General features: G+C 54.1%; 4 protein-coding genes and 2 long non-coding RNA genes across 31 annotated transcripts; 3 read left to right on the forward strand and 3 right to left on the reverse strand.

Moving 5' to 3' along the window:
• Window positions 1–231: 231 nt before the first annotated feature.
• Window positions 232–125,139, reverse strand: AK8 (adenylate kinase 8). 3 transcript variants are annotated; one of them, XM_042913981.1, is made up of 13 exons: window positions 124,968–125,139; window positions 122,205–122,289; window positions 118,979–119,028; window positions 116,170–116,283; window positions 106,854–106,922; window positions 84,415–84,496; window positions 83,590–83,661; window positions 82,790–82,990; window positions 79,529–79,660; window positions 71,550–71,639; window positions 50,909–51,050; window positions 1,955–2,035; window positions 232–809 (listed from the first exon to the last, which is right to left on the reverse strand). In XM_042913981.1, exons 1-13 carry the CDS (start codon window positions 125,049–125,051, stop codon window positions 572–574), a joined length of 1,440 nt encoding a protein of 479 aa, XP_042769915.1. In that variant the 5' UTR covers window positions 125,052–125,139; the 3' UTR covers window positions 232–571. The 3 variants fall into 3 exon arrangements, with proteins under 3 accessions (XP_042769915.1, XP_042769916.1, XP_042769917.1); XM_042913982.1 differs by lacking the exon at window positions 124,968–125,139 and adding an exon at window positions 124,868–124,938; XM_042913983.1 differs by lacking the exons at window positions 118,979–119,028; window positions 122,205–122,289; window positions 124,968–125,139 and adding an exon at window positions 118,757–118,823.
• Window positions 125,140–125,269: 130 nt separating this feature from the next.
• On the forward strand, window positions 125,270–134,201 carry SPACA9 (sperm acrosome associated 9). 11 transcript variants are annotated; one of them, XM_042913995.1, is made up of 6 exons: window positions 125,657–125,768; window positions 126,963–127,113; window positions 130,348–130,528; window positions 132,226–132,428; window positions 133,170–133,317; window positions 134,128–134,201. In XM_042913995.1, exons 3-6 carry the CDS (start codon window positions 130,385–130,387, stop codon window positions 134,137–134,139), a joined length of 507 nt encoding a protein of 168 aa, XP_042769929.1. In that variant the 5' UTR covers window positions 125,657–125,768; window positions 126,963–127,113; window positions 130,348–130,384; the 3' UTR covers window positions 134,140–134,201. The 11 variants fall into 11 exon arrangements, with proteins under 11 accessions (XP_042769922.1, XP_042769921.1, XP_042769920.1 ...); XM_042913988.1 differs by lacking the exon at window positions 125,657–125,768 and adding an exon at window positions 125,270–125,367 and having other exon boundaries at window positions 133,170–134,201; XM_042913987.1 differs by lacking the exon at window positions 125,657–125,768 and adding an exon at window positions 125,461–125,551 and having other exon boundaries at window positions 133,170–134,201.
• A 192-nt stretch (window positions 134,202–134,393) lies between these two features.
• Window positions 134,394–135,464, forward strand: LOC122205548. Its single transcript, XR_006196131.1, has 2 exons — window positions 134,394–134,711; window positions 135,250–135,464. It is a non-coding gene; the product is annotated as an uncharacterized LOC122205548 (long non-coding RNA).
• A 1,741-nt stretch (window positions 135,465–137,205) lies between these two features.
• On the reverse strand, window positions 137,206–185,502 carry TSC1 (TSC complex subunit 1). 10 transcript variants are annotated; one of them, XM_042914004.1, is made up of 24 exons: window positions 185,270–185,501; window positions 175,737–175,799; window positions 168,159–168,344; window positions 166,223–166,326; window positions 165,079–165,231; window positions 162,263–162,407; window positions 160,596–160,750; window positions 160,141–160,214; window positions 153,770–153,945; window positions 152,950–153,065; window positions 152,522–152,633; window positions 151,918–152,036; window positions 150,453–150,522; window positions 149,701–149,805; window positions 148,885–149,443; window positions 147,815–147,858; window positions 147,061–147,227; window positions 146,008–146,190; window positions 145,030–145,140; window positions 143,980–144,102; window positions 141,024–141,211; window positions 140,781–140,942; window positions 139,851–140,409; window positions 137,206–138,482 (listed from the first exon to the last, which is right to left on the reverse strand). In XM_042914004.1, the coding sequence occupies exons 3-23, from the start codon at window positions 168,262–168,264 to the stop codon at window positions 139,896–139,898; spliced, it is 3,486 nt and encodes a 1,161-aa protein (XP_042769938.1). In that variant the 5' UTR covers window positions 168,265–168,344; window positions 175,737–175,799; window positions 185,270–185,501; the 3' UTR covers window positions 137,206–138,482; window positions 139,851–139,895. The 10 variants fall into 10 exon arrangements, with proteins under 10 accessions (XP_042769938.1, XP_042769939.1, XP_042769930.1 ...); XM_042914005.1 differs by lacking the exon at window positions 137,206–138,482 and having other exon boundaries at window positions 138,842–140,409; window positions 147,061–147,212; window positions 185,270–185,502; XM_042913996.1 differs by lacking the exon at window positions 137,206–138,482 and having other exon boundaries at window positions 138,842–140,409.
• Window positions 185,503–186,732: 1,230 nt separating this feature from the next.
• Window positions 186,733–188,341, reverse strand: LOC122204932. The gene is made up of 2 exons (XR_006195845.1): window positions 187,608–188,341; window positions 186,733–186,929 (listed from the first exon to the last, which is right to left on the reverse strand). It is a non-coding gene; the product is annotated as an uncharacterized LOC122204932 (long non-coding RNA).
• A 14,297-nt stretch (window positions 188,342–202,638) lies between these two features.
• GFI1B (growth factor independent 1B transcriptional repressor) lies at window positions 202,639–214,301 on the forward strand. Of its 5 annotated transcripts, none has more exons than XM_042913388.1 (7): window positions 202,639–202,794; window positions 209,100–209,219; window positions 209,696–209,833; window positions 210,255–210,538; window positions 211,142–211,279; window positions 212,293–212,557; window positions 213,357–214,300. In XM_042913388.1, the coding sequence occupies exons 2-7, from the start codon at window positions 209,120–209,122 to the stop codon at window positions 213,533–213,535; spliced, it is 1,104 nt and encodes a 367-aa protein (XP_042769322.1). In that variant the 5' UTR covers window positions 202,639–202,794; window positions 209,100–209,119; the 3' UTR covers window positions 213,536–214,300. The 5 variants fall into 5 exon arrangements, with proteins under 5 accessions (XP_042769322.1, XP_042769326.1, XP_042769325.1 ...); XM_042913392.1 differs by having other exon boundaries at window positions 202,640–202,794; window positions 212,392–212,557; window positions 213,357–214,299; XM_042913391.1 differs by having other exon boundaries at window positions 202,640–202,794; window positions 210,276–210,538; window positions 213,357–214,298.
• Window positions 214,302–230,997: the final 16,696 nt, after the last annotated feature.

Here is a 230,997-nt window from a genome sequence, read left to right on the forward strand (position 1 = left end):
GCCTTCTAAGCGGCTCTAGTCCATCCTCAGAAACAGTCCCATGTGCCTGGAACTGCAAAGTCCAGCACAGCAGCCACGAAGCCACCCGTGGCTGTTCCTGTTTAAGTTAGCAAAGGGCAGGTGAAATTTAAAAACCATCTCCTCGCGGGGCGCCGGGGGGCGGGCGGGGCGCCGTCGGCTAAGTCACACACTTAGCCGACTGAGCCACCCAGGGGCCCCCGAGGTGGTGGCTCTTTAAAACTCCATTTATTGAGAGCTGGTCGTGTGCCAGGGACTTGGCTGAGGGCTTTCCGGGCGCCCCGCCCGCAGGGACGGTCACCACCCCGGCTTTGGCTGTAAGCGAGGCTCCGAGGGTTCGGTGCCTCGTCCGAGGGCGCACAGCCCGGAGCCCTGCTGTGCTCCACTGCCTCCCTGGGCTTTGTCCGCCCTGTGTTCCCAGGCCCCGAAACAGGGCGGCCTTCCAGCGTCCTCCCCTCCAGGACACCCGAGACTGCACCCAGCGCACTTTATTGGCTTGGCTGAGGTTTCGGGAGGTTGGGGTGGGGGCTGACTTTGTCTCCCTGGGAAGCCATCAGGGGACTTTCCTGGGCAGGGGGTTAATGATCCCACTCTCTATGTATTCAAAGACCGTGTACGGGTCCTGGTCCCCGTTGATGGCGATGGCCTGCCTGTAGAACTCCTCCAGGTCCGAGGAATGCCTGTAGAACAGATCCATTTTGAGCTTGACCTGCTCTTTGGTATCTTTCGGGTGCTGCAGGAGGCGGGCCTGGATTTCTACGGTCGGGGGCGGCTTGTACATGAGGTGGTACCTACGACAGAGGAGGGAAGCAGGTGACCCGTGGCCCCGCCCAGAGGGCGGGGGGGGGGGAGAACGGGCCTTCTGTCCCACCGTTGACCCAATCGGTCCCCATCACCGCCACCAAACATTTACGGCACACCAGCTGGGTGCACACCCGTGGTGGGGCCCTGGTGCTCCCCCTGGAGCACCCGAAGAGTGGTCCCTGCCCCGGGGGTGAGGGTGCAGGTCAGTGACCGGCGGAGAGAGTAGAATATATTACCCCCCAAATTCCTTTCTTTCCTTCCTTCTCGTCCTTCCCTTCTTTCCTCCTTTTCCTTCTTCCCTCCAAACAGTATTTACCAAGCGTCTGCTGCCCCTCTGGCATCATGTCTGCTCCTGGCACAGAGGGGCAAGCGGGACGATCGTTGGCTCCGTGCGCATAGCGCTCGTGGCCGAGTGGGGGAGAGGGGCACTGTGACAATAAATGTGAGTGCGGGGGACAGCAAGGGCCACAGACAGTCACTGCTGGGCGGGACCCAGGGGCGGGGCAACATGAAGGCCACTGTGCTTGACTTGGGTCGGCGAGACCGTCCCTCGGCACCAAGGATAAGACATCAGCCTATGGTGTAGAAAATTCCTGGTATTTCTTTCCTGCCGCCCCCCACCCCCCACCCCACTCCGGAGTCCCGACCCAGAAACGTGGCCGGGGGACTAAGAAATGTGGCCTGTGTACCAGGGAGGATGGATGCTTCTAGCTTTTAGTGATCGTGGGGACTTTCAACTGCGTCTCAACACAAACACAGTCCTTGAACTTGGCCGGACCGCAGAATAAGGCTCACAATTCACCTCCCGTGACCGTGGGTCGGCCCCCAGGTGAACTGGTTCGCAGTCACATCTGCAGTGCGTCTTGGCGAGAAGGGGCCTTCGGAAGCGTCCCGGGGACACCTGCCCAATCCAGCCACTTCCCATGCCGGGGTCAGAACTGTTACTTGGGACGGGGAGGGTATTTCGCGTCGGACATGCATTTCCTGGCGCAGGGTCCACAGGCACTGCCCAGAGGAACTGGCTGGATGAACCCTCCTTCTAGAGTCTTCTGTCAGCGGCAGCCCCAGACCCATCCTGCAGTGGTCTCGGCTGAGCCCTCAGACGGCCAACCACCGGGAGCCTGGCACAAACCTTTCTCCCGTGACGGGATCCATTCTTCTCAGGGTCAGCCGCTCGATGATAGAATCTAATGGCACGTTCAGGAAAAACACCCTGCGGGGAGAGAACGACAGCACGGTCAGCTGGGGAGGACCCCGGCTGGCCTCACGGCACCTGAGAGCGGGGCCGGCACCTTCCCCGCGTGCGAGTGGAGCCCCAGGAGCCACCTCTCAGGGGCTCCGGGGACCAAGGTCTCCGGCGTCACCAGGGAGAGATACGGGCGAGGCCTCCCTGCCACGGAAGCTGGTTACAGTCCGCCTCCACCATGGACTTTTTTGTGTGACGCTCGGGCCACTCACACACCCTCTCAGCCTCCGTTTGCTCAGCTGCAAAATGGGGCTAATGATCGCTCCCTGGTGCTGACGATCTGGTGACACAAAGCGTGTGCCCAGCTCAGCGCAGGGCTGGCGCACGCTCGGGGCTCACACGTGGCAGGCGGTGCCATAGCGTCATCTCTACGATCGCGGGATAGCCTTCTCGAGAGTTCGGGCTCCCTGGCCGCCCGTGCCCTCCCTCTTTCACAAAGGAGCCCTGGACCCAAGGGAGCAGGGCCTTCGAAAGTCAACAGCCCAGATCAGAGCCCAGCAGGAAAGACAGGGCGCCCCCTTCTGATAACCCAGGTCTCCCGGAAATCCCTAGTGCAGATGGCCCAGTCCCCCCCTTTTGGCAATGGGACCCGTTCTTTACATAAAACCGGAGGACAGAGGTCCTCAACCCCGGGTGATTTTCACCCGAGAAGACATTTGGCAACACAGGGGACATTTGTGGTTGTCACAACAGGGAGGAAATGCTACTAGCAGCTAATGGGTGGGGCCCAGGGACGCGGCTCAACATCCTGGGACAAGGGGGACAGCCCCCACCACGAGGACTCATCCAGCCCCAATGGCCATGGCGCCAGGGTTGGCAGATGGGACAGGGCGAAGGGCTGGTGCTCTGGGGGGGAGGGAGGGGGGGTTGGCAAAGGGCCAAGTGTTCACGGCACCTGCCCTCAGGTCTAATCCGGGCCCGTCTTCTGGTGTGAAACCATCCCAGTTTGTTTTTAAAAAATGAACTTCTGGGGCGCCTGGCGGGCTCAGTCGGTTAGCCGCCCAGCTTCGGCTCAGGTCATGATCTCACGGTTTGTGGGTTCGAGCCCTGAGTGGGGCTCCGTGCCGACAGCTCGGCCTGGAGCCTGCTTCGGATTCTGTGTCTCCCTCTCTCTCTGCCCCTTCCCCCACTTGTGCTCTGTCTCTCTCTCTCAAAAGTAAATAAACGCTGAGAAAAAATGAACTTCTGGAACATTCCATTGCTCACTCCCTGCTGACTCACTCATCCTCTAATTCATACGTGCATTTATTGGCCGTCCGCTGTGTGCCAAGCATCACAGTAAGCTCCCAAGTTGACCTGCCCGCTGTGTGGGCTGCGACACGGGATTCAGTGGGGTCACCATCAGGTTTGTGAGTTTGTGAGTTCGAGCCCCACGTCGGGCTCTGCACTGACAGCTCAGAGCCTGGAGCCTGCTTCGGCTTGTGTCTCCTTCTCTCTCTGCCCCTTCCCCCCTCATGGTCTGTCTCTCTCTCTCTCTCCCCCTCTCTCTGCCCCTTCCTGCTCGTGCTCTCTCTCTCTCTCAAAAATAAATAAACATTAAAAAAATTATTTTTACTGGTTATGAGTCACTTTGATCTGTGTCCACGCCTCCCGTTTTACTGAGATGAAGGACGTGGCCGTGGCCGACCGAGGACAGGGGCACAGCTGGGCTGTTCCTCCTGCTGTGCTCGCTGCTTCCTTGAGCTTACAGATGCCTGCTGATCGTCCCAACTCTCCCCGGGGAGCCACCCTGATCCTTTCTCATCCTTGTGACTTGTCTGAAGTTAACTCATCCTGGGGCTGCAGGGCTGCGCACGCACCAGGAAGGCCCGGGCGTGGCCAGTCGGGGCGCGGGCTCCCTGTGCCCAGAGCAATTGGGCACAATCAGCAAGCAAGCCGATCCAAGCCAGGCCAATGAGGGGCTGAACCATGGCTTGCCAGAAAGGAGCATCCTTTTTGCTGGGGCTGCTGAGATGATGATAGGGGACCCGGGGTTGCCTGGGGCCTGGCCCACAGAAAGCCTACTTGAGAGAGAGAGAGGGGGGACAGGTGGCCAGAGACACCGTTTGGGGCCCTGAATCAAGCTGTGCCTGAAGCCGACACACCTCTCAATATTTCCCTGACACGAATACATAAATCTCTTCTTTTGCTTAAGCTGGTTTGAGCTGGGATTCCTGCAACTGTTCTCCAAAGGACACCTAATACTCCCAGTCTCCCCGACGCCCCTGGCTTCTGCCAAACGTGTAAACTTTAAAAAAAAAAAAAAAAAAAAAAAAAGTGAGTCCCTGAGCAAAAGGCTCTCTCCTTCAAGGCAGTTTCTCTGACTGCCTTTCTTCTCTCTCCCTCATTCTGCCCAGGCTGTTTGCTTACGTTTGCTCCTGCCCAGTTGGCCAAGAAGGCCCTCCCGGGCGCCTGATGAGAGCGGCTGCCCGCCCTCCGCAGGGCGAGCGCGGTGGTTTCCCCTGCAGCCTGGGGGGGCCGGCAGCCTCGCAAGCCCACCTCTTCCCCGCGCGGGTTCTTGATAATGATTTCCATCCACAACGTGCTGCAAAATAACAGCCACCAAATAAAACAAGCGAGATCGGGGGGCGTCTGCACACGGGAGCACAGGTGTTTCAACGAGCTTTTATCCCTTACGCTCCAAACACGCAGGGCCCCCCTCCCACCCCCGAGACTTGCGAGGCCCCACAGCAACACCGAAACACGGCTGTCACTGTGGCTGGCGGCTGACGGTGCCGCTCTGGATGCCGACGCCAGTAGAAAGGGAGCCAGTTTGGAAATCCCTGATAATTGATGTTGCTTCATAAACAAACAAGCCCCAATTGAAAGATTTTTAACCCAGCGTATCAAGACTGCTTGTCGTCATTCAAGGGAATGACTTCTGAAAGGCTGGCGAGATCAGAGGCACAAGGACACCAAATTGGTACTTGAAACACGTCGCTGGGAGAAGCCTCGCTGGAGAAGGAGCCGTGCTTCCATGCTGGAAGCTTCTGATTAGCCAGGCTCCTGGAGCCACGGCGCCAGAGCGGGGTGGCAGGCTGGAGTGGGGAGCCCAAGCCAGCGTGCACCCCGCCCGGCCTGCGTTGTGCATTCTGTGGCTCGTTTACAATCACACGGCCCGGGGACGGGGATCGGGGACGGCAGAGGTGGCCAAGAATACCCAAAGCGGGGCGCAGGGCAGAAGCGCTCCTGCTGTAGTATGGGGGTGCCAGCACTCACTCACTGGGGGGGGAGGGGTGGGGGCACTACCTACTTTGGGGATTGGGGGGCTGTGCAGAGCTTCGGGCTGGTGGAGGCCTCGGGAGGGAGGGGCAAGGTCGCACCGCAAGGTTGAAGAAGCAGTTTCCAATCCCGCGGTTCCGGAATTTGTCTGATGTCGAGAATCACTGGGGGGAACGTGTCTGAAACACAGACTCCGGGCAGCCCCCTCAAGAGCTGCCGAAGCAAAACCTCCAGGAGAGGGGCCGGGATGGGTGTGTTTGTAGATCAGCAGCTCAGGCGACTCACACGCTCAGGCAGGTATGGGAACCACGGTCTAATCCCAGGTCTCGCCCTTGGCCGCACCCTGGAACCATCGAAGGGGCTTTGGGAATAGTGAGGCCTGCGTCCCCCCCCTAGAGGTTTACCTACAAGTGGCCCAAGGTGAGGCCTGGGAATGGAGATTTTTAAAGGCTCCCCAGGTGACTGTAGTATGTAGTCAAGGTTGGGAACCACTGCTCTGATCCGATCTGCTCAGTGCACAGTGTGGGGAAACTGAGTCTTAGAGAGGTGAGGGCTCGTACTCTGTCACCCAGGGCATTGGTGCCAGATACCCAATGGCAGCTGGGATCTCTTGACTCTCAGGGTACCTCCTCTGGCCACCCTGCCTGGGGCTCTGTTTGGGGAGCAAAGAAAGCTTTCTTCCTCAAAGATCTTGAAGCTTACCACGTGCTCCAAAGCTAAATTTACTGGAAGCTAAACGGGTGGAACTTTCTCTGGACCCATGCGTAGATTTGGTAAATGGAAGGAGGTGACATTCCATACTGACTTGAAGTAAATATGGCATCCGGTACTGCCCAGAGGCGGGGCCCTGCCCTCGTTAGCCTCTTGATTTCAAGCAATGAGACTCCACTAGGGGCAGAGCTCTACGCAAAGCACCATGGTATAATTACAATGAGATACCACCTCATACTCATTTGGATAGCTATTATAAAAAAACCCCCAGCAAATGACGGGTGTTGGCGAGGATACGGAGACAGTGGAACCCTAGCGCATTGCTCGTGGGAAGGGAAAATGGTGCATCTGCTGGGTGCGGTTCTCTGAAAAAGTAAACACAGTACCATACGGTTCAGCTGTTCCACTGAGTGTGTGTCCAAAATGAGGGAAAGCAGACCCTGGAACAGGTATTTGCAGACCCAAGTTTGTAGCTGCATCACTCACAGTAGCCGAAAGATGGAAATAACCCAGACGTCCATTGATGGATGAGTGGATACACAGAATGTGGTCCATACACACAATAGAATATTATTCAGCCTTAAAAGGGAATGAAATCCTGACACCTGCTATAACATGGGTGAACCTTGAAGCCGTTGCACTAAGTGAAATGAGTCAGACGCAGAAGGATGGATGTCATATGAGCCCACTTCCGGGAGGTATCTAGAGTCATCCAATTCGTAGAGACGAGTAGATGGCTCCCAACGAGGGTGGGAGCCAGGGTGTGGGAAGAGGGGTGGGGAGTCCGTGTTCGACAGGGACAAAGTTTCAGCTGAGCAAGATGAAACAAGCTCAGGACGTGGGCAGTGGTAAGGTCGCACAACACCGTGAATGTACTGACTGCTACCGAAGTGTATCCTTAAAAACGGCTAAAATAGTAAATTTCCTCTTACGTGTATCTTACCTTAATAAAACATAAAGGTCTGTGGTGTAGTTTATAGACATGATGGTGAAGGCAGGGTGAGGGGCGGTTCTCTGGCCTCGAATAAGCTTACAGTTTAATGAGGTTCTGAACACACACAGGTGAACAAAGAAACGGACAGACCAGAGAATGTGAACCATAGAATAGTCCTAATTCTGAACTAGGTATGATGCCGATGCTATAAAAACATTCAGAAAATAGAGGAAGAGAGGGGCGCCTGGGTGGCTCAGTCGGTTAAGTGTCCGACTTCAGCCCAGGTCACGATCTCACAGTTTGTGACTTTGAGCCCCATGTCCGGCTCTGTGCTGACAGCTCGGAGGCTGGAGCTGGCTTTGCATTCTGTGTCTCCCTGTCTCTCTGGCCCTCCCCAGCTCATGCTCATGCTCTATCTCTGTCAAAAATAAATAAACTTAAAAAAAAAAAAAAAAGAAAATAGAGGAAGAGAGAATAGCATTTATTTTGTTAGGCAGCCTCTCCCTGATACAAAAAACCAGACAAAGACATTACAAGAAAACTGTAGACCAACAGCCCTCATGAATATAGAAGCAAAAATGCTCACTAAAATGTTAACAAACTGAATCCAGCAATACATGAAAAAAGTAATAATTATAGCTAAGTGGGGTTTTGCTTGGGAAAGAAAAGTCTCATTCAACATTCAAAAAACAATCAATGTAGTTCACCCTACTATATTAGATTAAAGGAGAAAAACCGTATAATCATCTCAAAAGATGCGAGAAAAGCATTTAACAAGACTTTACATCAAGTCATGATAAATACTCTAAGCAAACTAGAAATAGAAGGTAACTTCCCCAATCCAATAAATGGTATTTACAAAAAAACTATAGCTAACATCATATTTAATAGTGGAAGACTGAATACTTTACCCTAAGACTGGGAACAAGGCAAGGTTGTCCATTCTCAGCACTCCTATTCAACATCATACCAGAAGTCCTGGATAATGCCATACGACAAGAAAAGGGAATAATGTGCATACAAATTAAAAGGGAAGTAAAATTGTCTCTATTTGTAGATGATGTAATCATATGCATAGAAGTACCAAAGATCTTTGAAAAGGTTACAATAATAAGTAAATTTAGTGAATTCACAGGATACAAAATCAATGTACAAAAAATAGACTTTCAAGATACTAGCAATAAACAATTGGAAATTAAATTTTAAAGTACCGTTTACAACTGTATAAAAATGAAATACTGGGGGCGCCTGGGTGGCGCAGTCGGTTGAGCGTCCGACTTCAGCCAGGTCACGATCTCGCGGTCCGTGAGTTCGAGCCCCGCGTCAGGCTCTGGGCTGATGGCTCGGAGCCTGGAGCCTGTTTCTGATTCTGTGTCTCCCTCTCTCTCTGCCCCTCCCCCGTTCATGCTCTGTCTCTCTCTGTCCCAAAAATAAATAAAAAACGTTGAAAAAAAAAAAAAAAAAAAAAAAAATGAAATACTCAAGATATAAAGCTAACAGAATAAGATCTGTGTGCTGAAAACTACAAAATGCTGATGAAAGAAATCAGATTGAACTAAATGGGAGAGTTATACCATGTTCATGGACTCAGACACTCAATAATGTTAAAATGTCAATCCTCCCCTCATTATTTGATGCAATTCCATCCAAAATTCCAACAAAGGTTTCTGAAGGTTCTACACAATTCTCAAGTTTATATGGGGAGTGTTTCTGGAAGAGAACTGGAATCACTAAAGCAATGTTGAATGAGAACAAATTGATCTCAAGGCTTACTACAAAGCTACAGTAGTCAGGACAGCATGAGTGTTAGTGAAAGGTCAGACACACAGATCAAAGAAACAGTATGGAGACCAGTAATAATAGACTCACACAGATATAGCTAATTACTTTTCAGCAAAGGTAACTTTACCTTTGCTAATTACTTTTCAGCAAAGCCAACACAATTCAATGGATAAAGGTGGTTTTTTACCCAGTGGTGCTGGAACTATTAGACGTCCAAATGCAAATAATGTTAGTACTAATCTTGACCCAGACCTCATACCATACACAAAATTCAAATCATAACAAACCATAAACCTAAATATAAAACCTAATGCTATTAAACTTCTAGGAGAGGATCTTTGTGATCTTGTGCTGAAGATTTCTCGATCGAACACAAAAAACCGTGATCCGTAAATAAAAAAAAAACAAAAAACTGATGTTAGATTTCACTAAAAATTTCTGCACTTCAGAAGACATTAAGAAAATGACAGCTATGCCATGGACCGGGAGAACATATCTGACAAATGTACACTCGATAACGGTTTGTACTCAGAATACGTAAAAATGTGAATTCCATGCACAACAAATGACATATGGAAAGACGCACAGATAGATCCCAAACTACCTTGTATTTCCAAATTTGATGCTTCAATTGGGATGAGCTGACCTAGGAAAACAGTTTCCTGAGAAAGGCTCAAACTGTGTCCTCCTTCCACAACTTGTTTGGAGCCGGAGGGCTGTGCCGAGCCCGCCGGAAGGCAATGACGCTACCCCGGCTTTAGGTGTAGACCCGGCCTTTGCCATTTGAAGCCTCTTTTAGGGGCTGACACACACCCAGAGCTCACTGTTCCGTGTCTGCTGTAGTGACTCTCGGGTCAGTATAATCAAGGGGCCACCTCTAAAGGGGAACTTCGCAATGGCCACCACTGATGCGGGGAACCAGGGAGAAAAAGCAAAACGACACCGTGGATTAGCACTTGAATGATCTGCTCATCTTTTTTTATGTTTACATATTTATTTTGAGAGAAAGAGGGGGCGTCTGTGCCCGAGCGCGCATGTGTGAGCCGGGGGAGGGGCAGAGAGAGAAGGAGAGAGAGAATCCCACGCAGGCTCCGCGCTGACGGTGTGGGGCTCCACCCCACGAACCGTGAGATCACGACCTGAGCTGGAACCGAGAGTTGGGTGCTTACCCAGGTGCCCCTGATCTGCTCACGTTCAACTGGGATGTGTGCCCGTGACATCCCAGAGAGGTCGTGCCAACACTGAAGCTGTTGCTCAACAGTCCTCATACGGTGGCAACGCACGGGACGCTTGTATGGCACAAAGCAGGAGTGACCATTTTTTCTAAACTTGTCGGGACGGGAACCCCATCTAGTCCGAGGGCAGAGAGAGAGGCAGCAAATGTGTCTAGAGACAACTGCACTGGGGGCTGCATAGAAGGTGCGAGTGAATTATGCACAGACTATCAAAATATTTAAAAACAATGAAAACTAGGTCACCTGCAGAAGGATCCACACCCCTGAACACACCGGGCCTTAGCCGTCCGAGGACAGGTGCCCGGCTGCCCTGTCTGCATTCTTTGCGCAGGACGTGTGGTAAGGGCCAGATAAACACGCGGTGAACCGGTGGGTGTTGACCGTGAAGCCGTGGGAGGCCTGACGGGGAAGCGCCCCATCACGGGGACCGCCCCCCCGGCCCTGGGCCACAGGACCCTCCACGGCTGTCGCGAGAGACGCTGTGCCCAGGAGAGCCGGGTGCTGGAGACAGTTTGGACACAAGGCCTCCCCGGAGCCTGGAAACGGCCCTGGCCAGGCTTGGAAAATTTTTACTAGGTGTGTTTTTTTCCTCTGACATGTGTCCAATTTGAAAACTAAAGGCCAAACATCTCCCCCTCATTTAAAAAACCCCAAGCATCCTTCCTCCTGCCCTCAGGCAGCTGCTGCGGGGCTCGCTCGCCACTACCCGCTCCTTAAAAAAAAAAGAGGCTCCCGCTGGCCATTTCTTGTTGAAAAGTGTGCATAATTGATAACGGTAAATCCACCCTGGCTGTGTCTGAAATCTCTCCAGGGGCAAGAGGAACATTCTCTCTGGCTGTCATTACCTGGTAAATTAGCGAGCTCCCTGGCAGTTTACCAGGCACCACACAAAATGCAGCGGTCTGGGTTTAAGGCGAATGACCCGGGGATCAAATTCCTGCATAATCGGTCTCCATTTTAAAGCCGTCTTAAAATTTCTGCCTCCCTCACCGCTGGGAAGAGAGTAATTCCTTTGCACACAGCCACCCGGACGCTCCCTAGACAATCATGAAATGTAAATCACTGGAAGTCAGAAAGTTCTGCAAACTTTTCCCAAAGAGGCGACGGAGCTTAAGGCAGAAAGGACAGCAGGCAGGTGGAAAGCTGGCCGGCTTTCCGGCCAGTCTGTGCCAGGCCCCGGGCGCCCTCCGGACGGGCGGCTCTCAGCTCGGAGACCCGGGGACGCGCGAGCACTCTATGGGGTCTTGCTGGCGGGAGGCGGACCCTCTGTCCCACCTTGTCCCCCACTTTGTGCGCTCACCCATGCTCACCCAGCCAGCCATCAGTTCCGGGTGGCGGGGCCACACGGGTCCACACTCCTGACTCCCTTCTCCCCTGGCCACCCTTTGGCTCCGGGTCTGTGTTTGCGGGGGGCCTTGCTGATCCCCTCTGTGCGCTCATGACACGAAGTTCCTGCGTGTTCCTGGAAACCCGCCGTCTTCCTCGGGCACCGGCCGACCCCACTACGCCTTCCAGCTTGTACCCAGGGCTCTTGTGGTTCCACCAACAACCCGCTGGCTCGGGGCCGCCCTGACGGAAGGAACGTGGGTCCACACCGATCCGCACTCAAGTCTGCCAGTGTGGACAGCAGTCCAGACCCACTGGTTAAGCGGCCGTTCCGAAAGGACGTGTGAGCTGGTGAATGTTTTGTCAGTTGCCCCAAGGTGTGGCTGACACACAGGTACTCTGTCACATCTCCCGTATCCCCCCCCAGCGCTGCTCTTTTTTTTTTAAAGTTTATTTACTTTGAGAGAGAGAGAGAGAGAGAGAGAGAGGGAGCTGGAGAAGGGCAGAGAGAGGGAGAGAGAGAATCCCAAGCAGGCTCCACACTGCCAGCGTGGAGAGCCCAACGTGGACTCGAACTCATGAACCTCCAAGATCATGACCTGAGGCCGAAATCTAGAGTCACGGGCTCAACCGACTGAGCCACCCAGGCGCCCCCAGGTCCGCCTTTGAGAAAGAATTTGTGGGGCACCCGCCGGGCTCGGTCTGTTAAGCGTCCGACTTCGGCTCAGGTTACGGTCTCACGGTCCGTGAGTTCGAGCCCCGCGTCGGGCTCTGTGCGGACGGCTCGGAGCCTGGAGCCCGCTTCGGATCCTGTGTCTCCCTCTCTCTCTGCCCCTCCCCCGCTCACACTGCATCTCTGTCTCTCAAAAGTAAATAATAAATGAAAAAAAATTTGTTTAAAGAAAGAATTTGGGCCTCAGCCGTAAGGGGTGTGGTCAGCTGAGAGCCTCTAGCTGTAACTGTCTTCAGGGACTTGCACCCTGTGTCAATGTTTCTGGCGTATTTGCTGAGATATAATTCACCCCTTAAAAGTATACAGTGTAATGATTTTTAGTGTAGTCAGACTTGGGCAACCATCAACACGATCTAAGTTTAGGACATTTTCATCACCTGCAGGGAAACCCTCTGCCCGTGGGCGGTCCCTCCTACTGTCCCCCCTCCCCCCTGCCGTCGGCTGCCACGGCTGTACTTTCTGTCTACGGATTTGCCAATGCTGGACGTTCCGCTTAAATACAATCATTCAGTATGCAGCCTTGCAGGTCTCCAGTTAGGATAATCGATGGGGGGTGGGGGGGGGGAAGGAGGGACCCCACAAGGTTATTTTAAGGATTAAACATGGCAATCCATCTAAAGCCCTTACTGCATAAAAACAACATAGAACATCCACGCGGGCCTGCGCGCCGGCACCTTCTACGCAGCCCAGCGTTCTCGATATTCGCCCGCACCGAAGCCTGCAACAGAGCTCCGCTCCCTCTCACGGCCAAATGGTGTTCCATTGTACGTACAGGCCTCATTCCGTTTATCCCTTCACCGGCCGACGGGCATTTTTAACCCAAGCTTTTGAATGAGGTCACACTCTTCTGGGGGCGGCCCTTGGCCTGCGACTGGGCTCCGAGCGGTCCTGGCTAGCGCAGCCTCCCTCGGTGGCTGAGCCTCGCTCTGGAGCTCCCTGCGGGGCTGGAGGAGCAGGTCGGACCTGCCTCCTGGCCTCCTGGCTCCCCTGCCCCATCCCGCGTCAGCCCCTTTCCCTGCTTCGGCTGTTGGCTTTTCCTCGAGCTTGTTACGCTCCCTTCTCCATCTCAGCGTCTGCTTCCTGAGGGGCCCGACTGGTGACGTGTGCCCTGGGAGGTAGCAGGAGCCTTAAACAGTCAGTCCCTTTTGAGTGAACCGCAGCTTTCCGTCCCCGCGTGTCCCCCCCACCGACGGTCAGCTTCGGAGAGAGGAGAGTGGCCAAGATACGGGCTCTGAGAGCAGAAAGATCTGGGCTCAAGTTCTGGCGTCACCTTCCAGCTCACTGCGGGACCAGCCATTTCCCCCCCCTCCCCCCACGCCTGTTTATGCGGATTACAAAGAGACAGGACCTCACCAAGTTATTTCCGGGATTAAGTACAAGAATGCGTACCAAGTGCTGAGCGTGTGATGACAGCAGGATCCCCACGCGGGCCTCCCTGCCAGGCGCTCTTCTAAGACCCCAAGGTCTTAGCTCAGGTCACCTCCTCGTCACAGCCTTACAAGGGGGAGTATCACCTCCGTGACCGTAGCTGAGAAAACCGAGGGGCAGAGAAGTCCAGCAACCTGCCAAAATTCGCCAGCTGGGAGGTGGCTGTGATGGTTAATGTTATGTGTCACCTTGAATGGGCTACAGGGTACCAGATATTAGGTCAAACACTTTTCCGGGTGTAGCTGTGAGAATATTTGGGAGATTAACACTTACGCTGGGGAAAAAGGAAGCAGACTGCCTTCCCTGCTGTGGGTGGGCCACATCCCGTGGGTTAAAGAAGGCCTGAATAGAACAAAAAGACTGACCGTCCCCTGAATTCCTCCTCTCTGATGGCTTCAAGTGTGGGGTGGGGGGTGGGGGGCAGTGGTGGATAACGGCTTGCTCCTGTCTTCAGATCTAATGAGGTAGGAGGTGGGATCGACATCATGTGCCCTTATCCTCAAGGGTCGCCAGGCCCCACTTCAGATTCCTTCAGACCAAGGCCTTCCTGCCTTCTGGCTCTTCCCGGGTCTCAAGCCATCCAGCTTGTGCTACCTCGCCCTGCAGATCTTGGGAGTTGCCAGTCTCTACATTGCATGAGCCAATTCCCTATAATAAATCTTTTTCTCTGTATGCAATGCACATCCTATTGGCTCTGTTTCTCTGGAGAACCCTAAGACAGTGGCAGAGCCCGGATTCAAACCCGGGAAGCCCACTCTAGTGTCCGTGCAGTTGACCATCTCAATCCATTGTGAATCTGCAGGAGGGAAGGAAGGAAGGGAGGGAGGGAGGGAGGGAGGGAGGGAGGGAGGAAGAAAGGAAGGAGAAAGGAAGGAAGGAAGGAAGGAAGGAAGGAAGGAAGGAAGGAAGAAGGAAGGAGGGAGGGAGGAAGGAAGGAAGGAAGGAGAAAGGAAGGAAGGAAGGAAGGAGGGAAGGAAGGAAGGAAGGAAGGAAGGAGAAAGAAAGGAAGGAAGGAAGGAGAAAGGAAGGAAGGAAGGAAGGAGAAAGGAAAGAAGGAAGGAAGGAAGGAAGAAGGAAGGAGGGAGGGAGGGAGGAAGGAAGGAAGGAGGGAGGGAGGGAGGGAGGGAGGGAGGAAGGAAGGAAGGAGAAAGAAAGGAAGGAAGGAAGGAAGGAAGGAGGGAAGGAAGGAGAAAGGAAGGAAGGAAGGAGGGAAGGAAGGAAGGAAGGAAGGAGGGAAGGAAGGAAGGAGGAAGGAAGGAAGGAAGGAAGGAGAAGGGAAGGAAGGAAGGAAGGAGGAAGGAAGGAAGGAAGGGAGGGAGGGAGAGGGGAAGGAAGGAAGGAAGGAGGGAAGGAAGGAAGGAGAAAGGAAGGAAGGAAGGAGGAAGGAAGGAAGGAAGGAAGGAAGGAGAAAGGAAGGAAGGAAGGAAGGAGGGAAGGAAGGAAGGAGGAAGGAAGGAAGGAAGGAAGGAGAAAGGAAGGAAGGAAGGAGAAAGGAAGGAAGGAAGGAAGGAGGGAAGGAAGGAAGGAGGAAGGAAGGAAGGAAGGAAGGAGGGAAGGAAGGAAGGAGGAAGGAAGGAAGGAAGGAGAAAGGAAGGAAGGAAGGAGAAAGGAAGGAAGGAGGAAGGAAGGAAGGAAGGAAGGAAGGAAGGAAGGAAGGAAGAAGGGAGGAGGGAGGGAGGAAGGAGGGAGGGAGGGAGGGAGGAAGGAAGGAAGGAGAAAGGAAGGAAGGAAGGAGGGAAGGAAGGAGAAAGGAAGGAAGGAGGGAAGGAAGGAGGGAAGGAAGGAAGGAAGGAAGGAAGGAAGGAAGAAGGAAGGAAGGAGGAAGGAAGGAAGGAAGGAAGGAAGGAAGGAAGGAAGAAGGGAGGAGGGAGGGAGGAAGGAAGGAAGGAAGGAGAAAGGAAGGAAGGAAGGAAGGAAGGAAGGAAGGAAGGAGAAAGAAAGGAAGGAAGGAAGGAAGGAGAAAGGAAGGAAGGAAGGAAGGAAGAAGGAAGGAGGGAGGGAGGGAGGAAGGAAGGAAGGAGAAAGGAAGGAAGGAAGGAGGGAAGGAAGGAGAAAGGAAGGAAGGAGGGAAGGAAGGAGGGAAGGAAGGAAGGAGGAAGGAAGGAAGGAAGGAAGGAGAAGGGAAGGAAGGAAGGAAGGAGGAAGGAAGGAAGGAAGGGAGGGAGGGAGAGGGGAAGGAAGGAAGGAAGGAAGGAGAAAGGAAGGAAGGAAGGAAGGGAGGGAGGGAAGGGAGGGAGGGAGGAAGGAAGGAAGGAAGGAGGGAAGGAAGGAAGGAGGGAAGGAAGGAAGGAGAAAGGAAGGAAGGAAGGAAGGAGGAAGGAAGGAAGGAAGGAAGGAAGGAAAAAGGGAGGGAGGGAAGAAAGGAGGGAAGGGAGGGAGGGAGGAAGGGGAAAGGTGAGGTCTCTGCCTCCCACTGCTCGGCACAAACCAGGATCCAACGCACGCTTCAGCTGCAGCTGTCTGGGGCTGGGCTGCGCAGAGCCCCAGGTTCAGAGCCAGCTGGAGTCAATGTCCTTTTTCTACACTTCAAACGGATCGGCTGGAAGGGATTCAGGGCAAGCAACGGGACAGATGCCAAGGAGGCCTCTTCGTGTGCCTTCACTTGTGGTCCAACCTGCCATGGGCGACCCCCCTACCACCCCCCCATCCCGCCGCCCCGCGCTGCTCCGGGAGCAGGACTTTGCTCTCAGGACCAGAGCGCAGGGTGTGGAAGATCTGGTGCCCTGGGCCACCTGGGAAACCAGTGCCTCTCCTCGTCACCGGTCCCAGGGGACAGGGAGCACGGGGAAGGGTAGGTGAATTCCTTTCAAGGTTTCCTTTCTCAAAGCCAGGCTCTGTCGGGGACAAACGCCGTGTCCCTGAGCAAGAGGGACATAACCACATCCGGACCCCCTCGGCCTCGCCCCTTCTCTGCCCACGGTCAGAATCTCCCCTCTGGACTTTTCTCCTCTATTTTTTAAGGTGCTGCAGAGAAGGTTCTGTTTTAACGCCTTCCACGGCCGGGGTTTCCTTCACAGATCTCTCCCTCTCAACGTGGTTCACTTCCTGGCTTCAGTTTTAATGCTTTGGCTCTCACCGTCATCACGGTCACTGCCAACACTTACATACTTCTCCTACGTGCCAGGCACCTGTACTAAGCGTGTGACACATGCGTGTTGTCCCATTCAACCGCTTCAAGAGGCACGTGACCCCAGTCCTGTGATCCTGCCCGTTTCAAGGATCGAGACCTCAGGCCCCCCAAGAGGTCAGGTGATGCCTACAGGCTGGGCTCCCCGTCTGGCCGCTCTAGAACCCTCCTTCCTGCCCCGCTGCCTTCCTATTCGTGAAGTAACTTGGCTTCGTGCCCTGCGGTTTTAGAGCATCCCGAGACTTCTGCTGAGAATCAGGGCACAGAGGGGGAACCCCGAAGCAATCTAGGAGAGCCAGCGTAGTGGGGTCGGGGCGACGCTGCCCGCGCACCCCAGCCTCAAGGCTAGCCGGACCCCACCTCGGACCCCCGTGGGCCAAAGCCACCGCCTCATCTGTGCGCGGGGACCCCCTCTGCGGTGCCTCGCTGGGACGCCGCACGCAGCTGCCTCTCAGGGTTCAAGATAAATCACGTGGATTCCAGAAGCTCCTTCATCCCCAATCACAGCTGCCTTGCCTAAGGAATCCGCCGCTGTGTTTGTTAAAGCCACACTTTAATTACTCCAAAATTATGTTAAATCCTTGCATAAATATTGCAGCGGCATCTTCGAAGAATTTCATTACAGTAAAGTTGGGTTGCTGCCAGAGCTCTCGGTTAAAAAGTAAGAGGAGAACAGACACAGGCAGAAGAGATAGATATTGTTTTCAAGATAAAAAAGGCAAGGGGGTTATTAGCCTTTGTCAGATCACCCAGGTGTCAAAGAGAAACAGGCTCCTGGGAGCAGAAATCTCCCATTTTACAGACTCAAGGGGAAAACCGATCCCCTCCCGCCCCCCAATCTATTAGGAGTTTACTTCTCAAAAAACCTAAATCCGATTAAATATTAACAAGCAGTGGTATTAATTAATGGGGAAAAGTCCATCAAGAGAACCCCAATATGTTTACAGTGTCCTCGGGAAACTGGGAAAATTCACAATCAAGTGTGTAAATGTTCTAAAAAAGGGTCCTGAATATTTTATGAATATTTGTCATAAAACAGAAATAATAACCACTGTGCAGAGCTATTAGAATTAATATTTATGCTGCCCGCCATGAAATATTCATGGGGACAGAGAAAGGGGGGCCCGTAAGACAAGAATTAATTTACATTGGGCTCGGTTTACCCGCTGGCTTGATGTTTAAAGACGGTTGACAAGCCTCCGTATGAATCCGCCAGTCACTTCCCGCAGCCGGTGGAGTGGAGGGGGTGGGCGACGGGTCCGGGCTGCTGACAGCTCACAGATTGAGTTTCTGACAGCCCTTAAAAAACCTAAACGGCCCCCCACCTTTTTTTCCTTATTCCATTGCCCAAGGCGCTCTGTTCTGCCACCATGCATCCGATCTCCCCTTCCATCTGCTGAAATTAACGAATTAATGAGCGCGATACGCTTTACAGTGGGGCCCTATGAATGTTTACAGGCGATTAAATTATAATGCGGGACGGCTGTATAATTCATGAACCAATTAAAGGAAGTGTTAGTTGATTTGATGGGATGAGGTCGTACAAAATGCATTTAACTAATGGGGAGCCACGGGCTGCCGAGGGCCGGCTCCCTCTCTCGGATTACGCGGCTAATTGCTGCACTTTATGGGGCTGTCACTGATAGCCATGCATATTTCATTGTTCTCAAATACTTCAATTGTGTGCGTCCGTGTTGCGGCCGTAATACAGAGAAGCTGGGCCAAACTTGGCTGTAGTTACAGCGGCCGGGCTGTGGCCTCGGCCGGGAACCTGAGCCCCGGCGTCGGATGTCCCCGCCATTAGGTGATTAAAAGGGCTCGGGATGCGGCCAGCTTTTGTTTTACTAACAATTCTGGATGCTGGCTCCATGACGGTGGCCACACTGGGGCCCTGACCCCCTTTCTGTGGGGCTGTGTGAGGAGAAGTCTGAAGCACCCGCGAGCCAGGTGCAGGGCCCCCGGGGTCACCCGGGTGAACGCCCTGGGGGATTCTGGGCCTCCTGGGTGACGGGTGGGGGGCGGCCTGCACCCTGGACATGGGCGTGAGCCACGGGTTTCCTCTGGCCGACTTTGTCCCCCTGCACAGGGTGGCCATTCAGGGCTTCGTTAAATGCAGTTAGTGGCAAACTGGGACCCCAACTCAAGGCTCTGTCGTCAGAGGTTGGTGCGTGCTCAGGAGGAAATGACAGAGAAGAGGAAATAAAGGAGGAGGAAGGTCATCCTGGTGCTCAGAGCCGCCTTCCTACAGGCCGGAGGACAGAGGGTTTCCCAGCTAGAGCAGCAGGGGGTCTCGTGCAGGGAGCTGCCGCCTTCACTGTGGCAAGCCCAGATTCTGTGCGAGGCCGGGGCGTACATCCGGCCCCTCGAGACGGTCAGAGCCCTGCCGGTCGGTGGATCTCAGTAGCCAGCCACCCGGCCAGTCCTCTGATGTGGCTGTCCTCTCTTCCTCCGGATTTCGCTCGAGGTGAACACACACACACACACACACACACACACACACACACACACACACAGTGGCTCACACCGGCAATCTTTCTGCTCCCGCTTCGGCACCCGGAGCTGTGAGGAGGGAGTGGCCAGTGACTAGAGGCCACACTCCCCATCGACAGTCACACCCTTGCTCCACGCTGGAGGCCCACGTGGCCGGGGCAGGTCTCCAAGACGGGGACGGGAAAAGCAGTATGTGGCAGAGACAGGAGGCACGAACTCATGTGCTCAGTGTGGCGTGGAATAATCGCCCACGACGTTCTAGCCAATACTGTTACCATGTGACAATAGAGGTTCCAACGTGCCAGGGACGGAGGCTGACCTCCCCCCTTTTCTCCTTCACAGGTGCACACGGCGGTCGGGGTCAGCCTCCACCCCGCGACTGCATGGGGGATGCCGTGCTGTCACACGAAGCAAGCAGTCAAATCCACAAGCCTCCTGTTTGGGGAGGAAAAGGCTGCAGGGACCCCGGGACCCCCGGGGGAGAAGAGCGTCATCACTCTGAGGGTGGAAGAAGGGCCAGTTATCGATCAGCAGAAAGTAAGCTAACTAAAATACCTAAAATATCTCCCTGGGGCCTAATCTTAAATGCTACCTTGAATTGGGTGGCCAAGCTGGATTTAATGCATTCTGGTTTAAAATAAAACCAAAGAGGGGGCGCCTGGGAGGCTCAGTCCGTTAAGCGTCCGACTCTCGGGCTCAGGTCATGATCTCATGGTTCATGAGTTCAAGCCCCGCGTCAGGCTCTGTGCTGCTGGTGTGGAGCCTGCTTGGGATTCTCTCTCTGCCCTTCCTCTGCTGGCACGCTCTCTCTGTCTCTCTCTCTCAAAATAAATAAATAAACTAAAAAAAATTAAAAGATAAATAAAACCAAAGTATCATTTATCAAGTGCCTACCATGCGCGACCAACAGTCCTAAAGATTTGGCAGACGTGACCTTATATTACCTTGGAAGATAAAAATTAGTATTCTCAATGCACAAATGGGGGAAACTGAGGCCCAGAGAAGCCGAGCATCTGGGTTCAGGAGTTTCTTCCGACTAAATACCAGTACAAGTGCAAAGATACACAGGCAAGATTTCCCACTGCTAAATTACTTAAAATAGAAAAACACCGGATACACACAAATGTCCACAAACAGAGGAAGCCTTAACAAATACTCCTATTCTGCAGCTTTTAAAAGAAATAAGGTAGATATAGGGTTTTAACGTGGGAGGGGAGTCTAAGGCGCAAACTTAGGTCAAAAACAGGTTCTACAACAACCTGCGTCGTATAAGCCTACTTACATTTAAAAAAAAAATTTTTTTTTTTAACGTTTTATTTATTTTTGAGACAGAGAGAGACAGAGCATGAACGGGGCAGGGGCAGAGAGAGAGGGAGACACAGAATCGGAAGCAGGTTCCAGGCTCCGAGCCATCAGCCCAGAACCCGACGCGGGGCTCGAACTCACGGACCGGGAGACCGTGACCTGAGCCGAGGTCGGACGCCTAACCGACTGAGCCACCCAGGCGCCCCTAAGCGTTAAATACTTACATTTAACAAGAGAAGTAAATCTAGAAGGATATGCAACAAATTGGCAGTAATGATTATTACGGGGGAGGGATCAGGGGAAATAAAAGGGCTCTTTATACACGTCTCCTTTTTTTTTCTAACAATGAAAATGTACCATTTCTATAAGTAAGAAAAACACTAATTATAAAATCACAAGAAAAAAGAACACTATAGAATCACAAGAAAAAGGTTACTTTAAAAAAGGAAAAGCATCGGGGCGCCTGGGTGGCTCGGTCGGTTGACCGTCCAACTTTGGCTCGGGTCATGATCTCGCGGTTCGTGAGTTCGAGCCCCGCGTCGGGCTCTGTGCTGACGGCTCAGAGCCTGGAGCCCGCTTTGGATTCTGTGCGTCCTTCTCTCTCTGTCCCTCCCCAACTTGCACTCTGTCTCTCTCTCTCTCTCTCTCTCTCTCAAAAATAAAGGTTAAAAAAAAAAAAAAAGATCAGAATGCAGTCTGAAAAGACCGGCTCGCAACCAGCAAAGAGATGAGTTGCCTGGGTTATTTGGTAAATATGATTTGGCCAAGGCGAAGGAAGTGCACCCTAAAACCCGCGTGCGGGGGATAATTCTCCGATGAAATGGCTGTCATTACGCAGACGATATTTATAGCGTTTGCCAAGGGCTTCGCACGCTGGATACACAGCGTTATCTCGTGGACTCTCCTCCCGCAGGAGACGGGGGCGACCCTTACGCCCCACTTGACAAATGCGGGAACTGGGGCTCAAAGTGATTAGTGAACTTCTCAAGGTCACATCCACCAGTAACAGCCGTTTTCAGCTCAGGTCCGCGGAACGCCGCACTCTGAGCCGTGACCACCGGGCACACGGCCTCGCTGGGTGCTCCAGTGCAGAGCACCTCGTGATGAGTTCTGGCCCCTGGCATCACACGGAGGCTGTCTAGACGAACCCCTCACGGATCTCCACGGCGAGCCTGCGACGTAGGTGTCAGCGGCATCCCCGCTTTACCGATGAGGCGGCCCGCTTCCCTACCCGCTAGCGACTCACCCAGGTGGACTCGGGACCCACAGCCGCCGGGAGCGGGCATCCAGGCGGCCACCACGGGGCTCCCGAGTGTTTGCCAAATGCAGGGACTTTTCCAAGCGGGCCACCTGCCTGACTGTCTTTACTGGTTCTCTGGAGGCACGTTTGTTCCTTTATTTTTGAGTTTGTACTTGAGAAATTCACATAGGTTAACCATTTTAAAGCGTGTGATTCGGTGGCATTTAGGACGTTCACAGTGTCACCTCTCTGAAGTTCCAGAACATTCCCACCCCCCTAACAAGAGACCCAGTGTTCGCCAACAACTCACTCCTGACCCCCGCCTCCTGCGGCCCCGGGCGGCCCCAAGTCTGCTTGTCTGTCTCGGTAGATTTGCCTGTTCTGGACATTCCACTGAGTGATGTCCTACAATAATGTGACCTTTTGTGACTGGCTCCCTTCGCCTCGTGAGTCTGAGGTGCTATTTACTCCTCGCGAACAGTCTTCAGAAGCAGTTCTATAACCTGGGGCCCATTTTGCCGACGAGCAAACGGGAGGCTCGGAGGGAGGAGCGAATTTGCCCCCGGCCACGATGCCCGTCCAGGGCAGGGCCAGACGCCAGCCAGGACCCCCGGACCGAAGAGCCCACGATTCTACCGGCTCCATGATGATTCTGCAGGACGATGTTCTCTTAAGGTGATTTCTTTCAAAAGGGATGGACGAGCATTTGCACACGCTAAGCTCAGGCCCTCGGTGCCAGCGGCTCGCAGACCCCGTCCCCTGCACGGCCCCTGGCTCCTGACTCCCTCCCCGTGGCCTCCTTGCTGTCTTGGAGCCCACCCTCTGCACAGGCTGGTTCTGGGCCTCGAACGTGCATCTCCCTGGTGGCCACGGGGCCACCCCCACTGGGTTCGGGCCTCTGCTGAGATGTCTGCTTCCGGTGCCCCCAGGAAGGAGCGACACCCCAGCCTCTCACATGCCTGCTTTGTCCCCTTGAAGCCCTCCTCCCTGGGGACCATTATGCGTACTGTCCCGTCCTGGGGTCACGTGATCTGTGCTGTTCTCTGCCCTACTGTCGGCTCCTAGAACCGTCCTGGCACACAGTCGGTGCTCAACTAATGTTTGTTGACTGAACTGTGTTGTCCTCAGAAGCCTCGTCCTCAGAACAGAGGGAGACTCTTGGATGGGTAGGTTGGAGCTGAGGGCCACTGAGTGGGGCCACCGCAGCCAAGGCCACGGGACAATGGCCGCGAAGGGCGCGCTGTGGAGGCAGGCGGTCACGCGGGGCAGGCAGGGTGGGCACCGCATTTGCCCTCTTTTCGTTCCCTCCACGACCTACTTCCCCGCCTTCCTCTCCCACAGCGTGGGCACTCAGCACACTTTTCACTGAGTTTCTTTGCCGCGCCTGGGCCCCGGGGCCCCTCCTGTCTCTTCCGCCAGCCAGCCTCCCCTCAGGGCCTTGGCGGGCCTCCACCCCTCATCTCCTCCAAGGGCCGTTCTCTCCAGCGCCGAGGCTGCAGAGGCCTTCCCGGCGCAATTCAAAGGACTTTCCAGAATGTTCCATCTCAGGGAAATCCTGAGCTACATTCCAAAAGGCCACTCTCTCTCTTCTCAAGTTTCTAAGTAGGATAGGAGGCCCTTACTTGTGAGCCAGCAAAGACACAGATCCAGATTCAAAGAGCCTCCTTCCGGTGAATCCCACGGGGACCCAGTACCACCCCGTGGGAGCAGCTTCAGAGAGGGGCTTCCTTAGCCCCCAGCCCCTCCCAAGCCCTCCCCTAACTCCAGGCTGACCTGCGGGTGCATTAGTAACGCAACTTAGGAACCAAGCTGTGGCCTGGACTTGACCGACGGCAACCGGAGGCCGCGGGCCGGGGAGGCCGCACCCGCACGAGGGCCAGCCTGCGGCACCAGCAGCCCCAACCTACCCATCAGAGTCCCCCTCTGTTCCGAGCACGAGGCTTTGAGGACGACACAGTTCAGTCAACACACATTAATGGGGCACCCCCCTAATTGCCCACTGCAAACAAACCCGGGGTTAAACTCTTTATCTGGGGAGGCTCCTGGGTTAAACTTCCTAATGAGCCCCGGACCCAGACGCTGAAACCCGAGCTTCTAGATCAAGCTTTTCCACGTCCTTGGCTGGGGACACAGGTCTGCAATTTAAAACGTCTGGGTGTTGAGAGTTGTCTGTGAATGAAATCTGTCATTTGAGTCCAGAAGCCTAGCAGTCCTGCCTGCCATCTATCCTGAGGGCATCTCCCCCGGGGCCTGGGCACAGGGCTGCCCTCAGAGCAGGGTGAGCGCTGCTCAGGTCCCGGCTCGCACGGGCTCCCGTGGAAACGTTGTGTTCACTGCCGTGGCCCCGGGAGTCACAAGGAGCCTGATGCTAGGAGACGTGAAGTCACCTGCAAAGTCACGCCCTCCTGAAAGTTCTAGTCCTTACCCCCTTCACCGCCCCCCGCCAACCTGCGTCTCCTCATTTTGCCCCTGCATGGTGGAGACCCCGCCAGTGGGCGAGTGGGCCCCGCAGGACAGGATGGGAACTTGTCCACTGTCCCAGGCTCTGCTCTGCTGGTGGCTCGGAGCTCACCGAGGGGAGGGGCTGGAGCCCCTCCTTAGAAGGGAAGTGGTTTCTGCGGGAGGAGAGCCAGTCACCCGGAATGAGAATAACTGGTCCGGGTCAGTGCAGCCGAGAAGGGCGCCTCTCTCTGAAGGACCCGCTGCGGGCACGCCGGGTTTGCGGCTCCCGGAGGACCCACCCAGCTCAGCCCAAACCCCGGCAAGCGGTGAAGCAATGACGCGGGCACATCTCTGTGGCACCTGCTCACAGGACGGGGGAAGGTGGGGATCGGGAAATGGGAGGCTCTGGGCAGGGTATGTCCTGTGATGTTTCAAAGGGACCTCGGCAGGAAGATGCATTTCTGTTCCAAATAACAAAGGCCACTTGCCTTCCGTTATCGTTGCGCGGGACCGCAGATACAACCGGGGGCCCCGGGGTGGGGCGGGGTCCAAGGTGACGGGAGGGGTGGGCCGGCACCCAGCCAGCTCCCTCCGCCCTGACTCACGAATGCTTTTGGATGATTGGGTTTTCCCCGGAAGATCAAGTTCTGCAGGCAGAAGAGTGGCCTCGGACCAAGGACGGCCTCCGATTCTCAAAGATCTGCGCGGGGAGAGGTTTATCCCTGGGTCGGCTTTGGCTTTGTCTCTCATGGCCACCCCGACAGACGCCGCCAAAGTTCCTTCTGCCCAGACGCCTGCCGGTCCGCTTAAGTTCTGTTCCCCTGCGTTTTCCTCTCACGGGACATACGAGAGCTTGCTCTCGTACAGAGACGGATGAGCCTCCCGAAAAGAAGCCCCCGGGGTTCTCACGACAAAACGTCACCGCCGGCAGCTCCAGCCAAATGCCTTCCTCGGCGTCGACACAAAGGACCGTGTTCGGCACGTGGTCTCTCCCGGAGGGGTCCTCAGGGTGTGGAGCTCTGCTCCCCAAAGGCGGGGCAGGGGTTGGGGGGAGGCGGCAGCGGGAAACCCACGGAAACGTTTGTGAAGTAAATAATCTGCATACTTTAAAACTTCCACTGCGCTCGGTAAGAGTCCTTTACTCCAACTTCCCACCAGTCGCACGGAGGACGGGGGTGAGTGGGGATCAGCTGCCGGGGGGGGGGGGGGGGCCGCGCTCCAAAACGTGCATCGAACCCCAGCCACGCTCTCGCCAGACTCGCTGGCGCCCCGCTGATGCAGACTTCCAGAATCCTTGTGGCCAAGCCAGGGGGTGATGCTTGTCCCCACTTTGGAGCTTCCAGAAGCACTGCACACTCAGCACCTCATTTATTTCTTACCACGCTCGCGCCTCCGTCATCAAGCCCAGTCTGTACAGCAAGGGAGGGACCTGCCCCAGGTCCTGTGAATGGCAACGCAGGATTTGAACCTGGCCAGGCTGGGCCCCCAGCTGCTGCGCGTCGTGTGGGGGGGCAGGGGCTCTTTCCTTCCCACAGAGCTGCCAGACCCCGGGACGACAGGTCAGGGGCCCTGAGGCACCCTCTCCACCCAGGACAGCCTTCCCGGGCACCTCCTGGTGCGCGCCTGGCTGCCTGAGGGCCGACTCGGTGCCACGTTCCACCGGAGTCCAGAAAGTGCTCCGTGGGCCAACGTGACCCCCGCCCCAGCCAATCGCACCCGTGCCCCCCTCGACTCAGATATGGGAAGGGCAAACAGCCCGAGGCCCCGTGTGACGCAGCTACCCAAGGCAGTGCAGCCCTGCATGAACGTACCCGCCAAATTAGCGTCTGCACACCCATAAAACGGCTCACTCAAGGTCATTACCGGCCCTTCATATATAACTCACCAGATTGGTACCTGGAGAGTTCCGCCTGGCTGGTTTCCTCTGTTCTCCTAACTACTCCACAACTAAATGTTTCACAGAGCCATTGCTTCCCCCAAATATTTATGTCTCAAATGTTTATTAGCCTCTCCATCATGATCAAGATTTTATGAGCACTCTATACCGACTGTGAACTAAATACATAATTTCGGATCCATCAGACTCCAGTTTGCGGCTACGTTTGTCTCTAGGACACCGTGGCAGTTGCTGTGGGCACCAAGCAGATGACAGCTGAGCACCCGTGTCCAGGGGCAGCCAGAGGGACTGACATTTCAATCCCGGAGCCATCGCCTGGAGTGGTGCTTCGCCGCCACGGGCAGGAAAGAAATTTCCACGGCTCCCTGGCATGGCTGGAGGGTTCCGGAGCAAGAGGGGAAGTTCAGGAGGGGCTCCTCCCTCCCCCAACCACCTCCCCAACCCCCATCTTCACTCCACCAACACCACGGTCTCCTGCCCGCCATCCCCGGGACAGAAGGGCAAGACTGCCTTGTCCTCTGCCGGGCGACCCCAGCTCTCTCTCTCTCATGGAGCCACGGGGCTGTGCCAGGGGGCGTCCTCTGCAAAGTACAGAGGGAACAGCAGCTCACCAAGCCGGCACCCAAAGTGGTAACGGTTACAGTCAGTTACTCACATCTACCCACCCTCCCTCACAGAACCTAACAGTGACTTCACACCACGCATGCTACCAATTCCGCTCAGCCAATGAAGGAAGGCGAGGTGACCAGAAGAGGAACCAACTACCGCCTCCAGGCCTCTGCCCTGCTGTTCCCTCTGCTTCCGGGGAACCCCTGACAGCAGCTTCCCACACACCCGTGGGGCCTCAGAGCTAAGCAAAGCGGTCTGCGTTATAAGCAGCATGTTTACTGGTCATATCCCACCCCCCCCCAGAGCAGGGCCCCCTCCCCGGAGGGTAAGCTGTCCGTCCGTCTTGCTCAGTGTCCCAGCACACAGCACGTGCTCACTAAACAGATGTCAACAGACACCGACTCAAGCTCTCGTCTCTTCGACGCCCCAAGCTCCTGCCTTTGATACTAAACCTACCACTTCTAGAAAATGCCATGGCAATGCCAGCCAGCAGGTGGTCCCTCGGGAACTGAGCGGACCCGCGTCCAGATGGGGCTCGACGCCCATGCTCTTCCCGGATGCACATCTGGGGAAGGATGAGTGACCCTGGCCTGCCCCCTCCCACCCGGCCGCAGGACGGGCAGCCTGAGCCGAGGGCAGAGTTTCCAGAGACGTGTCCTCCCTAAAGGCTAAATGTCGGGGACCCACCCCAACCGCAAGGCGGCTGTGCACGCTCCGTGTGGCAGAGATGGTGGAGTACGTTAGCCTCCAGCTTCTTAAGGAGGCAGCGTGGGTCTTGTGCAAATGACTTTCTTTCACGATGGACCTTCATGTTCGTAATAAGCCTGTCATGTTTTAGCTGTGAGTCAAAACTAAAAATGGAAATAAATATCATTACTTAAACACACTGCATCCAAATCGGAAAGTAACTGTTGTGGGCAATACAACCATTCATTCATTCATTCATTCATTCATTTATTTTAAAATTTATATCCAAGTTAGTTAGCATATGGTGCAACAATGGTTTCAGGAATAGATTCCCTAGTGCCCCTTGCCCATTTAGCCCATCTGCCCTCCCACAACCCCTCCAGTAACCCTCTGTTTATATTCCATATTTATGAGTCTCTTATGCTTTGCCCCCTCCCTGTTTTTATGTTATTTTGCTTCCCTTCCCTTATGTTCGTCTGTTTTGTCTCTTAAAGTCGTCATATGAGTGAAGTCATATGATGATATTTGTCTTCCTCTGACTGATGTCACTTAGCATAATACCCTCCAGTTCCATCCACGTAGTTGCAAATGGCAAGATTTCATTCGTTTCGATTGCCGAGTAATACTCCACTGTATATATATACAGCACATCTTCTTTATCCATTCATCCATCCATGGACATTTGGGATCTTTCCACACTTTGGCTATTGTTGATAGCGCTGCTATAAACATTGGCCTTAGAAACAGCATCCCTGTATCCCATGGATAAATACCTAGTAGTGTGATTGCTGGGTCGTAGGGTAGTTCTATTTTTAATTTTTTGAGGAATCTCCATACTGTTTTCCAGAGTGGCTGCACCAGCTTTCATTCCCACCAACAATGCAGAAGAGATCCTCTTTCTCCGCATCCTCGCCAACGTCTGTTGTTGTCTGAGTTGTTAATGTTGGCCATTCTGACAGGTGTGAGGTGGTATCTCACTGTGGTTTTGATTTGTATTTCCCTGATGATGAGTGATGTTGAGCATTTTTTCATGTGTCGGTTGGCCATGTGGACGTCTTCCTTGGAGAAGTGTCTGTTCATGTCTTTTGCCCATTTCTTTACTGGATTATTTGTTTTTTGGGTGTTGAGTTTGATAAGTTCTTTATAGGTTTTGGATACTAACACTTTATCTGATATGTCATTTGCAAATATCTTCTCCCATTCGGTCAGTTGCCTTTTAGTTTTGCTGATGGTTTCCTTCGCTGTGCAGAAGCTTTTTATTTTGATGAGGTCCCAGTAGTTCATTTTTGCTTTTGTTTCCCTTGCCTCCAGAGACATGCTGAGTAAGAAGTTGCTGCGGCCAAGATGAAAGAGGTTTTTGCCTGCTTTCTCCTCGAGGATTTCGATGACTTCCTGTCTTACATTGAGGTCTTTCATCCATTTTGAGTTTATTTTTGTGTATGGAGTAGGAAAGTGGTCCAGGCTCATTCTTCTGCATGCCGCTGTCCAGTTTTCCCAGCACCACTTGCTGAAGAGACCGTCTTTATTCCATTGGATATTCTTTCCTGCTCTGTCAAAGATTACTTGGCCATATGTTTGTGGGTCCGTTTCTGGGTTCTCTATTCTGTTCCATTGATCTAAGTGTCTGTTTTTGTGCCAACGACCATTCTTGAAAGGAAACATTTAGACATCTTGTAAATCCATCATTGACCCTAAGGGAAAAGATACGCTCCCTGACACACTGGTTCTGTGATGTCAAGCATTTTCCACAGCTTGAGCAGGTGCATGGGTCACTGAACTGCACCGTGAACTTGGGCAGCTGCAGGGTTGCCGTTTAGGTGCCCCCTGTGGTCCTGCAGCATATCCAGGCTTACGTGGAGCCTTTGTTTCTTGGACGGTCGAGCTGTTCCCAAAGCACACACCACCTTCGGCTGTACGATTCTTTATCTCCACCAGTAAATCAGGAGCCCTCAGGCACTTTGGTAGTGCTCACCAAAAATAGAAATGCAACCACGATTCAGCAATTCCACCTCCAGGATTTTACCCTCTAGGGAGAGTTTTCTGAATACACAGAGCCATATGTACTTTTATTGTAGCACTATTGGCAAAGGGAAAGAAAGGAAACAGTCTAAATGCATTTCTTTACTTTTTTAAAATGTTTATTTAGTTTTGAGAGACAGTGCAAGAGAGGGGGAGGGGCAGAGAGAGAGGGACAGAGGATACCAAGCAGGCTTCACACTGACAATATAGAGTCCGATGTGGGGCTCAAACTCCCAAACCGTGAGATCACGACCCAAGCCGAAGTTGGACACTTAACAAACTGAGCTACGCAGGTGCCCCTAAATGCTTTTCAAAAATGCTTTTCTGTTAAATAAATTACTGCACAGTCACAGACTGGAATACTATGTAGCCATTAAAAAGAATGAGGAGCAGGGGCACCTGGGAGGCTCAATCCGTTGAGCGTCTGACTTCGGCTACAAAGCCTGCTTCAGATTCTGTGTCTCCTTCTCTCTCTCTGCCCTCCCTCGCTGTGTTTTCTCTCTCTCTCAAAAATAAATAAATAAACATAAAAAAAAAGAATGAGGAATAGAGCCGTATGTGCTATGTGAAAAAAGTCTGCAGTTACAGCATTAAGAGAAAAGAGACGGTAAGCAGAGTGTGTGGTACGTCTCCATCTACATAAAATAAATGCATTTACTTATCTCTTAGCTATTGATGCAGAGAAATTTTCTTGAAGAATGTTCAACCAACTACGAGCAGTGGCTGCTTCTAGGAAAGGGAGTAGAGTTCTAGGATGAAAAGAAACTTAATATTCCCCCCCCCCACTTTTTATTTTGACACAATTTTGATGTATAAAAATAAGTTATGTAACATACAGTCACTCAGTCCCCAAATGTTTGTTGCTCACCTACTACGTACCAGGCATTGTTACTTTAGGAGCTATTCACCAAGTATATTGGTGAGTAAAACAAATATTGCTTTCTTGAAAAAATGTCTTCTGGGTAGATACATTCTTTACATATATATATATATATTATATAAAATTCTTATATGTGTATATATAGGTGTGTGTGTGTGTGTCACACACACACACCTATATATAATGTATATTAAAACTAACCCCATGAGGGACACCTGGGTGGCTCAGTCAGTTGAGCGTCTGACTTCGGCTCAGGTCATGATCTCTCGGTCTGTGAGTTCCAGCCCCGCATCGGGCTCTGTGCTGATGGCTCAGAGCCTGGAGCCTGCTTCAGATTCTATGTCTCCCTCTCTCTCTGCCCCTCCCCTGCTCATGTCTGTCTCTCTCTCTGTCAAAAATAAACATTAAAAAATAATAATAAAAAATAAATAAATTAATTAATTAATAAATAAAACTAACCCCATGAACCCACAAGAGAAATGCATCGCTCCAGTGCTGACAAAATGCTCCAGACCTTCCTAACCAGTCCCTTCTCTGTCTATTCCGACACTGGAAGAAAACCGCCATTGTGAATGATTAAAGGTGTATAAAAGTACCTAAACAATACATTAATGTGCTTGCGGTGGTATCCTGCTAAATATATTCTTTTCCAACTTGCATTGTCCTCAGCGTTATTTTTCTAAGATTCCTCCCCATCGACATGCATGGCTGTAGTCCACCCCTCCTGCAGCCGCGTAGCGTACCATCTGCTGTGATTCGCCCAGGATCTTCTGCACAGAGGTGTCTTCCCCAAGGTGTTTTGCTGTCACACACAGTGCTGCCACAAGCATCCATGTGCAGGAGTGTTTGGGGGAAGGAGGGTCTCACGGTTATGCTTCAAGGTATTTAATAGCAATAGGACCGTTTGGATTTTCTATTTCTTCTAATGTCAATACCGGTAAGACTTTTTTTTTTTCCTGTGAATTTATCCATCCTATGTGTCTAGATTTATTATAATAAAGTTCATAATATTTTATATTTATGGCTCTGTCCCCTTTTGTATGCCAAGTGTTGTTTATCTAAGCCTTCTCTCTCTTGCTAGAAGTGTGTCGATTTCATTGATTTTTGTCAAACAACGCACTTTTGGCTCCGTTGCTGTTTTTTACACTCCTGATTTCTATTCCTGTGGTCTCTCTCCTGCCACTTTTGGGTTTATTATTTTTCTAGCCTAAGTCAGAGGCTTAGACGATTAATTTTCAGTTGTTCTTCGAGATTTCTGGGTACTATCCATGGTACCTTGGGTACTCTTTTGATTTCTGACTCCTGTCAGTTAGAAAATTATTCCACTTTTTAGTTGTATGGATCCGCGGGGCCGGTGATGCCATCCCTTGAATTTTAAACAAATGCGCAATGACTGCGTGTGTGAGCTTGTTGCTGCACTGCTTGTAACGGGAAAAAAAAACAAAAACAAAAACAAAAAAAAACTGGAGACAACGTAACTGTCTGCCAAACAGAGGGCATTATCTATCTGCCAAAGGATACCTTTGGGATAGTTACCAGAGGGTAACTATCTGCCAAAGAGAGGGTACATTATCAGGGGCGCCTGGGTGGCTCAGTCCGTTAAACGTTTGACTCCGGCTCAGGTCATGATCTCACAGCTCGTGGGTTCGAGCCCCGCGTCGGGCTCTGTGCTGACGGCTCAGAGCCTGGAGCCTGCTTCGGATTCTGTGTCTCCCTCTCTCTCTGCCCCTCCCCTGCTTGTACTCTGTCTCTCTGTCTCTGTCTCTCTCTCTCTTAAAAATAAACATTAAGAAAATTTTTAAATACATTAGATACATCTGGACTATGTAATCCTGAACACAAACTATTACTACGTAATAGTTTGCATGGTGTGATACTTAACAAACATTTAATGAGTTGTGGCTTTATGTAATGGTAAAGATGTCCACAATATCTTGTTAAGTGAAAGAACAAGTTCCATACAGACGTATACGTGATTTTACTTCTTGTTTAAAAAATTCTGGTTTAAAACTCACTGGAGAACAACCTGGGTTTTAGGTCACTCACACAGCTTCCACGGTTCCTTAGCTGGCTCAGTCACCTAAGCTGTAAGCATCGCAGAGTCCCTGCCTCAGGGACTCTTCTTCCCAGAAGAAACACGGGCCAGCGGGCTCGAGTGCCACGAGGGGGAAGGGAGGGGCCAGCCAAGCACGCGGGAGGGGTTCCCACCTCCCCAGGAGGTGACAGGTAAGAGCTCCACATCCCATCCACAGGGGTTGAGAGAGGGCCTGAAAAGGCAGAGCAGTTCTGGGGGCAGGGGACGTGGGGCCGGGCCAGGAGCACCCGCCCCACCCCACCACGCCCTGCTGCAGACGCGAACTTCCTGCTCTCTTCCTGTTCTTCCTGCTCTCCTCCTGCTCTCTTCCTGTTCCACGTGGGGTGAAATCAGGGACCTGAACCGGTCGGTGATCTCCAAGGATCCTTCGAAGTCTGAGCTTCTCTGCTGACATTCACCAGTTGCAAGGGCGACGCCGTGCTGAGTCGGAAACGTCTGGGGGAAGCTGGAAGCTTCTAGCCTAGCGGAACCCTCTCACTCCCAAGGCAGGGGGTCCGGCCTCGCTCCGCAGAAGCTCCACGCGTGTGAGAGGAATGGATGGATGAGCGAGAGAATAAGTGATTAAAGAGCAAGGGAAATGTGCTGCTAAGTGCATTCACAGAAGGGCGCGAGCAAGGTTTTGCAGGAAGAATTTTCCACAGTGGTTCTTCCAGGTGATTGTGAGCCAGGTGCTGGGAAGAAAACTCAGCAGCCAGGGCGCCCATCTCCCATTTGTGACAGAGCTGAGCTTTTCTGCCCACTGCCACTTGCCACTCCTGCGAGGTAATCAGATCGCTGTTAATTAATAAAGCTGTCAGGTGAACCGTCCTCTCTGGTCATTAGTATCCTTCCAGAAAGAGAATCCTGCCGACGCCACCCTATCTGCCCCTCGGCTGGCGGCTCAATTAACTTAATGCTATGCAAATGACAGGCTCGGCTCATCATTAGCTTATAGCCCACGAATGTTAATCGCCTAATTGGGCCTTCAACAGGGTAATTAGACACGAATTCGTCCATTAGTCTTACAAGGCTAATTATTGTTGAGAGGGGAGGGGGATGGTCCCAGAGCTCCGCAAGAAGAGGGGCATCTGGTTGAAGCAATCATGGGGGGGACCTTCTGCCAGGAACATGGCAGTCGAGGCCCATCTTCCCAAGGAAAAGGGGACCCTGGAAGGGCCTCGGGTGCCAGGCATGACTGCAAGGTGGGCAATGGCTCACCGCCCTGGTGGGCTGGGATGCGGAAAAGAATATGGCATTTAAATGGGATGCCTGGGTGGCTCAGTCGGTTAAGCATCTGACTCTTGCCTTCAGCTCGGGTCAGGATCTCACTGTTTGTGGGTTCGAGCCCCACATCCGGCTCTGCAGTGACAGTGTGGAGCCTGCTTGGGATTCTCTCTCTCCCCTCCCCCCAAATAAATAAATAAACTTCAAAACAGAAAATAAAAGTAACTAAAATCAAAACCAATAAGAGTATGGCCAGCCTGGGGCCAGGACGCCTGGTTCCAGCCCCCACTCACTCACAGTGAGACCTCAGTCAAGTTGCTTAGTCTCTCGGGGCCTCAGTTTCTCCCTCTGTGCACTTTGGAGGATGTACTAGAAGGCCACCAGGGGCCTTCTGGTTTGACTTCCATGGTTTTGAAAGCTCAGAGCGCTGGCTGGGACTGGGGGCGGGACAGGAGCGATGGCAAACCTTGCCGGGGAGCCAGAGAAGGTGCTGGGGGAAGCCGGGGGCTCCTTGAGCAACGCCCGTGTGCGACCGGGGCAGCCACGAAGATGTGACTGAGGTGCCCGCTAGGAGCCTGTGTGAGTTTGCTTAGGCTGCCACAGCCAAGGCCCCCACCGGCCCCTAGGGGCTGAGGGCATGCTCTAAAATTCCTACTTTTAAAAAATTGTTAATGTTTATTTCTTTTTGAGAGAAAGACAGAGTGTGAGCAGGGGAGGGGCAGAGAGAGAGGGAGACACAGAATCGGAAGCAGGCTCTGGGCTCCGAGCTGTCAGCACAGAGCCCGACACGGGGCTCGAACTCACGAACCGAGCCACCCAGGCGCCCCTAAAATTCCTATGCTGAGCCCCGGTTCCTGGTATTTGGAGACAGAGTCTTTACAGGAGGCTCTGACCCCATCCGGTGTCCTGCAAGAGGAGGAAGTGTGGACACACGGGGCCCTGGGGACACACGAGCACATGAAGAGGCAGCACCAGGGTTGTCTGTGGGCCGAGGGGAGGGGCCTCCGAGGAGGCAACGCCTTGATCGAGGACTCCCGGCCTCCAGAACGTAGAGAAAGTTCGCTTCTGCCCTGCAAACACCACCGTCTGTGGCGCTCTGTTGTCGCTGCCCCGGGACTCACACAGGCTCCTAACAGGCATCCCTGTCTCCCCGTGTCCAAAACCAAGCCGGCGGCCCCCCGAGCCTGCTGCTCCCCTGCCTCTCATGTCGATGGCCAGCCCGCGCTTCCCAGACGCTCTGGCAAACACTGCGGAACTCTGCTCGAAGTCTCTCTCTCTCTCTCGCATGCCCCGCATCCAACCTGATTGCATCTGTTCTCCTCCAAAATACAGTCAGAGCCCGACTGCCTCCTAATAGGCCATAATAGGCCATACCTCCTGCATGGCCACCGCCCTGGGCCCATGGCACCAGGCTCTCTCAGCAGGATTCTTGCCCAGGGCCTCCCACCTGCCCTCCCTGCTTCCTCCTCCACCCTCGATCTCCTGCCATCGCCCACCGTCCATGCACTCGTCTGCCCAGTCCCTCCAGGGCTCCCACCTGACTCACAGGAAAAGGCCAAGACCTCCAGGGGCCCCATCCACTCCCTCACTCCTCCCTTCCCACTCCGTCCCCAGTCCTTTGGCAACGGCCGCCACGATGCCTCTTAAGCTTGCCAAGCTCACTCCCACCTCAGGGCCTTTGCACTTGCTGTTTCCTGCACTGCCCTTCCCCAGGTCTTCACGCGATTGCTTTAAACCTCTGCTAACATGTCCTCTTGGCAGAAAGGCCGTCCCGGACCACCTTTTACCCAACATACCGTCTCCTCCTCTGCCTCCCCACCGCCCACCTTCCTTACTCCCCTTTATCCTGCTTTACTGCTTTCTGTGGATCTCAGCCTATTAAGAAAGGATCTGTCGACTGCATGTGGCCTTTTCCCGCCCCGACCAGAACGTAAGCCGTGTGATGGGAACTGTTTAGCTCTCATTTCTCCTGGCTTCCCACAGCTTCAGCAGTACCCGCACTAACGCATCTTCTGTGAATACGTGCTGCCTGTCAGGACAAAGTCACTCCCATCTTAGCTCGGAAAAAAACTGATGTCCGGAGATCATAACAGCCCGACCAGGCTCACACAGCATGAAAGGGGCAAAGCCAGGCTTCCAGAGCCTCTGGTTGAAGCACCATCCTGTGAAGCGGCTTCCTATCACGGGAACGATGTACAGAGTCCCATGAAGGTGCAGAACAAGGAGAAGCATCAGGGGAGGCTTCCTGGAGGAGGCGGAGGTGGAGCTAAGCCTTGTAGAAAAGGTAAGATACAGACAAAAACCGATGGTGTTCTGAAAGAAGCCAGTCACGAGTAAACATCCAGTGATTACAAAGCAGGAAGGAGGCAGATGCGTTCGGGGCATATGGGGCACGAGCAGGAGGGGTGGGTGGGAAAGACAGATTTCTCCCTCCCCTGGTCCCCACCTTCCCTCCGCTCCGTGAGCAGGAATCCCAGACCTGGCAGGTCTTTTCTCGAGGCCTGCAGTCCCCTCCAGGGATCTAGAACCCACGCTTCATGAGACAGAGGCCCAAGAGAGAAAGGCGGGGGGGAGGGGGCGGCGGGCAATGTCGGGGCCCCGGGATGGAGGCTCTGCTCCCGAGCCCAGTGGGGTGTGGGGGTGTCTGGTGCACCTGCTCGTGGGGGCTGGGTGTGCGGTCTGGAATCTGCAGAGACCCCAAAGCCCACAAGGCAGCGATGCCCAGAGTTTCACGATCTCGGGAAAAGTGGAGCTGAACTTCTGTTTGTGGCAGACTTTCTTAAAAAGTTTTCCTTTTATTAAATAATTTCTGTGATATTTAGGGAGGAGAGTTTCGAGCTCGCAGGCGTCTGCCACCTGGGCCTGGCGGAGGCCCAGGCTTTTACAGCACAACGCCCGGGTTCACCGGTTCAGCACTTTATTTACGCCTCGGAGGAAGATGGAAAATTGAAGCACGCTCTGATGTCTCCCAAAGTCTCCTTTGGGTAAAGAAAAACAAACATGATATCTGCAAATCATTCCGGCGTCTCAGCCTGTTGCCTTACTCGGGGAAATGACTTGAAACGAACGGTTGAGCCTCGCGCCTGCCAAAACTGGGGGCGTCTCCATCAGAACCAGACTCAAATGCCAACCACCCTGGGCTCTGTTCTGTTAAAGGTCACCTGTCATTCTCCACCCAGGCATGGAGATTGCTCCGGAACTCCGATCGCCGTGGCGGGGAAGACATGTTTGTCTTCTCTGATGTCTTACTCACCACGGGCGCAGGCCTGCCTGTTACGGGTTGGGTAAAACCCACTGGACCCCTAATAAGGGCTTAGCATCCACAGGTGAGAACGAGATTGAGACGTGCTCTGCCGCGAAGGACAGTAAGCCTTGACGGGGGCCGGGGCGGGGGGGGGGGGGGTGGAGAGGTGACACGAGGGGGATTTTCTGACTGTGCAGGTTATCAGACACTGAAATAGGAGGTCGGGAAAAGTTGTCACTTTCTCCCAAAAGGACACGTTCACCCGGAACGCTGTGCCAAACGCAGAAGGTGGCAAAAGGACCCTGGGGATCTTTCCTAGACTCCTTACAGACAGCGGGGAAGCCGGGCCGACACGGCAGGCAGGAGGACTGGGCGCTCTCCGAAAATTCTCAGGAAATAACTTTTACCGGTATCGCCTGGTTAAGGAATAAGCTGAGTGTCCGTCTTTAACTAACAGAATTACCCACCAAGAAAACGCCACGCGGACCCTTGTTGTATGTCTGCCCTGCCTCTTCCTAAAGATCCCCAAACAGCACCGACCCCACCTCTCGAGGTTCCTGGTCTCTCGCCGCCCGCACACCGGGCAGCCCGCCTTCAGAGCCCTCAGCTGCCCGTCCGGGACGGCAGAACCACGCCTGTGGTCGCCTGGATGGCTGGCTCGCTGGGAATCACTGTGTTCTTCCCTTCTGATAAACCCCGGAGGCCGCGGGGGAGGAGTTCAAAGGTAACGTACATCGTTGACTTCGCTTCAAAGGCAATTGCTCTCATGCTCTCAAAGGCAGACGACAGACCCAGCAACAGACGGGGGTTAACCCAGGAAGCAAGCGGCACGGACCTGCCACATTCGCTCAGAATCCTCCTCACCAGATTTTCTTATGCAAACACTGGAAATAAGTGCTAAAATGTCAACGGTCCCCAGGCTGGAAAATAATGGAAAAGCCTTCCTTTTTTCCCCTTCGGTTCTTCTTTACTGGAAGATTAAAATGCGGTGGCTGCAGGGGCCGTGGGCTGCCGGCCCCTTCACCACCATTACGGGCCACGTCCTGGGGGCTCGAGGCCCAGGGGTGCTCGTCCTTCCTTACTCCAGGCCAGGTGATCCAGCCGCCGCCTCTGGGAACCACGGCCTGGCCTTGCCTCCAGCCCCCAAGGTGGCCACCGAATTCCCATCCCCCGCTGGGATTTAGGTGGGTTAGAGGTTAGTGCCAGGCTGCTCTCGGAGCCTGCGGGCGGCGTGTGGGTGGCCGGGCGCTAGCGACAGTGAGCAGCGCCGTGGGAACCTAGCTGGTGGCCCGGGAAGATGATGCCTCGGGCACGTGGGGGCCGCCGGTGGATACGAAAGTGAGGACAAAGTGGTCCACAGGACAGTGCCAGGACGCCAGAGCGCGCACGGGCAGGGCTTTCAGACATGCCGGGGGGTCACCGCACAGTGGACGAAAGGGCTGCAGGGGTGGATGAATGGTCTCCGGGCCGAGCTTAAACCTCCTGAGGTTTGTCTCCCAAATCGCACCTTAACCGTGGAAGGTGGAGAAGGCAGAATCGGGCCAGGCCAGCACAGGACAGGTGCGACGCAGCATCTCACAAGCCCCGTCTTGACCCAGTTTCAAAGTCTTGCCTGGGAATTCTCAACGTCTCTTCTGACACAGCTTGCTGAGCCCCCTCCACTCCCACCACTTCCCTGCGGGGCTCCCACACTCCATCTGGGGACAGCCCCTATGCCCTGCCCCACCCCAGATTATTTAAATTAGCCAATCCACAGAGAGCTCGTAAAACCCAGCTGCCTCCCCCCCCCCCCCCCCCCCCCCGCCCCCTGGCCATCCGCAAGCGGCCACACGCAAGCCGCCTTCACCGCTCGGCGGCTCTTTCCCGTCCCAGCGCAACCCCCAGTGTGGCCCGTGTGGCAGCCACCTCCTATTTGGAACTGTAAGTAAACGAAAGTTCTGCCTCGCATCTGAGTGTCACTGTGTTGTGTCCAGCCGTCGAAAGAATCTTTAGACTGTGGGGCGCCTGGGAGGCTCAGTCGGTGAAGCAGCCGACTTCGACTCAGGTCACGATCTCACGGTTCGTGAGTTGGAGCCCCGCATCGGGCTCTGTGCTGTCAGCGCAGATCTCGCTTCGGATCCTCTGTCCTTCTCTCTCTCTGCCCCTCTCCTGTTCGTGCTCTCTCTCTCCTTCTCAGGAATAATTTTAAAAACATTAATAAAAAAAAAAAGGACCTTTAAATTGTATAAAACAACAGGGGTCTCCAACAAAAGTGCGATTTGCTTTTGTCTATTTGCAGAATCTTTCTTCTGCCCCGCGCAGCGTGCCGCAGCGCTGGTGAGCAGGGAACCACCTTCCTCTGACCAGAGGGACACGGTCACAAGGGGCCACGAGGCCTCGCACCTGCCATCTCGGTGAGCTCCAATCTCTCTTCAGAAGCTCTGATCTCCACGGACAGGCTCGGAGTCCCCAGCACATTAGAAATAAGCATGGTTCGCCCGTATGGAGCCCCCGTGATGCCAGGCTCTGTGCAGAGGGTTTCCCTACACCATCTCCTCGAACCCCTCCACCTGATGTCCTAAAGGTTCCCGCCCCTGGTTGTCGGTTGAGGAAACTGAGGCACAGAGAGGCTAATAACCTGCCGCGGGAAAGTCAGGTTTCGATTTGTAATCTAATGGCAACATCATCTTGGTGGCACAGAGCACTTTCCAATTCATAGACCCCTTCCATCCATGTTTTCCCAGCAAATCGAGACGTGAAGCAGGTGTGCAAAACCACGCTGTGAACTGTCGGGCACCTCTGGGGGTGGGAAGGACGGCGCAAAAGAGGCAGCTGCCCAGTGTCGCAGGACAGAGGACAGCCGGAGAGCTGAGGCCGTGGCCTGCCCCTACTCCCACCCCCATGTGCCACGCTGTCTCTTTCACCCTTGACCCCAGACACGCTGTTGAGACAATCGCTACTTCCTCCAAAGCCCTTCGAGCCCTCCCCGCGCCACCCTCGTGGAACAAAGTCAGCGGGACCTGGGGAGCCTGGTGTCACGGCGGCCCAGTGACTCCGCTGTTAGGAGGGGTCTTGCGGCTGACGGTCTTCGAGAGAGATCTCTGCCAAAAACAAAGGCGCCCGCAGAGCACACGGGGAACGATATGTATTCCAGCCCATGTCTGGTAAACTCTCAGACTACGGCGGCAAGGCAGGGTCACTTGGGTTCTATTAGCTCAATTAATGAGGAGTAAGATAAGGCTAACACGCTGCTCGTCGGGCGGCTCAGCACAGAGCTGGAGTAATGGAGTTATTAACCTCAGTCAGCCACCGAATTGCGCGGCCGATTCCAACTCCATTTCCTGGTTCAGGCCTCCATTAATGGGCTGTTTATTATCCCTAATCCACGTAAGGATCAGCTGCGGAGATATGAGAGCTTCCTGGAAGGACCGAGTGATAATAAAAAAGAGAGAGAGAGCAGAGGAAGGTAAGAAATCCCCTCTATCTTGCATTTTAATTGTTCTCCAGTCCCCCTGCTGGCTGTCCCCCCGGAGCTCATAGCGCCCTTCTCACATTGGAACACGCTAGAAAAGGCAAAGCCATCATCCAGGGCTTTCACTGTGTTGTCCCCGAACATACAGCGTCATACGGAACTCAAAAGAACAAGTTTTGAAATCAAATTAGAGAGCTCCGGCGTGGAAACTACAGACCAGTTCAGTTTTTACAAACTGTCACAATGCCGTCTCACTCCACTGTCCCATATTTTACAGAATCAAAACCGAGAAATCAAACCAGCGTTCAGCAGAACAATTTAGCAACACCACTAAACGCCCTGACGGTGACCCTCCGGTTTGCCTGGCCCCACGAGGTCCTTCTGGACAAAGGGCGAGTGCCTCTCGGTCTTTTTCAGGGTCATTCTCCTGTGCCACGTGCCGCCGGCTGAATAAGGAGCCAACTGCCCCAAGGTCAGCCCACCCCGATCTTTAAAATGCCTTCTGTGGGTAAGAAAAGCAAACAGCTACTGGAGGAAAAAAATATTTTTAGGCTATCAGGAAATCATGTGTGCCAACCCATAACGAGGAGATACAGCAAATACGCCCTGACGGCCATCCCTTCTGAGTCCATTTGCCATTTTGGTTTCTTTTTATTTTGAACAGGAATTCAAAATCACACAAGTGACTACCAGAAACGTTTTGACACTCCTGACTGTGTGGACGAATCTGCAGCCCGCCCATGCGGGGTGTGTGTGTGTGTGTGTGTGTGTGTGTGTGTGTGTGTGATACACTATCACGCGAACACACTCTGTCTTCTCTCTAGGACGGGAGTGCCGTAAGGGTGAAAAGAGTAGAGGCTATTGCCCCGTTTGACACATAGGAAGCAGAGATGACAGTGTTTTTCAAGCCGGCCCGCTGGGGTGAATGTCAATCACATCGCAGAAAGGACAGAACGGAACCGCTCGGAGCAGGCGCTGGGTTCAGGCCTGGTCTGTTCCGTGGGGTCTAAGGCTTCCCCAAGCCAAGTGCCTTTCGCAGAAAAAGCCTGCTTTCTGGGGCCGTTGAGAGGATCTGCAGTGAGATGTAAAGAAACCCGTAATTGGCACTCGGGTATCACCCTCACTCTCAGCAGGATGAGGAGGACGGTGGGGGGCAGGGGGGGCAGGGGAACCAGGAGGGGAGGAAGTGTCCTCAGAGGGAGGGATTCTCGTCAGCGCCAGCGGCAGCCTGGGACCGGCCCGAGATGTCCCTGGCCTTGCTTCAAGGGTCTGGCCCCCAGACATCGGGCGCGCTTCTCTGGACGGGGGTGGGGTTCCCAGCCCCTAGGGGCCTGGCGCCGGTGTTTGCCAATCTGCTCCCCTCCCTGGTCTGCCCTCCGCTCCCTGGAGGAAACGGCCACGGGTTTCGCAAAGCCGACGACGCACCAGGCACCAAGTGGGAGCCGAACGCAAGGAGCGGGGACCGGTCACTGCTTTCCCAAGGCTCCTCTGGGCTCCTCTGGATGTGGGACACCCTGACCCGCTAGTTTACAAAATGATGATGAATAAAAATCCCAAAGCACCACCACTCTCTCGAAGGAACCCTGTGAGCAGTTTCCCATTTGCATACAAGGAGCTGGGACACAAAAGCTCGTCTAAAACCTGGTCCTTCTGGTTGCTTTACAGACCCCAAAGTTAGGGCACCGAAACAGAAAAAGAGAAAGAGTAAAGAGTAAAGAAGACCGCGTCGTAAATAAATTCCACTCGCTCAGCCGGGGTCCCCTCCTTTTTACCCTCTTCCCCAGTGATTTCCAAGGAATGCCGCGGCAGCTCTGACCTCGGGCTGGCCTCGCAGCCAGACAGGACTGGGGGGCCTTGGCTGCCCAGCCACGTAGCAGGGGAGGGAGGTTCAAGGCCACAGCTTGCCCCGCCCCTCTTCGCCCCACTGAGGGGGAGGGAGGGGGTGCGGAAACCCAGCCTGTCTGCTCCCCGGCAAACTTCCCAACATCAATCAGAATCCTCTACTCCCTCTCTATGGTAAACATTAATTTTAAAGGGAAGGACCGCGCCACAAACTTGCTGCATGAAATGAATTATTTTACAGCCAGGCGGAGGGCAGAGTCTGGATACAGCCTCGGATAGCTCTTTCTTTGTTTCTTTCTTTTTCTTCTCCCTTTTTTTTCTTTCTTTTTTTTTTTTTTTACTATGATGATGTTTTAACAAACTTTATAGCCCATTTTATTTGTTCTCAAATAACTTTTTCTCCTTCTTTGCAACACATCAATTACTTGGTCTGTTTCCCTCACCGTGTGATGTTGGAATCTAGAGATTGATATTGCTTGGCAGAATATAATTTAGTATTATGTGCCACGGGTTTATGAGGTAGGAGTCAAACAAAACATTGCGTTTGAACACTATCCATTTATTAGCTCTGAGAAGAGATTTATATTTGACAAGGAGACAATAACTTTGTTTTCTGATAAGCCAGAGAGGTGTATTTCGGTGTCCAACACAGATCAGCTTCTCCTTCTCCAATAACTCTATTTACTGGCATGAATATATTTTAATAATAAAATTGATATATATGTAAATTTATTTTAATCTAATTTCATCGAACCCTCCTAAAAAAAAAAAAAGAGGCTTTGTAGATTGTTTTCATGTCTGAATTATAGATTTCTGTATCGTATTCCCAGATTGATTTCTAGGCTATAATTCTGCCAAGGTTTCCTCCTCGTGTCAGAAACAGCAACGCCACAGCTAGACTGCTTTATAATTGGCATCACAACTGAGCCAGAATTACAGCCCGGATATTCATGCCAATGCCAGGCGGGCTCATTTTAGAATATTTCTCGCTTTCTCAGCCTGGATCTGGACTTGAAGGTTTATGGCTAAAATTACCTTCTGCATTAATCATAAAAATGTTAATTGAAGGCTGAGGTGGGGGGGGGGGAATGGAGTAGTCAGACCCGAGGAGGAGGAGGAGGAGGAGAGGAAAATAAGGAAAGGTGATGGAGCAGGGGTGACGATGAGACCTGTGTTGGAAACAAACATGTTTTTCTCTGTTTGGCCTCCACCCTGGGGGTCAAATAAATTAAATCAGCATTGTTTACTAAGTCTTTAGAACCTGAGTTTATTGGCGAATGGAGAAATGCTCCCTCGCCAACCTGCCCTAAATCAGAGAGCTTCTTGAGTATTCTCCCCCTGTGTGCTTCTGAATAAACACGGTGCCCTCGCCTGTCTAAAACTGCCGTTTCCTCCCTCGGGGCTCAGAAGAATCGAGCACTGGATCCTTGCCTCCAGCCTCCCCCAAAGTGACCGTTCTGCAACTTCCCAGAGCCTTTCATCTTCAGGTAGACGACCCCCTTGCACAGAAGCTAGCCCACTGGCACCCTAGTGTGTTAAGCTGCCAGAACACGAAGGGTGGACACTTAGCCCCATGGCCCTGTGGCCCCTGGAGGTCCTCAGACAACACGGGTAGTAAGACAGGAAGCCCCGGCCGTTTGCCCCAGAACCAGACGTCTCCGCCTCCCGCAGGAAGCCCTCCGGCCTCAACTCTAGGGGTTGAGGAGAATGCCCCCCCCACCCAGAGGGCCGCCTCCTAATCCCCAGAATGTGGGAATCTGTTACTCCCCCTGGCAAAAGGGATTCTGCGGATATGATTCAGATAAAGACCCTGACATGGTCAGATTATCCCGGAGTTTCTGGGTGGGCCCAATCTAACCCCGTGGGTCCTGAAAGCCTGAGAAGTGTCCCCAGCTCTGGTCAGGGGGAGACGTGACTATGTCCGTGTGTGCAACGTTGCTGGTTTTGGAGACGAAGGGGTCCAGGGGCCAAGGACGGTGGGCAGCCTCCTGGAAAGGGTGAGGAGATGAATTCTTCCCAGAGCTTCCAGAAAGGGACACAGCCTGCCGACTACTGATTTCAGGCCTACAGCGCTGGGTGACGATAGATTTGTGTTGTTTAAGCCACCAAGTTTGTGGGGATTTATTAAAGCAGTCGCAGAAATAAAATAATATACCAACTCATGCTGTTCTTACGCAAAAGACAGGCCTATTATTCAAGGACAAATCGTTGGCAAAAGACAAGCAGGGAAACATGCTTCCCAAAAAATGGTGATAGATAGATAGAAAGGAAGGAAGAAAGAAAGGGGGGGGGGAGGGAGGGGGGAGGGAGGGGGGAGGGAGGGAGGGAGGGAGGAAGGAAGGAAGGAAGGAAGGAAGGAAGGAAGGAAGGAAGGGAAGGAAAAAAAATAGAGAGAGACAATGAATACCCTTTGGAAGAAAAATTACTCCAGGAAACCTAAGCACATTTTTCAATCAAGACTTATCAATACACTCAACACAATTTAGGAAAAACAGACTCTACCATGGAAGAAATCATGGAAAAGTTGCAAGATAGAAGAGGAGATGAGCAAAAGCTGACAGAGTTAAAGGAGAAAATGAAGGGAAACATAAAAACATTATAGAGGGGCGCCTGCATGGCTCAGTCGGTTGAGCGTCCAACTTCAGCTCGGGTCATGATCTCACAGCTCATGAGTTCGAGCCCCGCATTGGGCTCTGTGCTGATGGCTCAGAGCCTGGAGCCTGCTTCGGATTCTGTGTCTCCCTCTTTCTCTGCCCCTCCCCTGCTCGTTCTGTCTCTCTCTGTATCTCTCTAGCTCTCAAAAATAAATAAATGTTAAAAAAAATTTTTTAAAGCATTACAGAAACGAAAAACCAGGGGCCATGAGACAGTAACACAACAGAACATAGTTGAAGTTATCATGAAGGACAGATGGGAAACGAACAAGACATGAAAGCTACTAGAAAAAAATTCCCAATTATGGAAAACAGATGATAGCTATCCGACACGCACACGAGTGGTCTTCCTGGAGAAGAGGGCCAAGCAAATGAGCCAGGAAAATAGTAATATGTGTACTAGAAGAATGTCCTCCCGAAATAACGTACCCGGATGGGATGCATAAGATCTCAGGGAAAAGTCATCAAGAGAAGCAAGACTGAGGTCTAGCCAGTGTAAACGAACTTGGGGGGTGGGGGGAGAGCACGCGAGGGCACCCAGACAGAAGACGCACTTGACCCACCGCCCCCCCGGGGGAACTCCTACAGCCCCAGAGATGGCCGAGGACAGTGCGGAAATGATTCAGGAGTGCCGGTGGGGAAGAAATTTGACCCAACGGTTCTTCACTTTGCCAGATGTTGTTCACAAATAAAGGTAACAGAAAGGCACTCTCAAACGGGCAAGAATTTAGGGCGTCTAGCGTGCACATGCCCCGGCTGAAAATGCATCACAGACGACCCATTCAAAGGAAAGACGAATCAAAATTGGTAAATGGGAGGTTGCGTTACGGAAATAGCTGATGTTGAACTCTGAATCCGGTTGAAGACAGGGAACTAAAAGCTCACAAGTGTCATAATTATTGCTGGAGACAACATCATCGTTACATCTCTAGAAAGAAATGCTTAGCAATCTCGAAAACAGGAATGTGTGTCCCACAGACCGGCACAGAACAGCCTGAGGACGTGTGTCCCCGCCTGCCCCTCTTCACGACAGAGAGTGGACCGGCAGGGGCGAAGAGGGAGCACGTGGGGGAGCACTCTCTCTTTCTCCTGCACGTGACAGTCGAGAGCCTCTGTTTCATTTGACAAAGTGAGACGTACAAGCCTAACCGTGTACATGAAATGTACAAAGCGTGCCGGAGACACAGACCACCGTCCACATGGATTAGCGGAGAAAAGAGAAGGTAACAACTGCAGTAAGAAAAGTCAAAGAAAACACAAACCAGGAAGAAAAGACTCAGTCGGCAGACGGGTGGAGCGTGCGACTCTTGATCTCTTGGGGTCGTGAGTTCGAGCCCCACACTGAGTGTAGCGTTTACTAAAAAAATAAGTAAATAAACTAAAGGAAAAAAAAAAAAGATGGAAAACCCAGGGTGCCTGGGTGGCTCCGTTGGTTGAGCGTCCGACTTCAGCTCAGGTCATGATCTCGTGGGTCATGGGTTCGAGCCCCGCGTCTGGCTCTGTGCTGACAGCTCAGAGCCTGGAGCCTGCTTCCGATTCTGTGTCTCCCTCTCTCTCTGCCCCTTCCCTGCTCATGCTCTGTCTCTCTCTCTCTGTCTCAAAAAATAAATAAACATTAAAAAAAAATGTTTTTTAAGATGGAAAACAAAGGAAGCCCCAGTGAAGCATAAAATAAAGTGATAAAGGCAAAAATAAGTGGGATATTTTCAGCTATTCAAGGAATAAAAAAAAGCAGGTTGAGTAAAAAAAACCACATTAAGCCCAATTTCATTCTGTCTGCACGATAACAAAAAATAAGGGAAGCAAACTAGTTGAAAGTAAAACACAAAGAGGCCGCGGGCTGAGTTCCAAGTACGAATGTCACATTGAAACATGCACCAAACTGTTTCCTCCCAAAGCACCCCCCGCCCCGCGAAAAAATGACTCAAGGGGCTTTAGAAACCCACCCGACGTGACAGAGAGAACGGAGGAAGGGGACACGGACACAAAATGTCCGGGGCTGGAAAGCAGGTGTGCAGGGGGCAACCAGCTGCAGAGACCCCAACGGCCAACCCCGAGTCAGCAGTAGGAACGGCTGAGAACAAACCCAGCGTTCACCAGCAAGCCCTCAAAGGCTCAGGCACAGGCACCACTCTGGAACCGGTGGCTGAAATAAGGAGGACTGGTTGAAGAGATTAAGCCCCAGATCCCTTCCTCACACCGTCTTGCTGGACCAGTGTCTCTCCTCCTCCACTTGGGTAGAAATGGAAGGTTTCTGCTCTAGAGAAGGTATAGTTCAGGCTCCTTGGGCCGAGGAATGCCAAGCACAGGTCAGAGCTTGCATCTGTACCGAAATTAGGGGAAATAAATGAAAAATATGCACATGGCCTGCAGCACGTGATGCCTCCTTCCGTTTCCGCCTGCCTCCCACTGTCCTGCTCCCCCCTGGACCCCAGAACCTCACCATCTGGAAGGAGGCTGAACGAGTCCTCTTGGACAAAGCTGAGCATCATGGGGGAGTTTGGCGGAGGGTTCTGCATAAATGGCCCCAAGAGACCGCCCTTCCATGAAGACAAAGTCCACGGGCCACAAGGTCCCACCCACTAACATCTTAATCCCCTACTCTAACACTGGAGCAAACCACCAAGGGTGACCTGACATCTGAAAAACAATCAGACCGACAAGCCAACAAGAGAATCTACTGAGAAAGGACGAGGCCAAGACAGACAGAACCTTGGAGCACGTGGCTGGCCCGGTTGGTTGAACGTCCGGCTCTCGGTTTCGGTTCAGGTCATGATCTCACAGTTTGTGAGTTCAAGCCCCGCATTGGGCTCTACGCTGACAGTGGAGGCTGCTTGGGATTCTCTCTCTCCCTCTCTCTCTGCCCCACCCCTGTTCTCTCTCTGTCTCAAAATAAATAAGTTAAAAAAAAAAAAAAGACTGACAAAACTTTAACAGAAAGGGGAAACCCCCACCTCCTGCCATAACAAGCCTGTCACGAACATGTCCAGAGACAGAATAATTCATTTAACAAGATCAATAAAATTTAAAAGGAACATTCCAGATTAGCTTCGGGGACAACCAAGTAAACCAGACCCACACCAAAGAAACGAATGAAATCTTATAGTGAAGCTTTACGACCCTGGGGATAAAGGAAAGATCTACCAAGTTCCAGAGGGAAGAAAAAAGGCCACGTACGAAGAACCAGGAATCACACTGGCATTGGGCTTCTTAACAGCAATTCAAAATGGCGGAGGGAAAGCGACTGGGGTAATTCCTGGCCCCACCAACCGACCCCGCAAGTAGGAAGGTAGGATAAGGGCACTTCGGGTCGCACCAAGTCTCAAAAAATGTATCTCCCACACAACCTTTCTCAGGAAGCTACTGATGGATGTGCTTGACCAAAACAAGGCAGTAAACCAAGAGAAAGAAAATCGGGAGACGTGGAAACAAGCTTCCTCACGTGGGAGGGGGGCGAAGGGAACCTTCGGGTGCTCGTGCATGGGAGCATCGGGATGACTGTGCACCCGTGGAGGGGGACCTCTTCAGTCTGGAACAAGTGTGTTGAGGACGTGACAGCCTCCTTCTGTTAAAACCACCGTTTTTAAAAAAATTTTTTTTTTATGTTTATTTATTTTGAGAGACAGAGAGAGCAGAGGAGGGGCAGAGACAGAGAGGGAGAGAGAGAATCCCACGCAGGCTCCGTGCTGTCAGTGCAGAGCCAGATACGGGGCTTGAACTCGAGAACCAATGAGGTCATGACCCGAGCTGAAACCAAGAGTCAGACGCTTAACCGGCTGAGCCACCCAGGCGCCCCTAAAACCACCTTTTTTTTTTTTTTTAATGTTTATTTTTGAGACAGAGAGACAGAGCATGAACAGGGGAGGAGCGAGAGAGAGGGAGACACAGAATCAGAAGCAGGCTCCAGGCTCCGAGCTGTCAGCACAGAGCCCGACGCGGGGCTCGAACTCACGGACCGTGAGATCGTGACCTGAGCCAATGTCGGACGCTTAACCGACCGAGCCACCCAGGCGCCCCCTAAAACCACCTTTTTAACTCGAGGAACAGCTAGAGGCCAGACGGAGGAAGAGTATGGGGCTCGGAAAACAGGAGAAGGACAAAGGAACTCCCGTGATGCCACAGTGGGTAAGTCTGACAATAGCCATGCCGTCAGCCAAGAGGAAACAAAACAAAAAAACAGTCCAACCGAGAGAGAGGAATCAGAGGGAAAGAAAAAGCCTGCGGCCGACAGATTACATAGCCTGACGGACCTTGTGGCAAACTATTCGGAGGGGCTCTAATAAGGAGTGGAACTAGTTAGCACATAGATACAAAGAAAGGTAGGCAAGCGAAAAAGCAAGGTGATCATGAGCTTCAGGAACGACGAAATAAGAAAAATTTAAAAAGGCAAAACAGACCAAAAGGCGTGCCTTCCGGTGGAGCTAGCCCCTGAGAGCGGCTGTTCTAGAAGAATCAGTGTGTGCCTTCTACCTCTCTGGCCAGAACCTGGGAGGTCCTGAGGCAGACTGCAACACAGACACTCTCTCTCTCTCTCTCTCTCTCTCTCTCTCTCTCTCTCTGATACCGATGTTTTGCTACTGAGGAGGGGCACAGGGGGCGCTCAGACACCCTGCGGTCGTGTCAAAGACGGTCACTTCCGTCAGGGCGACATTTCACAAGGAACACATCGCTGACCCAAGCCTTTGTGAGCTGTGTAACACGGCACCAACACACACAAAGCAAAAGCTGCAGGAAATAAGGAAACAGGAGAAATTAATAAAAATGCGGTGTTAGCGGGAAGTCAGCAAATCAGTCCACAGGATGACAGACACAAAAAACAAACACAGCAATGAGGAGACAAGGACAGAGGGGATCTAGGGGGACCTAAGGGGCGCCGGCTGGCTCAGTCAGGGGAGCATGTGTCTCTCGATCGAGCAGTCGTGGGTTCGAGCCCCACGTCGGGTGTACAGATGACTAAAAAAAATAAACTTAGAAAAGAGAAAGTGTGACTTAATAACGTATATTTAATTCTATAACTTCAAATTTAAAATACACATTCTTGGGGCGCCTGGGTGGCTCAGTCGGTTGAGCGTCCGACTTCGGCTCAGGTCACGATCTCGCGGTCCGTGAGCTCGAGCCCCGCGTCGGGCTCCGTGCCGACGGCTCGGAGCCTGGAGCCTGCTCTGGATTCTGTGTCTCCCTCTCTCCCCCTCCCCTGCTTGTGCACGCTCTCTCTCTCACTCTCTCTCCCCCTCTCAAAAGTAAGTAAGCATTAAAAAATTTAAAAAATGCACATTCTTCTCAAATACTGTCGAATAGCCTTCCACAGAATGCCAATAATGTTTATTTTAAATTAGAGGTTGCACTTCAACAACTTCTCCACACGCCACGTGAAGATAAAAAGCCAATAACGAAAAGCTGAAATGATAACGATAAGATGCCAAGTACCTAGGAACTCAAAAACTCTCCCAAACCAAGTCGCGGTCTCTGCCACGAGGGACCCCAAAACAGCCAGATACCTAGCAGGTTCCTTAATCGTTGCCACCGTTTGCAGGTTAGGACCAACCAGAGAAAGCCACATATGGTCCCCCGGCCAAGCACACGGGCGCCCCGCTTCGAGGTGGCCGCCCCCCGACCTGGCCTCCCAGGGCAGCAGCTCGGGCAGGGCGCACCCGGGAGGCCTTCCCGCTCCGCTGCCAGCCTCCGGGCCGCTGCCGAACCCGAGCGGCGTGGCGACTCCCTCGCCAGAGCGAGCTCAGACTTCTTAGCCTTGCTTGTTTCCACTGGAACCCCCCTCGTTTCCTCCCACAATACACACAGTGACGGCGTGCTCTCCGGTGCACGTCAGCGGAGGAGGAACGCGATGTTCCACGACATTGGACGCTGTTTTGGAACAAATGGCCAACCATCTGGGGAGGAAGTGCTCAGCCCGTGCCCCATACCCGCATCAGAATATATGTCCGATGCACCAAAGGTTTAAACGCAAACCGTGCAAGAGGAGAAACGGCAGGAGACATCCATTCACTGGCACAATCCCCTGGGGAAGGCGAGGCTGTCTGGGGTGGGTCGGCATTCACGGGCGAGGAAGTTCGGGTCCCGCGAGGTAAGTGACAGAGCCGGGACCTGAACCCAAGCCTGACTCCTAGTTCACGGGGCAAACGGGGCGGGTGGCCGGGGACGGGGAAGGGGGAGGTGTCGAAGAGCCATGCCACTGCAGGGGCAGTGGAGCTTCTGGTAAACCGCAAGCTGTCACCGGGACCTCGTCGGCCGAGCCCCTGGGGAGGGGGTGCCCAGTGGCAGCGACCTTCCGGAAGGGGGCGGCTTACCTGCTGGGCTGGTGGCCCAGGCTGTGCAGCATGTGAGCCTGGTCCAGGTCTCTCGGGAAGCCGTGCAGCACCCACCCCTTCTGAACGCTGTCCTGCTGGCTCAGCCTCTGGCCCAGCACCTTCATGATGATGCTGTCAGGGACTGCAGGGAGAGGAGGGCGGGCGGTCACGCTGTCATCCTGGGCACCGCTCCTGACCCAACGGGAGGGTGAGGGAGCATCGGCCGCCTGGGGGCCGTGGGTTCCCTAGCTTTCCTTGACTCTGGATTGACCTGGTGAAGGGTCGGGTTTGGGTGGACAAGGCTGGGGGTGCCCAGGTCCCTCCCAGACCCCAGCAATTGGAGGAACGCAGGCCGTGGGAGAAGGGAACCCGCACTGGATGACCTTGACCTTGATCTCGACCCTCCCCTGACCTTGACCTTGACCTTGATCTTGACCCTCCCCTGACCTTCACACGATGCCACACCCATCAGCAGCCAGGTTAGTCCCCGTTCCTGCAGGATCTGATTTTTTGCAGCAAGAGGCTTTTCGGGGTAACACAGCAGGCCCCCGGTGAAGGTTTACTCTGGATGTTTTCTGCTAATTTGCGGCACATAGGCAACCCCAGCTTCTCTCCTTCCTCAGCTCCTCCCCTCCTTGATGTCTAGAATCAGATCTCTAGAATTGCAGCTGTGGTGAGAACCAGAGACTGAAACACAGTCTCAAGGAGAAGGAGATCTTGAGAGGATTCTTGTTTACGTTACCGCAATTGACATTTTCCCAAAATTTACACCTCGCCTCTCAGACTCATTAAATGTCCTGTGTGGCTGATGTACTCCCTTCGAGCAATTTGCACTGCATTTCCTGCACTTTGCACTCATTTTTCCAGAAATACTTGGTAAATATTACCCGTGTTTGCTATGGATGTGGCCCCCGACGAGCGGGCTTCCTTGAGTTGCAGTGAGGGTCTTTGGCAGCTTCTCGGGAGAGGCCCAGCCGCCATGCCAACCGGCCATCCGTGCGTCGGGCAAGTGGCCCTGGTGCACACATCTGGAACCTGCCAAAAGGCCCCAGACTGACGGCCAGGTGAGCACACGGGTGAGAGAGGCAGAAACAGCCGTTTTCCTCCAGGGCCAGGACGTGCTGGTTACGCTCTTGACCAAAGGACCAAAAACCTTATTTGAGTGATTCACATTTCCCTGAATTTGTCCCTTCCCGCACCTTCCAGCCTTTTTACCCCAGGCCCGAGGAAAGATCAGAAAAGGGCATTCGCTCTAGAGAGAACATCTGGCATGAATGAGAAGTTGATGCAGCTCATCCCCTCTCTTCCCCCTGCTTACACCTGCTGTGGCTCCCCAGTGCTCGGAGGATAAGAGCAGTCCCCTCCCCCAAGGCCAGCAGTCCCTTTCAGTCCCTGACTCCTGACTCCCTCCCCGGTGACGGTGACTCTCCCCCAGCTCTTCACCTGCCCTTGAGTCTGCCAGTCCCTCCTTCCAGAAAGCCCCTCCCCCACACCTTGCCTGGGGCAAGACTTTCCATTCAACCTTCAGGGGCCCCAGTGGAATGGCCCCAGGGGTTGCGGCCAGGTTGGGTTACTTCACTTGCTACCCTCGTCATCGTCATCGGCTGTCCTCTTGTGATGTCTGCCTCTCCCAAAAGACACTGGAAGTCTTTTTCATGAGGAAAAAGACTTTTCCAGGAGGGAAAAGACCATGCCCACCTCATTTCCCCCCCATGATTAACATAGTGCCCAGCATGCAGTAGGTGTGGAATAATAAATAGACCGGAGGCTTCTTTTTTCAAAAGCTCCACTGCAACTCACCAAACATGTTAAAAGCAACTTGCCCAGACTCTGGGGAGCCCGGGCGGGAGAGAGGAGAGAACTCGGGCTTGAGGGGCACGCAAACCTAGGGTCTCAGCCCTGCCCTCAGGTGCCGCCGACCGACCTCAGTTGGTCACTCGACCTCTCCAAGGGTCAGCTTGCTCACCTGACGGGGAAAAAGGATGACAGGGTCTGTCCCCACGGGGTTCACGGTGCACACAAATTTCTAGGCACGTGGCAGCCACTCAGAGATGGTGGCTGATATGTTTCGGTTTGGGAGATGTATGTTGGGAAGTAAAACATACTGAATGTGTCCACGTGTCCCCCGTGGTCACGGTGTTCTGAGAACAGACTGCTGGTCGGCGATGCAGGAGGCCGGCTTCAAACGAGCCTTGAGACTTAAAGACAGAGACCTCGGGAGAGGCCCAGGCAAGCTCCGAGAGTCATAACGTCAGGGCTTGTCCCCCAGGCTACAGATCCCTGTTGACACAGGGTATGTTGGCTCTCACCGCATGGCCCCGCGAGGATTTCGGGTACGGGGAGCCAGCCCTCCGATCACCGTGGGAACAAATAATGCATCTGTTCTCTGATCTGGGAAACCAGTGCCTTGTTTCAGGATAAATACAGATTAAGCACAAAATGGGTTAAGAATCTGCCACGCAGCTTTCCAATCCTAAATATTTACGAGTGTTTTCACCTAAATAAGAAACTAATACAGAAATAAGCCCTTCCCAGCGATCTGTCCAGTGGATAGTTACGGAGCATCCGTGCTATGCCAGGCACTGTGTTGGCCACTATAATACACGGCAAGCAAGGATCCAGGGGCCCTGCCCTCCCAACGTTTACATTCTAGAGAGGGAGACAGCGCACAGATACATAACCACCGCGGAGAATCATAAGTACGATGAAGAAAACAAACCAAGTGATGGGAGCCTGCTGGTTTGGGTCCAGAATGGCCTCTGGGCAGGTCACATCTGGCTGAGGTCCAAATGGGAGTCCAAGTGCACAAAGACCCAGAGAGTATGTTGTAGGAAGACAGGATGGCAAGGGCCCCGGGCCCTGAGGCTGGAACGATCTGGACACATTCAAGTTTCAGAGAAAGGGCCCATGGGGCTGGAGCTGAGTGGTCCGCGGGGAAGTGAGAGCAGACAGGCCCACGAGGCCTTCAGAGGGGAAGGGGGTCTGGGCCACACACAGGCCATCTTGGGAACAATCGTGTGTTTGCCTTCGGTGCATATTTAGTCAATGAACCCACGGGAGTTAATCTCAGGATCCTGGACTTGGCCACGTTTGCACAGGGACCGGCCATCTTGTGGTATCCGCCAGTGGACCCCCCAGTTGGGGTCCCCACGCCCCGAGGATGTGGCTAATGAAAAGCACGATTTTCTAAGTGGTCAGCGCAAGGCTCCGAAGAGCAAAAATGGACGTCATATAAAGTCCGCGAAGAGCTTGGGCTGAGGACCCTGAATGAAAATCGCCAGCTGACAGCTCCGGCTTTGTAAGCCTCTGGAGAGGAAACGCCTTTTGCTGAGCCCCCAAGCGCGGAGCCCTTTACGTCTGCGGGAATCTGAGCAGCTGGGAGGTGCCACAAGCCTCCGGCAGTTCCCTGTCAGAGTCTGGCTGCGGGGAGAGGGGCCCTTGGCTTCCCTCTCCTAGTCCCGGTTCCGCCCCAACCTGCTTTGACGCTCTGAACCTCAGTGTCTTCTGCAGACTGGGAAGGCAGATGGGCTGTGCTCAGGGTGGGGTGGGGGAGTTGCAAGGAGGAGTTGTGATACGGCTGCCTTTTTTTTTTTATGTTTATTTATTTTTGAGAGAGAGAGAGAGACAGAGCACAAGCAGAGGAGGGGCAGAGAAAGAGGGAGACACAGAATCCGAAGCGGGCTCCAGGCTCTGAGCCGTCGGCACAGAGCCTGACGCGAGGCTCGAACTCACAGACCGCGAGATCATGACTTGTGTGGGTCGGTTGGACGCTTAGTTGACTGAGCCATCCCCTGGGTGCCCCTAGCTGTCTTTTAAAAATCTTTATTTATTTTAAGAGAGAGAGAGAGAGAGAGGGAGCAGGGGAGGAGCAGAGAGAGAGGGAGACACAGAATCCGAAGCAGGCTCTGCAGGAGAGCAGAGAGCATAAGGTGAGGCTTCAACTCACAAACCATGAGATCATGACCTGAGCTGAGCTGAAGTCAGATGCTTTAACTGACTGAGCCACCCAGGTGCCCCGGTACAGCTGCTTTTATAAGCATTCCTTACAATAAAACCCAGAAAACTCCCCTCTTAGTTGCCCTGGATCAAATGTGGGCTGACAGCCCAGGGGTCCAGTGCACTCTTGCTTGGTAATGACGGGACCTCCCTGAACCTCAGTGTTCTCTTCAGTGGCACCTGCCTCACTGGCTGTTGTGGGACCGGCAGATGACTCATTAAAGATGCCAGATCTGGGGTGCGTGGGCGGCTCAGTCGGTTGAGCGTCCGACTTCGGCTCAGGTCGTGATCTCGCAGTTCGTGAGTTCGAGCCCCGTGATGGGCTCTGTGCTGACGGCTCAGAGCCTGGAGCCTGTTTCAGATTCTGTGTCTCCCTCTCTCTCTGCCCCTCCCCTGCTCGTGCTCTGTCTCTCTCTCAACAATAAACATTAAAAAAATTTTTTTTAAGTAAAATGAGGGGCATCTGGGTGGCTCAGTCAGTCGAGTGTCCGACTTCGGCTCAGGTCATGATCTTGCGGTCTGTGAGTTCGAGCCCCATGTCAGGCTCTGTGTTGGTGGCTCAGAGCCTGGAGCCTGCTTCTGATTCTGTGTCTCCCTCTCTCTCTGCCCTTCCCCTGTTCATGCTCTGTCTCTCTGTCTCTCAAAACTAAATAAAAATTAAAAAAATTTTTTTTCAAATAATAAAAAAGAAAGATGCCAGATCTGTTAGAGGTCTTCTGAAGGGCCGTGTGGGTGTATTTTTAGACCCTTCCCCGAGTTTATCCAGATTCCCAACAGATGGGCTACGCTGAAGCCATTGGGAAGAGTACGTGACCCTTAAATGTCAAACTTTTTGGATTAAATCTCCCCTGAGCTTAAACCTGACTTTAGGAGAGTGCTGTAGGTTTGACACAGGCTTGCCCATGGAGAAGGGGCTCCACTAGGTAATGAGCTTGCTGGCCAGTGATACCCCGGGTGCATTCAGGCCTCGGCTGTTGGGGGTGAGGGCTGGACCGGGCTAACATTTGCTGACTGGTTTCTCCAACGGTCAGGCCCTGTCAGAAAGCAAGCTGTGCTCCAGGGAGGACTGAGCTGCTCACCTGCAGCCTGATCAGGGCGATGCAGGCTGCTCGTGAGGCTCGGAGACCCGGAGGGAATGCCCTGGAAGGTCATCCCCTTGACCTCTCTCATTTCAAAGTTGAAAAACTAAGGCCCAAAAGGGTTGTGGCTTAAGTGACCTCGGCTGGAGAGAAGCCTGACTCCAGGGAACAATGGAAGACGGGGTGGAAACACAAAGAGACTCCTTTGGAGGGGGGTGGGGGGGGGGAGTTTGCAAAGATTTCTAGAGGGAATTTCCCAATTTGTGTTGGAAGTTAAGATGTAGGGGCACCTGGGTGGCTCAGTCAGTTAAGCATCTGACTCTTGATTTTGGGTCAGGTCATGATCCCAGGGTCCTGGTATCGAGTCCTGCATTGGGCTCTGCACTGAACGTGGGCCTGCGTGAGATTCTCTCTCTCTCTCCCTCTGCCCCTCCCCTACCTGCACACGCTCTCTCTCTCTAAAATAAAAAAAAAAAATCCTTAAAAAAAAAAAAGTTAAAACGTACATGCCTTTCGACCCAGTGATCTCATTTACAAGAACTCACACCTAACATGTAATAGCAGCGGCAGGAAAAGACATGCGCCCCAAGGTGTCCATCTCAGCGTCATTTCCAGTGGTGAAGATCAGATGCGATCTACGATGACCTCGGCAGAAGGCGGGTCAAATAAAGGACGGCCTGTCCATGCCACGAGGGGTTATGCCACCTTCAAAAACCGTTTATGTTCACACTAACTTGGAAAGAGGGCTCTGGCAGAAATCAGGGGGGAAGCAAGTCAACAAACGGCTTGTATGACGCGGTCTAATTGCAATACATGTTGGGGCGCCTGGGTGGCTCAGTCGGTTGAGCATCCGACTTCGGCTCAGGTCGTGATCTCATCAGCTGATGAGTTCAAGCCCCGCGTCGGGCTCTGTGCTGACAGCTCGGAGCCTGGAGCCTGCTTCCGATTCTGTGTCTCCCTCTTTCGCTGCCCCTCCCCTGCGCGTGCTCTGCCTCAAAAATAAATAAACATTAAAAAAAAAATACACGTAGACTGTGTATACACACAGCATACACATACACTCGTGCACACACTGCACACATGCACACACACACAACAGAGTGGAGGGTCCCTCTTATGCCCTGTGAATCAGACCCAACCCCGCACAGAGCTCAGGGCCCTGGAGTCAAGAGAGGCAGGGACACAAGCTGGTATCCCGGCCGGAAAGGCACAAGGACACGGGAGACACGGGAGGCGGGGCTCCAAGGGGTGGAAGGCACATGTTTCCGGGAAGAAGGTGAACCACACACTGATCCTGACTTTGAGCCAAAACCAAAACCAAGACAAGCCCCTCGCCTCAGGAGTCAGGGAAACACAGACCCTCAAATGAGCATTTCTCCTCCTCCGTGACTTTGAACCGCTAATTATTGGTGCATGTTTGCTGCCTCGGGCCCCACCTTCACCCCACCCTTGAAAAGCAGGAACCCCGGTAAAGTCAGGCACTGTGTCTGGCACGTGGTAGGCACTTAGCAAACACACATCTTGAATGCATAAGTGAATGAATGATGAACGAACGAACGAGCGAGTGAATAGCCCCGTTTCCCAAACTGGAAGGCTCTTTGGTTCCTTAGGTGTTTGTGGCGGAGCTATGGATTGTCCTTCCACGCACGGAACCGGGTCCCGAGGCAACGGAAGGCCACCACGGGCAGGCTCTCAGCGACCCCTTCAGCTACACCACGACCCAGACGCGGATTCACGAGAATGCGTGCTGATGTCTGGGATGCGCTTCAAAATAAAATCCTGTTTTGGGGAGGCGGCGGGACAGGCGGGTGGGGGGGGGGTTGGGGGTCTTTGGGGTGGATTCAGACACAACAAGGCAGCACGAGCTCGAGTGGGTCCCCGGTACGGGCGTGGGTCCCCATGGCTTCGTTCTTTTCTTCTCCACTTTTTATGTATGTTTGAAGGCTCCCATTTAAAAAGCGAGGTTTTGTTTAAAGGAAATTATTTAAATGCCTACAGGAGGCTGAAAAGGCCACCGTGAGAGGCTGCTGGAAAGGGACAAAGGACACAGTCTCCCCGGAAGGCCATACTTGACCCCATTAGTGGCTCTCGCTTAGGGGGGCCTAGGGGTGCGGGGTGGAGCCTCCCTCCTCCTGTTACCTCACCTGCTCCTGGAGGCTCTGCCCAGAAGCACGGCAACAGGCTACGTGCCCAGATCTGCCCTTCTGGGGTAATCTGGGAAGGCTGCTCAGACCACCCCCCGCCCCCGTCAGCCTCTGTCCCTCACTTTGCAGGGAGGGGGTCTGCACCAGCAGACCCATGTAACACGGAGGGTCTCCTCCACGGAGATGGCCCGCTCCCCCAGAGGGGGCCGGGAAACCTGAAATGAAACACGCCACCCCTGGGCCTCTGGATGCTGCCTCCCAGGCCTCCAACCTGAGCATCCCTCCTGGCACGCTGGGCAGTCCGGGAGTGAGGGGTGAAGCCCGCAGACCCCGCCTCCAGCGCCTTTCCCCAGGCCCACCCCTGCGGCCCCCTACCAGGGATTCAGCTCCGCACCTTTGTTTTGATGCTGCCTTTTTTTTTTTTTTTCCTGAAGGCTATCGACTCACTTCCCCAACCCCACATGGTCTGACCAGCCAGTTCAGCAAAAACGCAGCTTTTCGGAACAGAGCTCGCTGGCTGTGTTCTGCTGAAAGTTTAAAGGCTCCTTGATAATGCTGTCCATTTACCCTTTTCCCTCCTCTCGGATAGAGATTTTCAGCGCAGCCTAAAGTCTTTCTCCACTGAGTCAGGTGCCTCAGGCTTGATTTCCAGACTTGGCAGTTAACATCTTACCCTGCGTGTAAGCTACTGCCGAGGGCTACCTCTCCGGAATGTCCTGTCAACCCTGAATTTAGCAAAGTGCAAGATACGAATATCCCATTATTTCATAAGGCCACACCACCTGGTTTCAGGGTGTGTGTGTGTGTGTGTGTGTGTGTGTGTGTGTGTTTCCTGAAGATCTTCCATAAAAGATGGCAGTTCTCACATTGACCTTGAGGTTATTAAAATCTCAATCCGTTTATTCCCTGCCGGCTGGGTTTGCTTGGCAGAGGGGTTGTGGGGAGCCGTGGTCACAGGCGAGAGGCTCCTAGGCCCCGAAGGGATCCTACCTTGTTCCCTACCCCCCCCCCTCCCCCCCCCCCGCCAGCTCTACCCAGGACACCGGGCCCACCCTCTGTCTTGAAGGGAAGGCTAATTCCTGTTAAAAAAAAAAACCCAGCCCAGGTCAAGTTCCCTCTTGCACCTCAATCCTGCAAGGAGAAAGTACCAATTGAACGGGCCCCCATGAGATGCAGGTACGGCCTCTTCCTCCCCGGCCACAGATGTGACGTCTGTCACCCTCAGTCAAGTCCCGCTCAGAGAGCTGCTGAGTGGGAGTCAGGGAGGAGGCGGGGAGAGCACCGAGGCCGGCTGGAGATTCTCCAGTGGAAACGGGAGCCCAGGGGACCGAAGGGCCTGGCCCCTTGCCCAGCTCGGAGCGTTCCTGCGGCACCACACTGCCGCCTGCTGTCCGGTCCTCGCATCCGCTCTCGCTGGCCGGTTAGCGTCCCCGCCCTGGGACTCGGCTGCCGGGCTGGGCCCCACAAGGCTCCAGTAGAACGAAGGAAACCGTTCCTGCAGTCAGCGCTTTTAAGGTGATAAACACCAAGGCCGATGGCTATGCCCCTAATAAGTTTGACCCTCCTCCCCGGCCGGGGCAGGTCAGAAAACTGCTGAGGGGGCCTGGGTGGCTCAGTGCCTAAGCGTTCGACTCTTGATCTCGGCTCAGGTCATGATCTCACGGTTCGTGTCTGAGCCCTGCGTTGGGCTCCGCGCTGACAGGGCAGAGCCTGCTTGGGATTCTGTCTCCTTCCCTCTCTCTCTCTCTCTCTCTCTCTCTGCCCCTCCCCGCTCTCTCTCTCTCTCTCTCTCTTCCTCAAAAATAAATAAACTTTAAAAAAAAAAAAGAAAGGGCTGAGTACCTCATCACTCACCCTACACGCTACGGGCACACAACACACCCTTACACCCACGCTCAGAAACCCACGTCTGCGTGCCACACACACCCCTACACACGCACCCTACACGTGGACACCTACATGGACCCACGGTGCACACGCTCCTAGGCAGGCACTCACCTGTAACAGCCCCACAACCCACTCCACCCGCCTACGACACCCCCGCCCCTACGCGATACACACACATTACACACCCACTTCACACACCCCCCTCCCACGTGCACGCCATGCACGCTGCACCCGCCCCTACGACGCGTGGGCTGTACCCCGCACCTGTCTACACGCGGCCCGGCACACAGCACCTACCCCTCGCCCCCGCGCACCCTACAGCTACCCCGCGGCCTCCCTCCTTCCTCAGGCCCCCCTGAAATCGAGGTGAAGGGGACATCTGGCGATCCGTCGGCATCCGCGGAAAACTCCGCGCGCGCCTCTGGTCCCCCCCCCCCCCCCCACATCCCGACACGGCCCCCGGGGCCCCCTGGCTGCGGCTGGAGGCCGGAGGGAGAGTCGCGGAGAAGGGCAGGGCTGCGAAGGAGAGAGGAGAGCTGCTTTTCTGTTTCTCGTTTCCTCCTCAGACGGAGGCTTGAAGGAAACGGGCCCCTGCCCCAGGACATCACCATCCCTGTGGTTCAGCAAAGCTAAACCCCTACCATTTCTGGGAGACTGTTGCCCCCCAGATGGTACTGATTCCAGGCGGCTGAGGCCTGCGCGGGCAGGAATCTCGAGTGGGACCTGCAGGGCCCGCCGAGCCAGAAGCTGGGGGCAGGTGTTCCGTTAGTGATGCTGTTTGTTTATTATTTACTGCCACCTGCTGGCCCACCATGGGAGCTGCGCCCCAAGCCAGCATTTAACAAGCTCAAGAGGACGTTTCCGAATCGGGTCTGGGAGAAAACGAAGAGAAACCTGCAAATTCTTCCACGGGGGGGGGGGGGGGGGGGCAGGCCCGCCGGGTAGTTTGCCTCCTCAGTAAACTCAGGTCACTTACTCCAGACAAGCTCCTGTCTTGGTGGGTCTGGGTTTCCCAGGCCCAGGATGGCTCCAAAAGTCCGTATGCTAACGTCTACATCACTCAACGACAGCACTTAAAATCGCTGGGCAGACGGTGGTGCCAGGAAATAACAATTCTTTCAATATTGGACTTCTTTTTTTTTTTTTTTTTTTCAAGTCCAGAAAAGTACATTAGCCCTGGGGCTCTTGCCAATTAGGAGGATATTCCGCACTTCTCCCTCGAAGGGCGGCTGCCCCCTTTCTATCACTTTCCATCAGCCCCCTCTCTGCCTGTCTACTCGGGCAAAGACCAAAGACAAGACGGGGGTGCGCACACCCCACGGGCGCGTCACAGCTGGGAGGCACGGCCTCCCACAGTGGACGCTCAGTTTGTCTACCGAAGTGTAAGATGAGAAAAAAAAAGCCCATTTGAAAATAGACATTCTTGCACAAATAAATGCCGCCTCACCCGGCAAACTAATTACACTTTTAGTAAAAATGCTCACTCGGGCCCGCTGTGTCTAACAATTTGATAGCTCGCCGTTCTTATCTCAACACACACCCTTACGTCTTTCGGCGGAAGATGCAAGTTACCCCGGGAAAGGAGGAGAGGCAGCCAGTCTGTACGCGGACCAGGCTGTTCTAAAGTGCAGGGTGCTCACATCGCTGTGCCCTGCAGGGGAAGGCGCTTAAGGAACACGCTTTTCCTTCCGCTGCAATGGAGCCGGGGCTCCGGACCGGCTACTCCCCCCACATCCCACGGGCGGTGACAACGCCATCGCCCACGTGACCTGTGACAGCAACGTGAGCAGCTACGGGGAAACCGGGGAACAACCACGAGCCCGCTCTTCTGGGATGGAGAAGACAGGGTGGCACGTTTCCTTACGAAGCACGTGTGCTCTCGTGCTTAGGCTGAGCTGGGCTCTCTTCTAAGCTTGTATTTGTTCCCATACAAGTGCTAATTCACGTAACCTTCACGACGGCCCCATTTCACAGATTGGGAAACTGAAGCACAGAGAGAGGACGTAACCTGCCCAAGGCCACACAGCTGATAGCTGACGGAGCCCAGGCAATCTGGCTCTGGGGGCCACTTGCTCATCTCTGTGCTCCCCACCTGCGTTTCAGGGGAAGGAACAGCATGCGTTCTGCCCCCCACGCTGCACTTCTCCCGCAGCGTGTGCCCCTGGGTGAGTCCTTTTACCTCCCAACTGGGGTTTCTTCCTCTTCAAAGGAGGACTGGACTGTCAGGGCTCTGGGCTATCTGCCAGCCCCCACGTGGCACGTGAAGTCATGCCGCTGCCCCGATCCTGAGCATCTAGGAGGCGGTCTGCCTGCCGCACGCAGTCCCAGGACGCAGCCGATCCCGACTAACAGAAACGCTCAACTCAAGCCTCCCCTCCTGTGGTCGGCGAGGGATGCCCCCTCCTCCCATCGAGAGGTGGGGGCCTAATGCTCTCCCCGTGAACCCGGGCTGGTCGTATTGACCAGCCTGATGAACAGAACCAGCTGGAAGCTTGTTCTGAGACCTCTGAGGCTGGGTCACAAGAAGCCCTGTAGCTCACATCATCCTCCACCCCAACCCGGGACTCCCCGGAATGCTCGTTCTAGGGGAAGCCGGTCACCTCATAAGAGGGCTGACCGACCCGAGGCCGCCGTGCTGGGAGGAAGCCCAGGCTAGCCGTGCGAAGAGGCTGCATGGACACAGATGCCCGACCAGCCCCCGGCGGTCCCAGGCACCAGGCACGGGACTGAGGACTCTTGGACACAGAAGCCCCAGCCGATGCAGGAAAAGAGCCAAGGAACCAAGCTGACACCAGAACTGAGAACCAGACATAGGGCTTGGGGATGAGCCGGCCTAGAGAGCTCCAGCCACTGAAGCCGTGCCAGCTAAGGTCCAAGTCAGCACGGGATGGAGTCAAACCCTCCCTGCCACGCCCAGCCGGAAACCCTCATCCACGAAATCAAACGCGTAATAAAACAGTCTTCATTTTATGCCATTAAATTGTCAGGCAGCTGCAGTAGGTAACTGGGGCACCAGGCGTGTGGCAAACGGGGCCTTCGCCAGTTCCTGGTCACCACAGGGACCGAAGCGGGCAGCACCATGGGAAAAGAATGTCGAAACCCGCACGTGAAACATACACACGTACCCCACGGATCCTGCTCCTGCTCCTGCTCCCACTGCTTCCAGTACGAAGACGATGATGCTAACACTAATCAGCTACTATAACGGCCTGTGACGTCAGGTGCACTGTGCTAAACGTTTTATAGACGCAATTTCATTTTACACACCTCACAACCCGATGCCTTCAATACCGTGGCCAGCTCGCCCTGCAGATGAGGAAACTGGCTCTGGGTGGCTTGGCCAAGGTCGCACAGCTGGGAAGCGACAGAATCTGAACCGGGGTCACGCAGTGTAAGTCCAGAGCCCTATCCTGTAGCCGCTCCCCCGACCGTCCAGGAGTGACCGCTGCTGGCCACCTCTCCGGAAACTGCTCAGGCTGCCTGCTGCCTTCTGTCCCCTGCCCCCGCCTTGTTCCTCTAGACGAACGGGGTCTCTCCTAAATGGAAGTGCAGGCAGAGAAGCTTCTGGGTCCCAGACACCGTGAGGCGGGCCTCCCCGGTATTGCCCCACTATGCCGTGCCGGACCAATTGCTGGGTGCCCCCTCATTCATTCATTCATTCACTCATTCGTTCATCCATCCATCCATCCATTCATTCATTCATAGACATGAGCTCCCGCTGTGAGCCAGGCTGGTGCTGGGGACCGAGGAGCAGATCACTGGCTGGGCACAGCCTCAGCAAAAATGTGCAGTGTGAGGTGTTGCGAGGGCAGACACTGGGGGAGGGAGAGGTCCCTTACCCCACCCCCCCCCCCGCCATAACTCAGCCTTGAGCAAAAGGCAGGGGCGTGAGATCAGATCTCACCAGCAGTCAAGATCACAGGTAAATCAATGTGTGCATTCAAGGTCTGAGGTGGGAGGTGAGGAGAAAGGGGTCTCTCCCCTCCCCTGCCGCCTCCCCTGCACCCCCTACTCATCCATCACCTCTCACCCTCCGCCCCTCTGCCCCCACCCCACCAATCCTGTCTCTACCCCCAGCCAGCGTCCACCCACCGCCCTTCTGCCCCCTCATCAGCAGAGCAGGTAGGCAGGTGCAGGGCTGGAGCTGTGGGCCCAGTGCTTCCCTCATCTATCACAGCGGTGCCAAGCTCCCTCCGGGGATGCCTCAGTCCACCTTCTGGCTGACAAATCCCCACAAGCCTCCTGTCCCTGATCTGTTTCGGGGATGCGGCAACTGTCCCAAGTGGGGGCCCCACAGAAAGTCACTGGGGGCAGCCACCCCCTGGACACCTCAGGCCCTACTCAGCCCAAGGAGAAAGCAGCTGGTGTCAGCTCCCCATCGAGGACATTCCGAGAGGGAAAGGGGCTTCGAGCCGCACCTGCCTCAGGGGTGTGAGCGGCCGCCCGGACGGCTGTACCGGGAGGCCTCCTGGCTGGAGAAGGCTGGGGCCTCCGGGTCTGGCCTGTCGCAGACGATTTCACAGCTGAGTGGGTTGGAAGCCACCGGGGCTGCCCAAGGAGGGGAAACGCTTCCAGAAGCTCTAGTCAGAGTGAGAAGGGCAGCATGCACTTCTGGGCTCACCTTAGACTTCGCAGAAATGTCTGGGTTTTGTCTCGTTTCATTTTGTAATCAGGATGCCAGGCACATAGCAGGCACTGGCTGGCCCTGCAGTCCAGCACACAGGCCAGCGGCTGTCCCGCTTCGGTGACACCGCTGGGGGGTAAGACTGGCACTAGACGAGCCCCACCCTTGGTGGGGAGAGAGGTTTTGCCGAACGGATGCACGAACGGGTCGAGGGTCCCTCACTGCCTCAGTTTCCCCACTGGACTGGCCATAGAACGAAAAGCTTTTTCACCTTTAGGTGACAAACCTTTCGATGATGTCCTGGCAAAGAAAGCATCATTTTAATGACGTGGAGAGCCAATGCACACTCCTGCAATGAAAATCTAGTTTAAACAAAAAAAGAAAAAAGAAAACCAAACAGAGAGCCGGACCCTCTCGGGGCACGAACCTGTTGATAGACGGGGGCGTCGGCCCCCTTTTCTAGAACCGTCCTCACTGACGGGCCCTCTGGCCTCGGAATGCAACGTCCGCTTGGAGACCTGCTGTTCTGTTGGGCGATCTTGGCCCCGGCTCCCTCTCGGGCTGAGAAAGTCTCCTACCTAGTTTCCATAAGGAAATCTTTGTAGCGGTCCCAGCGGAAAAGTCAAAAGTTTGACTTGAAAAAAGGAGCTACTTCAAAAGCATTGTCAGACCGAGGTGAGGGTTCCTTTAAAATGCATAAATTACAGGGGGCGCCCATTAATCAACCTATTGGCAGCCCCCGCGGTGGGAGCTCTGGGTGGGGGTGCGGGAGGGACGCGCGGGGACACATCCGGGGGAGGTGAAGCGAATAAGATACACGCTGAATAAGAGAGTAAATTAATGTGTTTATTACTTACTGCCTGGACTGCGTGCATGTGTGTGTGTGTATGTGTGTGTGTGTGTAGAAAAATGAAAGAAAAATGTAGAGTTTTTTTTTCAATAATAAAAAGGGAGTTGCGCTGCGGGGCCCCTAAAGCTTGTGAAAAATTAAACTCGACGGATTCAAACTGTCCTATTTCCACTTCAAAAGAGATGAGGCGCTGAGCGCTTCCCAACTTGTCTTCAAACGCCCAGCACCCTAGAAAGTTTCTTTAAAAAAATAAAGGCTCCTGTTCCCCCAAGCACTGTACCGGTTACTGTGCCCACCATCTCTTCCTCTTCTAATTATACCCCTGTGAGTCTATTAATCAACTGGTAAATTATTTAGAGAGCCGCGCGCTGTCTCGCGCTGGTACAAACACGCCGCGTGCAAAGCCCTCCTTGCAGCCGGGCAGAGGTCCCTCGGGCCTCCCCTCTGCGCCGAGGCGGGCGTGCAACCCGCCCGGCTACACCGAGCAAAACAAGCAATCCGGGCCCGCTTACCTCCTCAGACGGGAAGGTTTACTTTGTCTTTCAACTCGGCAAGTCCTTGCAAGTTTCTTAACAAAAGGGAAAAGCTGGTCTATTGTCGAATCTTTAGTGTGCATTTAGTGATGAGAATATTAATTCCCCCCTAAAAAGGGGCGGCAGTTCGGCGGCAGCTCTGATCCACGCACCACCCCCCCCCCCCGCCCCTCTTCCCCGAGGAGGCGGACCCGCGGAAGGTTCCCGCAAACACTTGCGATCGCGCCGGTTTGGCGCCGGTTGGGCTGGTGCTTGTGACGAGGTCTCGTCTCCAGAAGGGGTGATGAGCCTCGAATCGCCCCCAGACCTCCCGACTCCGCTAGGGTTCCGTTAGGCCTCCGTTAGGCCTCCGTTAGGCCGGGACGGACCTTCTCCAGACGGCAACATTTGGGAAACGGGAGGGCGGCGGGCGGGCCGGGGCGCAGGGATCACTCTCTAATGATCCGTCTTCCGCGGTCCCTTTCCTCCGCGTCAGGACTGGCGCTCTTAGGGGAAAGTTACCACACCAATTAAATGGCTGTTTTCTCATCTGGAAGTCAGTGTACGACTGGCGTGGGCACCAAGGAACCTGGGCCCTCTGATAATTGAACTGCTTTAGCTGCTGGCGGGGGGAGGTGCCGCGGGTCGGGTCGGTGATAGGGGTGACAGGAGTTAGGAGCCCATTGTAATCGGGCCACCGGGCTGGCTGGCAGGCGTCCTGTAAAAGACTAGAGGCTGCCTCCAATGCCCCCGGTGGGGACGCGCCGTCGCGGGCGGTCCCCCGACCTGACAGTCCCACAACGTTCCCAGGGCAATGCGGTCGGATCAAGGCGAACAGCTCACACACTTAGAGCAAAGACTGAAGCCAACAAGGACAAGATGTGCCTTTGGCTGTTTTTAATACCTTCCCAGGGTAGCTGTTCTCTAGAGAAAGCCCAAGCAACGGTGGAGAAAGGAAACAATTACCAGAACCGGGTAGAAGGCGACCCTTCTGAACCAAAGAGACGGTGCTGTAGTGCTAATTAGACCCAGCAATCTGGAGTGAGGTTGTGTCCACCCCCAACAGCCTGTGGACCGTACATTCTGGCTCACACACCCGAGGGAAGAGGTAAAAAGGAAGCATGGGCAGACTTCTTTCTGATGGCAAAGAGTGGAGGCCGGCGAGGAAGGCTGGCTTTCGCAGTGAAAACTGGAGAGAACCAGACATTCCGATGGGCAAAGACAGAATTGGGGCCTCCCTCGGAGACGCTCGGGGCCTCCAGTATTAAGAAACCCCACCTTCCGCAAGACCCTTTGGTGGGCATGGAGCCCCAGGGAAGGGGCTGAGCACCTCATCTGGAGGCGGTGACCAGCGGGAGTCACCAATGATCTAGGCAGAGTTGAGATCGAGTAGTTCCTACGCCTGACTTCGGGGAGAAAAAGCAGCTCTGGCACACACCGCCATCGGTCGTACTGGCAACAGAACCCATCGGCACCAACCATCGAATTTTAAACGCTTTGTAAACGGCTGAGAACGGATTTTTTTCCCCCAAAACCCGGACTAGTTTTTACTTGTTTCGTACGCACGCAAAAGTGACAGGAGCTTCCCGGCAGCTAAGCCTGCGTGATTTAAGGCCCAACCCCGGCGCCCGGTGCCTGGGATGGAGGTTGCCTGCATAAAGGAGGCTGCGTGCAGACCCTGGGGGATAAATTTGTTGTGTTGTGGCTGCAGCTAGAGTCGGAATGAGTTTAGGAGGTCGGACCCGTATATCTCAGAGTCCAGGCCACAGAAGCAGCAGCTCCCAAGCCTTCTGTCCGCGGTGCGGTCGCCAAGAGCCTAGGATCAAGAGGTTTCGGACGAGCTCTGATAGGCCCCTGGGGTCCTCTGCCCAGTAAATGTGCAGAGATGGGAAAACAACACTTATTAATTTTGCTGCTGATTCAAAAGAAGGAGGTGTTGGCAGCACCTGTGAGGACAGAAGAGCACATAACCGAGTCTGCAGAGGTCACGCCTGGGACGTCACATCATGAGGCCCCGCGGGGGGGGGGGGGGGGGGGGGGGGACTAAGAGGAAGTGGCTCCACGGGGGCGGGGGGGAGGAGACGGCATCTGGATCTACTCAGCCGCACTGGCGATGGCGGTGACGGTGACCACGAGGGTGGCGGAGAGGTGCCACGATCGCAAAGCTGCCCGTCTCTGGGGCTTGGAGCGCCAAGGTGAGTGGAGAGAGGGCAAGAGCCTGTGACGGCGGGGGTCCCGGGGAGAGACGGGCGGGAGGGGTGGCGGGCAGGCCAGCAGCCAGGAGCACAGGGCAGGGTCCCCAGCGCAGGCAGTGTGGTACCCAGCAGGGCACCGTCTGGTATGCGGGGTGGCGGGGTGAGTTTCTACAGCAGGGCGGCTACGGGGTAAGATGCTCTGCCGGTGACATCTGCTGGTGACATCTGCCAGCTCTGCCCCAGGGTGATGGGGCCTCTGAGCCCTCGCAAGAGTCTCCGCCCCTTTAGCCGAGCTGGCTGAACCCTCTGGATTGCACACGTGTGGAGGAGTGGCCGGGTGCTCTCCATGCTCCCAGGAATCGCTGCTGGCGCCCCGGGCAGAGATGTCTGAAACACGCCTAGGCTCTGAAGAGGGAAATTCGGATGCCTCGGCAGGCCCCCAAGAGCAACGGAAGAGTGATTATTCTCGTTCCGCTGGAATTCTGCCGACGGGTCACGGTGTAAGGGGACGTGCCTCGCTGCTCTCAGCGTGGGGGGGGGGGGGGGACACCTCAGAGCCCAGGGCAGCACCCGGGAGAGGAACTCTGCTCCCCTGCTCTCGGCCTCACTCTTCCCCAGAGAGGAGACGCATTCGTTGGACCGGCTCCGTCCTCCCGGCTCCCGTCCTCCAGCTGTTCGGCCCTCGTCCCCACTGTGCCCTCCCCACTCCTGCCTGCACTCAGTCAGGCTCCCCCCGGGGCAGGTCTGAGGCCAGTCGCCCCGTCCCCACCGCCAGGGCTGGGCCATTTATCAGGAGGAGGCATCTCCACGGGCTCGGCCCCAGACCTGGATGGGGGAAACCCTGTCCGGAAGCCCAAATGTGCCCTCACGGCCCTGCCACGTTCTCCACCCGAGGCCCTCAGAGAACTCTGGGTCGGCCCCCCAGTGGGCTCAAAAGTCAGCCCCTGAGGCCCAGACAGCCGACCCTGGACTCGGCTGCAGGGCTGTCGGCCACACCGCCAGCTGCAGTGATTTGCAGAGAAGCCAGGCTGCGGTCGGCTAAGCGGAGCTTCCGTGTTCAGCGTGACCTTCCCTTCAAATCCGAGTTCGGTCGGAATCGTTTACACGGTCTTCTTCCTGTTTCAGCCGGTGGCGAGCGGCCCCCCCCTGACCTGGAGGCTCCAGCCCTGCTCCCGTGCCCACCCGGGCACGTGGCTGTGTCTGCGGCTTCTGCACGGCCCGTAATGACACCCGGTTAGTGGCGATGGGTGTAAACCCTGTCCGTTATCCCTGCGAGATTGGGATTAGTGAAACGCCAGAATTTATTGCTTCCGTTGAGAACACACAGCAGTGGCTGCTGTTGTGTCTTCAATTCTGTAGCAAGTGCAGAAGCACAGAGCTGCACATCCAGATCAACAGGGTGCAGAGGGGACAACGAAGGGCGGAGCCTTGGCCACGGAGGCTGCCGGTCCCCCTGGCTTTACGGGGACAGGTGCCCTCAGTCTCTTTGGTGGTCACCAAAACTCCCCGAGACAAACAATAATTCTGCCTCTTGCCCACCACTGCAAACTGGGGGTTTGTTTTCAGTGGTCGGGGAGCGAGAGGTCTGAAGGGGCACCAAGAGCTGGCTGTGAGGACAGAGGAAGGGCCTCTGGGAGCCCGAGCGGCGACGAAACAGACTCTCCCGGGAGCCTCCAGGGGGAATCGTGGCCCCATCACACCCTGGTTCCGGAATTCTGCCCTCTACAACTGCCTGGTAATAAATGCGTGTCGTTTAAAACCACTAAGCTTAGGGGCGCCGGGGTGGCTCAGTCGGTTAAGCGTCTGGCTTTGTCTCAGGTCATGATCTTGCGGTTCGCGAGTTGGAGCCCTGCGCCAGGCTCTGTGCTGACAGCTCAAAATAAAGAAATAAGCTTTAAAAATAGACAAAGTGATGCGAATTCGTTAATTCACTACATTCGCCCACTTGCCCGGCAAATATTCTCTAGGGTGCTAAGAACCAGCAGCACCCACCCCGGTGGATGGGACATCGCATTGCTGGAGGGAGACTGTGCCCGAGTGTGCCGGGCCCTCCACGGACCTGCCTGCCGCATGCAGGTCGCTCTCCGACAGCCCGCCTGCCGGGCGCGTGTGTGCGCACCACATCCCGTGCGCCCACGGGAACCCTGCGACCCGGGGACTCCTGTCCCCAGCTCACCACTGAGGCCTCGGGCTCTGACAAGGGCTGCACGGCTCGCGGGGGCGGCTCCGGGGTCCAAACCAGACAGGGAGGTGCCAACGCTCACACTGGCTTGCAGTCCTGCCTGGAGCTTCCTGCCTCCGCCGCGTTCGATTTGCACCCCAGTGACGCAGGAATGAACGGACTCCCTCTCTGCGCAGATCACTGTGTCCAGAGGGTCTGACCGCACCTCACCTGACCCTCACCCTGGGGGACGGGGGCATCTTCTAAGCGGGGGGGGGGGGGGGGGGGCGCTTGGGAGAGCCATGCCAGGACGGAGTCGCAGGTGTCCCCCAGCTGGCGGGTCAGGAGCAAACGGCCTGTCTCCTGCGCTCCCCTCCACCTACTCTATCCGGAAGATGGTAGGGGACGGCAGTGAGCGCTCCGCCGGGAGGGCATCCTCGCCAACACACGCCCTCCCCCAAGTACGTGTTCACACACACTTGGGGGACAGCACAGAGGAACCACACCTGGTGCAGGGCAAGAAGATGTGGGTGCAGGGAATGCCCTGCCGCGGGGGAGGGGACACCGGGTCCAGAGGAGCTCAGACGTGAGGTGGCCACGTGGCCTCGCGGATCATCCTGGGCTCAGGAAATCGAGGCAGAATGGTCTCAAAGGTGCCCTTGCTGGGGGCCGACCGACAATGCTCTCAGACGGTACATCGCAGAAGGGCCTGGAAGGACGATGTGGCCCGGCCTCCCCCCTCGAAGCCCCCGAGGACCAGGGGCCGGTGGACCCTTGGATCTGCAAAGCTGTCTGAACCTTCTGGCTTTTGACTTCCGACTAAACCAGAATATTTGTCCGCAGTATTTCTGTATGGCCAGCAATAAAGGCTGTGGGCAGCTCCGTGGCTCTCAACTTTAAGTGCCAGCAGTTACGAAAAGCATCCGTTCTCGAGAAACAGAAACAGCCCAAACCTCCAGGAACAACGCATGGTGTCCACAACCCACCCCCCAAATCGGGACACGGCTGGAAGCCTGCGGGCCCTGCCGGTGAACGAACACAGAACCTCTGCTGTCAGGAAAGCCCAATTTCCATCTCGCAGCCACCTTTCCGGGGCTGAGCCCCCCCCCAGTGCTCATGAGCCCCACACGGAGCGATTGCCCCCCCCCCCCCGAGCCCATAAGGCTGTGGCAGTCGAGAGGAGTGTGACCTACCTGCCATCTTCTTTTGAAAATAGGGCTGGATGAGCTCGCCGACTTTTGACTTGTCTGCTACCGCCTCTTTCAACAGTTGCCCACAGTGGACTGGAGGAGAGAGGAACAGAAAGACACCCATGAAATTTTAAACAGAAGGAAGAATGAGAAAAAACGAAGCCCCGGTGCCGCCTGCCGGGGGGGAAAAAAGGTCACTGAGAAAAAATATAAAAGGGTTTTTCTGAGGGTGGGGGTGTGTGTCCAAGTGAGAGCAAATATCAAAAAGGACCTGGGGAATAAAGAAGAAACCGAGGAGGACGGCTCGGAATGAAAAGGCATGTATCTGGCAGGGAACAGATTGAAAATGGACGGTGCAGGGGCGCCTGGGTGGCTCAGTCGGCTGAGCGTCTGACTTCAGCTCAGGACATGATCTCGCGGTTCGTGGGTTCGAGCCCCGCGTCGGGCTCTGTGCTGACGGCTCAGAGCCTGGAGCCTGCTTCGGATTCTGTGTCTCCCTCTCTCTCTGCCCCTCCCCTGCTCATGTTCTGGCTCTCTCTCTTTCTCAGAAATGAATAAACATTAACAAATTAAAAAAAAAAACAACCAAAAACACCCCTAAAATGAACTGGGAAAGGTGAGTGTTTAAGGCAACAACCATCACCAAAGATTTATCCCTCAGTGACAATGTGCTTAATTTGCTGCGTGAAGGACAGCAGGGATCATATCCAAAGCAGCTGGCAGTGTCCCTCACTAAGGGAACATGGGTGACGACAAAGGCTGATGGTGTACCTTCCTACGTACCTAGCAGTGTGCTGGGTATGCAAAGAGGTGGACCAAACCGTCCCGGGGTGCAGAGCCCTAGGCAGCCGAGCTGGGATTCAAACCCACGTCTGTGTGACATCAAACCCACGCTTGGCTTCCCGTTCTGGCCAGGAAGGAGTGGCAGATGTCGTGTGTACCCTCTGTCACAGAAAGCTATAAAACTGGGGCACCTGGTTGGCTCAGTCGGTTAAGTGTCTGACTTTGGCTCAGGTCATGATCTCACAGTCCGTGAGTTCGAGCCCCGCGTCGGGCTCTGGGCTGACAGCTCAGAGCCTGGAGCCTGCTTTGGATCCTGTGTCTCCCTCTCTCTCTGCTCCTCCCCCACTCACACTCTGTCTCTCTCTCTCTCTCTCTCTCTCTCTCTCTCTCTCCTCTCTCAAAAATAAATAAACATTAAAAAAAAAAAGTTAGGAAAAAAAAAAAAGAAAGCCATAAAACTGAGCCAAAGATGGGAAACCGTTCTTTTCAGGCATTAGACTGCCGACTTCACAGGGCTGTGAACCCTGAGAGAAGGGAGACACCCAAGGGAGTCCCACCTTCACCCTGGATTTCTACTTTCCAGGGCACTTTCCAGACCTTAGCGCAGGAGAAAGGGAGCCAAACACAGCAGTGGGAAGCAAAGGCTGGACCGAGCGCTGGAATTGGGCGAACAGGGTGATGGGGAGAAGGGAGCCGTGCAGAGAAGGGCTTCAGAAATCCTCACGGGGACTCACTGGGGTCTTCGGTCAGTGCAAAGCAGCACCTGTGGCAGGTGAGAACCTATCCCTACCCCAGGCCTGGCAGAGAAAAGTCCCTGGGACGTTGTGAGCCAAGGGAGAGGCAGGGAGACACTGGTGCTCTGACAGCCAGAGCGAGAGACCGTGTGACCGTGCCCGGCACCCAGTCACCTGAGGTTCTGGGTACGGGGGTGCAGGAGCCCACGAGCGTGCACACTTGGGGCTCACCTGAACAAAAACTAAAAGCCTCCACCGGATCAAGCCGATCCTGTAGTGAATTAACTGCCTATTAGCACTCAACTCTTTTTTTTTTAATTTATTTTATATTATTATTTTATTTTTTATCTTTTATTCTTTTTAATATGAAATTTATTGTCAAATTGATTTCCATACAACACCCAGTGCTCATCCCAACAGGTGCCCTCCTCAATGCCCATCACCCACTTTCCCCTCCCTCCCACACCCCCCATTATTATTTTTTTTTAGAGAGAGCTGGGGAGAGGGGCAGAGAGAGAATCCCAAGCAGACTCCTCACTTAGCACTGATGTGGGGCTCAATCCCATAACCCAGGGATCACAACCTGAGCCAAACTCCAGAGTTGGACACTCAACCGACTGAGCCCCGCCAGGCGTTCCTAGCACTCAACTTTTAACTTACTGTTCTTTTTAAAAATTTTTAATGTTTATTTATTTTTGAGAGCGAGAGAAAGTGAGCATGAGCGGGGGAGGGGCAAAGAGAGAGGGAGACACAGAATCCAAAGCAGGCTCCAGGCTCTGAGCAGTCAGCACAGAGCCCGACGCGGGGCTCGAAACCACAAACCGCGAGATCATGACCTGAGCCGAAGTCGGATGCTTAACCGGCTGAGCCACCCAGGTGCCCCTTAACTTACTGCTCTTAAAGCAGAACCACACAATCCAGACTCTTAGCAATGTGAGAACCACAACGTCTAGCATCTAATGAAAAACTACTTGAGATGCAAAAATCCATCAATCAGGAAAGTGTGACCCCTACAAAGAGAGAAAACAGGCTATAGAATCAGATCAAGAGGTGACCTGGGTGTCAGAATAAGCACACGAGAACTGAAACCAACTCTCGTTGATATATTTACAATTGTAAAGGGAAAGACAGTTGAAATGGGTGAGCAGCTGGGGAATCTCAGCAGAGAAATGGAAACTATATAAAAGAACCAGATGCAAATTCTAGAAACTGGAAAATACAATATCTTAAATGGAAAACATCATTGGATAGGTTGCAATCCATGAAGCGGAAGACAGGAAGACAGGTCATACAGTATCCAAACCAAAGCAAAGAGGAAGCAAAGGGAGGCCCGGAAAAAAGACTAGAACCTCAGAGACCTGGAGGGCAGTACCAGTCAGTGTCACGTACATGCAATCAGAGTTCCAGAAAGGAGGGAGAGGGAAGGGAGGGAGTGGTGACACAGAGAGGCAGAAAAATACATTTGAGAAAATAATGGCAAGAGAGTCTCAAAATCTGATGAAAAATATTTCAAAATTTGATGAAAAACATCAATCCACAGATCGGAGAATCTCTGAGACCCAACCAGAATAAACCCAAAGTAAACCACACCTTGACACATCATAGTTGAGTTTCTGAAAAGTAAAGACAAAGAGAAACTAGTGAGTGCAGCTGGGTGGGGAGACGCTCTATACATGGGGGAACAACGATAAAAATAACCCAAGTTCTCATCCGAGGCAACGCAGGCCGTAAGACAACGGAATGCCGTGTTTAAAGCGCGAAGAGGAAAGCCTGTCAGCATAGATTTCTATGTGCAGCAGGAACATCCTTCAAGAATGAAGGTGCAATACAGACATTTTCAGACAGATGAAAGCAGAATTTGTCGCCAGCAGACGTGCACTACAAGAAATGTTAAAGGAAGTTCTTTAGGCGGAAAGAGAGTGATCGCGGGTGGAAATTTAGACCTAAACAAAAAAGGGTTGATATGTGTAGGTATATCACAGGACCTTTCCCCTTCATGCTTTCATTGAGAGAAAGAAAGAAAGAAAGAAAGAAAGAAAGAAACCAAGTGACCAAAGCAAAAATAATTACGATATACTGTAGAGTTTATAACATGGGGAAGTAAAATGTACGACAAAAAAATAGCACAAAGGATGGGAGCAAGGTAAATGGAAATACGGCACCGTAGGCTCTTGTATTATACGCAAAGAGGTAGAGCATTAATTCAAGGCAGACTGTGACAAGTGAATGATGCTATGTGACCCCTAGAGCAGCCATGAGCAAAAGAAAGCAAAGACATATAGCTAAAAAGGCAACAGAGGAAATGAAATGGATTGCTAAAAAGCACTGGGTTAATCCAACAGTTGGCAGGAAAGCAGAAACAAAGAAGAGGTAACAGAAGACAAAACACCCGGGACAGGAGGCTTGACACGATACTGAAAATTACTTAAAATGGAGATGTACTGAACATCTCAATTAAAGGATGAAAATGTCAGACTGCATTAAAAAAAAAAAAAGCAGGATACAATTATATGCTGTGTACAAGTCACATATTTTGAATGGAAGACACAGATGATTTAAGAGAAAAGACAGGGGGCGCCTGGGTGGCTCAGTCGGTGAAGCGTCCGACTTCGGCTCAGGTTATGATCTCACGGTTTGTGGGGTTGAGCCCCGAGTAGGGCTCTGTGCTGACAGCGCAGAGCCTGGAGCCTGCTTCGGATTCTGTGTCTCCCTCTCAATCTCTGCCCTTCCTTTGCTCTTGCTCTGTCTCTCTCTGTCTCTCTCAAACATAAATAAACATTAAAAAAAAAATCAAAAGAAAAAAGAACATATACCATACAGATACTAATCATAAGAGAGTGGCTATGTTAGTATCAGATGAAGTAGACTCCAAGAAGATAAGTGTTACCGGAGACAGGGGAGCGTTTCCTAACCATAAAGCGGTCATGTCATCAAGAAGACACAGCAGGGGGTGCCTGGGTGGCTCAGTCGGTTAAGCGTCCGACTTCGGCTCAGGTCATGATCTCGCGGTTTGTGGTTTCGAGCCCCGCGTCAGGCTCTGTGCTGACAGCACAGATCCCGCTTCAGATCCTCTGTCTCCCTTTCTGTCTCCCCTCCCTCACTCACATGGCTCTCTCTCTCTCAAAAATACACAAATAAACACTTAAAAAAAAAAGGATACATTTTAAAAATTATCTTTGAAGAAGAAGAAGAAGAAGAAGAAGAAGAAAAAGAAGAAGAAGAAGAAGAAGAAAAAGGAGGAGGAGGAGGAGGAGGAAGAGGAGGAGGAGACATCAATGATGACGACACAGCAGTCCTCAGCGTACATGCTCCCAGGAACGGAGCTTCAAATCACATGCAGCAGAAACTGGCAGAGCAGAGACTCACCCACAGGCAGAGCTGGGGATTTGAACAGATCCCTTTTGGTAACTAAACAATAGCAGTGAGAAACCATGAAGGACACGGAAGAACTGAACAACCCTATCAGACATCTTCTCCTAATTGACATTTGTGGAGCACTGCCTCCTACAATGCCAGAACACATATTCTCTTCTAGTGCACATGGAATTCACCACGCTGAGCCACAAAAAAGTATCAGTACATCTCAAAGGACTGAAATCGTACAAGGTAAGTTCTCTGAGCACAGAGGAATTAGAAATCGATACTCCCCTGCCCCACAAACCTGGAAAACTCCCAAATATTTGGAAATTAAGCAATACACTTCTACATTATACACAAGTCAAAAAAGAAACCACAAGGCAGATGAGAAAATGTTTTGAACCGAATGAGAAAACACAACACATTAAAATTCTGTGAGATGCAGCTAAAGAAGCACTTAGAGGAAAACGCGTAGCGTTCAGTGCTTGTATTAGGAAAGGATGGTTTAAAGCCCCTGCCTCGCTTCACGATGTCCCATGAAGAAAACCCTGTAATAATCTTCTCTCTCCTAACGGGTCCCGGGACCAAGGCTGGGGACACATTCAGACCTGGAACTAGGTTGGACAACCTTACTCGCTCCCCTCTCCCAGCCTGGTCGTGCACCCGGATCCATACATTCCTCTCTGGTTCTTTCTACATCTTCCCTGTCTGCGTGCCAATAAAGGGCACCGCATAGAGCGGGGACTCAATGAGGGCGATTATGACATTGTAATAAAATTCTTCATGGTTGTCTCTGGTTAGAAAATTCACGCTCGCTACAAAAAGAAAAAATCAGAATCGTAGAATACGCCACTCCACAGAGACAGCCAGTTTGGCGTATGCATGTTCCTTCTGATGTTTTCTGAGCATACACTAACACACCTTGTAAACAGAAAGCAGATCATCCCCTGAACACTGTTGAGTGACTGGCTCTCCGCCCCCTCTCTCATTTAACAATATATCACGAACATCAAGTCGCTTTACAGGTTTCTTTTCAAGAGCTGCCCCTTCACGTTGATTCATCATTAAATAATTAATGCTCCAGTGTATGGGTTTCCCACAGCTTACTTAATTATCCCCCTTATTAACAGAGTCGGGGTCGCCTCTCTTCCATCATGCACCCTCACATCTCTTGTTCGACATCTGAGTGCTTCGGTAGAATAAAACCCATGGAGCGAAATCGCTGGGCCAGAGCATGTGCACAGTTCACATGTGAACCCACGGTGCCTTCTGTCTTTCAAAAAGTGCCTTTTTATACTCTCAGCCAATTGTGAACACGAGTGTTCCAATCAACCCTGTTGGAGCGAACGTTGGTTTGTTTGCTTGTTCAGAGCTGTTTGCCCACAACCGAAGAGTCGGGAAATGGGGACATGAGAGCCGAGCCAGGGGGTGGCCACAGGGGAGCCCGCCGTTCCCTGAGCTCTGGATGCAGACGGGCCTCGCGGGGTCTTGTACTTATCAAGAACGCCTTCGAGAGACGCGAACTTTCTGAGTTCGCTGGATTAGCAGAAAAGGCCCCCACGTGGCTCTTTAGCTACAAGACAGAAACCGTGATGAGCTTTCTCCGATCTTCCGTTTGGGAAAAAATCTAGGCCTATGATTTCATTTTTCATGATTGGTACGTGGAAAGCAATGTGAATTTAAATACGTTTTTCTCGAATGACTCTGTTTGTGTAAACAAAATCCGGCACAGTGACGACGATTTCCGTGAGGCCTGGCGCTCTACCACTTGTTGAGGCTTTCGGAGCCGCCCTCGGCCGCTCACGCTGTTCTCACCGCCAGTGTTCCAGCCCTTCGTACGACAGTCCCCTCGATAAACACGTGGGTGCAGCGGCCAACAGACTGGTGCTCGCTCTCGGCAAAGACACCACAGCCGTAGCTGCAAATTGAGCCTTGTAATAAGCCAAGAGGTAAAACCAAAAGAACAAGTTACCTGAATGATTTGTTTTGTTTTGTTGTTGTTGTTGTTTTTTCAAATCGGTGCAAGCCAAAGCATTTTTCACCCTAAGGCATCCAGAGTGCCTTTCCGTACTCATCAAAGCAGAGCACTACCGTTTGGTATTTTCACGAGGCTACTAGTACGACTATTTTTCATTACTAAACAGAACAATCGCTCCGCTCCCTATCTTCACGTCCTGGGTAGGATTTTCGTCGCTGATTCCTGGCTAGTCTCGGTGGCTTTGGAACTTTACGTTAGAGGCCACCTACTTGGAAGGCGTTTTCGTTCAAAACTTGATCCTTCTGGGCTGGTACATATACATCCGTGCTTGTTTGTATACGTAGATATTTGCGGGGCGTATCTGCAGGATTTGGAGACGTATATATGCGTAGTTTTACATTTGGGGCGCGGGTCTCGTTTTTCCTTCACAGCTAGAGGTTACTCGGGCTTGCAGAGCATTCATCAGAAGCGGCGGTGGCGGAGAGGGCGGCCCTTTCGCTCCTGGCAGCCGCATCGTTGTCTGTTCCGCTTCTCCCTCCTTTCTGGCCTTTAGCCCCCTGAAGGGAGGCTGGCATCCGAGACCGCCGGGGGCCACCTCGGGACAGACCCGGAGAACCGATGTCAGTATTTCCCTCTCCTCCTGGTAAAATATTTATTGAAACTGTACGAGCTTTCGAGAAGCCTTCCTCTGGTTCAGAAATTGTTTGCCCGTAAACCCGCTGGCCTGGGCTGGGGAGCCAAACGGGACCGGAGAAAATAAATCCGCGGCAGAGCTCCAGATTATGCGAGAGCTGTGGCTTCCAGGGAGACCGCAGGGGCCGGAGGAAGCGCCCCTGGTGCAGAGCACAGAGAAACCACTGCTCCCAAGGAGTGAAATATGATGACTAGAAAATGCATGGGCTCTTTGGGTGGCGGACGTGTTTTTATTGGTTAATGTTTTTATGGCCATATTCTCTGTGAAGAACCATCCCTGCGAAGACGGACCTGAAAACTGTTGACGGCAGAGAGCAAGAAGGAGAAGCAACACTGAGCTCCCTCTCACCACCCCCACAAGGTGGGAAGGCTTGGGAGGGCAGTGGGGGAAGGGGGACGGGGGCAGGTTCTGGAAACGGGGCGGCCGGGGCACTCACCGTTGACGAGGCCGTATTTCTGGGCCAGGAGGGCAGCCTGCAGACGTTTCCCACTGCCCACGGGCCCACAAAGCAGCACCCGCGGGGTGAACGGGGCATTAGATCGATGGCTGGTTTGGGCATAGGTCAGAGCTGGAAAGAGAGGATATGGGCGTAGTAAACTCAGGTCCTAAAGGAAGGGAAACCAGCTTAAGGCACCTGCGCTCACGCTCTTAAGAACAGTGACGATTTCTCCCGTTTACAGCCGCGTGGAAACCCCCTGGGCGGCTGCCAGCCGCCAGCAGCCACGGGGCGAAGCTGTGGGGAAAGAAATCCGCTTCAGGCCTGGGCACTAAGGCAGAGGGGGGCAGGGGATCCAGAGAAGCCACCTCCGAAGCACTGTCCACCCTGCGGTTCCTCTAACACCTGTGCTTCCCTCCTGGTCGACGGGGGGCTGGTCCCAGCACACAGGATGCACAAGGTTGGGTTGGGATGTTTCCACACTGACCCTGGGCCGAGCCTCTAGCCTGAAGCTTGGAACCGGGCGTCTCCCAGTGTCAGATCTAGACTTTGATAAATGCATCAGGCCTGGAGGGGGCCTCGTGTCCGGGGACTTCTAAAGGACATGGGTAGAGAATAACTTGCGGCTGCGCTCCAGTGACACCAACTTTGTTGGGAGTCTCCAAAGAGACAGTGACCAAATAGGTCCCAGGAGTGGGCAGATGTGGGTGCACGGCTGGCCCGTGGCACGCCCTGGCATTTGATGAGCAAAGAGGGGGAGGCACGGGGGCCAGCGTCTCCAACACTGAGGCGACTCAACAGCAAACCAGGTCACCCCTGACCTGAGCACGGGGGAGGGGCTGTACAAGCAGCCGAGGAGGCCATTACGGGGCAGCTTGGCACCTGCTGATGCCGAGGGCCGGGGCCAGCTCCGCAGCCACCCATATCAGAACAGGTCTCCCTCTCTAGCCTTGCCTCCTGCCAGGGACCCAGACCGTCCTGCGCAGGGTCGGCCACGGACGGCCCTCTGGTGGCTGTCCTGCCTTTGGACGGATTTGGCTCTGCCTTTGGACGTTTGGCTGAGCCAACACGCGGCCTTTAGGGACCCAGCCACCCCCGAAACCAGGGTGTGCCAACTGCGTGCTCGTGGCATTTGGGGCACACCCACCAGGTGCCAGTGGCCCACTTCTAAGTTGTGACAACCACCAATGTCCCCAGGATGGAAGCGGGGGGCCCATGAGAAGCCCTGGATGTTCATTGTATGAATTTTGAGCTCTCAAATCTTTGTAGGATTTTTTTAACTGGAAGGATCGTTCTAGAGACCACAACTCCCCCCTTCTTTGGAGATCGAGGCACAGGTAAGTTAACCGACTGTCGTAAAGGTGGTGATTCTAACTGTCTTCCTGGCAACGTCATACCTACCAGCGTGTGTTAAACACTAAGCTAAATAAACACTCTGCGGACGTCGTCTTATTCGATGGGTGCAGCATTCCCACAAGAGACGTGTTACGTTCTTGCCCCGTTTTACCGGGAGCTGGCTGGCAGGCAGGGGCGACGCTCCCTCACCTGCGGCCGGGGTGACATTTTCAGCCCCTGAGAATAAGCTGGAGGCCCTTCAAGCAAGGCCCCTCCAGCCTCAGAACTTCCTAGATCCACGACCATCTGAAATGCACAGACACTACGGGCAGAGAAGCCTGCTTACAAATGATGCTTAATTTACAGTAAATAACTAAGTTAATTAGAAGTAATGATCCCCCAGACAGTCTCAACATCTAATTATTCTTTTTAAAAATATGTGGTTGCTGGATGCACTGCCGAGAGATTAAAAAAACAACACAGAATTCCGCACTCCAATTTTCAATGTGTCTGTCTGCATTATTAATTAATAATAATTAATATTCAGACACTCACATTTTTATTTACAATTCCAGGCATGAATTCTTTATGAACGATCATCTGAACTTTTAAATTTAATTAAGTGATTTGGAAGTAATTAATGTGTAAATTCAGAACCGTGCCATAAGATAAATGTAGTGGCTGTTTATCTTCAGAGTGCAGTGTAGATTACTAAAGACCCTTCTGAGATGCAAAATCAGTGGAAAACCGTAAGGTGTCCACAGCCCGGCTTGTAAAGTGGAGACATTTTCTAGACATCCACCCGTTGGTTGATTGACCTCCTCAGGGAGCGAGGCCGCTGTCCCTGGGCTGTGAGTCCAGCAAAGTCCACGGGCAGGTGGGGGCCAGGGGAACTGCCAGGCCAGGGAGCTCAGAAGCCCTTCCCCCGCAAAACAGAACTTTTCTTAAAGAGATTTGAGGGAATGCGCCCCAAAAGGCCATTGTCGGCTATCAAGTGTCTCAGATCTCCGTGCTGGCATTTTTATTGTGTCATTTCCTCAGCATTGCCTAGGAGGGGATAATCGGATGCGGACACGCTTCTGAATGATAATTCAGCTGCTCTGGGATCGAACTAGTCTAACCTTCCCTGGCCTTCTTGGACAGGATGCCAAGGCCCGACAGCAATGAGGTCTGATGTTTACTGAGGGCCTCTCCGCACCCGTGCTGGGCTCGCGGCTATGGAGATGTGATTTGCAGACTCCCATGTAATCCTCACCCAAGCCTGGGAGGAAGACAAGATTTCTGTTCCCGCTTCAGGAATGACAAAACTGAGGCCAAGAGGGGTACAAGGGTTGCCGGAGACTGCCCGGCTGACATGTGGTGGGGACGACGTGTGAACACAGGGCCCCCGGCCCCGACGTCTCCGGGCTCAACCTTCACCCTCCTCCACACGGCTGTGCGCACACATGCACCTGCTTCAGGTGCTTTCTGTGGACCTTTGTCACTGCTCCAATGACAGTGCAGTGGGGGGGGGTGGGGCCACTTCCCCTGCTCTGCATGGACTCACAACCCCTGTGTTGTGTTGCCCGGTTTGTGTGTGTCTGTGTGTGTGTGTGTGTGTGTGTGTGTGTGTGTGTGTGCGGTGGCCGTGGGTTCTGTGCGCATGTTTGTTTTAATTTTTACAAACTTTGTCTTCCTTCTCCCTCACCCCCAGGGCAAACTTCTTGCCCCCGTTGTCCCTCCCGCCCCACCCCCTCATTAACAAATCTGCTGGCCACGCCGATCGTAGAACGTTATTAGCCCAGGGAACCTAGGCCGTCCAGGACTTGACTCCCAGGGTCTCCGGCACATCCTGGTCCCTGGCATCACTGCCACATTAAGGGACCCTAGGGTGGGAGGGTCACGGACGGCCAAGGTGCCTGGGAAACCCACCGCCCGTGTGTTTACCCTGGTAGAAGACGTCCATGCACGGCTGGTCAGCGCTGATGACTTTCAGGATCTTGGGGTAAGCCGGAAGGATCCCGATGATGTTCCTGTGGTATTCCAGCAGCTTCCGTGCCGTCTCCAGCTCTGAGATGCCCTCTGGCACCACCAGCCGGTTCTGGATTTCCGCTTCGGGGGGCCAGTCAAAGGTGGTGTGATAAATCTCTGCAAGGGGACAGGCGCGTGGTTAGAGTCACCCGCGGGGGGCCGCCGAGGCCGCCAGGGCATCTGGCCGGGGGGCTTGCCGTCCAGGGGGCCGAAGCCTGGGAGCCCGCCCGGAGCCGTGCGGATGCGCTTTGCCTCCGGAGCTGCTCTGACATCTCTGTTAACGATAACAAAACGCCGAGGGTTCTCAGCACGGCGGGAAGGGAGGCCACGACTTCGGAGCACGTGCTCCTAGCCGGGCACTCTGACGGACCCCACCCGCACACGCTCGTCTTCACAGCCATCCGATCACAAGGCACGGGTCACCCCGTGTCCAGGTGAGAAAACCGAGTCTCGAAAGGGGCGGGGCCAGAGTCCACAAACCCAGGTCTGTCTGCTGCCCCGACTCCTCCGGGCCGGGGCTTACCATCTCCCACGGGTCTAGCCCAGCCCGCCACACTGGAGCACGTGCCCGCCTGTGCGGCCCCCGTGTGGCCCTCTGGGGGCACCCCGAGCGGAGAAGGGCTCAGTAAATGGGGGGTGGGGCTGTCGGTCACTCCAACCGATCACTGACCACCTCTGAAACCCCGAGGAGCAGGCAGGGGGTGGAGACGTCCTACCTCCCGTCTGAGGGTCGATTCTCTTCCCCAAGTTTCTCTCAATCAGGACAGTGTCTGGAGAGCTCAGCACAACTGGACAGAGAAGGGAGAGAGCACAACCAGGCAGGTTGGGCAGCGGGTCCCAGACACTTGAATCTCGGGGGCTGATAACCTGTCTTACGTCTCTCTTGCTATGTAACGACCACCCCCGTCGTTCCCTTAGAGAGGTCTGCTCAGCACCCAACCGCGAAGGCACGGTCTCAGGCCAGCGGACCGCCCACACTTGAACGTCTCCTCTAACAGTTTTCACGGTAACAACGCGATGAGCAACGCCTTGGTGGGAATGCTCTTGCCACATTTTGGATTATTTCCTAAAGAGAGCTTCTCAGAGGTGGGATTCCCGGAACAAGGAACCACCAGGGTCAAAACAAAACTCCATTTTTCTTACTTAAAAATTTTTTTTAATGTTTGGTCATTTTGAGAGAGAGAGAGGGAGACAGAACATGAGTGAGGGAGGGGCAGAGAGAGGGAGACACAGAACTCGAAGCAGGCTCTAGGCTCCGAGCTGTCAGTACAGAGCCCAACGTGGGGCCTGAACCCATGAACCGTGAGATCATGACCTGAGCCAAAGTTGGACGCTTTACTGACTGAGACACCCAGGCAGCCCTAAAACTCCATTTTTCTGAGAGCGATCCCCAAAGGCCTTTAGCTTTATAAAATTCAACTGTGCTGTCCTTTTTCCTGCTGGGTCCTGGCTGGTGCAGGGCTGAGGGTGGGCACTGGGAGTGGGCAATACAGAGCAGGGCACTCCCTTCTGGGGTCTGGGGACAGCCACAGGCTACTCACTGACGTGTCTGGGGGTGATCCCGAGGGTCTGGATCATCAGGGCCTGCTCCCGAGTTTCAGGAATGCCATCCAGAATCCAGCCCTAGGCAGAGAATTGAGAGGTACTCATCTATCTTTACTTTTTAGATTTTTTTTTTTTTTGGAATTATAAAAGGAATATAATAGTGTTATTTTAAAAAGCTGGAACTTTAAGGACAAAAGAAAGTAAATGTTTCTGATAGCCACATCATCCACCTTAACAAGTACTCTTGTATTGTTATATTCCCTTCTTTTTTTTTAATGTTTACTTATTTTCAGAGAGAGAGAGAAAGAGAGAGTGGGAGGGGCGGACAGAGGATCCCAAGCAGGCCCTGCGCTGACAACGGTGAGCCCGACACGGGGCTGGAACTCATGAACCCTGAGATCATGACCTGAGCCAAAGGTGACTACTCACTCAACTGAGCCACCCAGGTGTCCCTATTATATTCCCTTCTGAATCCTACATTTGTGACCATAATCACAACATACAGATTTTGTGTCCTAATTTTTTCCATCACACCTCACAGCCACCAAAGCACTTTCTCAAATCGGCACGCCTGCCCATTGCCACCATTTTCAGTGTCTACCGCATTCTGCCCAATGAACGTGACACGGTTGCTTAAACATGCCCACGACAGAACATTGCAACCGCTAGCGATTCTTGCCATCATAAATAACGCTGTGATGAATGGTGCTGTGCATATGGCTCTTTCCACATTGTGGATTCTTTTTTTTTTTTTATTAAAAAAAATTTTTTTAATGTTTATTTTTGAGAGAGCAAGAGACAGAGCATGAGCGGGGAGGGACAGAGAGAGAGAGAGAGAGAGAGAGGGAGACAGAATCCACAGCAGGCTCCAAGCTCTGAGCTGTCAGCACAGAGTCTGACACGGGGCTCGAACTCACCAACCACGAGATCATGACCTGAGCTGAAGTCGGACACTCAACAGACTGAACCCCCCAGGTGCCCCTCTTTCTTAAAGAGAGTTTCTCGGATGAGAGATCCTGGGAGAAGGAATCGCTTGAGTCCAAACAAAACCCCACTTTTCTTAAGAACAAGCCCCAATCTTGGAGCAGTAAGAGAACTGAGTTCAAGTTTCTGTTCTGTAGCTAACTTGTTCCAGGGCTGAAATCCCTCAGGCTCCAGCCCCTTCTGGGTACATACAGTGAGGGAACTGGTCTAGAACATTTATCTTTATGAACCATGTAAGTCCAGTTGTGAAAGAAACACACGACTGCTGGACGTGATGTGGAGGATGCCAAGTCACTGGTAACACCACCGGCCCAGAATAGCCACTGTTGACACTTTGCTGTAGCTCCTTCCAGCCTTCAGTGACTGGCATCTTTTTCCTGGCAGGAAAAGGAATCACACTGTGCATACTATCTTGTGGCCTGTACTTTTCATACAGCGAAAACATTTCTGGAACGTTTTCCCATGTGACAAAATGCTCCCCTTCCGGAAGTTTCCACAGCTGCCGGGCATGAGGTGAACTGACCTGACAAACGTTAACCAATCCCATACTGTTGTTGATTTAGTTTCAGTCCTGTTTTTCACCATTATTTTTAAAAGCGCTGTAAGTGTATCCTGAGGCACACAGAATATTCTGGAGATAGATTTCTAACAGTCAACACCCTCTTTGGTGACTTGATACATTCCGCCATGTTGCTCCACAAAACTGCCCTGACCAGCGTAGGAATCCAATAGCAGGTCACTTGTTGCCTGTATCTTTGTCAATGTCGGGGATTATCTTGGAGGGAAAATCTGCCCAGCAAAGTAGAGGACGCCATTGCTGCTTTAACTTACGTTTCCTTGATCGTTAGTGAGGCTCCATGTTCTTTCCACATGTTTATCGGTAATTGAATTTTTTTTTTTCTTTTGCAAAATGTCAATTCATACTATCTAGCGAGTTTCCTCTTGGGGTTTCGTCCTTTTATGTATTCACAGGAGCTCTTTACATAAGAAGACTGCACCTATTTTGGCAAACACTACCACAGACCCTTTGAGGCAAACAATGTTGCCGATATTTTTTGCAGACTGTCTTTGACCTTCTAAATTTTGTGTGGGGGGCTGTTTTTTACCACATAAATTTTTGGCCAAATCAACTCGTGCCTCTATGCCTTCATTAATTTCCTAAATTATGCAGGAAAGCACTCAGCCTCCGGAACCCTGGTTTCTAGAACTAATGAAGCAAAAGTGCAAAAAAAAAAAAAAAAATTTAACAGCTTTTTCTTGATCTGGTGTTGTATAGATGTGCAAAAAGGCCTTTCTCGCGGCAGAGGCCCGTAAATATTCACTTGCATTTAAATTATGTTCTCTCAGGCTACCTGGGTGGCTCAGTCCGTTAAGCGTCTGGCTTTGGTTCAGGTCACCGTCTCACGGTCTGTGAGTTCAAGCCCCACATTGGTCTCCGTGCTGACAGCTCAGAGCCTGGAGCCTGCTTCGGATTCTGTGTCTCCCCCTCTCTCTGCTCCTCCCCTGCTCACACTCTGTCTCTCTCTCAAAAATGAATAAATATTAAAAACATTTTTTTAAATAAAAAAATAATAAATTGTGTTCTTTTACGATTTTACTCCTTACATTTAAACATTCAATAGAGGCACATTTTATTTTGAAAATGACATGATGCTGTGGACTGATCTCCTTGTGGCTCACCAACTGGGCCAATCTCATCTGTGAAACAGCCTGTCTTTTCCCCTCTGAATACCATTTTTGTCACTGTCTGAATGCTGATGTGATGCTGGCTCTGGCATCTTCCTGCCCGTAGACTCTTGAATCATCCTCATGCCATTTAAAATAAAATTTTTAGGGGTGCCTGGGTGGCTCAGTCGGTTGAGCTTCCGACTTGGGCTCAGGTCATGATCTCGCGGTTCGTGAGTTCGAGCCCCACGTCAGGCTCTGTGCTGACGGCTCGGAGCCTGAAGCCTGCTTCGGAGTCTGTGTCCCCCTTTCTCCCCACCCCACCCCTGCTTGTGCTCTGTCTCTCTCTGTCTTTCAAAAATGAATAAACATTAAAAAAAATTTTAACACATTTAAAAAAAATTTTTTTTAATGTTTATTATTGAGAAAGAGAGACACAGAGCATGAGCAGGGGAGGGGCAGAGAGAGGAGGAGACACAGAATCCGAAGCAGGCTCCAGGCTCCGAGCCGTCAGCACAGAGCCCGACGCGGGGCTCGAACCCACAGACCGTGAGATCATGACCTGAGCTGAAGTCGGAGGCTTAACCACTGAGCCACCCAGGCGCCCCTTTTTAACAAATTTTTTAAAGTAATCTCTACGCCCGACGTGGGGCTTGAACTCAGGAACCTGCAATCAGGAGTCACATGCTCCACTGACCGAGCCAGCTGGGCACCCCTGGAACGACATTAAATGTGTAAATAAGCTCATGAAGAGTTGACAGTCTCACAGTATCAATACCTTATCTTCCCTTTTGTCTAAACTGTTGTTTTATGTCCCTCAGCAATGTTCACATTCAACAACTTCTGAAGTCCTTTCAAGTCCTAGAGTTACACACACACCCACACACACTTTTGAATGGCTTCGATCTGATGTCCCGATACAAAGTGAGCTTTGGAAGAATTGAAACAAAGCAGGAAACCGTTGGAGCCTCCACTCAGCAGCGAGGGGGTCAGGTGGCCACCCCGGAAAGCCACGGTCTCTGACACTGGCTCTCAGGAGGGGACCCCCCGCCAGAGACCCTCCCCCTCCCCCGTGTCATCAGGAGAACTTGGTTGCTTGAAGGTCAGAGGGTGGACTTTTGGGGGTGAACTCAGACTCAAGGTCCTTTATAACCCACAACACCTGATTTCCACCACACCGCGTGTTCCTAAAAACGGAGCTAACCAGAAAAGGGCCTGCATTTCTTCAATATTAAAATATTTAGGTTCCAAAGGCCTCCGCTGACAGTTAAAAAAAAAAAAAAAAAAAAAAAAAAAAAAAAAAAAAAACGAAACAAATTTACAGAGTAAAGAGTGCTGAAAAAAATCAGGCATGCCTTCATTAATTTCTTAAATTATGCAGGAAAGCGCTCAGCCTCCGGAACCCGGGTTTCTAGAACTAATGAAGCAAAAGTGCAAAAAAAATTTTAACAGCCTTTTGCTCCCTCAAGTCCTTGTTAGAGCCGGCCTAGAGCCGGGCTGCGGCCCTTAAGAAGAACAAACACCTACAGATGTGCACCTGCCATGGGAGCCGGGAGTCGCGACGTCTGCGAGCTCCCGGCTCGCGGCTCTGGAAGCCAAGCCAAAATTTTCTGAACCTGAGCTACGTTCAGACCCCCTCAGTTTTTCTTTATTTGGGGGGGGGGGGGGTAGGGGCTGGGGGCCCACCGATCGCCTCTTCTGGTACGGGGCCGGGCAGGGGGGTGCTGGGGACCGTTTCGAGTTCCTTTTTGAAGCTGGGAGAAGGTTGGAGCTCCGGCTCTGCTCAGCACCGAGAAAGACCTCGGCGTTTAATATTGCATTACCGAGCAATCATTATCATCTCGCCCATAAATTGCAGCTGATATCAGTATGTGGTCCAGAGCTTTTAGAACTATTCAGGGGAACAGCTCTCACCGACTTCTCGCTGGAAGAGAGCGGGCTTACCAATTACACAGGAAAAGTGTAGCAAAATGAGGAACATCTCCCTAATTAGCCTGGCCTCACTCGTGCGTCATTCTGGGGTGGATGTGACATTTTTAAAAGGGGGGGGGGGCTCTGAAGGGAACCCCAGGCCACCGGCTCTCCGGGGTTGCTCTCCCAGACTCAGGGGGATGGTGTGATCACCCAGGTCCTAAGGTCTTCAAGGGACCCCTTAGGGCAGCACGCACGCCTTCTGTGGCAAAGGCAGCCATGGAGATTTCTCATCCCCCCGGAACCCCAGTGAGTCCTCCCGGGAAGGAAGGGTGGTGACCGAGGCCTCCGTATCACGGGGTGTAGGTCCCGGGGGGTCCTCAAGATGGAAACCCCGGGCAGGGCACCGAGCTCTTGCATTTATACAAATGTGGGCAACTACCCAGTTGCAAAATGGACCACGCTTTCGGGGGGTAGGTGGGGGGGGGGGGGACACTGCCATTTTGGCCGAAAGCAACTTAACGGCCGCCGACGCTGGCAAAGCAAGAAGTCATAAATCAGTCAACAGCGCCCGGCCGGTGCCATGATGGCACACGCTCGTTAGGTTCGTGGGTCCGACTACCAGGAGTGGCTGAGCGCGGAGGTATCCGTCAGTCCCTAATTAGAATACATTATCCGTCTTCCTGACACTTCAGTGAAATGTCTATTCCGCTCTGGAGCCACAGCTTTGTTCAGAGCAGGTTAATTGATATTCTGATGCCTTCGCTCGCCATACCCCCGTGGCTCGGTTCTGTTTTATCACACATCAAAAAGGCCGTATGCTCAGGGCACCCCATGCACCAGCACAGAGCCGGAGGTCTGCACAGCTGCGAGGGGTACGGTATCACAGGAGGGACAAGCACCGAGCAGATGTCACGGATGAGGAAAAAAAAAAAAAGGGAGCGAACGCAGCCAGCCAGCCTGGGGAACTTGGCGAGGCCCAGCGGAGCGCGGCCCGACGCGGAGCGGGCTGTCCTGCTCTGTGTGAACACTGGCCTTCTCTGCCCTCCTGACTATTATTAAAGCACAATTAGCAACTTCGCGCGGTAAAACGCCCGCCCTCCGGGCCCTCTGCCTTTCCGATGCATCGTCCCCCGCTCCCCTCCCCTCTCCGCCAAAGACCAGAGCGGGGTGCTCCCCCTGGGAGGCCCCCTTGCCGGCTCCCCGCTCCAAGTGGAGACCGTACCAGACCGTCCCTGGAGCCGAGGGCTGATTCCTCGCGGTCCTGAGGGGGTGACCTGAGGCTGCAGGTTTGGACTTGACCAATCAGATTCACTCAGCTTCAAGTCCGAACCAGGCGAAGCATCAAAAGATCACCACAGGCCCACCAGCTACCCCTCTTTTTTAATTTTTTTTCCCAATGAAATATTATGTGATTTCCCAACATATAAAAGAAGGAGAAAGGAGAGTTGGTACCAGCCAGAAAGAAATGCATCTGAGAAGGTCGAGTTTGGGAAACTATAGCATCTCCTTCTCAGGTGCAGACACAGCGGCCATGGTTGGAAACGAATGAAATGGGTAATCCAACCACATCCAGTTAATGGGGCCATTCCCCTCAAACACTTTACGGCACGTCCGAGGTGTGGCCCCACCTCCTCCAAAATGAGACCTGCCCTTTAGGATGTCAGATTATCTGGAGGGTGAAACGTAGGGGCTTTGGAACCGGCCTGTGCCACGGTCAGCTGGATGACTTCCAACCAGTCACCTCAATCCCTCTGGCCTTGCCCTCCCTATCTGCAAAGTGGGGCAGTAACCGCAGTCTAGCCCGTAGCTGTTGGGATACTTAAATACGGACTCTAAGCAAGTACCCACAAAACAAGGCACGGTGCCTGGCAACAAAGAACGGGCCGGCTTCAGCATTATAATTATAATATATTAGCATTATAATTCTGAGAGAGATGAGCTACGTTCTTTTTCTCTACCTACTCGCAAGAAGGAATCCTATGTAAGTTTGCAGAACTTAATACAGATAATTTAGAAAGGTGGTCTCTTGGAAACAGGAATAACTGACATTCTGGATGTGACCTGAGGAAAGTGGTCCAGTTCAAGACGATATGAGGAAAACACGTTTGTATTAGAACGAGGGGAGTCCGGTGAGCGGTCTGGCGACGGCGGACCCGTCCCAGGGCACTCGAGGCCATCTGCCATCGCCGGGCCGGGGGCCCTGCCCAAGGATGAGCAGGAGCCACACGGGACCGCAGGTTGGGGTCCAGCACGTGTGCAAACAATCATCACGTTGTTACAATGGGGCAAGATCCATTCACTCATTCACTCCCCCATCTATTCATTCATTCATTCATTCATTCGGGTATTTACACACACCCTGTGCTTCCATACTGGAAAGGCCAGTGGGCCTGCCCCTGGGGGTGAACCGTCACCGCCTTCTTTAACCGACTGCCCCAAGTCTGTCTTACTCATCGCTTTTCCCAGCTGGCCCTCTGACTGGTGACTGTGCAAGGCCTTGAATGTCATCTGTGAATTGAGAGGAAACGGACCAGGTGACCTCTACGTAGGGGAACTGTAAGATTTATGGTCTAACAGGGCGCCTGGGTGGCTCAGTCGGTTGAGTGTCCGACTTCTGCTCAGGTCATGGTCTCGTGGTTCATGAGTTCAAGCCCCGTGTCGGACTCTGTGCTGACAGTGCGGAACCCGTTTCGGATCCTCTGTCCCCCACTCTCTGCCCCTCCCCCACTCGTCCGCACGCGCGCGTGCTCTCTCTCTCTCAAAAATAAATAAACATTACAAAAAAGATTTATGGTCTGACAAAGACATTTAAGGGTGAATAATAGCACGTTATTAATAATCATGCAGGAAAAGCAGGCCTCCACAGGACCAGTGACCACAGGACCAGTGACTGACTCACCTCTCCCGTGCTTTGAACATCACAACGTCACTTACTTTCAGTCCCATATCTTGTTTCTTGTCCTGCACCCCTGCCGGCTCTCTGAGATCATGAAAGGAAGGGGCGCCCCCCCCCACCACCACCAAGGGGCAGGAGGGGCTGACAAGGACCCCAAGTCTGATCAACAACTAGAATGACTCCTCTCCGGGGAACTCCCAAGCACAGCATGACGGTCTAGTGCACAGAGCCCCCGGGGCTCACCCTCAGGGACTGCGGTGTCCCCCGTCCAGACCCCAAATGGCTCCTCAGACCTCACCTCTTCCTCTCCGTGCCAAGTTCCCTGAACCAGGCACAGCCCCACACCGAAGCAGACAGCCCTCGGTTCCCGCCTCCCGAGCTCAAGCTGGAGCTCTCCCCTCGTCCTGCGACCCCCATGCTGCCCATCGGGGCCGCGGGCAGGGAAAGTACTGGCCACGGAGGGAGCCACGGCTGGGTCCAGATCGTGGCTCCTACCTCGCGGTTCTGTCGCCTCAATTACCCAGCCCCGAGCCTCAGTGCGCTCATCTGTAAAGTGGGGGCGGTAAGAACCCCCTTACAGGAAAAATCACTGAAATGGCTGCATGAGGTCGTCGACGGCAAGTGTGACAGCAGAGTGCGAGTGGAAGTAGGCACTTCACACACACCAGTTCCTTTCTCTCCCCTGACCGCAATCGGGGCGCCAGGGAAGCTGCATTCCCACAAGACTGAGAAAGGCTGAATCTGCAAAGGGGTGACTTCACGGAGCTTATTCCAGATCTCACAAGGAGGCAGCACCCCGGGCGACACCGGGCGCCTGCACGAGGAGTCCCTCAGGCTCCGGCACCCCATCCCCAGTGTTGCCGGCCCCCGTCCTTCCGTCTCCCCTGCGTCGGGTCACTCCCTCACGAAAGCGCCCTCCCACCCTTAGCGGAGGGAGCCTTCTCCCTCCACTCACTTCTCAACCTTCCGGAGGCTGGGACCACTCCCCACGTCTTCCTGAACTCCTCTCCTCTCGGGTCCTCATCCTCCATCTTCCGCTTCCAGAGACTAGACCCCCTGCCGCTCCTCCAGGAAAAGCCCCACTTGGCCAATTGTTGAAAAGGGAAATGTGAGAAAACTCGTTCTATCTTCAAGAATGAGGATTCACCAGATACCGGTGGGCGCCACAAAGTCTCAATAAATGACAGGCATGCCAATGGGATACACACTCGCTCTTGTATTCTGTCCGATACTCTGATTTGTAGTTAGTGTTACAAGCAGTATATTTTTAAAAAATTGTTTTAACGTTTAATCTTGAGAAAGACAGTATGAGCAGGGGAGGGGCAGAGAGAGACAGAGCATGAACAGGGGAGGGGCAGAGAGAGAGAGGGAGGCACAGAATCGGAAGCAGGCTCCGGGCTCCGCCCTGTGAGCACAGAGCCCGACGCGGGGGCTCAAACTCACAAACTGTGAGTGAGATCGGGACCTGAGCCGAAGTCGGACGCTTCACCGACGGAGCCCCCCAGGCGCCCCCCCCCCTTAAGTAGTCTGTTTAGAATTAAAATTGGGGGTAGTGAATACGTGCCCGCTCACACCCATGCGACTTTCCGCGTTTCTTTCGAATCCCATCGGCTAAGGGTAATGAGCCAGCTGGGCACCCCGGGACCCCCCGTCTCCCAACCGTGTGACTGTTTCCTCTTCTGCAAGACAGGCGTGGTGGGAAGCGCCCGCCCTGCCGGGGTTGGGGGCCGCACGCGACGACACACACACAAAGAGCTAGCACGGCATCTGGCAGGTGCTGGAAGAGTGGCGGTGCCCAGCGTGTCCCAGCCTCGGGCACACACCTCGCTGCTCCTAGTGGGCGGCCGGCCGAGGGCCCAAGGACACGAGGGGCTGCCGCCCTCTGCTCGGGCCCCCCGGCCGGCGTTTCCGGCTCGGCTCCACCTCCGAATCAGCGCTCCACCTGCCCCAGGCGACGTCCCGCCGGTCCCCCGTCCGATCCTGTTTCCAACACCGCCGGGCCTCTCGATACTCTCTGCTGCTCCAGGGTTACGGCCGCCCAAGCACCAGACTCGGTGCCACATCCCTGCCACCCGCTTCTCCTGCCAACAACTGTGAGAGGGATCGTCACGGGCTGGGCCTGCAGGCAGCTGGGCCACGCGTGCCATTAACGGGCCCTGAGGCACGCCACCCGGCCACCTGGCCAAGCACGGCCTCAACTGAGGGTCCGGAAACATCCCCCAGACGAGGGATCCCGGAGGGTGCACTCACCGGCCCCCCTCGGAGCCCTGCCTCACCGTGACGCATGCCGTAAGTTTTCTGAGTGGAGGCTGGGCCGCCCCTCCGACGCCCTGCGATCCTAACCGTGTCTGTGTTCGAGGAGCACACGGCCCCGGGGCCTCAGCAGAGCTGTTGATCAATAAAACCGCGCTCCTCAGAGGATGCAAGTGAGATCCATAAACCCGCGGGCGTCAAAACAATGGCAAGAAAGTCCTGTGTTCCTCCCGTCAGAGGGTGAAAGCCGGGCGATTAATGCCAGCCCGATGACACCACAAGGACAGATAAAACAAACAGCCGGTGGTTCTGCAGACCAGACTCAGGTTCCTCTACGCTGCCAGCGTCTCCACCATAAATACTGACTCGCGTTATGGGCAGGGAGGCATAAATCTGTGCCTAAAAAGGGACGAAGAAAAAGGCTCCAGAAATCTGCCGAGTCAACTTTAAACTTTTGGTTCCGCGGCCAAAAGTACGCCGCACCGACCCCTCCTCTGTTAACTGAGAGCCTCCGTGACGCTAAAGGGGATAAAGAAAAGAAAAGCAGGTCAGTCCGGGAACACAGAGTGTAATTTTGCATTTTACGTGCAGTAAAGCCCCCACCCCGGGCCCGGCGCAGGGCTGGTCGGTGTGGGGCTGGGGGTGTGAGCCTCTTCCGGTGAGCGGCGTGGACCTTCCCCGCGACCAGGGACGTGGGGAGTGTGGCCAGAGTCTGGCTTTTGACGAGGACACTCTTTCTCCGGCTCAAGGAGGGAGATGATTGCAGACGTTCTGGAAGGTCCGTGTTTCCCGCCTTGGGATCGGCAGCGGATTTCTGGGGCCGCGGCCTCCTCTCCCGTCGGATGGGAGGACGGCAGCACCTACCCCCCACCTGCACCGCCCGCCACACGTCCACGAAAGCGGGCACCGTGTCTTTTGTTCCGTCCTGTCCCCGACGCGACAGAAAGCAGGCCGTGGCGCACAGCGGGCGCCCGTGAGTCTTAGTCGTTGACCCCTTCGCAGGACAGCTGTGTGGCTCCCGTGAGAAGATGCCTCCCGGCTTGGCACAGTGTCTGGCTAACCGTTATTTGTGTCTTTATCTTGAGGGACCAGTTCTGCTCTCTGCTGCCTGTGCTGCGGCTTCATTCGGGCCTTCGTTTTTCTTCTTCCCGATCTTTACCACAACGAGGCCACAGGCCCGATGAGTCACAGGGCAAGTCCGTGTCTTTCGAGGTCACTGAAGTCGAGGCCCGATTACGTCCCAGGTAGGTAACACACGCCCCCGTGGACGTGTTCGGGTTTCCGCTCCGGGCATCCGGTGGGCGCATGAGGAAGACCTGACCAACTGCTGGGGGCTGAGCAGAGCCGGCTGGACGCAGTGACCCGGGCGACAGGCGTGGGGTCCCCACGGGCCTCCCTTCGGCGCACCAGGGGCGGCTGCAAGGATGCCGAGGTCTGGTCTTCCTTAGTCAGAGGGTGGCTTCCCCTCGGATGGGGCTCCGAGCATCACGGCTGCGACACAGAACACGACTGAGCAGGGCACCGACCGCCAGCTGGGCACCGAGGGGGCCCGCGCCCTGTCTCGCTCACGCTAAAGGTCTCTGCCCGCCAGCCCAGGGCGGCCCTCGAGGGGAGCGAGTTCTACGAACTGGGCTTACGTTCGGCCTCACGCCGTACCACGTTTTGAGCTAGTCCTAACCTCCAGGGGGTAGAACTCATCCCCCGTGCGAGCCCACAGAATCAGAGAAAAACCAAGGCACGTGGACAGAAGTACGAGACGGACTCCAGCTGGTTTTTAAATTCCACTGATTTTTTTCTTTTCCTCCGGCCTTCCATTCAAAAGACTGCTAATTCTCATCCGTGCGGGCTGTGAGGATGTCCCAGGACTCACTCGAGTAATGATTCTGACCGCACGCTGTGCCGGCGGGCCACGAGCGGACCCCAGAGGCGCACGGGACTCCAACGAAGTGAAGCAGGAAGCAGCAGCAGCCTTCTCCGGCCCGTCCGGGAGTGATCTGTTTCCAGCCACTCACCTTGCGTGAGAGAAGCCTCTTCACCTGCCCAAGTGGACCTCAGAGCCGAGGGCTGAGCCCTTGGCTTGGAGATCTCATTCGACAGGGAGAGCGAGATAGCCCAGCTTCACGGACGGTGCACCGTGGCCCCCGGGGCCCGCGCGGCCCACCTGCGGCCTCAGGAGCTTCACACAGGCCTGTGCTGAGGCCCGCGTGGCTCTCCCCCCACCGGGTCCCCTTGGCCCACCGGCCCAGACCCGCCAGGGACAGTCCCGGCCAGCAGAGGCGGACACAAGCCATCTACAGGGCCCATCAGTCACCTCTGAGGCTCGGAGGCTGCTGCCTTTTCCTGGGTGATCAACTCCCACCATCTGACAAGCCAGGGTCATCGGCTACCAGCCTTTCTGTCTCCACCACACAGCGGTGGGAGGAAGGTGACCACACATCACGACATTTCTCCCTTGTCTCTTAGCCAGGATTTTCTCACCCATGGCCTTCCAACTCAGTCTGGTTCTGGTGACACAAAAACGCCTTTGTCCAGGGGTCTGCACAACAGCAGAGACCCTGGCCCGAGCTGGGCCCAGCAGCCAGGTGGCCGAGAACCTCGGTGTGATAGTGGCTCTGACTTCGGCTAAGTCCCTTCTCCCATCTGGGCCTCAGTTTCTCCTTGTGTAAAAGATTTTTTTTTTTAATTTTCTTTAATGTTTATTTATTTTTGAGAGACGGAGACAGCATGAGCGGGGGAGGGGCAGAGAGAGAGAGAGGGAGACCCAGAATATGAAGCAGGGTCCAGGCTCCGAGCTGTCAGCATAGAGCCTGACGTGGGGCTTGAACTCACGAACTGTGAGATCATGACCTGAGCCGAAGTCGGACGCTCAACCGACTGAGCCACCCAGGAGCTCCTAAAAGATTTTTTTTTTTAAGTTTATTTATAGATTTTGAGAAAGAGAGTGTGCACACGTGCACACAAACACACAAGCAGGGAAAGGGCAGAGAGAGAGAGGGAGGGAGAGAATCCACCCAGGCGCCCCTAAAACAGTGTCTTTAGAAATCATCCTGTCTAAAACCTTTCACAGAAGGCGGGGTGCCTGGGTGGCTCGGTTGGTTAAACATCTGACTCTTGATTTCAGCTCAAGTCATGATGCCGGGGTCATGAGATCGAGCCCCACATCGGGCTCTGCACTGACATCCAGGAGCCTGCTTGGGATTCCCTCTCTCCCTCTCTCTCTGCCCCTCCCCCACTCGTGTGTGTGTGTGTGTGTGTGTGTGTGTGTGTGTGTGCGCGCGCGCGCGCGCTCTCTCTCAAATTAATTAAAAAAAATAAAGACACTTTAAAAAAAATGGTAAAACGAATTGGAATCCCTCCATATGGTGCACTTTTATGATATGCCTTTATTCAATACTTTAAAATCAAGTGTCCTGGGGGCGCCTGGGTGGCTCAGTCAGTTAAGCATCCAACTTTGGCTCAGGTCATGATCTCACGGTCTGTGAGTTCGAGCCCCGCGTCAGGCCCTGTGCTGACAGCTCAGAGCCTGGAGCCTGCTTCGGATTCTGTGTCTCCCTCTCTCTCTGACCCTCCCCCACTCGTGCTCTGTCTCTGTCTCTCAAAACTAAACAAACATTAAAAAAAATTTTTTTTAAATCAAGTGCCCCGTTGGCTGACCCTCGTTCTAGTCGATTAAAAGGATGATGAGGGAAGACACAGGAAGTCTGTGCACAGGGCACCAAGACCGAATTGGAAGATGGTCCTCAAACCTTGAACCCTGGAGGCTCGGGGCACAACACCACCCGGGTGTGCAGCAGTTGAACTCGACAAGCTGTAGGGGGCCACGGCCAAATGGGGAATTTGAAAGCACTGATAACGGAAAACAATTTGAAGATGTGATGAGGAACGTCACTAAACAGTCTCCACAAGTTACGTAAACCAAGCCAGGGCAACAATCCAAATATCCTCCCCAGAGAAGCCTTAGGACAAATATGTTCCTTTTACTGAAAATTGTTCAGACCGGACGGCATAGTCACATTGTATTTTAAGCACCTTCCCTCCTTGGGCCACCAGCCAGCTGGGATAAGATTTCACTTCCCTGGGTACAGACTGGGGGAATCACCCAAGCGGGATTCTCTCATTCATTCACTTTGCGAATATTTCCCGGGCTCGAAGCTGATGGCTGCTCAGCCGGGTTCTCTGCGGGGGCCTCACAGGGCAGCAGTCAAGGTGGGAGCCGGGCTGCATTCTCATCTGGAGGCTCGACAGAGGAGGAATCCGCCTCTGAGCTCATTCTGGCCGTTGGCAGAATTCCCTCCCGTGCTGCCGTATGTCTGACTCGGGCCCTGGTTCCTCGCGGGCTGGAGGCCGCCCTCGTGAGCCTCTCCAACATGGCAGCTGACTTGTCAAGCCAGTAAGGAGACTCTGTCTCTCCGGTCCACTCGGACGAAGTCTCAGATAATGTAACATCATCATGGGACTGACCCCTCCTCACCTCTGCCCTCTTCTGTTGGACCTGCTCCCACTCAAGGTGGGGGTCACACGGTCGCGGACACCAGGGGGAGGGAAACCACCGGGAGTCCCCCCACCAGGGTCTACGCCCCACACGCAGTGTGTGGAGACCCCGAGAGGGGGCCACACAGGTGAAGCTGGAGGAGGGGCGAAAGGCAGCGGACACGAGAGGAGCAGAGGGACGGAGCTGGGCAGCGGGCAGGCCCAGGCCTCCAGCGCCTTGAGGACGGACGCCCGAGAAGGCTGGAGAGCAGCAGGGGTGCTCAGCGGTGGAGGACGCAGTAACATTTGCTTTAAGTAGACAAACACTCCTCTAGGTATAAAATATAAACATCCTTTCGAGGGAGTGTTAACATCAGTTGCCTCCAGGAAGGGAGCCGGCGGCTGAGGGGACTTGGGCGCCTGTGGAATGTTGAGCCGTCTGAACGTACTGCAGGCGAGAAATGAATTTGTTCATTTTCTTGAAGCCATCCCTGAGGCAGCTATATGCAGAAGGGGCCGGGAACCAAGCAGGGTAGCTGTGGGGAGGGGTTAGGTTCCCAAGGAAGGAAAGGGACCTCAGCAATCCAAACCCGGGAGAGCACTGTGACTCTGGAGAAGGAAAGACTTGTAATCTCTCTGGTGTTAGAGCCTTTTCCTCCATGTTTCCTGAACTCGCCGCCTCATTTAGCTTCCCTCCGCCCTCAGAGATGTTGCCTGAAGAGTTCTCGGACTTCAAGAACGTGGCTGTCCCTAAAGAAAGGCCATGGGTCCCCAACAGGTAGAGCCCAGGTCCTTTTCACCGTCCCAATACAAAGTGCTAATTTCCCTTTCTCCAAAGCATTTGCTGGTCACTTCAAAGAGATTCTTCAAAGAGATTGCATTAGACCAAAAAAAAAGGAAAAGAGAAGAAAAAACCCCCAACATTAACTACAGAATCCTGATGGGTTACGATCGCATTACTTTTCCCTGAACGCTAGTCCCTGCTTCCTTTTTGTGCTCTAAATTACCAATTCTGGTCCCTGTGTAGCTAAATAATAATAATTACCATATAAATGAATATGCATATGTGTCATTTTTCTCCCCCAAAAGCAAGAAAGCCTGTTTATTTTGGATGAGGGTTTGTTTTGTTTCCAAACAACCAAAGCACATAATTAGAAGCCTCACCTCTTGCTCTTGAAGTCCTGTCTCCGCCGGGAAGAGATGAAAAAGGTACGGAATGCCCCTTGAAGCTCAGAAGGAATTTTAAAACAAATTAAAGGAGATATTTCTCTGCGCTGCAGGTAACAATGGCTTGGACGGGATCAGAATCAGAACGCAAAGGCCGGAAGGGGCTTCGAAGCTGAAGCTGGGCCCGGCCGTTCACGGATAAGGGCGGGAGGCCTCGTGAAGTGGGGGGACACAGCGCGCACTGGGGAGCCAAGAAGACAGTGGCCAACAGCAGAACTCCGCGTTTGCGTTTCTGTTCTGGGACGGACCGTGGGACCCCCGGCAGGGCACACAACGTCTGCAAGCCTCAGCTTCTGCAGCCCTAAATGCAGTGAGGGCAGGGCCTCCTCTACCAGGCTGCCGTCAGGCTGCATGAGGTCACGGACGCGGCCCTCAGCCCTCCGCTCCCATCGGGGATCTCCGTCGACGGCCTCACCGCAGAGGCGCCCTGTGCCCCTGCGGTGTGGTGTTGTGGGCCAGGTGCCAGGCCAGGCGCCCCAAGTCGTTGGAGTCCAGGCACCCTCCAGCCACCATCGCCAACACAGTAACAATGATATCACTAAAATCATCATAAATACCGAATCAATAGTATTAAATCAACCAAGAGTATTCATTATGCACGATAGAGTCGTGCGGTACAACAGAACTCATAATAATCTCACTTACGCTAGAACTAACCGACAACTCTAATAGTAAATATTATTACCATCTTCATGATGGTGGCGGCTGTTGGCAAGGACCAGGGATGCCTGGTCTTACGCTCTGTCCACACTGCAGGTGCTGTGCAGACCAAACTTTTAGGTAAGCTCAAGAGGGTTTATAGAAGTTGCATGCGTGTTTCAGAGACTAACCTGGGTCACTGAGGGCAAGATTGGGATGTGCAGTTGAAGTCACAGAAGTGAGAAACACCAGCTTTGCCCCAGAAGCCATGACTTCGTGACTTACGGAGATTAAAAAACAAAGAAACAAAAAATGATACGAACAAAGCAGCCCGGTCCAGCTGGAGCCTGTGTCCGGACCCAGTGCCCGGATCGCCGAGGCATAGTTCAAGGTGGTTTATCTCCCCCCGGGGAACACACCCAGTGACTCAACCCCACAATTCCACACTTCTGAATTCCAGGTTGAAGGCTTATGCACCAGAAACAGGCAGTAATTTACGAAAATAACTTACACAAAGTAACATTTCTATGTCTTCAGATTGGGTTGGGTAAAGCCTGGCCCGAAGCCAAAAGGAGGGTCTGAGTCGAGAAGCTGAGTCTGCCAACCTGCCTGCCAGACCCCGGGGTCTTTTCTTGTTCTCGCAGTCAGCTGGGTGGGGGGGCTCCGGGCCTCTCTTGCACCAAGGCAGCCAGGGGAAGCGAACACTCTTGACCTGGGAGCAGAACAGCCAGGACATGGCAGTTCTGGCTCGAGCTCCTGGATCATGAGGTGGTGTGGCATCGTAAGCATCTTAAAAAGAAATCTGGGGGGTCCTGGCTGGCTCAGTCAGTTGAGCATCCAACTTCAGCTCAGGTTATGATCTCGCAGTTTGCGAGTTCGAGCCCCGTGTCAGGCTCTGTGCTGTCAGCGCAGAGACCGCTTCGGATCCTCTGCCCGCCCCCCTGCCCCTGCCCCACTCGCTCACGCGCGCTCTCTCTCTCAAAAATAGGTAAACATTAAAAAAAAAAAGAAAAGAAAAGAGGGGCGCCTGGGTGGCTCAGTCGGTTAAGTGTCCAACTTCAGCTCAGGTTATGATCTCACGGTTCGTGGGTTCGAGCCCTGCGTCAGGCTCTGTGCTGACAGCTCAGAGCCTGCAGCCTGTTTCAGATTCTGTCTCTGGCTCTCTCTCTCTGCCCCTCCCCTGCTTGTGCTCTGTCTCTCTGTCTCTGAAATAAATAAATATTAAAAAAAAATTTTTTTAATAAAAAGAAAAAAAAAAAGGAAATCTTAAGGGGGTGTGGGGAGATCCTGCCACCTGCCTTTGCTGATGCCAAGAACCACCACGGAGCTGCCCCCACCGGGACAGCATTTGGGCCCGGGGAGCAGTTGTGGCTCGAGAGGAGGCCACATCGCTCAGGGCGAGTGAGATTCCTGGGGTAGGAGCCCAGGGGTTACTCCCTTCCACAGCTACCACGCCCTGGTTCCAGAAGCTTCTCAGCATCCTGGACCGGCCCCACGTGCAAGGCTGTCTCTGGCTCTTTTAAATGCAGCTCCCCTCCCGCAGCCAGGTCCCAGTCCCGGCGACTCGGGCACGCTCATGCCCAAGGAGTAACGCCCAACATTCGGCCAAACGGGGCCAGCACGGCCCTAAGCAGTAGAGAAGCAGCTTGGCCCTGAAGCGGGAAGACAGAAACAGACCTGAACGCTTCCAGCCTGGTGATCGGCAATGTAAGAGTTTAATTCAACTTGGCAAACTCATGATCAATTATGGATTAAGGCACAGAGCGTTTTGTCCAGAAAGTGCCGGCCCGTTTCTCGTCACTCAGGAGGCCCTCCCCTCCCCTTTTATTCCTGACAAATGACTGTTTCCGCACCTGCCAGATAAAAGAGAGGGAACCTTCGAGAGGGTGACCGACTGATGGGTCAGTTTTAAGAAGAACTGATCTGAGGTTGGTATGAAGGGGGGTCCGGGCCTCGTTCTGCCTGCCACCCTCCCTCCCCGCCCCCCGCCAAGACAGCCCCTCCACAGACCACGCCGGCCCCATGTCTGGAGGTTTCTGTAACAACCTGGCTCTCCTGGCCTGGCTAGTGGCCCTCACGGCCCTTCTGACAGCTGGCCCTCCTTTGGGCATGCAAGGCCGTATCCGACTGCAGCTGGTGAGCTCAAGACCAAGGGACCCCCTGGCTCGTGGGGGGCTGAGGCAGAGGGAAAGGGTCCAGCAGCAAAGACCACGTGGTGCCTGCAACAAGGCACTTGACTGGAGTAGGGGGAATTGAGCCAGATGGGCTTGGGAGCAGGTGACAAGTCTTCAAATGAGCCTATGGCTAAGGGGCCTTTCTTCTAACACTGCTGGAAGGTGGAAGTTTGCTGTGTGGGGGGGTGTGTGTGTAGGAGGCTTTATTTCACTTGGGGAGGGGTGGGAGGGAGAACCTTGAGAGAAGGCAGCAGGCAGGGCAGGAGGGAGGCTGGTGCTTGGACCAGGACTGGGCCGGGGAAGGGCTGCCCCCAGGCCTATTGGGAAGAAGAAACTGAGGCCGGCCTCTGCTGAGACCTAACCCAAGGGGGTGGGGGTGGGAACTGGGTCTGGAGGAATGAAGGCCCCCTCCCTCCAGGCTGGACACGGAGCCCGGGTCCTGTCTCACTTTCCTCCTCTAGGGCCTTAGTTCCTCCTGGCTCACTGGGGCCACATGACCCCCAAACCTCACTGCTCCTGCCCCAGAGGAAGGGGCCAGATCAGACAGGGCGGTGGACACAGAGCCTGAGGGAAGTTAGGGAATGAAGGGCGGGGTCCCTGGTGCACGAGGGGGGACGTTTGCTTTTTATTTGGAAATGAAGAGAGAAGGCAAAAGAGTTTTTCACAATGGTGTGAAAGCAGCACTTAGAACAGGGGTCCGGAAACTAGGAGTCCCGGGCCAAATCCGCCTGCTGCCTATTTTTGTAAGTAAAGTTTTATTAGGACAAACCGTGCCCTTTCATCTCTGTACCACGTATGGCTGCCTCCACATTAATTACATCAGAGTTGAGCAGTTCCAACACGAGGCCATATGGCCCACAAAGCGTTTCTGGAAAACGTTCGTCTATCTGCAGTTTAGAATGGCCTCTGAACTTGGGGCACTGGCCTCAGCCAGGCAGCAGGAGAGCATCAGCTGACTGGGAACAAGCTGAGGTCTGAGGAAAACACACTGTTCAGACCAGCTTTCGAAACCCAGACTGCAGCCTATCTGTGGCTCGTGACCTCGACTCACAGGGCCGAGGACCGTGCAGACCAAGCTGTGACCAAGTGTGAGAACTGCTGTTTGCTCACCAGCACGCTGGAGAGATGCCCGGGGATCTTTCCAGAGTTGGGCCTCTCAATGAATTTTTAAGCGAGCGAGTGAGAGAGAGAATGTGTACAGATACATGCACATTAAAACAACGCAGGCAGGGGCGCCTGGGTGGCTCAGTCGGTTAAGCGGCCGACTTCGACTCAGGTCACGATCTCGCGGTCCGTGAGTTCGAGCCCCGTGTCGGGCTCTGTGCCGACCGCTCAGAGCCTGGAGCCTGTTTCGGATTCTGTGTCTCCCTCTCTCTGACCCTCCCCCGTTCATGCTCTGTCTCTCTCTGTCTCAAAAATAAATAAACGGTAAAAAAAAAAAAAAATTAAAAAAAAAAAAAAACAATGCAGGCATGTAAGCTGTGTTCTGGGCACGATGAGGTCGGCACAGTCCGCCAGCTCACTCCTTCTGAGAGCAGCTCTGATGGGTGGGCAGCATGCATGTGGCGGCTACTCGAGGAATCAGAAAAGTATACAGTAGTAGGTGAACTGGGGAAGAAGAACAGAATTCAAAATACCACCAAACCAGCACCCCCACTCGGCCTTTGGGCAGCCTGAAACTGAGCACAGGTGACAGGGAGGGCCCGAGACAAGGCCAGGAGGGGCCCTCACACCCCACCTGGGCGGTGAGAGGGGGGATTCCTGACACTCGGACAGCGGGGAGATCTCTGTGTGTTTCTCCTTCCTGTTTCCTCGCACCCCAGGCCCCAGGCAAGCCTACTGCGGTACGGGTGCCATGGGGAGCCCGCAGGTGCCCGAAACCCTGAGGGGGCGGAGGGCCTTTCCTCTGCAGTCCCTAGAGAACGGGACAAAGCCCCGGTAATGTTTCCCTCTCTGTCCTCCTGCCGCTTGGCCCCAGTCTCAGCTGCAGTCACGGGAAGACTGTGGCAGAGTGGGACAAATAAAGTCCCCGCTTTCTGGCCAGAGGACCGAAAAGAGGAGCGCCAGGGAACCGGGCGTTACCATGGAAATGGCAGAGCGAGGCGTTCAGGAAAGCAACCGAATAAAGATGTCTATGGACTCGTGGGCTCCCTACCAGCTGTGCGTGCAAGGGTCTGACCCTAGACAGCTTTCTAAAGACATCGAGGGCCGAGCCACGGCGCAGACCGCTGCCCGGGCCCCGCTGAGCGGCACACACACGGCACAGAGCCTCAGGGAGCCGCACGGCACTTGCAGAGGCTTTGTACACAGAACCCAGATGGCAACCACAGCACAGAGAAGGTGGCTGGAACTGGCGGCCTGAGCCCAAATGGATCAACTGCCCGCGAAGACAAAAGTATCAACACCCGCCGTCGGATTCAAACAAGACCCGGAGTCTCAACAGCAAAAAGAAAACTGCCCAGGATACAGAATCGCGCAGCCCAAGGACAGCCGCGGGTGTCTCAGACCTCAGACATCGCCGCTGACGTGACTCAGGCGCTGGAGTCAGCGAGGCGTCTGAAGCGGCTGGCTTCAAGCCGTGACGGTAACAACAAAGCTCCAACGAGTAAACGGACGGACAGACAGAAAGTCTCAGAGACAGAAGAAAGCGAGAAGAGCCCACTGGAATTTTGAAAACCGAGGAACACGGCAATCCAAATGAAAAGCTCGCCGGATGGGCCGAATAGGAGAACAGAGACGGGAAAGGAGGGCCTCAGTGAGCCTCATAATCTGGTCCACGACAGAGGGGAGAGAAACAGAGACGGAGCCTCGGCGACCCTGCGGGGGCCGCAGGACTGCCGTTCACACGAGACAGGGAGAGAACGGTGCAGAAAGCCTGAAGAACCTGTAGAAATGATGGCCCCAAACTGCCCCAGTTTGGAGAAAAATGTGAACTTACAAATTCAAGGAACTCAACCAATCTCCAAAAGAACGAATCCAAAGAAATGCATGCCAGCCACTTGGTAACTGAACTGCTAGAAACCGAGAGCGCAGAGGACAATCTGGGAGGAAGTCGGGGAAAGGGACCCGCTGCTTGGGCGGCTGTCCTTCCACAAGAGACCGTCCTGGCCAGAAGGAGGCGGGACCCTGCGAGGCGTGAGGAGAAAGAGCTGGGGATCTAGAATTCTGAATCCGGGGACGAATATCCCTCAAGAATGAAGGCAATAGGGGAGCCTGGTGGCTCAGTCAGTTGAGTGTCCACCTTCAGCTCGGGTCACGATCTCACAGTTTGTGAGTTCGAGCCCCGCGTCGGGCTTGCTGCTGTCAGTGCAGAACCCGCTTCGGATCCTCTGTCCCCACCTCTCTCTGCCCACCTCCCATTTGCACGCTCTCAAAAATAAACAAACATTTTTTAAGAAACACACAAGAGATATATTAAAGTGAAATACTTTAACAATGGTCAAATCGGGATAAATTGGACTTCGTTAAAATTAAAACCATTTGCTCTGTGAAAGCCACTGACATGAAGACAATAAGACTAGCTGTGGACCAGGAGGAGAGGCCTGGATACTACACGGTTTAACAAGCCTCAGTTTCCCCATCTGCAAAATGGGGGAGTCATAGCACCGACCCAACAGAGCTCCTCTGAAGACCCAAGGAGTCAGTGTGTGCAAAGCCCTCCCATGGTGCCCATCGTTCCTGTTGCCCCCCATCTGCCCCTCCAGATCCCTCCCGCCCTCTCCAACCCCCTCTGTGCCCCAGGAGGCTGACCTCCACAGATGGGCTGCTTCGTCTGGACGCCTGCCCTCTGGCTTCACTGGGTCTGACAGCAGAGAGTTAGGGGTAGCCCCAGTTCTCCCTCTGCCCCTCCGGGTCCAGGAGTGTCCAGCTCCCTGTGGGGCTGGTCTCAGGTGCTCGTGGGTTACCTGAACTACCCCCTACTTCCACAACGTTCCTTTCCTTAAAGGCTCTCCTGTGACCCCTTGGGGTAGGGCCAGCTCTCTCCTAAGACCCCCGATGGGTACCCTAGATTCCACCTTGTTGCCTGGCTCCATCCAAGGTGAAATTCACACACTGAGCTTCACGGAGCTCTGGGTCGTCTGTCTGACCCTTCTCTGCAGGCCCCGGGTCACCTCTGTGCTAGGACCTGAACCCACGCCCCTCCCCTGCCCTTCATCTGGTAACAGAGCCCCTCTCCCTGGGAGCCCCCCAGCCGCTCCACGCGGTTTCTTACCCGCCTGATGCAGTCCTCCTCGCTCACACGTTCCTGAATCAGTCTGACGAGCAGGGTGCTGGGCACCTTCTAAAGGAAAGACGACACACGGAATGAGGGCCTCAGCCCGCACACTGGGCCACAAAGGATGTGTAAGTGGCAGCCCAGCGGGCTCAGCTGAGGAGCCGGCTGTGTGGACACAAAGGTTCGCCAGTCCCTGGCTGACCGCCCAGTGGCCTCCGTAAAGTCCAGGCCTGCCTTGCAGCCCTCCCCCCGCCACCCTGTGCTCCCCACCACATGTGCACACCTACCTCGACGCTCTTGCTTATCCCGTGCCCCCGCCCAGATGCTCCCCCCACCCCACCCAAGTGACTCTGGGTTCCCTCAGGTCCGTGGCCCAAGTGCCACTGCCTGTAGGCCGCCCTCCGTGACCCTCCCCAGGCTGGGCTGGGGGTCGCCATAATCCCCGACGGCAAACTCTGTCATTGCTCTAACCACACGGCCTTCTGGGGGTCTGCTCATGTCCATCTCCCCAGAAAGTTTCAAAGTTCCTGGAGGAATGGGACTGGCTTACACAAGCAGGGAGAAGCAGAGGCTGAACTTGAACCCCCTCGGGGCAGCCAGAGCCCCGCCCCTTAAGCACCAGCGATGGCAGGTAAGTGGGGGGAAGGGGGGACAGCCTGTGCAGGTAGGAAGTTAAGGGCGGCTGACCTTCTGTCTCGCTTCTGAACTTTCCCTGGCCAGAATCAACACCCCAGTTTTTACGACCAAGTCTTGAAGGCCCCAGAGCTGACGCCTGGAAAACCTCCTCCCAGGTGCCCCCTTGACCCAAGATCATTAAAAGCTGGTGCTTCTCCACACACACCCCAAATGCTTGGCCAAGGCGGACTCCCAGGCCAGCCCCAGACCGCACATCCTAAGCTATGTCAGGGCTGAACCAGCCCCCAGGGGGGCGGGTGGGGGGGCTCCCGCCAGGCACAGATGAGGGCCCTTGGGTGTGCACTGGGTGCACAAGGAGGCGCCCAGGTGGCGAGAAATCTACCTTCCCTTCCCTTCCCCAAGCTGGGGACCCTGGAGTGGGACCATAAGAAAGAGGGGGCACTTTTCCCTAACTTCCCAAAGTATCCACTGGGGAAAAGCCTGGATCTTTCATTCCAGAGGCAGCATTTGTGAGGGTCCGGAGACACCAGATCCTGCCCCCGGAATGCTGTCGTGTCCGCCTGGAGTGCGGTCGGAGCGCCTGGAGGGACCGGGAGCTGGGACACGGCGGCGCCTCTGGAACAGGCTTAGAAACGGGGCTTTGGTAAGTGCTTGTGCCTCCCTTCCGCTACGTCCCGGCAGCGAGCGGCGTGCGTGCGGCGAAGGGGCTCAGGACAGCTCCCACGCAGCGAAATTCGGAGGGAACGGGGCGCCGGCGCAGGCGGAGAGAAGCCAGGGGACGGGGGAGCCATCCCCAAAGGGGCTCAGCTCCCGTGCACCCAGCCCCTCCACATTCTGCAGGTAGCGCCCTCACCTGCCTCCCCTTGAAGCTGTTTGGATGGGTCCCCTGACAAGAGCAGGCTGCACTCGGGCAAACGAAGTTCGGCGGTGAAGGACCTCCCTGGGGACACAGCATTCCGGGTAACTGGCTCACAGGGCAGGGACAGGAGCTGGAGGGAGAGGAGGCCGAAGGCTCTGAAGCCCTCAGACAGAGTGATTTCAGAAGGTTATGTCTGGTGTCAGGGGGAGGATAGGCCAAGTGGGTAAAGAATGTTCATAGGGAGACCCTTGGGCGGTGGGGGGGTGGGGTGGGGGGGGGTGGGGCACTGATTGGCCGGGGACTCAGACACTCATGATTTGGGCCCTGGCCACCCGCTGAGTGGCACCGGACGAGTCTTCAATACTCTGAGCCTCAGTTTCCTCATTTGTCAGTGAGACAAAGACAAGGTGCCTCAAAGAGTTGCCATGAGGATAAAACGAGGTGGTTGGCGTGGCGAGCCTGGGACGCGCCCAGCCCCCAGCAAGGGCTCAGCGCCGCGGTCATGATCGCCCCTGAGTACCCTCAATATACCCTGCATGCTGCTTCCTCAGCACGGGTCTGGACAAGCAGCTCCACTCAAGGGGGGCACTGATGCCTGGTCTGTGTCACCTCCCACTGTAGCGCACGACCAGGGACCCAGACCTCTCCCCACTCACGCTCACATCTCTGACAAAGGATGTGGGAAGTCAAAATAAATCCCAGACACGCAGGCCTGCTGCTGGGGGTGGGGGAATCTGGGAGCAGAACGCAGACTCACCCTCAGCATCAGGGCTCGCCTCCCCACCGCTTGCCCCGGGCTGGCTCCGTTCATGGTCAAGCTTCCCACTCTTGGCTACATAATGGCTGCTGCAGCTCCAGCCAGCTGGGTGACCTTGGGCAAGTCTCGACCTCTTTAGGCTTCACACACCTCATCCAGAGAAATCTGGATCCAGAGTGGCAATTCTGTAGTTTTTCCTTTTATTTTTTTGTCCCTCATCCATACACCCTGCCTCCTATAATGCAAAGAACCCCTAAAATTCCTTGAGGAGCCACCCTCGTGCCCCGCAGCTTGTATAGTTTCTGTGGGGTCAAGCCCACCGTCAGATACAGTGGGGGACCCTAATTGGTCCAAGTTGATCGGTATATCCCACTGCTGGCCACTGTGATTGCTTCAGACGCTGCCCATGTCCCAATCCTGACCAAGAGGCATCAGGTCCAGGACGTGGGGTGGAATCACCAGGGGCAGGAGCCCTCGCTTTCCAGCAGATCCAAAGCTGAGGGGCTGGAGCCACGACAGGCACTTGGCAGGCATGAGGGGAGCATGAGGACACGAAGCCAGCACAAAGGGAGAAACCAGGTCTCAGCTTCATCAGAATGGCTTTTCCACGATGTGGAATCGGAAGAGGAAGACAGAGCAGACGGCGAGAGGGTGAGGGAGGGGGTTCCTCTGGGAAGCATCGGACTTGTCTGTGTCCACTGGAAAGTTCTGGGGCCACTATGGTTTCTACTGAACGGACGGCGAAAGTTAAGAGCAGGAGTGAGCAGGAGAGAGAAGGGATGTATGTATGACACATCGAGAACGAGGAGGCCAGAGAGGCGAGAGGGAAGCGAGCCAGCATCCGGTCCCTGGCTTTGGCACCTCCGAGACACCTGTGCCCTTCCGTCCGCCCTCTCCCCCCACCTTGCCAATTTCTTGCTCAAGCCAGTCATTCCCCCACCTGGAGGTGCACCCCTGGAGAGCTTGTGAGAGCACAGGTCACCGGCCCCACGCCAGGGTTTCTGATCCAGTGGGTCTGGGGTGAAGCTGAGAATCTGCATTTCTAACAAGTTCTCAGGGATGCTGAGGCTGCTGGTCCGGCGACCACACCTGGAGGGCCACTGTCTTAAATAAATACCCCGCTTGAGAGAGGCTGCTGGCAGGGGCCGGGGGGTACCTTTCTGCCCCACCCATATCCTCTTAGCTCTTCTGGGGAAACTTCTCCCAGCTGGCTGGGGAGGGGAGGGGGTCAACGGCGGGGGGCAGCCCTTTCCTGGTCCCTCCCGACCCCAGGCAGAGTCAGTTTCCATCCTGAGGCCCATTTCCCTTGAGACTTGTCTCCTGTCCCTGACAACACCCATTCAGGAGGCAGCAAACAGGTACCGGGACGGGGCAGGGGTGGGGGGGGGGAGCCCAGGAGGGGAGCCGAGGGGGGTGCAAGCCAGTCAAAGAACAGGGTTGAAAGGAGACAGGTCCAGATGGGGTACAGCACCCGCAGGGGTGTGCCCGGCAGGGGACAGGCCCCTGACTTTGAGCACAGCCCCTCCCGGGCGCCCCCCACCGCTCCCCGCCTTGGTGCTGTCTCCAGGCCAGCTTTGATGTGTCACGTCAGCAGCGGGGCTTCCACAGGGCGCTTCTCGGAGTCCCTGCCAAACTGTCTTTGTAGGAATCAGACTCCCTCCTCCCAGAGCTCTGCCGTGCTCTCCCACCCCGGTCCCGCAAGGCCTGGCTTTGTGGGGAGACTCGGGGACAAACCGACGGAGGCCAGCGAAGGCCCAGAGGGTCACCAAGAAGGCCCAGATCAGATGCAGGCCCCTGGCCCCTCATCTCCCTGCTTTCTTGTCATCAAGGCCGCGCTGGCTCCTGGCTGGACCTCGCTTCTCCTTCCAGCTTCTTCTGCACGGGGCCCTGGGGCAGAGCCACCGATGTGCTGACCTCAGAGGGGCCGTCCTCCCCTGAACGACGGACGCTGGGCTGCTGTTCACAGGCGGCCAGGTGCAGTGGAAGCTGGCTCTGCCCCCTGGGGCCCCTCACTTCACTGATCACACCTGGGCTTCCTCACTGGATGGCAGGAGCCTGCGTGGTCCCATCCCCGGGCCCCACCCTCTGGCCCCTCCTGCCCCGTTGTCGCCTTGGGTGACACTTGCTCAAGAGTCAGAGACATCTCAATCTGCAGCATGAATTTGCCCCGGGAGCAGAGGCAGGAGGGGAATCGTTGAGACTCCTTGTGACTCCTTGTCGCCCCCTGCCAGGCCCCCTTCCTCCTACAGTGCTGCTGGTGGGGGGAGGGAAGCCTGCACTTGGACTTGAGCTCACGTTAAGACCTGGGCAGAGAGTCTTTAAAGACAACTCTCATTTTAGAGTTCCTGCTGCTTCTCGGGGCTCTCCGTGCAGGTCTGGATGGCAGGCACTCTTGGAGCTGTGACACACAGGGCCACAGAGGGAGGTGGCCCAGAAGAGACCCTGTGGTGGGAAAGGCCAATGAACTTCACCGTCGCCTTGAGTGGCTAACTGGGGACACGAGACAGCGGGAGGGCCCCTGCGCTGTGCGGCCCCCAGGACGCAGAGCAGCAAGGTCCCAGAGGGGATGGCTGCCGGAGGCCAGCCCCGCCCGGGACCCTCAGCAGTCCTCTGAGCACTGCAATCCTGTGTGCACAGGCATGGGCTCTTTCATTTGGACACCAAAGAAAATGGTGACTCTGGCAGCTGGCCGCTTGGGTACCTCAGGTTACACCAGATTTTTACATTTGTAAACAGAACTGGAGTTAGGAAATAACACTGAAGTTAGAAAGAACCCACTCTGGATCCTGCCTGTCTGACCCGCCGGCCTTTAGAGTCTAGGTCACCTGTTCATTCCACAAACACAGGCTGTTGTGCTCTGATACAATAGCCGCAGGCCGAAGAAAACTTGATCTGGCGATAATGATCGTGATGAGGAAGGGGAGTGGCGCTTGGGGTGGGTCCCCCAGGGACCATGTGAGAATTCCCCGAGGAGCATTTGAAAAATCCCGATGCCTGGCCCCAACCCCCGGGCTTCAGACTAAACAAGTCCGGCAGGGCCCACGTGAGCCTAATGTGCTTCAAAGATGGAGAACTTCCGGACCAGGCAGCCGCTCAGGGAGGTTTACAACTGTGTATTCTTCCTGCAGGGATTTCAGTGATAAAGTTCTCCCCCCCCCCACCCCCCACCCCCCACTCCCGCCCCAGTAGAAATGAAACCATTCCAGAACAATCACGCTCAGCTCCCGCTGCACAGAAATATCCTTCCAGTGTGGGGACTCTTCACCTTCCTGTCACCTCCTGTGTGGTTAGAGGCGGGACTTGGTTCTGTTCCCCGTAATCTCCCAAACCCCAGCAGGGCCTGCACTGGGCCAGAACCGACGGAGGCACCGACTCTCAGGCTCATACAAGTGCAGGGTCCGCCCCTGACAGCAGGAGCCTCCTTCGCTCTCGTGCCCTGGGCTCCTGCCGGCCTCCCCCTTGCTCCCCACCCCACCCCCAGGGCCCCCTCACCTGGGGTTTGGAATCAGGGTGGGCCTAGAGAACGGACCAGAGCAGGCAGAGAGGGGAAAGGCTCTGACAAGACAGGGTAAACTGAGAGCAAAGATGGCCTCGGTCAAGGCGGAGAGGAGACAAGAAACACCTGCCCAGGGCGGGGTTTATACCCAGAGTGCCCTGGGGCCGGAAGACTGAGAAAGCTGCCTCCTCGGGCAGAGTTTAGCCCTGGCCAGATCCCGGAGAAAGACTGATGAGTTTTCGAAGTGTGACTGTGTGCGTCTTACTTCCTTCTGGACAGTGGAAATAAGCGAAGGCCACCCAAATGGAAACAAGCAAGGCTACGAAGTCCGGGCTCGCTCTGGTGGGGACTCACCACGTCACTCGGGTTTGGCAGAGGCTCAGAGGCCGGCAGCGGAGCGGGAAGGCCTTCCGGGTGTGCCCTGGCAGCACTGCGGCCCGGGCAGCGAGGGGACGGCCACCTCGAAGCGGGGCGCCCCGTGTGCTTGGCTTTCTCAGGTTGGCCACACGTTGGAAGGAGGGACAAAAATGAGGGAAGCTGTCCGTTATTAATCAAGCCCGGGCCACGCGGGGCTGACCGCCACAGGGTTATCGCTGGCCTTCCTGGATCACACTAGAGGCAGCCGTCTGATTCCCCCCCAGTCTGCCCTCGGACCTGCTGGCCTCCTGAGCTGGTTACTGAGACAACGGGCGGGTTTCCTGGGCCGGCTGCTGCAGGCTTGGGTCAGAGCCCTATTTTTATATATGGTCTGGTCATTGCATGGTCCATCTGTCAGCAGACAGAGACCAGAACAACTACGGATGAAATGAAATGCCGTATGGGTTTTTCTCTCCAATAACCGGGGAGCAGGGCGATGCCGGGGAGCACGCGGAAAGAGATGCCGTGAGCAGATACTGGTTTAAGCTGGCGATGGGCCCGTGAGGGTTCTGCTGCCTTTCTCACAGCCTCTATCGTTGCAATAGTTTATAATACGCGGTTCAAAACAGAAGCGCTGGTTCCAATCCCTGGTCACCTCGGATACCCTCAGGGGTATGGCCGCCTGTGCGGGCTTTGTGGCACTTCGCCCCTTACGAAGGCTTTTCCTAGCACGACTGTGGCCACGGCTCCATGGACCCCCTAAATCCTGCAGCCTGCGTGCTCTTCAGCCATGAGTCAGTGCCTGGTACTCAGTCCCTGCTCAGAGAACACTTCAGGGTAAGGGGATTAGTCAGCCAAGCCCCTGACTGCACGAAGCTTCCAGGCCCCTTAGCCTGGATCTCCCCCACGTCCCCCAAAGTTCCCAGGGGCCTGGGGAAGGAGTTCATGTTTGGGTCTCCCGTGGCACCGCGCTACTTCCAAAAGGCTGTAAAGGGTTCCCAGTCCGAGGGTGATTTAAAGACGACCCTCAACCAGAGGCCACGCCTGGCGACGGCCACCTGCGGCCAGGCCAGGCCACGCGCAGCCGCCCTACGCGCACCGTCCTGGCTCTTCAGAACCTCTCACTCCTTCATCAGTCCTGACAGCCTTGCCTTTCATCTTCCCCCCACCCCCCCGCTTCCAAGCCAAGGAACCCCGATAAGACACCCTTGAAAGCACTCCGATGTGGTCTGAAACATGCTGATAATTAGCATAATGAAACCCAGGAGGAATTTCCTTAAAATCCTCCCCTCTGCTGAATTTTATAAACCTGATAAAAGCATCTTTATCCTGGAAATAAGCCTGCCTCCCCTTCCCCGAGAGGCTGTCTGAAAATGACAAAACCACATCCCCACCCCAAATGCTGGCGTCCCCCCACCCATAAGCACACACTGATTCCTGCAAAGCTGCAGGGCCGGGGAGCAGGCCTCTGAGAGCCCCCCCGCCCCAGGCAATGGGGGGCAGGAAGTGCTCCGGATTAAACATGTTCAGAGTCAGCTCGCAGTGGTGGCGGCTGACCTTGCCGAAGCAGATCCTCCTTCCATCAAGTCGGGGTAACCGGCAAACTTGGGGTTGGGAGTCTGCCCGAGTCCCATCCCTCATGCCTGACAACTGCCCCCCGCCCTGCCGGGGCCCTCCCGGTCACGTGCCCCCGTGGCCTTGCCGAGCCCGCTCTGCACACCCCTCCCCAGAGCTGGCTGGGCCCTGCAGACCCCTTTTCCTGAGCACTGGGCCGTGGTGCTGCTTCTGTGGGTGGTTGAGCCAGGGAACAGGGTGGGGGCCAAAATGACAGAAGAGAAAGCTCAGGATGGAAATACAAGGCAAAGTGGCCTCAAAGAGGCGGACAGTGGCCAGGGGCGGTGCCCAATTCCGGCTGCGGGGCCAAGAAGGGAGGTGGTACCTCCATCAAGGCCCAGGATGTGTCCCCCACACGGCCTCTCGTTTTCTGCCCCAGGCAGGGGACGAGGACAGGTTGCAGCCAGCTGGACTGTTCCCCGGCTTCGCACCCCAACTGCTCTGGGGCAGGGCTCTGGGGTAGGCCTGAATCCGACCTCACCCTGGGTCACTGCTTCACTGGTGTCGGTGTGGTGGGGAGGGGAGGGAGGAGGGAGGCCTGGGAAGCACTCAACAAACACAGGGATTCTTTCCATTCTCAGAGTCTCCAGAAAGAATGCCCCAGAGGGCATATCCCTGCCGCTCTGGTCTCAACACACGTGTCCCCCAGATTCATATACTGAAACCCTACCCCTCAAAGTGACAGAATCGGGGCGGGGGGAACTTTGGGAGGTGATCAGGTCGTAGAAGGGGATTCCTGCCCTCACGGAAGAGACCGCAGAGGGCTCCCTTGCCCCTGCACTTTGAGGACACAGTGAGAAGACGCCCTCACCAGACACCGAACCTGCTGGAGCCGTGATCTCGGACTTCCAGCCTCCAGAACTGGGAGAAATAATCCCTGTGCTTCCAGGCCACCCAGTCTGTGGTATTTTGTCACAGCGGCCCGAATGGACTAGGAGATCCGCTCACATCCCAGAGGGGCTTATGAAGAAATATCTCCAAGTTTCTAATTCGGAGTAAAGACAAACAGCATGAGCAAGCTCTATCTTTCCCCTGGGGAAACCAAAGTTTCAGACATGGGATTGGTGAGATTTTTAGGATCAGGACACTCGGCGCCCTGGGGGGCCAGCCGCAGATGTGTGTGAGCCGGACGGAGGGGTGGGGAGTGCGGCCCCTGCGCCCCCGAGGTGCAGCGTGCCGGGTCCTCCACCGCGGGGACGGCTGGACGATGGCCCCGAAACCCCCTGGCCGGGCCGGCGTGGCTCCATCCTCTGTGGACGGAGCCCTGCCTCTCGGCACCCACGCGATGGGGTGACCCTGGGAAGAGGCACGGGCCAGGGCCGCTGCATCAGCACAGAATGGTCACCTCGCGCCGTCAGCAACCCCTTTCTGCCACAAACCCCTCGTCCCCACACCCGCCAGGACACGCACCCTGCTTGAGCGTTCTCTCCTTCCTTCCAGCCCACACTGCCTGTGTTTCAGTTTACCCCCAGCACTCCCCTCGCTTGGTCCACGAGAAATGGAGACGTGCTGGGAGTGGGGGTGGGGGGCAAGGGGGACCGTGGGAGCCCTATCACCCCGTCTCCCCTTCCTGCCGCCCTGGGGCCAGCCCTACCGTCACGTTCTGGTAATGCCTCCTGGCACCCGCAGCCAGAGAGGAAAATTCTCTTGCTATCAGGTTCTCCACGGTGAGAAGATTGCTGTTGAGATGTTTGCACAGCCACATTGCCTGAAGAAAGAGCCAAAGAAAATTTCAGTGAACGCTGTAATTAAGAGGACTCCGTCAAAATGCCCAGGCCCTTCCGTATTCTACTAGAAAAGACTAGCCACAGGGAAGCACAACTGCTTTCTGGCTGGAAGGAGGCCACCCAGGGGGACAAGCCCACAGAGCACCCCCCCTCCCCAGCCTGAGGAGGCCGCCCGAGCGTTCTCTCTTTTTCCAGCAGCCAGTGATTACACGGAGCTAGAAAGCCCACGGAGGGGCCCTGCTTGTAGCTGCCTTGACGCGCCTTCCCAGCTCCTCAAGGCCACAAAAAGGTTACAACAGGAAATGCAGGGACAGGACCTAAACATGGGGCACAAACATACCCGTTCATTTTTTCTTAGATCAGGAAATGATCTGACCAAATGAATGTTTAGTTCATTGATGACTACGTATACTCTACAGGGAGGAATACATTTTAGGGAATAATAATGTAATGAAATGCTCTTAATGGCAAGATTATACTGATGGCCATTTCAGCATCGGGATGATTCAGAAGGCCCTGAAGTCCCCCGGGGCAAGTATCAACCTTAATTCTCTCTGTTCCTCCTGCTGGGAGATGTCAGTGATGATAGCCCTGCAGGGCTCTGTCCGGATTATACTGTATATCATCTTACTGTAAAATTAGATTCTGCGTGTCCCCACATAGTGGTCAGACGTGGGGTAGCGCATTCACCAAAAGCTGAAACGGCAGTGAGGCGCGGTGGGCCCTGACCTCGCCAGGGGGCAGAGCCGATGGCCTCAGCCAAGTTGGGACTGGACAAAAGAAGTTGTCTGTGCTCACCACGCTTCACGAATTCTACCCAGCAAATTCGCCAGAGATCAGGGAAGAGCTGGAACTGGGGTTAAGCACGGGGTGGGGGGGGGGGGGGGGGGAGGGGCTGGGGGGGAGGTGCCCAGAGTGCCAACGTCTCAAAGACAAAGGCCCTTTGCCAAAGGAGACCCCTCACCCTGAGTGACCCGCCTCCGCCTTAACGTGGCTCGGGAGCCTGTCTGTCTCAGGGCAGAGGCTACCACCTCGGAAGTGGTTTCAACCGGCTTCCTGGGCCTTTTCCCAGGAGATTCTGATCAGGCAGGTCCGGAGGGGAGTCTGGCACCCGCCACCTTCCAAAGCACCCTGGTAACGCTTGTGGCTGCCAGGCCTGGGGGCCCTGGGTTTCTAGCAGTAAAAGAGCGTGTTAGGTTGGGGGGACCGTAGAAAGGAGTGAAGGCTGGCAGCCCGATCCTCAGGAACACAGTAGGAAAACTACAGACAGACAAGCAGAAGGACAGAGGGAGGGATGGATGGGCAGAGCGGTAGACAGAGAGAGAGACAGCGCTAGGATACAGACGACTCCCGAGCACAGCAGATGCACGCCAGCTCCGGCAAGGATCGGCCGTCTTAATCCCTTTTCTGAACACAGCAAAGTGCCAGCTCCTCAGGGGACACAGCCCGCCATGTCACCCAGGCCCGGGACGAGTGCTCGCAGTAGTGGCACAGTCATCAAGGAAGAGTTGACTGAAGTTCGCTAGCCAGGCTTTTAAAAGGCAGAGTTCCAGGGGCACCCGGGAGGCTCGGTCAGTTGAGCGAGCGTCTGGCTCTTGATTTCAGCTCAGGCCATGATCCCAGGGTCGCGGGATCGAGTGCCGCAACGAACTCCACTCTGCACTGAGCATAAAGCCTGCTGAAGATTTTCTCTCTCTCTCTCTCTGCCCCTCTCCCCTGCTCATGCTCGCTCGCTCTCTCTAAAATAAAAAGTCAGTAAAAAGCAGAGTTCTGTCTCAGATGATTAAAATGTTACAAAGTTTTGACACTCAAAAAAAGGAGTTTAAGGTTAAAACTGTAGGCAGGACGAAGCACACCAGCTTCAGGACTGGGGTGGCCTCCAACTTAAGACAAAGAAGTGGGTACGATGAGGCATCTGCTGTATCTTTAAAGCCATATCTAAAGTGGAAAGGGAATCATCAAAGCAAACACGGCAAGATGATAAATTCTGGAAAATCTGGGAGCTGGGTATCTATGGTGCAGTTTTTACGCTTTTCTGATTAAACAGTTTCATAGTTAAAACTTTAAGAGTGAGGGGCGCCTGAGTGGCCAGGTTGGTGAATCGTCCGACTTCGGCTCAGCTCACGATCTCACTGTTTGTGGGTTCGAGACCCCATGTCGGGCTCTGTGCCGACAGCTCGGAGCCTGGAGCCCGCTTCAGATTCTGTGTCTCCCTCTCTCTGCCCCTCCCCCGCTCGTGCTCTGTCTCTCTCTCTCTCTCTCAAAAATAAACACGAAAACAACAACAACAACACTTTGAGAGTGAATCTAAAGATTCCGTGTCAAAAGTCTCTAGACTCTGGTCTGCTTCTAGAAATTTATCCTAAGGAGGTAACCAAGTGTGTGCAAAGATGGTGCCCCCGCGGCCCGAGAAAACCCTGGAACATAGATCCCAACTGTTGAAATAATGCTCACCCCTGGATGGTTGCAGAGTTATACTTTTGTGTTCTGTGCTTTCTAGGCTTTCTACGAGGCCTGCTTGCCGCCTCTCCTAATAAGAAAATAAGTTAAAGAAGCAGAAGGGAAGGATGAAGAAACGCTCAGTTGTGCTGAGAACCCGCGGAGGGGCGGCCCGGCTCCCGCTCTGCAGGGAGATGAGATATTACGGCATTACAACACTTAATATGATGCACTTACTATAGTTGTTTTCCCCGAGGCGGGTGGACCTAATATTACAATCTTCGGCACTGTGGAATAGAAAGATTTGAATGTCACCGCTCGATATGATAAAGCAAGCTCCGTGCCCGCGGTACTGCGGGGGTATTCATTTCCTTCCTCCCCAGATTTCATTTTCTGCGAGTGACACGGTCGTTTGTAACCCAGTGGCTCAGGGATGGTCTCGCCATAGAACATACTCTGTATGTTTAGGGAGGTAAGTGATCACTGAGATGGTTTATTTTTCTGTCTCCGAGGGGACATGGACACGGTAACTTGTTTGCTAAACTAATAAATATCAAGAACAATTGGGATTTCAAACACCATAAAGCATTTTAAACAGGGACTTTGTCTTGGGGACACGCTCTCAAATAAAGCTGTATTTTATGTAAATCGACCTTCCAAGCTTTGTTTTATATATATTTATGCCTTTTTATTTAGCAAATTGTATTCCCCATCATTTTACAGAGGGAAATAACGGGGGAAAGCCTGGGGTGGATCGGCCAGATTTATAAAACCCCAGATAGGAGAGCCTTTGTTTTCAAATGTGGGCATTTCCATGCAAATGGCTTGCTTCGGGGCTGAGGCTTCGGGCTCTGGGAGGTTGTCGGCCCCACAGAATTCCTCAAGACCCGGGGTCAGGACAACCGACTAGGTGCTGGCCCACTGGAAAAGACCAGACCAGCGTGTCAGGAAAAGCGCCGGAAGGCATGTGTTCTTGGGTCAAAACAGGCTTCAGGACGTGGTGTCTGGAGAGATGAATCCATGCTGATTCCTCTAAGTGCCACCTTGACTAAGCCACCCCCGGCCGCTAAACACGGGGGGCCAGGAGCACAGAGCAGAGGTTGGGAAGGCAGGCCTATCCCCTCACCGCTGCTGGCCTGACCCCTGAGCCAAGGGGACAATGAACAGGCGTGTCTCCCAACGCATCTGAGCCTCTGATGTCTACACGCAGAGACCACTGCTGCCAGGGCCCCGGGAGGGCACCTCGTCCATGCTGAGGACAACGGACACGCGTGCCCTTTTAGTGTGGCAGCGGCCACAGAGAAGGAACTAGGATCCATTTGGCCCAGGAGCTCATGATCGGCACATGGCCGCCTGGGTGTAAATACAGAACTCTGTCCAAATTCACGGCACCTTCTCATTTGCCAAAAGCACGGAAGGACGGTTGAAGCTGATCCGCTCGCCGATCCGCTCGCCGATTCACTCGTCGAGCACCTCGTCCTCGCTCGGCACTGGGACCGGGGCTGCCGAACACAGCAAGCGGGGCACGAGTGGCTGCGTGAGACGGGAGCCAGAGGGAGCGGCCATCCTCTGCTCTCTCCTCGACAACACGACAGGCTGTGCCCACGTCCTGGCTTTCTGCTGCTGCTTTGACGGGTGTGTGTCCCCAGTGGCTTCAGAGCAGTGTCATTTTCTACGTCTGGAAACGTTTACAAACCCGGTCCGTTGGCCCCAGCGATGTGCGAACTTGCTTCTCAGGAACCCCACATCGTTCCTCCTGGTGGTGATGGGAATCAGAGATGTGGGGGCAGGAAGGCCCCGGCCTACTGGCCCAATGCTGCCACGCTCTAGTTCAGCAAAGCCCTGCACACGCTTTCCTCTCCGAGGCAGGCTCAGCTGGGACGCCTCCGGCCCTCCCCAGTACGGCGGACACAGCTTCCAGTGTTCTGCCGGCCAAAGCCACAGTAAGGGAGCACCAGAGGGCCCGGTCGGGCTCCTGTGACCTCCGCCCAGCCCCCTCTCTCGATTCTAGCCACAGGCCTCTGCTCAAGCTCCTCAAACTCAGGCCAGACCCAATGGGACTCGGGGCGTGTGGAGCCCCGGGAGAAGGAGCCGCACCTCAACAAGAGCGTTTTGGGGAACGAGCTGACTCCCGAGTCACGCGTTCATCTTAACAAAGTTACGGGGCTCGGAGGCTGCTGGGGATGCCCTCCCCTTCCAGGCTCCCGTAAGTGGCACCCAAATTGCACACATCTCTGAAAATGCTTTAAAGGGGGAACATCCACGGCCTTTCTCCCCATCTAATTTCTCGCACACGTTTATGTGATTAATTTCAGTTTCTTAAAATCTAACACCTTGGAACCCCAGCTCTGCTCATGAGTAATTATTTATAAACAGTGTCATAAAAGGCTGCTTGACTGCCAAGAGTAATCAACTTCTTCAAACCACTTCAAAGGAAATCCAAAAACCTTTCCATCCACAGATCCTTTTGAGGTTTAACTAGGAGCATGATTTAAAATTCACAAGAAAACCCTTAGGTATTGGAGCTCTAATACACAGCTTTCTTGGACAAACGTTTGATAAAAAGCGCAACATACCATCATATACACCATCACCTGCTTTAATATTGCCCAGGGCTACTGTAAATGCTCACTTTGTACTAAATCTGCTTCTCTCGAGGCGAAGGGGATGCCAGCCATGTGCCGGGGGCTCCCCTCATTCCCTCATGTGCGTGCTCACCGGGGTGAGTCCGGAGCCTTCTTTTGGTCTACACTAGCCACCGGCCACATGAGCCCCTGCCCGCCCCGCCCCGTGCCCGGGAAGCAGAAGCGCTGAGCGCCCAGCTTCCAGGAAACACGGGCCGCTGCGTGGCTGGAAGGAGGCAAGACAGCCTCCCTCACTAGCCCAGGGAGGCAGAACCGCTCACTGGACCTCAGGGGGCCTCCCCTTGTCCATTGTCCTCCTCCAGAACACACAAGAGAACACTCACAAAAGCACGTCCTTGTGCCCAGCCTCCCCTCCTTCCCCCACGTCCTGCCTCACTTGCGGGCGGACACCTGGGCGCGGGGAGGAAACCTGCAGATGTCCCTCTGTGTTCTTCACCTAAGCGGTTGGGCCTTGAGCAAACAGGGCGAAGAGATTCCAACGTCCCTGAGAGCTGCCAGCCCCGGGCCCGGCAGAGGCGGTGGAGGCCTGTGGGGACAAATCCACCCCCCAAAACAGTGGTTACTGGGATCCGATGCCTCTACTCCCGGAGAGAGCATCGGGCCAAACACCTTGGCCCTAGCTATTGAGGAGGGCAGGAGGCCGGCCCCCTGCTAGAGCCAGACTTAAAAAATTAAGTCATTTTTCAATGAGCCACCACCCCAAGTTGCCAAAACCCCTCCCTTCAGACACAGGGAGGGCAGAGTGGTTCATAGCGGTTGGGCAGGAGCGGGGATGGGGGAGGGGAGGTAATGGGAGAGGAGGCTCGTCAAGTGCTCACCGTTATTGTTGTCTCGTTGCAAGTGACTGATCATGAACAGGATGGGGTCCTTGGGCTGGTGGATCAGGAGTTGCTCCAGCATGTTCTGTGGGCACAGGGCAGACACCCAGGTGGTTAACACCTGCATGGGCACCAAGGGACCTGGGCTCAGGTGGCCCAGAGCCCTGGTCGCTACCGATACCGGCTATGGGGCCCGATCTCTCCACTGCACCCACCTGCAACTTGGAACCCAGCCCCTGCTACAGCTGGATCTGCTTCGATCCCCATGAGCAGAGGAATGAGGGAAGGGCCGTGCGGGTATCACAGAGGCACATGGAGGGACCACATCCCAGACTCAGAGCAGGCAGGCCCAGCCAGGGTCCTCTCACCTCAGTCCCTCGGTGCTCCCCGGACCAGCCTTCTCTCAGTTCACCTCCTTCTCCTTCACCATGTTCATTTGCCCCGAGCCTTAGCAGATACTGTTCCCTCATCTTGGAACACTGTTCCCCACATCCTCAGGTCTCAACGGAAACACACCCCCCCGATCACACTCACTAGATCAATCCTGTCCTATGCTCCTGCAGTCCTCTACATCCATTATTGCCGCACCCTTGTCTCAGCGCTGGGCACACAGTAGGTGCCCAATGCCAAGGTCTGCCGGGTGACATGGTCATCACTGCTCCCTGTGTTCCTCCAGGGCGGGGCAGTATATTTACCAGCCAGAATATTTACTATCCTGGGATAGTCTGGCCATTTAATTCCAAGGAAAACCAGCTTCCATGGTTCCACAACAAGAGACACAGAAGTGAACTAGGTAGCGGACAGGAGCTGGGCCGGCACCGTTAAAGAGCCTCCATCAGGGACAACCAGGGAGGGGCTTTTGCCTTTCAGGGGCAGAGGACGTGTGCCGCGGACGAGAGCACGCAGCTCTGAGAAGCCCCAGCTCTGCTCTGCACCCCGCCAGCAGGTGTCTTCCCTTCTCTGAGCCTCAGCTTCCCCAGCTGGTGGAGTCCCAACGGGACTAGCTGACTCTCACCGCTGAGATGGTGGGAGATGATGTTGGCTGTGTCACAGATGAGTGTTTTTAATTTCACTTTAAATAGCTATGTACCTAATGTGTGCTAGAAAACCTACGATTTCAAGGATATAGCTCAAGAAGAGGTAATATTACTTAATTTTTTAAAGTGGGTTGATTTAAAGAAGTGATCAAGTTAGGGGCGCCTGGGTGGCCTGGTCGGTTAAGCACGAGACTTCAGCTCAGGTCATGATATTGTGGTTTGTGAGTTTGAGCCCCACATGGGGCTCTGTGCTGACAGGGCAGAGCCTGCTCGGGATATCCTGTCTCCCTCGCTCTCTGCCCCTCCCCTGCTCATGCTCACAGTCTCTGTCTCCGTCTCTCTCAAAAATAAATAAACATTTAAAAATGATTAGGTTAAAGCCGAGGAACATGGTGATAAAATTTCATGGAATAATACACCAAAAAGAAAGAAGTGCAGGTAAAAATGGACGAACCCCAAGTAAGGACTGCCGCGGCCTAGTTAATTGTCTTGGACCAATGTCAATGTCCCAGAGTTATGTTAGATAGCATTACGGGGCGAGGAGTTGGGGAAGGGTACATCAGAACTCTGTACTATCTTTGTAACATCCTGAGGGTCTAACATTGTTTTAAAAGGTAGTGAAAACCATGGAGGGAATGCAGAAATGACTAAGGACTGGAAATACTGACTAGGAGCTTTTTCAGGCTGCTCCTTCCAACAATCAAGCTGAGCTACACCAGGTTCTCTAGAACAGACCACAATACCCCCAGGAGCTGGCCCCACTCTGCCCACCAGCCAGTGACTTGTAACTCAGCTAGCCATTTTCCTTTCTTGGCTTGGCCACTCAGTTGCAGAAAAATCTCTCTGCCTCTTTCAGTTGACCCTTTCCAAAGGAAGCATATGTTTGCTGGAGAGATGGAGACTCGGGGTGGGTAGTCTGATCTCTGCTCTCACGTGCGCGGGTCAGAGGCTCAAATGAGCACAAGCGTCACCACAGTGGTGCCTCTGGGGACAGGGTATACGTGGAGGGGCAAATGCTCTAGAAACTGGGCTCCAGCTTCCCTTTGGCCCTCAGGACCTCTGAGTGGCAGAGAGTTCTTCCAGTCCAGCTCCTGAAAGCCTCTGCCTCCAGGAGGTGCAGAAGGCAACCAGAAGGGGCAGGGCTTTGCCAAAGGTCATACAGGGGATGAGGGCCCAGTCGGGTCAGAAACCCAGGATGAGAGGCTGGGAGCTGCTGGGAACTCCTGACCCAAATGAAGAAGGGACATGTGGGAAATGCTCCTGTCCGAACCACAGGGCACAGGGCTGCTGTCCCAGGAGGTGGCCATCTCAGGGCACGGTGAGGTCACCTTGAACTCGGACACTCCCCAGCTCAGAAACCAACACGGCAGACGGACTGGGGACTGTTAGCGCCGAGGGGCCCCCTTGAAGATCAGCTCTTGCAACCCAGCATTTCATAGCTTCGAGAAAAGGAAAGAATGGGACTTGGTCCAGGTCATTGGGCGAGCTGGCGCGGAGCCATGACCAAAACCTGACCGGGTGGGCTGCCCCCTTTCTTCCCTCCTGGGTCCGCAGGACAGGGGCAGGGGGCGTCCTCCGACCGAGGCATCTCTCAGGGTCCCAGCGGTACAGGAGTCAGACACCCACCCATCCCCCCCAGCAGCGGGGTCGCAGCCGCGCACTGCTACCGCGGCAGAGGCTCCCGCTGGCGCCCGGTGTCGCGACAGGGCGGGGCTGCCCGGGTCACCTGCATCAGCTCGAATATGTGGTTCGCCTCCCCGTATTGGGGCATTTCCGGGGGTATGCGGTGAGGGGCGGTGGTCGCGTCCATGCCTCCGTGCGGCGCGCCCGCTCCCTGGAGACCGCCGTCGCTAGGGCCGCCGCGGCGCTACGTCATCAGCGCGCGCCCGCTCCCTGGAGACCGCCGTCGCTAGGGCCGCCGCGCCGTCGCGTCATCAGCGCGCGCCCGCGGGGCTCGAACCGGGCCTCGTTCCCGGCTCCGTGGCCCGCGCGCTCAGCTGCGGGGGGGGCAGGTGCTTCCCTGGGGGCGGGTGCTTCCCCGTGGCGGCCTCGCACTGCGGTCTGTGCGTCTCAGGAGGTGGCCCTCCAGCCTTCTAGGACCAGAGGTGCCCCCAGGAGGGCCCCAGGTGCCGAGACGCCCAAGGGGGCACGTCGGCCCTCCGTGGGGGCGGGAGGCGGGTCGTGCGCTGGTCCCGCCGTCGCGCCCCGACCTGGGCGTTGGGCGCTCCGCGGGCCAGCCCGGCTCTGCTCTCTGGGCCTCAGTTTTCCCACCTTTAAAGCGAGTAGGGGTTGGGGAAGGCTGTGGAAAAGGTAGGGGAGTCCCTGGGGCGGTCGGGAAGGCTCGCGGGGCCAGGCAGGGCTGCCACGTGACCCGGTTGCTATGGCACCCGCGGGAACAATCGGGCCCGCGGCCCCGCCCCACCCACCAACCTTCCCGACCCTGGGAAGAGCCCCTCCCGGGCCCCAGACACCCTCGGAGGCACTCGGGTTTCGGGGAGCTCTGTGAGTGAAGGCCGGCCTAGGACCAGTAAGGTTAAAGCGCACCACCCCCCCCCCCCCCTCCGCCGAGCCCTGGGGGGAGGAGGGAAGGGAGCGGAAGGAACCCCGATGCCGCCCCTGGTGGGTGGGAAGTGGTGGAGGAAGGAGCGCTTCGAATCGCGTCAGTCCCCAGCGGGACTGGGGCAGCCTGGTATGGGACGCGGCGCTGAGCTGGGAGCTCCAGCTTTTGTCTGTTGCCATTTTTAGAAGGAGCTGCCGGTTTTGAGCTGTGTTCTTAACAAAACTATGGGGTAGGTACATGATGGACGGGGCGTCTGGCTTCTGTGATACAGAATGCCCCGGGTTCGACTCCCGGCTCCACCCGTGTGAGCCTTTTCTGGGCGCCACTTTCCTCCCCTGTGAAGTGGGGATTGTGGAAGGATTCCGTGAGCGCATATGCCTGAAGTACGGGCTCCTGGCGTGTATTAAGGGCACAGCGCATCGGGGCTACTATTTAGTAGTAACTTCATTTAATATTTGCACCAGCCCCCAGGAATAAGTACCTTCATTCCCATCTTACAGGTCAGAAATTGGAGGATCAGAATGGTGAACAAATAGTTGACCGTAAGACCTGGGGCAAGTCATTTCCCATGTTTGGGTCTCTTTTCTCATCGGTTGTAGACCATAAAGCGTTAGAATCAGAAGTCCCCTTGATATTCTAATCCAGTCGCCCTTGTTTTATAGATACAGTGAGGTCCAGAAAGGGGGAAACTCTTGGCCAAGTTCACTCATTAACCAGAGGCAGAGCCAGGGCTGGCGTCTTGACTCCTAGCCAAAAGCCTTTCCCAGCAGCCACTAAGTGCCCAGAGACATGCCCTCCGACTGTAAAAGGCTGCAAATCTGCCTCTTCCCCTCAGGACCGCTTCCTCAAAGCGCGCACACCTTGGTTGGCTTGTCAAAGCCAACTGCAAAGACAGCTGGGGAAGAAAAGGAAGCGCCCCCCCCCCCCCCCCCCCCGCCCCGCCCAAACAAAGAACACAACAATCAAACCTGCAATTTGCACTGGAGAGGTTCAGTTTGCTTCCTGGACATTTCTGAAATGACTTGCCTTTCTCCTCATTTATTTTAAGCCCTAGGCGCTTTTCATACCACGATTTAATCTTCTTTAGCAGCCTGGAAAAATACAAATCAATTAAAGCCTAAAACCTATTGGGTAATCATTTTTTCCTTCCTCCTCCCCCAGATCGAGAAGTGCCTGCACCCTGTGCCTTTCATCCAGACTAATTTGGCTGCAGTAACTCGTTCAAGGGACGATCACTTTGGATAGCTTATTACAGCTCTTCTCACGACATTTCCTGGCGTGAATGTCACAAGTCGCTAGGATCAAGAACCAAGTCAGTTTTGCTCTCAGGGGCTCTTGGGGCCACCAGCCAAGGTCGTGCTGTATCCTTGGAGAAGTTGACAGCCCCGGGAAGCCCCGGGAGGGTGGCAGGGAGCCAGACACGCAGGGCAGGCCCCTGAACACTAGGGGAGGGGGGAGCAGAGAACAGTCTCTGCAAGTGGAAACGAGGCCCAGGGGTCCAGCTGGTGCGTGACCCCTAGGAGGGCTTGGGCAGCTTTTTGGGCATTCGGTATCCCTTCCACCCCAGCCACCCACTCCCGGCCTTGGGTCAGTCTGATGTCTGGCATGTCTGTCTCTATGGACCGTCACGGAGGGAGGGATCCAAGAGCCCAGACTTTATAAAGTGAGGCAGAGCTGAGTGGGGAATCCGGGCTTGCTCACTTCTAGCGGGGTGACCTCAGCTTCATCGTGTGTCACGTGGGGATCATCAGGTACCGTTCGGAGAGCTGTGGTGAGGATTCCATGCAGGGCCAGGGTTCTCCTAGAGCCCCGGCGATAGTCACTGCCGTGGGGAGGGTTGGGGCGGGTGTTCAGGACCTCACTGCAGGCTGGAGCATGGCTCTCGTCTGCCCCCCGCCACCCACCCACCTCCGTAAAGGACCCTCCTGCAGACCGCACTTAGCCCTTCGGCCCAACGTGCCCATCCCACTGCCCTGCTTCCTTTTCCCTTTGGCAGCGCTCTTATCCACAACACTGTTCGGTGGCTCATCCTTGTTGTCCGCCTCCCACTCTGAAAGATAAATTCCAGGGAAGAGGGGCTTGTCTGTTTAGTTCCCTGCCGTGTATATAGCCCAGCACTCAGAATCGGGGCCGGCATACGATAGGCCCTGCAGAAGGGGTGAGTGAACAAACGAATGGAAGCCTGAAGTCCTTCTGACCCCTCTGGCCTTCAGGGGTTCTCCCAGCTCTGCCTGACGCTTGGGGGTTCCCCCGGCCTGCCCTGCCCACCGCCTCCTGCACTCGCTCACAATAGTCCCAGGTCACCCCCTCCTAATGCCCCTCCCCCCTCCTCTCCTCTCCCGGAGCTCAAGCCCTCCGCAGACTCTGCTGCTCTCAGGGTGTGCACCGTGCCTGTTGTGGCCTGCCCCTGCCATTGTGTGCCCACTGTAATCACAGCAGCTTTGGTTGCTCTGACAACCAGGCGCTGCTGCGTTCCGCCTGCGAGTTCCGCCTGCACCTCGCACGGTGCTCGCCCCAAGGCCCGGAGGCTGCGGCCGTTACTTCCCCCTAGCGCATTAGCACTCAGAGGCTCACCCCAAGGCCGGCCGGAAGTAGTGGAACCAAGATCTGAACCCAGGACTATGAATAGAGCTTGGGTTCTTAGCCACCAAGCACAGCTCTGAGCCTTATGGGGAAGGCCAGACCGAAAGCACACCCCCCCCCTCGCCCCCACCTGGAAACCCACCTGTGTGCTGTGCTCTGACCTTTCTTTTTTAGAAGCATTTTTTTATTAACTTATTTTTTATTTTTTTAAATTTACATCCAGATTAGTTAGCATATAGTGCAACAGTGATTTCAGGAGTAGATCCTTAGTGCCCCTTATCCGTTTCGCCCGTCCCCCCTCCCACCACCCCTCCAGCCACCCTCAGTCTCTTCTCCGTATTTATGAGTCTCTTCTGTTTTGTCCCCCTCCCTGTTTTTTATATTATTTTTGTTTCCCTTCCCTTATGTTCATCTGTTTTGTCTCTGGAAGTCCTCATATGAGTGAGGTCATATGATTTTTGTCTTTCTCTGACTCTCCAATTTCACTTAGCATAATACCGTCCAGTTCCAGCCACGTAGTTGCAAATGGCAAGATTTCATTCTTTTTGATGGCCGAGTAATACTCCATCGTGTATACAGACCACATCTTCTTTCTCCATTCTTCCATCAATAGACATTTGGGCTCTTTCCATCCTTCGGCTATCGTCGATAGTGCTGCTATAGACATGGGGGTGCATGTGCCCCTTCGAAACAGCACACCTGTATCCCGTGGATAAATTGTGCTCTGACTTTTCTAGGTCTTCAACCCCCAAGTCACTTGTAAGCCCTGGGCCCAGACCAGGCAAGGCGAGTCATGTGAAGGGGTGCCCCAAACTCCAATCATCAAGGCAAATCACATTTGAAAACATCAAAATCCATGCAAAGTCCACTTCTGTCGCCAAAAATGTAAAGACGGGATCAGTTTTACTCATTCCTTCTGCCTCGGGCTCCAGTATGGCACAGCCCCAGGCCCCATCCCGTCTTTAAAATCCTGACGCTTTGCGGCCTCCTCTTTGGTGTTAACTTTTATTTCTTTAAATAGCACGTTAAATGTTTTTCCCTCGCTCGACTGCTGGGTTTTCTGGTGCCTCACCCTGGCCCAGGCCCCCACCGCACCCCCCCAACCCCGGCGCCCCTTCCCACTTGCCCACTTCCGGCAGGGGGCTGAGTGGGCAGGAAACCAGTGTCCTGCCCGGCCCGGGACCAGGCCCACCCCCCTGAAGCCGCAGCCAGTGCGAGCAAACCCAGGCACTGTGGCTCCCAGGGGTGGCCTGGGCGCTGCGGCTGAATGCTCTGTGTTGTATTTACAGTAGGCCTGCTGAGGTCCTGGGGTGCCATCGTCCGGGCCTAACCCGCACAGGTCAGCTCCCAGCCCTCCCCAAGTTCTCGGAGCTGCCGCTCCCGTCGCGTCTTGGAGGCCAACTTCTGATCTGCCCTTGCGTTTCCTTTCGTCCCTCTTTTTGCCACAGAGATGCCCTCCCTGCTCCAGCCCTGCTCTGGGCTCAGGATGCGGAGGCCGACACAGTGGAGGGAAATGCCTCCCGTCTCCCTCGGGCCTCCTCCTCTCCGCCTGGGTGGGGCCTCCCAGGAAGCCTGGAGCGTGTTCTTCCCCACCCCTGCCCTTGCCAGGTGTCCCGGCCCCTTGCGCCCGCCAGCACCCCTGGCCTTGGCTTGGCCCCCTCCGACCCGTTCACACGGAGCACGTCTGGTGCCGTGGGTGTGGGTGTGGGTGGGCGTCCACAGTGTGGAGAAATCCTTGGCCACACTTGAGGGAAGGAAGTCATGGTTCGTGGCAAAGAACGTGTCCTTGGAGGGAAAAGGGACTTGGGTCCTGGATCGCCTGGGGGATCTGGAGTGAGTGCAGGAGGGAGGGGGGACGCCGAGAGGGGCCGTGGGCATGCCGGTCTGACACTCCAGAGCGGGGTCTGCAATCTGGGGCCTCATCGCTGTGTTCTCCGCCCCCCCCCCCCCCCCGCCCTGGCAGATTCTCGTCCTCCCGTAAATGACCGCTGAGGAAGACCATGAATGAGACGAAGGAGTCCCTGCGAGGCATCGAGCAGAAGTACAAGCTCTTCCAGCAGCAACAGTTCACGTTCATCGCTGCTCTGCAGCACTGCAGGGAGAACGCCCACGACAAGATCCGGCCCATCTCCAGCATCGCACAGGTGGCGCCTCGTGGGCTGGCGGGCAGTGGGGCCGGGCTCTTGGGGACCTGCCGGGCCCAGCGACTCCTGGGCGACACCTTGCACGGAGGGTGAAACGGCTGAGGCCCGGAGAGGGCAGGCGTGTCTGTGCCGGGATCAGGACTCAGATCCTGACGAGGCGGGAACGGGCCCTTCGTTCCCTCACCACATATGTGAGTAAATACCAAAGCGGGCTGGAGACTCTGCTGGCCAGGGTTCGGGTCCCGGCTCAGCCACACGCCCCCTCTGTGACCTTGGGCCAGTGAGTCACCTCTCTGTGCCCCAGCTGCCTCATCTGGAAAAGACGGGGTGTGCGGATTTAAGGAGCTCGTGAGGGAGCCGCTCAGCCAGTGTCTGACGCCCGTGGTCCCAGCAGTGGGATCCCACTGGGGTTTGAGAAACCGACCCGCCAAGCACCTCGCGCCTCCCGTTTGCAGACATTGTCACCTGACCCGGGTGTCCCTGTGAGTTAGCTGCCGTCCCAGTTTGCGGGACCTGGAGGCCTGGAGACAGAGCTCGCCCTCCAGGAAGGAGCACACACCTACGTGGGACCCCCTCCCGCCGCCGGCCGCCGGGGAGTCGGCTTCTGGAAGGCCAGCTGCTCACAGCGCTGGCGGGGCGTGGGGACCAGGGCTCAGAACCGCTTAGAAGCACAAAGGCCCCAGAGATAGCAACCCCTGCTGGCAACATCCTTCAACAAAAACCCTCCCTTCCGCTGTGCGTGAATATTCCTCCCAGATCTTTAACGTGAGAAATTTTAAACCTACAGAAAATACCCTCTTTCCCCTGAACCGTGTAGTTGTAAATCAGGCTCAGACTTCCAGGGAGGGGCACGGCCGGGTTTTCAGCGTCAGGATGGAGCATGTGAGACCCCTCCCCACAGCCGCGGCTCAGAATCTACGGGAGCCAGAGTGACCCCGCCCCTCAGACGCACAGGGGCGTGGCCTTCTCACCCAAGGTTCAACGAAGGGCGTGACCCCGCCCCTCAGACGCACAGGGGCGTGGCCTTCTCACCCTAGGTTCAAAGAAGGGCCGCGACAAACGGTGGCCCCAGGCTCCGACTCTGCCTGTGAAGTGTTGATTCTCGGCCCTCACCTGGCACCCCCCCACCCCACCCCCACCCCCGGACCTGGGTCATCCAAAGGTGACCTGCCCACACACACCTGGTAGCGCAGGGACTCTGCTCTGTTGTAGTTACACCGGCTGGCAGGCTCCTCCCCGCCCTCCTCGGGTCCCCCTCCCGCGGCTGTCAGAGCCTCTCCCCCTTCACAAAGCTGCTGTTCTTGGAAGGAGCCATTCGGATCCTTTGGGAAGACGTCCCTGAGCAACTGAAAGGCAGCTTGGAGGAGGGAGGGGAGGCCCCCGGCGGGGACCGGGAGGGGAGGGGAAGCGTTCGTGAAATGGGCCAGATATTCCCGCGGGCACCAGGCTTGTAGGCTTCAGGTGCGGGTGTTGGCAGACCCAGCCTGCCCAGCGCTCTCGGGGTGCCTGGGACACGCAGTGACATTAACTGTACGTAGTGGCCTGTGAGTCCACATGCATCAATGTGCCTGCACCTCCCCTGTGACTCTGGGAGGGTACGAGGAACTGGGGGGCGGGGAACGCTCCTGGATGTTTGGTCCCCAAACCAGCTGGGGGCCGGTGGTACCTCCTGAGCTCCCCCCACCTGGCCCCTGCAGGTGCAGAGCTACATGGAACATTACTGCAACAACTCCACGGACCGGCGCATTCTGCTCATGTTCCTGGACATCTGCACAGAGCTAAGCAGGCTGTGCCAGAACTTCGAGGCCCTGCACTCTGGCACCCCGGTCACCAACAACCTGCTCGAGAAGTGCAAATCCCTGGTTAGCCAAAGCAATGACCTAAGCAGCCTGCGAGTGAAGTAAGTGGCTTCTGGGCCTGTCCCGGAGGCGTCAGCAGCATGTGAACGTGGGGAGGGCGGTGGGGTGAGGATGGGAGGGAGGGGTCCCACAGGAAGGACACTTCTCTCCAGAGGACAGGAATGTCGGGACTGATGGGTCTTGTGGCTACTGTCCAGCACCGCCCCCCGCCCCGAGGTGGGGAACCTGAGGCCCACCGATGTACCCAAAGGGCCAACCCAACAAATCCTCTTACCGAAAACAAGGGACGCTGAGGCCCCACATACAGTGAGACACAGACGAGCCAGCACCGGGCAAGGGGAGGGGGAGTCACAGAGCAGATGTTCCCAGAAGCCCACGGAGAGGCGGGACTTCTGGAGCCCGTCCCTGTGGGCATCTGGGCCTCAGCACCGCCCAGTGTGGCTCCCTCATCCCGAGCCCTGGGGAGTCCTCAGCACAAAGCACCGTATTCTGGAGGATGCTGTTTAGTTACTGGGAATAAGGAGAGTCGGAGGGACTAAGCACATTTTGGAGCCGTTACGGCTTTCCACGGCCCCTAATCCGGGTCTCTACGACCACAGGCCAGTGGTTCAAGAATCTTGTCTTGAACCTATGCCTGGCATAGAGATGCCAGGACTACCTACGGTCCGTGGCCCCGCGAGCCCGCCGAGCCACAGCGTCCGGAACCTCCCTGGGGATTGTAATGTGTGGTCAGGATTAGACAGTGCCCCGGTCTGGAAGAGCCCCCTCTTGTCACCCTGCAGGTACCCTCACGATGTGGTGAACCACCTCAGCTGTGACGAGGCTAGGAACCATTACGGAGGCGTTGTCAGCCTCATCCCCATGGTCCTAGACTTGATGAAAGAATGGATCGCCCACTCGGAGAAGCTGCCCCGCAAAGCTGTGCAGCACGTGAGTGAGCCCCAGGCACGCCAGGAAGCCACCGCAGCAGCCGCTCCGCCTTCCCGGACCATGAGCACCCAGTCTTGGTTAAGAAAACACCACCTTAGGCAACTTACAAAAGACAGCCCCAAACCAAGGGGGAAAGACAAAGGATGTCCAAAACCTCCCTGGAGACCACCTGGCGGGAAGCTGTAACTCAGAGCTGGCGCCCTGCTGAGCCCCGCGTGTTGGGGTGGGGGGGGGGGGTGCCGACTCTTCACTTGGGCTCCGGTCATGGCAACTGACGAACCCCAAAGGGGACTGCCCAATATACCACTGAGAACCCGTCTCCCTCTCGCTCCCTTTTAACTTCTCACCGCTCCACGCCTCTGGGCTTCAGGCTCTGCGCCCGCTTCTAGTGTTGCCGGGAGAGGCTGGCGAGAGCCGGGCACTGGCCCGCCTAGGCGCTCCGGGAGCTCCAGGCCAGCGCCCTGCCAGGCCCGCCTCTCCAGGCAGAGCCACCAAGCGGGAGGCCACAGGGCTCCTTTCCCGCCGCTGCGGCCACTGTAGGGTCCCTCCGTCCGCCGGGATGCTGGGGGCCGGCGCGGTAAACTTCCTCAGTGTCATTAGGTGTCTGGACCCAAGGGGGAACGAACCTGCCTCTGCTCTCCTTTACTTGGGGGAGGGAGGCCGTGAGAGGGGCCGGAAGGACTCTGCGGCTCCCAAGTAAGACAGTCCCTTGGTTTCCGGGGCGCAGTCAAGGCCCTGACATCGTAGCCTGCGTCTCTGGCCTCCGAGCCGCTGGAAGTACTGTCTGACTGTTGGTTTTTCCCTTCGCAGGGGGCGACTTAGATTCTGTATTCTTGCTTCCTCGGGGGCGACCGTCAAGAATAAAAAATGTTCTCCCACCTGTCTGCCTGCCTTGGTTTCCTGGGACCTCTCCCTTAAAGAAAACTACGCTTATCCTAAGACATCAGAGGACACTGGGCAGTGGGCTCACAAGCAAAACCGCCAGCAAAGAGCAACCGCTAGAGACGGGAGTCCGCTCTCAGGAGGTTGAAGCCACAGCCCCCCCCCCCCCCCCCCCCCCGACACCAGCGCGGTAACTCCCGTAGTTAGTTAGAACGCACTGGGACGAGAACCCGAATAGGTATCAGGGTTCTGCGACAAAATTAAAAGCTGCCACCTCCCAGTCTTTATCTCAAAGGAGCCGCTTCCGTCGTTAAAATGGTCAGAGCGTACCCATTTCCAGGGACAGCTGGAAACGTATGTTCCAGGGAAGGGACGGTGAGGCGAGGCTGCATCTAACAATTGTTTCAGGTGGTTTCCTGCCTTCTTCCAAACACCTGGTGACATCATGGCGGCCGCCAGCTGCACTGTTTCCTTGACACGCTCACAGAACACAACGGCAAGGCTCAGGGTTGGTAAGCTCTCCGTGATCTCGGTGCCACCTGGGCTCAACCCGACGGCCAGCCAACCCCTTAGGGCGGCAAGCACGCTCCGAGCGCAAGAGGGGACAGCAGCGCGGGCCCGGCAGGCCGTCCGGCCCAGCGGGTCTCGGGGGAGAGGGCTCCGATCACGTCTCCCACGGCACCGGGCCACTCTTTGGGGGCAGGCGGGAACGTGAGGCGGATTAAGTAGGATCCGTGGTTGTGTGCCAGGTAACTTTCTAGAACAAAAAGGGTCTGACAGCACCTCCTCCAGCCGCTCGGGGTAACCAACCAAGCCAGACCTGAGGCTTCTGCATCTTTGGGTGGGTCCCAACTCCGCCTAGGAGCCCCTCCGAGGCCAGTACGGGTCACTTCACGTCAACACAGCAGAGTAGTGCAAAACAATAGATTTTTATTTGTTCACAGTTAAACACAAGCAACTGCCTTGACATTTTAGAACATCCTAAGAAGGACAGCAAACCCTTTTGATTCCAACTCCCATTCACTAAGATTGTACCATTTTCTCTTGCAGCTCATGTTTATGGCATCTGACGTGGATTGTTTGACATGCTTTTAAGATCGAGGCGGGAAGGTTTAAACCTTTTGACGAGAGAGGACTTTCTCAAATTTAACTAAAAGCAATCAATTAAAAAAACTTTTTTTTCCACTGATGGGGACCCCTTTAAACTGCAAGTTAGCCACATGTGGTTGATCCATGATTGAGTTATAAAACTAGATTACGTCTTAGCAAAATCTGTTCCTCCGTAATATGCTTATGGTCCGCAGAAGTCTTCTGAAAAGTGATCACTGATTCTTTCTAGTGCAAAATGCCCGGCCGCCTCTTGATAAGCAGAAGTTTCTGCTGCACAGAGCAGCGCGTACCCTCCTGTCCAAACACTGTAGCAAGGTGGGGGAAGGGAGGGGGGCTCAAACTCTCCGGGGTCTCCTCTAAAAGATCTGTTCCAATGCTTCAACTAGTCTACGTATCCCAGAGAGTGGACCATTTGGTAGCAACGGGAAGGGAAGGGGGCAGAGAGCTCCTCTGCCTTCATTCATTGGTTTCAAGGCCAAAAGCGGTCACGGGCACAGGCCTCTGATGTAGCTACAGCCACTCTTCCCTCAGGTGAGCTTGTACAGACCGTAGACGGCGGGGAAAACACAGATACCCCGCTCTCCCCGCACATGTCACAGAGTCACGGACGGGGACACTGGGAACAAGGGTCACAGCAGCAGCCTCAGGGCCGGGCCCCGACCTAAACTGGCTCTTTGCCTCAGAGAAAAGCGCCATCCGGTGCAGTGGGGAGGGGAGGGCTCACGGTACAGAGCTGGGGCGGGGGGTGGCGCGTAAACAGGTACTCGGACATGCTCCAGAGACACGTCCTGGCACTCGCTGCCGGTCAGTTTCGAGCGTGTGCCTCGAGAGTGAAAGGGCAGCAGAGGAGGTGTGCTGGTGGGGGCCGTTCCACGAGCCCGCTCTCTTCCCCGCACGAGACGTGCTCTGGGTGGGGTGGGGCTTCTCCGGGGAGCACTCCGAAGAGGGGCTGGCCTGTCCCCGAACATCCCAGGGCGGGTGGCCCTCCACCTCGACTGTGCTTCTGGACCAAGCCTGCCCTCTGCCCACACCCTCCATAACCTGCCCTCGCTTCTGCCCACCTCCCAGTGCTTTCCGTCAAAAGAACGGTCATCTTGTGGCTTCGAGCGGTAGGTTCTAGTATTTGGTAAAAACTCCTGCTGGCTAGTCACAGCACATGCTAGATGCTCTCCGCAGAAACGCCCAACGTTTTATTCGGCGAGCCTGAACCCCTGCGGCCCGGCTCACAGGGACCCGTCGCCCCACTGTCCTAGTCGCCCCCTTCTACACGACTGTGAGACCCTGGCCTTTTGTGACAAAAACACCGGAAGCTACACGGGCTGGGGCAAATGGGGACGGAGCAGGGTCCGGGGTTTGGTCCGCCGTTGGGATTCTGCCCCCCGGGGCGCTGCCCTCCAGGCCGGCCGGCCGGCGGCACAGTGGGCTCTGTTCCAGCATCCGCGGCGTCCAGTCTACCTGCCCGGGAGAGCCGCGCCCTCTCCCCTGCACACGGTCCGCTGCCGCGGCTCACGCGGGAGCTTACCGGTCCTTTCTCTCTGCACGCACAGGGCCTCCAAAGAACCCTCAGCTGGCAAAGCGAGCAAGGTCACGTCCGCCCGCCGCACGAGGCCGGTCCTAGCACTCATCCGCGAGGAAACCTTTAAAAACCTCTTGCCCCAAGAAACGACCTTTGTCTCCTACCTTTGTTTTCTGACTCCTGGATAGATCTGTCTTCCGGTGCTATGCTAACCAAGTTTACAGGCTGCACGGCAGAACCCCGTCAAAAGCTTTTTAAAAATCCCTAAAAGCTCTGAGAGAGGTCCACGTGCTCATGTCCCGTGGCAGATTCAGGACCACGTTTTCTCTATGGAGACCACGCTGCCACTCCCCCCCCCCCCCCCCCCCCCCCCCGCCCCACGAATGATACTGTAGTGCTCCTTTTTAAAACAAAATTCATGCTGCCCAAGAAGCAGACTCTGGCCTCCTCAGGGCCTGTGCCGACCCCAGTTAGTGTCGGGCGGGGAGCAGAGTAGGTTACACACACGGGCCAAAGGGCTTCGAGGTGGGCAAGCTCTGGGGCCGCCCAGCCCTGCTGTGTGCGACAGAAGGCTGCTCAGACGGTGTGAAGACATGCTCCGGCCCTGACAGTAATCATTCCGAGACATCTGCCCCACCGGTTCCCGGGCCTGAATTCTCTCTCTGGTGTTCCTCTATCATCACCTTCCTATCCTCAGAAAGACTCGCGGCAGCACGATCAAGTGACCTGTTGATTCCTGGCGAGTTTATCATTTTCAAAACTAAACCAAATCTTATGTTGACTCGAGTCCTCTGCAACATGCGAGCCTCCATTTGGAAGACGGGTAACTTCAACGTGCCTCCAGGCCTCGCCCGCCCCCCGCCCTAGCTGAGTGAGACACACGGCCTCCTAGAACCCAAAGGAAGTGGAGTGCAGCTCCTTGGGCCGACGGCTGGGTTGCAGGCAGGTGCTGAGGGCCCTGGGCACGGAGACCGGCCCGCGGAGAGCCCCCTCGCCACCCTGCCGCCTCCTTCCCTGTATTTTTACAATCTGCCCCCTTTTTAAGGATGTTCTTTCTTTCTTTACATTGGCCTCTGCCGTTACCAGTTAATCAGGGAAAGGGCTTTGATCGAAGCGCCCGGTGTCTCTGTTTCGTGGCACGGGCCTCTTGGGCTGGGGGAGGGTGAGCATTTTGACCTGCTTTCAGTACTTATCCTGTAACATTTTTTTTCCTTTCTGAATTTGTTCGTGCTTTCTTTTTCTAAAAAGGAACTAGGAAATAGGATGTATTCGGTTTTAAGCTTTCCTTTGGATGAAGCTGAATTAAACGTGTGGGGTTAATAAACAGTCCACAAGGGACATCCAGCGGCAACTGTGGGACCGAGTGGGGCTGAGCACAGTCGGGCACACAGCCTCTCCTGGGCTGGGAACCGGTCACACCTGAAGATCCTGTCCTGAGGAGGCCCCTGCACCTGTGCCGTCGTGGTGACACAGAGTCTCTCGTTACCTAGCCCCCTCTGGTCAGGCTGCTAGAATATTTACTGCAATGCTTTACAAAAAAAAAAAAAAAAAAAAGACTTTTACCCTCACGTGCTGGAAGCTTCTGGATGCAGTAAGATTTCGTACCATTACAGTCCGTCTTTTCCCTCTTCGTGGCTGAGCCCTCGTATACTTTTAACTAAGAGAATAAAAAGAGAAAACCCAGGTTCATTGGCTCTTTCCTATGAGTCTCTACTGGCCTCAGCTGGGACACTAAAGCAACAGCTCTTGGGCTTCCAGAAGTTACCTCGGGAGCCTCTGTTGAGTTCAGGTGCCGGGCTGGGGGCGTCTCCCCCAAGCACGCGTGGGCCTTTGTCAACACTCGCCAGGACGTGGCCCTAAAACACTTTGCCATTACTGACGTGGAGCGGGGGGGAGGGGAGGGGGCACAGCAGCGTGCTCCCCGGAGAGTCGGCCCCGGAAAGCTAGGCTGGTGTGAGAAAGCTGTTACCTTTTTGGTGGTCTAGAACACGTAACGGCAAGGCAGCTCCACCAGCCTGAGAAGCAATGGTCATTTGAACGTTAAAGAAACTCTGGGCCTTCAGAGCCCTTCCGCCGCGGCATCACCGAGAAGCAGGCACGAACGAGGGACTCACAAGAACACAAAGGGAGAGAGGCAGATGGATGGAGGGGTTGAACCACGAGGCTCAGCTGGCACAGCCCCGTCCGAGGGGCAGCTCCTGGTCCCCAAGAGCTTCTCGGGCAATGGCTCGAGCCACCACCCGCCTCCCCTCCTGCAGAGAACGGTTTTACCACCCCACGGCAGCCTGGTTGAGCAGTCGCAGCTTTCGAACAAACGCCAAATAAATAAGAGGTAGCGGGGAAGGAGGGACAGACATTCCCAGAGAGGGGGACGGGCTCCACGGGGCCAGCTATGGACTTCTCTAACAACAGACATTTGTTCACACACAACTTTCTAGGAAGCTTATCAGAACCGCCAACAGAACATTAAGGGTGAATAAACCTTTGTTTGGCTAGATCTGCTGCTTTAGATGCTGAACTTCAGAACCAAAAGCAGGGAAAAAGTCTCACGTAAAAAAGCTTCCACGTGAAGGTGACCAGCTTCGCGAGCCACATCCTCGTGGAAAGGGACAAAACCAGACTTACCTGCAACACCACCAGTGACCTGGGCTAACGGAGAGCCAACCCATTCTCTGAGTTTCGGGAAAGGACAGAGTGGTGTGTTAGACTCAAAGATTAAATTTGGCCTCATATTGCACACGTTCAAAGGGCGCAACCACTGCGGGGGAGGCAGAAAGTGAAGCCACTGAGGAGCACGGACTGGCCCTCGGATTAGCCCACATTGACCCTCGGATTAGCCCACACTACTGGGTAAAAGAAAGGGCGGGGAGCGGGTCGAGGGGAAAGTTAAGAGGCATTTCAATGCCAGATCCAAAAACCGTTCTGCATTCAGTCAACTGTGAAAAGGAACCCCAGCCCATTTCCACGGCGTGAGCCAGCCACCCAGACCCTGGAAATGGGGAGGCCTGGGAACGTGCATTCACACCTCCTGTTCCACGCCAGCAGTCTGCGAGTTAACACTGATTGACCGTCATCCTTCGCTGTGTTCATGATGAGTCTCGTTGTAGTCCATGATGTGCAGCTGTCCAACACTGTCCGGGGTCGGGGGCGAGGGGTGCGGGCCGTCTAGGCTCGGGGGGGCCTTGCCTTCCGCACCCGGGTCTTGGCCCGGTTCTGTCTTTAGCGTTTCAGAAAGGCTACTGATGGTCACGCTGTCCTCGTCACACTGGCTCTCGCTCTTATTACGAAATAACTCTCGCGCCTTCCTGCCCAGGAAGCTTTTCGAACTGGGAAGGGAGCCGACGGTGGTCGGGATGCTGGTGGCGGGCTCTCCCGTGGTCGTCTCCCACCGACTGCCGAACGGGCCCGCCCTCTGGCCGGGGGGCTTCTCCGGGGTCGAGAGCTCGCCGCTGCCGCCCCCTCTGCTTCCACCGCCGCCCCGCAGGCCGGCGGGCCTGGGGGGCTTGGTCTCGCCGTTGTGGCCAGGTGCCTCTTCGTTGTGCCCTGTTACAGAATCCGAGCAGCCGTCCTTACAACAGGCAAGCCTGTAAGAAAGCCGGGGAGGACGAAAGGGGTGGTGTTGGCAGCGTCTGTGTTCCAGAGGCACGCACGCGGACACTGAAGGCGGCGCTTCAGAATGGAGAGCCCGAGCGTGAGGTCTCAACGAGGGAAACCGAGTCACGACGAGGGACAGCAGAGGAGATCGCACATGTGAGCACTTCTGTGACCACATCCAGCGATCCAGGGGCAAGGACAGGGACGCACAGAGACAGCTGGGAGCCGTGAGCAAAAGGAAACCGAAGTGCCACAGCCCCGCCGGATCCAGGGGGACGGCTCTTTACGCCCCACGACACGGGCCCTGTTCTGCTGCTGACGCGGCCGAGGCACAGGCCGCTGGCGCCACCTCTGTTCTTACCTTTCTTCTGCCGCTTCTGCCGCTTCTGCGTTTTCTTCTTCAAGTTTCTTCAGGAGGCTGTCCTTCTCCAACCTGCCGTACAAATCTAAGATCTCCAACTCAAACACCTGGCTGATCCTCTTCTGAGCCTCATACCTGCTCTCTGCCGCCTGCAGCTGTCCTCTGAAACACAGACGGCCCCAAATATAGGAAGCTTTGCATAACGCACACATCACTGCAGAAACCTTCCCCCGTGGGAGTTACCTGGCCTGCAGTTTGACATCCTCTAAATATTTCTTCTGTTCCAAAAGAAGGTGGTCTTTCTTGGCCAGGTGAGATTCCAGTTCCAAAATCCGTTTCTGAGAGGTGTCGAGCCTCTGATTCTGCTGGAGGACATGGCTTCTGTTTTTTTCTAATTCTTTCCGATATGCAGCTTTCATCATTTCCACTTCCTAAAAAAAAAAGCGGGGGGGGGGGGGGGGGCGCGACTGGAGTTAGTCTTTTTAGAAAACGAACATGCCACGTCCATGTTGGAAAATCAAGGCGATAAGCACTGAGAAGGCACTCTGGGCCAGTCCTGGTGGAAATCTCAATTAGTACAACTTTTTGGAAAGTAAGCCGGCAGTAAGTATTAATCTAATACCCCTTCCTACAAATCTACCCCTGAGGAAATCATCTGAACCACAAACAGACATTTGGGCACAAAAGGAATCATCTCAGCATACTGAGAAGGGCAAAACACTGGAAGCACCGTTAAGTCAAATGTCAGGAAAACAGTTAAGTGAGTTAAAGCCCATTTCATAAGTTTTTAATAAACTTACAGTTTACACATCAGTAAAAGGATCTTTAAAAAGCAAACTATAAAGCCATGCGAATAGGATCAACTATGTAAACACTGACACTCACAAGCATCAAACGAAACTAGGCCAATGTTCAGTTATAGTTTCAACATACTGGTGTCGCGAGTCTTTTTTTGTTTGTTGGTTGGTTTGTTTCTTTTCCCCTCACCCTGACGAAGGGAAAGCTGGCGGGCATGACCCGGCCTGGCAGGTTGCTCAGGCAACACGGCACCGGCAGATCAGGTGCCCCATAAGGTTTGGCGATCCCGCCGGGCAGATGGCCGGCCTGCTGACAGACTAAACCAGCTGAACCCAGGACAAGTGCACACTCACGCTCAGAAAAGACACAGAAAGAACACTCTTCTAACAAGCATGTGTTATATTTGCCTTGTGTGTTTTTACTGTGGAAAGATACATATATAACTTACATAGATTTGTTTTTCTCAAAAAGATACACCATAAGGAACAAGGCAAAGAGCTTCCGTGGAGGTGGGCCTCAAAGAATAACGGTGAATGTTTTCTTGGCGTGAAACGCCACAGATTTAAGCTCAGAACTGGGCGCCAGATCACATGGCCATGCTGGCTGTGCCCAAGGGCTCCAGACTTGCTCACGTTAGGTGAACAAATCAGACCTCTGACCTAAATGACAGCAGTTCTTTATGGAGAATCAAAGTACGGAACTCAGAACATCCGCGTGCTTCCACTAACCTTCCCGATCATCCCGTGACGTGCTACACCAACACCTACCAGCCATGCCCAACCTCTCAGATACCCACCCACCCTGCCTCCCCCACTTGACTGAACAGCAGAAAGCCTGACTCCAGGCCCAAGGGCAAATCCTGGCAGGTTCAAGGCAACGGCTGAGCTAAGGATGGGCACACACGACACAACCCTGGCTGATAACAAGGGTGGGACGTCTGGTGTGAGACCCGCCGGAAGTGTCCTCTCCTCTTCCGTGGGACGTCGTGGGGTCTACCTGTGACCACTGCACCCGCAGCTCACGCCTTGCAACCACCACCACAGTGAGTCCAAGGACGAGGGTGCCGCGATGGGTCAGGTAGTGCCGGAGACGGAAAGAACTGGGTTTTGTTTTTATGGTTTCTTGCTTTTAAGTAATCTCTACATCCAACCTGGGGCTCGAACTCACAACCCCGAGATCAAGAGTCACATGCTCCACCAGCTGAGCCAGCCAGGCACCCCAGAACTGAGCTCTTTGATGCTGTCCCTAAATTGCTGACTTGACCAACCCAGGACTCACCTGCTTTGGGACTTCTTGTCAAGCGAAATAAACAATGCAACTCCTTATCGTTAAGCCAATTTGGTCCCTCTTGTTGTTACTGCTTACAGCGGCGGCAGGCATCCTGACTGCTACAAGTCAGGGTCAGCACGTCCATTTCAGGGACGATGAAACGGAGCCCAAAGAGGCCAGGTGGCCTGCTCGGGGCCCCAAGAGTACAAGCCTTCCAGCCGAAGGACAGCAGCACAGAGGCCAGCCCAGCGGCACTCTCGGGGGCGTCAGGAATGCGAATGAGTAATAAGGATGTTCGGGGCTCTCCTGTCCTGAGGTCTGTCTCCCCTCTGTCTTTTCCAAACCCCTTAGACTTCCAGAATGACTGGTGGCTGGTTTCTAGAGAAAGTTCCACACTTAAACGTCCTACTAAAGGGAGTCTGAGCCTGATAGCTGAGAGGAGCTGAGGAATAAGGAGTAACTCTATTAGGAAAATTACCTCTCTCTGCTCCTAAGCCTACTCTGTACATTTGGCCCAGAAAGATGCTTTACAAAGCACAAACCCGAGAAATCCTGAAAAGAAAGCCTGTGTGTGATGGAGAAGTTAGTGACAGGAAGCATCTGAACATTTACCATTAAAATTCCATTCCAACTCATTCCCAACTCGTTCGCTAACATTACCCGAGGCTATTTAGAAAGGGACACAAAACTTCCGCCTCGACACCGCGGGTGAGTCGCTAATTAACGTAAGATCATCCCGATGCGGCCTCGTTGCCAGAACCGAACCACGATCTGCTGAAATTAAACCCAACGTCGAAAGGAAGAAGAGTTACGTACACTGGCACGTGCCCCCAGTCCTGAGAGTTCTGTTCAACAGAAGCGGCTCCCCGTCCTTTCCTCGTCTCTCTCCCTCCGTCTCTCGGGGCGGGCACGGGCGGGAGAGAGACCCTGCCGGCCACCGTGTGCCCACTCCCACGAGCCGCTTTCGCTGGCGCCTGACTCAGTCTCGCGGCGAGCCAGCTGGGGGCCATCAGCTCGTGCGACGGCCAAGGACGCTCACCCCGGCAGGCCGGCCGCCAAGAACGCTGAGCGGGCCCTCGGGGAACATCTGTACCGCCGCGTCCTGCGAGCCCCGCCCCCGCCCCGGGCCTACCTCTGTGGTGTCCGAGTGCTTGTTCTGCAGCTGCTCCAGATACAGCTCGTTGACCTCCCCGAGGACCAGCAGCTGCCTGTTCAAGAACTCCATCTGCTGCTGGACCGACTCGCTGTTCGAGAGCTGCGACCACAGCACAGAAACACGCAAAGTGAAAGACCCCGCGACGCCACGCAGGCCAGTGGGCACCAGAGAGCACCCAGCCAGGAGCGCGCGACCTCGGGGCCCGGGCACGATAACCGCTCCCTCGGCTTCAAATCCCCTCACAGGACGGCCGGCGGGGAGGAGGGCGTCCGAGGGCAACGAAAATGGGCAGAAGAGCACTTCGAAACCGTGCTGCGCAAAGGGGACCCAGCCCAGATGCACGTCATCAGAGCGGCCACCCACAAGATGCCCGGGGAGGACAGGCGTGCGTACGACAGTCACCGCAGGGACACGCTGTCCAGGGTCAAAGCCCAGGAAAACTCACTTATTTCCTTCATAAGCGATCTCTACACGGTGCAGTGAATCCCAACAAGGGAGGGATCCTAGCTCAAGAAATCTCTGCGAACCAACTTTTCAAGTTTATGTAAACGAGGACTTAAAAATAAGAGTTCCGGAGCGCCTGGGGGGGGGGGGGGGGGTTCAGTTGGTCGAGCGTCCGACTTCAGCTCGGGTCACGAGCTCGCAGTTGAGGAGTTCGAGCCCCGTGTCGGGCTCCGCGCTGACGGCTCGGAGCTCGGAGCTCGGAGCCCGGAGCCCGCTTCAGATTCTGCGTCTCCCTCGCTCTCTGCCCCCCTTCCCCCCCACCCCGCCCACTCGGCTCAGGCCAGACAGATGTGCTGCGGAGACCGTCTTGCGCACTGGAAGGGGTTTAGCAGCACCAGGCCCCTGCCCGCTCGGTGTCGGTAGCACCAAAAACGCCTCCACACATTGCCCAGCGTCCTCTGGGGGGGTGGAGCCGGGAGGCCAACCCTGGGGGGAACCCCGGCCGCCGGCGCACAGGCCCCATCGGAAGGAAGCGCGCCAGCAAGCTGTGTGAGAACAGACCCCGCCCGCCCCGTTTCTTACCTTCTGGGAGACCTGACTGAGCAGCAGCTCGGTATGGCACACCTTACTGTTGGCCTTCTTCAACTCCAGACGCAGCTCTGCGATCATGTTCCTGCAGTCCTCCAGCTTTGTCTGCCCAAAGAGACGGGCCACGAAGTTACACAGAACCCGCGGGCCACGGCACCGGCCCACAGACAAGCGGGAAAGCCCAGGTTCTCTACTGCTCTACTCTTCTCGGGCCATCGGGATTTAGTTTCTTAGTTTCAAAAATTCAGCTACGGTTCATTTCTGGAGTTCCTGATTGGTTTGGCAAAAGAACGAAAAGATCTTGGACCCCGGACTCTGCACCGCAGAGCCGTGGGGCTGCAGAGCAAACTCACAGCGGCGCCATGAGGAGACTGTGAGTGTTTGAGGGAAACGCAGTGACATCTGTCGGTCACCGTGCGCACTACGCCCCGGAGGCAGGTCAGGGTTTCAGGATCAGATGTGCTCGCTAGTCCCTGGGGATGATGTCATATCTTTGCAAAGCAGGGTTCGGGTGTTTGCGGGGATAAAAATCGCCCTGTGAAAACCAGCGTGAAACAGGAAATGAGGGCGCCGGTCTCCAATGTGATTCCAAGATCTGAGACTCCACGCGGTGCCAGACGGGCAGGCACGGCACTGGTCAATTATTGTGGACATTTAAAAACGAAATTTAAAAAAATGTAAATTCACGTGTGTGATTTTCAAACAGTGACTGCGTCATCAGGACGTAAATACTAAGTCGCTCAAGATCTGCTCAACGAGCAGAACCGTCAGGTGTCTCCCTTGGCTGCGGAACGCCAGGGAAGTTCCCCAAACGCCAAGGGAGGCTTGTAGGAACCGAGAGAGCTGGGAAGCCCTGCCTGACGCGAAACCCGCGCCCGGTGGCGTCGGAGACAAGAGCCCGCGTGCTGGCTGCGACGGACAAGGCGCCCTGGCGCCCTCCCTCGGCTGCCCCCGCCCGGCGGCCGCCCGCACCTGCAGCTCCTGGCTCTGGTTGTAGAACTCCTCTCGGTCGTGCTGCAGCTGTCTGATCTGGCTGTGGAGCTGGGTCACCATCGTGTCTCGCTGCTCCTGCAGCTGACTGTTTCTGGCTTGTTCCTTCTGCAGACTGACCTTCCATATCTGGATGTCCTTCTCTTGTAACTTCAGCTGGTCTTTCTGACGGGGACCAAGGATGTGATCATTTTAGCCGTCTGCCACCGTGGGCGGTGAGGCTCGAGGACGAGGCATACCGCGGATGTCTCACGCAGACGGCCACGTGCCACCCTGCCACGGGAACCCCGGGCCCAGCGTCCGCCAGCTGACAACTGTCCAGCGTGGCTCGAGGTCAAGGGTTAACCAATTTCACAGTAGCAAACGGATCACAAGATGCCAGAAGAAATTTTCTCAGGGGCCGACTGCCCCCAGTACCTTCAAAAGCCCTAACCATCAGCTCTGGTGTAAGACCTCTCATACACGCTATCAATTAAGGTCACTAAAAATGAGGAACGTTTACCGACTACCCACCCAGGCACCGCACAAGCAGTCACGTGACTTCTTTACGTTTTAAAAGGCAAGTGCTGCTGTTCTCATTCCCATTTTACAGAACGGCTAACAGAGGCTCCGAGAGGCTTCACCACTTTCCTAAGGTGGTAAGTGGTAGAGCCACGGCTCAGCCTCCAGGTCCAACTGGCTTCTCAACTGTGCTACGAGATTTTTGCCATAGAACAGCTTTAGGAGAGCCGGTTTCATATTTGGAGAAACAAAATGATCCTTTGGCCCTGTTGTCATCACAGCCAATTACGCACAAACAAACAGGTCCCTTGTCCCACGGTGTCCGAGGGCGGCAAGCCAATTCGGAGATCCGGCCGGTCACGTCTCGGCCTCGGAGACCGAGCGGCGGCCCCTGGCCCCACGGGGAGCACAGCTAGGCCTGAACCCCCGGGCCTCGACGCAGCCGCGGCTGTTTGCAGACCGTCGTGCTGACACGAGACCACACGCAGCCTCGGCCGAGCCGCCGCCCCAACCCCCCCTCCCCCGGATGCTCACCATGGCGGCGTTGTGCTCCTCCAGAGCTGCCGCCCTGGTCACCCGACGGAGGAGTCGCCTGTTCCGGAGAGCGTGCTGCTGCCTCTTAAAACGCTCATAGAGCAGCTGGTTGTGCAGTAAAAGCAACTGGTTACGGAGGGTGCGGATCTCATCTGAGGGAGGAGAGCCTGATTTTAAAGCAGAGGGAGGGTGGCAGAGATGCCTTTTACAGAAGGTTCGATCGAGACCCTCCCGTGGCTGCTAGCCCAAGAAACGCAATTCTTCGAGAAACAGGTCAGCACTCCTTTTGCACACGACCACGTGGGTCTCGGCAACAGCCATTCGTTAGAAGGGGAAGACGACTCACTACCCATCTCCGCTTTGAAGGAACACAAGAGGGACCGATGCGGGAGGACTCCCGGGGACTTTCCCACACCGTTACTCAAGGCTCCTCTCTTCCCTGCCCTGTCGTGCTCTCCCCCAGGCACGTCTCTGGTACCACTGGCCTCCCTGGGGTCTTTTCGAGGGAAGCCCGGCAGGAGGGCTGCACGTTCGGCACTCCTACTCACAGGCACTTGCCATGTGCCACTTGTCAAAAGTAGGAAATGCTGGCTTCCCAACACCTGACACGCTAGAGGCCGAGCAGCTATGCCAGCTGGAGCCGTAGCAAAGGGGACACCCGTTCCCACAGCGCATGCCTCCTCCAGGGACAGAAAAGGCGGCAAGCACACAGGACCCACACGGGCTGGGTTTGGGGCTCAAGTAACAACTTTACCTCCAAAGTGGGTCCAGTCGACAGACTTGCTGGGTAAAGACAACCTAGGAAGAAAGGTTTGGGGTGAAACAAAGTTACCGAGCTCGCCTGGGAAACCTCCTCCGGGCCTTTCAGCGCAGCAAGGCTAGAGCCCTTCCTTGCGGTCAAAGCATCAGAGGGATAAGAAAGTTCCAATAGCCAGGGCCGTGGGGAGTTCAAGGCAGCAGCATACATCGGATGCAGGGCCGGCGCCCACACCAAGCAGGACCCAGTCTCCAGGGTGGAGGGGCCCTCGCTCGGTGCGCGCTCAGGCCGGCCTCTGCTCGGCTCTCCAAGGCGACGGAGTGATCAAACACACTGCCGGCTATTTCAACCCTCTGCACTGCACTACACGGGCAAGTAGCCAAGTTTAAGGAGAAAGTAGGTAATTTACCTGAGCGTGTTACACCACATCTCATTCAAAAAGGGAAATCTCTTGTCAAATTCTACCTGAGGTTATTATATTAGAGACCCTGTTTAGCAACAGCAGAGGATTCAGGCTCTGGATTGGGGATTCCCTTACCCCCTCCCTAGCTAACCGGTGCAAAGGGTAATAAATGAAGGGTTGGAACAGCGGCTTGGACAGGATTCGTCTAAGAAACCCTACGTGTGAGTGCGGGTGTGGAGGAGGGGGCAGGCCACCCCAGCCTCACACTGAAATGCTGCCGACTTTACCTTCCCTCCAAGGAGCTATGCCACCAAAACAGAAAGAACAATCTACAGCTAGATAAGGAAACGCTGGGACAAACCTCCCTGTGCCACCTGAATACCACAACCTCATCCTCCGATTTTCGGAGCAGCCGTGAATGTGTCTGAGCTTCGTCACGGTACGGCGGCAGGGTCGGCGGCCCCGGGACCGCCGCGGTCAGGTGCGTGTGGACGCGACACGGTCCCGCACACGCAGAGGTGCCAGACTGGAAGGGCACTGACAGACACGGGGGAGCCAGCTGCCTCCATGAGCACGGGGAACGAGTCCCGTGTCCGTCCCTGACTGCCTGTATTTTCTGATGAAACCGGACATTGAAAGGGAAGAGAACGGGCCGGGGCCTTACCTGTTCAGCTCCTTGCTGTGTGCGTCCGCTCCCTGCTGTATCAGTCTATCCAGTATTTCCACTGGGGAGGTAGAGGGCGCATGGTCTTCCTCCGCGTTTCCTTTCGCTTTCTTTAACAGTTCCTTGGTCTTCTTGCCGACGAAGTGATGGGCGGTCTTTGGCAATGCCACCTCAAAAAGATGCTCGTAAGGGGGAGGCCGCCCACTTCCAAGGCCCACGCCCCTCTGAGGCGGGATTTTACAAGGGCTGGGAGTGAGGATGTTGGTCTCCAGCGACGCCTGGCGCTCCCTGTTCCCGGCAGGGCTCTCGCTGGTGCCTCCACAGGGCAGATCTATGGGAGTAAAGGCTTGCTTTGGTGCGTCAGGCCCAAGCTTGTCCAGGGAGGAGTTTAAAGGCTCAGGGTTCACACTGGTGCCGTGCGCAACGGAGGCGGCCGAATGGGTCTTCCGAGGGCAGCCCGGGAGACTGTCCCGGTAGAAGGGAGAGTCGAAGCCTCCTCGAGGAACCAGGAGCTCGGCGTCAGCTGTGGTGATCTCGGAGAGCTCTTTAGATATTGCCGCTGAGAGGAGGGAGGGAGACAGGAGGCGCCACTGTAAACGGGCCATCTGGGCGAGGCCGGGCCGTGGGGGCTGTGTGATGCCGAGTGCCACCCAGAGCGACACGTAAGACCCAGAATGAGACTCCCATCTTCTACCCCCTGGAGAAGAAAAGCCCAGCAAGCCTGGGAGCGTCGACACTAAATCCCGGTTTTAGGGCACAATGAGCGCTTTGTCATCGAGTGGCGATCCCGTCCGGGCCCAGAATCCCACACCTCACCTTCTTCTTTATCTTTTTCAACACTATCTTCTTCCGAGGCCAGGTCCCCTAGAAACCCTGGAAGGTCACTGAGAGTGACAGAACCTTTGCTGCCAGGTAGCTCTTCTAAAGAGAAACAAAGACAGCGCGAGTCAAAAAAACACACTGGTAACCCCCACAACCGCAAAGCTGTTCCACTGCAGAAGACGCCATCACGACTCGTCCTGCCGAGTGCACGGAGGAGTGCGCGGGGCGGCTCTCCCTGGAGCTACTCCAGAAAGCTATAATCAAGGGTCTGATTAAAGGTATGGAAGATTAATCCCACAGAAAATCAAATCTTTTTTTTTTTTATAGTTTTATTTATTTTGAGAGCAAGCAGGGGAGGGGCAGACAGAGAGGGCAAGAATCCCAAGCAAGCCCTGCACTGTCAGTGCAGAGCCCGACGAGGGGCTCAGACTCACGAACTGTGAGATCATGACCCAAGTCGAAACCAAGAGTCAGATGCTTCACTGAGCGGCCCCCGGGCGTCCCTAAAATCCTCTATTCTAAGGTCTCAGGGAACAGATAAAACCGTCTGACCAGTGCAAAACACAGGCACTCCACCACAATAGCTTAAAAGCACTTTTTTGGATGTTATTATCAGATTGGTTTTTAGAACTGATTATGTTTCATTATCTCTGGGCTTCAGCGTTTGTGGTGTTCCAGAATTTTCTTGTTTCCACATCTAACCCAAGAGGAGACAAGCAACGCCTAGTGTTACCCAGAGACCTTACCTAATCCTCTGTCATTCGGAAGATGGTGTTGTCTGTGTAGACAGGGCCTTGCTGAATCTGTTCTCTCTTCCTAAAAAGACAGGCATCATTTACATGACAAGGCAGGAAACTGCATACGTGTTCTCTTATGTAAGAGAAATACCCTAAAACGCTAAAGCGCTAACAAGTTATAAAGAAGTTTAAAGTTTAGCTCAGTGGTTCTCAAAGTGTTTGGTACCAGGATGCCTTTAGAGTCTTAAGAACTGAGAGTTCCGTGAGCTTTTCCTTTATGGGGTTCTATCTATTGATAGGCAACCGTATTAGAAATCAAAACAACAAGTTTTTTAAATACTTACTAATTCACTTAAAAAGAACAAACCCACTACGTGTAAACACGAACGACATAACCTTCTATGAAACTCAACTATAGCTCCCAACACAAAACAGTAAGAACTCGAGTGAGAAGACTGAAGTGTCCTCCGTGTTGCCAGCTCTCCTGGCTGGACGGCAGATTCCCGCCCTGCCTCTCCCTGTAGCCCTGCCCCGCGCTACCCTGGCGACGCCGCTAGGCCCCGTGTTAAGCAGCCACGCAAAGACTTAATCTTTCCTATCACACCGAGACCTGACGGAGTCATTCCGTGAACTTAGGTGCAGCGTGGACTCCGAAGCCGTGGCACCTGCCCTTCGTCCTGCGTTCGAATCCACTGGCCTGCTCTGTACCCCGAACACACCTCTACGTCCGCCGCCTCTGGTAACGCCACGCACGGAAACATTCGAAAGGCGCTGGCTCGCCACATGGCGCAGAGGTCCCCAACGTGCAAATATTCACCACGCGACATCGAAAACTCAATTATTCCCCAAGATCCCCAGGACTTTCCAGTCTCATCACAAAAGTCTCGGGGACACCATCCAGATCATGGTAGCAGAGAGCAGCCGTTTTGTATCCTGACCTCGCCCGAGAGGTGAATTTTATCACTGGCAACAAAGACTGTCCATCGACTATTTTGAAGTGACAGGCTCAGCTGGTCACGTAAGCAATGGCCTGTCTCCTACTCAGGTCTGCATAACCGCAGTCTGTCTGTCTGTCAACCGTTCCTTCAGATTAAACCGGTGCTCCATGAAAAACGCAGCCGGTCCAGCACCAACTCAAGTAACGGCACCAGTGCCCACGAAGTAGCTTGTGTTTTATCAAAGAGAATCGTAAACGTGCATGGTCTCAAGGGTCGCGATGTCATAAAATTAATCACTTTTATTGCTTTCTATAGAGACTCTTAAGGTACTGGTGTTTTTGGTTTTTTATCTTCCCCCCCTTAAACTGAAGAAACACGTTAAGGAAGAAGGAGGCCGTGCCCCCGGACGGTTTGGTGCCCGCCCTGATGTGTGCCAGGGGCCGGCTGTTCCCGCCCACCATACCGCACTCGAGAGCAAACGCCGACCGGGTCAGGAGGGCAGAGCAGGAGGGTACCGCAGGCGAGCGCGAGCGTACCTTCCTGGGGGGCGTGGCCGTGGCCTGCAGGACGGATGGGTGAACGTAGTCGTCCGGGTGGCAGAGTGGGGCTGGAGGAGGAGAAGTTGCTGGGGTTCCCAGAGGAGTCCCTTTTCCACCTGTTCACAGACGACACACACACCATCACTAAGCCTATTAGAAAACTCTGAATTTTTTCCAACCGGACTGTAAAGAAAGCCGCCAGACTTAACTTTCTAGGGATCTAGAGTTGTTGTTTTGGTCCACCTTCTATGTTCTTAAAGCCCCAAGGTTCGCATCAAGCATCCAAAACAGGTTTACTGGGGCACCTGGGTGGCTCAATCGGTTAAGTGTCTGACTTCGGCTCGGGTTGTGGTCTCATGGTTCTCGAGTTTGAGCCCCACACCAGGTGAGCCCTCGTTTTTTCTCTCTGCACCCCAACTCTCCTCCCTCCCCGCCTCTCGCTCACTTGCGCCCTCTCTCTCTCTCTCAAACAACAAAACAAAACAAAAACAGGTTTACAACTGTCAGCAGCCCAAACTCACCATCAGACCTAGGAGACAGTTCCTTGCCCTACCCAGCAGGCCCAGACCAAGCAACCGAGTCCAGCCCCAGACACACGTACCAGTTGTACCAAAGACTTTACTGTAAGGGTGTGACAGGTCAGGTGGGACGTTTCCAGGAGAAGTTGGAGGAGTGGTCATACCACAAACCATAGATGGGCTCCAGAGAGTAGCCTGGGAAGTTAATAAGGCACGTCAGCAATGAGAAATGAGCACCAGGCCATCCCCAAGCCTTAGTCTATCCAAGACGAAACGGAAACAGGCATCTTATTAAGGCTCTACTGTGAGACAAGACGCGTTCTGTAAATCTAGACTCCAAGAGAAACCCAAGTGGCAACAGTAACTAACTGCCCTAATACCACGCATCCTTGAAAACCAGTCCTAAAATGAGCAGCGTCAGATTTTCCCAACCACATGCTAAAGCCCGACCCAAATGGGCAACTTCCCCAGCAAGGAGAGAAGCGAGCAGGCGCGCTCTTTAACACCATACTTGTGGCGGCTCAGCCAACAGCCGTGTTGATGGGGGACTCAGAGTCTGAGGTGGCTGCCCGGGCGTATTTAACAATGTCAGCCGAGAGCTGGAATAAGGGGTCGAGGTAGCACTCCCTACAATGAAAGGGCAAGAGCACAGCAGGTTAGTGTGTGACTTTAGATTATTCTGGAAAAGAAAAAAATTACGGCACTTTAAACCATTAGATGATATGCACATTTAAAAAAAAAACTAAGGGGACTCCCAAGGCACCAGGGACGAAGTAACGTCTGCACGGCTCTTTAAATGCTCTTTGGAAATAAAGTTCAGTAAGGGCTAATGTCCAAGGAAGCGTCAGCGGGGAGAAAGCACAGCCTTGAGAAAGCACAGCCGGGATGATACCCGTAATGGGTACTGCCTATGGATAAGCCCACCTTTTCTAGAAACCAATTCTATGTCGTCCAGACTCACTGGAACTGGGTCAGTGCTACAGCCCGCAGGGCCTCACTACAACTGCCTGTAATGAATGTAGAAAGACTCCCCGCCTAGAAGCCGAGTATTTTTCCTTTTCGGAAACGTGTTAAAAACCCACTCCCGAGTCTGCTGGCAAACTGTCGGGTGGGAGATACAGGAGATCGAGGATGCGGGACTCTAAATTAAGTGGGACAGAGGAATTAATCAGGAGAAACTGGAGGCGAATTCTAATTTTAAATATTTGGGAAACCGTTCCTAGGAGCTGAAGTGAAGTCTTACTCCGGGAAGAGACAATGAAGTTGACAAAAATCAACGGTGTTCTCCAGAGACAAAGCTATAGAGCAGTAAGAACCGAAGTCACTCTCACCACAGCTATTCTGCGTGTCGACGTAAGGGCTGGCGGCCACATCGGCCGCACGATGAGGAAAGTGTGCTGACACCTGGGGGGACACAGAGTCGCCGTCTTCATACGAGGCTTCTGTGGGGTCCAGAGAGATTTTGGCACACTCTATCACAACATCGTGCGTTTCTAATCTCTTCCACCTGGAGAAGGCAACACAAGTTAAGAAATGCAAGGTGTAATCCATTTTCTCAAACAACCAAAGGCTTAAGAATGCTAACTTGGGGCCGGGCACAGAGCTAGGACTGGCCAAGGACGAGGCTGAAGCATGCCAGCCCAAAGAGTAAACGGTACTGGCACGCTAAGAATCAGACCTAAGGCCTCCCTATTTAAAATGGTGACATCCGATTATCAGAAACGAATCTGAAACCAAAACGTCATCAACACAAGACTAGAAAGAGCCTCAAAAGAGAACTACACAGAGCAGTCGCTAGGGGGAAATCTCCCTCAGAACAGAGGGCATCGAAGAACAGGGAGACTTGGAAACTGCCAGGGAGCAGAGGTCGATTCGAGGTCACTAATCGAAGGCTGGGGAGTTCTAATCCATCGCTAGACCGGAAAGACGCCACAGAAAGACTCAAACCCAGAGAACGCCCACGAGAACGTGTTTAAGATCGTCCAAAGATTCCTGTCACGTGATCCACAGTTACACCTCTAGGCTTTAGCTTACAGAAATCGACACACATCAGGACGGACGATACCCAGCACAGCTTATAGGGCAGAAAGAAAAAAAGAAATAACCCAAAGTCAAACCACGGAGACATATTCTAGAGAAGAAAAATGATCATACCATCATGAAAAAGCATGCTTTCCGCAGGTCAATGGCTGCCAAGAGTCAGGAAGGACACCGACCACAAAGGACACGAAGGAAACTTGCGGGCAACGGAACATTCGTTATCGTGACCGGACTTTTGTCAGAACTTAACAAAATTGACGAATCTTAGTGTATGTAGACTACACCTTCCTAAAGCTGATTGGAAAAATCACGTTTCCAAAGATTCAGTGACATAAGATGGTCAGGGTATGAGCTTAAATGAAGAAGGGATTCAAAACTACGCAGAGATATGCCCACAAAGTGATGGAGATGACCACACGAAGTATTCCAACTAAAAGAACTGAAGTCAAGAGTGATAGTCTTTCCCCTTTCCACCTGTTCAACATTTGCCAAATGTTCTACAAAGCCCTAACGATGAATGCAGCATCCACCTGCTCCAGTACAAACTTCCTTTCAGACCACGTAATTTCGCCATACGGGTTCCTAAGTAAGTAGCAATCCGGCAAGACTCTCATTTTCACGTTCCCAACTTTACAGAAAAGCAGCCCAGCACTAAGGGCACTCCGTGGGTTTACCCCAACAAAACATCTACTCCTCCTCCACAACTGTTCTAGAATGTTCTTCAATCTGAGATGCTGAAAATGGGATCTCAAATACAGAACAAGAGTCCAGGGCGTAGGCAGCATCCCCAAGAGGAGAGCCGTTCGAGGTTACTGCCACACGTCTGGTCTACGCGGTTGCTAGCTGTCCGTGGTGTCTGTGTGTATGGGCAGCAGCCTCCGCCTGGTGTGTTCTCAGCGTGACCGGCAAAGGGACGGAGTGAGAGCAAGGATCAGGCTGCTTACGTAGGAACGTCGATTTGAGAGAAGAAAGTGAGAATCGTAACACACTAGGAATGCGTTCAGATGTCTGACGTCGTCGCGAATACGTGCACTCACAGTATTTTCCTCGATTCTTAAAGGGACTCTCCATACTTTAATCTCTCGGAAACCGGGAAGTAAAATCTCATCGGTTGGGTGTCAGTTTTTGTGGCATCTTTTGTTCTTTCGCGGGCGAACATGAAACAGAAGTACTCCACGGCATCTTACCTCGGTCAAACACGGTAGTTGCAAAAGCCTTCGTAGGATTAAAAGGCCCCTCCCATGCCACGCCCCTCAAGCGCTTCGGCAGCTGTTTCCAATTCTGTCGGCCGAACTGGTACCCTGCCTGCGTATTTCTAAATACGCTCTGAGCTCTCAATTTCCTGATGTACAGATCACGTATCATCTGTTAACTTCCTATGACAGTAGGTGACGAGGTAGGCCACTTCCCTACACCCTTTTCCCTCCTCCCTGATGCTCTCAATAGATGTGTATCACGTGTTGCTTTATTCTCAAAATCGGTTTTCGACAATCATTATGACTATGTAAGTACTACGCGCTAGCCGAAGAGTGTAACACGAGATTTCCCTTTCTGTTCGATTTAGTTTGTCCCAGAGGTTGGATTTTTCTGTTTCTTTTCCTCAGTCTTCTGTGTATCTATTATAATTCTTCCTAAATTTACTCTAACAGCTCTGAAACAATGCCTAATGTAATTTTTACATAACGATATGCAAATAATCTGCCAGAATTATTACCCTCTCTCTAAATAGCTCCCTTCTGGAGCCCTGTCTCTCCCACGTCAGTTGAGACCGCTTGTTCTTAGCACTGCAATGCAGTGTTATCCCAAGACTTCCCTTGACCACGACCCTAGGTCAGGCCCCCTCATTTCCTGGACCCTGTGTCTCCCCCGATTCTCCTCTCCTTTTGATGGGACACGTGCTCCAGTAGTTAGCTGAGGAGGGGAAGGTGGGAGGTAAACCGGAGTCCTTGCATAGCTAAAAGTATCACGCTTGACAGGCAGTTTGGCTGGGTCTAGAATTCTAAGTGGAAAACCCTTTCGTCTCAATTAGTCTCAGAAGCTAACACCATTCCGACTTTATCCTTATGATGCATTTTGGTGTTTCCTCTCTCTAAAAGTTTTGTCCCTGGTGTCCTGAATTCACCACAATGAGCATTGAGACTTGGGAGCATTCTTTCTCACTGGTTGCGGCCGGGTGCCGGGTGAGCCCCTTCAATCTGGAAACGCGTGTCCGTCTGGAGATTTTCTTCTACTATGTCTTTTACAATTTCTTACCCCACAAAAGTTTTCTCCTCTCTTTTTAAAACTCTTTTTTTATGAGATGTCAGACTTCCTGGACTGGTTATTTTAAGTATCTTTCTGCTCAGAATACTCCTCCTCTCTATTCTTTGATTCTGTTTTCTGAGACACTCTCAACTCTATCTTCCAGGACTTTTGTCAAGGAATCTACTGTAGTAGCTCTCATTTTTCATTTTCAAGCGCTCTTTCTCAGTCTCTGAACGTTCCCCTCCGTGGCACTCTGACCTCTCCATGTGTTCAAATGCCCCATCTCAGTGGCTATGACATCTCTGTATTATCACGGTTCCTTTCTAGTTCCTTTTTCTCTTTAGGTTGGTCTCTTGTCTTCTGGGTTAGAGCTTTCTCCAAAAGCCAGATGACCCCTGCCTACGCGAAGGGAGCAAGGCTCTCTAAACTGGCCTGGGAGACTTCCAAGTTCATATCCTAGACTGAACATACTCCTCCGACTGTACAACCTCCCAAACCCACCAAGCCTACAGTAGGGATTCGTTTCTTCTTAATATAAACCTACGAGAAGGAGAAGAATGGGAGAAGAGAGAGCAGCACGACAGGTTCCTGAAACTGGAAGGCAGGCGGCCCAGAGGTAACCGACGCCACAAATCCATGAAAGCAGAGCCTTAAGCTCCCTCTGTCTCAAAGCTAAAACTCAACCTGACTCATCCTGCAGAATCCTTCAAAAGGTACAGAATTTTTACACATCAAGTCCTTCTGGAACTGGAGAGGAGCACAGGTAGACAGGCCAGTTAGCATCGGGACGATAGGGTGAAAACTATTTGAGGGGCAGTTAGAGTCCCGAGGTCCCCTCCCCGACTCTACGCTCCCGGGCAGCAGAAATCTGGGCTATTCTCTGGAAAGGATAAGACACGGTTTCGGGACTGAGCTACTCCGGAAAGAGTTGAGGGTGTGAATACCACTCAAACAAGGGAACTAAGTGAGCGTGTCCACTCTGGATGTCGAGACCACCAGCCCCTCCCACGACCAGCCTCTTCTCCTCGGTGGCAGCCAGCCCCTCCCCAGGCTAGAGATCAGAAGACCCTTCTCCACAAAAACTCCACCAGCAAACTCGATACTGACGTCAGTATTTCCAAGCGATGCTCAGGGTGACACATGCAGGAGCTCAGAGGCAGTGAGCCCCACCCTGCGAACAGATCTCTCTGGCTCCTTACCCAGACGCAGGCAGACTGTCAGATCTTTGCAGAAAGCCTCGAAGACTTCAAAAGAACAGGAGTCAATGGATTACACGGGGAACAAACAACATTCAGCTTTCTCCAAGACGTGAAAGGCTGTAGCCCTGAAACCCAAAACAGCTACCGTAAAGAGGAGCATTCGGAGAACCGTAAAAAGCTCTCAGACGTTCAAAACACGGCGCTAGGCATGGGAACGTAGCCGCGACAGGACTGAATGCTAAAAACGAGGAAACCTTTAGAAGGAGCCAAAGAGCAAAGACACAAGAAAACAGGGGAGCAAAGAAAAGCAAAGAACCACTCTCTGAGGCCCCGATCCACATACCAACAGTGCCAGCCAGACACCACGGGGCAAGGAGATCGAGCACGAAATAACGAACGAGAGTTTCCTAGAGACTAAAGATAAGAGTTTCCAGATTGAATAATGAGAACAGACTCTGACCAGGAAGTGCCAGAACGTGAGAGCAAGGAGAAGACTCTCCAGGCTCCCGCGGAGAAGAACACAGCAACACAGCCGGCAAGGAGTGAGAGCAGCTTTGGATTTCGACAGCAACACTGGCGGCAGGGTGGCGATGGAATGACGCCCTCCGAGTGCGGGACGACGAGGACTAGAGGTGTGCATCCCGCCGGGCAGCTGCTTCCTTTCTCTCAAGGCCACGAGAGGGTGCGCTCCATGAAAACAAGAGCAAACCGGGGAAAAAAGCCACGAGACGCAGGGGAGGGCAGGGAGGGGCAGAACGAAGCCGTGCACGAGGCGCGACAGACGGCCACGTCCCCGCTGCCACCGCTCTATCTGCTTAATGGAGGGACACAGCGTGCAGGCGAGCCCGGCCCGGATGCGCTGTGCTTAGTCGGTCCTGATTCAGCACTGACCAAGGCCCCGCTCTCCCTTCTCTGCCTGGATCGGCCCCCCAGGAGGACACTGCTCTGACCCGCTCCTGGAGGCGGGCCTCCGTGAGCCGAGCCACGCTGCCAGGTTCCGGCAGCACATCCAGGAGCCGGGCTCGCCACGGGCCTTGCCAGATGCGCGGACTCCGGTGAGCCCGGGTTCTCGGGACTCATTCGGGAATGACCTTGCCCACCGGCTTCCCCTCCAGAGGCTCCGCTAAAGTCTCAATGAGGGAAGCCGGGTGGACACTCAGACACTGGGCTCTTCCTCGCGTCTCCTGCACACCTTCATCTAATGGTGACAAGACTGCCCTTTCCTTAGCCTGGCCTGGCCTCCTCATCAGCTTTCCAAAGCCCAACAATACATGTGGTCAAACTCTAAAGAAAAGAAAGAACGATCCACATAAAAGCAAGAACAGTGGGCTCCCTCGAGTGGGACAGGGAACAGGGAGAAAGACGGCTGGGAATGTTCATCTGGGACGCCGGGCGGTGGCTGCACGCACAGGTATTCACGTGATGCGTTAAACTTTACACACACACTCTGTCTCCCTCTCCACAGCCAGCATCTCTCACACACAGTAAGTGGCTGTACGGTGACTGAGGCTCCGAGTGGCAGAGAGAGGGCCTGCGGGGTGAGGTTCGCCGTGAGAGGACCGGGCAGTGGGAGATCCCCAGATGTCAGCATCTGTGGACCAGTTTCCCCAAAAGGGGTTCAAGCCTCGGCCGAGGGAGCCGTGAGCCAGAGAAAAGTTGGGGGAGGAGCTGAGCTTCTCACGGATCCACGCAGAGAACGTCACTCCCTTCCCTTCTCAGTCTGGACTCGGCCCTGCCCTCCCCCACGCCAGGTATCCTCAAAGAGGAAGCCTCCAGGTGCGATTTCTCCAGGGAGCACACCCGGAAACTTCTCAGGGTCCCACGGAGGACGGCAGTGGCCTGCTTCCACGCAGGCGGAGTCTAACAACTCAACGTCCACACCTGCCACAACCCGCTTGTTTTCAACCACACACCGCATGGCCTGCCTCACACGGTCACGGGCGCCACCGAGCTGGGAGCCTTCCCGGGGTTCTGTAGGACAGCTGTCCGCACCGCACCTGCCTCCACTCTGCGGAAAGAGTTATTCTCTGCCTGCGAGGAATGTGTCTTAGACTCATACAAAGTTTTAGCTGTACCAGTCCTTCAAAACACTGTGATTCCCTAAGTAGAAGGGCCTCTGTTTCCAAATAATACCTCCATCTAGGACATCGCCTACATCACATGATTAACCTGTCAGGGAGATGCTGCAAAATTCTGAGTCGCCGGCTCCATTTCTATACCTTCGAGGGTCCAGTTCGTGGTCCTTGGATCCAGTCACTAATTCCGGGTGAATTCGCACATGCTCCATCATCGGCTAGAAGAGTTTGGGGTGACAAATTACAAAAAGCTCAATCTCTGCGCTATCTCCACACAATGGAATATTACTTGACAACAGAAAGGAACGAGGCCCCGACGGCCGCCACAGCCTGGGTGGACCCGACCCGTCACACCACTCCCAGAACACCATGTACGGGGTGCTTCCGTTCCTGGGAAACGTTCGTTCGTTGGGACAGGCCGGTCTACAAAGGCAGAATGCACGTCAGCGGTTGCCTGGGGCTGGGGCTGGGGCTGGGGCTGGGCGGGGGCAGCCGAGCTTCTGCTCAAAATCTGTCTACCTCTGAACACGGAAGCCCCAGCCGCGGGCCCGGGCCGCGTGCATGGGACGCGGAGTATCAAATGGGCGGTCTTCACTTACCCTGACCACCTCTTCGAAAGTGTCCAAGTTCTCCTTCATACTGTAGTGAGAGCGTAGAAAGGAGACAAAGTTGCAAGGGTACATTCCATAGAGGCGATGAAAAAGAGCGTAGACGCTGGCGTGGAGATGGACAAGATAGATTTCCGTCACGTGGCCTAAAACGGGAGACCGCAGACAGGAGACTCAGCCGGACGCGAGGCGACGTGTGCAAAGTGCAAAGCAGGCACGAGCACGTGGCTGCCGGCACGACCTGTGGTCACTTGCCGCCACCTCGCTCCAAAGACAGCAAGCGAGCGTGTTGGGCTGAGATGCAGATCCGAGCACCTCCGACACCCCCGTCTAAAGTCCGTCAGTGGCTCCCTCTGGCCTTTGGATACACTCCAATCTACTGAGAGTGACCCATAAAGGCTCCGACCCATCCAACCTCTCCGGTCCTCTCCAGTCTCCACCCGACATTCTCACAACACTGACCTTTCTCATGATAATCACTCTCCCTAAAATTTGCTGTGGTTTTTTTTAAAACCTCTTTTTAAACCTTAAGCGAACGCTAGGCCACACACGGGGCTCAGCCTCACAACCCCGAGATCGAGAGGCTCACACTCTACCGACTGAGCCGGCCAGAAGCCCCCCGCCTAAAATTTGTCATGATACTTCTCCACTGCCCTGTTCGGCAGCGTTTCTTGAGAACGGCACTGTCTCGCTCAGCCCGGGCCCTCAGCACCTGGTACATCACAGGAGCTCAAATTCTGGCCAAACGAACTGACAGATCCTTTTGCAACCGGTGTGTAGTCTTAGCTATGCAGATCTGTAACTACAGGAGCGAAAAACCTATTATCCGGAAACCAGCCTAAGGAGCCGAGAGCGGGGGAAAGTCAGCACTTGGTTCATCAAGTCTCACGCAGACCCCGCAGAAAACCCAAGGTCCACAGCGTCCGTAAAGCTCCTCCCTAACAGCGGACAGACCACCCCTTTCCGCCCAGGAAGAGCCTACTGAAGAAGCCAGCATCACGCGGGTCCTGCACTTGTTACTCAATTCCCTACAGAAAGCTCCAGCCTCCGGTGTCACGTGGCTTAATGCTTCATGTTCGCAACAGGAGTAGCTGGTGCCGGGCTCGCCAAAAGATCCCAAGTATCACAGGCCCACGGCTTTGGAATCATTTGATAGAGCTGGACTACCTGCCAATATGGGGAAAAAATCCCACCACGCTCAGAACGAGCGCCCCACTCGGGACACACCGCGTTTTCCCTCCTCCTCCTCCGCATAGAGGAGAGGGGTTCTCAGAACCGGAGGTTTGCGTTTTGTGACAAGAGACCAGCAGACGAAGACAAAAAGGTTCCACAAGCTTAGTCCTGTACTGCCACGACATGGATTGAGGGTGTTTTGATAAGATTGAAGTTTACCGACAGCTAGGAAGTTTTACATCCTACCAGTTTCCCTGACAACTGATCCTTCTAAGCCAGCAAAATAAGGAAGGTGTCCCACAGTCCTGATTCTTATTCGTGCTGACAGTGGCCACACCCAACGTATTTCCTCAACTGGTCAGTGACGACCACCCATGCCAGCTAGAAAATTCTACCTGTCCTTCCCTTACAGCTCATGACCTGTTAAATCGGTAAGAAAAGCATCTACCTGGTAGGGAACAACAGGCATGTAAGGACACCTTTACCTGGTTTCTTCAGGCACCACGACGAAAGACGGCCAAAAATATCAAAGAAATCATGAAGGTGCTGTTTCCCCGACTGTGGAATCATTGGTAGCATGGTTATCAACACTAAGACACCTGTTGTGAGGACAATGACATCGGTGTCCACCTGCAGAAGGAAAGGTCGAGCACGAAGAAACACCAGTTAGGCCCAGCATTCGGATCAGCACTATCAACACACAAAGAAGCTGCTCTAAATTCTAAGGGGATCACAAACTAGAGCCCCCCCGCCCCCCACCACAGACTCGTTTCCTTATCCTCCAGGTTTGGGGGGAACAATACTGAATCAGACTTGACTGTACTGAGTCTGATGCCCCTAGATAAACCCATCTGGGAGAGGAACTTCAACCTGACCTGAGGACGCCCAAGTCCTCCAGCCTGAGGATGCTGTACTTACAGCACTTGGACAGAAGCACGACAGGCTGCTTTTTAACAGAACAAAGGAACGCTACTGGTTTTGTTCATTTAACCAAATCCAAAAATATTTACTTTTTAACATCAATTTCAAAAACGCTACATATTGTCGAGTAGTTCACTTTTTTAAAAAATTTTTTTAATGTTTATTTATTTTTGCGAGAGACAGAGAGAGACCGAGCACGAGCGGGGAAGGAGCAGAGAGAGAGGGAGACACAGAATCCGAAGCAGGCTCCAGGCTCCGAGCCATCAGCACAGAGCCCGACGCGGGGCTCGAACCCACGAACCATGAGATCATGACCCGAGCCGAAGCCGGACGCTCAACCGACTGAGCCACCCAGGGGCCCCACGTATTTCACTATTGTTTGAAGGATTACAACAGAAATATAATTTAAGAAAAAATTAGCGTTATGCTACCAAGTCTATTTAATCGCTCAACTCCACAGCAGCATTCACAGACCAACACATAAAAGAAGACACGGTGACCTCTGACCACGTCTTTAGTTAAATAGCAAGTCCTGTAACTTTAGGTCAAATGAAGACACTCGACACAACACCCAACAGATTGAGTCAAGTCAGAATAGCTACCGCTGCTCACCTGACCCCTCACTAACTCATGGATGTTTGCCAAGTAACTAGAATTCAGATTTAAGAAACGAGACATTGATCAAAAGACTGCCATGCAGGCTAAGACATTCATTATTCCCGTTAAAAAAGGAAATCTACGAGTCTGGAAATAAAGTCTCAAATAGATTTAGTTGTCACATTAAGCACTAAGCCTTTTGTCATGGCGGGTATCGATCTAACACGAAGAACGCAAAATACTGGTAGTTGAATCAAGACTACGTAACCAGTTCCAGTAAAAAGGACTAACCCTAATTTTGTCGAGGAAAATAGTCTAGCAGGGCCTGGCTAACAGTCCAGGAGTAATTTTAAAGTTCACCCATTTGGAAAAGGTAAGTATTTTACAATCTGAACTAAGCTGTGTGCCTCAAAATGGAGTTACAGTCTCACCAGAGTCATTCACTTAAAAAAATTAAGTTTTTAAAATCGTTCCTATTTTTTTCTTAACGTTCAATGCCTGTTTTTACGATACCCTACCAATGTGACTCCTTGGGATCCACCTCTAGGGGTAATGAAAGTTACCCTTGTTGGCAGAGACAAGAATCGATCTGTCGTATCAGATGACCGAGAGGTACTGCCACCCAGAAACAAATACTGCTGGATATTTTCACGTCTCTGTGAGGTACAGGCAGTTAACATTCACCACATTTTCTTATTTTATAGATAGGAAACAAGTCCAGGAATTAGAACAGATTCAGCAAATAGCCTTGAGTATTTCAGCAAGCCACTGTCAAAACTAAAACCTAAAGTTCTATTCAGGTTGTGACTCGCTGTGTAGACAAATTGCACTAAATTTCGTGCAAAAAGGAGAATGCGACTCAGTAGGCCTTCTAGCAACAAAACTGTAATTACAGCTGCAAGGAAAGCACACTCCCAAATGGTTAAAAAGAGCGCTTGGCCATTTTTCTACTCGCTAAATGAGAATTTAGAAATAAGGGCTCCCCCAAAGAGAATCCAGATGCTTAACTGAGGGAAGACCGGACAACGATGGAATCAAAGAGGGCTGGGATTGGGGCGCCTGGGTGGCTCAGTCGGTTGGGCGTCCGACTTCGGCTCAGGTCACGATCTCCCGCTCTGTGAGTTCCAGCCCCGCGTCCGGCTCTGTGCTGACGGCTCGGAGCCTGGAGCCTGCTTCGGATTCTGTGTCTCCCTCTCTCTCTGGCCCTCCCCCGTTCATGCTCTGTCTCTGTCTCAAAAATAAATAAACGTTTGGGGCGCCTGGGTGGCGCAGTCGGTTAAGCCTCCGACTTCAGCCAGGTCACGATCTCGCGGTCCGTGAGTTCGAGCCCCGCGTCAGGCTCTGGGCTGATGGCTCGGAGCCTGGAGCCTGTTTCCGATTCTGTGTCTCCCTCTCTCTCTGCCCCTCCCCTGTTCATACTCTGTCTCTCTCTGTCCCAAAAATAAATAAAAAACGTTGAAAAAAAAAAAAATTAAAAATAAATAAATAAATAAATAAACGTTAAAAAAAAAAAAATTAAAAAAAAAAAAGAGGGCTGGGATAATGTCGTCTCGAACCGACCTGAAGTATTGCCACGTTTGCTTGGACAGAAGATACGGGACCGTCACCGGGACGCTCGGAGGACTTACTGAGTACCAACTGTGGATTACCTTATGTGCCAGGAAAGCCAGACACTAAAAGTTCCTAAACTCTCAACGTCTAGCTCGCTTGCTTTACAGTTACCGAGACTCGCAGAAACGACATTCAGAAAGCCGTTCCGTCCCAACCCTTGCACGCATCGTACCTTGAGACATTTGAGCAAAGAAGGCAAAAGAGGTGCTTGAGACAGCTTGTGCTTCCAGGGCGGCTGCAGCCTGATGACGTGGCCCAGCAACGACAGGGCGGGCAACCGCGAGGCGGCTCTGCCCACACAGTCGTTCATTTTGTCCAGGAGGTGCTGAAAATGTAAAAGAAGAGGGGACGCGCGTCTCAGCCAGGCTGGGAGGCGGGGGGGGGGGGGAGATCCTCACGTGAACGTATGGGGGTCACACGAACCGAGGTGGCGACGGTTTACTCCAGCCCCTCAAGACCTCGATCAAACAAAAGATTTTTAAAAACCACACTGGCAAACGAAATACGGTTGTGTTTGGCCTGAGACAAGGCAGTCAGTTGGCAAGTCTAGAAAAAAGGGGAGCAGGCTCCTTCCTGGACCCTCTCGTCAAGTGCAAATAAGCCCCTTCCTCCAGTACCCACTGGCCCCAAGCCTGCGGAGGGTCGCTGAAGCTGGGAGGGATCCCGCGGTAGCCACTTATTGCCGCTGGAGCCCCGTCCGCGTGGTCTGGCCCCAAATATAAATCAGGTGGTCGAGAAGTTAAAACTCAGCCCAGAAAAACAGCAAAACAAAACAAGACACACTGGAAAGGGCACACGGCGGCAAGGCCTCCGAATCCTAGTGAAGCCACTCGCATTGAGGATCTCGGCACTTACCAAAGTCCGCCATCATCCGCCACCCACAAAAATAAAACACGGAGGAGCCCTCGAGGCACCTGGTGCTCGGCAAACAGGGCTCGTCAATCAGCCCCGTCCGCCACCTGTACCACAGATTTCCCCACGTTGATTGAGTCTCAAACCCTACTGCCAGCACGACGGGATCATGGGTACCTCATGGGTCAAACTGTCAGTGGACAATTACAGCACGGGGACGACAGGCTTTCTTGGAACAGCAACATCTTAGGAAACCTATGAAATATGCTTTCTTTTGTCAACGTCTCGGGAAACATGAATTCTGCAAATCATTTTCCTGGGTAGTTACAGTGCGGGAATGGGATCATCTGTGTTCTGGAGAAGTCGAGGCGGCAAGCTCTCAGACGGCACAGCGGGTGTGCGCAGAGGCCGTCGTGCTGGTAGAGAAGGGATTCGGCGCTCCCCCACGACGCCCCAGCGGTTACCTTATCGTGCGGCTCCTGCAGGGTCGTCAGGATGTGCAATACCGGCTGAGAACTGGTTTCCAGGTAATAATCCACTAAGGTGTTTACGAGCATCGGACCACGGTCTGGACAAAGGAAAGGGCGGTTGGAGACAGTTATCTCCTTTAGCGTTCTAAACTTACCTCACGTGGCGCCTGGCACAAAATCCAGAAAACGTTTCCTCATATGCTACCCAAAGTTACACAGGGCATTCTATTTTTGCCCCCTTGAGTTAATTTGGGTCTAACAGGATAATATCAAATTTACCTGCCTAAATATCCATAAAAGCACTGAAATGCTATCTTCTCTTTTTATTGCTTTTGATAATTATAAATTCGTAGGGGCGCCTGGGTGGCGTAGCAGGTTAAGCGTCAGACTCTTGGTTTCGGCTCAGGTCCCGATCTCACGGTTCATGAGATGGAGGCTTGTCGGGCTCTGTGCCGACGGCACGGAGCCTGCTCGGGGTTCTCTCTCCCTCTCTCTCTGCCCCTCTCCTACTCATTCTCTCTCCCTCTCTCTCTCAAAATAAATAAGTAAACCTTTAAAAAATAATAGTAAGATACAATAAAACTGTAATCAATCCACGTCCATTGTTAACAATTCAGGTTACACGCAAGTACGTAAAAGGAAAGTGCCCTCTACGACCAGCCTCCCAACCCACTCTTCCGAGAGTTTGGCACACACCCCCTCACAAACCTTTTCCTACTATGCTAATCACACCGTGCACATGCGTGCGTTCACGTCCACAGTCACACGGTCCGCGTACGTGTGTGTTTCTCCCACTTAACGCCGTGCGGGCACCCGCCCGTGATGGCACCTCTGACCTACTTCATTTTCCTCACTGACCTCCCGGCGCTCCACTGCCTGGCTCTGCGTGAGAAATTTAACCAGTCATCTACTGAAGGGTACTTGGGTTTTCCAATTTCTCCAAGGCTATAAGGAAATACGGACTCGTTTGGTTTTTTCAATGCTTAGTTGTTTTTGAGAGACAGAGGGACAGAGCCTGAGCAGGGAAGGGGCAGAGAGAGAGGGAGACATAGAATCTGAAGCAGGCTCCGGGCTCCGAGCTGTCAGCACAGAGTCCGACGCGGGGCTCGAACCCACGAGCTGTGAGATCGTGACCCGAGCCGAAGTCCAGCGCTTAACCGACTGAGCCATCCAGGCGCCCCTGAAATTCAGACTCTTGTTAAGTGGGACACATGGTACGTGCTTTTCAATTGGTGATGGGGACCCCAAAAAGGCTGAACGCTAGTTTATTCTCCTGCCAACAGTGCCCATTTCATAATCAGCATTTGATTTCTATCAACCTAGTAAGCAAAGAAAGGTACTATTTAAATTCATATTTCTCTGATTAAAGACAAGGAATGTTTTGTTGTTTTTTTTTTTGAAGTTTGTTTATTTATTTTGAGAGAGACTGAGACAGCGCAAGCAGGAGAGGAGCAGAGAGAGAGGGAAACAGAATCCCAAGCAGGCTTTGCGCTGCCAACGCAGAGCCCAACTCGGGGCTCAAACCCACAAAACCGTGAGATCATGACCTGGGCCAAAACCAAGAGTCGGACGCTTAACCACCGGAGCCACCCGGGCGTCCCAGGTTATGCACTTTTATGCTAGAAATCACATACGTGATTTCCGGACGAGATGTTCTATCTGGCCCCTGAAAACACTCGGGTGGGTGGAGTAAGGGAGGTGAGGTGAAACAAGACGCTGAAGCTCGTGGGGTCAGTATGTGATTCTTGACAGGCTTGTGTGGATGTGAATATCACCGTAATAGAAAGCTTAAAGCACACAGAGAGTGAATCCACCAATCTGTGCTCTTTCTCAGTGGTTTAAAGACTCTCCTTAGAAGGTGAAACCCCGAGTCAGCAGAGTGTAGTCGCCCCGAGGGCAGAGGGGCCGAAAGGGACACAAAGCCACTTACCAGAATTGAGGTTCTCTTTGAAGACGGCTGTTACGTCATCACGCACGCTCAGCACGGGGGAGTCCAGCATGGAGACGAGCTCCCCGATGTTGGCTTGCTGGGCCATGGTCTTACGCGGGCGTGCTGTGCCGGGTCCGGAACGCGCACTACAGACTCTGCAGGCTCTTCATGGGCGCCACGACCAGCCTGCGAGGAAGGAAGAATAACAGCGTGACAAAACGGCCCCACCTCCCCCCGCCAAAAAATGACCGCGAGACAGACCGGCACGCGTGTCCAACGCAGCGAAAGTTCGCCCAGAACGCTGCTGATAAAAGCAGCTAGGGTGGGAGATTAATTCTCTCTGACCCATTCGTGAACAGAGTCGTGTGCAACGCAACAACCAGAGAGAGACGGGAAACACTGGTACCTGTCAGAACCATCGCAGCAACTTAATACCACGACCGAAGCTAAGTTTTTTATTTTCGTTCCTACTTCTGATTCTACCTCGGGTTTCGGCTAAGACGATGCCTATGTTTCAAATCATTGATCAAAAGAGTAGGTGAACGATTTTCGGAAAAAGCACTGAAAACATACCATTTCCCTCTTGACGCTCCCTTCAATGTCTAGAAGGTAGTATAGCTTCTTAGGTCACAGGACCACAGGTTCAACACCTCATTTCAACCAGGGACCGCTTCTCAATTTTTCATACAAACTCCTCGCCCTAGGGGTCTATCACACTCGAATGCCACCGGTCACAGGGAGAAGGCCCCGGGCGGGGGGCAAGCGGGTAAACCGTGCACCCTCCGAAGACTCAGTGCCTCCTGGTGCTGGAGATGCCGCCTCACCCTTCCGTACAAAAAAGCAGCTCATTCTCCAGGCGTCACTACCCACATTTACCATTGTTCTTTTCTCTCCGCTTGGGTCTCTAAAGGTGTATTTTTAAAAACAAAACCAGTTATCATTTAGGAGACAGGAAGTGCACACCTTTTACAAACATCACTGAATACAGTCCTTATATTGGTATCACGCAATTGGTTCCTCCGTCCCCATCTTACAGGGAGAGAAACAGCGATCAAGACATTTGCTTGGGGCTGCTAAGCTGGCAAGAAGCAAAACCAAAAGAGAACTGAAATTTAAACCCAGATCTGCTTGACGGTAAAGCCCTAAGCCCTTAAATGTGACACGAAGCTAACTTGTGGTTTTGACCCTCACAACAATTCTGCGAGGTCAGCAGATACCCTCTTTTACAAATGACAATATGGATACTCAAGAAGAACAGGTAACTTTGCCAAGGTGACATGGTAAAGCAGAACTCAGATGGCTCAACTCCCAGACTAACGACTGTCTCTGTCTTCTGCCACCACGTTGCCTCCTCCTGGGCCTGTCCTGGAGTGAGCTGGAGTGGCCGCTCCCCAGCGTCACCGTCGACGGAAACCACCCGGGATGCCTATTAGAGATGCAGCCTCCTGGGCCCATTCCAGAACTGAATTTGGGGTTTACGAACCTGCATTTTATTTTTTTTTTTTTCAACGTTTTTTTTTTTTTTTTTTTTTTTATTTATTTATTTTTGGGACAGAGAGAGACAGAGCATGAACGGGGGAGGAGCAGAGAGAGAGGGAGACACAGAATCGGAAACAGGCTCCAGGCTCCGAGCCATCAGCCCAGAGCCCGACGCGGGGCTCGAACTCACGGACCGCGAGATCGTGACCTGGCTGAAGTCGGACGCTTAACCGACTGCGCCACCCAGGCGCCCACGAACCTGCATTTTAATAAGCACGCTGGCAGGAAACACTACGCTAAAGAAAATTTCCACTGAAGAGTTAAGTCCCCCTCCTGTAAGGATGTCAAATTTAAAGTACCAGTGACCCCAGAAACTGGTGAGTACTTCCTATCACCTCTGCTCTCATTTAATTACAACCTGGCAGTAGCCACTGATTTGCCTCTTGGCAAATCAGAAGTTCATGAGCCCAAAAAATCACTTAAAATGTCTACATGCAGGGGCGCCGGGGTGGCTCAGTCGGTTAAACGTCTGACTCTGGATTTCGGCTCAAGTCATGATCAAATGGTTCGTGGGCTCAACCCCCGCGTCGGGCTCTGCGTGGACAGCATGGAGCCTGTTTGCAATTCTGTCTCTCCTTCTCTCTCTGCCCCTCCCCTGCTTGCACATGCGCACTCTCCCTCTCTCTCAAAATAAACAAACAAACATTTTAAAAATGTCTACATGCATTTTCGATAGCTAATCATGATGCAGGAAGTTGCTGGCTCACAGCTATAAATATAAATCTTACAGGTAAATCACAAAGAAGTCCATTTCAAAGGGCTTACAACTAGTAAGATTTTCTTGTAATAGAGTTCAAGGCTGAAAACAGAAACAAATTTCACCTTGTGAGTGAGATTAAATTGAATTTAAAAGTGAGGAAAATGTCAACCTGTCAGGGTTTATTGTCCACTGAGAGAATTGAATGAGAGAACGTACGCACACACTTGGCACAAATAAAAACTCCCTGAGTAGTGGCCACATATTTCAAAAAGAAAACTAGTAAAAATCTTGGGGCCATCATTTTCAAGGTGACTTTTTAACAGCACATTTATCTGGCTCGCCCTCACATTCACTCCTACTCCAGGTAAACCACAAATGAGCCCTCAGGATTTAAAAGCATTTTTGTCCCCAAGTTTGGTTCTGTTCCAATAACACTGCGACTTACCTAGTCTCAGTATAGTGAGGCTCTGAGTTTGTATTTTGTATATTCAGAAGACAGTAACGTCAGAGCTGGTCCCCCAAATCCAGGCAGCCCAGAACACAGAGCGCCAGGAGTTCAACTCCAAAGAAAGATGGCGCTCATCCAGTCAACTTGGCCATACCCAGGGCTGGCCAGCCTGGGCTACCTCGCTTGCTTTTCAGTTTGCAAATGTCATGTTAGGGGTCAAAGTCTTGTCTCTGGAGCCTGTTCCTTCCAGATACTTTACAGAAAGCACAAGTAAGGTTTCATTGTAAAACACATGAGTATATTTTTGGCAATAAGCTTTTCTCTTTGGTTCTAACATTCTTTCAACCATATTTTTTTAATTCCCCAGAAAAAATATAAGTCTTGGGTTTCATGGGAGGTTCTTCATTTAAGTGTCCCAAGTTCAAGGATTCTGACGTTCAAAAAAGCCCTCCCAAGAGTTTGTTTAATCACGAGCTTTTGAAATCAGTCCCGTGATTAGCGTATCTCTTTTAAAACTCATTCAGATATTTCTCGAGGGGCTAAGTGCAGGGTGCTGAGTAGGAAAGACAGACTTAGCACATGCAACGGAGAATTAAATGCGGGAGAAGGAAGTGGACGGGGTTCAGTGTGTGCACAGGGTGGGGAAGGGGCCAGCTCAGCCTGTAAGCAGTAGGGGCGGGTGAGGCCCACACGTGTGAGACACACTTTCCAGTCTGGGGAAGATGGACTGGAAAAGTCACCCGAAGGTTAACACCACAGGCACCGGAAGCATCAACTTACAGCTGTGAAAGTCTCTCTTCCAATCTGGGAATAACCGAGTACAAAAAACAGGAGTCACGAGAAGCTGAAAGTCAAGACCTAGGTTAATACGTTTCTGTAGCCTACATGCCAAAGCGGTGTTCCACTTAGTCGGTGTGATCATCACTGGCCGCGTGCCACAGCACAGTGCTACAGACAATGCTACTCGCATTAGGGAGCGATGACTTTCAACAGCCACTCCCCATGCCAAAACCTGTCACTCTGTCAGTCTTCTGGACCTCAGGAATACGCACGGCCATCGGTCTGAAGCCAACATCAAGGTGACATCCTCGACTCCTCCACTGGCTCTCGTCCTCCCCTCGGATCTGTCAGCAAACCCACGATTTTGCTGTCCCTTCGTGGCTCCCGTCCAAGCCCCATCACCCTCCGTGCTACTCCTCCCGCCTATATTCCTGCTCCCCTTCCAATGCAGCTGCCCCCAAACAACCACAGAAGACTCTGAAATGGGGAAATCAGAATCCATCACCTGTTTAGGTCCATGCAATGGCTTCCCGTGGAGACAAGAAGAGCCGAACCCACGAGTGGCCGGACGGCTCCCCGTGCTCCGGCCGGCTGCGAGCCCTCAGCCGCCGCCTGCCTCCTCTTGCTCCACTCTGCCTCGGCATTTCTCTGCTCTGGTCCCCGTCTCCCAAAACCCAGGAAAACTGGTGCTCCTGCCGGTGCCCCTATCCCTGGGATGCTCCTCCCCCAGATCCTTGCATGGCTGACTGTCACTGAGGTCTCTACTCAAAATGTCACCATCTCAGAGAGGTCTCCCCTGAGCACCCAACCGAAAGCAACAGGGGGGTTGTCAGTGACCGCCCTTGACTCCACCAAGCTTAAACTTTACAACCGGTCATCAGATTCGGTCACACAGGGTACTTAGTACGATCTCAACTCGCGTGGAAGATAGGGAGTCACCCAAGTTTAACTTTAGTCTCTATATTTGGCCAATATCTGGCTTCGGCCTTGGTCTTTGGAACCTCTGAAACTTGAACTGCCTACTTCAGCAGCATTTCTGGCATCCCTGACTGTGTGTGATCAACAGCTACGTGTTCATGTCGTAACCATTATATCTAATCTACACGATGTCTATAATGTGGACAAGGCGTGCACTTAGAATTACTGTTAGAAATCTGAATATTCACTCTTAAATAAAGGTAAAACACTCTAGCTGTAACATCCAAGCTCAGCGTTTTACAGTTTCATTACAAACGTATATTTATTATAAAAATAAAAGCTTTAGTTGATGAACATGGCTTTTTTTTTGAAGATTTTTTTTTTAATGTTTATTTATTTCTGAGACAGAGAGAGACAGAGCATGAGTGGGGGAGGGGCGGGGGGGGCACACAGAATCTGAAGAAGACTCCAGGCTCTGAGCTATCAGCACAGAGCCCGACGCGGGGCTCAAACTCACAGACTGCGAGATCATGACCTGAGCCGAAGCCGGACGCTCAACCGACTGAGCCACCCAGGAGCCCCTGAAGATTTTTTTAAAATGTTTACTTACTTTTGAGAGAGCACAAGCAGGGGAGGGGCAGAGAGAAAGGGACAAAAGATCCGAAAGGGGCTCTGCGCTGACAGGCTGACAGCAGCAAACCCAATGTGGGGCTTGAACTCACTAACTGTGAGATCACGGCCTGAGCTAAAGCCGAATGCTCAACCGACTGAGCCACCCAGGCACCCCTGAACGTGACTTTTATGTTCAAAAACAATCAAGAACTGGGGCGCCTGGGTGGCTCAGTCGGTTGGGCGTCCGACTTCAGCTCAGGTCACGATCTCGCGGTTTGCGAGTTCGAGCCCCGCATCGGGCTCTGGGCTGATGGCTCGGAGCCTGGAGCCTGCTTCCGATTCTGCGTCTCCCTCTCTCTCTGCCCCTCCCCCGTTCATGCTGTGTTTCTCTCTGTCTCAAAAATAAATAAACGTTAAAAAAAAAAAAAATTAAAAAAAAAAAAAATCAAGAACTTTCAAATGGTTAAATATGTTAACTAATAATATGAATATTAAGGAGATAGATTACATAGATAACTTTACAAATAACAGCAATTATTCTTTGAGCCAAATGTTTATAAAATTTTTAATAATAGATGGCTAAACAGAAATTAAATTGCATTTTAATTCTACATTTTATAGAATTGTCTTATAGCACTTATTACAAACAAAATAAGCTTTTAAAGCTGCATTTAATTTATAGTCTTAATTAGTAGTCTTTCAAGGAAAGTAATATTTGGGAATACTTCACATCTTGCAAGGATGAATGAAAAATGTCAACCTGTCACCTCAGTTGTAAGACATGAAAAAATCCAAAAATCACAGACAACAACATCCCTGAGAAATCATCTTCAAGCCAAAGATAAAGACTATAAATAGTATAAAGAAAACAGTGTTAAGAAGAAACTGAAATCCCCTAGCACATTTTATACTCACTAATCAAATTTCAAAGCGGACTTTACAAAAGTGCTTTAGGAAGACAAGGGCTTGTGGTTCTGTGTCTACGAAGGCCAAAAGATAAACGAAAAAGCATGTCAAGATGGTGGCTACAGATTGCCAACGATTTTTAGTAGCTGAAGACAAAGGATCTGGGAGGCTTGCCCAAGCTGTGATCCCAACATACAGGTTCCTCCTAGAAGACAATCTTCCGCAAACTTTCCTGAACTACGTTCCGCTTTGTCCAAAAAGGTTCGTGATGGGCTGACGGTAGTGGCTGAATGCGGCGTCCCGCATGCAACGCGGCGACCGCAGTAGCAATCTAACTGCAGGTCCCGAGGAAGTCATCTTCCTACACGAGAACTCCAAACTTTACAAACCTAGCTACTAAAATGTCACGCAACTGCAATACTAAATTTGCGACTTACGATGCGTGTTACTCAGCTTGGGCCCCAATCATATGAACACCACCGCTTGACAATGGGTTCGAATTCATATTCCGCGGACTTGTGAAGAAGGGCGAGTGTGAAGAACACGCAAAAACACTGAGAATGAAGTCACACTCCGAAAGCTCCCCCTACTTGTGAGAGAAGGACACTTCCCCCCTGTCGTTGGTCCACAATCTGTACGAAATTCCTCTTTGTGAACAGACATCAGTCTTGAAGGCAAGAAATCCCCACTTTATTTCACAATTCCTGTGATGTAAGGTGAGGCGGACGATGACAGGACATAGTAATTGGCAACAAGTGAGCCATCAAGCGAACCCCATCAGCTACACGCAGAGAGAGACAGCAACAAACACCTCCCCATCTTCCCCACATCTTCGCACAGACGCACACAGTGCTGTTGTACTGGGCGCTCTTGCTGGTAAACTCAAAATTACAGCTCAGTGATACAAGTAACGTCACTAAGACCAAATTCGCATCCACAAAAGTGCCAAAGCCTCACTATTTATGAAGAGTATATTCTAGGACTTTGAAAATCCTCCAGTCCTAGAGACCACCACGTCCTATAGTTCATCTCCGAACACTAACTAAGACGATTAATAAGTAAAGCCATGTGAAGACGTAAATGCTAATTCACCAGTTCGGGGGTTCTCAGCGCAGGATGTACATTAGAATCACCTGGACAGTTCACAAAATCCGGATGCCCAGGCCCCACTCCAGAGCAGGTGAAGGGGTGGGGTCGAGAGACCACGTGGGTCGAGAACCTCTGCGTTAGTCAAATGACTCGCCCCAACACAAGGGCTTCAGTTTAATCAATTTAATGTAGTGGTTAAAACCAAGCTTCGCTGCTAAGATGACCTGATCTGAGTCAACAGGTCCCCCGAGTAGCAGCTAAACAACCTTAGGAAAAGCAGATAATATCTCAGAGCCTCGTTCCTCATCTGCAAAATGAGGATACACCAAAAGTGTGGCTGTGAAAAAGAAAATAAGTAACACACATAAAGCACTTAACGCAGTGCCTGGCACTGAATAAGCCATTAATAAACCACGGGTAGTTTGACAAGTCATCTCATGCCACAGGAGGACCAGTACCTAGCCAGTAGCGTAACCCAGAACCGTTCAGTCCTGAAGGCAAAGAAACAAGTACACGTCTACACAGTCACGCCGGTGAGCGATTCCCTTCCATCTCCCCCAACCACTGGACTGAGTTGATACCTTACCTGTTCTGGGGACAATTGGTGCTTCGGCTTCCAGTGCTGTCAACCTGGTGTCTTTCATGGTCACTGAAGGGAAAAAACACACATATGTGGACAACAATCTTACAGTGAACTGAAAACCAGATGCAACGAGGGGGAGGTTAGGGCTCATCTGGTCCGAGCTGCTTCCTGCCCTAGCCCTGACAGGTGGCCATCTGGTTTCCACCGGAACGAATATTTACAATCACTGGGCGCACGTGCCCCTCTCTCCCTGTCTACATTTCTGAACAGCTGGTTGCTGGAAAATCCTTTATATTGTGCTGAACTTGTAATCTCTGTCTTCTGTTAGCTGTTTATTCGAGCTATAAACAAATGGGCAGGATAGGTTCTAGAATCACACGATTCCAAGTTGCAATCCAAGCTCTGCCAGGTTATCAGCTGGGTCACTCCTGGCTGCTTATCTTAGCTTCCTAACATCTAGCCTTGTTACCTCATCTGGAAAGTGAGAACTGCGGCCTCTACCTCAGGAGGCTGCCTGGGGGGTTACACGGGGTAGAGCCCTGGCACAGCGCGGGGCAGAGTCATCACTCACACGGCCCGGGGACTCAGGCCACAAGAGCAGGAACAGGGCCAGGCACAGAGCACCCAGCGGGCCTACACCTCCTCATCGCCTGCCATGGCCCCCTCCCGCCCTACAGCCCACCCCCCCGCCCCGGCCCCCAAGCTAAGCATTCACCCTTAAAATGTCAGCTTATACATCTGCCCCATCAGAGAAGGCTTCCCTCCCCTCCGCTCCCGTGCCCCAGACTAGGTCAGGTCCCCTGTTATATCTGCTCAGCAGCCTATATTTCTTTGTGTCACTTGCACAACCCAATTAAATAAGCGTAATTAGTTACTGAACATGTCTCCCTCACTAGAATAGAAGTTGCATCCAGGGAGGGGCAGGAGCTCAGTCAGTAGCATATCTCTAGCGGCTACCACGGTCTCTGGTATGGTTGACTAAAGGGTAGGACTTAAAATATTTCTTAAATAAATGCACAAGGCTGAATTCTGCCTTCGAAACAGCACAACCTGAACCTCATCCTTCCACGTGAAGCATAAAATACTTGTGAACAGCTATCCTTTTTCTACTTTCTTCCCCTTTTTAACAAAACTTTCTGTCTTGGCAATTATCTCATATTAAATAACCACATAAAATAGGCATATACGTGTGTGCGTATATATTCCAAAGTGTTTTTTTTTTAAAACATTAATTTATTTTTGAGAGGCAGAGAGAGACAGAGCACAAGCAGGGGAGGGAGAGAGAGAGGGGGAGACACAGACTCTGAAGCAGGCTCCAGGCTCTGAGCCATCAGCACAGAGCCTGACACGGGGCTCGAACCCACCAACCGTGAGATCATGGCCCGAGCCGAAGTCGGACGCTCAACCGACTGAGCCCCCCAGGCGCCCCTATCCCAAAGTGTTTTAAAACGTGGGCCCTTCGAACTAAACGTAGGTACAGTGTAATCATGAGCCGGCAGCCCCATGAGGAGCAGGGATTACCTGTCTGGTCCCCCAGCGGGCACCCCGGGCCTACTGCAGGATCTGGCAGAGAAGAGGCAAATATACCCTGTTCGGCTCAGCAAAGATTTCACCACCTTCCCCGGTAGCCATTGCAGGGTGGGAAATAAGAGCGAGAAAGCTGAGGCGCACACACTGCGCACGACGCCCCGTCAGCGGGCGTGCGCAAGCCCTTTGCTGGATGGTGACGTCAAAGTCGAGCTGGTGGATGGAGCACTCTCTAACAAGTAACAGCTCTTGCCCCAGACGACCGGGTAATTACATTTCCTTGGGGAGCACACTCTAGGCATGAAAATCCAACGGTCCTCGGTGGCACCGGGCAAGCGTGTGCACTTTCAAAAAGGCCAGCCAAATCATTCAGACGGGGAGTGCCTGCCTGGCCACAGTCACTCAGTCAAGTAAAGAACCAGAATGAAAACACAGAAGCCTCTACTATTCCACATCTTAAAACCAGCTGTAGTCCACTGAGTCATACAGACTTCCTCTTACGACTAATCCTGGTTGGACCTTTTACCTGCCTGAAAAGGAGTATCCCAGGAAGGGTGAAATTGGGATACGCACAAGATGAGACCTCGTAGCCTGCCCAGCCAAGATCGCCCCCTCAGACAAAGGGACTGGCACGGGAAATCAGAATGTGTTTTGTCCAATGCTCAACATGAAGACTTCTTAAGTTCTTTATCACTAGGCCAAAAAACGGCTCATCGTAACAAACTGTCATCAATCTCATGTCGACAAGTCAAAGGCCACCTGCCGTTATTTATATTTTTAACTGCTTATTGACTTATCCATTTATATTTAAATCCTGTCCTATGGAGGTACTGCTAGGTAACATCATCCTCGTCAGGCAAGTGCAATGTGGCCTGTGAACTCCCTGATCGGAGGTGAGGAATGTTGAAGACCCTCTTGAAAGCTGTGGATGGAAACACCTTCAGAGCACAACAGGGTCAAGTCACGTTCTTAATCTTCAAGAGCCAAATCAAAAAAGAAACATGCCCCCAGATCTAGATGTTTCCTCTTTCGTATCTGACTCAAAAGACGCATTCTCACCTAGAGATGGAACTTCCTACAAGCAGTCTTTTTGAGTGAGTGAATGAATGAATGAATGAATGAATAAAGGGTACGTCTGAGGAAGAAGAGGGCTCTGTGCTTTTAGTATTCTGAGATTAAACAGAAAGAGCTCAGGTCAATTTGTTTCCATAGTTCACCTTAATTTCATTCTTAAGGTGTTTACAGAGAGGTGGCTTATATACTTAGGATTACACTCAAACTCCAGCTTAACAGGCACGTACAGCTGCCATCAGCAGAACCCTACACACCTTTTTTCACATCCCTCTGTCCTGGGCAAGGTGCATTACACGCTGTGAGACAGCTAAGAGCTATGCATCCCTTTATGAAATACCTAAAATGCCTTTAGAAAGTATTTTATCTGAAAACATCAGTCGAGTATTCAGACTTCTGGCACACCATGCCAAGGCATCAGGCGTGTGGCCTTCTATCCCACGATGCCTTAGAACTGCAAATCCCATCAAATAGGTACCTGCATAACATACCGCCTGAGACGATTTTATACATGCTTGTCTATGAGGTAAAAATGAAGGCAGGTGTCTCGTCACCATAACTTGCTTCCCATGCTCAAGTCTTTCATCTAAAAAATTCAAAGACAATGCAGATACGGGTTCAGGCACAGACGGACTATTTTACAGGACAGGCAGATCAGAACCATCACTGCATTATGTTAATAATGAAGATAACAGCAATAACAATACGCTGGTACACCACTGCGTTCAGCGCTGGCTCGGTAACAGTCTCGGGTGATTTCCTCGAGCAATCTTCTACCAAGTGAACAAAGCTGCCTTCAGCACAAATGCATCCAAAAAGGGTAAGATACTAGCTGCCATTCCCTCTTCCCACGACACACAGGAAGGAGGAGAAGGGGTTAGGAGACACCACCCCGCATGTGAGCGTGAAGCACCTGATGGAGAAACCTGCCAAAACGTGTAGTTGTGGCTGACTTCCCCGCCCTCGCAGCTGCACACCCTCTCAAGGTCACATGAACCGGGCCAGGGGAGCTCCAGATTTGCCATTCAGAATTTTTGCCATTAGGGACCTGGAAGGACAACTTGCTGAAGCTTATGCCCCATTTCAAAGGTGAGTCTTGTAGAACTTGCCTGTAGGGATGGAGCTTGGTCTCAGTAAGATAAATCTCTTCTATAAATAATAATGTTTCTTTCAGCCTGAATCAAAATTATTTACCAAGAAAATACACATCAGACAAGTATCATGCATGTTTCAAACAGCCACTCTACCGAGCTTCCCCTAAAAGAAATCTGAGCAAACTGCAAGATTTCTTTAAGTTTCAAGTTCCTAGGACTAAAACAGAAATACCCCAGGAGAATCAAAGGGCACAGGCTTTGACACTTCAGGATAGTGGTTCTCAAATGTGGTCCCAGCAACAGCAGCATCACCTGGGGCTTTGTTAGAAATGCAGACCCCTGGGCCTTGTGCCACACCTCTGAATCAGGAACTGTGAGGGTGGGGTCTTCTGGGGGATTCTGATGCCCTTATTAAAGGTGAGAACCACTGGCCCAGGAAGCAGAAGGATGAAGCCAAAAAACACTAAAAATATAAATTTGGGGGCGCCTGTGTGGCTCAGTTGGTTAAGCGTCCCACTTCGGCTCAGGTCATGATCTCGCAGTCTGTGAGTTCAAGCCCCACGTTAGGTTCTGTGCTGACAGCTCAGAGCCTGGAGCCTGCTTCAGATTCTGTGTCTGTCTGTCTGTCTGTCTGTCTCTCTCTCTGCCCCTCTCCTGCTCACACACACTCTCTCTCTCAAAAATAAACATTAAAGGGGTGCCTGGGTGGCTCAGTCAGTTGAGCGTCCGACTTCGGCTCAGGTCACAATCTCGCGGTTTGTGAGTTCGAGCCCCGCATCGGGCTCTGTGCTGCAGCTCAGAGCCTGGAGCCTGCTTCGGATTCTGTGTCCCCCTCTCTCTCCGCCCCACCCCTGCTTGTGCTCTGTCTCTCTCTGTCCTTCAGAAATGAATGAACATAAAAAAAATTTTTTTAATAAATAAAACATTTAAAAAGCCACAAAAATACACATATATATTTAATATATAATTTTAAAAATAATTTGAGGTTCAAAGGGAAAAAAATACATAGTGCCTAAACCTTGGAAAAAAGCCCAGTGGAATTCTGCCAGGTGCTAAAGGTACCAGCACAGACTGAACTCCAAGCCTGACAAGCACTTAGCAAGTTACATACCTGAGATCTCCACTTCTAATTTTTTTTAATGTGGCATTTAAGTCGAATTCCCTGACAAGTGTAAAGAATCATTCAATGTAGAAGTTTAACAAGATGATGTACAACCCAAACAGTACACAGGTCCACCTCTGAAAGGCTTGGGCCTTTCCCACCTACTGGTTTAAAAACAAAAAAAAAAGTTTTTAATAAAGCCCAAGTCCATTTTTAAGAGGAGTAATCTGTCTAGAATAATCAGCTGGGCTGCAAGCTGGGTCTATAAAGTTCCTGATTGGATCTGTATGAATTGTTTGGTGGTGACAGGACAGGAAGGGATATTTGGTCCAAAGCTTCCAGCAGATTTTCAGAGGGGAACTGAGGCGCCCCAAAAGTTAAGAACCACTAACTTATGAATGAGTTTATGAGATTAGCAGTTCGTGTCATTTATCAAAGCGAAAGATGAAATGTTTGGGCTCCGAAGTCAACCAACAGGGTTCAAATCCCAGTTGAGAAGCTATGAAAGTGAATTTAGGCCTCAGTTTCCCCATCTTCCTCACCTGTCTCTTAAGTCTGTGGGAAGAGTTAACGGGGATCATGCATGTAAAATAGCACCGTGTCAGGCACATAAGTACGCAATAAATACAAACCTGATTATAACAATATTACTACTAAATGAAATGTATTGCTGGGTACATGAAGCTTCAGTCTACCCATGTAACAACTTGTATGTGCAACATTGATAAAACCATTCTATAACTCGAAATGGATACACTTCATGTTTGCTGCTGTGCTCCGTGAACTATTCAAAGTAGCACTGGTCTTAATGCAGACATTAAGGTCACGGTATCTGTTCTTTCTTATCACCCCCTACTGAGCCTGCCATCACCAACAGAAAGGCAAAACTGTCCCCGGTTACTCAAATAATGCTTCGTGGTCTCTCCTACCATTATCTTTACTTTAGAAAGTGACCTGTGAATTCTAGGCCAGTCACTACCAGGCCTTGTTTCGTATCAAAGCTGGGGTTTTAAGGCACTTTACTCATTAGATGATAATCTGAATTCATTCAACCTTAAAAAGTTTTCTGTTACCTTTTGCTGGTTCCCAGGACAGAACAAAAGTTAGCACTGCACAAGGGACAAGAAGAAACTGGCGAGGTCCTAAGATAATGTATCTTTAATATAATATATATATATGTATATATTATTCTCCCCCCCAAAACAGAGACATTAGATATTAAATGACTAACTTCTAGTAACTATAGGCTTAAAAAGTAAACCAGAAAAAGGATAATCTCAAACTGCTGATGGCAGACCTCTTTCAGACCAATTTAAATGGCCAAAAATGAGGAGTATTGTCAAGCAAACTAAATTATACTAAACACAGGGGGGAATCTCAAGTGTGAGTATATGTTAATTATACACACACATATTTTTAAAGCAAAAAGCTACAGGTTTGAATGTTACTGAGTATACTTTGCTTTCATGCTTAAGCTCAGCTCCTTACATGACAAACAAAACTAATATAAATAAAACCAATCTCTCATAGAGAGATTTATAATGTGAAGAATTTACAGGGGGTTACCTCTTAAAGCATCATGCAATACAAAAGAAAGGATACAGAAGTCATCACTCACTGGGTCGGGCTAAGGGTCACCAATGCGCTTAGTTATTTTTAAATTTTTAATGTTTAATTATTTTTGAGAGATACAAAGACAGAGCACAAGCGGAGGAGGAGCAGAGAGAGGGAGACACAGAATCCAGAGCAGGCTCCAGGCTCCGAGCTGTCAGCGCAGAGCCCGACGCGGGGCTGGAACTCACGAACCGCGAGATCATGACCTGAGCCGAAGTTGGACGCTTAACTGACTGAGCCACTCAGGCGCCCCAATGAGCTTAGTTATTATAAAGCCGTTAACACTTTGAGTCAATCAACTGAGTCAGAATGTTTAACTGAAGCCCCGGGAGGACTTGAAATCCCAGAAATTCAGACTTAGAAACACCCTAATTCACAAGCCAACTCTCTTACTTCACAGACAAAGAAGCTTAAGCTTAGAGAACTTCGATGGCTTGTTAAAAGTCAAGAGCTATCTGATTTTTAGCAAAGGCCTAAAACAGTTGATGCATCGCTGTACTTGGTTCCTCTGCATCCAAGAGTATACCGTTAATTCCAGGAAAAGCTAGTCCACTGTGGCTTGGAACCTGGAAAAGAACATACCTGTACCCTAACAAATGGTGAAAGAAGGACAGAGCTACGGGATCAAGTCAACTGTAATTCAGAGCCCAAAACTCACCCAGCACTACACACCCACCGAAGGGTAGAAACTATCTTAGGAAACGCCTTTGCAATAAATTATACATCAAAGGAAAAATAGCCAAATTGATACTCGAAGCCACTGGTCCTCAACGTCTGGCGTACATCAGAATCACCTACAACTGCCTCCAAAATATATACCCAGGGTATCCTTGGAGAGCAAGCATGGGGGCCCGTGTACTATGGGGCTGGACATCTGCGCATGGAGGTTCTGATGAACACGACTGCTTGAGATCGCTTGTTCCCGGCGATTTTGTGATTCCGTAAACATTACACAGACAGGTATATCTTTGATTTGCCCTGGGAAGACTGTTCAGTTTCGGCCCACAAATGACACCAAGCATGCACAAAACGCATCGGATTACGCCGCAACAGTAGCCGTGTGACATGCCCTCACTCTTAACCCAGGGAGGAAGGGTACGAGCGAGTCACAGGATCCGAGACACTCCAGGTTAGTGAAGCGCGGTACTGAAGGCCTGTAGCCGCCCAAGAGTCTGTCTAACTAGGAATTTAGAAACACACGAAGCCCTCAGGACACGAGGAAACGCACGAAGTGAAGAAAGCTTCCATCATCCACCTTTCCAGGCACCTGATGGAAGAGGGTTTTAGGTAAGATATTAACTTTAGTAAGAGGATATTTTCATTTTACATCGTCTATAAATTGCCCTTAAGTTTACACCAGGTGGTTAGGGGAAGACTTCGCTGCTCCCCAGGGCGATAGCGGAGAACGTTTCAGTGTTTCTGAGGGGCTTCATTTGCCTGATGCACGACTGTTACAGCTACATTTCCCTACACAACCCTAAATCAGCCCTCCCATTTGCATACTCCAGGTTTACTCAGGAATGTTCAACTTCAGAATCACAGGTGGCTGCTCGGCAAATCAAGGGCTCCCTGAAGACTCGGTTTTATAAATGCTTCCTGAAATTTACAGCCCCGCCTCGCCGGCCTGTTTGAATTCCGAGGACTCCAAGCGATCCCGAAATTGTAAATCAAAGCATCTCAGAAGAGTATTATTCTATTTTAGTACTTTTACAGCTTCCTCTATGCAAAGCGAAGTGCTATTTCCAGGCTTTCTATTAACACAACACAAAACAAAACAAAACAAAAAAAAAAAACCAGCAAGGATTTTAGTAGGACTTGTTTCTGCAGTAAACGTGTCCTTTTATAAAAACATCACACACTTGCCGGCCTAACTTAGACTAACGTGTTGACAAGCACAAGGGCTGCCATCCCCAGCAAAGCTCAGGTGTAGGAGCCCCTGTGGCTGTTGGAGCCCCCACAGCTGGACACAACGCACCCCCCTTCAACGTGAGACGCGCACGCACAGGCACCTGCGCACAAACTCTGGCCGATCGCTTCCAGCCACTCAGTTAGAACGACAGGCCGGCTTCGGTCAAGCGGGAGCAGCAACGAGGCCAGGAGCACCGGCCTGGGGCCCACAGCGGCACGCCCTGGGGACGGGACCCTGGGCCACCAGCCCTGATCTCTCCGGGCCTCAGTTTCCTCCCCTGGGAAATGGAGGCGTCAGCAGCGGCCGCCTCTCCCCTTCGTCGCAGGGACTGCAGGAGGGACAGGGCGACCGCCGGGCACCGACTCCCCCGGGAGCGCCCCCTCCCACGCTGCCGCCCGGCCCCCGAGTCCAAAACACGCGGAGCACAACTCTCTCGCAGGGAGCACAAAGAGCTTCAATCCTCCGAGGTCTCTCGGGCCGCGGGCTCGTCGTCTTCCAGCTCCGCGAACGAATGAATGAGCGTCTAGCAGCGGCTCCGCAAGCAGCTGGCTGTCGCCTAGGGTCCGCCTCGGCCGACGGGAAGTGACTGTCTCTGACCGTCAATTAGGCACCCACGAGCACACGCGGAGCGAGGCACCCCAGTCCCGCAAATTCCAGCGGACGCGCCCGGAGTCCAGGCGGGTCCCCGAAGCCCACGGGCCGCCTCCATTCATTCTCCGCCCCACCCCCGGCCCCCCTCCGGAAGCCCCGGCACCAGCCGCCCTCCCCCACCGGCCCTGCCCCTCCGGCCGGGGGGGGTGGGGGGGGTCTCTCCCCTGCCCTCCGCACCCCGCGGGAGCCTGTCACCCCGCCAAGCGAGGCGGCTGGCGAAGGGGCCCGCCTCACCCCTGCCCTCGGCACCGCGCCCCGGGGGTGCAGCCGTGCCCTCGGCCGCCGAGGAGGGGCGAGGTGCGGGTCCGGCCCGCCTCTCCTCCCCGGGGACTCGCCAGCTCTGCGGGGCCCCGCCAGAGGTAGCACGTAATCAGAGGGAGGGGACAGCCCTCCGGACACCCCTTCCCGGGCTTCCCTCTCCGGCAAGGGAGCCCCTTGCCCCAGCCCCTCGGGCCCCCCCCCCCCGACCGGGGTCGTGGTGCCAGGGGTGCCCCGAGAAGCCCCCGTGGAAAGGAGGGGGGCGACACCCCCATACTCACCCACCGTCTCCTCCCCCTCAGCTGTTTACCTCACAGTTCCTCCAGCCTACAGGGCGCCGCCATCTTGGACGTACAGCACCTCCCCCGTCGTGAAAGGCCCACGGCCGCTGCGGCCTCCGCCACGAAAAAGAGTGCCCGGCTGGGCCTCACCTCCCCCTCGACCCCAGCGGCAGATGACCGCGGCCGGCAGCCCCGTTGGACGGAAGAGGCCGTCCTGCTCATTACCGGTGGTGAGAACCAGCCGAGAAAGAACCCAGGAGAGTTTGTAACGTGGGGGGGGCGGGGACGGGCGGAAGGATCCCGAAAGGAGGCCGCTGAGAGATCTTGTGACTCTGAAGGAGGCGAAAAGAAGGGCCGGCGCGGCGGGAGGAGCCACGCGAGGGAGCGAGGGGCGGGGCGGAGGTCACGTGCTCGGGCGGGCGGGAGGGGCCGTGCAAGAGGCGTAAACAAGGTGGCCCGGCTGGGTGTGGTTGGGGTGCCTGCTGCCTTCCCCCTCGTCCCCTCTGCCCTTGCAGACCCGGTTGTTCCCTCCTCCCCCCCGGCCCCCTTCCCGGGGTCTCTCTCTCTCTCTCTCTGTAACCCGCCGCAGAGCCGCGATCGTGTTTCCCAAAGAGCCCCTGGGGCCCGCGTGGGTGAAGGGTCCGCTCTGGAGCCTTGGAGGAGTGGCTTTTCACTCCATCCGGGCAGCCTTCGTTCCTTTGCAGAATATTCGCAAAACCCCACCTCTGGGACTGTGAAGAAAGAACCACACTGGCGCCTGCCCTCAGGTTGCCAACGCCTCAGACCTGATCACGACAGTTGTGGACAACCACCCTAATCGGAGCAGACAGCTTGGAAATGAAGCAGCCTTAATTCCGTCCCTTCTATTTCCTAGCTGTCTATCGGCTAGACCTGACAAGTGTTAAAGTCGGCGGGGGCCTCAGTTTCTTCCTCTGGGAAATGAGCATCACAGCATTCCTCAACTGAGAATTCAAGCCCCGAGCATAGTAAAATGCTCAACAGGTGATGTTCTTTATCAGAGGCCAGAGCAGCATGACAGAGCAGGCAGAGAGTGAGATGAGCCTAACGGAATTTGAAAGGCTTTTTGAAGGAGTGGGCATCTGCTTTGTTTTTAAAGGAAAGGTAGGTTTTATGAAATAGAAATGGGAGAGGCGGTTGGGAGGCCGAAAGCACCAACGAATCAAGAGCCTGGAGGCAGTAAGTGCTGGGTGCCTTCTGGGAATAACAAGTTTTGTCATGGGAACCAATTGGGTCACAATGCCAGGCAGCTTGCGACGCAAGGGGCCAGGTGCATCAGGGGCCAGAACAGTGGGTGCTGTCGGCATTCGGAGAGGCCCAGTGTAGTCCCAGGTGGGGCTGCTGCTAGCTTGTCTGGTGCTTTGTGAGAATTAGACACCCCTTCTGAGACCGTAGCCCATGTGAGCAGAGCCCAGGGTGTATTTCAGCCCTGTCCTCTAGCCCCCAATCCTCCTGGATTGAGCAGTGCACAGCCTTTATAACCATGCTGGTTTATGGGGAAGGTGGGCGTTGAGCTGGGGATTCAACCAGTCTAACGTGGTTATGGAGGCAGTTGGGGGAAGCCAAGAGTTCTTGATTCAAGCGGACCAGAGCTTGAGTGCAGGTTTCTGCTGTCGTACGCACGGACTCAGCCTTCGTTTCCTCATCCACAACATGGAGTGATAATAATGTCTGCAGAGTGGGGATTTGAGGTTAAATCAGTGAGACGTTAAGATATAACTAGGGTAAAACCTAGTTCCATAAATGTTACTTCTGGGGGCGCCTGGGTGGCTCAGTGGGTTAAGCGTCAGACTTCAGCTCGGGTCATGATCTCATGGCCCCTGAGTTCGAGCTGTCAGCACAGAGCCCAGAGCCTGCTTCGGAGTCTGTGTCTCCCTCTCTCTCTGCCCCTCGGCCACTTGCACTGAGATTCTCTTTCTCTCTCAAAAATAAATAAACATTAAAAATTTTTTTAAAAAATAAATGTTACTTATGTTACCATGTTGATTGTGTTCATGGCCAGCATCCATCACTCCCAGGAGCTGGTCCACCAAATACTGAACTCTATGTAGCCACCCAAGGGCCATCAGCTGGGGGGGGGGGGGGGGGGGCGGGGGGGGGGGGGGGATACAGAGATGAAAAGGTTGGGGGAAAAGGGGAAGGATCTGGTTTCTCCACAAACCATTTGGCAGGAAGGACCACACTGCCTTTGCATGCACGCCAGGGCCGGGACTCAAGTGCATTCAGAGATTTCTCAGTCCAGGGATTGGAGGGCCCAGGTTAAGGGGCGGAGTCGAGGGCCAGGCACTGCCCTAGAGTTCTGACCCAGGAACCTCCCTCCCTCCCCCCAATTTTCCTTAGCGCTCTGACCTCATCCTGCTGGAATGTTCTTCTCCGTGGAAGGGAGCAGTGATCCATGGAGCTCATCAACTCCTGGCCCTCAAGGGGGGCCCGAACTACATTGTTACTGTTTATACAGTGTCTGGAAGAAGAATGGTAATTGTTCTCTCAATATGGACCACCAGGGGCTTGTGTGACAAGAGGCCAGAAAGAAAAGGCAGAGGCAGCCCAGCCACCATCCCCAGCCGCTCTTAGTCCAGGCTACCTGGATATTTTTTTCTCTAAAAGTCATGGGTCGCCTGTCTGAACGTGACAAGAAACAAAGGAGCTGAGCCGGTGTAGGCAGGTGGTGCTGACCCGATAGACGGGGTAGTCTTCCCCTGCATTAGTCTGTGCGACATCTCCCCCTCCCCTTCCGAGGGACAACCACAGTACCACCCTCGAGCCACGGGGGCACTTGGACCGGGCCTGGCCCATCCCCATCATCTAGCCAAAGAGATTGGCCGTTGGACACGTGACTTGAGCTGGACCAATCAGGGTACTTCCCTGAGTCTATATATGGATACTAAAGAGAGATTGTGTCTTGCCTCGGGTCACTAAACCCAGATGAAGAAGCTGTGACCCTCCATGTCCCCATCTCCTACGACAAACTCAGAAGTCCAGCCAAATGATGGAAAAGACCTAGATGGAGACCAAGACGGAGATGGAAAAAGAAATATAATTCGCTATCTCCTGAATTTTCCGAGTCCTGGAAAAAAGCCTGCTTTCACCCTTCTGTATGTGGCCTCATGCCACTCACCCTGCCTCCAGTGGCCACACATCTACAGGGCCAAGTCCAAGTTTCTGGCAGTAGCCTCCACAGAGCCCTGGAACCCCATCTCAGCAGCAGCCCCTCGCTGTTTAGCACCGTGTCCAAAAGACCAAGATTATATGTGTATACACTATATACATATATGACCATGCACATATCTATGCATGTACTTTTAACTTACATAAATGGTTTATGTTTGTGGTGGCAGTTTGTTTCTGACCTTTTGCCCCACTCACCGTTGTTTTGAAGCTCCGTGCATGATGCTCTGTATGCATCTAGCCAGTAGCTTCTAATGGCTGACAATTATTCAGCGATACGGATCTACACCGATCGGCCCTCCACTCTCCCAGGGAGGGAATGATACCCACGGTGCCATCTGAAACACGGGGAGGAACATGCTGTACTGATACGGCTGAGAATGTCTTTGGGATGTATATCTAGGAGTAAAACTGGTGGACTTAACTTTGTTGTTTTTAGAGAATTTTTTTTAATTTTGTTGGGGTATAATTGATATACAAAAAATTGCACACATTTAATTGCACACACATCTGGATGACTGCCCACAAAGGCCCACACCCATGATACCATCACCACAACCAAGGTACTAAACACACCCGTCACCTCCAAAAATTTTGCACGGACTTACCACCAAATTGTTCTCCAGAATGGCTGCCCCAGTCTACTGTCCACAAAAATGCCCACATCCCTGCCAACACTTGGCATCGACTGGCTCTTTCATGTTTTCAGTAAACTAGGGCTATACTGACATGTTCTTATTTTGTTTTGTTTTTAATTTTTAATGTTTATTTTTGAGAGAGAGAAAGCGCGCACAAACGTGGGCACACGCATGGAGGAGAGGCAGAGAGAGGGAGACGGAGGTTCCAAAATGGGCTCCGCACTGACAACAGAGAGCCCGATCTGGGGCTCGAACTCACAAACCGGGAGATCATGACCTGAGTCAAAGTCGGACGCTCAACTGACTGAGCCACCCGGGCACCCCTGACATGTTCTTTTTTTTTTTTTTTTTCCAACATTTATTTATTTTTGAGACAGAGAGAGACAGAGCATGAACGGGGGAGGGGCAGAGAGAGAGGGAGACACAGAATCGGAAGCAGGCTCCAGGCTCTGAGCCATCAGCCCAGAGCCTGACGCGGGGCTTGAACTCACAGACCGTGAGATCGTGACCTGAGCTGAAGTCGGACGCTCAACCGACTGAGCCACCCGGGCGCCCCTGACATGTTCTTGTTTAATTTACCACCCTCTATTAGTGAGACGGAGCATTTCTTCATATTCTTGTTAAGCTGTGGGTTTCTTCCTCTATAAATTGCTGATTCTTATCTTTTGGCCATTTTCCCAATAGAGTCACTATCTTTCCCTTGTTGATTTGTGGGAGCACCGTCTCTGTTTTAGGTGTGTGCCCCCTTGTTGGCTACAGATATTTCCAATGTTTCCCCCAGTCTGTTATCATCCTAGTAACTGTAACTGTATTGTATTACATTGGAAGAGAGACATTAATCCTGATGTTATCAAACTCATCTCCCTTTTTTTTTTTTTTTTTTGAGACTTACACTTTGGGTTTTTTGAGGTTTTGCTTAAGAATGTCCTTTCCAAGTGGTGCCTGGATGGCTCAGTTGATTAAGCATCTGACTTCGACTCAGGTCATGATCTCACAGTTCGTGAGTTCAAGCCCTGCATTGGGCTCTGTGCTGACAGCTCGGAGCCTGGAGCCTGCTTTGGATTCTTGCCTCCCTCTCCCACAGTTTGTGAGTTGGAGCCCCACATCAGCCTCCCCACTGTTGGCACAGAACCTGCTTCAGATCCTCTGTCCCCCTCTCTCTCTGCTCTTCCCTGGCTTGTTCATGCTCCCCACCCCCCACCCCGTCAAAAATAAATAAACATTAAAAAAAAAAAAAAAAAAAAAGATTGCCCTTTCCAGGGCGCCTGGGCAGCTCAGTCAGTTAAGTGTCCGACTTTTGATTTCAGCTCAGGTCATGATTTCATGGTTCATGAGTTCGAGCCCTGCATCAGGCTCTGCACTTGACAGTGTGGAAGCTGCCTGGGATTCTCTCTCTCTTCCTCTCTCTCTGTCTCTCCCTGCCATCTCTAAATAAATAAATAAATAAACTTAAAAAAAAAAAAAGAAAAAAGAATGCCCTTTCCAATCCTTTTCTTAGTCAGAAAGGAGAATTGGCCTTGGTGGCCACAGGTGGGCAGTAACAGAACAGATTGCCTGGTGAGGCCAGAGAGGCCCGGGTGAGTCAGGATCCTGGGTCGACAACCCAGCCGTGTGGTCTGGATGAGTCACTGGGCAATCTCGGTGTCTCCACTGGGAAAATGGGGATGAGACCAATACCTTAAATACCCAATTCTTAGGGTTGCTGGGACAGCTCGGTATGAGACACATGTCAATGCTCGGAGGGTGCCTGCCACGGCGTGGGCGTCAATAAATATTGTTATTCCTGTTACCTGCTGTATGAGTGTCCTCCGACTGCCCTAACAAATTACCCCAAGCAGGGGGGTGCTGAAAACAGTAGAAATGTATTCCCTCACCATTCTGGAAGCCAGAAGTCTGAGAGCAAGGTGTGGGCAGGGTTGGCTCATTCTGGAGGCTCTGATGGAAAATGTGTTCCGTGCCTCTCTCCTGCCTCATGATGGTGCGGCAGACTTTGACCTTCTGTGGTCTGTAGCTGTGTCACTCATGTCTCTGCATCTGTCTTCATGTGACCTTCTCCTCAGTGTGTGTCTGCTTGTCTTCTTATAAGGATACCAGTCACCGGATTCAGGGCCCACATTAACCTAGCATGATTTCATCTGAACTGCACTATACCCGTAAAGACCCTATGTCCAAATAAGGCCACATTCTGTGGTTCCAGGTAGACATGAATTGGTGGCAGGGGAGGTGGGGAGACACCATTCAATCCTCTACACCTGCTTTCAAGGAGCATAGAGTCCAGCAGATGAGATGGGAGAGGGACTGATCATACTGTGATTCAGAGCCAGGTCCAGCCCAGGAATAACAGGCAAAGTGCTATGGACAAAGAGGCTGTACTCAGAGTGACAAGGGCCACCTACCCGTGGGGATGGGATTTCAACCTTGCTCCTGGTTCAATCAGGAATTTGCTAAATGGTGATAGGCCAGATGGGCTGTACAGGAGGAAGACCCAGCTTCGAGCAAGACCACCTAAGGCTGTTTGTTTAATAAACGGTCACATTTAAGATATGTGTGAAATCGAAGATAAGCAAGTCAGTATATGGAGGGCCTCAAGCTAAATAAGAAGCTTGAATTATATCTGGAGGCAATGAGGGGGCCCCAAAGGTTTGAGAGTTTTCTGGAGAATATTGGCAAAGGCTTAATCTTGACTTTAATGCCTACTAATTTAACTTTGAAATGCTGGGCTGGCTGTCTCCTTGGACAAGTCCCATCACACCTCAATCTGCCCCTGGCAATGCCGTGTGCAGGGCCATATTCCATAGTGTGTTTAATTTTAGTCTCATGGTCACTGTGAGACCTCCCCCCTCCCCACAAAGCATGGGCATTCACAACCAGAGGTTCTGTTTTAGCCGGGCCTCCTCTGAAGAATATGCAGTGATCATTTGGAAAACGATCAGGTTAGATCCCTACCTCACACCCTATGGCAGAATAAACTCGTAAGGAGCCAGAGCTCCGAGTGTCAAAAGTAAAACCATACAAGTGCCAGAAGAAAACAACACGAGTGGGTTGTTTGTATTCGGAAATGGAAAAAAAAAAAAAAAAAAAAAAAAAACTTTCTAAAAATGGCCAAAAAGAAGTGACAAAAGAAAAGGCCGACAAATTAGGCGGACTCCCCCAAAGAAAACAAAACAAAACATCTTTTGTGTGGCAAAGAGGAAACTAAGCAAAGTCAAAAAATAAATCAGCTGAGAGAAAATATTTGCAACTTATACCACAAGCCTCCTAATATATACGGAGAACTCTTGGACTCTTTAAAAAGAAAAACCACAATTATTTCATAGCAAAAAAAGGGCAAAAGACATGAGCAGAAAGTTTGCAGAACAAGAAATTGTAATTGAGTTCAGACTTCTGGCCTCCAGAACCACTGGGGAATAAATTTCTGTTGTTTTAAGCCACCCAGTTGTGGGCATTTGTTACAGCAGCCCTCAGAAACCTATACACTGACCATAAAAAGGAATTTCTATAATTTAAAAACACACTGAATAAGTAAAAATCTATGACTTTATAGTGATACTCAAATTTTAGGGGAAAAAAAGAGGAGAAGAGAGCAAAAAGATCCAATTATGCCAACACCTTCTGATGAAAATCAGCAATTAAATAGAAAAGATTAGGGGCACCAGGGTGGCTCAGTCTGGCTCTTGATTTCAGCTCAGATCATGATCCCAGGGTCATAGGATTGAGCCCCAAGCTGGGCTCTGCACTGAGCATGGAGTCTACTTGGGATTCTCTCTCTCTCTCTCTCTCTCTCTCTCTCTCCCTGACCCTCTCCCCTGCTCATGCTCTCTCTCTCTCTAAAAAAACTTAATTGAGGGGCACCTTGGAGGCTCAGTCACTTAAGCATCTGACTTTGGCTCAGGTCATTCAGGTCATGATCTCACAGTTTGTGAGTTCGAGCCCCACATCGGGGCTCGCTGCTGTCAGCATGGAGCTCGCTTCAGATCCTCTCTCTCTGCCCCTACCCCACTTGCTCTCTCTCTCAAAAATAAATAAATGAACATTAAAAAATTAATGAGTTTTTAACAAGAGAGAGAAAAGATTAATCGCTTACGTACCTCATATTTGTTAGTTTAATGAGGGAAAGCTCTTCTTTCCAGAAAGAATGCCAGATAACAAACAGAAGGAACGGTAGGATCCGAAGAATCACCATTTGCAAACTCCAGTGAAGGGACTGACTCAGGCCAGGACCAGCAGTGGATGCTGAACCCATTAGGGAAAGACTGTGGGGGAGACAGTGGTCACATAAGGACAGTCCTACTCCACAGACTGCTTCTCAACTCACTTTTATTATTTTTTTTAATGTTTATTTTTGAGAGAGAGAGAAAGAAAGAATGAGCGGGGGGGGGGGGGGGGGGCAGAGGGAGAGGGAGACACAGAATCCTGAGCAGGCTCCAGACTCTGAGTTGTCAGCACAGAACCCAATGTGGGGCTCGAACCCATGAATCGTGAGATCATGACCTGAGCCGAAGTTGGACGCTTAACAACCGAGCCACCCAGGAACCCTTTGACTCACTTTTATCATGGAGAGAACCAGCTGTCACCACTTTAACCAGCTGACCAAACTGGACAGCCTTAAGGTGGGGCGGCCTGATATGGGGGATGTCCTATACCATGCAGCCCCCAGCTATGAGGGAGGGGAGTAGCTGTACCGAAAACATCCCACCTGAATCTACTCAAGCCTTGGCCCCAACTTCCAGCCAGCATGGGGATGGAGGTACAGGTTCAACGGCACCATGAGATATCAGACAAATCCAGAATGCAGGACCTTCCACCAGACCGGTCTTGGCTATTATGGGGGAAACACAAAAACAAAAACAAAAAACCCCAAAAACCCTGCAAACAAACTCAGCATCAAAAGAAAGGGGTAGGGGGCGCTGTTGTGTCAAAAAGGACACTAAGGAAACCAGCAAATGCCGTGCTTGAAATTGGGCAAGATCCTGATGTAAAAGAGAAACTTTAAAAGGAAACTGGGGGGAACAGCAAAAAAAATGTGAACACGGGCAGGATAGTCAATGGTACTGGGGAATTATTGATAATTCAATAACTGTAGTTACGGGACGATGTAAGGAGTATCTGTTTTTAAGAGATACACACTCAAGTATTTATGGGTGAAGTGTCGCGAAGTCTGCAATAGACCTCCGGAATGTTTTATCAGAACAAAACGTCTTTATACGTGCGTGCATATGCACATAGAGAGATAAACCACGCTTGGCAAATGTAACTATTGTTGAATCATGGTGCTGGATATATAGGTGGTCGTTAGATGTGTTGCATTTACTTTCTTGCTTGAAAATTTTCGCCATAAAAACTTGAAAAAAAAAATATTTGAAGATCAAAAAAGAATTGAAATGGGCAGCGCAGGAAAAATCTGTGATCCCTGCACCTCCACTTTTCCCATCTGTGAAAACGGGGGGGGGGGGGGCTGGGTGGGATGGTTGGTTCTTAAACTGCGGTAAAATACACATAACACAACATTTACCGTCTTAAGCCTTTTTAAGTACCCGGTTCAGTGGCCCGAAGTACATTCACGTTGTTGGGCAACCATCAACACCATCCACCTCCAGAACTTTCTGCTCTTGAAACTCCATCCCCATTAAACATTTAACTCATTTCCCCCCCCCCCCCGCCCCCAGCCCCTGGCACACCCCACCCCCCCCCCATTCTACTTTCTGTCGCTAGGATTTTGACTCCTGTAGGTCCTTCATATGCGTGGAATCATACAGGATTTGTCCTTCTGTGTCTAGCTGCTTTCACTCAGCATCATGTCCCTTACGTTATCCGTGTCCGTCCTTTGTTGTTGTTGTTGTTGCTTTTAATGCATATTTATTTACTTTGGAGAGAGAGAGCTTGAGTCGGGGAGGGGCAGAGAGAGAGGAAGAGAGAATCCCAAGCAGGGTCCGCACTGCCAGCGCAGAGCCAGACGTGGGGCTCGAGCCCACAAACCGTGAGATCGTGACCTGAGCCGAAATCGAGAGTCAGACGCTCAGCCGGCTGAGCCGCCCAGGTGCCCCCGTGTGTGTCCTTTGTAATCTACAAACCACTCATCTTGCAGAAACGCATGGACATAACACCACCTTTCAAGGACATACTGTCTGAGTCACGAGGGCACCGGGTCGCCACCCTCTGCCTGGCATCTAGGTCGCTGTCTGGGGTGGAGGAGACCTTCCTGCACGCTCATGGGGTGATAAGAAGCAAGAGAAGGAGAAAAATGCTGTCCTTTGGGGGCTCTGATAAAATGGCAAGTTGAAAATCAGTGAAGGCAGCCAGTACATGCAAACCGATGTCAACTGCGTACAAATCCCAGGAGCTGGAAGCCTCCCTCCTGTGGATTCTGTGCAGTCAGCCTGCAGGACATTCCTAGTGCCGACGGGCAATGGAGAGCCGGCCCTTTCCCAGACGTGTGTGAATTTCTATCCTCTGCAAAGGCGTACGCGTGCCTTCCTGTGGCTTCCTGCCTCTGTGTTCCCTTGAGGCTTTGCTTCCTGGGTCTGGAAGCTTCAGTAAAGCCCCCAGGTCCAGGCAGGCGTGGGAGGGACACAGGACCTCTCCCTGCTTAACAGCCTCAGCAAACTCCTCTTCCCCGGGGAAGCAAAGCCACCACTCGCCGGGGCTTGACTGAAGAGGTTAGGACCCACCGGGAGATCGTCACACTCCCACAGTCGGCTGGTGCACAAACACGCACACATATTCACATGCACACATATTCGTGCACACACACACACACACACACACCACACGCACTGCTTGCACAGACTTGCATACACGCCTTTCATGCTTCGTGATCCTGTCATGTGCCAGGCGTGGTGCTGGGGAAACACTGGGCGGTAGAAATGGGGGGCTGGGGGGACCCATCCCAGGGGATCGGACAGATCGCCCACACTTATCTTGTGCGGACTTGGCTCTGGTGCCAGCCTCGCCCGAGGGTCGCTTCTTGGTTTTCCATCATTCGGTCGATAATCCAGGTGGCAAAATGCTCCCGCGGACTAACAGGGACGAGGCTTGTGAGGCCCCTCCGTCCTCTCGGGCCCAGGTAGATGATCACAAAGCTTTCAGTCCTTCCTCCTGCCTGCAGCTCCTGAGCGAGTGTCCTGGGAGTATCCGGGGAACGTGAATGCGGAAGTCATCGGGCGTTGGATGAGCAGTAACCAAACGTCAGGTGTTTCATTAATAATCAACCTGCCATGTAAATTAGCACAGCCCGCCTCATAGCAATCGGGCTGACACCGCCCTGTTTTTCTGCCTTTTTTCCTTCTTTTAGGTCCTCAGCAGCTAAAGCTGCTCTTGACTGTCTCATTAAAGACAGAAATTGCAGAATTCTATCCCCAGCTACTGAATAGTTCTGCTGAGAAACAAGAAGTCACACCTACAAAGCGTTTTCATTTATAAACGTTTTTGCACGGGTTACCTCGTTTGCTACCTGCAACAACCCCGGGGTAGTTTTATCCTTGGCCCCATTTCAGAGATGTAAAGTCTGAGGCTCAGGGGAAGCTAGTGCCTGCTCGAGGTCATGCAGCTGGTTGTGAGTCAAGACCAGGCTGCATCTGGACGCCAGAACGATGCTTCCATTTCACCCCAGTGACTGGAGAATTAGACCTCCTCTCTGCGGATTGCCGCTGGGGATTTCTGTTTTATCAGACGCAGATGATACACCGAGGTTAAAGGCAGTGAAAAAACAGTCACCATTGTGAAGGGCTTGCAAGAAGATTGGGAGGCCAGGGCCCCAGTCCTGGCTCTGCTTTGTAGGCTTCTCAAGGCCTCAGTTTCCTCTTCTGAAAGCTTCCGTGGCTGGATGGGGGAATCTGTGGTTCCCCCGGCTCACCAGTCCCCAGCCGCCTCCTTCCACGGAGTTTCCCAGTTGCTTGAGGGAAATTGTTGGAGACCTTCCGGGTGAAAAGTCACTGTTGGGGCGGATGGAGCAGGTCCGTCTTGGGGTCCCCACGTGCCCTGTTTGACACCCCCACCAGGGTTGCTGGGAGGTGCCAGGCAGGAACGCAGGCCCTTTCAGGCTGCTGGCCCACACCCCCTGCCTGGGCAGAGCACCCCTCCTTCCACGCTTCTCTGAGGCAAACAGACCACCTAGTGAAGTGAGTGCACCCCGCCTCATGGTCTCCCAAAGGGTGTTTCTTGTCTCCATCTGGAGATTCCTGGAGGCAGGAGGGTTGAGCTCACAGATTGGGGGAGGCATTGCCTGACGGTGTGGTACTCAATAGCAAAGGATCAATAAAGATTTGTTCGAATTGAAAAACATTATAGGCACGTATCCATTTGTGGAGAGGGGAGAGAGAGCCTGGAGGGTGGGAGTCAGAGGGAGGGGGGAGGGAGGAGGGAAAAAGAGAAACTAAAAAAACACATATCGGGACATGCATACTCTTTTGCTTTTTTCTTCCGACTCTGATCACGCTTGTAATTTAAGCCGTAATTAGATGAATGGATGGGTGGTTGGATGGATGGACGGATGATGAATGGATGGCCGGACCGAAGGTCGGATGGTTTCAGGCTGGTTTTTGCCGCAGGAAAAGGAGGCAGGAGCGCCACCGTGTGGCTGTCTGGTGAATTGCTTCATCCGGAAGAGCAGGGCGCCTGGGTGGTGGGGCTGTTGGCCCTCAGGGCACCGCCAACCGCGGAGTCGCGAGTCGCAGGCTGCGGGGCTCCCGCCACCTCAACTGCCTGCAGCTCCTGGCAAGCAGCCTGGGCCAGGAAAGAGCTCCACAATCTCCCTGAATGCCTTGAGTCGCAACAAGACAGAGGATGGGCGCTTTTCTGGTAGAGGAGGGTGGCCCTACGGCACAGGGGCCCTGGGGCGCCCCACCACCAGGGGTCCTCATGTTCCGGGGTGGGTGGCCTCAGCTCACGTTTGTTGCATTCTGCATTCTGTGGCCGTTCTAAGCCAAGGCCAGAAAGGTGCCCGACGTGACACTGCTGATGCTGTGTGCTGGGACCCCAGCCTGGACCCTTGCTGCCCACCCGGCACGTTCACCGCCCTCATCTCCCTGGCCTCCCCCGAGCCCGCCTGCACGTGTCTGGGATGTCGCCACAGAGGGTAGGGGGGGCTCTGCACACTGCCCACTGCCGGGCCCTCGGGTAGCAGCGGCTCTCGCTTCTCCAGCCTGGCCGTGCTCCCTGCAGGCCAGCATCAGGAGGAGAGTCTGTGCCGTGGCCGGTGAGAGAGGGCTCCCTAGCATTCCTGCCTGTGGGTGGTTGCTGGTCCCATCGAGAAGCAGCTGAGTGCCCACTGACAAAGAATCCAAGGGCCGTCATGGGTGGTCCCGGGGATTGTGGGCATCTGGGAAGGCTTCCTGGAGGAGGTGAGAGCTGAACATGGGAAAGAGGAAGGGCAAAGGCAGGGACTGGGATTTGGTGTCCAGCAGGGACTAGACGCAGCATGTCCAAGTGACAAAGAAAGGACGCTTAGAAAGTGGAAGGTGGGAGGTGGAAGCCATGGCCCAGGCACCTTCCTGGCCTTATTCTGCGTGGTGACAACCGCTCTCTCTGCTCCCGAACTCACCCCTGCCTCCTGGAGGTTGGGGCAGGAGGATCGGCCAGCCCTGGCTAATGAGAGACCCCCATCCCTCCCACTGGCACGGCGATTGGTGCGGGGGCGATGGCTTGTGACCGGGCTGGGCCAATCAGAGTCAGTCTGGGGCCTCTCCTTGAAACCACCGAGAAAGGGGCTTCCTTTCCCCTGGGGTTTCTAAGATCGGGGACTACAGCCGACCGTGTCGGTGATCTCAGCCCCGGGACAAAAGCCAACAGAGAAGAAAGCAAAGCTGAGAGATGGGGAGAGACAGATGCAGGCATGGATTCTCCACTCGTTCATTCATTCACTGTAAAAACACCACTAGGCAAACTCTAACCCTGCTCCTGCAGTGCTTCCATTCGGCGTGGGCAGTCAGGCCAAAAATATACATGAGTAAATACAAAGGCGATAAGTCAACAGGGCAATTTCAGATGATTATGAACACGAAGAAGAACAAAGGGTAGGATGATGGGGCAGAAAGTGGCTGGGGTGGGAAGGTCTTGCTTTAGTTGCTGGTCAAGGAGGTCTCTCTGCAGAGATGACATTTCAGCTGACCCCGGAATGAGTCAGCCATGGGGAGGTCTGTAGCAAGGCCATCCAGGCAGAGGGGACAGCAAGTGCCAATGTCCTGAGGCGGGAATGAATGAGATCTAGACAACATTGTCCGGGCATCTGGATCCAGCCATGCCTGAAGCTGACACTTTTCCGTGACATGAACTAATGGTTCTGTTGTTGTTACAAATTGGGTTTCTGCAAGTTGCTTTGTAAGAAGTGCTGTCCTTTGAAAGAGGTCTGACACCGAAAAACATTGAATGCTGGTCCCTGAGGCCGAGGTTTGTGTCCTGTGAGGTAAAGGGAAATCACTGAAGGTTTTTAAATCGGGGATGAATTTTCCTGACCTGCTCCTTCTTTCTTCTCTAGGCTCATCTCCCCAGTGTCCCACCCTCCCCTCCCCTTGTCCTGCCCTCTACCCTCCACCCGTACTGAACTTGGCTGCTGTCAGTTCCCTGGAGGTCCCGCCTCCAGCTCTTTGACCATGGTGTTCCTCTTTTGAGACACTCTTCCCTACTTTCCTTCTCCCAACGAACTCAGCCTGGCAGCAACCCAGATATCACTTCCACCAGCTTCATTAACTCTCCTTACTCCCCAAGTCTGGGTTCGTTTCCCCAAGCCCGTGCTCCTTTGTATGCCATATCTACACCACAGCACTCATCAGCCCGATTTATAAATTTCGGGGTACTGTGTCCCACCTGCCTAGACCAGGAAGGAGCCCATGACGGCTCCTGTCTGGTTCTTTATATATAAATATATAAATATATATATATATATATATATATATATATATAACTTTTATTTTTATATTATATATATATTTTTACGTTTTTTTAAATGCTTATTTTTGAGAGAGAGAGACAGAGCATGAGTGGGGGAGGGGCAGAGAGAGAGGGAGACACAGAATCGGAAGCAGGCTCCAGGCTCTGAGCTGTCGGCACAGAGCCTGACATGGGGCTCGAACTCACGAGCTATGAGATCATGACCTGAGCCGGAGTGGGATGCTTAACTGACTGAGCCACCCAGGCGCCCCCTGTCTGGTTCTTGTTGGAAACCCCAGCACCTGGCACCTAGCAGGCACTCGATAGACATGTATTGGTGAAGACGGTCATAGACTGAATGTCTGTATCCCCCCAGAATCCATGTTGAAGCCCTGATCCCCAGTATGATGGTGTTTGGAGGTGAGGGCTTTGGGGAGATAAGTAGGTTAGATGAGGGTGGGAGCCCCTTGATGGAATTAATGTCTTTATAAGAAGAGTACAAAAAGCCGGAACTTGAGGACTCTCTCATTCTCTCTCTCTCTCTCTCTCTCCCTCCCTCCCTCCCTCCCTCCTTCTCTTTCTCCCTGCAAACCAAGAAGCTTGTCCTCACCAGAAACTGACTCTGCCGGCCCCTTGATCTTGAACTTCCCGGTCTCCCTGCGAGAAATAAACGTCGTTTAAGTCACCCGGTCTGTGGTATTGGGTGGCAGCCCAAGAAGACCAAGACAGGGAGGAAGTGCCAAGGGAAAGAGGGCAGAAGGAGGAGCCCGGAACATGACAGGTGCCAGTGGTAACTTGAATAAATGAGTGGATGACCCGGCACAGGGCTGCTGGAGGGATTTAGCCCTCGGGAGAGGCTAAATGAAGGCGCTTCATTGCCATGGCTGCCTGCTAAGGCCAGGGGTGTTGGAGGGGACCCCGGGGGCTGGGAGGTTTCAGACGGCAAGGGCCTGCCTGATGCTGCACGGGGGCTCCGCAGGCCTGGACCCTGCTGTCCCGCAGAGGGGTCCCAGTGGCTCCCGAGAAGGCCTGCTTTCACTTCCATTCCGGGCTGGGATCCTGGGCTAGGAAGAGAGCCCCGGAGTTGGTTACTAAAGGGGGGAAGATAAGGTTGTGGGATCACAACCTTAGAACAGCAGCTGGCCTGCGTCTACCCATCTCAGCAGCTTTACCCCAAACAACCAAACACCCCAAATGCAGAAAGTGGTGGGTAAAGTAAGCCACAAAGAACTGCGAGACCGTTTACTATGTTAATAAAAGCTGCGAGAGAATTGGGGCGGCTCTAAATAAAATAACACTCGGTGGAAAAAGAAAAGACCCACTGGTTACGCAAAATAGAACTTTTTAAACATTTATTTGTTTTTGAGAGACAGAGCTCGAGCTGGGGAGGGGCAGAGACAGAGGGAGACGCAGAATCCAAAGCAGGCTCCAGGCTCTGAGTTGTCAGCGCAGAGCCCGACGTGGGGCTCGAACTCACGGACCGGGACATCATGACCTGAGCCAAAGTGGGACGCTTAACCGACTGAGCCTCCCCAGGCGCCCCTGCATAAGCAAAATATAGATGTGCACATATAATACAGTGAGGATGGGAAGAAATGGGAATTTGTGCTTAATGTCCTTGGATTATTTTTTAAGTTTTCTATATGATGACACACAGTTCTAGCTGACTGTCAGTAATGTGCAAGATCCAAAGAACACTCCAGATCTTTCTACACACTCTCTCCACCAAGGAGAGACGGAGGGCTGAGGGCCATGGTCTCCTGTGTGTGCCCTGCGTGCTGGGACCCGCGCCCCCTGCGGCAGGAGCAGGCCCAGGTGACCTCGAGGCAGGACCCAGTCGCAGAACAGCCTCGCCCAAGACCCCCTTTCTCCTCCTGTCGGTCTCATCGGACCTGCGTGTTACCTCGGGGCTTCCTGTCTCCAAACTTGTTTTCTTACCGAGGGAAACATAATCTCTCCAGCGCTGGGCTGGGAAGGCATGCAAATCAGCCTAACAGTGCTCGGTTTTGTGAGTTCTCCTCTTATGCAAAACCTCCTGAAATAAATCAGTCATCCCTAAGCCGTGGGAGGCTTGAGGGGCACAGGAGGGAGAAGGTGGGGGAGCAGGGGATGGGGCCCCAGCCTACCCCCGGGTCTCCTCGAGGCCGCCAGATGGCGGCACGCGCAGGGCCTGGGGCCCAGAGTGCAACCTGCAGGTGGCCGAGGGGCTGGCTCGCGGGGCAAGCGCCTGGGCTGCTCCTTCCCCTGTGCTGGGGTCAAGTCCGGGGAAGCGTGAATTTGACCTTTCTTCTCAAAGGTCACCTCTGCAAGGACGAGTGGAGCCTCTCTAGGGGCCGTCTGGGGTGGCTTTGGAGCCCCGCGCTCCTGGCTTGGGATGGAGGGAGAGAGACAGAGACAAAGGAAGGAAGGAGGAAAGTGACGAGTTTGTACAAAATCAGGTGTACGAGGCAGCACTTTATTTTCACTTTAATTTCTTTTTAATGGGATGATTTAGCCGCTCCTTTCTCTTCCAGCAGGTCTGGGGCGCGGAGGGGCGCAGAGCGCGGCTCCCAGGGCGGAGGGCTGGCGGGCGGGAGCGCCGTCGGGCCGGGAAGCTTTGATAAGCAAATGCCGGGGCGCTCTCTATTGGCTGCTTCTTCACCGCCAGATTTTGACACAAATAATCAGATTGAAAATCAAGGAGGGGAACAGAAGAGGGAAAAAAAAAAAAAAAAAAAACAGAGAGAGAGAGAGTGAGTGAGGGAAAGGGAAAAAAAAAAAAGGAGAAGTATCTATTGGAGCAGAGTCCGAGGTTGACAGAGTGGAGCCGGTCCCCAGAGAGGCTGAGTGAGGTTCCCACCAAGACCCGCGACCGACCCGGACGCCAGGTGAGGGCTCCATCCCAGCCTTTTCTTTTTAGATTTGCATGTGTGACTTAGGTTGTTTCCCGGCAGGTTCCCGGGGCCCTTCTGCAGTCATGGGGAGAATAAGGTGGGCTCGGAGATCTCTTCCATGGGGCACAGCTTTCAGTGTTTGAACCCGGCCGGGGAGAAGGCAGTGGGAGGCAGAGCCCGTATGGGAATTACGCCCTCTGCCAACCGTGCATAAGTACCCTTTCCAAAACCCCATCGGGTCTGCCAAGGATCACCTGCGTGTGCGAGGTCATACCCACACCCCGGATCTCCCAGGGACCTGGCCAGAGCGTGGGGCGACACTCCTTGAGGTGCCTGGCTTGGGTGGGGGGGAGCGTGGGGCACAGACTGGCTGTGTCCCCCCCCCCAGCCCTCTGAACTTGCCTTGTCTATAAAACAGGAGTGAACCCCAATTCCTGGGACACTTTGAGAGTGAGTGCCCTCTCATCCAGAGCCTCGTGAGGGGAGAAGGGAGAGTGCCTTGTCCACTGCCCTGGCCCCCAGCCTCCAGGAACGAGAGGGCTGTAGAAGGACACATGTCGTCTCAGTCTTTTCTACCTAACTTTGGAGAAAAACCCTAGTTGAGAGTGGGCGTCTGGGGTGAGGTCCCCGCTCTAAAACAGGGTTTGTTAAGGGGGAAGGTGGTCCCTAGAATCGCTGTGGGTAGCTGCTTGTGTACATTTTTCTGAGAGAGTCTGAAGTTTTCACGAGTCGCCTAGAGGGGGCTAATGAATTTGCAGGCTCCGAACTTGGTTCTGGTACGAGCTAACTGAGCTGCACCTGCCCACGGGGCTCACGCCTCCTAATATTTCTTCGTAAGCAACGGACGGGGAGAAGATTTCAGTCTTAGTGAGCTGGCAAGTTTCTCGTCCTCGGAGGTGGTACACAGGGGACCCTTTATGTACGGAGATGTGTGAGATGGCCTTCCAGCTCAAGATCTGGGGGTCGGTATGCTGGTTTCCCTGCAGAACGCTCCTGGGGAGCATCAGAGACCCCCATCTGGGTTGCGTTTGATGGATGGAGTTAGCCAAAACCAATGCAGAACATTTTCTCGAGGTTTTCAGGAGGGTGGGTGGGGTGGGGGTCCTCTTGGAGAACCACAAGGACTCCCGACGTGTCTGGGGCCAGATCGCCACCAGGAAAATAGCCTGATCACATGTGATCTCGACCCTTTTCGGCAGCAACAGAAAACCTCACCGTCCTTAATTTAGAGGGAGGTTTTTTTGTTCATTTGTTCTCAGGCATTCAGACCGATGGGAGCTGCTCCAGTTCAGAGATGTTGGGGAAACGTGTTGTTCGCTCATTTGTGTTCTCATTGTGGTAAAATACACATCACAGGAAAGTGACCGTTTTCACCATTTTTTGAGTGTGCAGTTCTGTGGCATTAAATGCATTCACAATGTTGTGCAACCATCACCACCGTCCATCTCAAGGACTCTCTTCATCTTCTCAAACTGAAACTGTCCTTTCTGTGTCTATGAATCCGACTTCTCTGGAGACGTCGTATAAGCCGAGTCCTATGACATTCGTCCTTTCGTGACTGTCTTATTTCGCTTACACGTGCCCCCAAGACCCATCATGTTGCGGCAGGTGTCAGGACCTCCTTCCTCGATACGGCTGAATAATGTTCTGTTGTATGAAACAGCCATATTTTGTTTGTCCACCCCCTGCTGATGGACAGTTGGGTTGTTTCCTTCCATCTTTTGGTTATTGCGAACAGCGCTGCGATCAATTTGGGTAGACAGGCATCTGTTTGAGTCCCTGCCTTCCGTTCTTTTGCGTGTAAACTCAGAAGTTGGTTCACTCAGGATAATTGCAGTGTCTCAACGTAAGAGGAAGACGGGAGAAGTGCTTGCAAATTTCAAATAAGAATAATGAACCGCTCTCCGCGCGGGGCCCCTCACATCGCCCCGGACCCATTTCCCCTGACTCTTACCTGGAAAAGGGTTTTTAATTTTTGTTTGTGTTTCCCCTTGAGTCACGTCTTTAAACAGAAAGGAAGTCTGAAGCGTCCTCTATCACTGACTCTGAGAAACAACGGAGTCTTACCCAACCCTCCCAAAAAGGGAACCCGGGTGATGAGTTTCTCAGTCAAGGTAGGTCAGTCCCGCGTTGAAGGTCAACAAATTGTGCATGGGATTTTAGAGCAAAAGGGAAGTTTAGAAATCTCTTAGTCCAACGGTCCCTTTTGAGAGATAGGAAAACCAAGCCCCAGGTTGGAGGCTGACGTGGTCAAGCTCAAAGTCACAAAATCAGACCCAGCCCCACGGGAGGCCCGAGGTGCCTCGTCGTGGGGAAATCACAAGGCTGCGGCTCTGCGTCCGCCTGGAAGTAGGGGTGTGGGGCTGAGATTCTGACCCCGGGGTCGGGGCACCCTCTATCGGGATCAAGGGTTTTGGACGAGATGTTAACACCAAGTCTCTTTCCGGAGGCCGATACCATCAAGACCTCTGTTTCATGAAGAAATCTTAGGGTTCTTTCACAATCTCTGCTCCGAGCCCTTTCTCAGAACCGTCGAGTGAATCAAAACGGTGTGGTTGTTAATTAACTACAGTATAGGTGATTGGTTCCTGTTTTTTTTTTTTTTTTTTCTTTTAAACTCAGCTAACAGGGGCCAAAAGGAAGTTCTCGCGGTGTGTTTGCCCCCACGGGCGCTTAAAGGCTGGGCCATGAGGCTGGCTGTGCCTCCCTGCCAGGCTTAGCTGAGAGAACTTTCTGGGGAGGGAAGGGGAGGAAGCTGGGGACTCTGAGGGGATCACCAGAATAGGCCCTGAGGGTCGCCTTCCTCCAGCCAGGGACCCTGCAATCTGGGCCCCCTTGCTCGTGCACTTGTGCTGTCCTGGGTTCTAACCGGTTGACCTCTATGGGGTCCTCAGGCTCTGAGCCCAAGGGAACACCAAAGCTTCCTGAAGGAAGTCTTTCTCACCTGCTTCTCCACTCAAAGCTCTTCAGGAACCCACGTGGAACTTCTGGGTTCTGAAAAAAGCCAGAGGGATCGAAAGAATTGGATCCCCCCCCCCCCATCTTGCCCCACCCACCAGCCTTCCCTCCCTGTTCCAGGCGGGCAGAACCACAGATGCCCACAGGCAGAGCCCTGGGCCAGGAGTTCAAGTCCCAGCAGAACAGGAACACGGGGCCTGGACAAGCCACTTTCCTCTCTCAGCCTCAGTTTCCCCCTATGAGCCTGGAAGACAACCTTGTCCCCAGTGGGTGTCAGTTTGGTGACATCGTGCACATCAGGGAGCTTCAAATGCCTTCCTTAGCGTGTGGAAGGAGTTCCCTCTGCACAGAGTAAACGCCCGCCCGGTGGTCTGACGGTCAGGAGCATAGAGGTCTGGGGGGGCGGCCTGGGATCTGCTGGGGATCATGAGCCAGTCTCTAAGCCTCCGTTCCTCCTCCGTAAAATGGGGCAGTAGCAACTCAGCCCCCAGGTCAGAATTAACCGAGCTAAGGCCACTCAGATTCTGGCTGCAAGAAGGATCTCCTGGGATTCCAGCACTGAAGCTTGAATGCCTGCCTTTGGTTCCGACTTCCTAATAAGATACTATATAAAAATAATAAATCATCTTTTGATGGAGAGACCATGGTCCCTTGGAGGCCTCCCCCCCGCCCCAGCCGCAGAACAAAAAGCAAAAAAAAAAAAACAAACCAAAACCCAGTCCCCACCTCCCCCTGTGTGTGTGTTGGGGGGGGACCCCCGCTGGCTCTGCCTAGGGTCTGGCCTCCCCAGGGGGTTCCTGGGGCCAAGAGTTAGAAGGGGAAGGAAGGGGGCTGTGAGGAGCCCGGGCGGGGGAGGGGGAGGGGCAGGAGGAAGAAGACTGTCCCCGGGAGATAAGGCCACCGCAGGCTGCCCGACAAGCCTGGGGGGGGACAACAGGCCAGGCAAGCCTTGTGAAGCCAAAATCTGACAGCTGGACGGGACCCCAGGGCCTTCAAGTCCCACCTCCTAGTTTCAGATCCCAGAAGGGAAGGGCCTGGAGCATGTCCCTGGTCCCGGTCCAGGGCTCAGCCCTGTCCTCAGAGTGCACCTGCTTTGGGCGGGGTACTGGGAATGCAAATGGACAGGCCAGGACAGGATGTGGGCTGTGCCTGCCTTCCTGAAGCTTCTTCTCCCATGGGCTGAGATGCCACCACCTGCTCTGTGCTCCTGCAGCCCAGGCCCCATGCCAAGCACTTTGCACATTTGTTTGCAAGGAGGTCCTTTCTGCTCCAACAGTCGCAGGAAGGTGGGTTGCGATCCCCATTTAGCAGATCTGGACACTGAGACCTACAGCGAGGAGGGCAGGGCCTAGGATGACCCGGGAGCAGAGGGGTCTCTCCAGACTCCCGATGCCCTGGGGGCTCTGGTGAGGGGCAGGCAGGCCTGGGCACAGCTGGGGGGGGGGGGTCCGTCTCCTGCCTCATTCGGGGTCCTCCCTGGGGGAAGGGGTTCCTCCCTGGGCCTGCTCCAAAGGCAGGGCTCCAAGCTGCTCTCTCTAATCTCCCTCCTCCCAGCCGGTTCCTTGCCTTGGCCTTATCACCCAGCCCTGGCTGTTGTTGGAGCAGCTATAATCCTTTTCCCGCGCTTGGCCCTATGGTCCCTGCAGCCCTCCGTGGCTGCTGGCCTGGGGAAGGGGGTTCCTGCTCCAGTGCCCGGGAAAGGGACCAGCAGAGGAGCCACCGGGAACGGCATTGGCAAAGTATTTCCTGCGCCCCTGCCTGGGCATGGCATGGGGGTGAGGAGGAAGGAGCCCCACCCAGATGCTCTCTGTCTCCCAGGAGCCCTCAAGGGAAGCCGGGAGCATCAAGGTGTTCTGGCTCTGCCACTCCCTGACCCCCGCCCGGGGCCAAGTACAGGTCCCTTACTGATTTGGGCCTCGTGTCTTCCCCAACCCCCTGGCCACTGCCCACCGCTCGGTTCCTGCAGTTGGCGGACATTGGCCTCCTTCTCCACGTCCGGCCTCCCAGTAGGGTGCACTGGTGGTCTTCTCCGGCCTTGAGCCCCACACGCAACTCCAAGCCTCCCCTCCACCCCCATGCAGAGAGAAGGCTCCTCCCTCTCTGGGCCCTGGACTCCGGGCCGGGGCCATGGACAAGGGGCGGCCCTGCTCTGGCTGCGTCGGCACCAGGGTAATGCGGATTTGCTATTGGGGTGGCCCTGATGCAACCTGCCCGCCCCCCGTCCCCTCCGTGGTAAGCACTGAGCACATGAGAGACCCTGGCTGGCACTAGGCACCTGGATGCCATGCCTTACAGAAAAGGCAGTAGGCCCAGAGAGGTTAAGCATCTGCGCCCAAAGCACACAGCAGGTGAGCCGAGATTCTAACCCATGAGCATCTGACTCCAAAATCTGCACTCGGACCACCCCTTTCCGTGGCCTCCAAATGCAGATGCCACAGGGGTGAGATTCAGCTTTCTGGCTGCGGGGCCCACGGGGGAGGCACCCCTGCCCTTCCTCCTCTGCTCCCAGTGCAACTTAGGGCGTGTGGACAGGAGCAGGCTGACCCTGGGGGTTTCTAGAAGGTGGGTGTATTAGTTTCCTGGCAAGGGAGCAGTAGGGGAGGGAAGGTTAGGATTTCTGCCATAGGAAAATACTAGAAACCGGGTGGCTTCAACACTCAATTCATTCTTTCAAGGCTCTGGAGTCTGGAGATCCAACCTCAAGGTTTCAACGAGGTCAGTTGCCTTCTGGAGGAAGGAATCTCCAGATTCTGATTCATGGGTTCGAGCCCCACGTCGGGGTCTGTGCTGACGGCTCCGAGCCCGGAGCCTGCTTCGGATTCTGGGTCTCCCTCTCTCTCTGCCCCTCCCCCACTTGTGCTCTGTCTCTCTCTGTCTCTCAAAAATGAATAAATGTAAAAAAAAAAAAATTAGAAAAAAAAATTTTTTTTATCCGCAAAGACCCTATTTCCAAATGAGGTCACATTCACAGGTTCCGGGGAGTCATGAACTTCTTTTTTTTTTTTTTAATTTTTTTTAATGTTTATTTATTTCTGAGACAGAGCATGAGTGGGGGAGGGGCAGAGAGAGAGGGAGACCCAGAATCCGAAGCAGGCTCCAGGCCCCGAGCCGTCAGCACAGAGCCCGACGCGGGGCTCGAACCCACGAACCGTGAGATCATGATCTGAGCCCAAGTCGGTCGCTCAACCGACTGAGCCACCCAGGCGCCCCAGGAGTCATGAGCTTCCGGGGGACACTATTCAACTCAGGACAGTGGGTTCTGACTACAGGAGGCGGCTCCAAAATACAGAGAACGTTGTCCTCTTGTCCTTCCCAACCGTCCTCACCCTCTCTCCGTGCAGGTGTGGGGTGTGCACTCACAATGCCACGCTCCTTCCTGGTAAAGAGCAAGAAAGCTCACACCTACCACCAGCCCCGCCTCCAGGAAGATGAACCCATCTGGCCTCCTGCCTTTAGCCCTGGTGAGTCAGAGCTCCCCTGCTGTGCCCACCCGGGGCTCCCTGCCCCCCCCTCCCGTGCCCCGTGTTGGGAAGTCTGCAAGCAGGGGGGGCACGGCATATGTTGGTTGAACGAATGAATGAATGCACCCGTCTCTTCTGGCCCCTTGGGATGACGGAAGCTTCCGGATTGGAGCTGGCCCTCCGCAGCTGACATGTGGGTCCTAACCAGAGTCAGAAAAGATCTAGGGCTGAGCTCAGGTGCTCAGAAAACTAAGCCTGGTCCAGGAGTTCTCCTTCTGGGTCCCCTTTGGCCGCAGCCCTGCTCCCCCCATCCTGGGGCCCGGTCAGGGCCCGTGCGCATGAGCAGCTGGGGACAGCAGTAAATGGGTCTCTGGGTCCCCATCATCTTGGGAAGGGTGTCCCCCACCCCACCCCCTGCTCCCTCTGGACTGCCCAGAGCTGTGGCCGGTGGCTCTGATGGTCTTGTCTCCCCACAGGGGCCAGGGACCAGGTCCTGAGCAACGATCCCGTCCTCAGCACCCTGTTCCCGAACCAGCGCCTGGCCTGGACTGACCTCAAACGGGAAACAGAGCTGGAACTGGACCAGAGCCTGACCAGGACGGCCTTGGTGCCAGGTAGGCGGGCTGGGACCCCCGGCCATCCACAACCCCCACCCCCCCACCCCCACCCCCAACCAGTGCAAGTGGAAGGAAGGGTGGACAGGCTCTGGAGTCAGGAAAGAGCGACAAGGTCACCCGGATGCGATCTGAGCTCTCCGGCTTCTGCCTGGCCCCCTCTCGGACGGGGAGCTCATACCCAGCTGAGAGCTTCTGTGTGGTGGGCGGGCTGGTACAGTGGGTGAGGTGGGCACTCTGCGGGTGCTGAGGGCGTGTTTCCGGGGTGAAAAGGTGAGGAGCCACAGTGAGGACCCAGGCCCGCTCCCACAGTAAATATCTGGGTTACAGACCCAGACCCTCAGCGTGAGGTCGCTAGGCGGGGAGGGGTGGGAGTGGCGCCCTAATGATAAATAAATGAATCGCCACCCTACATGTGCAGACACGCGTCCGCTCTCCACAGAGGGCCCCGCTGTAATGCCCCGATCCCAGGACAGGGACTCCGACTCACCCCCGTTCTACAAGCCCAGCTTCTCCTGGGATGCCCTGGCCTCCTCCTATGGCCACAGCTACCGGCAGGCCCCCTCCACCATGCAGTCTGCCTTCCTGGAGCGCTCCGTCAGCCTGTATGGGAGCCCTCTGGTGCCCAGCACTGAGCCGCCCTTGGACTTCAGCCTCCGCTGCTCCCCGGGCATGGACGCGTACCACTGTATCAAGTGCAACAAGGTAAGCAGCTGGGGAGGGGGGCGGCGGGGGGGGGGCGGCTCACGGGCCCTGCTCTGCATCCCCTCTGCAGGTCCCTGGCAGGGGCAGGCGTCCACAGCCGGGGGTTCCCTGTGCTGCGAATCTCGGGTCCTTTGGCGGGGTCAGGGCTTCAAAATGCTCGTCCCCATCATGGTGTTTGAGCCCTGACTGTGCGCCAGGCCTGTGCGAAGCACTTGACGCGCCTGAGCCCTGGGACGTGGATGAAAGGCTAAGGTTCAGAGAGGTTGAATCACTTGCCCCAGAACACACAGTAAGTAGACGTCAGTACCAGCGGGCTGACTATTCGGCCTCTAGAGAGGGCCGGGAGGGACTTTTTACATGCTCCCACAGCCCCCATTTTAGAGACAGGAAACCGAGCCACAGAGAGGGAAAGGGACCTTCCCAGGACACACAGCAAAAGCCAGCAGAATCGGCAACCCCGTGCTTCCCCTCCTTTATGCCCGTCTGTGCCTGGGCACGGAGGTGGAGGGGTGGAGGTGGCCTTGGGACCCCGGGCCCGGCTCCCCGTCCGCAGCACCCCCCCCGCCCCCCCCGCCGTGGCCTCACGCTCTGCCCTGCCTTCAGGTGTTCTCCACCCCACATGGGCTCGAAGTGCATGTCCGACGCTCCCACAGCGGGACCCGGCCCTTCGCCTGCGACATCTGTGGCAAAACGTTCGGCCATGCCGTGAGCCTAGAGCAGCACACGCACGTCCACTCCCAGGTAGGCAGCTTGCCAAGCACCGCCCCCCCCCCCCCCAGCCCCGTCCTGCTCTGTGCTGCCCCCAGGAAGCCTGGGAGCTGTGCCTGGGCCTCTCGCCGTGCCCCTGAGGGTGACACAGACCAGGGGCCCTTCCCTCCCCCATCTGGGTCCCCCAAACCTGCTCTTCCTAAAAATGATTACATGATACATATTTTAAAATTTGTTCTCTATAGAGAATGTTTGTTCTAAAATGCTGGTTATGTTACAGTTTTCCCAAAACTGTATATAATATGTACAATTATAACAAACTTCACTCCCTGATGGACCAAATCAACCTCACGTGCCGTTGGAAGAGGCTCCTGGGCCAGTGGGATTGCGGGGGGCAGAGAGATGTCTGTGACACAGAGAAATGATCCTGCCCTCTGGGTGATCAGTGCAGGTGTCCTCGGCTTTGAGGCTCTCGACTTCGAGAATCTTGGGGTCAGGCTTCGATGTCCGTCTTGTCGCACGTAGCCCTTCTTGAATATTCCATTCCAGGGAAAGCACCCGAAATGACCTGAGTTGCTAACACCGGAGTAAATAGAAGCTGAGGCAGGAAAGGCAGGATATGGGCATGAGAGCTTGTGAATGCAACATGGGCTCAGCTCTCCACCCTTTGAGGTCATGACTGCTGTTGTAATGTCCAGATGAGGAAACTGAGTCTCCGCGGGGGGGGGAGGGGGGGGCGGTTAATGACTTGCCTGAGGTCACGTTGGCCTATAAGGGGCAGAAGCCAGAATTGGGCCCCAATAATACAGACCCTTAACCACAGTCCACGACGGTGCCCCGGATCAGTCGGTCTCTCAGTCAGTCAACAAACGCATGTCGAGGCTTATTTTGCATGGGATACTGTAAAGGTTCCAGGGAAAAACCCACAGGAGGCCACTCGGGCCCCATGTCTCGGCCCCCGTTGGAAATGCAGAAATGGGGGTCTCTGGGTCCTCTCCTCCAGGCCCCGTTCTCGAGGCCACCCCAACGAGTGTCCTGTTCCTCAGGGGATCCCGGCAGGGCCCGGTCCTGCACCCAGCGTGGCAGTCCCGGGTCTCGAGGCCCCGCCTGCGCCTGACCCCCCGGGGCCTCGTTTCCTCCGGCAGGAGCGCAGCTTCGAGTGCCGGATGTGCGGCAAAGCCTTCAAGCGCTCGTCCACCCTGTCCACGCACCTGCTCATCCACTCGGACACGCGGCCCTACCCCTGCCAGTTCTGCGGGAAGCGTTTCCACCAGAAGTCGGACATGAAGAAGCACACCTACATCCACACCGGTGAGGCGCCCCGGGTTCCCCCGCCAAGCCCGCCCCTGCCCAGGCGCAGCCTCTGGGCGCCCCCACCCTCCTCTGTTGAAAGGTCCCCCCCGGTTCAGCCGAGGGGGGTCAAGTTACACAGTGAGGGGGCGCTCCCCTGCTCACGGAGGGCTGGCCGCACGGTGCTCTTTAAGCACACATTTAGCGCCTGGGAAAAACACCAGGAAAGAAACAGCAAACGTGTGCTCTCTGGGTAGAAGTGAGAAGGGCAGGCGACTTTGTCTTTCATTCCTTCATTCCTCCAGTCATTCGCTCCCTGGCTGCTAAGCGAGTGCCTCTTTTGCACCAGGCGCTGGGCACGTTGACACACAGGATGGACCCAGTCCCTGCCTGATGTCAGGGGGCGTAGGGGGTGACAGAGTTACAGTATTCTGGTCGGGGGTGCAGGGGGTGACAGAATTGTAGTATTCCTGTCTCCCTCTTTTTTTTTGTTTAATGTTTATTTATTTTTGAGAGAGAGAGAGCACACGAGCAAGGTAGGGGCAGAGACAGAGAGGGAGACAGCACGGAGCCCGATGCGGGGCTCGAACTCACAAACTGCCAGACCGTGGCCTGAGCCGAAGTCGGAAGCTTAACCCACTGAGCCGCCCGGGCGCCCCTCCTGTCTCCCTTTTCTAGCTCCTTTCGAAAGTGAACATAGGCGGGCCGTGAGATAACACGGTGAAGCTCGGAGAGCAAATGCAGGGCACCGGGGCCGGGGGGTGGGGGGTGGGGGTGGCCTGGCACCAAGGCCCTTGACCCCATCCTTGCTGCCCCGCAGGTGAGAAGCCACACAAATGCCAGGTGTGCGGGAAGGCCTTCAGCCAGAGCTCCAACCTCATCACCCACAGCCGGAAGCACACTGGCTTCAAGCCCTTCAGCTGTGAGCTGTGCACCAAAGGCTTTCAGCGCAAGGTAGACCTGCGGCGGCACCGGGAGAGCCAGCACAATCTCAAGTGAGGCTGCACCCGCCCCCGGCTCCGGGCCAGCCCGCCCTGAGGTCCCGAGACCCAGAGGGAGGCCGGCCTCGTGCACCCACACTTCCCCCCCCCCCCCCCCCCCCCGCCAGTCCCCTGGAGTCAGCACCGGACGGGAATCTTGCAGCCTGTTTTGAGACTCACGAAATTGCTGTGTGACCTTGAGCAAGTGGCTTTCCCTCTCTGGACCGACGTGTTCCTGCTGCAAAGGGTGGGGACTGGGTCGGGTCTTTTCTGAGCTGAAGTTGTCTAGAGATCTAAGAGCTTGGGCGCCTTCCCCAGGGCAGAGCCCAGAAGGCCAGCGTAGCCCCCTGTGGACAGGGGGAGGCCGAGAATAGACCGGAACTGGGATCCACAGAGAAATCTTCCCCCTGCCCGCTGCCCTTTGTGCTGAGATCTGGTTTTCAGCGGGCCTCTTTCTGGCTGCCACGGATGGCCAGAGCCGTCTCCTGCCCCAGCGGGAGGCCCGACACCCCTCTGCTTCAGGCAGTGCTGCTGGCACTCAGCTGGCCATGGGGGTTCCAGTTCTGCTTTGAGGCCATGGGGCTGGAGAAAACAGCAGTTACCGCCATCAAAAGCCTGTCCCTCTCAGCTGCTGTAAATCCAAATAAAGACACAGATTTATTTACATTTGACCCGCGTCTAACAAGTGCCTAGTGGGTGCGAGCTGGCTTTGGGAAGGGATGGCAGAGAAGGCTGGGGCGCCTGTCTGGCTCAGTCCGAACAGGATGTGCGTCTTGATCTCGGGGTTGTGAGTTCGAGCACCACGTTGGGTGTGGAAATTACTAAAAAAAAAAATTAAAAGCTAACAAAACAAAACACACACACAGAAAGCTGTGGAGTTGCTGGCCGACAGGTTGGGGGACGTGTGCTCAGACCAAACTGGTGAGCGCTGGAATAAAGTGTAAGAGACCCTTGGGGCAAGGTTGCCGGGGAAGGGGGAGGCTAATGCCGTGCGAGCAGGTATCTGTTTTCTGGCTGCTGTTAACGAATTACCGTGAAGTTAGTGGCTTAAAACAATACGAGTTATCCTTGTGCGGTCCTGGAGGTCAGGAGCCCCAAATGACTCTTACGGGGCTGCACCCAAGGAGTTCCCAGGGCTGGAGCCTCCAGGGGAGAGGCTGGGGGCCGCCCTCAGCTTGCGGCCGCTTCATCCGTCTCGAAAGCAGGCCTCTCTGACCCTTGTTTCCATCTCCTGTGTTATTCTTCTGCCTGGCCTCCCTCTTGTAAGGACGCTTGTGATCACATGGGGTTCACCTGGATGATCCGGCATAATCTTTCCATCTCAAGGTTCTCGACGTCATCGCCTTGCCGTGTGCTGAATAATGGCCCCCAAAGATGACACCCGCGTCCTAATCCCTGGAACCTTATATGGCAAAAGGGACTTTGCAGATGTGGTCCAGTGAAGCTTGACGCGGCCCTTCACTAGCTGTAGAATGTGACAGAGGGTCCTTGTCCATTGGGAGGATTCTCTGAGGCCGTGCAGCAGTGAGCAGGGCCATGTCCTGCCCATCCTTTGAGGCCCACTCAAATGCTGCCTCCTCCATGAAGCCTCCCTTGGTTATTCCAGCCAGGAGCTCTCCCACCTCTGAAGGCTGAGCTCTTTGGGCTTCCCAGCTCAGGACCCACTGAACCTGCAATGGTTATATGTGGGTCACTTTCCCCTCTGCCAGAAGGTATTCTCTGGGCTCCAGCCCTCAGCACCAAGCCCATGCCTGGCCCACAGCAAGGGGACACTTCGGAATGAGTCTCCTCCAGGTACCGAGTGGGACCCAGGGTTTTCACACAGCGAGTCTAACCCGCACAACCCTCTGCAAAGGCGGTGTCATTATCCTACACAGCAGGCTAGTGCAGAGCTGGGATTCCAATCCGATTCAGGGGCAAGATGGCAGCGTTCTTCAAGTCTCTGTTGACCCTTCCTCCCAATGAAGCCGGCAGAGGCTTCCCCCAGACCTCCCATCTGCTTGAACCTGTGGGGTCCTGAGGCCTCCTGGAGGATGGCAATCCCTCCTCCTAGGCTCTGGGTCTGGCCAGGCAGGACCCCTCCACACTTCATTCCAGAGGCGTTTTCTGTTTACCGTAGCCAGAAGTGTCCTGACAGGTGTATGAAGCAGAGGTAAGGGGTTGAGATTTGCATGGGAGGGTCGTCTGGCCTCCCCATCAGGCTCCCAGTTTGTGGGGTTTCCCAACAAAGTCTTGGAGACCACCTGCTTCCTCCTCTCCTCCGGTCCATGGACACAGAGGGGCCCACAGAGGCAGATGGGCATGCCCAAAGCCACACATGGGGGCCAGGCCTGGAATGGATCCGTGTCAGGGGCCAGGGAGGGTGCTGGGGACACACACACACAGACACACACACACACACACACACACATGCACGGATGGGGAGCTGCTTTGCATGTTCTTTGTTTGCTAAACAAAGCCACACCAATATTAGGAATTTGGCCACTTCTGCAGCAGGGCGGGGTGAGAAAGAGAAGCCGGGCTCGACGACAGACAGACACACACGTTTCTTCATCCGCGGGGGTTCCAGAGCTCACTTCCACCGAGCCCCCCGTGGTGTGGGGGCTGGGGGACAGTGGAGGCCGGAACCCCGTTTGCACGTTGCTGAGAAAGGGGGCCAGTGCGGGCAGGTGAAACTTGCTTCCTGTCCCAGGGGAGAGAGATTCAGCCCCGTGTGGAGGGGCCTGGGGGTCGTTGGGGGGTTGGGGGCTGCTCCGCAGATGCGCTGAGCCTAAGAGCCATGCCGCTGCCCCTTCCAAAGTCCGGACCCTCGCGCAAGCCCAGGGCTGTCGCAGGCAGGGCCGCGTTCCCCGGAGAAGGCTCAGGAACCAGCACTTTGCCCGCCGTAAGCTCCCCGTCGAAGTCCTGTCTCCTTCAGGACCCGGGCTGCGCTCCTCGCACTGGGCTGGGGGCCGCTCAGCCGGCGCAGGGGGGCAGCACCCTCACCGCCTGTGCCTGCAGGGGCGCCCCCGGGCCCGTCGTCCACCTGCCATCCTCTTCTGCCGCCTACCCGCTCGGACATTTCCACGCCTGAGTCACAGCGTGTGAACTGGAGGACACTGTCCAGCCCTGTGAAGACCGCCCGCGGCTTCCCTTTGCCACATACGGGGACAGGAGCCCAGAGAGGGGAGGCCACGGCCCAAGTCACGGTATCTATTAGCCGCGATGGCGCAGAAAATCCAGCCTAGTGGCCCCCGGGGCCGTGGGATTGATTACACAACCCTAGGGGGCTCTGTTTACGTAGGATACGGTGCACATCGTGGCGTCTGAAGTTATTTGGTGACCGCTGCCCTGGCCCGGCTGCTGAAAGGTGGGTGGGCGTGGCTGGGGGCACGGGACACTTCAGGACGCCCTCAGCAACTACACACAGCACCGATCTACTCGACAGTAAGTAACAACATTAGTGTTAGCATAGTCTATTTTTCTACTTTTTTAATTTTTTAAATGGTTATTTATTTTTGAGAGACAGAGAGAGCACAGGTGGGGGAGGAACAGAGAGAGAGGAAGACACAGACTCCGAAGCAGGCTCCAGGCTCCGAGCCGTCAGCACAGAGCCCGACGCGGGGCTCGAACCCACGAACCGCGAGATCGCCACCCGAGCCGAAGTCGGACGCTTAACTGACGGAGCCCCCCAGGCGCCCCAACGATATTAAAATATTTTAATTTTGAAACAAACCAGCCACGTTAGGGAACAGAATGCAACACCAGGATTAATTTTCGGATAAAATGTCGTGTTAGCGATTCAGGCCACATCTAGCCCCCTACGCTGGGCAGTTCCCTTGGACGTGGCCACGTCCCACACGGCAGCCAGGCCCTGCCAGCCCTGGGACCAGGGCCCCAGAAGGACAAACTGGGAGATGCCCAACGGAGCCCTCCATGGAAATTACTGATAAGGATGGAAATGTGTCTCCCGGGGTCAGCCCAGAATTCTTGTGTGGCTGACTTGGCCCCAACCTGTCCCGGCTGGTCCCCACCTGCCCCCACCCAGGGTGAAGTGCACTGGCCTGGAAGGAGCAGATGGGCCTAGGTGAGGAGGCAGGGTGCTGGGGCAGTGGAGAAAGTGGAAGGATCTAGAAGAATAGGACCTATTCCGAACGTTCCCAAGAAACCAAAGGTACTTCCCTCCAGCCCCTCAAGAATCGACCCCCAGCCCCTCACCATCATGACCTAGCCTTCGCCGCCCTAGATGGGCTCCCACTCAGTGTGGGCACACACTACCCCAGAGGGAAGGGGCAGGACCAATAAAGGGAAAGGAGTGGGCAGGGAATTGAGGAGACAGGATCAGAGAAAGAAGATCTGGGCTGGCCAGAGGCATATGAAGCCAGCTGGTCACCAGCAGTAGGACAGAGCCTGGTGTGGGCTAGGGACAGTGTAAGGGACCCAAGACCCACAAGAATCTTCTGAAGGCACGGGAGACCTTGACTGCTCAGGAGACCAGGGCAGGAGCTCAAGACAGCTCAGCTGAGCTTTAGAAAGAGGATTCGGTGGGGGGCGCCTGCGTGGCTCAGTCGGTTAAGCATCCGACTTCGGCTCAGGTCATGATCTCGCGGTTTGTGGGTTCAAGCCCCGTGTCGGGCTCCGTGCTGACAGCTCGGAGCCTGGAGCCTGCTTCCGATTCTGTGTCTCTTTCTCTCTCTGCCCCTTCACCTGCTTGCACTCTCTCTCTCTCTCTCTCTCTCAAAAATCAATAAACATTAAAAATTAAAAAAAAATAAGACGATCCAGTGGGTGTCTGGTGTGGCCTGGGGACCTCATCAGTGGGGTGCTGATGCCCAGGCTGGTCAGGGAGGAGAGGGCTTCCCGAGAAGGAGGGACGGACACACAGAAGAATAGCCAGGTCATTCCAAGCGACCTTCCTGGAATTCTAGACAAGCAGCAAGGTCTTTCCCCCAAAAAGGCCTTTAGAGAATTCTTGACGCCTTGCACGCGAGCCTTTGCCCACACCTCTGCCTGGAACACCCACTTCCCTCCCGGGGAACCGTCTCTCAGCCTGAAACCTGGCTCAGCTGTCAGCCACGTGTGCTCGCCCCAGGACCTTCCATTTCCCCCCCAGGAGTTTATGTTAAAGGAATGGTTGCGGGGGTGCGCGGGGGGGCTCAGTCGGTTAAGCGTCCAACTCTTGGTTTGGTCTCACAAGGTTTCCTGGGTTCGAGCCCCACGTCGGGCTCCGCGCTGACAGCCCAGAGCCTGCTTGGGATTCTCTCTCTCCCCCTCTCTCTCTGCCCTGCCCCTGCTCTCTCTCTCAAAATAAATAAATAAGCTTTAAAAAATGAAAAAAAAAAATTAGTTGTGGATGGTCACACAGATTAGCTCTCTCTCTCTCTCTCTCTCTCTCAAAATAAAGAAATAAGCTTTAAAAATGAAAAAAAAAATTAGTTGTGGATGGTCACACAGATTAGCTCTCTCTCTCTCTCTCTCAAAATAAAGAAATAAGCTTTAAAAATGAAAAAAAAAATTAGTTGTGGATGGTCACACAGATTAGCTCCCAGAGCATCTTCTGAAGCCCACTGGTGACAGAAAAGAAAAACAAGGTGAAGTTTCCTTAGTCGGATTAATCGCAGTGTCCTAATCTCCGGCGAGAGGAGATGGGCTGAGTGAGCAGTGGGGCATCCAGACGATGGACGTCGTACGGCCACTAGAAGGAGCCCCCACGTGCCCCGCGAGGCCTGACCAGAAGCGTCCTCGGGGCTGCGGCGGAATGCAAAGCCTGTTCTAGCATAGCCTGCCGGTTCCGTCAAAGACACAGAGCTGAAGAAAATCCGCCCCCACCACCGGTGACAGCTCTTTCTGGGGGCTGGGAAGGACGGCTGGACCGCCCGCCCTCTCGGCGCTGTCTCTAAAAGCAAGGAGACTTGGACTGGTTGTGTGTGCGGACTTTTCCAGCTGAAAACCCTTGAGGAGGAGATCGATTTTGCGGAATAGAGGTGCCGACGCAGGAAGCCGGTCATGATCCCTGAAGTGAGAGAGCGGTTTAGAAATCAGTATGCGCCCTCCGATTCCATTTTGTCCCTCACACGCACGGAAGGAAGCTGGGGAGGATAGGGGACGGCGTTATCGACGGCCGCTCTTGCTGAGCAAAGGGAGCTGTGAATATTTTCTCCCTGTATTTTTCGGCGTGTGTGTTTCATTTCTCGGCAGTGGGTGCGCGTGATAACGTTATCGCTGGCGTTAAGAAAGGCGCTTCCATCGCTCAAACATCATTTCCCTGCTTTGAGGTTTGCCTTGTTGCACCTCTGCCCCCCACCCTGCTGCCCACCCTGCGGGCTCCCCGTCGCCGGACAGGTCCTTTTCTCCTTTACGAGTGTGGGAGGGCCGGCCCCCGGCTCCGCAGCCCTGGGAGCCCCCTCCCAGCAGGCACAGCAAAGGGTCCAGTCCTTTGCGTCCCGGCCCCCCCCAAGGTCTCGAGTTGAGGCTCCCCTGTGGCAGGCGGGGTGGGACCCCTAAGGGGAGGCCCCTGGCTTGGGACTGGTGGGGCGGACCCTGGACGCGCAGCGCTTCCTCTTGGCCTTGGCGATGGGCCGGACGCTCCCACGCGCCTCCCTGGCGTCCAGCTCTGAATGGGCCCCAGCCGGGAGCCAGGCGGGCCCCGGGGGTTCCGACGCTGGGGACCAGCTGCAGGAAAGCAGGAGGAGGGAAATCTGAGGCAGGGGCATGTGCCGAGCGGCCGGGGCTCAGGTTTAGCCTGATAAGTTTATCATTCGGTGCCGGCTGCCAACCGTCGGCTCGGAACAGGCCAGCGGGCCTGGGCAGGAGTGCGCTCCCAGCCGATAGCGCCTTCCAAGTGTTATCAAAGGCCCGGTGGCCCAGGGAGCGGGAGAAGCAGAGCGGGACGGAGGGAGAAAGAGACTTGCAACCATTTCACCCCAACGACAAGAGCCAGGGAGGGAGAGGGCCCCCGAGGTGACTTGGGGGGGGGGCCCTCGACATCCCAGCTACACCAGCAAACACAGTTAGGAATTAGCCTCGTGCAGGCTGGACAACCCCACTTCTCCCTCGTCACGGATGCTGCCGGCGGCCCTTCTGCAAGGCCTCAAGAAAAAGTCTCCTTTTCTGGAAGGTTCTTCACCCCCGAACACGTGAGGGAACCAGGGGGGGAGGGGTATTTCTCCACCATTCTTGAGAGTGAGAGTCAGACTCAGTCTAGCCCCCCGAACGCCCAGCCTGGGGACCGGTCACCCCCCTGGAACCACCACTCAGGATTCAAATGCCTCATCATCCCTGCCTCTCGCGAATGAGGAAACGGGGTCTCAGTGAGTGCAGATGAGGGGCAGGGGGACCAGGACTGGGGGATGGGAGGGACGAGAGGCCAAGGCCTGGTGACCCCTCCCCCCCCCCCCCCCCCCCCCCCCCCCCCGCCATGTTGGGAGGGAAGAAACGCTCATGGCCACTAAGGGGAAGTCGCTCCCCAGCTGGTGCTGCTCCGGGCCACGGCACAGTGGCGCAGACAGACTGACTTCGGCTGTGAAAGCACCTGTCGGGGACCAGGGAGACCCCGAGGTCCACAGGGCTATAATTGGGGGGCGGGCGTGGCATCACAGTAGATTTAAACATTCCCTTTTCTAGACTTTTTCTTTCTGCGTTTTCCATGAAAGGAAAGAGCGGACAGCTGTGCTCCCAAGAGCCCACATGACAGCCCAGGCCCGTGACCTTCCAGAGGCACAGGCCACAGGCCAGGCACCATCTAGGCCGGTGGGGAAGCTGACACAAGGCCCGCCCTCAGTGGGGACGCAGAGGAGAAACAGAACAGGGAGGAGGGGAGGGGTGTCGACATGGGGGTCGCCGGTTGGTTCCCCGGGTGGCCAGGGTGGGCCTCATTGACAGGGCCCTTCCCTCAAGAGGGAAGTGGGGAAGGAGAGAGCCTCAGACAGAGTCAGGAGGCTGGGGCATCAGTCTGGCCCCTGCTTGGCCAGGTACCTTTCAGGCACTGCCCTCTGGGCCTCTGTTTCTCTTGTCTGTAACAACGACACCTGTGGTCTTTAGAAATCTCTAGATCCCGTCTGCAGGCTCCAGGGTCCCGGATGTCACGTCATCAACTCTTGAATGAGGGGATAGAGAGCTGGGGGTGGTACCCGGCAGCTTGGGGGGCCTGCGGTGTGCACGGGCGCAGGGCGAGCGTCCGCACGCGGGGCGCGGCTTCAGACGGAGGAGGCCTGGGAAGTGGTTCCTGACACGTTCCTGCGACTTAGGCCTCTGCCGTGAGTGTCTCACACTTACTGAGACGAACCCTTCGAGGGAGGCGTCATCATCCCTGAGTTCCTGGGGAGCAAACAGAGACGAGGCCGGAGAGGCGAAGCGACGTGCTGGCACCCTGGCCATCACCGGGGCCAGCCCTCGGGGACCCCTCTCAGCCCTGAGCCGCCGCTGTGCACAAATACAGTTGTTGTCCTTGCTGAAGGCTCTGACTTTGGAGCCCGGGCTTCCAGGCTGGCACCCGGGGCCCGGCGTCCTCCCAGCCGTCGCATGGCGGGCTGACCTGGGCTCGCAGGGCCCCCCCCTGAGGACAGCTGGAGCCACAGACACCAGAGCGAAGCTCGGAGCTATTTCTGCAAAGGGTGACTTGGGACTTCCTCCCAGATCTCTTAAAAATAAAGGGGTTATCGTGGCCCTCAGGCTCCTTCCTCCACACGAGTGAACCCTGACATGATTTCTGGGGAAGGCCTGAGCCCCCGGGCCTCCCTCGGCCCAGCGAGGACTTATCTCTGAGCTCAGTTGGGCAGCAGGAAGGGAGGGAGGCGACCACCGCGGGCAGCTCTTCCTGCCCCAGAAGCCCCTTTTGGGAGCAGCGGGGGATGTGGCCACTGACTCAGGGGCGTCAATCACCCCTCTGCCCCGGCCTGCGGTTGCCCACCAGACTCTGAGGGGAATCAGAAATCAGGGAGCAGAGAGCATTCTGGGGAAGTTCCAGCACATCCAGCCTGGCCTCTGCTCCACACCCTCCCTCTGCATCCAGCAGGACCCCTGTCTCTGTCTATGGCCCAGCATCAATGCTGGTGGCACATCTGTCTCCACTAGACTGCCAGCCCCTGTGGGCACCTGAAGATCGGCCCCTCCCTGCAGGAAGAGTGAGGGGCAAGGTGGAGGGACCAGGTAGGCCCAGGCTGGGGCCACCTCTCCCTGCCACCGGGTAGGCTGTGCGGCAGAGAGAGGGGCCAGGGGCCCGCCCACACCCTCGGGGGATCTCCTCCCCACTGCAGGTCTCAAAGTTTCAGTCCCAATAGAGGGCAACTCTCAGGGTCCTGAGGAGCGAACCCCAAGACTCCGTTCCACAAGCATTTGTAGGGTGTCCACTCCGGGCTGGGTCCTGGTGGGGTAAGAGAAAAGGCATCTAGGGGAAGGTAAGAGGCTGAGGGGCCACCAAGCCCAGCCCTGGGGCCTGAGAAGTCTTCTTGGAGGAAGCAGACGTGGGAGAGACAAAAGGAATTTGATCTGTCAAAAGTGAAAAGAGCTGCCCCAAGCCAAGGAAACAGTAGTACAAAGGCCCTGGGGAGACAAAGGCCTCAGGTTGGCCCCTAGCGACACTCTCAACCTGCTGGGGGCCTGGGGGCCACCCAGTGCCCCCCTTGGGCCGCCAGAGGCCAATGCGTAAAGCCAGGGTGACTTAGAGGGTCCCAGGAGCCGTCCTGTGGGGGCTCAGCGCCCAGCCACATTCGCCCTGCCTCACCATTGGCACTCGTGGTCCCTGACATCCAGTCCCCAGTGGCTCACAGAGTGCCCCCCCGCGGCCCAGTCCCCCTCTGGACTCCATTGGGAGGGAGATTCAGGCTTCCAGAGCTGAGTGTCCCCAAGGCACTCTGCAGAAGCCAACAATCTTAGCTGGAAACCGTCAGGGTTCGGGGTTTCCTCCTGGCCGGCTCCCCAGCGCCCCTCAGCTCAGCCTCAGACTTATCACTGCCCTCCAGCTGTCTCGCCCCCAAGCCCCCTCCAACCACCTCCCCCAGATGATTCAGCAAATCTTCCCTCCCTGGGGGGAAAACAAGGGTGAAAAAAATCACAATGTCAGATTACAAAGCCCCAACCGTAGGGCAGGCCCCTGGCAGGGAGATAAGGGTCCCCCGCTCCCGCCCTCAAAGCCCCTCGGGTAGATAAACCTTCTAAAGCAGCAGCGGCTGCTGCAGGTGCCGGGGGCAGAGACCCGGCCTCGGCATCGAGGAAGTGTGGCTGAGAGAGACAGGTCGCTGGGTGGCCCTGCAGGGCCCAGGGCCCCTGGCCCCGGACAAAGAGGAAGCACCCACGACTGGTGTTGCCATCACGCCCCTCGCCTGGAAGGGAGAAAGAGAAGGGCGGGGGCTTTCTCAGAAAGTTCACTGGGAGGGTACCCACAAATGCCCTCCACCCCGGGTGGCCCTCTGCCAGTGCAGCCTGCAAAACATGCTACATGCAGGGTCCAGCTGTGCTGAGGAAATGGAGGCACCAGGCCTCACGGGAGCCTAGGGCAGCTGGGTTGCCATTGACAGGCCCGGAGCCTCCTCTGGGGAGGGCAGGGCAAGGCCAAAGTCGGCTCGGCCACGTCAGCCTTGGAGACCTCTTCAGGGGCAGTCCTGGCTCTCCAGGCTGGAGTCGGGCCAGACCGGGGCCTCCCTGGGGCCTCAACTCCATATCCAGAGACCTCTGGACGTGGGGAGGAGGCTGGGGAAAGTGAGGCCACCCGGCCTCCCTCCACCAGCACAGACAGCGGGCTAGACAATGGGTTTGCAGTTAGGCCTTGTGCAGGGCTCTGTCACCCAAGGCAAGTCCCTTCTCGGCTCTGGGCCCATTGCTTGTCTGTAAAATGAGAACGATAATAAAATTCACCGGCAGAGCTGTCCCGGGGAGTCTGTGGGCACACGTCCAGCACGAGTGGCCCCAGCCAGTCTCGGGTCTCTGTTTCCACGGCTGGGGGATCAGCATCTAGTTGGAATAGGAATGACTCGGGGACAAGTGCTCACACGGTGCTTGCCACACAGGGCCAAGTGTCCAGCTCTCCAAGCGTCTGGCTACCTCCCCCGCTTTATCTGGGGAAGTTTGAGGAGGTCATTTGTCAGGGGACGGCGAGGCCGGCTAGTGGGCATCTGCTTTCCAGGTGCAGGCCTGATCCCCAGGGCCCTCTGCCTATTTATTTTATTTTTTTTTTAAACGCTTATTGAGTTGTGAGAGACAGGAAGAGCCAGAGCATGAGCAGGGGAGGAGCAGCGAAAGGGAGACACAGAATCCGAAGCAGGCTCCAGGCTCCGAGCCGTCAGCACGGAGCCCGACGCGGGGCTCGAACCCACAGACCGTGAGATCATGACCTGAGCCGAAGTCGGACGCTCAACCGACTGAGCCACCCAGGGACCCCGTTACGTATATTTTAACGCCAGAAACAAAGCTGGTGGTTGCAGGGTGGCCTTGGTATTTGCTGAACAGAGGCTCGGGAACCAGAGCCCGGCCCCAAATGGCTCGCAGTCCGCAGTCCGTGGAGAGGCCCCTCCAGGCGGGCCAACAGAGCAAGGGGGCCCTGCTCTGGGCTGGAGCAGGGAGGGAGCTGCAGGGCTGCAGGAGAAGCTGGGGGGAGACCAGCTTCTCTTGGGGGTCAGCAGCTGAGTACTGAGCAGGGAGCAGCACCGGAATCCCCACGTCCTTCTCCTCTTTCTGCCAGACTGGCTTTGCCTGCCTCTGGGCCTCCTGGAGCGCTGTTCCCGCTGCCTGGGAGGGGGTCCCCTCAGTTCTTCACCAGACTCGCGCTTTCTTCATTCTACCCCCATTGTACCCTGTAAGAGACCTCCCTCCCAGTTACAGACACCCAGCAACGGCCCCATCTGGATGCCAATCACAACTGTCAGTAAATAGCTGCTTGTGCCACTGACCGAGCACAGTCTATGCAGGTCTCATAGCGTCCCAGCACTCAGCAAAGAAATACTTTCAGTGGGTGGGTGGATGGGTGGGCAAACAAATTAATGGGCCTGGCCTTCCACCACCCCCCCCCCCAAAGGGGCTGATGCACGGTGAGTGCTCAAAGCTTGAGACAGGTAAGGCTGGGGGTGAAGGGACACTTCCTAATCCTTTGCCCCTCAACCTGAGCCTGTGTGGGCTGTGGACCTATCCCTCCCGCCCCCATGTCAACGAGAGGATACGGGGGACCCAGCCCAGGGCTGCACCTGGAGGGCAGCATCTCCACCCTTGGGGAAGACAGAAGAACCCTCTCAACCCACCAGCTGATCTGATCAGCCAAATGGCACCCTTTGTCCACGCTAAGCCCTTCGCGCCTAGATAGCCTAACGGGGCCACATATCCCTCCCGGCAGTGGCACCGAGGCACAGGCTTGTCCAAAGTAGAACTTTAAAGAACCTCTTCCCCGTCTTTCTAAGCTGAAGGCAAGCCCTGCCCACGGAATTGAGGGGCGTCCTGATTCGGCTGCTCTCTCCTGGGACGCGCAAGCCTGGCTGTTGTGTCTCCCCCTTCACCTCCCTGCACCCCCTCGCCCTTTCTTGCCCTGCTCTCCTTGCTCCCCACCCTCCTTCCTTCCTCCCTGTATGTATGTGACCGCATGGGTCATCCCTCCCTGCTTCTCAGGGTCCCTGACCCCCTAGACTGGCCAGGCTCGGGGTGGTCCCCCTTCACTTGCTGAGGTGTTCCTCCGCTGGTCCTCACCCGATTAGGTGTCTGTCTGCCCGTGAAACTGGCCAAGGAGACCCAGCCCCTGACAGTCAGGCCGGGGTACCGCACGTGGGGGGCTTTTCAAAGTGTGAGGCAGACACCCCTTCTCAGAGGTCACCCCCAGCTGAAGGGGAAGGGAGAGCAAAGGCAAGGAGGCCCCGGGGACAGGGGCCAGGAATTGGGGGGTTGGGGTGGGCAAAATGTGTGTGGTTGGAAGGAGGCAGGAGAGCCAGGGGGAGCTGGACCCCCAGACGCTCCGTCAATAGGGAGCCATGCCAGGTACTGAGGCGGCTGGCGGGGAGGGACTGGATTTGCGATCCAGGGGAAACAGCGCCCCCTGGCTTCTGCAGGGAGAAGGTGATGCCGGCCTGAGGCTGAGGGAGGTGAGGTTGTCCAAGGGGGGGGGGGGGGGGGTCCCCGCAGCCCCTCAAGATGAAGCAGCCTCCAGGTCTAGGGAACCCTGGCAGGCGGGTGCTGGGGAGTGCCCCGTGACCCGGACACAGCCTCCTGGCCTCACCCGGAGACAGATTACAAAGGGCGCAGGCCCTGATGGGGAACCGTTTGGTGACGTCCCACAAAATCACAGGTGCACGTGCCCTTTGACCCAGCAATCTCTTACCGACCTCCAGCCCGTGTGTGAGAAACGACACACAGCAGTGATTCATTGCTACGCTGTTATTTGCAAAAGGTTGGAAACAACCTAAGTATCCCTCAAAGAGGGTCAGTGAAATAAATCATGGGCCAACCTTACGGTGGAATAGTGGGCGCCTGTTCCGAAAAATGAGGAAGCGCTGTGTGAATTGATGTGGAGTCATTTCCATGATATATTGCCAAGTGAAAAAGGAAGATACGGAGGGGAGTGTAGAGCGAGCTACCATTTGTGGTCAACTAATTTATAGTTGACTTTAACAGATCGAGGAGTCCTATTATCTCTCCAGGGAAGCCAGTAAAAGTATGTGCAACTATTTATTAGGGGGGAAAACAGAATAATGGCCCATTTGTGGGTTAGCTGTGCACATTTTAAAGGGGGTGGAGACTACGTATATATATGTATAGACATATGCATATATGCATATACAATTTTGCTTACGACCATGCAGATTATTTCCAGAGAGATAAACAAGAAACTGGTAACATTAGTCACCTCGAGAGAAAAGATGATCTTAGTGATTGGAGAAAGGAGTTGGGAGCTGGCTTTTCCTTGTAGGTTTTGGTGTCTTGGAGTTTGAACGATGCGTATTATTGCCCAACCCCCTGGAGGAAAAATGTCAGGGGCCAGTTAGGAGCTGTTCACAGGGCTAACGCTGAGAGGTGATGTGAGCTGAATGGGGTGATAGAAGCGGTGGGAGACGATGGACCCCTGATTTAGGGGATGGAGTGGACCACGTGGCAGTGGACGGACTGGGGGACCAGGGAGCGTGGGGAACCCACGGTGACACCCAAATTGCTGGTGTTTCCATTCCTGAGGAGGGAATCCTGAAGGAGGAAGTTGGGGGGAAAGAGGTTTGTGGAGAGACAGAGGAATCCAACTTGGGTATCACCTGTCTCTTCTCTCCTTGACTGTCCAGGACCCCCTCCGCCTCCTTCGTGGAGAAATTTCCCCCCGTGGGTGGTCTGGGGGGAGGGCAGTTTCGAGCACCACCCTGGGCTTGCCTACCTCCCGGAGCCCTTGGGCCCCGGTCTGGTTTCCCTGTCCCGTTGGTGGGTTGGTGGGGTGACTCACTACAAAGAGAACCAGAAAATTCTTGGGGTGATTGGAATATTCTCTGTCGTGACTGGGGTGGTGATTGCATTCGCATATTTGTGACTATACTGAACTACTTAAACCGGGTCTGTTTCGTTGCATATAAATTATACCCCCAGACAGCTGATTTAAAAGTACATATGTGTTTTTAATATAGAATACTTACACATTATATATTTTTATATGCAGTATATTAAAAATATGTGCCTATCACGACGGGATGACAATAGTGTAAAAAGCAAGAGGGGTCTGAATGGGTCTTTGCGTTGCTAAGAAAGTGGGAAAAGTATCAATTTATACTTGGCTTTCATAGAACAAGGATTCACACCACAGTCTCTACGGTGACCAGGAAAAGTGTGCCCAACTGTTTAATAGAGGGAAAACAGAATAATAAACTATAATGAGTATAAAAGAGGAAGTGAAAGGGGACGGGAAGACACGGAACAGGCAGGACAAATAAAAAAAATAGGAATATAAAAGATGTACACCCAAATTTATCAGCATTGCATTAAATATAAAACCATTAAACACTCCAGTCCAAAGACCAAGGATACTGGGAGGAAGACCAGAGCTATATCCTGTCTACAAAGACAGACAAAATCTAAGCAAGCAGAGAGACCGGAAGTGATAGAAAATGATATATACCAGGGAGACACTAACCAAAACACATCTCCTGCAGTGATGTCAGTATCACACGATTCAGACCTTCCTAGAGAGGAAGAGAAACATTTCGGGAGGACTGCAGGGCCATTGCTAAGTTTGTATACACACCGCAGCGTGGACCTCAATTGGAAACAAAGCAAACTCGGGGCGCCTGGGTGGCTCGGTCAGTTGAGTGCCAGACTCCTGATCTCAGCTCGGGTCTTGATCTCAGAGTTGTGAGTTCAACTCACATGCTGGGCGTGGAGCCTGCTTAAAAAGAATAGAAAAAGAAAGAAACAAAGCAAGATTGACAAATCTGAGAGGGGAATAGGCGAGGTCACGACTGCAGTGGGAGGTGGTAACACTTCTCTTATAGACTGAGCAGACTCACACACACGTGTGCACGCATGCGCCCCAGGAAGGATCGAGGACATCGTACCTGACACGTTCTTTTTGGATGTACCTGGAACACTTCGCAAGGCTGACCATAAAACAAGTCCCAGTAAATTTCATTTTAAAAGATTTATTTTATTATTTATTTGGGGGAGAAGGGGCAGAGAGAGAGGGAAACAGAGGATCTGAAGTGGAATCCGTGCTGATGGCAGAGAGCCCGATGTGGGGCTCGAACCCATGAACTGTGAGATCACGGCCCGAGCCCAGATCAAAAGTTGGGCGCTTAACCCACTGAGCCACCACCCAGGTGCCCCTGTATTATCACATTTTGATAAAGAGCTTTCACTCTAAGTGTTGACGAGAACTAACTTCTCTGCCTCCCATCATTTTAAAAATGTGGTGAAACACACATAACATAAAAGTTACCATCTTCACCACTGGAAAAAAAATGTTTTTAAGTTTATTTACTGATTTTCAGAGAGAGAAAGTGCGAGTTGGGGAGGAGCAGAGAGAGAGGGAGAGAGCATCCCGAGCAGTGCTCTACACTGTCAGTGCAGAGCCCGATGCGGGGCTCGCACTCAGGAACCATGAGATCACGACCTGAGCTGAAGTTGGACGCTTACCCACCCAGGCGCCCCCATCTCAACCATTTTTAAGGGCAACAGTTCGGTAGCGTTAAGTACACGCACCGTGTTGTGCAGCCATCACCACCGTCAGAACCTTTTCATCTTGCAAACTGAAACCCTAGATCCATGAAACACTAGCTCCCCACTCGCTCTCCTCCCACAGCCCCTGGCAGCCAATGATCTACTTTCTGGATCTATGAACTCGACTGTTCTAGGTACTTCAGGTCAGTGGAATTAGACAGCTTCGGTCTTTTTGTCACTGGCTTCTTTCACACGGCAGAACATTCCCAAGGTTCATTTATGTTGCAGCACGTGTCAGAATTTCCTTGCTTTTTTACGGCTAATGTTCCATCGTAGGGGTGGACCACATTTTGCTCACCCATCATCTGTTGATGGACACTTGGATTGCTTCTGCATTTTGGACGTTTAAAAAGAATTTTTTTTTAACATTTATTCATTTTTGAAAGACAGAGAGAGACAGAGCGCAAATGGGGGAGGGCTAGACAGAGAGGGAGACACAGAATCCGAAGCAGGCTCCAGGCTCCGAGCTGTCAGCTCGGAGCCCGACGAGGGGCTCGAACCCACAGACCGCGAGATTATGACCTGAGCCAAAGTCGGACGCTCAACCGACTGAGCCACCCAGGAGCCCCTCTGCTTTTTTTTTTTTTTTTTTTTTTAAGGTTATTTATTTATTTTGAGAGGCAGAGAGCACGAGCAGGGAAGGAACAGAGAGAGAGGGAGAGAGAGAATCCCAACCAGGGATTCTGTCAGTGCAGAGCCTGATTCAAGGCTCAAACTCATGAACCGTGAGATCACAACCTAAGCCGAAATCTAGAGGCGGACTCTTAACTGACTGAGCCACCCTGGTGCCCCATTCAAGACTCTGCTTTTAATTCCTTTGGGGGCACCTGGATGACTCAGTCACTTAGGCATCTGACTTCAGCTCAGGTCATGATCTCACAGTTCATGAGTTCGAGCCCCACATCAGGCTCTGCGCTGACAACTCAGAGCCTGGAGCCTTCGGATTCTGTGTCTTCCTCTCTCTCTGCCCCTGCCTGCCTCAAAAAGAAATAAAACTTTAAAAAACTTAATTCCTTCGGCTATTTACTCAGAAGTGGGATTGTGGATTATATGGTCATTTGACATTTAATTTTTTGAGACCCCGCCATACTTTCGCCCACAGTGGCTGCACATTTTCCATTCCTCTGCTGGAATCTTCCAGACTGGCTTCTGGCTCTGACTGCTAGACTACCTTTGGCCCTGGACCTTCATATCACAACACACCAGGTAGGTGTCACGGAAGGTGCTAGTGTGTATGCCTGGAAGCCATTCCTACATAGGACGGCCGGCAACAGATGAACTGTACCCAGATGCGACTACGGACCACATATATGTATTCTACGCAATCCACACTGAACGTACTCC

The sequence above is a fragment of the Panthera leo genome, chromosome D4 (genome assembly GCF_018350215.1).
Source record: "Panthera leo isolate Ple1 chromosome D4, P.leo_Ple1_pat1.1, whole genome shotgun sequence".
In the NCBI taxonomy this organism is placed as follows: domain Eukaryota; kingdom Metazoa; phylum Chordata; class Mammalia; order Carnivora; family Felidae; genus Panthera; species Panthera leo.

Coding starts and splice junctions, on each gene's coding strand:
- AK8 (XM_042913981.1), bottom strand. CDS start 125,051: ATGGACGCGACCACCGCCCCTCACCGCATACCCCCGGAAATGCCCCAA. Junction 71,640..79,528: donor GAAATACGGCCTCGTCAACG/GTGAGTGCCCCG, acceptor TCTCTCCTCCAG/TCCACTGTGGGCAACTGTTG. Junction 2,036..50,908: donor CTGGGCCACCAGCCCAGCAG/GTAAGCCGCCCC, acceptor CTCTCCCCGCAG/GGTGTTTTTCCTGAACGTGC.
- SPACA9 (XM_042913988.1), top strand. CDS start 130,385: ATGAATGAGACGAAGGAGTCCCTGCGAGGCATCGAGCAGAAGTACAAG. Junction 130,529..132,225: donor CCATCTCCAGCATCGCACAG/GTGGCGCCTCGT, acceptor TGGCCCCTGCAG/GTGCAGAGCTACATGGAACA. Junction 132,429..133,169: donor CTAAGCAGCCTGCGAGTGAA/GTAAGTGGCTTC, acceptor GTCACCCTGCAG/GTACCCTCACGATGTGGTGA.
- TSC1 (XM_042914004.1), bottom strand. CDS start 168,264: ATGGCCCAGCAAGCCAACATCGGGGAGCTCGTCTCCATGCTGGACTCC. Junction 144,103..145,029: donor TCAGTCAGGTCTCCCAGAAG/GTAAGAAACGGG, acceptor CTGTGGTCGCAG/CTCTCGAACAGCGAGTCGGT. Junction 140,943..141,023: donor GATGTCAAACTGCAGGCCAG/GTAACTCCCACG, acceptor TCTGTGTTTCAG/AGGACAGCTGCAGGCGGCAG.
- GFI1B (XM_042913388.1), top strand. CDS start 209,120: ATGCCACGCTCCTTCCTGGTAAAGAGCAAGAAAGCTCACACCTACCAC. Junction 209,834..210,254: donor CAGGACGGCCTTGGTGCCAG/GTAGGCGGGCTG, acceptor CTACATGTGCAG/ACACGCGTCCGCTCTCCACA. Junction 210,539..211,141: donor ACTGTATCAAGTGCAACAAG/GTAAGCAGCTGG, acceptor CCCTGCCTTCAG/GTGTTCTCCACCCCACATGG.